The sequence below is a fragment of the Pholcus phalangioides genome, unplaced genomic scaffold (genome assembly GCF_987345545.1).
Source record: "Pholcus phalangioides strain wild (caught in Gottingen) unplaced genomic scaffold, Ppha-v1.0 ptg000039l_1, whole genome shotgun sequence".
Classification (NCBI taxonomy): Eukaryota; Metazoa; Arthropoda; class Arachnida; order Araneae; family Pholcidae; genus Pholcus; species Pholcus phalangioides.
The window spans coordinates 1730797-1980964 of NW_028301625.1; the positions used below are offsets into that span (position 1 = coordinate 1730797).

Here is a 250168-nt window from a genome sequence, read left to right on the forward strand (position 1 = left end):
GTTTTAAGAAATCAGCACTTATGACAGGTTTGCTAACGTTAGCTATGATGGATGACCACCGGAATTCACGACGTAAATTAAGGTTGACTGAAATGGTCTCGGTGCCAAAAGTTTTCATGGGACTATTGTTGGCTAAATATAATGTTAAGAATGATGGTGCTATACAAATGACATACTAGAGTTGTAGGGCAAAACGAAAACGTCACTACCGCCACTACCTACATCACTACTCAATTAAATAATAACGATGGGAAGTTGTCATGAATGAATAGGCGGCTAAAGGAATTGACATTGAAATCACACTCCGCCACATGTGATTTCTGGTTTGGTTTCCCTGACTGTGGTAGTTACATGGTTGCTGGCATTTATAGGCACCAGCATATACCTTCTGGTAGCGATCGCCTCTGACTCTGTGATCACTGTCTGTTGTATGAATGGTAACGACCGCTTGGCCCTCTCTATCTCGTGAGACACATTGTACCTGCTCAATTAGTGCCGTTATTTGAGTTCGCGAGTCTGTTAGTTCTGTGTTTTCTGTTGATTTTCCTGAGCTACACTGCGTTTCAGCTACATAGTGTGGGTTCAGTTCTAGATCTTGTCAGCCATTTGAGCTAACTTGTCAAGATTGCCATCGGAAATTGATAGAATTGCTTGGGTCTCTTTGGGTAGTCTTTGGATCTATAGTGTTTTAGTGTTTTGAGAAATTCTGCATCGACTTTGTCATAGGTGCATTTTTCTCAACAAATGAGAGGGTTTGTCATCGCTTAGGACCCTAGGACCGAATTTGATAGCAAATCTTTATTCCGAGTCGGAAAATTCAGCCACGAACCTCTCCTTCAGCGTAAGATATAAATTGTCAGCTGGGGGTTTCTTCACTATGTCACTACGTACGACAGCACTTCAGAGTTTAGGGCAGAAACTAAAGCATAATACTTTGTCTGATCTCGTGTAATATTAGAGAGAGCGTATTGCTCTTCAATATTGATAAACCAAAAGTTTGCATTTTTGTTCCAAAATTGCGGTAGTTTAAGTGCGAATCTGTCTGGTTGGCCTGTCTGGGGTACTGGTCATGTTAACAATGAAGAAATACAAAAATCAATATACAAAAATACAACCAGTCATTCCACGCAGCAGAGAATGTTATTCTTTCAAAAAGACAAAAATTTGCCATTAAGAAGAGGTCCAATTTTGATATTGCCTTGCAAATTGAAGTGGTTCGTACCGAAGCAACTTCCTTATCATGGATACAGTGACTATCTGTTTACTTTGGAGCATCATACACAGCAGGGTTCACTACGCAGACATTTTAGACAAGTCTGAACGCTCCGTTCATTTGCCCAGAGAATTTTTCAACTGTAGTTTGTCTGTTTTTGTTCTCACGAACCTAATTTCAAACATACAGGGTGATTATAATTGAAGCTCCCGTATTCAGAGTAGTTTTTTTTCAAAATCTGCTTATCCGAATACAGCCAAATTTTTAGGATATCTTAATGAGACCAAGGGAAGAGAGACTTATGAAATAAAAAGATGAATTCAATTTTCAATCAGCAGGTGAAAAAGTGGCGCCTTTATATTGCATTTTACTTTCCCATGATCCTTATAGCGCATATACCAAGTTTCAATGGAATACATCTACCAGAACGGGCGCTACATAGTTCTGAGTAGTTTCAGTATACTGACATTACTCCGACCTATGTAGACGTATTCCATTGAAACTTGGTATATACGCTGTATGGACCATGGGAAAATGCAAAATTCGATAAAAAAAAGTGCTAATTTTTCACCTGGTGGTCGAGAATTCAGCTTTTTTTTTAATTTTTTATTTCATAAATCACTCTCCCATGGTCTCATTAAGATATCTTAAAAATTTGGCTGTATTCGGATAAGTAGATTTTGAGAAAAACTAGTCAGAGTACGTACGGGAAATTTAATTATAAGCACCCTCTATGTTGACGTTCTGCTGCAAAGCCGAAAAAATCATCCCTTATTCTCATATTTCACCTGATATTCGCACTAAGCCAACTGACGAGTCTTACTTTATTTCATTAGTTCTCAATTTGTGCTCCACGTACACTTTCCAGGAACTCCGCGGCCTCTCCAGAAAAATAAAACAAACCAGTAAACTCAGTAAATTAAAAAAAAAAAAAAAAGAAGCTGTAAGGGCTTTGCCATATAAATTGATTCTAAAAAAGTTCAACTCCATGAGTTGAAAAGGTTAGGTACCACTGCACACACAGTTGGTATCAAAATAAAGAGGCGGTCACAATAACGCGACTCCAATGTTAATACTGTATGCAGTATACACACATATATATATTTTATAAAATTTTAACTTTTTTTTTTATAAAATGCCAATTTTTTCTCATATTTTCAACAAGGCTTAGCTCAATTTTTGAAATCACAAACTAAGATTATTTTTCTATGATTTATGAATTATATTATAATAATTATGACTCTATCATAATTAGTTATAGTCATATATAAATATATTCATCTCACATATTGGTCACAAACATATAGTTTTTTTGTAGTGAATTACATTTTAATCCACTACGATTTGTCGTAGCGATTCATTTCTCGCCATTGGTGATTTTTCAGCAATTCTAGCGATAGATATCAACTTTAGTCGCTTTGACAATTTTTCGACTGTAATTGGTGACTTTACTTGCCTTAGGCAATTTCTCTTGGCTGTAATCGGCAACTTTAATTAGTTTTGACTGACATTTTTTGGCTGTGATTAGCGATGGGGATTACACATGGATACCGATTTCCCGTATCTTTATGAATAGGCTGACCATATTTGCTCGAGAAAAATACGGGATATTGGCCTTCGAAATACGGGACGGTGCCAATTTCAGCTACCGGTTACACGGTATTGACTGAAATCTTTGACGGTGGACACTTTTCTAGTCCGTAATCGATCTATAATAACGTCAGATATGTTTCTGCACGTGAAAATTAATTATAAGCTGAATTATTTTTTCACCGCCCGTGAGTTGGCACTCTGTAAATATATACAGGTTGTCCTGTAAGTGATAATGCGGCCTTATCTCATCAACCACCTGTTGTACAGGAATGATTCCAGAATGGCCGTAGAGTGCCTTTATGGGGGCACCGGGACAGACTTTTTCTTGGGGATCTCGAAAAGGTTGCAAATACATGAGTATTTTTTATGAGGCACCCATTCGGTTCGTTGCCACGGTAGCCCCAGCCTATTTACGGGCCTGGATTCCAGTTTAAGAAATGCTCAAAAGGCGTTCAAAAACTACCCTCTACCAGTTTTCAGAGTGAGAATACAGTGTCACAAAATAAAAAATCTACATTTTTATATGGTCCCCTCGTCCTCTTACTTCCAATTAGAAAGTTGTTGACCCGTATTTTCTGAGCCAAAAAAAAAAAAAAAAAAATCCACGTTTTTAATTGCAATTTTCACTGACATATTTTAATTCAAAAATCGTAGAAAAGTTGGAAATGACAGCAAAAACTAACGGACTCCCTTTCCTTAATTTATGCTGTTCTTTTCCAACTTTTCTCCGATTTTCGAATTCGAATATCTCAGCGAATATTGCAGTTTGAAAAATAGGATCGCTTTTGATGGAATCAGGGCAACAACTTTCTAATTGGAAATTGGCGGACGGGGGACCGTGTAAAAATTTAGATTTTTTATTTTGTGACACACTGTATTTTCACTCTCAAAACTGGTACAGGGTAATTTTTAAACACATCTTAAGGATTTTTTAAATTGAAACCATAATTCTACGGCAAACGGATGATGAGATAAAGGCCGCATCAGCACTTACAGGACACCCTGTATAAATCCGACTATTCAGTAAGAAGTCAGTCAGAAAGCAGTTGTTTCATGACAAGAGTAGGAGGATCTGAAATCTATAATTTTTGGTGCGATTCAATTGAATGAAACATGTACAGGGTGTCCCATAAATTCGTAAATAGTGTGAAAATTCACACAAAATTGAAGTCATTGGAAAGTTTATAATGATTGAGGTTTTTACAAAAAAAAAGTTATTCTCACAAAGGGGAATTTTTGTCTACAGAGCACACACTGCACGAAAACAAATCGCAGAATTCCACGGAAAACTCTTTTTTTTTTCAACCTCATCTGTGTCCGAAACGTTCGTAAAGCTTCAGCCGGCGATTCGTGTGGCTGTGGTAAAACCTTCATAACATTGTAGCTCACTGAGGTTCCTAGCCTGGGGGCATGGAGATCGAACTTATTTATAAAATTTTTATTCGCTATAAATCTACCCAATAAAGTTAATAAATAGAAAGGGCTTCGCGCGCGTTCCAAGATGACGGAGGGAGTTCCTGGATGAGGCAGGGGGGTCATAAGAAGAAAATATGGTCCAAAAGGGTCCACGGGCAAAGACAAAAAGATGAGAAACACTGCTCTGGTGTCCTCGTGTAACAAGATACTATTCTTTATGAATTAATTCTGTCACTTTACCATCTATTCCTAATACACGTTACTTGTATTGTTCATATTTTAGATAGTATTAACACCCTGGTTTTTTTCATTTGTACATTTCGAAATGTCGTACCTGCTCTACGTCCTCGAGAAAAAAAACAGTTACCATCACTTATATATACAGGGTCAGAGCCTAGTGGCGCCCTGTGCAAAAAACCGTAGTCGGCACCTCCCTCCCTCAGGCGCGGATCCAGAGTGATGTGTTGGAGGAGGCGATTTTTGCTAGTCATCATTACTGTCCCGTAAAATACGGGACAGATTCATTCTCCCATATTATCAGGCTCTTGGTGAGATGATCGTCCCCATCGCCCCCGCACTTGTCCCCCTCCCTCTTAGTTGGATATAAAGGGACGAAGAAGTCGGAAAAGCTTTCTTCCTAGAATGGGATTACTGTTATTTAACTTGTAAACAAGCATAAAAACCAACTTGTTTGATTTAATTAAGAGATTTAAAAAAAATTAAAAATCCAATCATCACAAAGCTAAACTGATAATAAAAGTGGTTAAATTAGTGATATTTCAGTATGATTTCTTTCATATTTACAAAACTTATAAACTTTATTTAAATTATCCCTTTCAGACCCAGTACTAAGAAACGGAAGGGGCAAGCACGTAACTAGGAGACAACTTGGTCGGTACACTGCGCCCCACATCCTGGGCAGGGCCGCTAGGCTGGGATCTTTGGCGGGCCCGCAAGGCAGACTTTTCACGAGCCCTTCTATAGTAAATTTATAGCATGAAAAAACAAAAAAATAATGGTATTTGTCCCGGACCCCAAGGCTGCAGCCCTGTCAGCCCCACCAATGTGGGGGTCCCCGAGCCGAATGGGGGCCCTATAACTCCTCCTTTTGCTAAGCATAACCATTTCAAGGAGACTCCAAGAAAAGTCTGCCCCGAGAAAGCACGCTACGGCAATGGGGAAGGCGTGGTTTTTCCTCTCTGTAGATTTTTTTTAACCTCAGGGACTTCGGCTTTAATTTCCACGATATCGCACAATTCTTGAAGTTTGAGCTGAACATCGCTGAGGTTAAAAAAAAATATCTAAAGTGAAAAAAAGCAGCCGTTTGTGAATACAGGGTTATGCGTAATCACCAGTAAAAAAAAAAAATCACTCTTTTTTTTTTTTTTAGAATTGAACAGCAAATAATGGCCCAATCCCACATGAAAAGTTATAAAAAACGGGACACAATAACAATCGTTTTGCATTCCTATCTTCTGACTCGACAGACATGGCTGTTTCCAGATTCCTATAGTATTGGTTCTAAATCGATGATTATCAACCTCCTCCACTTTTGAAGGAAAGTAAAGTTTTACTGTCGACTTCTCCACTTGTCCATAGCGAACTATTCTGAAAAGGGAGTTCAATATATGGTCACGCAAAGCTGGGAACGTGTGACGCGTGCTGAACTCTCGTCATGAGGATCCAGCTTCGAACCCCGTTGACGGCACAGTGGTGGTCAGCTGAAGCTCGTTTTCTTCGGTTTTCCAGCTTCAAATATAGTCATTTGTTTTGGCGCAGTTTGACCAAATTGGTCCTTGCGCCAATAAATCCAAAATCCAATCCAGCTTCGAGGTGCAAATGCAAAAAAAAGCCGGTACCCATTTAAAACTCTCGCCAAGGAGAGCAGGCAGACCTACAACACGATACTAACATAACATGAAAATTCAAGCATTTCATGATTGTGGAATCTGGTTTACAAAGCTGTTTAAAAAAAATCAAATTGAATTTTCAGCATAAGTTCATCATTAGTTTCGTGAAAGGGAAAATATGTCTTTTTAGAGTCCCGTTGTGGCCACACCTTCTTACCAAGGCCTCCTAGATAGAGATACCGTCCTTTATGTAGATATTTTTTCTAATTGGAAGTATACCTCTAGGATCAACGGTTCGCCAGTAAAATGCCATACTCCCTGTTTGCTATGCACCCTATATATGTTTATGCCCAATCTCCATGAATTACAATTTTAAACGCATTCAAAATTTTATACATTCACATAAGTTTCCCTCACCCTTTAATATGAACCCTCTACAACCGTGCTGTAACGATATAAAATTATTCGAAATTATATATACAATACACGCTATTAATCAAACATGACCGAGTACGTCCTACCATATAATTATATAATCCAGCACTTTTTTTTTTTCTTTTAGTCAAGTTCACATTTGTTTTGTCCATTCATTAATGGCTCTTTCTACGTCTTCTTTAGAATTTCCTTTTTGGCCTGGGAGTAGATATTTTGTCTCCGCAATATGGCCTTGCAGCAGTCATAGAGGTAACAAACATGCTGGAAAATTCAGAAGTTGTTGCTTGGAGATCCGTTTCAATTGATTGAGACGCATTTCCTACCATTCCGCCACCGGTTTTCTTCTCGTTTACTCCAAAATCTGGTTTTGTAGTTTTTGAGTTGTATCTTGAATTCTGAGGATCATCATCGTATCTTGAATTCTGGGGATCATCATCGTCTACTTCATCAGAATGATTATCCTTCCATGATAGAACTCTTTTCAGAGCTTCATTGAATGAAAATCCAGAAATGAATTTGTTACATGCGATGTAATACGAGTCAGGTATCTTGTAGGAACCACGTATGATACCTTTGCCGCTGTCAAAGTCTGCTCTCAACGATCTTCTCAGATCTACTGCGGTAAGTGGCTCAATCATCAAAGATTTACCCGTAATATCCTCATAACGGAACTCACGGTAAACGGCGTCTTTACGATAGATCAGACGAGTCGTATTACCGGATTTGTCACATAATATTTTATGACGGGAGAAGCGATCAAAAGTAACAGCTATTTCATAAATACCTTTCATTTCACATTGTTCGTATCGTGTGACATTCATCAGATCATCAACTATGGACATGTTGGTGAAGACATGATGATTTCGTCCATTATAACCTATCATGTACTCCCGCGCCGTCCCATCTTCTTCTTGGATGGTGGATAATTGGATATTCTTCCACTGGTAATCCGCTTTTTCATAATATGTCTTCCTTTGAGCCTTGATATTGTTTGGATCCAGAAGCACGTCCGAATCAGAGTTCTTGAGAAGTTTTAGCTGATAAAATAAGAAAACCATTCTGAAGAAGATGCGTTCAGCAAGTTTACTCACAGACTAAGCGTAGGTATACTGACGACTGATGCAAGCTTTAACGCTAATGCTACGCTTACGCTTATTTCTCTTCGTTCGATGACGTACTAGCCAAGAAAGTCACGTGCGTGGAGCAGCAGCAGAGTAGCACGCGCGCTCGCGTCAAATTACTTTTTGTGGTAGAAGAGACCGATGCCATCCTATTACATAGAAGAAATTTACGCTATAACTTTGGGCTTCGACAAGCTGTCTGCAGTTTTATAAATCGGTGTTTCTCAACCTTTCTAAACTCAAGGACCGATAACATATCTAAAACAATTCGACGGACCGCTTGTGACCCGTATTACGGGACATTGTAGCATTTTCAGTTGTTCGGAAATGTTCTGAATCAGTTTTTTCAACGATGCGTATTTAAATTTATAATGTTTATTAAAATTGTGAATAAACAGCGTTTTCATAATTATTATGATAATTGTAGCTATAAATACAAATATTCATCTTAGGGGTCATTTAAGTATTACGTCAGCATCGATGGGGGAAAGGGTTTCGGGTTTTAGCGATCTCTAAATGTCTCGCTGATCCTTCAAGTGAGCTGGAAATGTGTCCGGACCGCGCTGTAGTGTTAGAGAAATGTGTAGCGGGTCGCTTAAAGTGCTGTGAAACTGTGTCGCGCGTCAATCAGATGATCTGTGACTATACCGTTGATCACTTAAATAATCAGGGAATGTCCCGCGGGTAACTTGAGTGATGCAGAGCTGTACTGCGGGCCGCTTAAGTGCTCCAAAACTGTGCCACATTCCACGTAAGAGATTTCTAAATGTGCCACAGACAACTTAAATGTTTTGGAACTTTGAAGTGGGTCATTCAAGTGATCTGCGTATGTGTCGCGGGTCACTTAAATACTCTGGAATTGCATCACGAATCACTTAAGCGATCTGTAAATGTGCCGCTTAGTTCATTTTCACCAAAATTACGTTTGAGGAGGCGGACCACATCAGATATTGCCGAGGGCCATAAGTTTGGCATTTGTGGCTTAGAGGGTGGGTCGGAATGAATTTTTTAAAGAAAAAATTTTATTTTGTGTTCTTAGCCTTCAAATAGCGTTGAAGTTTACAGAAATTGATTATAATAACATATAAATGTATTTTCTTCCCAAATAAAATTTATTTTTAAATATATATTTTTTCGTTTTATCATCGGGAGGGTGGCATGAACCCCACTATGCCCCCCCCCTCCCGCGCGTACGTATCTGACTCCAATATGCGTAAGGAGGTGGGGGAGTGCTAACGAAAATTTGCTGACTAGGAGGGGGGGGAGGGGGCGAAAATAGCTAAAATTCTGCTGACGTAATACTTGAATGACCCCTTACATATTTTCAGGTTCAACGTTTTTTTCTCTACTCTAACTAGTCGAGGATTTTGTAGACTTACGGCAACGTTTTTGATGACAGTTGGTGACGTCCCGTATTTTACAGTATTTAAAAAATATCCCAGTTCTCCTTATTTTTCTAAATGAATATGGTCATGCATTCATTTGAATGTTTTTCTTCGTCAAATGCATTTTTTTAGGCTACTATGATTTGTATAGCAGCCTTTTACTTCTTCACCCTCCATCCATTTTTGCAGTAATATTAGCAAATTTGTCATTAATTACATCTTTCACCAAATTGCTACAATCAGTGATATCCCGTATTTAGGATCGCAATTTCCCGCATTTTCCTTGATGAGATATGGCGAATCTAATTATGAAAATGAAATTTGTATTTGAACCCATATGGATATTAGTAATATAAATTAAAAAAAAGTGAATAAATTTTTATTCAGTTAAAATCATATCATCAAGTCTGCCTGCGAACCACCTATGCCATCGTCTCGGACCACAGGTTGAGAAACGCTGTTATAGATCAATATAAACCACGAGATAAAACTCTAAGCTTGAATAGGTTACAATAAAATGAAGTTAGAATAATGAAAAGAAGTGATTAATTTTACCCAGGATATTAACTAAAAAGAAATTAAAATGATGATATTTTTAATGGCAATTAATCAACATAATAAATAAATAAATGACAAATAAATGAGGGAGTTTCCATAATGATGAGATAGATGCTCGACGTTTTTTGTTAATAACGCTTAGTTCGATGCAAAATCTAAACAGTAATTATTGATAAAACTATTTTTTTTGGACTACACATGTTAACTTTTTTCATGGCTGGAGTCGATTGGACTATATATTCACATGTTTTAACTGTTTGTAACTTTAGGAGGCCCGCACGTAAACGAGACCATGCGCAAAACAAAGGATGTAATATCTATTACACCATATAGATTCTGAATTAGCCCATTTTTGACCGCTCTTACAATTCGTGACCAAATCACACATTTTATATATGGTTACTGGCTACTTAAATAACATATTTTCGAAGTTTCAAAAAAATTGACATCAATTCAGCATGTTTTTCTTTATAATTAATGCTAATTCCCAATTAATTAACTTCCTAATTAATGTAAATTAATTGTCTTTTTTTAATCAAACTAATTAATAATTATAATTTTGGGAAACCTCATGTATCACGTAACAAAAAAAAATTTGTGGGGAATTTATTTTTTTCTATTTTTAAAAAAATTATTTCTGTTTATGGTCAGCAAAAGAAAAAAAAATTCAGATAGAAAATCGGAATAAAAGTTCTGAAAAATCATAAAAAAAAATTTCATTGTAAATCAATTTCATAAAATACTATGACACTCATTAGACATTTTTAGTTTCCAAAAATGTTAATTTCATACAAAAATTTGAATGAAAAGTATTAGAAATTTTTTTTTTTTTTAACGAAGCGTTGTGCAAATGCCACGTCAACACAGTGGAAAATGTGTTAAGGAGGCTCTGGCGGTGTGAAAGTCTGGTAAGGGAGGGAAAAGCCTTATCAGAGATAATTTGTTTGCCCGAGAGCTCATGATGCTGTTAAGACCCTAAAACTCCAAACGGGAGAGGCCTGGGTGGCCTAGTGATCGATCTCTCGCATATATTTCTAACTTTTTTAACCACTATATAACCTTTCTCGAAAATCTATGAAGGAGTTAACTGAAAGTCTGTCTGGGGTTCTGCCAAAAACCAAAGCCACATTCAAGAATTTAGTGGAAGGGGGGAAGGGCAGTATGTTCGTGTCTGTATGTGCGTCTGTTAATAAGTCATATAAAACACATATTTTTAACGTGACCAATCTTTGTTAAGCAGTTAAAAAGTCAAAATGTAACACGTAATCACAAAAATTTTCTTCCCAAGAAATTTTAAATTACCCCCTTCCCTTCAAAAAGCATTTTAAAATCAACAATAATTGGTTAATATAACGTATAAAGGATATTTTCTTTCGGGATTTCAATTTTTTTCACCGAAATATTATTAGTTTTTCTAATTTTCGGTCGGTTGGGGGTAGAGGGACACGGGACCCCTCAGTACCCACCTGCGCACGCCTCTGGGTACGATCGCACTCTTTGCACCTGTTCAAGTCCGGCCCTGAATAAGGTGGCCAGATGCCCTGGTTTTGCGCTATTAAATTCACTGTCCCGAAAATAATTTCAAACCATATGCGTGTTTTTTTTAATTGAGAACAATCTTGTGTAGGTAGTACCAGCGCTGTCTTGAGGTACAGTCGAACCCCGTCGTAACGCCACCCTCCGTCCCAAAAAATTTGGGTGCTATAACGTGTAAGGCGTGTAAGACATCACATCATGGTCGGAATAGCGTTACAGAGAAGCTTCATTACATAAAGGTTGTTACAACTATTTACACATAAATAGTTGTTTTGGTCTCTACTCACGTTCAGATATGCAATGTGTTTTCTAAGAGAGATTCCCTCCCTGACCACACCATTCTTTATTCTTCAAGTCATTTGCTCCATCATTTTCCACTATAGAGATTTGATCAATAGACTACTGTATTTACATTCATTATTTTTAGTGTGCTCTTGTGTCCAACTTTCGTACACTGGCCGGCCAATCCGCGAAATGGCTGGTGATCCTAGGCCAAAATCCGATAACAGAAGACATGATTCGGGATCATCGTCAAGTTAGCGTATTTTTTCGTGATAATTATGTCCACGTTAGTTATGGCAACCCATCAAACTTCAGTCACGGTGCGGTAATATTTTTTTCTCTCCAAAATTTGGCAGAAAAAACTATGTATATATAATATGCAGGGGCGTAGCCAGAAATTTCTTTCGGGGGGGGGGACCACTTTCATTTTGGGGGGGGGGACCAAAGTGACAGAACAATGGATTTGGCCATCTTTTTCCCTTTTTTCGGTCATTTTCTCACATTTCGGGTGGGGGGGGGGACCAGACCCCCAACTCCCCCCCTCTGAATCATTTCTGCGATTCGGACTTTGGCCAAAATTCTTGGCATATTCATGAAGTGGCCGGTCCCGTCGTGAATTGGCCCTACTTCGAGCGTTGGCAATGGCACATATACATACATCCAACTAACAGTTCGAGTTATAACGAGTTGGCGCTAAAACGGGTTTTTTGCATTATAATCTCTATGTGGTATAGACTTGTTCGCCGGAAATGTGAAGTAATCTGCCGTTTTGAAATAAAAAAGGCCTGCCGTTCGGAATCGGCAATAAATCATAGGTCTCGGTCTAATTAGCCGTCACGTGCAGAAAATGACTGTGGTGTGACAAAAGTGATCAAATTAAATTATCTAGAATGAGATTAAAAAAGTAAATGATGATACGATGATGAATAAAATGTTAACTAATGATGTAAAAGTGGGGTTTATCGTTATATCGAGAGTATCGTGGTAGCGAGGTTCAACTGAAATTCAATAAGTGGAAGCTTAGACGTTGGACATCAGAGTTAGGACACGGAGTGCTTCAGTTCCCTCACCTCCTCCCAGTAATTTATGATCCAGGTCATTATATAATGTAACGCACCCACCCCTCTTCATGGCGCATGCTCTTCAGTCCCGTATTTACGGGATGTCTGACAATCATAGGCCAATCCTGATGTTTTACTCGTTTTGGCGCCGCTGTGTAGAAGTAGCGTGGTAACATTTTTGTATCACATTGTAAGTTAACAATTTTACACAACAGTGCCCACCAAATGAGGTTTTTAAAATGTCCCGGTTTTATCCTAGATTTTTATTAATGGATTTGTCACGGTTTCGCAACTACCTCATCTGGTCACCCTAGTCCTGATCATCTTTTATTTTACGAAAAAGTGGGAAAAGTTAAGAAAAAGTTTGTCTTAAAAAATAAAATACATGATTCTTGAAGTTTGAAATCTCCTCTTTTTCTAGCGATTTGTGCCTCATCCACAAAATGCGTTATTCACTATGACCATAGCCCCCACATCCTGAAGCAGGGCCCGTAGGCTGGCACCTTTTACGGGCCCCCGACCAGACTTTCACGGGCCCCTTTATGATGAATTTATAGCGTGAAAAACAAAAAAAACGATGAAAATCATCCCGGGCCCCAGGGCTGGAGCCTTGTCAGCCCACCCCTTGTGGGGGCCATGACTATGACTTGAAGCCAAGACAATTCTCATTCCAAACTAGCGTAGAATTGCCACCGACAATTTTCTAATTTCATACGTACAGATTTTCTTCGAAATAAAAAATAATTCTGCACTAGGACCTGTACAACAATGACAAGAAATTGCGTTGCTCTAAGTTGAAGGATATAGCTATACCACTATACATGGAATTTTGGCAATTCTCACACCATCTGACGGTACTTGAATACCTTAATAAACAAGAATACCAATTTTTAGATAATTCAAAAGAATCAATCAAATATTTTTAAGTTGACATTTTTTTGAGAATTCAGTGTCGAATTTCAAACGATTTATGCTCAGATAATCGGCTTTAAATCCTTTATACAATGTGTCCTGTAAGTTCTAATGCAGCCTTTATCTCATCAACCGTTTGTCATAGAGGTATGGTTTCAATTTAAAAAATGCTCAAAATGTGTTCAAAAATTACTCTGTACCAGTTTTGATAGTGAAAATACAGTGTCACAAATAAAAAATCTATATTTTTTAACGGTCCCTCAGTCCTCCAACTTCCAATTACATACTATACTATAACTACAAAAATTCTCAAAAGTCTTCCGGACTGTATGTTTCAACTACTGGCAGAACTAATTAATAATTGCATTGAAAGAGGAGAATTTCCTGAATCCCTTAAATCAGCTATTGTTATTCCTATTTTTAAAAGCGGTGACTCAAATAACATTAGCAACTACAGGCCTATCTCGATATTATCGCCTATCTCGAAATTAATTGAAACACTAATTATAGCCAGGATTTATTCTTTTTTAAATAACAATAAATTCTTTTCTAATAATCAGCATGGTTTTCTCCCTAATAGAAACACAGAATCTGCACTTTTAAACTTTTCTGAATACGTCTACAGGAATATTGATCAATCCAGAAATACAATAGGCATTTTTCTTGACATAAGGAAAGCATTTGACAGTGTAAATCATAAAATATTGTTATCAAAACTGTATTCCTATGGAATAAGGGGCAATGCATTCGATCTTCTCAAATCTTATCTTACTAACAGAACTCAAAAAGTCAAATGCAATAATTATTTAAGTAATGCCATGGAGATAATCAGAGGAGTCCCACAAGGATCTAATTTAGGACCATTATTATTTATAATTTTTATCAATGATCTCTGTAATTTGAATATCAAAGGCAAAATCATCACATTTGCTGATGATACAGTAATACTTTATTCAGAAGATGATCTCCCAACACGTATTAACAATATAAATACTGACCTAATAATAGTTCGCAATTGGTTCATTGCTAACGATCTCCTAATCAATGTCTCCAAAAGTAAATTTATCAATTTTTCATTACAAAATATTCCACCCATTGCCTATGACATAATTTTGCATGAACCAATTTGTACTATCAATAATTCATGTAACTGTCAACGACTAGAGCAAATATCCACCATAAAATATCTTGGTATTTATATTGATCAAAATTTAAAATGGCTCTCGCATTGTAATTATTTAAAAGCAAAACTCCGTTTCATTATTTACAAATTGTACAATCTGAAACCATATGTAAACCAATCTTTTTTGTTGACGTATTATCATTCAATGTTCCAATCACACTTACTTTATGGTCTGCCACTCTGGGGTAGTGATTATCTCACCACTATTGCTCCCTTAATTTCCTAACAAAAAAAAGCTATTAGAATTTTGATGGGAAATTTCATCACTCCTTCACAAATGAACTTTTTCTACACCTAAATATCCTACCCTTAAGGCATTTATATTTTTTTAGATCCATACTTATAATCAAGAAAAAACAGTTCGCTTTACCTTTGAATTCGTCACGAACATTCAATAGACATAATTTCATATACTCTCTGCCTTTAGTTCATAAAAATATTCTCAAAAAACATTTTAGCTTCCTCATTCCTAAATTTCATAATAGCCTTCCAAATGAACTTTTACAGCCGTCCACATTTTCGACTTTCAAAAAACTTCTTAAACAATACTTATTTCAAATAGTCAATATTGAAAACTACTTTTGATTTCGTCCTCAAATTCGCACCCCCTTTTTTGCTACAGATTGACTTCCCGCTCCAACTGGTTAATTTCTCATTTAAAATTCATTTTTGTTGTCAGCACTGCTGTACTATTTCAAATCATATTATATAAACTCATGCTGATTTATTTATCGATTTTTTTTTTATATAAGTAATAATGCATCCCCTGCCCGTTGCATCATTATATAGTATTTTATATGTAACTTATGTATTATATGTGTGTGAGTTTATTTTGATTTTTTCATTTTATCTTTTTTTTCTCCTTCAAAATTACTAAACACTGTAGTTATATTTTATATTGTCAATTGTTAATGTTTATAAATTAATTTCATTGTAACAACCAGTATGGGACCTAGGTGTCTCCTTGGTGGTTTTCATTAATCAAATGTAATACTTTTAGTAACCGTATATTAATTAATAAATTGATTTGATTTAATTTGATTTGAAAGTTATTGCCTTGTCTTTTCTGAGTCCAACAAAAGAGATCACATGTTTTTAACTGCATTCTGCATATTCGCGGAGATAATGAAATTCAAAAATCGGAGAAAAGTTGGAAAAGGGCAGCATAAATGAAGGAAAGGAGCGTTATCTGTTAGTTTTTGCTGTTATTTCCCAACTTTTCTCAGATTTTTGAATTAAATTATCTCAGTGAATATTGCAGTTGAAAAAGTAGGAGTTTTTCGTTGTTCTCAGAAAAGACAGGGAAACAGTTTTCTATTTCGAAGTTAGAGGACTGGGGGACTGTACAAAACTTTACATTTTTTTTATTTTGTGACATACTGTATTCTCACTCTTGAAACTGATACAGAGAGAGTTTTGAACCAATTTTGAGCATTTTTTAAATTGGAATCATACCTCTACGATAGGCGGTTAACACTTACAAGGCACCCTGTATAGGGATAAATACTTATATATTTCAATATTTCAAAATATTGTTAAATCGGAAACAGAATATTTTGTACTGGTTCATTGTCTAAATGAACTTACTGATCAATGATTCCGTGTCAAAACAACTTCCAACATTTATTATAAATTCTAGAAAAATAACATTTAATAATTTTGTGAATGTTTGCGATTTTAGAGCATCGATTGATTACTTCCCGAGTTGGAAAATACCGATTTAGAGAGCAGCAGTATTTAACACTTGTGAAGAGATTCATCTTCCGATAAAGTTATCGATCTAAAATGGCAAACTTTCCATCTAGTTATATGCATCATGAAGCACTTGAAACCATCTCTCAAATATGCATTCGAGTATTCTATAACATATATGTTTCTTTGAAATGAACTCTGGTGTTATACGCTGGTGTTAAAATTTAGAGAATTTGCACATTTTGTCGAATTTCTGAATAACTAATGCATACGTTTTAGTGAAATTTAGCATGCATACATATGTATATAGAGTACATTCAGGTGTAATATGGAATACCACTTTTATTTTTTTGGTTATTTCAATTCAAAACCTGAAACCCGTATTCCTATAAAATGAAAATTTGGTTTTTTGTCTTTGCATTGACAGCTGTATCGTATTTAAAAATAAATATAACTATGAAAGAAGGCATTAAAAACATCATTTTCGTGGGGTAATGTGCAATAGTCGGGTAATAAGAAATAGGCAGTTCAAAATGAAGAAAAATAATACGAATTGATCGAAAACAGGATTTTTAATGAGTCATTGACAATGAATAATGAAAATTTCATCGTATGTTTTTTGTAGTTGCTGATGCGGTGGTGTCATAAGTCTGTTTACAAGAGTCTCCATAAATGCAATCTTCCTATTCTTGCAAGGTGGGCCCACAGAGAACAGGACACGCATTAATTGTAGACCTTTCCTCTTTCATCTTAGTAATTTCACTTGGTAAAATTAGTGATTTCACTAAATAGATTAGTGGTTTCACTCAGTAAAATCACTTTCTATGCTGAAGAAATATTCTAGCCCAACACAGATAATACTTATAGTATTCCATATTATCCGACACACCATCTGTGAAAAATTAGCGTGTTCCATCTAACCGGAGAGAATCGCTAGCTAAAAATGAGCACATCACAGTAAAATAAAACGCTTGTGATGTACATTGTGTTTAGTTTCAAATTAATGGACACATTTCCAATAACTTATAAACACCTTTGTAAACTTGCTTGAGTAAATTTCGGGAAGTTGAAAGCAAATGTTGACAACCGAGTGACACTGACTCTATACCAATAGAAACACAAAGGCCACAACAGGCAAATTGCCCAACGAGGCGACTGAAAAAAGATGCCCATGAAATATATGGATGTCTAACCAAAATACAGCAACCCAATATGAAGTATATATCACGAAAGAAAAACTAATAATTAATACTATATAATAAATAATCATAATAATATAGCATCATGGGGTCATTTTCTAGTACTTTATCACTGTTCCATTTGGCAGCTATACCTGAAAGCAGAGAAAACCCGGTATTTCATATTACCCGACTATTCCACATCACCCGAATGTACTATACATGAGAAAATATTATAACTTACAACACACATACATGATGGTAAGATCACGATCATCAGTAAGACCCATAGGTATATGTCTAAAGTCAACCGGCCAATACCTTCACCTTCGAGATAATTGTCGATAAGGTAAGCCCTATGTGGACAAGTGTTGTCGCTCATGAAAATGAACCTAGGTGTGCGGTCGTCTGACATGATGCATATCCAGACCATGAGCCCTATTTGGACGCACAGCATGTGAGTGTCCAAAAAAGTGTGCGAGTATGTGAATGACCAAATAAGTGACCTACAGAGCAAGGGACTAGGTCAGTGAGTGACCTAGAGAGTGTGTAAGCATGAGGGTGAGCAAGATAGTGCGCAAGGATTGTAGTAAGGCTCAGATTACACTATAAGAGTTTGATAAAAATTCTTTTATAAAACTTGAAAAATTCAACCAATAAACGTATCGGTTACATTCGAGCGAATGTAACCAAAAGCTTACTGGTTGTTTTTTCAATTTTTGTAAACGATTTTTTATCAAACTTTTGTAATATAATCCCGGCCTAACCCAAAGAGTGACGTAGAGAGTGAGGAATCACGTAAGTGAACGACCAAAAAGTAACATAGAGAGTGAAGAAAACTTTCTACATAAGGCCGGTATTACCACTATAAAAGTTCGATGAAGGTTCTTTTATAGAACTTGAAAAATGCAACCAATAAGCGTATTGGTTACGTTCGTTCTAATGTAACCAATACGCTTATTGATTGTTTTTCAAGTTTTATATAACGATTTTTATAAAACTTTTATAGTGTAATCCCAGCCTTTTTCGCTCTCTTTCGTCTGCTCTAATGTTCTTTTTGTATCTTTTTTTGGGATCGTGTGAAGTAGAGTCTTGTGAGGCCTTCCACATGCAGTGATGAATAAATAAAAAAAAGGCGAAGTCATATCTGTAAAACATTACAGTGAGTTTTGTCGGTTTTGAGTTCGAAAGCATATAATTTTCAGGAAGCTGCCAAAAATGTTTTTTTGCTTGACACGTGGTGGCATGACAAGCGCTGATTAGCCAGTGAAAGCATCCCCGTGTGTTATCTGAAATTTCGAAATTTACAAGATTTCCCATTTGATGTTTTGTTTTTTACATAGAAAATAATTTGAATAAAACATAATGCAAACGCAGCGCAATACCTTTCTTGAATTCTTTCCCATGGTTCAAATGTCTTCAGTTCGCTAACCGACGAGGTCGGGAGAGAAAACTACTGGAGGATCATTTTCTCAGTTGTTTAGTGATCAAGATGGTTGAAATTTTTTAAACGACACCATTTCCTCGAAATTCCCAATAAAGGACAACTTTACGACCATCAGTAACGAGAAAGTTCCTTTTCTTAGAAAGTTCTCCAGGTTCCGGGATTTTTAAGAACTCCGTAACGTTTGATTCCACGGAACCCGAAAAAAGGTTTCACGAAATAACAATTGGAAATCTATAAGTTAGAGTAGTGATGGGCAAAACGGCCGGCTGCAGATTTCAAAATATAAAAATTTTCAATTTCAGTATTACAAAAAAAAATTCATATAAAAGGGTGTTCCTTTTTTTTTGCATATGGAAAACATAATTGTGAGAATTTAAATAGAAATTGATTCAAAAACTTTTTAAATATGCAAAAAAATGGAACACATACGCAACAAATATGCATAAAGTTATTAAAATATACAGGGTGATTATAATTAAAGTTCCCGTACTCGGAGTAGTTTTTCTCAAAAACTGCTTATCCGAATAGAGAGCCAAATTTTTTATTATATCTTAATGAGACCATGGGAGAGAGAGAGAGAGAGAGATTTGTGAAATATAAAAAAAATTTTCAATTTTTGACCAACCAGTCAAAGTGGCGCTTTTTTATTGCATTTTAGATTTTCCCATGGACCATATAGCGTATATATCAAGTTTCAATGGAGAACTTCCTTACATAGGTCTCAGTAGTTTCAGTATACTGACACTACTCCGACCTATGTTGCGCCCGTTCTGGATGACGTATTCATTGAAACTTGGTATATATACGATATATGGGGAAACAGGAAAATTCAATTAAAAAAAAGCCATTTTTTCACCTAGTGGTCGAAAAAATTTAACTTTTTTATTTCATAAATCCCTTATGAAAATTTGCTAATAATCCCTTATACTTCCTTATCATGGATACAGTGACTATCTGTCTACTATGGAGCATCATACACAGCAGGGTTCATTACGCAGACATTTTAGACAAGTCTGAAAGCTCCCTGGTTCATTAGCCCAGAGAATTTCTCAACTGTAGTTTGTCTGTTTTTTCTCACGAACCTAATTTCAAACATACAGGGTGATTATAATTGAAGCTCCCGTATTCTGAGTAGTTTTTCTCGAAATCTGCTTATCCGAATACAGCCAAATTTTTAGGATATCTTAATGAGACCAAGGGAAGAGAGACTTATGAAATAAAAAGATAAATTCAGTTTTCAATCAGCAGGTGAAAAAGTGGCACTTTTGTATTGCATTTTACACTTTCCCATGGTCCTCATAGCGCATATACCAAGTTTCAATGGAATACGTCTACCAGAACGGGCGCTACATAGTTCTGAGTAGTTTCAGTATACTGACATTACTCCGACCTATGTAGACGTATTCCATTGAAATTTGGTATATACGCTGCATGCACCATGGGAAAATGCAAAATTCGATAAAAAAAAAAGGGTTAATTTTTCACCTGGTCGTCGAGAATTGAGCTTTTTTTTAGTTTTTTTATTTCATAAATCTCTCTCCCATGGTCTCATTAAGGCTGTATTCAGATGAGTAGTTTTTGAGAAAAACTACTCAGAGTGCGAAAACTTTAATTATAATCACCCTGTACTTACATGTTGATTTTTTTCACAGTTGTAGATACACCAGGGCCGTGACTAGGCGGGGGCAACCGCCCCGTGCGGCAAAATTTAGGGGTGGCAATTTTAGGTGGGAACAAAGAACACCGTTATAAAATTATCGAATTTCCAAGTTGTGGTGGCGGCAAAATAATGTTTGCCCGGGAGGCAAAAATCCTAGTTACTGCCCTGGGATATACAATTGTGTCTCGTTTGCAATGAACGAAACCCTGGCAGTCTTCAAAGTATACTACACATCCCACCACTTCATTTCTGAGCATAAAAATTTCAATTATGAATCAATGTCCGAATATGTAAGGCTCGCTGAAATGTTTTCTTATCGTTTTTTGCCAGCTTTTAGAAAAGTTTGACTATTGCTGACTTAGAGAGAGCTATATTACAGAGTGGTTATGAATAAACTGAAATTACTCAGACATATATAGCGCCCATTTTGATGAAATTCGGTAATATCGCGGTGTTTCCAACTTTTCTGAAAAGAAAGACTAGTAAAATGTCTGAAAAAGTTTGTCGAACCACTTGCGTCCCGTAATACGAGACATGTCTGTAATTTTCGTTGTTCCGATTTGTTTTTTCAACGATACTTATTTGAATTTGTATTTATTATCGAAGTCGTAATACACACAGCGTTTTCTTAATATAAATTATGTTATGATAATTATGGCAAAATAATTATAAATATTCATCTCAATATTTGTCAGGTTTGACGTGCTCTCGGCAATTTTTCAGTAAGTTTAATTGCGATCGGTGAGTGTGCCTTTTTTTGGCAATGTTTTTTGATGACAATTGGCGATGTCCCGTATTTTACAGATTATTATTTAAGATCCCAGTTTATCGTATTTTTCTTAATGAAATGTGGTCAACAGGTAATTTGAAAATTTTTTCGTGAAATACTTATCATTTTTTCCCCTGCGATTTGTAGCAGCCCTTCCACACCCTTCAGCAAATTTAGCAGTAATTAGAAAATTGCATTAAAGCAATAAATTGAAATATTTGTGCAAAATTTAGTGATATCCCGTATTTAGGATCGCAGTTTCCTGCATTCTCATCGATGATGCATGGTGAACCTAAGTTAGGAAGGTAAATATTTTTTGAACCTATATGGATATTACAAATATCAATTACAGCGGGTGAATAATTTCACCAAGTCTGCCTGCGTATCACCTCTGGTCCGCGGACCATAGGTTAAGAAACGCTGGTACAGTTGAACCCCGTTATAGCACCAACCGCGCTCAGTGCCCCAAATTTTCAGTGAACAAATCTTCCATATAGAGATTATAATGCAAAAAACACGTTTTTGTTCCAGCTCGTGTTACTATTGTTTGGATGCATACACAGTCAATGTGCCATTTTCCAAGAATTTCTTCGCCCATCATTTTGCTTTTTTTTCGAAAGGAATTGAGCAGTGGTGGATAGTATTGACTATATCCGGAATGTGTAAACCCGCGATGGTACCAAGATGAAATGGCCAACTTGTAGATGTGAAAGAATGCGCACATGCACTATTTCCTGGTGCTCCTATATGTCCATGAGATTACCTTTCATCGCAGTTCTCTCCACCCCCCCCCCCATGGTCCAAATAACGTATACACTAAGTTTCAATGAAATACGTCCGCCACACAATGGCCGCTATATAGGTCGTAATAGTGTCATGTCTGTATAATTAAGTTGAGTAGGGTCAGTTTAATTATTGACATACTTCACATTGGCTTAATATCCAGAAAATACGCTTCCTTGAAAATAACTTTTTTTTTTTCTATTTAAAAAAAATTATTCTTCTCCGTGTTCATGTGTTTTTTCATGGGGAAAAATATTTCCAAAAACTTCATTTTTGAAAAATCCTAAAAAAATTAAATTTCTTTGTAAACAATTAAAAAAAAATTATTTCACTCATTAACTATGGTGACTGGGGCACTCATTAGGCTTTTCAATTTCCACAAAAATGTTAATTTCATACAAAAATTTGTATACAAATGAATTGAAAAAATAATTTAAACAAAGCGTTGAGTAAAAGTAAGTCAAAAATGGGTTAAAACGGGACAACTTTCCCCGAAAAAATATTTCATATTTTTTTTTCGTATAAATAACTACATAATATTTATTCCAGATGAATGAAATAAGTATTTTTTGAAATGATATTGAGATGTGCTGTATGTACAAGACATTGTACAAGCTGTTTCGACTGCTGTTCAAAAATGCTAAGACTCACTGACCTAAGACATTGGATTTTATGAGGCCGAGAACTCGTTTCACGTGACAGCGCATCCAATGTTTTCCGCGGCGGAATTCGAAAAAGCGTGCTCATGTGTTTTCTTTTTTGTGTGTGTGTGTGTGTATTATTTTAGTATTATTGTGCCATCCCCTTACGAAGGAGTGTACCGCTGCCGATCAATAGGAGAGCGACGCCATCTTGGATGAGGGAAGGTAACCTTGCGCGCGCGGAGTGATGCGGCTCGTAGCACGTTGATAATATAAGCGACTCCTCCGCGAGTAGCTCACATCACAGTTCGGCGGGTTACCCTTGTTCTGGCGAAACACTCTTTCAAGCTGTTCCTCCAACACATGCTGTTAGGCTCACTATGAGTTAGTTGAGTAACGCTATATTTTTTGGGATAAGAATCGAGATTGAGAACGGCTGCGGCGGCTGCTCTTTAAGAATAGCATCCGAAAATGTGATTTGATCATTTTTGACTCGAGAGATTCGTCCGGGCAATAAGAATTGATGAACTGATATTTGACCGAAAGATACCGACACGTGCCTTTTTGCATAAATTATTTCGAGTGTTCGTCGAAAGAAGGTAAATCGCGAGTTTTAATATTTAGCGCTGAACTTGCTGGTTGTTTGGCGAAAGAAAAGAGCAATAATTGGCGACTGGGGATATTGGCAACCCCCCTACAGATGACCGTGGGAAAGATCGTTCGGAGCAGCGAAGAGAAGTGTGCGAGCTAGAGCGGCCGTCCACATTAAGCGTCTATCGGACGTCCGACAACTGAACGCCATGTCACCGACGTCAATCGTCTGTTGTTCGGTGTGGCCTTGTGGTGCGAGCGTTGGCGTCGGCCCGAAGCGGGTTCGAACCTTATGCCGACGACGGCCCCTGGTAGCCCTCCATCGTGGGACCGTTTGCTGCTAGGGTCGGTCGTCGGACATGAATAGCGCCGCAGTGATCGGCCGGCAACTGCGGCAACAGCAGACAGCGACTGGCCGAACCTCTGGGCCTCTCGTGCCCCCGTCCCCGCATAGGGCCGCCCGGCCGAGGACCCCGTCCCACCAACCGCATCAACCACAGCAGCAGCTGCTACCGTCACCGCCACCGGCGGGAACAACGTCCATATATACAATCCAGTCCACAACGCAAAATCCCAAAGATCCCCATCAGCAAGATTCGAATCAGAAAAAAAAAGGGCTCGACAAGATGAAGAGTTGCATCTCCTTCCGTTGCATCTGGCTCTGTTGCAAATCCCTGAGCGGTGGTGTATTAATGATTGCCATCGGAGTGGGAATGACTGTGTTTGGCTTCTATGCAGACACCTTTGCCGTCCATGAGGAGTTTCAGGAATCCACCAACAAAACTGTAGAAGTGATCGATGAAGATCTCAAGTACCACATCCACAACTTGAGTTTCGTTGGACCAGTGTTCATGGGACTAGGTGGAATGTTGATCGTTGCAGCGTGTGTGCTTATTTACGATACTGAATCGAACTCTAGGGTGGCGCCAATCAAGGGGGCAAGGCCCTCCGACGAAGATACAACTCTCACGGAGCACCTTATCAATCCGCATCAGGATGGTCAAGTGACTAAAAGTGAAAGACTCAATGGGCCCGTCAGCCCATTCCTACCTAATCATTCAGGAGCACTGTTGCCAGGTCCTGGAATACCGAACCCCGTCCAGGGTAAAGGTGGAGGTGATATGACAACGATCGCAGAAGTTCAAGTTCTTCAACCGGGCAATTTGCCGAACGGGCCGAGCCGAGGCAAAAGACCACAGCTTCCACTACCTGTCCGCCAAGCCACTTCACCACCGTCGGAAACCACAACCACCGCTACCCAACCATCTACATCAACGCTTTCGTCCCCGTTCCCGAACCCATTGTTAACAAGAACTACTATGAACAAGAAAAGACGGCATTTCTTGAGTCCTCTCTTCGACGAATTCGTGCCATCGCCTCAGGATATCCAAATCCCGGATCCTGACGGTTGCACACCGGATTCTTCCTTATCTCTCGAAATGGACGTATACGTCACCAAGTGCCCAAGAACTGTAAAGGTGCAGCTCGAACCCAGATATCTGGCCTCTATAGAAAGCGATGGCCTATCGGACAGCGACACCGCGGAATCGGAGTTCACCATCGGTGGTAGTAGCAGTATACTCAGCGGCAGCAGCCGTATCGGTGGGGTTAAGGGTAGGTTCTGTTCCCCTTGTGAAATCGAAGAACAGGACATGCCTTTACTGGGGAGGTGTAGTCCGCCCTCCTCTCCTGAATACCCCCTAGAACCTTTGCTCAAAAGGGATCGTAGCGGTCTCCGCAGGTTTCCTTTGTTACGCCATCCCGCGACTCTGCACCATAACTCTAGGATGCTATTTGATGGGCCCTCCGATGGAGCGTCCAGGTAGAAATGAATGCCGAGCCCCCTCACAACGGGGCCATTATCAAGGCGCTCCTCCAAGGGTTTCCATACTCATCATTCCAAGTCAATGCCTTTTGGATAAAAATAAATTTTTGCCCAAGTTTCTTCACCTTTTTTACTCAAGGCAACATTCATTGTAGCAGAGAATAATAAGGGTAAGTACCAACATATTTTTACACCACATATCGAGAATAAGCAATTATTAATGTTCATACAAATTATGCCTGAATAATTGACTCAATTCTGGCAGAGTTCTGAATTTTTCAACAAATCTAACTACCCACAGTCATTGTTGACACGAAAATTAACATGCATATATAAGTAACTATAGTGAAGCTGTTACATCACAGAAAATCCATTTCCGATGTTTATAAAATTTTGATATGTTTGCTGAAAGCTTTATCGTAGGCACAGCGTCATAGAGGAGTCTAACAGAAAATGGACAGGTAGGTATGATTAAGTACTGAACATATTCATGTCTATGTGTGAAAATAAATCATGTCTTCCTAGTGTCCAAGGAAAAGGTAGATTCTTGAATAAATCCTACATCAAACCGTATTTGTCTCGTTTAGAATCCACACTATTTAGTTATAGTAAGTTATCTCTGTGTAGAATAATCAGAAATATTTTTGTCTGAGGATGAGAAATCACTCAATTAATATTGAGCAAGTTTTGAATCATTTTCTATATACAGCGGAACCTTGCTACAACGATACTCGATGTGACTAGAAATCTCTCGACAACGATACGAGTTTCGAATCCTGTCCAGAATTGCCTATAGTCTAATATTAAACACCACTCGACACAATGATGAACTTTACTGCGATAAATCTCTCTATAACGATATTTTTTAGGATATTTCGAAACCGCTAGTACGGTATTTTTTATAATTCACTCAAAATCATCCCATTGCTCACCATAGTTCTTTCGAGGGTATTCGATAATATCGGTATTTTGTACTATCTAACCTTCGAAATGAAGTTGCCGTGAAGTTATTTGCTATGTGTTTACCCATAAGTATTGGGCGGTAAACTACTTTTCGGGGTGAAACAACTACCTGAATTTCATTCATCAGCTAATCAGTTATAATTTTTTGCTCCGAATAAATGCAGTAAAACCCCTCTTTTGCGGACACCGGTGGGACAAAAAAAAAATTCGTCCATAAAAGAGGGATGACCGTTAATCAGGGGTTTGAAATGCATAATTTTATTATACTACGGGAAATGATCATTTGGCCGTAAAAGAGGGGTGACCGCATCTGGGGGTGTACGTTAAGAGGGGTTTTATTGTACTTATAAATGAATTTTTTCGTGGTGCTAACAACGTCAATTCAAAAGAGACGTTACTAACCGTAAATTTGGTGGGGCTTGATGATAATGCTACCTCTCAATATAACAATAACCTCTCTACAACGATATTTTCTCTTGGTCCGCGGAATATCGTTACATCGAGGTTTCACTGTACTACGGAAGTTGCTTAATACAGCATTCGAGAATAATAAAACAAATTAATTGTAAACTCCTTTCAGTTCCATCATAATTCTAGTTTCCTCACTACAGTATAACCTCAAATATCCTGAAATATCAAAATAATTCTTTAAATGCGAATATATCCAACGTACTTGCTGACCTTGCGTACTGTTCGACAAGCATCCTTCCTGTGTATTATGATACAGTAAAAACCCTCTTAACGGACACCCTCTCGGATGCGGTCAGCCTTCCTTTACGACCAAATAATAATTTCCCCATGCTTAATAAAAGAATGCTTTTCAAACCCCTGATTAACGGTCACCCCTCTTTTACGGACGAACTCTTTTATCCCACCGGTGCCTGAAAAAGAGAGGCTTTACTCTAACTATTAATAAATATAGCACTATAATGTTTCATGAAATATTTACAGAATGATTTTGTTCCTGAAGTGGAATTTAAAATTTTCTTGATTTTCGAAATCAATAAAAGCCAAATTTTTAATTAATATTGCACCAATGTATCCTACAAAAACTGGAAGACAATGACAAAATAGTTAAATTTTTGCCCCTTCAAAATACCAGCTTGGTAGACCATCCGCTTTAAAGAATTATTTCACAGTTCTACTGACATATTTAGTCTTATCCGAAACGAATCCAGCTCCCTTTATTTAGGACGAGTGAAGTTCTGCTGTCGGGGGTTCTTGACTTTTTGTGTGTTCTACGGACCCTTTATGCCAGTGTTTCGCAATCTTTCTGAAAACATGGACCAGTAAAATGTCTAAAACAATCTGACGGACCACTTGTGTTCCGTATCACGGGACATTCCTGTAATTTTCGTTGTTCCGATTTTTTTATACATTTGTCCCGTTTTTTCGACGATACTTATTTCAATTTGTAATATTTGCCAAAGACGTGAATACACACACACCGTTTTCATAGTATAAATTATATTATGGTAGTTATGGAAAAAAATTATAAATATTAACCTCACATATTTGTCAGATTTAACGTTTTTTTCTCAATTTTTTGGAGTTTTAATTTCGATTGGCGATTGCCAATGTTTCTTACTTCTGACAACGTTTTTGGTGATAATTGGAGATATCCCGTATTTTAGGGATTGTTATTTAAGATGACCGATTTGCCGATTTTTATTTTTCTCAATGGCCATCGGAAAATTTGAATATTTTTTTTTTGTGAAATACATTTTTGTTTACAGCGATTTGTAACAGCCCTTTATTTCCACACCCTTCAGCAATTTTAGCAGTAATTGGAAAATTTCATTTAAAGCGGTAAATTGCAATTTTTGGTAGAATTTAGTGATATCAGGTTTTTAGGACCGCAAATTTTGCATAGTACCCAAGCATCGTTGGTAAACATGACAAATCGTACTGTATGATATGCTATACATGATGATTCACATATGTATTGTCTCATTATATCGGGGTACGATCATAAAATTTGTTATCATTATATCGGGGTACGATCATAAAATTTGTTATCATTATATCGGGGTACGATCATAAAATTTGTTATCATTATATCGGGATCCAATTATATTCATTACACATACTAGACTCATTCGAAAGGTTTTTTTTCATATTCATCAAATTCACCAATTACACTAGGATATTATGCATAATCACAGGTAAAGGCAATAAATTTTAAGTATTTATCAAATTTACTAATGACACTTGGTTATTTTGCATAATCGCCGGTGAAAGTGATAATATTTACAGTACCTATAAAATTTACAAACGACGCTTGGGTATTATGCATATCCGCCGGTAAAAGTAACAAATGTATCAAACTTACCAAGATGACTGGTAAGTATGAATAATAACCGGTTATTATGTATAAAATAATCTCATTTATCACATTCACCGTAACATATACATAATTTATCGAATAATTACAGCTAATAAATATCTATGACTCGTAAAAACACTATTTTACATGCTGAAAACAGTGATTAAGTACTTGTGGCCGCTAAATGAAGGGACGAGAAAATACAAAAGTAGGAAGATTTAATAGGCAAAAAACAAGAAAATACGTTTTTTTCCAAAGAAAACTGAGGTTAACAATTGAAACTCATGTTGAACGTATTTGTCTGTGATGTGAAGTCCACAAAAATACACGGGCTAACGATAGTAGTAATTTTGATGTAACCCGGGTGTTGATAGTAATTGTTTCTCATTGATCCACGAGCAGAGCTGAGCTACTGAAATGAGCAATTACACGCCAGAAACGGTTACACATTTGCAGGTAATTCATTTGATTAATGTACCGTCGGGGCAGGAATTATTATTCACTTGAGATCATAATATCGCGTCTGATACAGGAAAAAGGTACTGATTTCCAAATTGAGCTTCTAGAGCAGGCGCTCAACCTTTAGGAGAGTGCGGACCACTTTGTTAGTTTGGAAACGTGTCGCGGGCCACTATAGTGATCGGGGACAGCTCCGCCGATCGCTTATGTGATCTGGGAGTGTGCTTGAGTAATCTAGAACACCGCCGTGGATAATTTAAGTGATGTAGACCTGCATCGCGGGCCGCTCGAGTGCTTTGTAAATATGCCGCGGGCAGCTTGAGTGATCTGGTGCTGTGCCGCGGGTGACTCAAGCGCTCTGTAACTATGCCGCGGATCACTCAAGTCATACATGCTCAACCTACTACCCGCGGGCAGAATGGCAGAATGTGGCCCTGGGAGTCATATGATGTGGTCCGCGACCTCAAACTTAGTGTGTAAAAATGAACTAAGCGGTACATTCCCAGATCACGTAAGGGACCCGCGGCACAGTTACAGATCACTTAAGGGATCCGCGGCACAGTTACAGATCATTCAAGCTGCCCGTGGCACATTCACAGACCACTTAACTGACCTGTGACATGTTCCATAGCATTTAAGTTGCCTGCGGCACAGTCGCAGAGGACTTGAGTCACACTTCGGTGACCCGCGGCAAATTTGCAGATCACTTGAGTAACCCGCGATATAGTTCCTGATCACTCAAACGACCCACTGCACATTCACAAATCATTCAAGGGACCTGCAGTACTATTCAAGAGCACTAAAGCGGCCCGCGGTGCAGGTTCACATCAGTTAAGTTACCCGCTGCACACTTATAGATCATCACTTAAGTGGCCCGTGACACGTTTTCAAACCAAGAAAATGGCTCGCACTCTCCTAAAGATTGAACACCCTCGGCGTAAGTGAACTGGAACTGTGTCGCAGGTTACTCAATATGCGGCGGGTCACTGAAATGATATTGTAAATGTACTGCAGGTCACATTAGTGATCTGTAAACGCATCGCTTAATTCATTTTTACAAAATTAAGTTCGAGGTCACGGTTCCACATCAGATGATTCCGAGGGTCATTGGTTGAGCATGGGTGTTCTAGAGCAGTGTTTCCCAAAGTAGGCAATATCGCCCCCTGGTGGACGATGGAATGGTCCATAGTGGTGATAGAAGCTACGAATTTAATATACGATCCTATGGGTTCACTCGAAATGGGGGCGATGAGACAAAAAATTTCTGAAGAAGGGGGCGATGAAATGAAAAGTTCTAGAAATCTAGATCAGCCAGAATTTTTGTTGATTAATAATTGAATTTAGGAAAATTTTAGTAGCAAATATTGCTTTTCGAGTACAACGAAACTTTTAATATGCGTACTTTCAAATATACGTAGTCTTACCCCGACTTCCACTACCTCGATTTACGTGATTTTTTGTGAAAAATTCATGATTCTGGCATTCAGCACATTGCACCGCAATCCTTTGGATGCGTTTTCTGAAGATTTGTGTTTTTTATTTTGCTTTTTTACTTAACGAAAAACTTGATTTTTCGAACATTTTTCAAAATACCTCTGTGAAACTTTCCCCGGTGTATTTTAAACAGCTTTGATTCTGCAACAAACTAAAAGCTAAGCGATATGTTTGAAACTTTATCATTTACATGATTTTGGATTGAGAATATCAAGTACTTTTTACGAAAATTGTGTATTTTTCTCGTGAACAATCATGTCTCAAAACGTTTTCATAGTATTCTAAAACTTTTGGTTTATTGTACAGAACAATGTCATAGCAATAATCTGTGCGAAGAGCATGTGGATATAAGCAGTTGTTTTTAGTGTAAAATGAATAGCAGAAGTACTGAAAATATGCTAATTTTACATATAAAATTGTCACCAAAAATTTTTTTTCCAAAATATTCATGTGAAATAATATTTATTTTCTTAATTTTGTACCATATCCAAACGAAAACCACATTCGTTTTACCCAAAATGACCTTTTTTTTTAAAAAAAAGTACCCCGAAGGTAGGCAGTTGCCATATTAATTTTCTTTAATTCTGAGAAATTATTTTTTCATCAAATATGAATTTTCATAAATCCTGATTTCTCCCATAAAACTCAAATTGCTTCCCTTTAGGAGTCTCACACCTTTTAACTGTTGAAAATTATGCTCTAATAGAAATATTTTATATTAAAAATACTGTTTAACCACTGATTTATTTCAAAAGTTTCACGCATGTTTTCGATTTTATATGCTATCCTATGCCAGTATAAAATTTTACACATCTCTAATACGCAAGTTTTTGCAAATTTTCAAAAAATGCATTAAAAACAACTTGCGCGCAATGTATAATTGAATAAAAAATTGATTCAAAATGAAGGAAACTATTCAGTTCATGAAATGAAGTCAAAAAGGAAATTTTATTCATTTAATATTATTTAAAATTAAATTATAAGTTTTAAATTTAAAATTCCAAAAAAACCCCCATATTTATAAGCTGATTTCAGAAAAGATAGTCGAAATCTCAATCTTTTGTTTCATTTCATGAAATAAACCCTTTTATTTCATGATTCAAAATAATTGCCTTATGAATTAATTTCTATTCAATTACATTGATGTCATGCTAGGTTATCATGCGCGCAAGATGCTTTTAATGAATTTTTTTTTGAAAATGTTCAAAAAATTATGTACTAGAGATATATAAAACTTTATACTTGCATACGATAGCATATAAAATCCAAAATATGTGTAAAAAATTTGGATAATTAGTATTTTTAATGATATCTAGAGCATAGCTTTCATCATGTTAAAAGGTATGAGGCCTTTTAAAAATCATGTTGCCCAACGTTGGGAACCACGGTAACTGCTGTGTGTCTGAAGGCAGGGATTTCAGTGTTTGGTACAGTGGTGTATGCCCTTTTTAAAGGGCCAGCCTCAGCTCTCAAAAAAGTCCGTTACTAACCTCCTTTCTTTAACACAAGAAGCTTAATTCTTTCGAAAGACCAAAGTGTTACCAAATTCTGCACTAAATCCAACTTTGTACATATTTTGGAAAATTTAAAAATATTAATGAGGAATTTTTAATTAAAATGTAGTATAACTTGCATGTTGATCGTAATTTTTTTTTGAAAAAAACTGGTATTTTTCAGAAATATTGGTTCCAATTAATCGCTATTTAATGTATTTGTATGCAAAATTGCACCCCGACTTATATGAATTCGACTTACGCGCTTAGTGTCGGTCCCACCTATCTCATAACTCCGGGATTTTGTCGACTTTTATTATGTAAGGCTGATTGCACAAATAAGATAATTCTTAAATGATCGGGATGTATATACAGTTCTAAGAATTTAAGAAACGGATAGAATGGACTCCTATTTATGGTCTTTTCCAAGGACTTGGTACTTATTTTTGCATTCAAGAAACACATGCTGTCATGAAAGGTCCTTAAGAGTTATGTGTATTCGGATAGATACTGGAGTTGGAGAAATAATTTTGCTTCTGACGTCAACAGCGATAAGTCATGCCATAACATTCAGGAACAGCTGTACACAGACACTCGTAGAGATGTCCTTGTTATCTCTCTTCAAGTCGATCAATATACGAAACAGTTGACATCACACGTATCCTCAGCCTGGAATTAATCTACAGAAAGAAAATATTGTCGTAAATCATTTTTTGGTACGGGGTTCTGCCATTCGAACTGTTTTCTGGACAATAAAAATTAATGTAATAGAATATTAAAGTCATATTATATAGACTTTACGTCAATTGACACGTGTTGAGATACATTCGAAGAGTATCGTTATTCGTATCATTGAACATAATCATGTCTTAATAAAGAAATCTACAACCGTGGACGAATACTTGGTACCGTTACACGGGGCTACCTTGCACCGTTTTTGGGAGTTCATTACGAAAAACTCATGCTAGGCATAGCAAACAAATATGTAAAACGACTTTTGAAAATAATGTTGATTTATTCCACGACAGCGTTTCTCAACCCATGGTCCGCGAACTAGTGGTGATCCACGACGATGGTATAAGTGGGCATCAGGTAAACTTGATGATTTAATTCTAACTGGATGAAAAATCATTCAATCGTTGTAATTAAAATTGGTAATATCCATATAGGTCCAAATAAATGATGCACCCTAGGCTAACCACATCTCATATAGAGGATATACATATATATCTCATAGAGGATACACCATATATCATATACGGAAAATTGTCATATTAAATGCGAATGTCAATTATTTTATCCAAAAAAATGCAATTTACGGCATTTATGCTAATTACTGCCAAAATTGCCGAAAGTTGAGGAAATAAGGAGCTGCTACAAATCGCAGCAAAAATGTATTCAGTGGCAAAAATACTCAAATGACTAGGTGACCAAATTTCATTAAGATAAATACTGAAAGCTGGAATCTTACATGCGGAAAATTGGACATCACCAATTGTCACAAAAATTCCTTGCCACAAGTCGACAAAATCACTAATTGTTAAAATTGCTGAAAAATTATCAATGAAAGGGGAAGTGAAATATGGTAGAATTGCCGTGAATTGAAACGTGGTGTACGGAAAAAAAAGTTGAGCCTGACAAATATATGAAGTAAATGTTATATTTATAATAACATATTTTATAAGATATGAGAACTCCCTTAATTCACTATTTTAGTAAATGTTACAAATTAATGTAAATGCTACAAATAAGCATCGGTGAAAAAACGGGGCAAATGCATCAAAGAAGTCAGGACAACAAATGTATAGGGATGTCCCGCAATACGAGATGTAAGTGTTCGAATTTGTTCAGACATTTTACTGATCCTTGGGTTCAGAAAGATTGAAAAACGCTATTCTCTAGGCTAAGACAATATGAGAACAGGCCTATTGCCATGAAAAATCATCAATTTTTTTAAATACTTTTTATGAATTTTTTAAAACTGGTGTGCAAAGTAGCTGGTTATTTTATATCACCTAATATAATGGTTATTTCTGAGCAAGACAATATTTTGGATCACTGTGAACTCACTTAAATGTTATACTACACATTGTATTGCGGGAAACTGACAGGAAATGAATTTTTTGGTCTCTCTTGAATGGTTAAAATAAAATTCAAAAAAGTGCAACTCATCTCATTTAACACGTGAAAAAGCAACTAATATGATTAAAATTTGGTATTATTTTATCAACACACAAACAAAAGACACAAATTCGATCATTAATATCAATTGCGCGAACTGAGTTAAGCCTAAAACGAACTAAAAAAACTACTTTCGGGTTGCTTTACACGACTTTTTAGACGGTGCAAAGTAGCCTCAGTTATGTTCAGTACGCAAACATCAAATTACTATCGATCATATAATGATAAATAACCTGCTAATTACGACTTCATAGGTATGATTTAAACAACAATTTTATTCTACATATGAATAAAAAGCATTTATTTTTCCAATTAAGTTTTTTTGACAGCAAAATGCAACTTTTTCTTGACAAAAATTCCAAATAAAACCAAGAAGCACAGATATTTTTAGCGAACGACATCCAAAATGGGTCAGCAACTCACATACATGAGTTGACCGATGATGTCTCCTCTGTCTGAAAAAAATCAAAACTGTTTGGAAATTTTCATTAGAATAACCGCCAGGCAATTTTCAAACTTTTTTCGACGTAAGTGAACTGGAACTGTGTCGCAGGTTACTCAATATGCGGCGGGTGACTGAAGTGATATTGTAAATGTGCTGCGGATCACATTAGTGATCTGTAAACGCATCGCTTAGTTCATTTTTACAAAATTAAGTTCGAGGTCACGGTTCCACATCAGATGATTCCGAGGGTCATTGGTTGAGCATGGGTGTTCTAGAGCAGTGTTTCCCAAAGTAGGCAATATCGCCCCCTGGTGGACGATGGAATGGTCCATAGTGGTGATAGAAGCTACGAATTTAATATACGATCCTATGGGTTCACTCGAAATGGGGGCGATGAGACAAAAAATTTCTGAAGAAGGGGGCGATGAAATGAAAAGTTCTAGAAATCTAGATCAGCCAGAATTTTTGTTGATTAATAATTGAATTTAGGAAAATTTTAGTAGCAAATATTGCTTTTCGAGTATAACGAGACTTTTAATATGCGTACTTTCAAATATACGTAGTCTTACCCCGACTTCCACTACCTCGATTTACGTGATTTTTTGTAAAAAAATGCATGATTCACGAATTCAGCACATTGCACCGCAATCCTTTGGATGCGTTTTCTGAAGATTTGTTGTTTTTTTTTTTTTTTTTGCTTTTTCACTTCACGAAAAACTTGATTTTTCGAACATTTTTCAAAATACCTCTGTGAAACTTTCCCCGGTGTATTTTAAACAGCTTTGACTCTGCAATAAACTAAAAGCTAAGCCATATGTTTGAAACATTATGTTTTACATGATTTTGGATTGAGAGTATCAAGTATTTTTTACGAAATTTGTTCAATTCAATTCAAAAGTTTCAAACTTTTTTCAGGATCGGTGCGAAATAGCCCCATATTACGATACTTCATTATTATCGAAAGATCGGCAGACAACGATTTGGGTTTTGAAACCCCGAATAATAATGAAAACAGGGTGGTTGTAAATAAACTGACCCTACACAGACGTATTTAGTGCCCATTTTGATGGAGGAAACTTTGTATATAAGATATATGGACCGTGGGGGAAAAGAACGATTTAATAAAAAATAGTTTAGTTTTTGATCACTAGAGGTAAAAAAGTGGCTCTTTTTTATCACAGTGATCTTTTTCCGATGGTCCAAATAATGTATATGCTACTGCTAAAGCCCGAAATATTGTATTTTTTTTCTTTTTTGGCCGTCCACCGTCCAGTCTCTATCGACAATTGCTAACTTTAGTCATTGACCCGGTTAAGGGGCTGGGTGGTGTCGGGTGCTTTATTATCTATGTAGAAAATATACAGAAATTGACCAATTCACGACGGGTAAGCCACTTTGCGAATTGGCCAATTTCTTTAAATATTGACCCTGTCAATGTCCAACTTCCGTACATTAGCCGGCCAGTTCGCGAAATGACCGGTGATCCCGAGCCATAATCCGATAACAGAAGACATGATTCGGGATCTTCGTCAAATTGGCGTATTTTTCGTGATAATTATGTCCACGTTAGCTATCGCAACCCATCAAACCGCAGTCACGATGTGACAATCATTTTCTTCTCCAAAATTTGGCATAAAAAACGATATGTTTATGTAATTATTTTTATAGTTTTTTCTCTCTCGTCATATGGAGCTAACCCAATACAGATACATCTGTATTGCATCATCTCCGGCCCCTAACTGGCCAAAACTCTTGGTCACTTCGCGAATTGGCCGCACTTCGGGCTTTGACAGTAACATATATATTAGTTTTAATGAAATACAGTACATTCACTAGAACGGGGGCTACATACGTCGGAGTAGTGTCGGTAGTATTGTTAAGCTAATAGTGTCAGTTTAATTATCCTGACAACTCCGACCTATGTAGCACCCGTTGTGTTGGATGTATTTTATTGAAACTGCGGCGAAACATACGGGGAGGTGGGGGAGGTGCATGGGGGGACATTGCCCTCCCAGCGTCAAAGGTGGAGCCTGCTGAGCTGATGTATATGCGTATATATGAATTGACATCATCATCATACCCTCCAGCAATCATTATCGTGCCCCCCCAGACTCTGACGCCTATGGAACTGGTTATATAAGTTATTTGGACCCCGAGGAAAAGATAACTGCGATGAAAAAGCAAGCACTACTTCTTTACCTCGTGGTCAAAAATTGAACCCTTTTTTTAAATTGAATCTTTCTTTTCCCCCACGGTCCATATATATCCCATATACAAAGTTTTATCACAATACCTCCATCAGAATGTGCACTACATACGTCTAAGTAGTGTCCGTTTATTTATAACCACCCTGTATAATCGTCTTGAAAAAGTCTTGGTATCTATTTTACATTTTAAATAAGTTCAACTGAATTAAGAATACAGGGTTTCTAGGTTAAACTTTGTACAAAAGTAATTGCTTTTACTGGGAGAACCGCGTGTACTTAGGTACGAAAGTACTGTGCCGTCGATAGAAGATTGCTCCAAGTCTCCTATCAAGGTTGTGCTTGTGGATAGCTGCTTTGAGATGCTTTTTACAGCAGTCGCGCGCTGATTGCCAGTCAGCATGTGAATGCAAAAATGTGAGGTTCAGTGAGTGCTTTGGCTAGCTAAATTCAAACCACTGGCGTGTTTTAAACGCCATGTACGAACGAATTGAATAGAATATGGAGCCTCCATAATCATATCAAAAGCACATTTCTGTAACTTTTGATTTGATAACAAATAAAACGCTGCTAAACACTTGGCAAGTGATTGAATACCGTTTGGGCATCTACAGAGCCACTAATGGTACTTATATCAAACTTTATTTTAACCTAAATAAACTTAAGGAATTAATGCGAGTAAAAGTTATAACTGATCACAAGTGGTTTTCTCGCTATAAGCCATTATTATTGGATACCTTTAGCCGGACACCCTGTATAGTCTCTACACATTTTGTACCATAATTTAATCCTGAATAGACGTTTGTACGTCAACTTAAAATGATTCATCACACCACAAGTTAGACATGTGAACCAGAAATTGCAGTTTTTTTATACTTTTCAGATCAATACTCCCCCTAAATCACATGCTTATCTACCATGAAGCTTTCTGTATGCTAGACTGTCTTTATTACGCACAGTTGGAGCTCATATCAGGTTGAAAAAGGACATCTGTCAATCTGGGGCTGTAGTTTTAGCACTAAGCTTTATCTCGCTGAACGTTCTAGATTCTTAAAAATGTATTTCATATTTTCTGGCTGACATTCTTGTGTGTCATATCCGATCATGTTCAGTCTTGTGTGTCATATCTGATGAATTCTATAACCGACGAATTTTCATGACAACTCCTCTACCGAAGAAAGACTAAAACTTATTCTCACGAAATAATTTTCATATTTTTTTAATAGAAATAATAATTGCATGTTTCGACGCGAAAATACATTATTTGAATACAATAATCGTTTATTTTAAATTTTGTGTTCAAACGATATGTTGTGGTTTTGTTTCTCCAATGGAAGGAGCTGTAAATTTTAGGCCAAACGTATTGGGGCATTTCAAACGGAGTAACCTTAGACGTTCTTGCGTAATGTTAAAAATTATTATCTCGAGTAACTGTAATTTATATAAAACTAGTTTTTTACTCATATTAAACATAAAAAAACGACAATAAACCAGTTAATTTAATTGCTCAAGAATTGATCAGATTTCTTGTATCGCGCGAAGAGGCTTTTTCCTCAAGTAAAATTTTCAAAGTCTGTAAAGCAATACTTTTTGCAGTAATTGCAAAAGAAATGAAGAAAGTCCAAACTATGGTTTAGAGTCATTCCATGCGATTTTTAATCATAATTTGATAATAAAATAGATACGCTTCTCCGAAAAAAGCATTATCACAAACAATATTCAGCCTTCAGAGCTCGTTTTACGCAACTCTAAAAACCAAGGACTAAAAGAAAGCCCAAACAAAAGAATTAAGAGCTGAAACAGACTTTTCAAAAAACAAAAAACAAGAATCCCGAAGTTATTACATTGATACCTATTCATTTGGCAACATGGTTGATGATCACTGTCATCATTGAAATTAATGATAATACAGATCTATTTCCCTTCGGCATTGTTAGACAATAAAAATAAAAATTAATATAAAAAATGATTGAAAAGCTAGCTAGATTAAGTACAAAAAAATCAGAAAGCCGATGGCCTACATTGTAACACATCGATAACTGAAAATAACAGTCATCGGTAGAGTTCAAGAGAAAATCCAATTTTCCAATACGCATTAGACGTCAGCTTTGTTAAATCTATGGACTCAACAATCTCGCTAGCAGAAGAATAATTTCCTCTGGGTTTGGCTTTAAGTGAATTAATAGAGGTCTTATACAGTATACGGTATAGGCTCAATCCCATACAAAGTTGTGAGCCATATCCACACCAGTTGGAAGTAAGAGTAATTCTGTTCACCTTTAGGAAGTACGTCAATAAACAACAGAAGCATGAAAATTAAGTGTACTAAATACGTACACGACGAATTCAGAGAATTCGGTTATTACTGGTAACGCTTGAGACGTATAAACGACTATATCCTCTTTAAGCTTTACAGTCATCTTCCCAGTGATGTTGTTAATGCAATTTCTCCGCACTTCAAATTCAGTCACTTGAAAGACATTTCAAATGAAAGTGCCACATAAAGGATTAGGTAATAATCTTGTTCCTCTGCGATATCGTGACAAGCGGAGCGAAATTCTGAAATTATCTCGCAAAATGTTGATAATTATCACTTTCTAAACAAGAATTCACGGGAGATGCTGCTTTATTTATTTATTTTTTTTTTTGCTTGTTTTTGATGGGAAAATTTTTAAATTCGGGATATTATAGACGGAAAACACTGCAAAGAGCTTAATCAAGATCAAGAGCATTATCAGGAAAACTTCAGTTCATCTCTCGTAACCTTCATGTGACTTAACGATGAGTTTTATTATATGGTAATTTTAGAAATTCTTATAACATACTGCAAACAATTTAATTAAAAATCTTATTTCTCTCACGTATAGACACTTTGTATCTTTATATATAACTTTAAATTTTTCTAATATTTTGATCCTTAATGATTATTAGAGAAAATATTTAATACTTGAGCCAACTAATTTGATGGACAAAGATTTACATTTTGTGTAGTAGATTTAAACGTATAACCCAGCGTAGGGAATCGTATTTATTACATTTTCTGCTTTATCGCTTTATTCATTGTTTTAGATCAAACGTTTTCCGATAATTAATGCCATGAGAATTGTTATTTTAAGGTTATGCAAAACTATCCCTTTCCTATAAACAAGTAAAGTTGACCCCAGTTAATTGGATAACGGATTAACGGATACCTTGGTTAAATGGATAAAATCCTCCGGCACCAAAATTTCTCCTACAGAGACAATGTTAAAATTCTCCGCTTAATATGATAATTTCAACTACTTTTTCCTCGCTTAATCGAATATTACGCTTCACACGTCAACTGTTAATACTCATCAACAACTATACTCATAATGTTTTTATTGAATGAAACATTAGGAATTTTAATGGAAAATATGTTACTAAGCTAAGATAAAAAAAAAAATTTGAAAGTAGGTACTGGCCTCCAAGTATTCAAGTTGTCTTCAGTACGTACATTTAAATACAGTCGGACCCGCTTATAACGAGGTCGGGAAAAAAACAGCGAAACTATTCGTTATACTCGAACTTCGTTATAACCGTACTGAAGTGAAAAATGATGCGAAATAAAAGCAAAACACATTTTACATGCACGATATGCATATTTTAGTAATTTGAGCATTGTTAAAATGAATAGATTAAAATAATGTGTTTTAAATAAATATTGAAAGTGTAATTGAAATCTCACGTAATACATCAACGAAAATATGCGGACAATCATTGCTTTTTTACCTTGATATTTTTGTGCATTTTGAACATTTTTCGTTTAAATCATTTTTGCCAAATAAGTATGCAAAATGTAGCAAAATGTTTCTTCTAGTAAGAGTACGGACGCAGGAAAAAAAAATTTTGCCTCATTTTTTAGAACCATTTAAAGAGAAAATAACAAACTTCGAGGTGGTCCCGCATTTTTTTTATCACTTTCTTTCTCAATTTTTGGCTTTCAACCAACTGTATAGCTGACATTTTTAAAGCAATAAATATCATTTTGCACTTGGTCATTCTCAAAATTAATTTGCACACAATGAAACCACCACAAGCAACGTCTGAATCTCGCTCTAGAATGGCAAGTGTGCACCAAAGGTGGTTAGATTCTTGGGAATAAACAACCTCAATCCTTTCTTACCAATGAGGTTTTCTGCAAACAAAATAAGATTTAGCAGAGAAAAGTATGTAGAAATAAAAAGAAATATTTAAAAGGATTTTACAGTACCCAAAACAGCCCTACTAGAATGTCTCCCAAGGAAAGAAAGGAGGCATTATCAGTGAAAGAAAGGTAAATTTACAGATAAGCAGATTTAGATAGGATTACAAAGAAATTCCAGACAATTCCATGTTTGAAAATTTGTCGAAAATTCGTTATAGGCATACTTAATCGGTAAAATCGGTGTTTGTTATAAGCAATTAAAATACTATATACAGGCAATACGGAATTTACGGGACACAGAAAAATTTCGTTAAATGTAAAAATTCGTAATATCCTTATTCGTTATAAGCGAGTCCGACTGTATTTTATTATTGTTCCCTGTTGAGCCAATAGAAGGCGCTAACTTTCCTAAGGTAAAGCAAAAATCTTAGGTATTGAGATCATTGCAATTAAATATAATTTTTATTTCATTTTTGATATCTGATTTATTCGAGAAGCATTATTAATATTGATCGCTAATTACAACTATACTAACGTTGTAAGATGGCAATTGAGTCGTTCCCTGCATAATCGGATATTGTGTGCTGGAATCAATGATATCTAATTAAGCGGTGCAACTGTATTTTTTATATAAACTTTTTCAAAGAAATGATGGACGCTTTTATATTCTTTTAATGAAAATACTACTGTATAAGAGTAAAAAAACGTTGGAAAAAAAAAAAAATAATAATTTGGGTGTAAAATGGTCTTTACTGCAGTAAGATATTTAGTGAGGGGAAGCCAAGAAATAGTATTTTGAGTTGCGTTTGTCTGATCCTCTTTCGATAGAAAAGGGACAAGGAATGCGTTGTACATTTCATGTTTGAAATTAAATGAATAACATGATTGACCATTTTTCTATTTTTTTTTTATGAAACTACAGTGGAATCTGAATACAACGATACTCGTTGTAGAGGGGTTTTTGTTATATCGAGAGACAGAATTATCATCACGCATCACCAAATTTATGCTGTTGTTGACAGCTCTTCTAAATCAGCATTGTTATTGCCAGTAGAAAATACATAAATAAGTCTTTATTTATTTATTTTTTATATTTTATAAGTGAAAAATTATAATTTATCAAGGGCGCGGTAGCCCAGGTCGGTAAGATACTCACCTAAAGTACCAAAGGATGTTTAGAGGTATCGCGAGTTCGATACCCGGTTCGTCCTCGTCAGAAAACTTTCCTGACAAAGGGGTACAACAAAAATGGCGACATGACCGCAGCAAAAATTACTACCGCAGGGAGTCCCCCATCGAGGGGTTAGCGCACCAACCTCTCGACGAGTATAAAAAACAAGCCTGCCGTTCGGAATCGGCAATAAATTGTAGGTCCCGGTCTAATTAGCCCTCGTGTGCAGAAAATGACCGTGGTGCGACAAAAATGATCAAAATGATCAAATAATTTATCAAAAATTATTATTTATTATTTGAGTTGAATGTTTTAGTCCCTATATAGGTGTTTACTGAGTCAAACTCTTGCGTATTACACAAAAGTAGCAACAACAGACAACTCCATAAACATTCTTGGTGCTCAGGTGGTGTGAAAAACCGATGTTATCAGATGTCCTTGGAATAAAAAAAAAGTTATGAGTTTAAAAATATTTTCAAGGTGATTTTGAATGAGTTACAAAAAATATCGTTATAAAGGGATTTATCGTAGCAAAGGATATCGTTCTATCAAGAGGAGTTAAACGCCAGACTTTCGGAAATTTCTAACAAGACTTGTAAAAATATCGCTGTAGAGATGTTTATCATCATATCGAGTATCGTTGTAGCGAGGTTTCACTGTATTATATCAGTAAAAGAAAGTCTTCACTGTAAGAAGACAGTTTCTGAGAAGAAGCCAACGCTAAGGGTAGTATCTATGAGAGTATGGAACTTCTTTTATTATTCAAAATAATTTCACCACACAGTCAAATTCAATTGAAGCTATTTAAGATTACATTTTTGCCTTCTCATTTTTATTCAATTTCATTAATGTATAGCATAACACGAGTCTGTAAAACACGTTTCCTTTCATCGTTGCAAACGATGTCTGAAAACACTAGTCAACTCGTGACGAGTCAAGACCAGCGTCAGATTTCCCTATAGGCTAGAGCTAGACAGACCGACCGACAGACCGCAGCCTAGAGCCCCGAGGTCTGCAGAGGATCTCAAAAATCTCAAACTGTTACTTCTTGGAGAAATTGCTTAAAGATCAAATTTTAGCATACTTGAAGTAGAGAGTTTAGAATTTCAATACTTTGATAAAAAATACATATTTTTTTTATGCGCAAATAGCTGTAGATACGTATTAAGGTTCATAAATTACCATATATCATACATTCAACACAAAAACAGCGACAATTTGTCATTGAAAACGACAGCTGGAGTTGGGACCGTAATTACAAACCTAGTAACTATCGATAGCCTAGGGCCCATCAAACCTAACCTGACCGTAACCTGTCCGGCCTTGGTCAAGACACACGAATTGTTTTGAAAAAAAGCCATTCTTATTATCTACTCGTAAGATTTGGGTGAGAACATACACGATGCTCAAGTTGAGGGCTCGTGAAAAAAATTGGATAATCTGTGTTGAATACGTTCTTTGTGCCTTGAACCGCGTGGTGGGTGCTGGCTTAATCAAATAGGTATCATCAGATTTTTGTCAAGAATATATATCAGGCGATACCATTGCTTTTATTTGCGTTGCGAACCTTTTGAGATATTGCGGAAAACAATTCCGTTATGAATGTGGCAAACGAGTCTGGCGCCCACACCAGAAAAAGGCATTGAAACCAAAGTGGTCCCATCTTAGGGAATCCCATCTTACTTAGAATAAGACAACCATAAATACATTATGGGCATTGTATAGTATTTTATCATGTGTATATATTGTTTATAATTTTTGTGATTGTGTTTTTAATTGGGTTGCTGTATTTTTTAAATATATGACATCCATATTTGTTATGGGCATCTTTTTCTCAGTCACCTCGTTGGGCATTTTGCCTGCTGTGGCGTTGTATTTGTATTTGTATCGGATTCGTCCTAAGAATATCTATCATACAATGCCATTGGTTTTATTTTCGTTGCGAACCTCTTGCGATTTGCAGCAAACAATTTCATTACGAATGCGGCAAGCCGACCTGGTGCTTACACTAGAAAAGATATTGAAACCAGTGCAGTACCATCGGATTTGTCTTAACGAGATCTCTCCGCAGATATCAAAAATATGGTTATATTCTGGATAGTTCTTGGGATACGGGCGTTAAAGCATTTCGTTAAGCAACTTTTTGAGGATACATCCAGTATCATCAGATGATTTAAAAGACGTATTCACGTCAAAACATTGATGATAAACGTTCGAGTGTTTGTGATGATTTAATTATACAGACTGGGGAGATAGAAAGAAAGGAGTCATGTCATTCACAAGGACACACAAATGTGAATCTCAGATTCACAGTATTTCCCAGTTTTCAATGGCATACTTACTACTATTATGGAATTAAAGATATCCATCTTTTTTTCAGGGGAGGTACTGTCATTTATCCAACAGCGTAAGAAAATAATGGGAAAAAAGTGGGAGAAAAGTTGCACTTATATAGAATGGGTGGCATCACACCGTTGTTTTACTCGAGATGAGGTGCGAAATTACTTTCGTCGGTGAACCATGATATTTCCTGATTGGCATGCGGCCGACTCCATACGCATGAGTGAGTAAATCAGCCGCGAAAATGGATCGCAATTTTGCTTTCAGCCGTCTATTTTCGAAACTCAAGTAATGCTGTTCTCCCTCTTATCAAACTACTATTTCGGTATTAAAAATTCACAATATCGTAAGCGCACATCACACAGGTGATCGTAACCACGATGAAGTGATTGGAATGCTAAACGATTTTTGTGTGTGTGTGCTTCGTATAAAATTTAGAAGAGAAATTCTTCTGCCCGCTGTCCAGTCAATTTATTCAGCGAATATTTCCTTTTCCCTGTGACAGCTTGCTAATTGGAAACATCTCATCCATGAGAAAATTCATGAACTTTGTAACACACCTTCTCTTTTCAATATGCACAAAACCATCCGGAGAAATTCTATTAATAAACCAAACCACCCACTACACTGCTGCACGTATTTGGTGTTCGATAACATTAACTAGAGTAACATCAAATCAAAATTGTTTGGACTGATATTTTGTTTGAAATGAATAAATAAAAAGTTCTCACCGACGTGGAAACGAGAGAATGTGAATGAATTTTTGATGAAACTGCATTCTTTCCCATAAAATCCCAGAAATTTATCGATGTTTGCCCATCAATTCTGACTAAGGCGATTTTTTCTCATCCTACAGATGAACTTGTCAAGTCTGAAGGCTAAAGTAGAATAGAACACGTTCATTTTGATTGTTGATTGAACACCCAAATATTGATGTTTTAGATCACATATGCTCAACCCACGGCTCGCGTGCAAAATGTGGCTCTCGGAGTCATCTGATGTGGAACGCGACCTCAACCCTAATTTGTGAAAATGAACTAAGAGATGCATAAATAGATTACTTAGGTGATCCCCGGGCAGTTCCAAATAACTTGAGTTATCCGTGGCATATTTACATCACTTGAGTAACGTACGGCACAGTTCCAGAGCACTTGAGTGACGTGTTGTGCTGTTTCAGATCTCTTGATCAAGTGGCCCGTGACACGTTCTCAGACCAATGAAGTGGTCAGCACTTCCTGAAGGTTGAGAACCATTGTTCTACATGGAGTACTTGGAAATATGACGTATAACTTATAAAAATAGAATGACTTGCTGTGAGTTGAGCTTAATGCCGTGGTTCAAGTGGAGGAACGGAATTTGTAATTTTGCATGATAATGCTCGCTCTCTGCAAACAATTATTCTTCTCGATAAATTTCACTGGGAATTGTTTAGTCCTGTTTGAAAATCACGAAAGAACTGAGGTTAGTGTCGGACGTAAGGGGCCTAAGGATTGATTGCTCTCACAGCCCAAGGACCTTTTAAAAAAAAGTATACATGGGGTACCAAATACTAAAATTGCTGCCTTGGGGCACACGGCAGATACTTCTGGATGATACGTATACAGGATATCCGGGTTAATGGTATTCAAAGATAATAGTACCAATGATAATAATACTACTACCCCTGGCAGAAAGTGTTTGATCATCCACAAAAACACTAGCAATGCTACGTTAAAAACGCAAAAAACAAAAATGAAAATGATTCTTTTTTCTCTGAGTGGAAATTTTTGGTTAAAACAGTCATTAAAAATAATACAAAATAAATGAAAAATATCGTAAATTTATTCCAATGTAACCTTAAAGATCTGTTCTGAATCGGGAAGGTGTATAGACACATCCACATGATGCATTTCCGCACATGGGGAATTTGGGGAGAGATACACACCATGCATTTCCGCCCATAAAAGACCTGAAGTTATAAAGAGGCTGTATCCACATGAAATTGTGCCAGTGAAATCGCCTTTCACACATATTTGAGATTGAAATTATGAATTTGCCACTTTTTTCATTCCATGAAATATGAAGGATTGAATTTATTAGGCAAAAGCAAAATAATATCTAAACTTCCTGAAAAGAAAGTTACACGCTTTGAAACTTCTAACAAAAATCAGCATGCGATGTTACCTCAAATACAAATACAAATACAAATACAAATACAACGCCACAACAGGCAAAATGCCCAACGAGGTGGCTGATAAAAAGATGCCCATAAAAATATGGTTGTCATATGTTTCAAAAATACAGCAACCCAATTAAAAATGCAATTAACACAAATTACAAACAATATATACACATGATAAAATATTATACGATGCCCATAAAGATTACTTATGGTTGTCTTATTCTAAGAATGGATAGCTTCTCGATTTACCCCAACATGTTTATCGTATTTCTTTTTAAACGTGTCAATTGTGTTACAATTTACTACCTCCGGGGGTAAGCTATTCCATTTATTAACAACCCTATTGGAGAAAAATTCCCTGCGACACCATAACCTTGCATTGTCCCTCACCAATCGATACTGGTGTCCCCTTGTAAAAGCAGTCGATTGGCGGTGTACTAAAAGTTCATGGTCCATCCTATCCATCCCATTGAAAATTTTGAACACTTCGATCATATCTCCTCGACACCTGCGTTCATCCAATGTAAACATATTCAAAAAATGAAGTCTTTCTTCATAACTCAAGCCCTGTGTGCCAATAAGGACACGCGTAGCTCTTCTCTGCACCCCTTCAACCAAGTCTATGTCCCTCTGTAGGTATGGTCTCCAAAACCTTACAGCATACTCCAGTCCAGGACGAACTAAGCCTCGAAAAAGAGGAAGAATGACTTTAGGAGAACGCGAAGAGACCTTTTTGAAAATGAGACCAAGCATTCTATTCGATTTTTTGACAACCGCTGAACAATGTTCAGAAAACTTAAGTCGCTCGTCAATGAGAATTCCCAAATCTGTGACTCTAGTTGCATCCGGGATAGTGACACCATTCAACTCGTAAGAGAACCGTGGGTTGTTCGAACCAAAATGAGCGACCATGCACTTATCTACGCTAAACGTCATGCTCCATTCATTTGCCCATGCTGCAATCTTGTTTAAGTTGGTCTGGAGCAACTCCCTATCGCTTTCATTCCCGATTACCCCCATTAGCTTCACATCATCTGCGAATTTGCTAGTAATTCCATCGATACCCTGATCGAGTTTATCGATAAAAAGTGAAAAAAGTATGGGGCCAAGGACACTTCCCTGAGGAACTCCACTTGTGACGTCTGTCCAACCAGAGAATTCCCCGTTCACCATAACTCGTTGCGACCTATCTCTTAACCACGATTCTATCCAATTCAGCAAGTTGCCCCCTATTCCAATCTCGTGTAAACGCTTCAAGAGTTTGCCATGTTGGACCCGATCGAATGCCTTCTGGAAATCAAGGTAAACAACGTCGACATTTTTGCTCTTACCCAAAGCCTTAGTCACGTAATCATAGAAGCAAAGGAGGTTAGTTACACATGTCACTCAATTTTGTTTTTTGCTCAGATTTGCAATATTTTACCAGCACCCTCCTTGGACTCAGAAATGATGTTTAGATACTTCGGGAATAAGTTCGATAAGCTCTCGATTGTATTTAGTTGGTTTCACTGGGTGAATGACAATCCAAGTGTCCGAATGATGACTCATGCTTTTTCAACTAATTTTTCATAGTTCGAAAAAAAATATTTTGACACCGCCATTCTAGAGCCATATTTTCGTTTTGAAGGAAAAGAACATCTTTTATAATGGATGAAATACATCACTATGTATATATGCCAAAATATTCACTTCATTTCTTACCCTAGAACAGAACAATAAAAAACCCAGATAACAACTCTTCCTACTGAGTCCTGCATAGTAGGAGCAGTAAAATATGTTATATGACATTTTTTTCTTACGCAGTGTAGTATATGAAATTAATTCTTCATTAAAACATGCTACACGGAACATTACTGTACGCAAAAGTGTTGGTAATTTTTCTCCATTGGAGAAACAGATTCTAAAATTTTTTAAATAGTGCTTTTACCTATAGTACGAATTAGCTCTTTTTTTTTTCCTTCTGAGCTAGCCAGGGGAGTACGCAGGATCGACCTTTTGAGGAGGTTTGGGAAGGGAGTACAAGGAGCTTCTTTCAGAGAAATTTTGGCTTACTAACCCATCAAAGCATTTTAAATTATTAGAAACTTGTTAAGATAGCGTATAAATGTATTTTCCATTGATATTGATTTGTTTTATAAAATTTTTTTTATTTCCTTAGATACGTACATACACGCATCTTATCTTGAATGCTTCACGCCCCTCCCCCTGCATCCCCTCTTGCATACGCCTCTGCTCTGAGCACCTCGATAATTAATTCAGAAATTAAAAACTCCTGCACTGAACTCAAGCTGAGCATCCACAGGTCTGCAACACTTCCGATTAACCTGATTTTTATTGCCAAAGAATTCTTTCTCAATTATATCCTTGGCATTAATTTTTTTCCCCATAATGATATTTTCAGCATCATCAATTTCAAGATAGCTGGTAGCAATTCTATTCCGGTAGCATCGATTTTTTTGATAGTGAATGAAAGGACATCAATAATACTGTATATTGTGTCTCTGATGTAATATTTCACTAGAAAGCGAAAAAAATCATCAGTCTAAAACAAACTAGAGATGGAAAAATATTCGGCTGCTATCTGGTATTTGGTCTATTCAGCCCTTTTGCCGAATACTCGGATCAGCTGAATAATGCTTAGGTATTCGGAAAAAAAAATTTGACAATTCAAAACATTCGACATTTCCGTTTAGTAGAATGCCGAATGTTTGAAATGAATGTCGTACTAGTTCAACTTCAAAAATGTAATATAGACACATCCCTCATACAACTCCCATCCAATTGTGGAAAGGGATAAAAGAAAGTAGAGGTAGAAAGGAAAACAAAAATTCGAGAAAGGGCTAGGTTGTGCATAAATGTCTCCGAATTCCACTTGTGCGGAAATGACGTTGTGCGGATCTGTCGCCAATTCAACTGGGAATACCCGAGAAAAAAATCATCTGATCAGAACTTTGTTGAGAAGTAAGTGTTCGATCACTCACTGTGTTTTAAAAAAATATGTTGGCTAGATAATGAATGCAATGGGGGGTTTACATCATTATAACTCTTTCTGAAGGGTTGGCGTTATTTTTACTGTGATGGCAAGACGCTTTGTCGTATTGTAATATGAAGTTAGTTGCATCCCAAAACCATTTGTGGACACTAGAAATCGAAAATTTTTCTATAACGTCCATGTAGAGAACTTTTGAGATGTTCAATGTTGCCCACATTGAACTTTATCAACCTGTGATGATGGAACAGCTTACCCCCGGAGGTAGTAAATTGTAACACAATTGACACGTTCAAAAAGAAATACGATAAACATGTTGGGGTAAATCGAGAAGCTATCCATTCTTAGAATAAGACAACCATAGGTATTCTTTATGGGCATTGTATAATATTTTATCACGTGTATATATTGTTTATAATTTTTGTTAATTGCAGTTTTAATTGGGTTGCTGTATTTTTGAAATATATGACATCCATATTTTTATGGGCATCTTTTTATCAGCCACCTCGTTGGGCATTTTGCCTGTTGTGACGTTGTATTGGATTTGTATTTGTATATGAGTAAAATTTGGTAATTTTTGAAAAGTTGCATGTTGTGGAAGTTAAAATTAGATTTAAAAAAATAACCAACAAGTAAAATCCTAAAAGCTCGTGGTAAATTGTATAAAAATATCCATAGCATTTGAGAAAAAAAATTGAGTGTCTAAAGTGGTCCCCTTAATAAATTGAGTCCCCTTAAATTTATAAATAATCATGGCGTGGTTCTCTTACTATAAGCCGTTATTTTTGGATACCTTTACCCTGGACACCCTGTATTTTATCGGTTTTAATTTGAATGATTAACTTATGCCAGCAATTGAAAATCACCGATACATAAAAACCTCTCTCAATCAATGCCTACTGAATAAAAATTCTCATTCTATCTAAAAAACGGGTAATTATATAACGGTTGAATACAGGATGTCCCGTAAATTCGTCAATAGTTTAAAAATTTATAGAAATTGAAGGAATTAGTATATTTTTGAACGTTGTTTGAGAAAAAGTCGTTCTCACGGAGGGGAATTTTTTTTGGCACGGAAAAAAAATGATTTCAAATTATGTCGATAAACGGCATTGTATGAAAACAAATCATTTGAAATATGCAAATCAGAGTCTTATAAAATGCAGGGTGTACGATTACTAGCTCATTTTTGAATTTTCCTGTTACGCTTACGTAAAGTTCTCTTTGCGATGTTAAGATTGGTGGATACAGCAGTATTGGTGAAGTTGTTTTCCCTCATCCGCGAATCAAATCACTGGCTGAAGTTATACGAACGTTTCAGACACAGAAGAGAGTGAAGAAAGATTCAGGTCCTAAATTTCACGATTTTCTTTCGTGCAGCGCCGTCTATCGACAAAAATGTGAACTAATGTTTTTTCTGCACCAAAAAAAAAAAAGTTCCCCTTCACGAGAATTATTTTTTCGCAAACCGCATTCAAATACACCGATTCCTGTAGTTATTTATGAATTTGTAAACTGTTTACAAAGTTATGGGACACCCTGTATATCTGATACTCGGTGAATTGTGATAAATCCGGTTATTATTATACATAAAAACCAGTTCTTGTTTCATAATCATTGAGCATTTGGGTAAGTTTGATAAATTTCCATAAATTTATCACTTTTACCGGCGATTGTGCATAGTACCCAATTGTCGAGCCATTGGTAAGCATGATAAATGGTACTATATAATATACTATACATGATAATCTATACATGTATTCTATCATTATATCGGGGTCTGACTATATTCATCACACATACTCATTTGGTATTTTTTCATATTTATCAAATTCCCCAATTACACCAGGGTATTATGCGTAATCACAGATTAAGGCGATAAATTTCAAGTATTTATCAAATTTACCAACGACGCTTGGGTATTGTGCATATTCACCTGTAAAAGTGATAAATTTATCAAACTTACCACGACGACTGGTAAGTATGCATAATAACCAGTTATTGTGTATACTAACAAATTTATCACATTTTTACCGTAACAGATGCATAATAAACATTAGTTTCCTATTTCCTAGAAAAAGTTTTTTTTAATCAAGTCTCATATATTGGGTTAATTACAATAATTCATAGTTTCCCAAACTTTTTGTTCCATCGCCCCCTTCTTCAGAAATTTTTTTCTCGCCCCCCGCAACTAAAAAGTGAACCCATAGAATACTATGTTATACCCGTAGCCTCGATCGCTCCCTGGACCATTCCATAGCCCACCAGGGAGTGATATTGCCCACTTTGGAAACCACTGTTCTAGTTTAATATAATAATTCGATATTTCCATTGATTAAAAACTACTGAATTTCGGTCATTTTTAACGAATATTTAATGCAAATGAGAGCTAATATTAGATCAATTGGATAAAAATGTCTTATTCTCAAATTATGAAAGGGCGCGGTTCTAGAAGACGCATTCCATTGAAACTTGGTTTATGATCATATATATATACTCTATATTAGTGGTTTTTATCTTAACCTTTTTCACAGTCGTGACCCAAAATCAGCTTTGTGACCCCTGGGACTGTTTTTCGAAATTAATGAAACCAATAACGCAAAAAGTGCATTTATAACAGGACTATAAGTGGATTTGTACGACTCATCTAGGATGCCGCTGTGAATCAAGTTTGGGTCGTGACCCATAGCTCAAGAATCCTGTAAGTGGATTTATACGATCCATTTCAGAAACTCCTGCGAATCACATTTGGATCGTAACCAATAGAAAATCCTTAGCTATAAGTAGATTTGTGACCCGTTTCGGATGACCCTAGGAATTAAGTTCAAGTTGTGACCCATTGCTCAAGTATCCACGTCTATAAGTATATTTGTGAGACCCATTTCAGAAACCCCTGCGAATCACGTTTGGGTCATGAACAACAGCTAGAGAATCCTTAGTTGTAGCTGGTTTTGTATGACTCATTGCGGAAGGTCCGGGAATTAAGTTTGGGTCGTGACGCATTGCTCAAGAATTCGCGTCTGTAAGTAGATTTGTACGACCCATTTCAGAAACTCCTGCGAATCCGGTTTGGTTCGTGATCCATAGCTCAAGAATTTATTTTCCATCTTCGAGGCGCAAATGCGGGCCGACGTTTGGTTCGTAACCAATAGCTTGAAAATCCTTAGCTGTAAGTAGATTTGTGACCCATTTCGAAAGGCCCTGGGAATTAGGTTTGGGTTGTAGTTCATTTTGCTCAACGTATCCATGCCTATAAGTAGATTTGCCAGACCTATTTCAGAAACCCCTGCGAATCCCGTTTCGACCGTGACCAAAAGCTTGGGAAGAATCCTTAGCTGTAAGTGGATTTGAATGACCCATCTCGAGCAAGTGATATGTTGATGTTGATGGGACGTGGTGACTTCTTTTTCCCATCCACATCAACACATCACTTGCTCGACTTCCCAACGACGAGGTTGATCCTTCCGCGTCTCCAGCAAAAGCGTCAGTGGACAACGGTCATCCAAGAAAGTTGTTTCGTCTCCTCGCTTGTCCAAAACTGCACTGAACATGTCCACTGCAGTAGCGGAGGAAACGTCTGATGCAAATAAGCCTGAAACATGGCATAACAGCGCGAAAAATATAAAATTTATTATAAATTCCGGCCATGAAAGCCTGCTTTCTCTTTTCAAAAAAAAAAAAAAACAGTTCAATTTTCGACCACGATTTGAAGAAGTGGCGCATTTTTCACTTAATTTTCCTTTTTCTCATTGATAATATAAAGCAAGGGTTCTTAACCTATGGGTCGTGACCCAAACTTGGGTCACAGGGGCTTCCGAGATGGGTAGTACAAGTCCTCTAACAGCCAGGGATTCTTGAGCTACTAAAACACACATGCACACCTCATCCACATTCTTCTGCGGAACTTCTAACGAATTCGTATTGGTACATGTTCAAATGTGCTTGTACGTTTAGTGAACCTGACGTGAAGTTTGTTTCTGTGTAATTCTTGGTATGGCCTGTTGCTCTTTGTGGAAAGACTTTTTAACGAGAAGTTCGGTCCGCATTTGCGCCCCCAAAGACAGAAACTAAATTCTTAAGCTATGGATCACTAACCAAACCGGATTCGCGGGGGTTTCGGAAATGGTTCGTACAAATCTACTCAGACGCGAATTATTGAGCAATGCGTCACGACCCAAACTTGATTCCGGGACCTTCCGAGATGAGTCATACAAATCCACTTACAGCTAAGGATTTTCAATTCTATTGGTTACGACCCAAACGTGATTCGCAGGGGTTTCCGAAATGGATCGTATAAATCGACTTACAGACAGGTATTCTAGAGCTAAGGGTCACGACCCAAACTTGATTCACAGCGGCATCCTAGATGAGTAGTACAAATTCACTTATAGCCGGTTTCACTAACTTCGAAAAACAGTCCCACGGGCCACGAAGCTGACTGGGTCGCGACTGAAAACGGTTAAGAACCACTGATATAGAGTATATATAGCACGTTTCAATGGAATGCGTCTTCCAGAACGGTACATACGTCGCAGTAGTGTCAGTATACTTAAACTACTCACACCTATGTAGCGCCCGTTCTACTGTAGTAGTCGTATTCCATTGAAACTTGGTATATACGCTATATAAATCCATGGGAAAAAGAAAAATTCAGAATTTCATAAATATCTTTTCTCATGGTATCATTAAGATACCCTAAAAACTTGGCTGTATTCGGATAAGCAGATTTTGAGAGAAACTACTCAGAGTACGGGAAGTTTAATTACAATCACCCTGTATATTAAAATTCACAAAAAAGTAACATATCTATATATACTTTTCCCAAATTTTATTTCCTATTTTATTTTCCAAAAAATTTGTATCATCACCGAACGAATGGAATTCGATCGGCATTAGAAATACTTAAGGGAGGAATTTGATCATTAACTCTATGGTTAACATTCGATATTCATGCACTTAATTCCAGGCCACAAAAGCGGGGGAAAATTTGGCCGATAGTTTCGATCGCGAGTCAAACGGAAGTTCTTGAAGAACACAAGAGTTTGTTAATCTCAATTTTAATTAATTCTCTTTGGAAAACATCATATCGCTCGTTGCAGAGTGCGAAAGAGGACCCTTTAGATTACACGTTACACAAAGTGTTTCTAATAAATTGACTACACTAGTTGTATTCCTTGGCGATTCATTCGAGTCACAATGGCAAGTTTACTCCTCGAATGAATTGGGAATCAAAAGTGGACATTGATTTCGAGTAGCCACTTGATGGATTTTGCTGTGTAATACCTCGCTAAATATACTACATTGTCTACAAGTTTGAGGATGGACTGCCGCGATTTTATTCGTGAATGAAAAATGTTGCATGACACGGCTGAATTAAAAGTGAAGTGCAGTAGGAATGAAACACGAAATAGGAAAATATAACGTGTATAAAATGTGAACTTATAAAAAATGAAAGATGAACTATAACAGAGTGCGGGAAATATTCGGTGGAAATTGTTGAAGGGAGGATTTTTAGTGTTTGGCCCTTTCCGTGAACCGATGAGAGCTCTGACTAGACTATCTAATTTGTTTTCTGGCATTTCATTACCGTTTTATTCTTTTGTGTTAATGAACTGTGTAAGAGAAAATGACCCACGGGTGTGGTGATAGTTTGTGAAAAACGAGACCCCTCACGTGGCACTTGCCTGGGTGCCAAGCCTCACGTGCCGCCCCTAAAGATGACCTAAAAGGGCTCTAGACTTAAGGACTGTGGGATAAACCCGATCTTTTTATCAGTAGCCGTGCCACTCTTTTTAAAACAAAATTACCGTGACCATACATCCCGCTTTTAAAGAAACTCGTTTTGTGTTTCAGGGTTATATTTCATCCTTCAATTATTGCAGATAACTTTTTCCACGTTGCAGCTCTCTTGTTGATGAGCTACCATATTTTTCTTCCTTTTTGGTGGGAATTTTTTAATTAATCACAAATCTCCAACATAGAGTTCAACTTTGTTATCTCCCAAATACCAACTCCAAGGTTTATAAGGGCAAAAACTAAGGAAGTGCGAGCTGTGCCGTCTGAACGCATGGGCCCACTAGGGTACGGCCCGTTGTCTCAAGAGAAGATAGGCCTCACAAAAATGAAAACTGGTTGAAATTTTCGAGAATTTTCCAGGTAGCGCCTTAAAAAAATCATTTGTCCCGAAAGGCCTCACGATGCTCTTAAGATGGCTCAGAGTAAGATGGGTTTATGGTGCTCCAAGCCCTAGTCAAGTTGTTGTCTTTATTTGACTGCTCCTGCAAAATTACTGGGCGGGGAAACCAAAATGCGCACTTACTTGTGACCTGTGCGATAGAATCCATCCGTGTTTCTGGTGTTACAGCCGCAGGCCAATACCTCTTAGCTTATACGTAACATCTCGAAGGTATTGCTCAGATCCTGACGGATTTCTCAAGTTTTCTCAAAATCTTCGTTGTCAAGGTATGGCTCAAAAAAGAGTGACTGCGCGTGGTGTCTTGTGAATTTTTATTATAACAAAAATTTAAAAACTTATTTAAGGGCGGCATAAGTAAGGGTGCGAGGGATGTGGTGCACCCGGGTGTTATACCGCCTCTTACAACCTAACACCCGGGTGCACCACACACCTCGCACCCTCACTTATGCCGCCCTTAAACGCACAATGAGTGCAAACCTCAGTCTTGCTGTCGCCTGTAAGAAACACTAGACAAAACATTAAAAAAAGCTCCATCTACGGAATGAAATGCTCACAGAGATCTCAAAATTAGTTCTAGATGTTGTAAACATTTGTTGTTTGTTTCGAAAGTTTGTGTCCCCAGTTTTTAGAATAGTATAACGCAACGTTTTTCTCAATCTTTCTTGTATCGAAGGACCAGTAAAATATATGAGATGATTTGACGGACCTCTAACTTACAGCATGTATTGCGTTACCATGTGACCCGTATTTCCCGGGACATTTCGGTATTGTTGTCTGTTCCGACTCTATATAATTGACCCGTTTTTTTCAACGAAGCTCATTTGAATTTGTAATGTTTATTCAAAATGGTGAATGAAGATGACTTTCATTGCTTATAAATTACACTATGATAATTATGAAGATATATAAATACTTATCTCTCACATTTTTCATGATCAACGTTTTTTCCGTGAACTACATTTCAATTCACTGCGAGTGTCAGTAGTCCTTCATTTTACATTTATTCGTAATTTTTAGCCATTTCAGAAACAATTGGTGATTGTGCCAACTTATGGCAATGTTTACGAAAACAATTGGCAATATCCCGTATTTTGCCGTACTTCTTATCGCGGTTTCAAGCATTTCTTTCAGTGAAATGGCCCCCAGTCGTGATGAATGCTTTTTAATAAAATACATTTTAGTTAATTGCGATTTGCTGCAGTCCTTTATTTATCCACTCTTCAGAAATTTCAACAAAAATCAGCAAATTTATCGTAAATTGCATTTTTTGGCTACAATTTACTCCATAGTAGTGCATCCTCCATTAGATATGGTTATCCTAAGTATGAAAGTCTACATCTTATTTGAATTCATAACAATATTATTAATATCCATAAAAACATTTTTCATTTAATTAGAATTAAAATTAAAAAGTGTGCCAGCGTACCACTTGCACCACCGTCCATAGGTTGAGAAAAGCTTGTATAGAGGTGCAAAGTTTGACTGGCGCATTTAGCTTTGCCAGTTAAGCACGTTACTTTTCCACACTATAAATCTAGCACCTTCAAATACTTTCTTTCATATTGTTAAAACAGTACGCAGTACCATTTTCACGCCAGATCAATTGAATCTACCCACGGAATAGAGGAACGGCGTCTTTACTAACACACGTTTTAAACACGGTCTGTCAGTTTAAAATACGACCCAGAACGTGGATGTAACACTTGGCACAAATTCTCGGGCATCATTAGTCACTGTCCGTCCTTCTTGATTATTTCCAATTATTCTTCTCGGCGTGAAATTATTTCTCGATGTTGCTTTTGAGAAACGATAGTAGATTCTGTCTTTCGCATCTAGAATTTACGGCATACACAATATTCGACATACACTCATCTTTTTCAGACCTTCCACGTGCCCCTTATGCACATGATTCTGTAATTTACGTATGGATCTGTGTCCCATTGAGGGCTATCTACGGTTATGTAAATCATCACAAGCTGTTCCCTACGTATAATAATACGCCCGTTCTGGAGGTCGTATTCCATTGAAACTTGGTATATAATACGCTATATGGTGCATGAAGAAAAAGGAAAATTCAATAAAAAAGCACCACTTTTTCACCTAGTGGTCGAAAATTGAACAATTTTTTCATTTCATAAATTTCTTCCCGTGGCCTCATTAAGATATCCTGAAAATTTGACTGTATTCGGATAAGAAAACTACTCAGAGTACGGGAACTTTAATTACAATCACACTGTATCTAGGAGCTTAGCATTTTATTGACGTCACCAAATTTTCACGAAGTTTTTGAAAGTACTAGTACAATATATCCATACAATTAGCGAATCATCAACGCTCATAACTTTAAATAGTCTATAACTTTCTAAAAGCTTTATAAAATACGTTTTTCATCATTTAATCTTTCCATATAAAGCATCTTTATATTAAAATATAAGTCAGTAGAAAATCTTAAGTATTAAATATGCCGTTATGAGAACTTATTTCAGGAAAAATCCTATTCAAATAGTTTTTATTTCCAATTTATTTATTTTTTCTATTGAATAATCCTTATTTTTTTAACGGTACTATACATACGAAATACGATAGCGAATTCATGTATCTAATACAAAAATTCATGGTAGATAGTAGATTTTTAATTATTAAAAATCTAATAAGAATTACAATCCCAGACGAATTTTTATTGATTAAATTCTTTTCTCTTAACATAATGTTTTTATTTTGTTAAATTTCTCATTTCTGGTGACTCTGTTCTCATCTTCTTTGCATAGGGAAATCTAATATTTGCTTAAAATATTGCGTTTTTATTCGTTTTATACGATGGAGGAAAAATAACGAGTATATTCCCGGTAAAAGTCACAAACAAGCGCGACGGAGTCTCGTTACGAACAAGACGGAAAGAAACATTTTATTTTTTATAAATTGAATAAATTTAATTTAAACTGAATGCTTTTCTTTTCGCCTAGGAATGGAAACGACTGTGTAGTAATACTTTCATTTTTTGAGGGACAAAAATGTTCTTCAAAAAAAGATACGTTCCGTGACGTAACAACTCTACGTTAGTGACGTCAATAGTCTACGGAGTTCTGAAACGTATATGTCATATGTATTCGCAGTACGGGACTCTCATTGGTCGTTTCTCACGTACATGAACGAATAATTGGGAAAACATTTTTTTTTTGTGTTTTCATAATAACATTATTGAGCAATAAAAAGTTTGATTCCGAAAGATTATTTTACTTCCCGCATGCAGTAAACTCTCGGTTTACGAACTTAATTCGTTCCAGAAGTCCGTTCGTAAACCGAATTCTTCACAAACCGAAATAATTTTTCCCGTAGGAATCAATGTAAAATGAACTAATCCGTTCCCAGGACTTCAAAGATTTCTAGAGTGAACTTTTACAACAGCTTCCATGCGTAATCAATAGTTATCATTAATCCAACACTGAAAAAATTACAATAACTCAGAAGAGATGAAATGCAAGCGGAATGAAAATGATGCCAGGGCAAAGTCCGGTTTCGTGAATATGTATCGTCTATAATCTCAGTGACAAAGAACTCAAATTCTCCGCTTGCAACACTATCTGGCCATAAAATATACTCAAATTTAAATTTATGGTTCTGTAAGACACCTGCTGCCAAGCTTTGTAAATAAGAACTATGCAATGTAGGATGATGAAATAATATTTCCAGAAGTTACTGACTATTAGTTTTATATCAGATATTATTGCAAACCATCTTTAGAAAAAGCTCCTCTCTTCAGATCTTCATATAGTTTGAAATGACCTGCTGATGCACGGGCTGGATAAGAGGAGCCGTATTTGGTGGCGGAAACTTTATTCTGACGAAGTATAATTATTCAACCAAACTGCGTCGGGTAAAAAATATTGTATAATATCTCAGATTTCTGAAATATGCTAATATGCTTCCTTCGATTTAGACCGTTTCGCATGCTCGTAAACCGAATAATTTTTCGTTGTTCGTAAATCGAATTGTTCGCAAACCGAATCGTTTGTAAACCAAATGTTAACTGTACATAAAAGATTTTATTTACAATCGGAAAAAATGGAAAGAATGGTTTTAATATTGAACAAACTCTCAATAAAAAAAAACGAGTTCCATGAAAATGGTTGGAGAAACGACTTGAGAATAAAAGGGAAAGTGAGAGAAACGTGATAAAGACAGCACCATCGCATCACATTTTATCAGTCGCAATCATAGATTCAGCGACCGTGGTTCGAGGAGAGAAGAAGCATTAGTTCGAACATTTTCCTGGCCTCTCATTACTAGGAGAGTACTTAAAAACCCATTGCCACGCGACAGAAGTGTCCGGATGACTTCATAAAATATATATATATACATTGAGGAAATAGAATGGAAGAAAAATAAAAATTGAGAGAAAAGTTACCCTAAAAAAATCGGAAAAATCACAAAACGTTGGGAGGCTTAAACCACTCTAGTGTAATATACGCGATGGTTATATATCCTCTTAGGAAAGAAACAAAGAAAAATAAATCTGGTTTTTGTGTTGTGTGGTAGATTACACTCAAGCTGTCCTTTAAAAAAGAACCCCACGTATATAGTAAGGCAATAATCCGCTTTCCTACCTAGAAAGATTCAATGTGTATATCTATAAAATAAACCTTAAAAAATCGATTATAGGAAACCGCCAATATTTTCGCCAGAGTAGGCTACTTAGTGTTTCACAGAATAAAATTGGTTTATGAGCGAATTTTTTTTTTTTTTTGGACGCTCTTGGAGTCGAAATAGTTAGGATTTTGGAAATAATTACAGTAAAAGTCCGTTATAACGACAGTTTACTATCAGAGGGAAGATTGTCGTTATAACGGACTTCTCGTTGCATACGAATTTATTCTTTTTGGACTGTAGGAACATATAAATGGGAAAAGAACATACTAGATAAATTTACCTTTTATTCTGAACTACTTTTCTTGAAATATGCATCTAAAGTTAATTACTTAGGCATACACAATGTTGATTTTACAACAAAAAAAAAATTAACGATGGAAGCCCGAATTTTTTCACAATTTCACTTTTTGTTTCATTAATTTTTTTCACATTTGAGTAAAATCTGAAGTTTCGTTGCAATTGCTTTTTTTTTCATTTTTTCTTTCCATAGAAAAAAAAAGTCTAAAAAAATCGGAAACTATCTCACTCATGTAATTTTGGCGTAAAAAAAAGCCTTAATATCGAAAACAACGAAAAACAACTTACGACGGATGAAATGGTTTTAAGACCTGTTTGCCCTGTGCCCAGTTTGTTTTAAGAGATTCCAAGATGGGGGGGAAAGAAGGATTTTTCCAGGGAAATAACAACGATATTGAAACCAGAAGTCGTGCACCACCTGTTCAACCAGCACACCTATACATATAAAAAGCCTTCCGTCGTCGTTATAGCGAATGTGTTCGGATTTTCATCCATATATAACTCGCTATAAGCGAACATTTTTTTGTATCTTTAACATTAGCTGTTGACAATCACTTGCAAATTACTTGTAATAGCGAGATTCTCGTTATAAGCCGTGCTCATTATAACGGACTTTTACTGTATTGTGTTTCTGGGAATATTTTCATGGGTGATAATTATGATCAGTCCCGTCTTAACGCGTGGGCCCACCCGGGCACGGCCCGGGGGCTCCAAGAGGAGAGGGGCCTCGCAAAAATGAGAAGTGGTTGAAATTTTCGAGAATTTTCCAGATAGGGCCTCAGAAACATCACTTGGCCCGGGGGCCCATGATGCTCTTAAGACGGCCCTGATTATGATATAAATATAGCGAAATCACAAATTTCTATCGATAAAGATCTGAAAGCAATACGATTTACCTTAATTAAATGCAAATTGCGATAATTTTGAATTATTACTATATATATATATATATATATACTATACTTTTTTGGACCAAAGTATTCTTTCAACGTATCCATGAAATTAGATTCATATATTAGAATTTTTTGTGTTTTTCCAGTATAGAAATCCCAAATAAAAATTTGTACGTATATTTTTTGTCTTTTTATTTCATTTTTTCTCATATACTAAGTTCTTACGACTGGAACATGAGCGCACTCACTTCAAAGTTTGTTCAGGTTTGTGATGCTGTATATTTTCGTCTCTCTCTTCGGGAAAGGTTTCCAAAAAGCATTCGGTTTAATATTACGAATATGTTCTTTTCCGTCGATAAGTTCAACTTCTCAGATTTCAATTCAACGGATGGAAAACACGGAAAAGTCATATCGATTTTTTATGAAGAAAAATAATAAAAACGGCAGCCGTAAAACTCTCTAAAACATATATTTATATTTTCTACAGTGAAAATGATCCAAGGATAAAAAACAACAGACAGGTTCAAAGATTAACGTGAGGTTTGTATAATGACGTGAAGGATGGTGATTGCTGCTCCAAGGCTGCACTATAAATAAGGTAATGTACTTTTCTACGATAGTGAGTGAGGCTTAAAGTACCACACTTATATATATATATATTTTTTTTTCTCACCAACACTACCAACTAAACATGATAAACAACGTGAGGAAAAAATCACATAAAAAAAAGTGGTTCGTATTTACGTGAAACGAGTAAAGTACAGTATACATTTATTTTTCTTGCACATAATACACGTGAAAGGTGTGTATTATTAAAGAAACAAATTGCCTTCCCAGCAAATAGCAGTTACTGGAAAAGAAAAGTAAAAATTGTTTTTGTACTTTTTTGGTGCAGTTTATGTTGACTATATTATACGAGTTCACAGTGTGTGTGTATATTATTTTAACAATTGGATTTTCTACAACGCATGGAAAATAATGATATAATGCCATATTAACAGCTTCACTTTAGTTCTATATGATGTTAAATTCAGAATTAAAATTTTATTGAAAATGAATTCAAGTGTTTTTTGTAGTTTTAAGTGAATCCAGTGTAACGAAAGCTGTTCATACTTATAAAATAAGTCGAATGCATATTCCGATTATTCGGTACGATCAATTTTTTAAATCTAAAACGTACGTGAAGCCATTCATCGTGATTTTTGTCCCATGCTATGGAAAAATATCCTATGATAATTTTGTTTCTAAAACTAGTTTAGTATATCTTCTTATTTGGGAAAGATTCACACTAAAGGAGCTGAAGAGACTTAAATATAGAATAGAAATAAAACAACGCCAATTGAAAATTGAGTTTTCTTTTTGCTTCTTACACCAAAACAATGTCAGCAATATCGTTTTGTTGGATGTTGCACGAGATGCATCCTAAATCGATCCTTGACGAGAGTTTCTAGAAGAAAACCTGATATTAAACGAAGATCAAGTGACATTCTACTTTAGGTATTTGTTAGATGCAGGGACAGTACTGAAGACGCAACCTGGCATCTAGCCAAGAAATGATCTGTGTTAAAGTCATCGATTCCCGTTTTCTCGCAACTCGGGAACTAGAATCCCGATATTATAAGATCCGGAGATGGAAGTGAGATAGAAGACAATGAAAAAAATAAATATACGCAGTACCAAGCATTACCTAAATTTATTTACACTTATATATTGTGTTCTATCGCTTATCAGTGACGCGCACCCTTGATAACACTGTCCCTATAGCGAAATAACGACTCCAAATTAATACTTCATAACGGAATCCCTAAATGAATCTGGGTGAACTTCTATGTGCAAGTATCGAAGTCCGTAAATCAAAATATTTCTAGTCTATAACTCAAGACTTTTCTATTATTCAGATCAATACCCTGGCAAACTACATTTGCAATCTAAAGTATATTTTTTGAAATAGCTATATGCAAAATCACAATCGCTCGAATCCATAAACGGTAGTTTCTTTATGAATACCCTTTATGTTCACGAACGTAGTTTGAAGACGTTGTTATCTACTATTTACATGAATGAACATGACACATTAGTCTCTTCAATGAGTGATTCGCTGAGATATAACAACGCAGAAATAGATCGGAGACACACGAGAAGCCTCTTATAATGAGCATTGTTGATGCAAGAGGACACTGGATATCGATCCGTTTGATCTCTAGCTCTTACTCCTTCCATTTATATTCATGCCAAGGTCGACAAGTATGCGAAGACAAAAGAATATTATCTCACACACCTTTTAAAAATCACGTTTGCGGTTCAAGGAAAGTTTCCGGTTCCGTAATAATCTTTGAAAGCATCCTCTTATTGTGCATACAGCTGTGACAAATATGTTTATCCTTTTAATTCAAAATCTCATGAGTCGAAGGCTTCATTAAGGATGTAACACCCTAGTGCCACGGAGGATGGAGTTGGAGTGATCTCCGTCTCGTCCCGAGTCCATTAATATTCCATCACTTCAGAAAAGAGCAAAGGGAAAGAAAACGTACTTCCACTTTTCCATTAAAAAAAGATAAAAATATCCCATTCTCTCGAAAAAGAGTCGTCACTTTAATCTTTGATTTAAATCTTTTACGGGAAGATTTTCGAGTGATTTATTTCCAGTTGAATTTCGAACAATCTCTTATAATACCTTACATTTTATTTTGTTTTTCTGTTTTTCATACGGACACAGTAGACTACAATTTAATCTTTTCTATTATTATTCAAAAGAAAAATTTTTACTAACAGAAATCTGCCGTTAAACATTTAGATAAGGTTTTAATTTATAGAGATGAGCAAAAAAGGTTGGAAAGACTGGGAAAACGTCATTCTCTTTCAAAGATTTATATTGAACCCCGTAGTCTCGGATTTCTCGCAAATATTTTGTTCCCCGTAGAGTGATACGGTAAGAAAAAAATTCTAAGCGCTTCATTGGACGAGTTAAGTCATGTGATTCGCTCGCCAATCACTCACATTGCGTACGAAAAGCGATGTAATTCGATCAAAGAGCTGTCTTGAGGGACAATCAACGCGTCGAACAATCTGATAAACTATCAGTTGTTCTCTTTATGGCATTTATATTTCTCGCCATGAACTTTTTTATCACATTTAATGCTGTCGTGTATGACTTTATACGTAAAAGTATATATATATTTTAATCAATATGTCGAAAAAGAGGAAAACCGCAAACGTCAGTTGAAAAGAGTTTTTTTGACCGCATTTTCAGTTTGCAATTTTAAAAAATCACCACAACTAAGTGCAGATGATAAAACTTGCATGTGATATGGTTCAGGGAAAACTACCAATTTATACTCCCGAGCATTTCGTCGACGAGGAACAGAAAATTGCCAGAAACTTGTATGGTTTGTATATGTAGTTAAGGAATCTCTCGATAAGAAATTCTTGGTGAAAGACTTATCAAGATGCCCTTAGCTGAATATTTTCCAACATTGAATGAGTATTATTTTTATTATGCTCTCGCCCTTCTATTCGTTGCGCAGTTTCTTTGGACTTTCATAAAAAAAAAATAATAATAATAAAAATTGTTACATTTGGAGCAATTTCCGGAATATCTCCAGTGTACTCTTGTGCGGCAATTCCCGAGCTCCCTTATTCGTTTTCTTGTTTTCTTTACACTGAGTTGGTCTAGAATTGCCAGCATGGCAATGGAGTTGTGAGAGGGCAGAACAAAAAGGAAACGTGAACCAAGAGATATGACTATATCACTGCTGTTTTTTTTTGCTCCTCTGTCTGTCTCATACGATGGAAAAATAAAAAGTAGTGAGAAAGTGTTCGTAAGAAAACGTTGCACGTTTCTTTGGCAAGGGCGTGACCGCCTGAAGGTTCCTTTTCTTTTGTGCATTTACTCCTAAAAATTGTACGATTGCAGGTGCTAGTGATCATAGAACCGAGTTTCGAGAAGAAGAATAAAAAAATAAAGAAAGACCAAAAATTTTAGTAGTTAAACCAGAACGTGTGTTGGTGATTCAGTTCCAGATCAGAAACATGAGTTTCGATGATATATAAGATTCCATCAAACATCAAAAAACGACGTGGAATTCGAAACTTACATGTCGTAAAAAAAACATATTCACAATAAAAGAAAAATTATTTTAGTCACAAATAATAACATTTATAGGTGACATTGCTTAAAATACACCAAAAATAAAGTTATTTTCAAAATCAAAATACCCTCTACATTATCGTACACTCTACAGGGTGTCCTGTAATTCCTATTTCGGTCTTTATCTCATCAACCATTCGACGTAGAGGTATGATTCCAATTTTAAAAATACTAAAAATGTGCTCGAAAGTCACCCTGTACTAGTCTTGAGAGAGTGCGTCCCAAAATAAAAAAAAAACAAGTTTTTGTTTGCATCCAAAAAATCCAATTAGAAAGTAGCTTCACTTGAGACAACAAAAAGAATTTCAAATTTCAAAGTGCAATATTCAGTGAGATATTTGAATTCAAAAATCGGAGGAAAGTTGGAAAAGAACAGCATAAATGAGGGAAAAAAGCGTTGTCCGTTAGTTTATGCTGTCAAATATCTCAGTGAATATTGCACTTAGAACGTGAAATGAAATTTTTTGTTAGTTTCAGAATAGACTGGGCAACAACTTTATTTTAAAACTTAAATTTTTTTATTTTGTGACACACTGTATTTTCACTCTCAAAACTAGTACTGGGTAATTTCTTAACACATTTTGAGCATTTCTTAAGCTGGAACCATACCGCTACGACGGACGATTGATGAGATAAAGGTCGAATCAGAATTTGCAGGACACCCTGTACAATAATTACGTTTGTAATAATTACATTAATTATTAACGTACTGCAACGTTGTGAAATTGAGAAAAATTATTCTTATTTAAATTTCGATCACAAAAAAGTGTAGAAATCAAAAGATATGAATACGTATTTTATTTAAGACTGTGTATAGAAAATTAATTTGAAGCCAAAGTCTCGTGGTAAATATGTGATATCAACTTTTTTGAATGTTTTGTTGATACTATATAAGAAAAAAATACAGCGTGGGTAAAAAGTCCGTATAAATTTTAAAAATTCATTAAAACCTTAAAAATAACCGAAATAAAAAACGGTTTGCATTGTTAGCATCGCTAGGTCACGGGAATTTTTTTAAGACAGGAAAAAAACAACAAACAAACAAAAAACAGCCGATAGGTGGCGCTGACGTACTCAAGTCAAAGAAAAGATACGCAAATAACGAAACCAGAATGCCTCCAAATCGTTTATTACAACAGTATGTGTTCCACATGACCACCACCACAGGGAATAACACATTGCAGGAGAGTCACACATCCAGCAACGACAGAGTGCAGCAGTTCCACATACATGGTTTACAAATACAAATACAACGCCACAACAGGCAAAATGCCCAACGAGGTGGTAACGGTGAACTGGTTGCGGATTAGGAGCGCAAGTTCTTATAACCGTCTCATGTGGTCGGCTGAAGTTGGTTGTCTGTGGCTCCCAACTTCAAGGCGCAAATGCGAGCCGATCTCCCCGTTAAAAAGTCTCGCCACAGAGAGCAACAGTCCTACAAACAGTACAAATATTCAGTCACTACACATCACTCACTTCACTTCTGAGATATAGATGGCAGCACTGAAAAATCATACACAACACTAGATGCGCACTCAGACTGTTAGGTACACACACACTTACACTTCCGGCACAACTCCCTAGGTAGTAAATTGCCTATGGTGATAGACCTGAGTTGTGCTCGGTTTGAAAAAAAAATATATATATATTTCCACCGAAGTCGCTCGTACCAGCGCCACCTATCGGCTGTTTTTTAGTTATTGTTTTCCCGTCTTAAAAAAATTCCCGTGATTTTAGCGATACTAACCCTGCAAACCGTTTTTTATTTCGGTTTTTTTTTTTCCGCGGTTTTTATTCATTTTTAAAGTTTCTACGGACGTTTTTCCCACCCTGTATAAAAAAATAAATGAATTTGTGGATTCGTTGATATGTCCAAAGGATATTTTCAAGTAATACTAGTTCTTCGGCAAAGAAAACTGGCAAAAAGGTTTATTTCTTTAACGTTGTAAAGCTTAGAAATCGACAAGGAAAAACTCTCGGCAAACACTTATTTTACTACACTGCTTTATTGACTTTTTGCCGGTCGCTAGAAAATGATTTTAACGCCGAAAACGGTTGCGAAATAACATTCTATGATGTTATAAACTTTTTTTTTTACTTCTGTCGCCTGTCTTTCGACTTTATTACGAAATTGTTTCCAAGCGGCAGACTTTGGGTTTGACGTTCGAATTACGAACAACACTCGCACAGAAGAGAACACTCGCTCTTTATACTTTAATCTGCAAAATAATCTACGCGTGAGTCTTTTAAAACAATGTGAGTTTTTTTAAGAATGATGTTTGCTTTAACATTCTTCGAAGTTTGTAGAGTTGTTCTCTGTCCGAATTTGATAATTGAATTTAGTATCTGCAGCATGGGATGAGATTTTTGAAATTTTCAAGTTGGATGATCGATATCTACCGCTGTTCAATGAAAATTCATGATATTTCTGTGAATTGGAATTCTCGATTAATAATGATGATGTCACACTATGTGAACCATATGGTTATTTTGACGGCCTTCGGTACTGAGCTATATTTCTTTGAAAAATATTACACGAAATACCAAGTCTCTACAAGTAAATTTTGACAGTTTTGATAAAGTATGTTCTTACTGATATCGATTTTGACAAAATCATCTTTTATTTTTCTTCTTATGATCCATATACGGGTGGTTATAAATAAACTGACACTACTCAGACGTATAAAGCGCCCGAAGGTATTTTTTTAATGAAACTTGGTATGTAGGCTATATGGACCATGGGGAAAAGAAAGATCAATAAAAAAATAGTTAAATTTTTGACCACCAGGTGAAAAAGTCACGTTTTTTGTATCGCAGTTGTTTTTTTCCCATGGTCCAAATCACTTATATACCAAGTTTTAATGAAATACGTCCACTACAACGGGTACTACATAGGTTGGAGTAATGTCAGTATAATTGAGCTAATAGTGCGGGTTTTCTTATACTGACACTACTCCGACCTATGTAGCGCCCGTTGTAGTGGACGTATTCCATTGAAACTTGATGTATATGCTGTTTGGATCATGGGGAAGAGATGACTGCGACTTTTCACGCGGTAGTCAAAAAATGAACTTTTTTTTTGTTGAATATTTCTTTCCCCGTGGTCTATATACCCTATATACCAAGTTTCATCAAAATACTTCATCAGAATTGATGCTACATACGTCTGAGTAATGTCAGTTTATTTATAACCACCCTACACTTACACCGCCGCACACGCTTCTTGCAAATTCGTGCAAGATGGATGATTTCACCATATGTGTACGTATTTAAATAGAATTATTTGATACGACTTTTTTTCCGTTTTAGAGTTATTTGTCGAATAACGGCGATAAAACAAAATTCTTAGAGTTTTCACATTTGGTTTTTACACCTCATTTAAATTCATCAATTTAGACTATGGTATATTAACGTTATCTGCGAAAAAACGCTTTTAAGGAATTAACGGATTGTTAAATTGAAAATTTTATGTTGATCTGAATAAATTTTCTTTGAATCAGTAATAGTATTCTTTATAATCACTGAATAAAATTCATACGTTTCTAGCTTGAGAAAAAAAATTGTGATAATTTGTAATCAGATCTTCAATCTGTAAAACTTGTGCCATCTAGGATATCAACCACAGTTTTATTATACTACTTTTACAGGGACCTCTGCGATTATGCTATTTCATGAAATATTGCAACGTCAAAAATCGACTAGCGTTTTTCAAAATGGAATAGAAAGAAAACTGTGACAGATATTAAAGTCATTCTTGCGTAATATAAATATAAGAAGTCAGGAATTTCAGATACGTCATTCATGTTGCAAGGAGTTGTATATTTATTAAAATAAAAAAATAATTAACTTTTTATACGGACATCCTGCGCCCAAAAACCCAGTTACAAAGTTGGTGCCCTGTCTCTCCTGATGCCAACGAAAAAAAATCCACGTTTGTAAGTGCAATATTCATAGAGATATCTGAATTCAAAAATGGGAGGAAAGTTGGGAAAGAACAACAAAGACAACGCTTCTTTCCCACCTTTTTTCTGGTTTTTAAATTCACATATCTCTGCGATTATTGCACTTAGAAACGTGGATTTTGTTTTCGCCTCAAGAGGTACAGGGCAAAAACTTTTTAATTGGGTTTTTGGGCACAGGATGTCCGTATAAAAAGTTAATTTTTTTCCTTCAATAACTATACAATCCCTTGCAATATGAATGACGTATCTGAAATTCCCGGCTCCGCATATTTATATTCCTCAAGAACGACTAATATATGTCACCGCTTTCTTGCTCTCCTATTTTGAAAACCATCAGTCGATCTTAGGACACCTTGTACCTTGTCATACAGCGGAAAAACGCAAATGTATATTGTTTATTTTAACGCGGAAAAATTTCTATAAATAAATCTCCCAATAGCCAATAATCAGCTTTAATCTACCCAGTATTATTTATTGAAAGTTTGGCATATTGCAAACTTCGCAAAAGCACGATGGGTTATAATTAATGTAGTACAAACATATAATTAACAAAACTGACAGTCATTCGTTTTCCCCTTTGTCTTAAAATAGCTAAAGTAGCTATCGCTTCATCTAAACAGGATACATTCAAACCAAAATTTCATTAAAAATCTGATACATTGATACAACAGCAACTAATATGTCACGGTAACTTTAAATGAACTTACACCAGTTTTAATTGGCACACTGCTGACAAAAAAAACCAATACTTGCAAGAGTTCTCCCCAATGTTTCATCCTTTATGTAATGGACAGTTAAGCACTATTTTGGCCGAAACTCACCAATACCCTAGGCAATATGATTGGAACGTGAGTGAATAACCGAGTTGCTTTGTAAAAACAAATGACAAATGAAAAAAATTTGTCGCGTTCGGCACAAGCTACTATTCCTCGCAAAATAAAAGAGACATTTCACCAGCCAAGCATGGATATCTCTCTGTCTGTTTGGCATGCGACCAAATTACTGCTGCTGAATAATAATCTTTAACTTAAAGAATGATAGGATGAAAAGAAGAATACATGTTTTCGATGATATTTCTAACTTCACATGAGAATGCAACAAGGGGTGAGGGGGGGGGGGCGAACGATCATATTGTCAATGAAGTGCTTTCTTTTCAATATCATTAGAAACACCGCCTATTAACCAAAGCCAAGCCTAGATGCTAACATTACATATAACCTCTTGTGGGAAATGTCCAGTTTACGATTTTACCGCTATACATAGTCAACACACACACACACAATCGAGTGAAATTGGTCTTGATGCCTCGTATAACCATCTTTCTCTTCCTGTTACGAGTACAGGGTGTAAATAAACTGATGGTTAGAATTGTAAGGGGGTTATAGAACTCGCCGAAACAAACAACTTTTATCATACAATGTGTGGTCGGAAAGCAAGCGGCGAGCCACGAAAGGGTGTTTCTCTGAAGTGGATGAAACGTCGCCTTCCACAGAACCCGTCATTCAGCTGCGATCCATCGCCGATGTGACGCCTGTATTGCAGTTGGTGGTCGTTCATTTGAGCATTTGTTGTAAAGTTTTCGATAATTTTCTTTGTCCATTATTATATGTCTTTACTGTGTTCTCCATTTTCACCAAGCAGGCACCCTCTCGTGGCTAGACGCTTGCTTTCTGACCGCACATTGTATGGTGAAATTTGTTTGTTTTGGTGAGTTCTATCATCCGTTTGCCGCTGTGGTGGTCGAGTGGTTATAGTGCCGGACTCGTGATGCGAGGATCCGGGTTCGAACCCCACAGTGGTGGTCGGCTGAAGTTGGTTTTCTGTGGTTCCCAACTTCAAGGCGCAAATGCGAGCCGATCTCCCCGTTAAAAAGTCTCGCCACAGAGAGCAACAGTCCTACAACGAAAAATCATTCAATCATAACACTTCACTCATAGTTTGAAAAAAACTGGTGGCAGATGGCAGCACTACACATAACAAGCATTACAGAGAAACAAAAAAATCTTCACGTCAGGTTTCACTACACGTACACGCACATTCCCGCATGTACCGATTCGTTGGGGGTTCCGCGGGGGGTTGTGGGCGGGGTGCATGTGTGGTGTAGCAGTAGTAGGTAGGGCACGTAGGTAGGGTAAAAAAGGGCTCGGGGATCCATGATGTTCTTAAGTCAGCCACCTCGTTGGGCAATTTGCCTGTTGTGGTGTTGTATTTGTATTTGTATCCCTTACAGTTTTGACCATCAGCCGCTGCGGTAGTCGAGTGGTCAGAGTGAAGTACTCGCATTGCGAGAAACCGGATTCAAACCCCACTACCACCACAGTGGTGGTCGGAAGTTGGTTTTCTGTGGTTCACACCTTCGAGGCGCGAATGCGAGCTGATCTCCCCGTTGAAAGGTCTCGCCACAGAGAGCAACAGGCCTACAACAGTGCAGATATTCAAACATCACACTTCACTCAGAATTTCTACTCTTAGGAAAACCCGGCTTAAGGAAAAATGATTACGACGTAGTAAATGTGTTGGGAAAAAATATGTACTCACACACAGACTAAATTTCGATGCAAGTCGGCCTGTCAAGTCAATTGCTGAGAAATGAATATTTCATGTAGAAAATGGCTCTCATGATATCATAAAATTATACAAGAATTAATTTTGCCAAATTTTTGACACAAAATAATTTTGGCGGCATAGTGGAGTATAATTTACGAAAAGAGTTCGGTGTCGTAAAAAGGCGAGTCCTTCATCTGTGAGGTCATGACTGTGTTCGAGAAACTACTAAGAAGCCACTGCGGTTAAATTCACCATCGATTGAGGTAATGAACGTTAGTTTGCATACGTAAATGGAAACTTTTGTTCTACCAATGACAACAATTACAGAATTCATGAGCTGCCGTCAGTTTTAATTCTCTCGAGGAACGAACTATTTCACGGTCTTTTCACTGATGCATACCTCTACTTTAACAATCACAAAAACTTAATTTTTAATAATTTGAGGCATATAGTACATTCGGGTAATATGGAATACCACTTTTATTTTTTTTGATTATTCCAATTTGAAACAGGTAGAGAAACCTATAACCTGTATTTCTATAAAATCTGGTTTTCTGTTTTTGAATTGACAAGTTTATCGTATTTAATAATGAATATTAGAAGAAAAGGCATTTAAAAAAAAATATCTTGGAAAAAATTTTTCGTGAGGTAATATGGAATAGTCGGGTACTAATAGTGAATGGGGCGAAGGGCTTCAAAATGAAGAAGACTAATTCAAGTTGATGAAAAACAATATTTAATGTTTTTTTGACAATTTTTATTTAGCATTTTCCATTCTTTTTTTTTAAATATTCCAGAAGTTCATTTTTTTGTATGGTGATTCCGTCAAAACTGCAGTCTTGCCATGTGCTTTCTGTAACCCTCATTTTCTTTAATGGAAACCACTGCATAGGAATTGGTTGGATTTCTTCTGGCATAGCACATTTGGAATAATTCATGTTGTTTTCCCTTACTTGGCGTGACGTTGATAGCAAGCAGACTGGGGGTTTCGATAGCTAGTGGTGTCTGTGAAGTGCAGTCTGAAGCGTTGAAACTGGGATGACGGTGGAAACTTACGGCCTGTCTGTAGTCTCAGAAGGTGCAAAATCATGTTCACTAGGAATTTCTTGATTGGCAGGCCAAATGCTAGTCTTCTGAAATCCATTGATTGCAGTTGACATGGTAGCTGCCTTTACAAATATGCATTTACATACATTTTTGCGATCTGTATCTAACTTGTAACTCCCGATCGTAATAAACGCTCGGCGTTTTCATTGACTGCCGAACTTGAAAAGAGTCAACCTTTTTTTTTTTTTTGTATACCATTTTACTCTTAACAGATTCAATTGCATTTTTCATCGATTCCGGATCCCACGCTTCTCGATCAGTCTTACATTTATACGTCCAAACCAACTCCGTTAAACTGCAAAGAAAACAAAGAACGACCAAGCAAGAGTGGGGTAAGATGGGTTATACAGTCGAATCCCGTTTTAACGAATATCTTACATTTACAGCGAAAAAATCTCGTTTTAACGAACCCTTTCGTAATCCCCAGATTTTTTACGTAGGAACAATGAAAAAAACTTATAATTCCTTTATAACAAAATTTCTTTATAATGAAGTGATTTCTCCGGTCTCTTGGAGTTCATTATAACGGGATTCGACTTTAATATATATACAGTCGAATCCCGTTATATCGACCCATCGTGCCCCACCGACGCATTAATTTAGTGATTAATGCTCGTCGTTGGTTCGGTTTTTACAAGGAGTATTTATAAAGCATGTCAGTTAATCGCTAAGAACTACACTTTTTACTAGCATTTATGAAGTTATATAAGTAGCCTAAATGATTAAAGTTACTTTTATTCAGCTTCAAACTGAAAATGAATACTGACGCAAATAAATTTGAATGTCGGGTGCCAAGTGCCAGCAGACAATAAATTGGTTGTTGTACACCTACAGGAAGGCCGCCCTAGTCCCTTGGGGTCACAGAGTGAATGTTCCTAATGTATTTATATGTGGTTTTTGTTTCTGTTTCTCTCTCTTTTTGTACCAGTTGTTTCAGTTTTTGTCTTTTGTATCAGTTTGTACTCGCTTTGTTTTTACCAAATAAAAAAACTATCCAAGAGAAATCAGACCACATCTTAAAAAAAACTTTTGCACAAGCCAAAGACACAATCCAAATTTAATTGAGCTACTGCTTACAAGACTTCTCCACCTACCACTAATACCAACGTAGTCAGCTCACTTGCAGCACCGAGTGCGCCAGAAGCTCAACTATCCCGTCTTGCTCCACTCTCCCCCATCTCGTATTTATGAATGTTATTTTCCGTGTTTATTAACGTTATTCCCCCGTATTTTTATCGATAAAATATTTATACTCAAATCATTATGAAATAAAAACTTCAGGGACAGTGTTCGATTGCATTTGATCATATGAGAGGGAGAAAGTCAGGTGTAAGTAAATTAATCCTCACTTTAAGAAAAAGAAGGTTTTACTAGAATTGTTGTCATGGTAGTGATAAAAAAGTTTGAGATTTCGTAATCTGGTGGCGAACTATGGAAGCTGAAACTAAGTTAATTTTTTCTTTCAACAGTTTAGCACATCTAGATTTCATTGCTGGATTTGAGTCAGATATGTTGAAAATGCCACTTATACCACTCTGGCTTTACCCCGTAATATTTTCTATCAAAAAAGGTCAATCTCGGTTGCAGTGACACCTCGGTTATATGCACGGAGGGGGAGGGCTGCACAACCCCAGTGATTCAGCCCTCTCATCAAATATGGACCGCATAACTTCACGGAAATATTGATGTGGTCCTCTCTCTCGGATGTAAAAAATTGAAGACCCCTAATTGAAAGCGTTCAACACAAAACTTTCATTTGCACAGATTTTAGAGGAAAGATTGCAGTCACAACTCGTGAACTTACGAAGCCGTAGAAGAATACCATAGCATTGCAGCCATAATAAGAAATAGAGGTGCTCTTTCATAAATTTTTCATCCCAATTAACTAATATTTATATGCAAAACCATGCGTACTATGAAAAACTGTACCCCTACTTACGCGGTTGTCGCCGGTCCCACCTATTGCGTAACTTCGGGGTTTTACTGTACAATCATAATCTTGGAATCAATGCATTCTACGTTAAGTAACGCATGGAACAAACAACCCTTCTTGTTTTCTCTGCAGTCGATTTCCATTATATCTGTTTGTTGTTGTTTTGAGGACAGTAGCTTTATCAATCGTGGGCTTGAAAAACCCCATTTTTACGGTGAACCGAGAGCATGAAGCAAATGAAAAATTCCCGTTATTCTTAGGTTTTATATGGTACTTTATCTTGATATGTTGACTTGCCATTGCCTTCAACGAGGTGTTTTCTCGCATTTCTGCTTTCGGCAGTTCGTCATCAGCTGAAGACAGAAAGAAAGAAATGAAAGAAGATAAGAGAAAAAAGATGGGCAAAAGCCGAAAATTCGTTTTCCTCCCATTCCATTGTTTGGTATGTTGCCAAAAATACCGTGAAAACAAATTCCCTGTTTAAGTGAAGGCGTGTATGGGAAAAGCGGAACAATGATTTTCCTTGGGATACTTGAGTGCACTTCATTTTGATTGAATGATCCGAGTCCCGAGAAGATTATATTAAACATATTTGTAATAGCTGCATTTCATTATCTTCATCATCAATACAAAAACAAAACAAAATTTATTGCGACTACTGTAATTCGATTGACAGAGCTCGAATTTAGTTAATGTTATCGGCCATATTAGTGAAAGTTTATGGAACGAGAGTGTTTGGTTTTTTGAACAAAAATCTTTCAATGTCGATGGTGTAGGTCTCGTACATTTGAAAAATTACATTGGACGAAACAACATCATTCACTTGACGGCTTTTGGCGATTTACATCCGTGGATTTTGCGTAAAAAGTTAATGAATATGCAGATTTTCTGAATTTTGTGCGCATAGAAAGTGCGAGAAGGATAATACGAATGTTGACGGAGGAAATTTATGTGTTGCCGGAATCTCAGTCAAGGACAAAAAGCTATACATGTTTATGACCTTTTCGTCATGTCCCAATAAAATCAGTTTGATTATTTCATGTGGAAGGAATAATTTAAAAGTATTAGGAGAAAAGAGAGTGCAGAGAGTGAGAAATATCAGATGGGGTTTAGAAATTGTTCTCAGTATGTGTTTGGACCATCAGAAATTGAAAGAAAACCACGTTTTTTTATGTAAAATATGCATGAGATAGTACGCATTGGCTAGAAAAAAAATTATAAAGGGTGATACTCTCTCTCTCTCTCTCTCTCTCTCATAGGGATACTTAATTTTTTCATATTTACAAAATAGATTTGAATATTTGTGAAATTTGCAATTTTGGAAGCACAAATGCGAATAATGTATTACCACTTTTTCGCGAAATCTCAATAATTTACAATCTTTGAAGCGAAAATAGGCCGCAATTTTGCACTTTAAATTCTAGAACTTTCAACTAAGTAATGTACTTTTAATATTTGGGCTCGTAGTTAAACTCAAAAGAAAAACTGTGTCGTTACTTTAGTTCGTTTTTGCGGATGAATGCAAAATTTTTGATTTGAAAAATATTTTTATTAACGATAGTGAAATTGTTGAATACTTTCTTGACTTGAAAATTTTTGTTTTTGCAAATAAATGCGAAATTTTCGACTTAGAATTTTTTTTTTGCAAAATTTGGATTTTTTTATTTGAGAAATTTACGCATCTCCAGTGTGTCACTGGAACTGGAACACAGTATAGTTATTACAGATCCTTGAGATAGATAGATAGATATATATTCATAAAGTTCATGTCACGTTACGCTGCGCTCACAGTGGAGTGAAGAGGTTCGACTTCCAAGAATTGTGGCTGGGAAGAAAAAAATGCATAAGCGTGGAGGAAGAGATGTCCGCACATAGTAAATGAGGAGGAGCAGGATGGGGGAAATGACCAGAGGGGTTTTGAAATGTAAGGGTGGGATGATCATGGTCACTCCGCAGTAGAGAGAAAGGGAAAAAAAGAGACAAACGGACCAATCAGCAGATAGCGGAAATCAGCAGATCGAGGTGAAAACAAACATGTTTGTTTAAATCTCGCACCTTGTTGAGTGGCCTCTTTCTCTTCTTTGCCTCGGTCCTCGAGTATGTGCGCTGTAGAACAAAACAATACAATGATTTTCGTTGCTAGTCTCTATCACGAACTCCCGTACCTCTTTGTCACTGCACTATGTGCACAGCCTTACAGAGGAAAGTAGCGTAGGCAATAGTGCGTGTGTCACGTGACTATCAGCAAATGGCTGCGTCTACAATGCAGAAGACGTTTTGCGTTCTTGAATAGAGCAAAACGAAATCAATGACTATTGTGCATTGACATTTTCAATCCAATTGAATAATTAAGTTGACGTTGTAGTTATGCGGCGTCAAAAAGATACTTAAAACCTCCTAAAACTCACTCTCATGACTCGTTTGTCACGTGAAATAAACGCTATCGCCTACGTCACTTCCTTCAGTAGCGGAACGCAAACTTCATGAGTACGAGGTTTGTTCAAAAAGTATAAGGCCATAATATTTTGTGCATAAACCAATGAAGGTAGAAAGGCGGAGTTTGGTGCACGTTTGTAAGCAATCCTAGGACGCATGCTTGAATTTTTTCCTGCCGGCAGACGCTACCAGTCGCCCGCAAACCTCCGATGAATGAGGAAGTGCAAGTGAGTGCCGTCGCATTTTCGTTTTTGACAAAATTGCAGGAAAAACTTGAACCAGCATTGCAAAAATGTAACGTTGGTTCAAGTTTACACAAAACGTAATGCTGCTACCCTACACAATTTTATTTTGTGTAAAACTTGGTGATGTCGGAGTCGAAACAATCCGCAAGATTCAACAGACCTTCGGAGCTGCAGAAATAGGCACCACACCGGTAAAGGAATGGTACAAAGAGGGTTGAAAATCAGTGGAGAGTAAAGTACGTTCTAGTAGAGTCTCTACATTCAGAAATATGGTCATTATTGACGAAATGAGGACTCTGGTGATGCAGGATCATCGAATCGTGATCAGAGAACTTGCAGACGAGGCATTAGCATTGGATCCATTCATTCCATTCTGACTGACGATTTGGTCTTCAGGAGACGCAATGTCAAAGTCACGCTGACCGTTTTAATGACTCCAGTGTCATGGTTCATCACGAGTATGCAAATAAAAATTAAATTATTATTTTACATTTTGACCAGTATTAATAGTTTAGTTTAATGTAGTAAGTTTTTTTTGTGATTTTGTCAAAAACAAAAATGCAACACGGCTCCCACTTATACTTCCTCACTCATCGGCAGTCTGCCGGCGTTCGGTAACATCTACAGGCAGGAAAATAATTTAAGCATGCGCACTAGAATTGCCCACGTACGTGTACCAAACCACGTTTCCCTAGCTTCATTGGTTCACGCACGACAAATTGTGGTCGGAAACGTTTTGAACAAATCACGTATATCTTACATCAACCTAACGAATCACAGTTGGGGTCCGTATCGTCAACTGCTTAACACTTTTGTACGATCATTGTCCACTTAATATATATCCTGGTTATATCAACAATTAAAGTGCAGGCATTCTCAAAGCTTACGTTTATTATAAAGTTTCATTAATTCTAAGTTTTTGTTCAATGTTATCGCGTGCAGTATCATATGTATGTTTCGGACATATTTTCTTGGTTTAGCTTTGATCCCTTGGTACTTGTGGACAATCGGGTGTCTGACTAACAATACAGGCTGTCCCAAATTGTGTGTACAACAGATACACCCAAATTGTTTGTGCAGCGTTGACTTCAGGAACATAATTTTAATTACAAAGAGTTTTCAAAAATGACGTGCAGTTACTTAAAATTTCAAAATTTGTTTGAGGGGGTCGTACACATGAAAAAAAAATAAAGGAATTAAATTTTTATACACAGTCCTGTGTGCTAAAAGTTTTATTTATTGAAATATAGATCCGGCTTTGAAAATTCATTTGCAAGAAATTTCATATTTTTAGATGAAATGTTTATCGAAATAATAAATGTATAAAAATCACAGTTTCGGTAACTTATCCCTGTGGTGGCAAGTTTGCATTGGCTCAAAAGTTCCCGATTTTTAGGGACGATACAAAAATAGAATAAACTCAACCATTTTATTTTTTATTCACAATGAATAACAATTTCATTTTTCGACAATTATTTTGACAATTACAGAATTTTTACAACTTTGAATTTAATGTACGTTTCGCAATCTGTGAACCACTCTCTCAATGCAAAATATCTCCGTTAATGTTCATTTAAAAATCTGAATTTTTTTCATATTTCTCAGAGCTGCATTTACATTTTCCTAATTAGAAGTTTTAACCTACAGGGTCTACATAAGAAGTTGTTAATTTCTCTATTCTTTTTTTATGGATACAACCTCTTTTGAGTTTTCTGTATATCTTGCATTCCTGTTGTATTTTGACACTGAGGAAACATATATCAGTTGTTCATTTTTATTATTGTTCGTTCGCATCGGCCATCATTACAAAATATAATTGTCCAATAATGTGAATTGGGTATTCGTAAAATCTAAAATCAATTCGAAACAGATGAAGTAAGCCGTTTTGCTCAAACATTTAGATTGATCCAGCATTTTAAGGAACATCTAAAACGTTAAGAGTATTGATTAAATTGTAAAATGATTGTTGCTTTCATCGAACTTCTCCCTGGCTTTCCATATCAGAATCTATCTTTAGTACCACGATAATTACCTCTAAGTGAAATGAATATGTTGTTATCAGTGTCCTTCTCGTCACCTTGTCATTTTCATCGACCCCATATATTTCTAGAGTGGCTGATATTGCAGAGAACGTCAAACCACCAAGATATCATTAAATATCTTCGCAATGAATCGATGAAAAGTTCAAGAATATCCATTAAGGAACACGCAGTGAAAATGATTGTACGTTTCTGCAGTACAAACAGCGTGAAGTTCACTATAATTACCAACTCAATACGATCCACCAGTGATATTTCAGTTCTTAGATATTTAATAATGATCTTTTAGAAACACCAACTTTATTGATATTACGATGGAAAAACATGTCATTATATACACACATGATGGTAATAATGATGGTAAAATAATACCATGATATATGGTACTACTTCTCGATGGCGCGGATCCCCTGTAGTGAAGATCAATGCTCTGCGGACCCCTTGTGATAGAGACCAATGCTCCGCGGGTCCCCTGTGGCGTGAGAAAGTCAATTTCGACACCACCCTCCCATTTTTGCATTGTATTGCATACTGTTTTTTTTTTAAATAATTTGCTTATCATAGAAATTGAATAAATTACAATTTCACAGTATAAAATCAGCACCTCCTAGAAATAGAGGAGGTGCTGATAAAATACGCCATTCATGTCAATAGCAGAAAATTATCCCGCGGATCCCTCGGACCACAAGTTGGGAAAAACTGCCGTAAACAATATAAAATTAGATTCCTAATAACAAATAATCCTTCCAACCAAAACTGAACTGACAAGGAAAGGGTCCCAAGGTGGCGTCCTAAAAAAAATTACGAAAAAATTAAGCACATTCATCTCACCCAGAGACACATAAAAACAAAAAAGTTAGCGGCGGAATGCAATTATTAAAGCAGCAAAAAATTATTAAAGATGATAACAGTCCGTCTACTCATCGCCTCTCATGCTTCTTGGCGATATCTATAAAAAAACTTCTTTTTACTTTGTTTTCCTCTCTTTGGTCCAGCTTCTCTGTTTTTCTACAGAGAAACTAGTTGTATTTCTCTTTTTTTCTCTCTCCCTTTGTCTGTGCTGTACCTGATCACGTGTTGTTTGAATGACGTCACGCTTACCCTTTAGGGTTGCTTTTCGAATTCATTCTTGGCCTCTATTGGCTTTCTCTAAATATTGATATTTACAATTTTTTTTCAGGTGCCCATAATAATTTCCGCCGGATTTTTTTATATTTTTTTGTGCACATTTAGAATTTTATATATTTATTTGTGCGTGAACAGAATCAGTGGTAATTTTTTCAAAATTTTTGAAGACGTCCGTCACCTTCGGACTTTTTTCTTGTGTGCAAAGACACATTAACCATAAAGATAAAACTATGTATACTGAATAATAAAATTTGCAATAGTAAATGATGGATGGTTGATAAAGAATTAAATTCGATCATTATCTAGACCAGTGTTTTCCAAAGTGGGCAATATTGCCCCCTGGGAGGCGATGGAAGAGTCCAGGGGGCGGTAGAAGCTTGGAGTTTAGTATAGGATCATATAGGTTGACTTAAGTCGGGGCGATGAGAAAAAAAAATTTTGAAAAAGGGGCGATTTAACGAAAAGTTTTGGAGACTAAAATTTTTCCACATTCTTAAAAAAATTCTTAATGAAATAAATAATAAAAACCACTGGCTTCATTTTTTTTTATAAATAAAAAAAAAAAAATTTGAAATTTCTCAGGAATGGTAATTTTCAATCTACAGAAACATATGACTTTGAAAATCTGTTTACAAACATTTCTCACGGGGATATTTCGATGTTTCCATATTCGAAAAATATGGAAACTCGATTAATATGGAAAAAACTAATTGATTTCTCTCCAAGTTTTGCAATTACTGGCATTCCTATGGGAACTAGTTTTTCCAGTGCCTTTGCTAATATTTTTCTGCACAATTATGAAAATCCAATTTGTGGTTTTCGATATATAGATGACTTAATTATTTTCAATTTTCAGAATTTTCATGAAATCTGTAATAAAATATATCCCGAGTACACTCCATCTAAACAAAACCAATGATGACCATATTTCAGCGAGTTTTTTGGACTTGAAAATCAAAATTCACAACAACATAGCTTTCATTGGTATTTATGACAAAAGGAATGACTTCAAATTCAGAGTCAATTTTTTGACTAATTTTAATTCTAATATTACCAAAAAAATTTTTAAATATATCATTTTCTCTCAACTCAGCAGAATAAAATTCATTTGTAATAACACTGGGAGTTATTTTGATGCGATGGACAACTTTAAGATATCCATAGTTGGCAACAGATACCCGTCTTCACAATTTTGCTAAACAAGGTTTAATTGGTTTTTATAGATAACAGATAAGATCAAGGAAAACTGTATTTTAACCTAAATTATTCATTTTAGCTAATAGAAAAATCCACTCTAATTAATTAATTTGATATGTATTTCAATTAAAAATATTCTAACAGCACCCAAAAACATTTACATCCGTTTTTGTAATTTTTTCAGTACGTTTTTATGCGGGATGAACCATAGAGGATTAATTTTTGTATAAGGCACTCGTAAACATCTATGGCTACTCTTCTTTAGCATCATAAAATCTAACTTGCGTTGGGACTGCAATCCGTTCCGGTGAAAAGACAGTATTTCCTAAAATCTGTACAAATGAAAGTCACGTGTTAAGCGCTTTGAATATCTGATAACTCCTTGGCCCATTGAAAAAATAAGCTGCTCGTGTTTGGAGGCAAAACAACTTTCACTCATGAGTTGAAGTTAATTGAAAGTTGCGACCAGATGCGTTGTCATAAAAGAAAAATCAGTACATTAAACAAATTATTTATCAAATTGGCGTTGTACTTTGGGTATAAAATTGCGGCCTTCTCTTCTAAGAAATAGCAGATACCAAACAAGCATTGGGATCTCATTTCTAAATCCCGTCAGTTTCCGTCTTTACATACTCTGTAGCTTCTCAAAAATTAACGTGATTTAATTAAATATAATGTTATGATCGAGAGAATAAAACAATCCTTACTTGATTTTCACTTAATAACCTGCACTATCGCAGCAGTAATCCCGTGATTATTCTTGAATTTCAGAAATGGACATTTTTCACAGAAAATCACGTAACTCCGAAATCGTATTACTCGAGGTAGTGTAAGTTGGGGTATTACTGCACTATTAAAACTATTTCAAATGTTTCACGGTTCACTATGGTCAAGTTACGGCAGCTTCCTCCCAATTTTTTAAAATACCAAAAAAATTGAGAAAAGAAATCAGTGTAATTGGGTTTTTTGACTATGTATTTGCCGTGTATATTTCAAATATACACGTACACCGGACCATAGAGGATTAAAAGTCTGTAATTCGGGGAAAAGCTCTTTGTGTCCCGTAAATATTTACGTTGAAGTGTTCTAAAGTACAAGCAAATAGTTTGATGTGTGTATGTAGAGAAAAGTTGGTATCGATCCGTTGAATAAACCGTAATCAATTGACTCGGAAGAGTGATCTATTATCTCTTATAGTGAAAGGCCAACCCAACATAATTTGCACTTCATATATCGAAAGCTTCAAATACTCGTTCAATCGATGTAACCACTAGGAGGCCATTTAAGTTGTTTTTTTTAGTTTAATGTACAGAATGGCGTCGTTTCTTTCTGTCCTCTTCATCGCGTTTGGCGATTTGCTGTTTCATCTATTTGTTTTACGTAATAGAAGTGCTTTTGCATATGGTGGTGAAATTTATTTAATGACGCGCCGCTTCAAAAATTTCATCAAGCTGGTTGATAGTTATTTTTTTTTTTCAAATTCAAATTACCTTTACTCAATCAAATTCATTTAAATTCACATTCAAATTCGAAAAAATAACACAATACAATATAATGTATAATGCGATGCGATAATGCAATATAATGCGATACATCTAAACATATGCAAATGTATCTATATATATGAGTTGTCAAGGGGTAATTATACCCGTACTGACAACCAATCAACGAAATTAATGATCATAGTCAAAACAATTTTCACAGTCATATACACTGAAGAGCCAAAAAAACTGGTACACCTGCCTAATATCGCGTAGGGCCCCCCGCGAGCCAGCAGAAGTGCCGCAACACGACGTGGCATGGACTCGACTAATGTCTGAAGTAGTGCTGGAGGTAAATGACACCATGAATCCTGCAGGGCTGTCCATAAATTCGTAGGTGTAAGAGGGGGTGGAGATCTCTTCTGAACAGCACGTTGCAAGGCATCCCAGATATGTTCAATAATGTTCATGTCTGGGGATTTTGGTGGCCAGCGAAAGTGTCTAAAGTCAGAAGAGTGTTCCTGGAGCCACTTTTTAGCAATTCGGGACGTGTGGAGTGTCGCATTGTCCTGCTGAAATTGTCTAAGTCCGTCGGAATGCACAATGGACATGAATGGGTGCAGGTGATCAGACAGGATGCTTACGTACCTGTCACCTGTCAGAGTCGTATCTAGACGTATCAGGGGTCCCATGTCACGCCAACTGCACACGCCCCATACCATCACAGAGCCTCCACCAGCTTGAACAGTCCCCTGTTGACATATAGGGTCCATGAATTCATGAGGTTGTCTCCATACCCGCACACGTCCATCAGCTCGAAGCAATAGGAACTGAGACTCGTCAGACCAGGCAAAATGTTTCCAGTCCTCAACAGTCCAATGTCGGTGTTGTCGCGAGGCGTAAAGCTTTGTGTCGTGCAGTCATCAAGGGTACACGAGTGGGCCTTCGGCTCCGAAAGCCCATATCGATGATGTTTCGTTGAATGGTTCGCATGCTGACACTTGTTGATGGCCCAGCATTGAAATCTGCAGCAATTTGCGGAAGGGTTGCACGTCTGTCACGTTTAATGATTCTCGTCAGTCGTCCCGTTCTTGCAGGATCTTTTTCGGGCCGCAGCGATGTCGTAGATTTAATTTTTTACCGGATTCCCGATATTCACGGTACACTCGTGAACTGGTCGTACGTGAAAATCCAAATTTCATCGCTACCTCGGAGATGCTATGTCCCATCTCTCGTGCGCCGACTATAACACCACGTTCAAACTCACTCAAATCTCGATAACCTGCCATTGTAGCAGCAGTAACCGATCTAACAACTATGCCAGACACTTGTAGTGTTATATAGGCATTGCCGACCGTAGCGCCGTACTCCGATTGGTTCCATGTCTCTTTATTTGCATACGCATGCCTGCACCAGTTTTTTTTGGCTCTTCAGTTTATAATGTACATGTTAATAATAGTCATAAACATAAAGCGGCAATTTTAATTCAAGTACCGTATTCGTATAGTCTCGTGATATACATTTAAAAATAGTCTTCAATGTTAGTGATAGCAGCAATGTAACTAAATAATTCCTTTTTAAATTGCAAGCTATTCTTTTTTAAATATGAAGCTATATTGGTTAATTCGAATGGCAAGGCATAGTCAATTTTGGGAGCTAAATAGAAGAAATGTTTTTTTAAATATCTTTTTTTTATGTAAAGGGATTTCAAATATTTCACCAGATCTCCTCAGAGAAATGAATTTTTTAGGAGAGCATAAATTCTTATTTTTATGAAGTGTCAATATCGATTTGTAGACAACGAAGTGTCGTAAACCCAAGATGTCTTTGACGGTAGCACCAGAAGTCAAAACCGAATGATTTAAAAATCCAAGACATATATTTTGAGAGGTTGATAGGAAGTAGGTTGGTTTTATAATCGTTGGTATTATTAGCTTAATTAATTCAGCGTCCGTTGAACATGGTGACGATGTAGTTGGACTCTCTTGTACGTGAGATCTCTCAATAATCTCGAAAAATTACATAAATTATATAATTGACAATCAATAACTACCAGTAACGTTAAAATATCCGACTACGTTCGAAACGTCATTTTGGAAGACAATATCGATTTTGTTATATTCATTTTTTTTATGAAACCCTATATTTTGCGATTCCAAAACAGGCCTTGTTTTGTTCGACGCTTAGAATCAAAGTTACGTCCACTTTAGTGTTGCGTTTTTACATGCAAGTAATCTGTGAATAAAAACTTTAAACGCGTTTTATGAAAAAATAAAATAATGCTATTTTTTTTTTTTTTTACATTTCACTCGAGATTGAAACAGATTTTGAAAATATTCTGACTATTCATTACAAAATTGTAATATGATATTTTTCCATATTTGCTATGGTTTCGTACTAAATGTAGTTTTTTTTTCAGTGAGAGAAATTTTATTATTTTCTTTCCCATAAATACAATAAAAAGACATAACACATAAACTACACACAACTAAATACAAGTTTTACCACCCAAGAGACCCATATCAGTCCACCGCAGATCCATGAAAATCGCACTTTTATTTTCTCGTGGCAACAAAGACAATTACCAAAACAAACACTATTTGACCCAAAGGGATGGTCGTTTCATGGGTCATAAAGAATAACTTACAAGATTCATTGCAACATCCAAGTATAAAAAATAAACAATAATAATTAATAATCAATTTAATTTTTTTTTAGCAAAATACTACAGAAATGTTACCCCTCCCATTGTTTTTATACCATGGTACTCAGCCAACATTTTCAACAAAAAGAAAACACACCCATGTATCGCATGTATTTGTCTAATTAAAGTACTTATACACGATATGTAAAATGAAATTTCAAAACATTCACACGGACATTAACAGATTTGGTCGTAAATTATGAGCATACTACATGATCTACAAGTTTTGGTTCATAACCTGCATCATCATTAGATAAAATACAGTGAAAGCAACAAAACATGTGTCATTCGTAAAATTTTTTTGCAATCGAGTTTCGATATTACATGAATCTTATTTAAAATCTGACATAAAAATGACCTTTCCATACAAAATGACACATAGGCAGACTGAATGAATGAACGCGAAAGAACTTTGGACTTATCCCGTTGCCGAGATCTCTTCGAGCCCAGCTTCGTGGCAAAGTCTGGAACACTTTATTTTGTGTTAAAAAAAGAAGGAAAAAAAACATTTTCCCCGGACAATTGGGTACTGTCGCGATTAACAAATTTGATAAGTCCCATACAGAGTCACTTCAGTGATCTCTAGATGTTTCACGTATCATTCAAGTGCTCTGGAAATGTGTTTGGGCCGCTTAACTGCTCTGGAACTGTGCCACGCATCACTCAAGTGATCCAGTGATCCGTAATTATGCCAAAAATCAATTAAGTGATCTGGGAATGTTCCCTGGGTAACTTGAGTGATGTAGTTCCGCACTGGGGGCCGAGTAAATGCTCTAAAACTGTGCAACATGTCACTCAAGGGATCTCTAAATGTGCCACGGATCGTTTAAGTGTTCTGTAACTGTGTCGCTGGTTACTTAGGTGATCTCTGAATGTGAAAGTGATCTTTGAGGCCTACTTCAGTGATTTGAAAATGTGCCGCGGGCCACTTAAATGCTCTGGAATTGTGCCGCGGGTCATTCAAGCGATTTGTAAATGTGCCGCTTAGTTCACTTTTACAAAATTAGGTTTGGGGGGGGGGCAAGCCACATCAGATAACCTTCAGGGCCACATTTTGTCTGCGCTTCAAGGGTTTACCATATATGGCTTAAAGTGAGGGTCGCAATAAATTTTTTAAAGATTAATTTTGAGCTCTCTTACCCTTCAAATAGCATTGAAATTAACAGAAATCGATTATAACAACATATAAAGGTATTCACTTTCAAAATTTTAATTTAAAATAATAATAATTTTTTTTCGTCTTTTGGGGGGGGGGGAGGTGCACTAGCGCCCTATGCCCCTCCCGCGTACGTTTCTGATCCCACCAATATGCGTTAGGAGGTAGGGGGCAGCACTGACGAAAAATTTTGCTGACAAGGGGGGGGGTAAGGGGTCCAAAATGGCTAAAAAATCTGCTTACGTAATATTTGTGGACGGCCCCAAATATTAAATATCCATCGGAGCGAGTCATCTCGCTTAACACCTTATTGGTGAGCAAATGGGTTTGATAACTTGCGTACCAGAAGCCAGCATCAGTTTTATTGGGTTGGGTTCACTCGATCCGGGGTGGATTGGATGAAAATATACAAAATAGAAGTATTGTGTGGGGGAATATATGCATTTAGGGATCACCCGTGAAATCTCGCTTAGCACCTTACTCGGTGAGCAACATGAATACGACAATATGAGTACGCACGTGTGTTGTGGACATGAAATGCATGAAGAACTTGAATAGTGGGAAGAGAAATACACATGTACACACATTTATATACATATATATAACTGCCCGATCGAGTCGTCTTGCCCTAAACCTATTTTGGTGAGCAATGTGGGCTTGGTTTAAATGGGAGATTGTCTGGAGAGAGCCTTAGCTAAGGATTAGCTTCGGTCTTGTTGTTTTGGTTGACTCGCTCTGGCTGGTTATATTTATATACCATAGGTAGACGAAAATTTGTCATTGTTTCCACCATTTTGAGACACTTTCTACCAGAAAATGTTATAAAAGTTCACTCTAGGACCATTTTATAGAATAAAGTGACAAAAAAGGTTAGACGGATAGCTTGAGTTTTTTTTTTTTCAGTTTATATGTGCAAAATGGCATCGTTTTATTCGGTACTGCTCGTTGCGTTGATTGTATCAACTACGGCGATTTGTTGTTTCATCTACTCGTTTTACGTAATACAAGCGCTTTTGTATTTTGTGGTGAAATTTATTTAACGACGCGCCGCTTCAAAAATTCCATCAAGTTAATAGATAATTAGCTTAATTAATTTTCCGCCCGTTGAGCATGGTGACGATGTAGTTTGACTCTTGTTACGTGAGACCTCATAATCTCGAAAAATTACATAAATTGGAAAATTGCAAATGAATGAATACCGTTAACGTTCCGATTGACCTTCAGTTCTCTTCTATGTGAGAAGAATCAGTCAAAACATAAAATATGCGAATTTCGAAAAGAACTTTTTCTTGTACAGTCAAACTCGGTCATAACAACATCAAAGACTGAATGAAATTTAGTCGTTAAAACCGAGGTTAACGTTTTTAAGACATTTTTTGACGAAAAATATAATCAGAGTCAATTAAATATTGCGAATGAAGTTTTTATTTCTTTATGATTGTAGGGATGATTATATTTGATTGAAAAAACGAGAAATTAGGATATTGCCAAACATGTTGCCAAAAGTGGACGAAATTGCCAAATATTGCTTGAAATAACCACGGGTTATTATATACTCTTGGTTAGAAGAAATACAAATGCTAAGCAAGTTTACTAAATGTATTTCATGGAAAAAAAAACTAAAATTGAAACCCATAAAGTGAACTGAAAGTTCCGCCATCCATGCGAAGGTTTTTCACAGCTTCGATGAGAAGGTTTTATTAATCTTCGCATCAGCCAGCTATTTCAAACCTTCGTATGGATAGCGGAGAGTGACGTCATCCTCATATAAGTCGCCATCTGGTGGCAGTAGCAACAATTGTGAGCTTTGGTCTGAATTAGGTCCGACCGTCCATGCACGGTCCTATTCAGTGCACACGAGCTCTAAGGAAGGATTGCGATATTCGTTGCCTTTGTAGTCTAGTGCGTTCATCTCTCAAGTGAGAGGACGTGAGTTTGATTTCGCGCAAGGGCTTTGAATTTTCTCTCTTTCTTAAAATTCATCTTAGCATCAGCCTAGCTGTTAAAAACCTGATCAAGGTTCATTAATATTATTGTCGATGGAGTCAGTCTGGACAGCCAATTATTGACGTTATAACCGAAGCGTAATTACAACCGAGATCGGACCGTTATATTACCAAGTTTGACTGTATCTTCTTGAGTATATTCACAGCAATTTATATCCCAAACTATAGATTAAATTTTCAGTTTTCAAAACCAGAAATCTGTTCAAAAAAATTACGAATGAAGTACACGCTTTATATGGTAGCAGAAAAACATTAGACACACCCACTAGAGAAAGATAGGTATGGCGGGTATTCTAAATTCAGTGTGTTATAACAGATAGACATTTTTTTACCGAAAAATAGAGCAACTCCTCTCAGAGAATGTAGATGGCGCCCATACCAGAAGCTTAAAACTGCTTCTCTAGTTTTGAAAAAAGATCAAAGATCACAGAACAAAGGCCACAACAGACAAATTGCTCAACGAGGAGGCTGAAAAGGATGCCCATAAAAATATGGATGTCGAATACATATCTAAATTATCTCAAAAATACAGCAATCCGAAAAGAGCAGTAAAAAACCAATAATTATGATAAAATATGGATGTCGGGATGGCCAAATATGGATATGGACAGAATATACTGCCCATAAACAAAATTATGGTTGTCTCATCTAAGTATGTGTGTGGATAGCTTCTCGATTTATCTCAATATCTTTAGCGCATTTCTTTTTTGACGTGTCAATTGTGTTTACAATTCACGACCCCCGAAGATAAGCTATTCCATTTATATTCACAACTTTATTAGAGGAAAAACTCCCAGCGACACCACAACCTAGAATTATCCCTTACTAATCGATACTGGACAGCACTTCCACAAACACAACACATACGACTCTGACATACACATAGATATTTAGAGGTCAGGACTAGGGGGGAGGGGCAGCGGCAAAAAAGCGCGGGGCTACGTAAGAAGGGCTGTCTCATGAGGTACTGGCGTCGGTACCAGCTGACGTCATTGCTGAAGCAGAACGAAAATTATATCCCGCTTTGCTACCCTGTCAATTACGATAGTTTGCAATTGCTGTACCGCCCGTGTTATTGAATTCTTTCCAATTTGTTATTATGTTATTGAATTACCATGTTATTGAATTCATTCCTTTATTTATAGAATATTGTATGTGGCCTTATCATTTAGGGACACAAATTAGTTTAAAAATTCATAATAATTGAAGGAATTTGTATATTTTTGAATGTGGTTTGTGCAAAAAGTTATTCTCACAAAGGAAGATTTTTTTTTTTAGTACAAGAAAAATAAGTTCAAATTTTTGTCGATAGGGGGCGCTGTACGAAAGCAAATCGGGAGTGATCGGACCTGGACCTTTCTTCAATCTCTTGTCAGAATCATTCGTAGCGGCCGTAAACAGGAAAGTTTTCATAAATGAGCTGCTAATCGTACACCCTGCATTTTATAAGACTGTGATTTCCATATTTCAAGCGATTTGCTTTCGTGCACAGCCCTCTATCGACAAAAATTTGAACTAATTCGTTTTTTCCTGTACCAAAAAAAAATTTCCCTTCTCGAGAATGACTTTTTTTACACAAACCGCATTCAAATATACCAATTCCTTCATTTTTTATTAATTTTTAATCTATTTATGAATATATGGGACACACCCTGTATAATTATAATACAAATATCGACAGTATTCATGTTATACGATCGTCCGAATGATCGTTCAGACTTCTTAACTGATGAATCGGTAGAATTTGATACTTTTTCAGCACCATTCTATGCACACGAGGGTGAGTTAGACAAAGAACAACAATTTTGAACCAATGTCACATAGTTATGTTGGATGTCACTGGCTTCGAACTCGCACGTGTCGAACTGAATGTTAATTGGCTAAATAATTATCCCGAACGGAATTTGCACGTTTCAGAAAGAATTGGCAATTTTCACGTTAATATCATCAGATGAATTATCAATATTCCCAATCTTAACATTGGATTCTTTATTGGTTTGTCGCGATCATTAATATTTAATCATCTTTTATGAAATACATTCTAATCCTCTACAGATTTTCCTCATGATATCGTATTTTCCTGCGTATAATAAGCGGTGGCGCATAATCCGCATGCGAAATTTGAACAAAGAAAAAAAAACGTACAATTCAACAACAACAAAATTTACAGTTCAATCAAAAACCTTCAAATTCAGACTCATCAGAATACTCATCATTCTGATAACATCATTTTCTGCAGATTTTCCGCAGCGGTAGATAATCTGCATTTTTTTTTTTAATGTTTAACCACTTTTTTAACAGATAAACCGCGGATTATACGGAGGAAAATACGGTAATTCCGTAGTTACTATATGGATTTTAACCGTTCAGTTTTCCCATAGGTTCACAATTTTTAGCATATTTTTGGCATTTTAAGTGACAAAGGAATTGACTTCGTCGATAATTTAATGTTTCGTACTCATTAAATATCGAAACGTTTCGTACTTCTATCAAAAACCAGGATTACACAATAAAAATTTGATAAAAGATCTTTTACAAAACTTAAAAAACAACAACCAATAAGCCTATCGAATGTAACCAATAGGTTTTTTAAAGCCGTATCTGATGATATATTTAAACCAGAGGCCCCCGCGAGCAATATTCCACAAACAAACATCACATGGACAGACATCATTCCTTTTATCAACCTATCATCGCGTGAAATCCTGTATCGAGGTTTTCCCAGAACGTGATTTTGGTGTCTTACTGGCTAAAATACGATATTTTATGCTTTTGCAACGATTTTAAGCCCTTGAAAAATATTGAAAATGCTTATCTTGAAACTCAATCTGAAAATTTTGTTAATCTCGTCCACAGAGAGATGCGTCGCTTTTTGCCGTCTTGTAAACAAAAGATTTTTATTTAACTCTCGTGTAACTTATTCCGTCTTACTGCATTTAAAGATTTCAAGCCTTGCGTCACGCATATTCGTTTTAAATTTGCATACATTCACTAGTTTCCATAAACTTTCCGGACAGGTAATTTTAACAAATTAACGATAATAAATAAAATTTTTATCATTTTATGAAAAATTCTTTTTATTTTCGGTGAAAAAAAATTGCATTTCCATTATACCACGTGCTACGAAAGCAATACAGAAAAAACAAGAGACTATCAACTTTTTAGACGTAATGTAATCGTTGTTACAGCTTGACCAATAACAAATAAGAGTTATAAGCTCCATCTAAAACAAGGGTGTCAAACTCAATCAGCGTCCTGGGCCATTCCCTTCAAAATTACACCATTTATTTTGATTACCACCAATTATTAAAAATGAGTAACACAAAAAACGTTAATTAGTAATTTAAATTTTGTTAAATAGTAATTAAAAACTTTAATAGGCAATTAAAAATTAATTTAAAACATTTGTGTGAGAAATTTCTCAATAGGAATCGAAGAGTGCGAGAATTATAAATAAACCATAAAATAAATTCTACCTATCTACCAACAAAGATTTTTATTGATCAACTGCTGACATAGAGAAAAATAATTGAGAATATTCTCTTCTGAATGTCTTTCGAGCAAATCCATTTCCCACTTAAACTTGCCCTTGCCAAGAAAATATGTATTGTTAGCTGATCTCTCCCTTGAAATTGGACATTAAAGTCATTCAAATGCCCTGCAATATCAATTAAAAATTCTATATACCACACTCGTGCCTTATCATTATGAAACGAAACAGCTTAATATTTCATATCTAGAAACAGTTCTACCTCGTTTAAAAGTAGAAACAAAATGTTTTTTAGAAGTTCATAGCAAGACAACCAACATACTTCTTCGTAATGAGGTAGCCAATCAAATTCACACTTCAAGTCTTTAGAAAATTTCGAGAATACGCGCTGCTTGAGACCTCTGGATCAGGTGAAGTTCAAATTGTTCGTCACGGGCTTGAGAACGCTGCTGCTTATCTCCAACTCTTTGCAGCAAAGGAACTGCGGATAAATGGCGCAACGGAAAAATTACAGTTCAAGAATTTCCTGAATGCATTTTTTTAAAAATTTTGTAGTAAATCTTGAAGCAAAATTTATACTTTTGCAGCTGGCGTACCACCCTTTCTCACTGCTACGAGTTTGTTCATAGAAAGGTGGTATTTTTCCTAAGTGCATAATTCGATAGTTTGCTACGTCGGAAATATATTTCGCGTGTTGGGGTTTCGTGAATACAAAACATTTCTAAAAATTCTTCAGCGATGTACATATTGCCATCGCGAACTTGAAGAAACAGTCATTTGAGACATGTCTTGAACAGCCGAAATTTCGTTGAGGGCTATTGAAAAACAATGTACATTTGAGGAAATTACTTCCAACTGGTCACGCAAATTATCACTTATCACAGTTATTTTTTCGACCGCAATACATCTCGGTATTAAAAATATCATAAAATACTCGGTCATATTCATTTTTTACATCATAGACATTTTCTACGGGTGTTTATCATCCATTTCACGTGCGGGTGTTATCATCCAAGGAACCGTCACTGAAAAGCTAGGAATTTTTCCTGATTATGTAGCTGATTTCACGTACGAATGTAGCGGCTGCCACTGCCGATTCATTCGAATTTATAAAATTTTTTTCAACGTAAATACTTCGTACATTTTATTTAAAAGAAAATTTCTTTGCGTGAGTTTTTTTGTAATTTAAGAAACAAAAACAAACATTTTTTGGATTTTGCTTGGACGTGTTACGGGCCACCGATAGTTACTTCGCGGGCTGCACGCGCACCACGGGCAGTGAGTTTGACATCCCGATCTAAAACATTCAAGCGTTCGAAAAACATTTCAAAATACAATTCAAAAAGGTAAAAAAAAAAAAAACGAGAAAACACATCAGAGAAATGCGTGTCGAAGACAATAAAACAGCCTCCATTTTTCTTTTCCTATTCCATACATTTCGTCCGCATCTTTCGGAAGAATTTTATTTATTTTATTTTACTTCTACATCTGACTATGCCTTAAAAGCCTTTACACAGTAAATGTTTCACTTAGAACGAGAACAAAAAAGAAAATCTTAGAAAAAGAGGAGAAAAGAGGCAATTTCGTATAATACATTTAAAGAAGACGGTTTTTTTTTCTTAGTCTTGCTCCGATGAGATAGGAATAAGGTGCGTTGTATTTAACGTTAATCGACTGCACGGAACAAACTTCAAGGTGGAAGGAACAAGGTCGCGAACAAGAAAAAACGAACAAAAAAAAATTACAGCGCAAGAAAAAGGTGAATAAAAACATTATATTCAACCATCTTTTCCCCAAGTTTTCTTCGTTTTCAAGGAGCTGGGTATAAAGGAATGTGGAGAGAAAACCCCGTAAACGCTCCAGACACCACTAATAGATAAAAAAGAAACGTTCACTTTATAAGGTCTGCGAAAATAAAGAAAAAAATGTGAATCAAGCTATAAATATAGGACACGTTTTTGTTGTTTTTTTTATAAAGTAATTAAATGTATCTCTTGAAAAATAAGCAAGTCTTTAAAGATTTTAAACATTTTTCAAAAGAAATTACGTTATTTTGAAGTTACGAAACCCATGTTATTTTTCTACTAAAAATAATTTCGTATCGATGTCTCGTTTTCTCTATCTGTAGTTTCATTTTTTGTATTAACTTTTCAAGATATTTGTTTTATCCTGTTGTTTTTTGTGAGTTTTCTTTTTCCCCCGATTAATATTAAACGTTTTAACGATGAACAACGTCGTTACTATCATCTAAAACCGACGCGATCGGTTTTTTGTTAGGCAATTTTTTACCTTTTTTTTTTTTTTAGGTTTTCTCTACGTCAGCGTTTCTCAATCTGTGGTCCGCAGGTAGGCTTGATAAAATTATTCATCCGCTGCGATTGATATTAGCGAAACCCATACGGGTTCAAATGAAATTATACCTTCACATTGAGAAACAACATACGTCATTGAGGAGAGTGCAGGAAATTGCGAATTCAAATACGGGATATCACTAAATTTTTTTGCCGAAAATTGCAATTTATTACTTTAAATGCAATTTGCTAATTACTGCTGAAATTACTAAAGGGTGTGGAAATAAAAGGCTGCTACAAATCGCAGTGAACAAAAATGTATTTCACGAAAAAAATATTCAAATGATCAGATGGCTATATTTCATTGAAAGAATACGGTAAGCTAGGAACTTAAATAATAATCCGTAAAATACGGGACATCCCCAATTGTCATGAAAAACATTGCAAAAAGTAAGCGCAGTCACCGATCGTAATTAAAATTGCTGAAAAATTGCGGGGAAAAGGAAACGGGGAAAACGTTAAACATGACAAATATGTGAGATGAATATTTATAATTTTTGTCATAATTATCATAATATAATTTATATTATGAAAACGCTAACTGTGTGTATTACGATTTGGTAATTATTACAAATTCAAATAAGTATCGTTGAAGAAACGGGACAAATGTATAAAAAAAAACGGAACAACGAAAATTGCAGGTATGTCCCGTAATACGGGACGCAAGTAGTTCGGCACTCTTTTTCAGACATTTTACTGGTCGTTGTTTTCAGAAAGGTTGAGAAACATTGCTCTAAAGTGTTTTCGTGATTTTGGTTTGTTTTTTAGTCAAACATTTCTGTTTGTCACCGTAAAATATGATATTTGATGACGGAATATAGATTTTTAAACTGTGAATGAGATGGTACTTGCGCATCATGAGTTCATAAAATCTATTACGTTCAATTCTGAAGTTTCATTTTATATCGTACGCCCCGACAAATTCGTAATATACATCGTAATTAGAAATAATAACGATGCATCATAATGTCCCCTTCGGATTTGTGTTTCGGAATTGAGTAGAACAGTCTATACAGGGTAGTCTGTTACTGAACCAAAAAACTCAGAGAGCTGTTAGTAGACATCAAAGAGGAACAAAAATTGCAATGAACATGGTGTTGCAAACCTTGTTAAGAGGGTGAAAATCGCAAAAAACGCATGCAGGTTTTGACGTCACGCTGGAACCGCAAAAAGTACAATAATAACTACAAAAAGATTTATTTGATTAATTATTACAAAAAATGTTTACAGACGCTGACGTCATTGCACAGGCTACAACGACGTAAAAACGATTCCCGGATGCGCTCGAAGATACCAGGTATGCTTTTGATGTCTGCCGCAGCGACGACAATCCGCGCTATGAGATCCTCCGGTGTGTCCACAGGAGTCGCATAAACGAGTGATTTCAGGTGACCCCATACGAAGAAGTCACACGGATTGAGATCCGGCGAACGTGGAGGCCAAGCAACGGGTCCCGCGCGTTCAATCTAACTAACTACTTCACCAAACACCAACTCTGGCTATATCGCAATTTACTGCCATTAGTGAGATGGGTTGGAAAGGAAGGTGTTGTCTACTTGTGGTCACCTCAAGTTCATTCGGGAAAATATCTTATCTATATCCTCCCTTGGGCTCGAGTCCGGGACCGTGGCAGAAACCTTCACGGTGGTAGACGAGCATCTTACCACCACGCCACTCGGACGCATCAACCTAACAAACTGCTGCACGTGCTTACTACCGGAATCGCGTTAATTCACGTCGTCCGCAGTACTACACCTGCGCATGCGTTTGGTGACGCTGCTTACGTCAGATATGGTGAGCGAACCCACGAACGCATTCAGTGATCAACTGACATCCACCTTTCGTCTCCTCTGGACTCAGAGCCTCTTATACGTTTTTCGCGATTTTCACCCTCTCAACATGGTTTGCTGCACCATGTTCCATTGCAATTTTTGTTCCTCTTGATGCGTACTAACAGCCCTTTGAGTTTATCGGTCCATTAACAGAACACCCTGTATATCAGTGTCTGAACAGAACCTCCCTCAGGGGTGTGAGACAAGTGCGGTCACACCAGACGGTGATAGATTTTACGGTAATAGAAATGAAAAAATATATACATGTATTAAAAATACATATTTTTGTATTAAACAAGGAGTCCTTCAACTGATTCGATTCTGGAAATCTCATCCATTCTGCAATTTTTATCAATTCTGACACTATTTCTCTCTCATTAATTCTAGGGTTTTTCTCATTAATTCTGAATTTCTATAAAAATTCTGGGATTTTTTTCTCTCATCAAATTCTAATTTTCTACCAATTCTGGAACTATTTCTCTCATTAATTCTGAATTTCTATCAATTGTAGAACCATTTCTCTCATCAATTTTGAATTTTCATAAATTCTGAGTTCTTTCTCTTATTTTAATGCTGGGATTTTTTCTCTTATTTTAATTCTGGGATTTTTTCCTATCATTAATTCTGAAATTCTAATTTTCTGAGATTCAATTATGGAATTATTTTTCTCCTTAATTCCAAATTTTAATCAATTCTGTGATTTTTTTTATTTGATTAATTCTGAATTTTCATTAGTGAGTAGGTATTTTTCAGTATGTCTATGTATTTGTAATGATGCATGAATCTTTGGATGATTCCCCTCCCACACAAAATAGATTAAATCTAGACTAAGGAGCTCGCAATTATTTTTGCACCGGGCCGTGCGTCTTATAAGAGCGGCCCTGTGTCAAAATGTACTTATGTTCGATAGAAGTCACAATTGGCATTCAGATACGCATCCAACTGTTTGAGAAGAAGGTGGATGTAGTGAACACCATTTTCTACCTCGAAGTATTCAAGCCTTAGAAATTGTATGGAAAGATTTAATCGTGCTTTAATCTGAGAATAAATTTTTTTCCCACACGTGTGTGTATTACGTCGCAATCACATCTTTGCTTCTGATTTCGGCATACCCGTCAGAAATTGCTGCGATGCACAACCTGGTTTATAGACGCATCCATCTCAGGAATTGCCGACAAAGGCTCAAAAGGGCCATGAAAGTATGAAAGTATCAAAGTTTAGATGACCATAGAGAGAATCTTATATAGCTTAGTTATAATTGAGAAATAATTCGATGAGTAATGAGAGAAAGTGGAGATTAAGTTCGCGTTTAAGTTCGGAAGAAACAAAAGAGGACCAGCAGTTGTGGATAAAGTAGGTGGATCTATTTTGGACTGATTCAAGTTAGTCGACTTCACTGGAGGTGTAGGGGTTCCCGATTTCAGCTGCATAGGAAAGTACGGGAAGAGAAATTAAGTTTGATAACAGAGGAGTGTCGGACATCACGAGTGGAATGTTTAAGGTTGCGTCAAACCAAGAAAAGTTTATTGAGACATTTCTGATAGATGTAATCGACATGTTTATTCCAATCTAAGTCCGCCGAAATAATGAGGTATTTAACGTTCCCATGAATCTCTTGGCCAATCACAATAGAGTTTTTCGAAACATAGAAATATCTATGACAGTTTGGCTCACTCGTCTTCGCGAACACGAGTCAGGCGAAACGGCTATTATATAATCACATTTCTAAATAACCAAAGGAGCTCAAAAATTACGAGTTCTCCAAGAACTACCAATGCGTTTTGCACGCGGCAGCCGCAAAATCAAATGAGCGAAACCTTCACAAATAAACAGCGTATATAAAAACACTCAATCCTGATCGGAAAAAAAAATACACGAGAACGTTATTTAATTCGTATCTCTGTTTAGGTTTTCATGATGCCTTTAAGAATTTGTCAGCAATTCCCGAGATCGATGCGTTCATGAGACAAATTGTTGTGACGCAACGCTTTTTGCCATGTCTATGCCGAAGTCATAAGCAAAGATGTGATTGTGACGCAATAAATGTGTGATATATATTTTCAGGTTGTGAAGTACGGTTACATTTTTTGTGCAATTGCTAGGGATTGAATATTTTCGATGTAAAGATTAGTACTGACGATTTGGATACCGTCCTTAAAAAATCGCTCCGCGGTGGAAACATTTAGCACGCTGCATAAAATTATCAAGAATGATTGACCTACTATGCTCGTGTTGTGGTTTTATTTCAACATTATCGTTCTTACGTTGTGATCATTTTACATGATATTTTATCAAAAAGAAAAGTTATACAAATTCAAATACAAACACGAAGGCAAATTGCCCAACAAGGTTGCTGAAAAAGATGCCCATAAAAAATATGGATGTCAAATATAACCAAAATACAGCAATCCAATATAGAAGCGTATAGCATGAAAGAAAAAACTAATAATTAATCATTTACAATACGATAGCTTCTCGATTTATACCCACTATGTTTATCGTACTTCTTTTTAAACGCGTCAATTGTGTTCGAATTCACAACTCCCGGAGGTAAGCTATTCCATTTATTAACAACCCTATTAGAGGAAAACTCTTTGCAGCACCACAACCTAGAATTTTCACTTACTAAACGATACTGACTTCTCCTTGTCGAAGCAGTTGTTTGACGGTGTATTTATACACCGTCCACATGGTCCATCCTATCCATTCCGTTGAAATTTTTAAACACTTCGATCATGTCGCCGGGAACCTGCGTTCCTTCAATGTAAACATATTCAAAGTTGAGAGGTTCCAAACTTATCTCAACATACATTTCTTTGGACATACACAAAATGTTTTACAGCGATATAAAAAAAATGCAAAAATACATGAGAATAAACATTGTTGTGAAGCAAAATTACATCACGTAAAAGCATGCTGAGTAAGTCATTCTCGATTACTTTATAGTCATCTAGCATGATATTGCGATGGTATAAGCGCAACTGCCCCAATGTGTTATTGTCTTTACATAGTATAGTGTCATTCAAAATATCTGAAATACTTTGTACGCTTTTGTGTTTAACTGATAAACTAAACAAGGATATCTTTCATAAAAGAGTTATACAAAATTAACATAGTACAGTATAACGTGCCACTTTATTCACCTCTCTATATTGGATGGTTGTGAATGGAAACCGTCATGATCCTATACCAAAGCATGTCCACAATATTCAGTATCTTGGACAGCTGTCTATCTTGGACATTGGACACCCTCTGTGTTCTTATCTTGGACATGCACGTCTGATTATATTTTTAAGAACTGAATGCTTGGCAGTGTTGTTTTGAGGATAGATTTCTCCACCTCTTGGGGCATTTGAAGAAAAGGTTTATTGGAAATCTTCATTGTTAACCTGCGCAATAATAATTAGATTATGGGATTTTTCATACAACTGTGCATATAGCTTTATCCCTTAAGCTTTTTTTTCTTCATCTCTCTGCTTTTCAAAATTTTGTTCGGTTTCCAGTCGTGATCTGTATGTGGATTGTCGTTTTAGTCTTCCTGCAATTGTGAATGTAATTTTCAACTTCATCAGTATGAGTAAATGTAAGTTTGTGGAGTTGATCATAGAAAATAAAAAAATATATCTGTTATTGATTGCTTTCAAGTTTCAAGAACCGCAGAAAAATTTCAGAATTTGAATTTCAAAATCAATTGTGCCAAATATAATAACAGAATTTCAACACTGAAAAAACTTTATCTTTATCTGAAACCGACTATAGCTCAGGCCTACCACAATGAAGTGATTTTCTTGTAAGTAAGCCACTGAAAAAACTGCAGTGTGCAGAGAAAAACAATCCGTGAAACTGAAAATGATGAGATAAACGATAAAGTTCATAAAAAACTCATAAAACATTATGGTTATCCCATCTAAGTATGAATAGCTTCTCGTTTCATCCCAATATGGCATATGATTCAAAAGTACAACCTAGTCGTTGACAATCTTGTATAACCTTGAGCAGCGCTACGCCTTGCCGAGCCACTAAAGAACCTGTTTTTAGGTATGGCCGAGGCGATTTTGTCGACAAAAACCGGTTTTGGAGAGGCTCGGCATCGCGTAGCGTGGCGAGTTTGGATCTGGCTTTACGAGGTCTTACTTGAAACTTTTTTCCACCTATTTTTGCTTTTCTTCCGTTTTTGCTATTTCATAACTTTGAAATCATGTTCATATTTTGTACCCTATATTAGCAAATATTTCATATTCTTCCTATGCGTCAAAATTTATTGGCATGAAAACGCGATCAATTTTCATGCTGTTGGTTTAGTATAGCGTTTATATTTCAATTTCGGACACGACTGTACAGTCACACTCGCTTAAAACGAGATGGTGACTGAAACGAGTATTTCTAAAATCATCATTGGCTCACTATTTGACTAAATTAGAAATATCACGCTTTCTACGTGGGTTAAAGCCAAAAATTTTATTAATACGAGCAATTTTTTTAAAATAAAAAACGAATATGTTGTTAAAAAAACGATCGAAATTCAGATGAATATTCTGAAGAAGAGACTCGATGTACATCTGTACAGAGAATTATCAATACATGACGTCAGATAAAGGAACATAAATTGCGTTCTGCCCAAAATATACCTTAGCCAAGTATTTGAAATTCAATTCGCACTCTCTTCGGTTAGTATGCTATACATATAACGCGTCTCGGGAGAATACGGAAGAATAAATATTTTATGCACTTCTCTCAAGACACACCCGAGAGAGATCCATTTCTTTACTTGTTTTTCACTAAAAAATAAACTCATCTCATGACCAAAACCTTCGAAATAAAACAAATGCTGAAATTAAAAATCACCAAATGAAGATCCGTATAGATAATACTTTTATGATTAAAAAATAAAATAACTTAAACTCGATAGAAATTGCTGAAAGCTAAAATTTGATACTAATTGTAAAGTTTTTATTGACTATTACCAACTTCAGTAGTAATCATAGTTCTTATTAATAAGTTATAGTCAGACTCCATTACAACGACCCCAGTTATAACGTCACTAATTAGCGGTTGATTCTCATAGAGAATACTGTTAATGAACCTTGCTTGTAATATTAATGAAAATGCAAGGACCTCAAATATAACGACACTTTTCTTCCATGTTTTTGCTTTCATTTTTACTGCGTTTTCCCAAGAAATTTGTGCGTACAACTAGATAGAATTCATCGCATTAAGGCAATGTTTTTCTGTTGTTCTATTGATGCCTAATTTTGGAGGAAGATTTACTTGTTTTATACCTCCGACTTTTGTTTACTAATATGATCTATGTGTCGGGGCGCGTATATATAATTACAATCCCCTATATTCTTAGTAACACAAGAGACATTAGTACGCCGGTGATTGGTTACTACGAGCAAGAAAGATAACAAAACGTCACAAGAGGCAGAGCTTTTGGCGAAACTGAATTTCGAAGTTCATTACCGAATGAAAGCATATTTTAGTGAATCAGTAAATGATAGCAGGACCCAGCCTCACGAGCCATTATTATTGCCATCTTGATGCACCCGAACCGCATTTGATTAAATCAGAAAAAAATGAGCCTTTCTTAGTGAATCAATAAATGATAGTAAAGATGGAAGGGAGAGACAAGAAACCTCGGAGGAGTGGGAAAAGCATCTACCTCGTTTATAACGATACCTCGGTTATAACGACAAATTTTCGCAGAATCTTTGATGTCGTTACAACCGAATTTGACTGTAATGAGTTATTGACGATGTAAAGCTCGTATTCGAATCGGATTTCGATACAAAACTTTTGTAGCTGAAATTGGAGCGTTTTCAATTTGATTATCTACAGCGTGTCTAGAAAGTCTTTGGGCCTTTCAATCATTAGTGATAGACAAAAACTTCCAATCGAAAAAATGTTTTAAATGAAGTAAATATTCATATTATGGTACTTTTATGCAAAAAAATAGTTTTTTGAGAAACTACAAAGTGTTGAATTTTTCATATGTTCTCTAGTCATCATAGTTGTAATTAAAATAAGTTTGTCGTTTCAGAAATATGTAAAATAAAACAAGTTTCATTGCTGTATGAGAAGTATTCACCGAGATATTAAATTTTAAACTTTGAGAGGGGATTTGGGGGCCGTTCACAAATTGAATAACAAAATATTTAAATTTGTATTTGACCCAATAATGAGATATCGTCTTCAAACAAGTTTCTTATGTTTATACTTTTGGTGATTATGATTGATATTACGCTATTTTGAAAACAAAAATTAATAAGTTTGGATAAATCTTATTTGCAAACACGTACTTGATTAATTTTTATTTGTTAATTTTGACTTACGAAATATGTAGAAAAATTACTAAAGAATTTCAGTTATTACTAAATTACAAATGAGTAAAACGGAAAAAAAAATCAACCCTCAATCATTCCAATTAACCCATTTTTTACCGCTCCTCAAATTCATGACCAAATTCCACAATCTGGTCTATCAAATTGTGCAAAATGTAGGACTTATTTGCATATGGCAGTATATACATATGTGGGGATATTTTTTGTAAATGAATATGCACCAAGGGCGGGATTACACTATAAAAGTGTGATAATAACTTGAAAAAAAAAACAACCAATAAGATAATTAGTTACATACGCTCGAATGTAACTGTTCCGTTTATTGGTAGAATTTTTCAAGTTTTATAAAAGAATTTTCTAAAACGTTTATAGTACAATGCCGGCCTAAGAAATAGAAAATATACATTTTAAAAACATATCTGCTTTTTTTTTGCATGGTGATTTTTTTAATGCATATTTTGGAATTTTTGAATGCATATTTTGGAATTTTTGAATGCATATTTTGGCATTTTGAATGCATATTTTGGCATTTTGAATGCATATTTTGGCATTTCTAAATGCATATTTTGGCATTTCTAAATGCATATTTTGGCATTTCTAAATGCATATTTTGGCATTTTTGAATGCATATTTTGGCATTTCTAAATGCATATTTTGGCATTTCTAAATGCATATTTTGGCATTTCTAAATGCATATTTTGGCATTTTTAAATGCATATTTTTGTATTTTTGAATGCATATTTTATGGCATTTTGAATTGCATATTTGCGTATTTTTTTTATCATATTTCGCCACTTTTTTAGTGCATATAATCCGGGATATAGTGATGAAACTTTTTTCTGTTTTTCAAGAACATGCATGTTTCTTTTAGATGTGACTATATGGTTCTCCGAAGAAAGACTTGATTTCTTGAATATGTTTATATTGGATGAACGCAGGTGTCGGGGAGATAATTTTCAACGGAATGGATAGGATGGATCATGAGTTACAAATACACCGTCAATCAAATGCTTCGACCAGGGGATACCAGTATCTGTTAGTAAGAGACAATTGCAGGTTGTGGTGCAGCAAGGAGTTTTTCTCTAATAGGGTTGTGAATAACTGGAATAGTTTACCCCCAGGTGTCGTGAATTTTCACGTGAATCCACAGTTATCACGTTTAAAAACGAATACTGTATTCATATTGGGTTAAATCGAGAGACTATCCATACTTAAATATGGCAACGATCTTTTTTACGTGCAGTGATTATTCTTTCATAATTTTAATTGTTTCGCGATAATTGCTCTTACGTTGGGTTGCTGTATTGCAGATATACAGTCAAACCCCGTTAATGAGTCACGCTTGGGAGAGCCAAAAATATGACTTAGTAAGCGGAGTGACTCGTTAAACGGAGTAAGCCATAGTCGTGCCGATTCCTGCCTGAAGACAATTGGGACTTCCAAAAAGTGGCCCGGTAAGCGGAGGGACTTGTTAACCGGGTGACGCACTAACGAGGTTTGACTGTATTCGATTTCCATATTTTTTAAGGGCATCTTTCTCCAGCCACCTCGTTGCGTATTTTCGTTGTAGTCTTTGTTTTTGTATTGATATTAGCGGAAAATATAAAAAATTAAATTTTGTGTAATTTTAAAAAGAAATTAATTTGTTAATTAAAAAAGTATTATAATATGAATATTTATAATCAAACTCGGTTATAACGATATGTCGTTATACGGTACTTCATTATAACGACGTCGATTCTAACGATACCTCTGTTACAATGACACCTTGATTGTGTAATGGCAACTCAGTTATATCACGTCCATTATCAACGCAACGACCTCGGATATAACGGCAAATTTTTCTTCACTTTGCTCCTACTTCTCTCTAAAACTCCTGTAAAAATGTCCCATTTCTTTAAACGAAGGTCGGCTTAATTCGAATATTAAAAAGTCATGGAATTCCCCTATTAATTTTTTCTTCTTCAATTTCTTGCAGACTTGCTGCGGCAGTTTACACTTCTATATAGCCAAAGATTATTTATAAGTAATAACTGTGTGGCAATTTCGTCGACATTTTTGGCAAGAAAAAGTGATGTCCTCGTGTTTTGCTTGATAAAATATGGTCACCGATAAATAAGTGAAAAAATTGTTTTTTGTTTGTATTTGGTTGCATCTGAGTATATTTTTAGCGTTTCAAATGTCTTTGAAAATTTCCACGACAACATTTCACAAGAACCTTGATGTCGTTATAACCGAGTTTGATTACTTCATTAAAAATATTTTTTGGTATCTCTCGGAAGCGTTTTTATTTAAGACCAAAACAAAAAGGGGGGTATGGACTTTAGGTACGAAGCACTAGCGCTTGCTTTGAATTTTAAAATTTACTTAAAATTTCCGCGAAGATTGTGACTATCATTTTAAATATTACGTTGTTTGTCAGTTTTTATTGCTGTTATCGTAAGCGCTTGCTATCGTATTTCATCGCAATCGCAAGTGCGTGCGTTGAATTTTCGTCTCGGATTGATGTTGACCCTCTTCTCGTGGATCAAGGAATGGTCGTTTTTTCACATAAAACGTCTTTTAAGACTATTTTTTTCTTCTTCTTCTCTTCCAGTTTCAGATTCTCTTTTGCACGGCGACACCCATTCACTGACGTCAAAAGTGTAAGTCCGTCCTTCATGTGTACCCCCCACCACAGTCAATGGGGCAGCCTCCCATTTTTGCCTGATCGATCGGACCATTCTTCGTCAAGGTCGCCCAGCCGGCCCAAAACACAAACGTTTTGTCTTTGGGCGTCCGTCCACAGTCAAAAGTCGGTGGTGGGATAGAAAAAAAAAAAGTTTTCGTGTCGTAGAAGAGAGTTTTTGCTCTTCGGCATCCCACTTCGACTGTGTGTGTGTATGCGATGGTTGGTATCGCTCTCTTCTCTCTCTCCTTCAAAACATTCTCCTCGACGACTTTTCGATCTTAACAACATGCAAATAGAAAAATCCGAAGATTCCTTCTAATTTTACTTTTTTTTTTCTGTGTTTTATCAATATGTGAACCTCAATTTAGCTTTCATTTTGATTAAGGGAGAGTACCCGAAAAATCCGTCCCCTGCCATAAATTCACTCCCCTCCTCTCCTCTCTAATTTGCATGCACAGAGCTGTTATCCTGCGAAATTGCCAGGAAAAAAAAACTCTTTCAGAACCCCCATTCAGTTTGACTACTTGCAGTGACGAGGTTGCTTTTTGCTCTCTTCATTCACGCTTTAATTTTCCAAAAATAGTTTTTGTTATAACTTGTTATACGGTGCGAAATCAACTTTGAACAGTTATATATTTACGCCTCCCGGAACGTTTTTTCAACAGTTGACGATTGGCAATTATAGGTCGCTACTTGAATATTGCATTGCATAGTCGTCATAGTCGTGTAGCTGTAGTCGTTTAGTCAGGAACAGTCACGATTTTTGCTATAGCTAAATTCCTAAATCCGTCCCCTGAGTATCAGAGGGAAAGTACTTAGATTTATTTTGGTTGATGTCTGATCACTTGTCGACCTTTTCATACTGTGTTTAACATTTCTATGTCTTATTCATGAAAAAAGAAAGATAATTATATAAATATAATAAAGTAATATATATACAGTATAATATTAATACAGTGTTGAATCCCATTATAACGAACTCCAAGAGACTGGAGAAATCAAGGAATCACCCTTTGATTTCTCGTTATAATACTTTCGTTATAAAGGAATTCAAGGTTTCTTAAAAATGTTCCTATGGCCGGTATTACGGTATAAAAGTTTTTTAAAAGTTATTTTATAAAATTTTAAAAATTTGACCAGTAAGATCACGGGTCGCATTTGCTCGAATGTAACCTATGAGCTTTATTGGCTGGATTTTTCGACTTGTATAAAAGGGATTTTATCAAACTTTTATAGTGTAATCCCGGCCTAAGTAAACTTATCTGGGGATTAGAAAAGTGGTCGTTGAAACGAGATTTTCACTATAACTTTATTCGTTAAAACGGGATTCAACTATATATTATTATATATAATATATAACTAATAAATATAAGCGACTAAAATAAATTTGTTGATAATAACTGGAAAGTTGTGACGGAATTAGGACATCTTTGATGTAAATTCAAAGTTTGCGTTGTTTTGATTATATATATTTTTTGATTAGAAAAAATTTTATATAGTACAAGTACACTTGCAGAACTATTAGGTATGGAGTTCAGTTACGTAAATGAGTTTTTAAATTATTTTTAACTGAAAAAAAAATTCAGAATTAACGATTTTGCTTAGCCCGGGATTACACTATAAAAGTTTGATAAAAAGTTATTTTATAAAACTTTTAAAAAATGCAGACAATAAGACTATCGGATGCATTTGCGCGAATGTAACTGGTACGATTATTGGTTGCATTTTTCAAGTTCTGTAAAAGAACTTTTATCAAACGACTATAGTGTAATGCTGGCTTTAGGAGGGAACGGTATATAGGTACTTTCTCTTATTTTTGTCATATATCAAGCTGCAGTTTAATGCCTTATTGAGTATACAGTGATACCTCGGCTAACGAAAATGATTTGTTACGGCATCATGTACGTTAGCCGAAATTTTCGTAACCCGAGACGGGATTTCCCATAGGTTACTATGGAAAATCGTTTGATTCGTTTCAGGTTCTGCGTAAAATTTAAAGATAAGTTTTTTATAACGCCGAGGAACGCTATGAAAAAAATCAAAAAACTGACTCGAGGCTAAAATGAACAGCTTCAAACTTGGATAAATGAAAATCTATAGGAAGATATAAGAGACATTTGAAGATCTTTTTATTTTACACTTATGTAACGCACACACACAACCAACATCAGCTTCATTCTACTAAAGCTGAAGTTGACACGACCAACACCTTCTACAGCAGTAAGCCTCCGGCCCAGTGCCCGCCAAATTTCCCTATAGGCTAGACAGGCTGCAGTCTAGGGCCTCAAGAAACTAAAACTGTTATGTTTAAAGAAATTGCTCAAAGATCAAATTTTAACACATTGAAGTAAGAAGTTTAGAGTTTTGTTACCTCACAGAAGTACAAACGTTTAAAATTCTTGAGATACATACGTACAGTATTAGGTACATAAATTAATATATATCATATATTTAACACAAAAAACAGCGACAATTTGTCATTGACAAAGGACAGCTCGAGTTAGACATAAAACGGGTCCCCATTTTATTCAATAGCCTAGGGGCCCCACCAAACCTAAATTCGGCCCTGAGTGGCCCGCGACACATTTTCAAATCAATGACGAGGGGCCCGCACTTTTCTAAAGGTTGAACACCCTTGTTCTACGCTGAATGTAGTTGAGAAGTGAGGAAACTTTTGACAAGATGGTGTTAACCACCAACCCAATACGGTGTCATGAAAACCATATAAACCAATGAAATTTGAAATTCTTAGAACTATTTGAATTTTTTTGTGATTTTGCTATAATGTGAATGGAACGTGCTTACGTGAATGGAATCCCGACTCGGAGAATCATTATACGGTAGATTCTCTTGACTATCCGGCCTAGTCTCTTGGCTATCCGGCCTAGTCTCTTGGCTATCCGGCCTAGTCTCTTGGCGCCATGACGTCGCCAAATCATCAGAGCTGTCGCCAAACTTCGCTAACTTTGTTGCCAGTTTGGCGATATTTACAGAGAAATGCGTTAATTTTCATTTATACATAAGATGACTATTTACAAGCAGAAAAATGGCATAACAAGTGTTAAATAAGAATTATTTACATAATTTTCGTGACAATATTTATATTTTTGGACTTTATTTTTCTGTAATAAATTTTTAAAACAAGGAAAAAACAACATTATTGGAAGTATTAGTATTTGCATATGTTTACATAGGAAGATGTTCAAAATGTCCACCGCGCATATCGAGGCCTGCATGCGCACAGTGGAATGACATTAAGCCGTCGTTTGATATAGCACCAGATATGATGTCATACTTTTCTTTCGCATATTTCTCGAAAGCTATGGGTCGTGGAGGTACAGTTTTTTGGGAATTTTTTATATATTCCAAGCGAGGAATCTGGCTGTGCATCTGTGAATCTGTCTTGATGGGACACCCTGTATAAGGGTCGGAAAAAGCACGGCGAAAGCCTGACTTCCAGACATTGGCCGGGTCAACTGTGCAGGCCAGTTCGCGAAATGGCAAACTTCGGGCTTTGGCACAGGTTTTTGGTATTAAAGTGGTGTTTTTAACGGTATGGAGGGAGTAGGAAGTGAGCATTTATAGAACTCCGGGCTATCCGGCTTTTCTGTTATCCAGCCCACCCTTCCGCCACATTAGGTTGGACAGTCCGGATCAACTTCAAAATATTTATATATGGTTGGTTGCTGCACAAGAGGTGTCCCATAAATTTGTAAATAGTTTAAAATTCACAAAAAATGAAGGAATATGTGTATTTGAGTGCGGTTTGTGAAAAAGTTATTTTCTCAGAGGGGGAACTATTTTTAGTACAAAAAAATAAATTTAGTTCACACTTCTGTCAATAGAGGGCGTTGCACTGAAGCTCATCACTGGAAATATCCAAATCGTTGGTTTTCATTGTCATTTTGGCATTGGTAGATAAAGCACTATTGATGAAGTTGTTTTCCTCAGCTACGAATCACCGGCTGAAGCTTTACGAACGTTTCGGGCACAAAAGGGATTCAATAAAAGTTTAGGTTCAATAACTTCTGATTTGTTTTTTGCGTGTCTCCCTCTATCGACAAAATGTGAACTATTTTTTTGTACCGTAAAAAATCCCCTTTCGTAAGAATAATTTTTCCGCAAACCGCATTCAAATATACCGATTCCTTCAATTTTTATGAATTTTTAAACTATTTACGAATTTATGAGACACCCTGTATATGTGATGCTCCGACATGATTGCTTTATTGATTTGGATCGACCAGCATACTGAGTGATTTGCAAGGTCTAGTGAGTAATTGCATAATGTCTCTGCTAGTCAGGCGTGGATCCAGAGCAATGTGTCGGAAAGGAAGGACTTTCAGTCCCTTGGGGTCACAGAGTGTCTGTGTCGTCGTAATGGCATTTTTTTGGAGTTTTATTTTTTTGTGTTTTTTTCAATTGTTTTGATTGTATGTTTTTTGTGCTGCGGTAAGTCAAAAAAAAGGCGAATTAGGGAGTAAATGCCGTTGCCACCTTGGCTTCTCATCCACCTTGTTGAGCATTTTGCCTGTTGTGGCCTTGTATTTGTATTTATTTGTAAGTTGAATATACGTCCCGTATTTTACGGGACAGAACCATTATTTTCCACATTGTATTTTTTTCTCTTAAGAGGAACAAATCCCCACCTCTGGATCCGTGTCGGCTTTTTCAAGTGGCTTGAAATTAAAATTTTTATGTTGTTAGAGATGTCATTCATGATCCCTTGCCGCCATTCGTAGGACTTTGAAATTACGGTTGATGTGAAAGAGACTGATATTTTGCGAGTTCTAGGAAGTTGGTTTTTTGCTGCAAACAGCCAATGGGTGTTCCGTAAAATAGATAGCCATTTTGTTATTGTTGATGGTCAGATGACATTTTTTGGTCGTATTGGTTGAGTGTTTTCCTTGGTTTTTGATCACCAAAGGGTATCGCAGATTCATCGGCAAATTTTCTAATCCATAAATAAATGTATATTTTTCTTATTTTGTGCACTTAACACAGGTTAGTTATAATATCACAAAAAGCAACATAAAAACATTTACGTCTACAATACAGGGTGGTCCGGAACTCCACCGCAAAACTTCTACGGGGGTGATCGTACACGTCAGGAGATAACTTTTGCAATAGAACCTTGGATAGAAATACGCTTGGTTTTCATTGTGATTCTGACATTGGTGGATCAAGCACTGCTGATGGAAGTTGTTTTCCTCAGCCACGAATCGACGGCTGAAGCTTTATGAACGTTTTGGACAAGAAAACGATGTATTTAATCAGAAAACTAAGTACAGTAACAGCCACGTGTAGTGGATATCAGAGAAAATAAGACATATCAATGTAACAGACTATGCGGGCACTCACAGTAGCTGCTCAAAGTGGGGTCCGAGAGTACTGTTGAGCAACTGACACACCGGCGAATAAAGAAATTTCGCACCCGCTCGCAGAGGCCTGGTGTCGAGTTAATGTTGTCAGCGCAACAAGAATTCCGACAACAGATTCTTCCGCTGAGTCCCTAGTGTGTCGTAGACTATTGATTTCAGGTGGCCCCAGAAGAAGCATTCCAGTGGATTCAGGTCCAGGATCACAAAAGTCATGCCACAGGTCAACTACGACCAATCCACCGCTTTAGATGTGTTGCTGCTTGCTTGGCACTTCTTCCGTTGTCAATGTCGTTTCCGCATAAAGAACCGTGTTTCGATTTAAGGTTCCATTGCAAAAGTTTTTGTCTTGACGTGCACGATCACCACTAAAAGTTTGCCGGTGAAGTTTCGGACGACCCTGTACAATCATTAGATATTTTGATCATTTTTGTCATACCACACTGTTATTTATATATGAAATCCCTCATCCCCACGTATGAGGGTTAATTAGACCGGGACTTACAACTTGTTGCCAATTCTTAATGGCAAAGTTCCACATTTTGCTTTTTTTTTTTATACTCACCGAGAGGTTAGTGCGCTAACCTCTTGGTGTAGGACACCTTGTGGCAGCAATCTTTTTCAGCGGTCATGTTGTCACCGTTTCTGTTACACCCCCGCGTCAGGAAAGTTTCTGACAAGGACGAACCGGGTATTGAACTCGCGACTCCTCTAGACATCCTTTGGTACTTGGGTGAGTATCTTAACAGCCTGGGCTACCGCGCCCCAATGTACAATCATGTCCAGATTAAGTTTGGTACTGGAGGTGTATATCTAGTTGGGATAAACGGAAACCATTTACGTTAAAGTTACGTAATTAAGGCAAAAATTGCTGTTTTGAGTCAATAAAATTCTTATTCGTCTTGAAGTTTTTAACAAATTCAAACTCGGAAGAACTAATGTTTAAAGTGATGTTTCATAAACTATAGTTTTTAACTGCGATTGAATCACCACTGAAAAATGATGGTATTCAGTCTGAAGCTATCATTATAAGAGACATGTTTTGAGGTTTGCTTTGACACTTGAACGTAAATCCAATCCTTTCAGGCAGCATCAGTGATATTTGCGCAATCACCGAAAAGTAACGGGGAATACATATATGGTGAAGACGCCCTTTGTTCGAAAACTCAACGTGGATAAAAATGTAACTCGGGAAAATCCCCAATTTTATATTTTCTGCACGAAGGGTGGGGCTCTAATACAAGCAAGGACTCGTTTCCAAAAGCTAACTCAGAGGTTGAATGTCAGATACGCCCTTATTTGTGTACTGTTGCTTCCAGATATAGAACACTCCTTGAACACATCACTCGTTTTAATTTCATGCACGACGTCTTCATTTTCAAAGAAATGTATCTGGCTCTTGAATAACACCTTAACGTTGACACATTCAAAAACAAACAATGCCTCATATTTCACAGGATCTCAAACGTGATATTCTCTGTCACGCTAGCACGTATTTAAAGGCATTCGGTAAACATTATTCAACAATCAAACAAATGGGAAAGAATACAAATACATTTGATTATTGAACTAGCAGATGAGAGAAGAAGAAAAAAACATTAAAAAACGTAATGAATAGAAAGTTTTCTATTTAATCGAAAAATTGCATTCAAACCTAATCAAGAAGTGAGTGGGAACGTATTATGAAAGTCGTTAAAGTGAATGGATTAAACTGTTTTCCCTTAAAAATTCGGGCGATTGGGGAGAAGAATATTCTGGAAAAGAGACTAATGAATAAAGTTAAGTAAATAACGCAGAGAGAAAAAGCAAGTTCTTGAAATCAAAAGAAGAGTCAACGTTTTTTCCTGCTATTCAGAAAGGAACGCGGTTTGTTCCGAAAGGGCTATTTATTGATTAGATAACATTTGATGGATCTGTTTAATATTCACACGCGAGAATCGTTTAGTTTCTGATTATAAAAAAGAAAACTAGTAGCATGCATTTTTTTTCGTTGCTGCTTCGTGAATTTTGTTCGTAGCATTATCCGCTTTGATCGATTTGATTCTGGAAGATTCCGCGATCTTTTCACCTTCGTGACGATATCATCTACAAACTTTTGGGTTATGAACACCAGCTTCGTACCTGATACGATAAAATGTGGTTAGTTCTAAAATTGTGGTAACATACAGGGTGATTATAAATAAACAGACACTACTCAGACGTATGTAGTTCCCATTCTGATGGAGGTATTTTGATGATACTTGGCATATAGGATATATGGGCCATGGAAAACGAAAGATTCAATAAAAAAATAGTTCAATTTTTGACCACCAGGTGAAAAAATTGCGTTTTTTCTCTCCCCCATGGTTCAAATAACGTACCGTCGTCCCTTCGTATTTGCGTGGGTTACGTTCCAGGGGTTACCGCGAATACGGAAAATCTGCGAATAACCCAAACCTTAAAATTTTGTTCTTTAGGCATCTCATTTTTACAGTATCTGCTTTGTGTGGAAGAAGTTGAAGGAGGAGGTCCAATGATTCAAGGTGATGCTTTCTAAAAAGAACAACATAATCTCTCTTTCCTAAATATATCTTCACATCAGCCAGCCGTTAAAAACCTTCGTATGGATAGCAAAGAGTAACATCATCCTCCGATAATGTCTGTTCGTCGTTTCTTGTAAATTCCAGTTAATTTGTTAGAGTAGGGCAATAACAGGGCTTCCTTTACCAATTTTTTTACGTGTGAAAAACGTACCGCAGATACTTCCCCCACATTATTTCATGGAAACAATCCAATGCCGATTTAAACTTACCAAGCCTTTGCAATGTTGCTCATAATGAACTTGTCTTCTAATTCTCAGGATTTTCAGATCAAATAGTGATAGCAATAAGTGTGTGGGCAAGTTATGCAATAGTACATAACTTGCATATTTTTTTTATCGCACCCAGAGACAAACAGTACTTTATACATGGGAGACGTGAATCCAGGCTTATATAATAGCGAGTGTAGTTACACCAACGGCTGATCGTATTTTAAGTTCTTATTTCTATACCGTAAGAACGGGAAACTGCAACAATAAAGCTACCCTTTGTCGATATTTCGTTTTTCACTTTTAGAAACATTTAAACTACAGTCTTGTATAAATATTTTCAGAAGCAACACAAAAAAATTTTTAGAAGGAATTTTTTTAAATGATTATGTGCACTTTATATTTTGTTCCGATACGAGAATTATATCCCAACAGTGTTTTCCAAAAAAACTGCAAAAGAGACCGCGAATACCGGAATCCGACTGTTTATACCAAGTTTCACAATGAAATATGTCCACCATAACGGGAGTTGTGTAGGTAGGTCGGAGTAGTGTCAGTATATACTTAATTAAACTGAGTAGTGTCAGTTGAATTATAGTCTGTCGCAATAATATATAGACAATAATTTTCTTGAATAGAAAATCAAAGATTTCACATTTTGATCTTAAATTTTTTGTACATGAATGTCATGTTAGAAAAACCATTTAAAATTTTTTTAACAGAATTTTGCTCAAAAACTGAATTAATGAAAAATTAAAAACAAACCTATCTCAAAAAAAAAGTATATGGACATCAGCATAATTTCAATATTTACTGTTCCGCACATTGCCACGGATCGTTTTAAATACTTGATCAGGCATGCTGAAAAATTATTATTATTTCTTTTTTAATAACGTGATCTTCACGTATTCCCAAAGGATCGGCACGATCCGTCCGAACAATTTGTTAGTGTTAGGTTAGTAGACATCCATGCCCGAACCCATACCTGCACAGTGTGAAGCTAGTTCTCTTAACCACTAGACAACAGGCAACATCAAGCGACAACAGCTTCTGATGTAAACTTGGCCTGGACGTAATGGAAGTTGTACGTATGTATAAGTAAGTATAGAATGTATAGATAAGCTATTAATATAACAAATTGTGTAATCCTCTTCCACACAAGCTTGTTGGATCACTACAATAAGATTACGTTAGTTTTCGTACTGCGTATCATTTCTATACGCTTTGTTAGTCAAAATGCGACACAAGAGTGCTATACAGGATTAAGAAAAGAACTTCTCGATGAACACTCAAGGGTTTTCACTGATTTGATTCCAAATCAATATCTTTTAGACTTTGAAACATGTACACGCGCATTGTCTTGTTAAAACAAAAACTGTCTAAAAGAGAGGTTCCTTGGAAAGTAGAAATTGTGTCGAAACTGTCTTGATATGTCTATATTTCCAAAATAAGGCTCTGTCATTGCATAGGTCAGTAATATTTAATAATTAATTATCGAGTCAATCTAAATTTCTTCTCATCAAAGAAAACATACTCACCTTAGCATCGGAAGATACACGCTTTTTTGGCCAATTTCTTTCGCTTTTGTCTGAATTGTTTTATAAGTGAGGTTTGCATTTCGGTTTTCCATACCTGACACATCATTTGAATTTGTTTTATATAAATCACATTAGGCACAGTTCCACGCGTGTAAGGCAAGTTTTATTTGTTTCTGAACTACATCAGAGCGTTTTTTTTTTCACGTGAAATCTGTGAATAATCGTCTTTTTCTGACGGATGTTAAGAGAAACAAGCCTTCTTGTGCTAACTTTCAGTCCATATAAAATTCTCGGACCCATTTATATGACTGCAACCAACAGTCTTCAATCTTTTAATTCTTCTCGCCATTTCATGATCAGGCATCACGTTTTCCCTGAGAGCAAGTTTTTCGCCACTTCAATATCCAATAAATATGTTGTTTTTGGCATCTTCCCACTTTCAGAAAAAAATTTGATTTCACAGTGATCAAGACAGTCTCGACCGTTACGCCAACGTGAGGAAAATGCAAATTTCTTTTTTCGACGTCAGAAAACAAAAACACGCTTGTCCATATACTTTTTTCAAGGTTTTGGCTTTTACTATAATTTCAATAATTTTTTTTCTGAAAAATTGCCGCACCCATTATATTTTCAGTAGAAAAAAATGTTTAGTTCCACTTGTACTTATCACTCTAAAATTTTCATGCATTTATAAGCACAAGTTTTCAAGGTATGACAGTTTTTCGGTTGTTCTTAAACATTTTCAACCACCTTATCTCAATTTAGTCTCGGTCGAAAATTCTATTAACTTGTTTCTCAAAGTGTGCGTCGCGGCTCCTAGGGATGTCACCAATCTTTATCAGTGGCGTCGCAGCGAGCTGGAGATACTGATTTGTGTGCCTGTTTATGCTTTTACTGGTTCATTTATATGGCGATATCAACCAAACTATTCTGGGGAGCCACAGATGTACCGTGAATTTAGCAAGGAAGCAAAACTTTGAGGACCACAGATTTAACACTACCTTTGAGACTTCAAAATGTCGATTTTTCAAAAATGACTTTAAAAAAAAAATCCATTTAATTGCAAGTCAAATGCAAAGAGTTTCGTGTTAATCGTTTTTTGTTCTTTCAAAATAAGAGATATAATGGATGACCGCGTAAAAGTATTGAAGAAACGATCTTTGACGTGTTGGCGTAGGCTTTCACGGCCGGTGTCTTATTGAGAATGAAAACTTACCAGGCTGTTAGGAACGTCTAGTTAGAAATAGCAGACCACGGCCTAACAGCTCGGTATAAGCCCTTATTCTCGATCAAACTTTGAACGAATTTTTCTCAGATCAAATTTCTGAAGTTTTAGCAGCCCATCCGTGAGAAAAAAATAGTTACACAAAAAAATTCTGAAATTTTGTAGAAATATTTATTCAACATGTGTTAGGAAAATAAACTTCCAATTTATTAATTGACCAATGAGAAATATTTTTAGAAAAAAAAATATATTGAATTTAGATTTTTGAAATTTATCTTTTTTTCCCTTCAAACTTTTAAAATTCATAAAATTCTAGCGAATGGTTAATAGATGATCATAAATGTGGTAATTATTCACATTTTAGGTTCATTTTACTTTTTTTTATGTAGTAAATATTCCTATAAAATTTCGAAATTTTGGTGCAGTTGGTTATCTTTTTAACACTTTTACGACATTGTGAGAAGTAGAATAAGAAAATTATAATAAATTAAAAGTATAAATGTAATGAGATAACAATAAATAGTTATCATGTAAATTATTTAGTAGGCGCGGTAGCTCAGGTCGATAAGATACTCGCGTAAAGTACCAAAGCATGTCCAGAGGTGTCACGAGTTCGATACCCGGGGTTCGCCCTTGTCAGAATCTTTCCTGACGCAGGAGTACAACAGAAACGGCAACATGACCACGGGGGGGAAAAAAAAAATCTACCGCATCGAGTCCCACACCGAGGGGCGGGAGTTGGCGCACCAACCTATCAGTGAGTATAAAAATGGCTGCCGCTCAGAATCGGCGATAAATTGCTGGTCCCGGCCTAATTAGCCCTCGTTAGCAGATAATGACGGTGGTGCGACAAAAATGATCAAATTATTTGTCAGGTCATTTTAGTTCTAGTTGAAGACAAACAAAAACAATGATTATTATGAAGCAGTTAGTTCAAAACTAAGTATCTAATCCGGTACTTTGAAGTACCGTCACGGTATAAAGGGTTAATCTTATGGAAAAGCTCAAAAACTGCAATCTGACACAAAATCACGTTCGAAATGTTTTCCACGTATAAATTTATACTATAATTTATTTCTTCTCTTTTGAAATTTTGGAAGGAAAAAAAACTGACGGATATTATACGAAATTTTTTGCATTTGGTTTCTGTCAAAGAGGAGTATTAAGTGTTAATTCAGCGTTGCCAAGTGAGTGCTCACTCATTTTGGTTCGAACAACCCACGTTTCACTTACGAGTTGAATGGTGGTGTCACTATACCGGATGCAACTAGGATCACCGATTTGAGAATTCTCATTGACGAGCGGCTTAGGTTCTCTGAACATTGTTCAGCAGTGGTAAAAAAAAAGCTTCCAGAATTCTCTGTTTCGTTCTTGAAAGGGTCTCTTCGCATTCTCCCAAAGTGATCATTTGACCATTTTTGTCGCGCCACGGTCATTTTTTGTACACGAGGGCTAATTAGACCGTGACCTACAATTTATTGCCGATTCCGAACGACAGCATTTTTTTTTATACTCACCGGGAGATTGGTGCGCTAACCCCTCGGTGTGAGACTCCCTGAGGTAGCAAAATTTTTCTGTGGTTATGTCACCGTTTCTGTTGTACCTCTGCGTCAGGAAAGTTTCTGACAACGACGAATCGCGTATCGAACTCGCAACACCTCTAAATATTATTCGGTACTTTAGGCGAGTATCTTAGCGATCTAGGTTACCGCACCCCTCTCCTAAAGTGATCCTTCCACTTTTCCTTGACTTAGTTTGCCCTGGACTGGAGTATACCGTAAGGTTTTTGAGACCACATACTTACAGAGGGACATAGACTTGGTTGAGGGAATGTAGAGAAGAGCCACGCGTGCTCGTGATGGCACACGGGGCTTAAGCTATGAAGAATGACTTGATTTTTTTAAAGTGTTCAAAATTTTCATCGGGAGGGATAGGATGGGCCATGAGTTATTAATACACCGTCAATCGACTGCTTCGACAAGGGGACACCTGACAATTCCAGGTTGTGCTGTCACAGGGAATTATTCTCTATTCGGGTAGTGAATAAATGGAATAGCTTACCCCTGGGGGTAGTAAATAATTCTAACTCAATTGACACACGCTTAAAAGAAGAGATACGATAAACATATATAGCCTATATATATATATATATATATATACGGGGTGATTATAAAAAAACTATCCCGACATATGGGCTCCTAACTATCATACCATTCACAGAAACTGAATGAAATTTTGGCATAAGGTATTTTGAGGTATGCGCTCAAGAATGATATGGAAAACAACAGTGTCACTCTAACAGTTACGGTTACAGTGAGAAAATTTCGAAAATATCAAACGGCAACACCAAGTTTTTTGTATTGGAATGCGATCTCCATACTGAAAAACACTAAATAGCGTTGGAATGGCACCTGTAGCACGAAAATCCCCGGAGCTAGGCAAGGAAAAAGTAAAAAGGACTTTGCCGTGCACCAGAGCATTAATGTTCGTTTCATTCGTCACACCGTTTCTTCGGCTGAGATCCCAGCCTGATTAGTCCTCCACAAGGTCATGTGGAAAACACAATAAAATGCTTTATTTTATGCTGCTTCTCTGTCCTTATTGGTTGTCCTCACTTTTAGCCTATCTACCGCCGGTGATTTTCATGCTACAGTTGCGACGCTATTTAGGGTTTTTCACAATGGAGATCACATTTCAATACAAAAAACTTGGTGTCGCCATTTGATATTTTCGAAATTTTCTCACTGTAACCATAACTGTTAGAGTGACACTGTTGTTTTCCATATCATTCTTGAGCGCATACCTCAAAATACCTTATGCCAAAATTTCATTCAGTTTCTGTGAATGGTATGATAGTTAGGGGCCCATATGTCGGGATAGTTTTTTTATAATCACCCTGTATATACTTAAATAAGACAACTATAATTTTTTTTATGTGCAGTGCGTTATATTTTATCATTGGTTTTTTTTTGCACTTATCGGGTTGCTGTATTGTTGATATAAATTAAATGTATTCGACATCCATATTTTTCAGGGCATCTTTTATCTTTTTTCAGCCACCTTGCATTTTGCCTGTTGTGGCCTTTGTATTTGTGTTTGTATTTTTGAAAGTCATTCCTGACGAAACGACTTCACAGGGGTCGTGACAACCCTTAAGCTAATTAATCACCAAATTGTGGTTGATATAACTGAAAAACGTATCCTTCAAAATCGCTGCTTTCGGGGTTCGTTCTGCTTATTATTAACGCCTAAAGTATAAAATAACTTTTCGCCGAATCGGGAATCACCCGGTAACCATTATAATTATCAACACCGTTACGAATTAGAAATGATATCGAAGAATGTTGCACGAAAGAAATGAAATGTCATCGTTAGAGGCTGTATAGCATGCATCCTACCAGTTGGTTGAATCTCGGAACGATAACGTTTCCGTAAACCTACCAGGGAAATCGGATATCGACTCAATAAATATCCATAACAAATACTTATGGGTAGCGGAAATAGTTCCTCTGAGTCCGTAAGAAACATCTTAACGTGTTTAGCCGTTAAAATTTCTACATCTTAAAACTTTACTTAAAATGGAGGATATTGGATTCCACACTTTTTGGATGCCAAAGATATCTTTTAATATTGGGTAGACTTACATAAGAGCACTATTAACTTCATTTTGAACATTGCTTGTTTTTTCATTATAAGTATTACAATTATTATGATTATTAGTATTATAATTACATTATATATTATTAATATTACAATTACATTATATATTATTAATATTACAATTACATTATATATTATTAATATTACAATTACATTATATATTATTAATATTACAATTACATTATATATTATTAATATTACAATTACATTATATATTATTAATATTACAATTACATGACCATACCTAGAATGACTAAAGGTTTATGACAAAAGTAGTAATCCGTAATGCTAAATTATTTTGAAACTTTTTTTGCAAATCTGAAAAGACTATTAGAGCTGTTTTTTTGCCGTGAATTTTCTGTGTTGAAGACACTCATCAGTTATCATAAACTGAGTGGAAGAAAGGTGTTACCTTCTGATCCATGAAACGAGTTCTTTTCAATGAATACAAATACAAATACAAGGTCACAACAGGCAAAATGCCCAACGAGGTGGCTGAGAAAAAGATGCCCATAACAAGTATGGATGTCATATATTACCATACCTCCAACTATACCGTGTAAGAAGTAAGAGTAGATACCTCAGATAACGCTGATATGGAGAGAATGTTAGAGCTGTTTCTTTGTGAATTTTTTGGCGTTCAAGACACTCACCAATTATCATAAACTGAATGGAAGAAAGTTGTTACTTTCTGAATGCTGAAAAGAATATTTTGCAATTTGTCACCTCCAACTATACGCCATGCCAAATGGGAGTAGATGCTCCGGATACCGCAAATCGGGGGAGATTATTACAGCTGTTTTTTGAATACGTCTTTTAAATCATCTGAAGATACTGGGTGCAACTGCAAAAAGTTGCGTAATGAAATCATTTAAACGATCATATCTCAAAAAGTATTCAAAACACATCAAAATTTTTGATATCTGCGAGTAGATGTCATTGCGACAAATCCAATGATACTACTCTAGTTTTAATAGCGCTTCCGGTCTGGACACCAGACCCGCGGCCCACTTTCGTAACGAAATTGTTTACGTTATGTCTTGAAAGGTTTGCAACACAAAATAGAACTCAATGATGTCTGATAGACATTTTTGAGACACATCCAATGTAATGTCACATTAATTTTAATACCTCTTCTGGTGTAGGCATCAGACCCGCAGCCCTCATTCGTAACAAATTGTTTTACGCTATATCTCGAACGGTTCGCAACAAAAATAGATGATATAGGTTTCGTCTGAGGGGTCATTCAAGTACTACGTCAGCATCGAGGGGGGGGGGCCTTCGGATTTGCTGACTTTTGCTGACAAGGGGGGAGGAGGGGTGAAAAATGGCTGAAAATCTGCTTACGAAATAATTGAATGGCCCCTGATACATAGTTTAAAAACAAATCCGATGTTACCCTACAGATGTTAATACCTCTCCCGATCTGGACACCAGGCCCGTGGCCCGCATTCGCAACGACATTGTTTTATGCTATATTTCAGAAAGTTAACAAAGCAAATAGCCAACATTATCGTCTGTTAGATATTTTAAAGAAGAATCTGTTATTATCCATTTCATCGAGTCAGTACCTACAGCGCGGATCAAGGCACAAAGAACGTATTCACGTCAAAACGTGCGGCCGTGTCTATGACACACACAGTCTCTATATACCCTATTTTATTTATTTTTTATGAGAATTTTGACGTTGAAGACACACTCACCAAATACCAGAAACTGAGTAGAGGAAAGGTGTTACTTTCTGAACCTGAAAAAAAATTTTCAACGCATTACCTCTAACTATACCGCATAACATGTGAGATCAGATACCGCAAATTTTCTGTGGAGACAATTGCAGCTGCTTCTTTGGGAATTTCGGCGATGAAGGCATTCACCGATTATCATAAACCGAGTGGAAGAAAGTGTTGTCTTCTGAACCATGAAAAAAAATGCTTTCCAACTTGTTACCTTCAACTATATGCCATACCAAATGAGAACAGATACTACAAATCTGGGGAGATTATTACAGCTGCGGTTTTTGTGGATTTTGACGTTGAAGACACTCAACCAAGTACCATAGACTGAGTGGAAGAAAGGTGTAACCTTCTGAACCCTGAAAAAGGTTCTTTCTAACACCTTACCACAAACTATAGCGCACATAACAAGTGAGATGAGGTACCGCGAATCTGGGAAGACAATTGCAGTTGCTTCTTTGTGAATTTTGACGTTGAAGACACTCACCAGTTATCCGAAGGTGACGTCACTCTCCGCTATTAATACGAAGCTTTCGATTTGACAGCTGGCTGATACGAAGATAAATCCAGGCAGTGCCTGTAGCGTGAGCTTTGGCCCGAGTTAGATCTGGCTGTCCATGTACGGCCTCGTTCAGCGCACACGAGCTCTAAAGAGAGAGGATTAGTTGCCTTTGTAGAAGCGTTGCCTTGAGCGTGGGTTCGATTCCCCGCAAAGGCAGTTGAATTTTCTTTCCTGGATTTATGTTCGTATTAGCGAGCAGTCGAATTCGTACTCGTATTCCTAATACGTATACGTATTCCAATTATCAGAAATTGAGTAGAAGAAAGGTGTGTTACCCCTTCTGAACTACTTCTTTCTACAAGTATTTTTAAGAAAAGAATTCTTTCTAACTTTTTACCTCCATTTATAACGTGAAGCACGTCATAAATATATGGTTCTTACCTTTAAAACTCTCAAATCATTGCAAATAGAAATGATGAATTGAACAAAAGCATAAACTCGGAATTTTAGTTTTCAGAAGAAAAAAAAAATACTCAGCTCGCTTTGTTCATTTCGTAATTACAGTAATTAAACAGAAAAAACACATTTGCCGAACGAACAAAAGTTGCAGATAATGCTAATTATAAAGAAAAAAATAGGCTAATTAATAGAAGTAAAAATTATCACAAAACATATCACTTTCATAATGAGTTATCGTGGAAGGAGACGAAATCAGGGAAGCAGATATGGCTGAAGTTATGAAGTTGGAGTTACGATGATGAGATGGAGAAGTAAGTTACAGTCAAACTCGGTTATAATGACCTCGGTTGTAACGACACCTCAGCTATAACGTCAATGATTGGAGTTCAGAACTTATGCTCGTGGAGAATAACGTTAATAAACCTTGCTTATAACGTCGATGAAAAGCAACAACCTCGGATATAACGACAAGTTTTTCGTTATTTTTGTTTCCGTTTTTCAATGGCTTTTTCTCAATAATTTCCTATGATTAGGGGTAACTATACATCCAGGGAATGTTCATCTGTTGTTCTACTCACGTTGAACGTTAAAAAAAGATTTATTACATGCTTGACGCTCCGATTCGCTCATTGACATGACCATTATACAAAACATATCCGTATTTTGCCCTTTCCGAATTTTTCTTATAAAAATGTCACGTTTTATAACGAAGCTCACTTTAATTTCTAATCTTTACTAGAATCAGAAATGAAGGTAATTTGCATTATTTTATTTTATCATTTTAAATTGGATTCTAATAATTGGATTTTGGGTTTATTGGCGCAAGGACCAATTAGGTCAAACTGTGCCAAAATTCCAAGTGTTCTAATGAATATGACCATATATATTCATCTCACATATTTTCCCAAGCTTCATTTTTTCCATGAAATACGTTTCAGCAGACTTGCTACTATGTTATTCGCCAAGGGTTATTTATAAGTAACATAATGGCCTTTTCGCTGACATTTGGCAACATGTTTGATGAGAATCGCGATGTTCCATATTAATTTTAATCCGATTTCCCATATTTTTCTCGATCAAATATGGTCAGCATGATAAAAACTTGAGGCACGATACTCGATATCCTTTAGCCTTTTGCGGTCCTCTCTCGCATCAGTAAACAACGGTACTTCATTGTTACAACGGCATCTTACGATTAATGGGAAGGTCCCTGTGAATTCAGCTTCTTAGCGAAACACATAAGCCAAAAACTTCAGGGACGCTCCTTATTGCTGGGCAGGTGCCACTTCTGGACCTGCTCTGGAAAAAAACTTCTGGACTGCAAAGTGTTAATTATATTTTGACGGGTAAGACGTCTTTTAAATCATCTGACAAGGCCGTCATATCAAATTTTTCCGGGGGGGGGGGCAAAGAACATGTACTCTCAATGTATTTATAATTTTGTATATATATATATTTGTATACATACATACCATTTTTAGTGTATTTTCAAAAGCCGGGGAGGGGGAACGGTCCCCCTGACCCCCCCCCCAAATGACGGGCCTGTCATCTGACGATACTGGGTGCATCCGCAAAAAGTTGCGAAATAATTCAGACGCGCATATCTCAGGAAGTATTCAGAATATATCAGCGATTTTGATGTCTGCTGGTAGATTTTGTTAAGGCATATTTTAATGATATCACTGTTATATTTCAATACCTCTTCTGGTCTGTGCACCAGCCTCGCGGCCCGCTTCCGTAATGAAATTTTTTTACGCTATTTCTCGCGAAGTCTATAACGCAAATATAGAAGTCTATAACGCCAATGGTGCCGCCTGATAAACATTGCTGAGTCAAATCCAATGATGCCCCTTTGGTTTTAATACCTCTTCTGGGCTGGTCATCAGGCTTGTGGCCCACTTTCGTAAGGAAATCGTTTCACGCTATATCTCGCGAGGTTTGTAACGCAAATAGAAGCTAGTGGTGTCTCATGATAGATATTTCTAAGACAAATCCACCGATGTTACTCTGATTTTAATATTTTTTCTGGTCTTCCAAGCTCGCTGCCCGCTTTCGTAAATAACATTGTTTAGCGTTATATCTCGAGAGGTTCGTAACGCAAATAAAAGCCAATGGCGTCGTCTGATAGGCACTTTTAAGATAAATTTAATGATGCTCCTCTGGGGTTTTAATACCTCTACTGGTCTGGGCATCATGTTCGTGGCTCGCTTTCGTAAGAAAATTGTTTTGAACTATATCTCGAGAGGTCTATTACGCAAATAGAAGTCAATGGTATCGCCTGATAGACATTTCTGAGACAAATTTAATGATGCCACTCTGGTTTTAATATCTCGACTGGCATCATGCTCGCGGCCGTCTTTCGTAAGAAAATTGTTTTACGCTATATCTCGAGAGATTTATGCTATATCTACGAGATTTTTCTCTCGTGGGCATTCTTACTCTTTTATTTTTCAAGTGCATATCCAATTACATCAAGTACCGGTTTTAAAATTCAAATTTTTCCCACCACTCATTTCTATATTTTTATGGAATGTAAATTGCACTGTAGGGTACAAAAGGTTTGAAAAGAGGATGATTCCCATTTGGTAGATGGACCCTTAGGTGTGAGGATATTTCAAAATACTGTTCGGAGGGGGGGGGGGTATGAAAAAAGGGGGAACGAAAATTAAGTGCGGCTTGTAATGCGGAAGGATATAAGAGTAGAGCGGTATCTCTTTGCTGTTGGCACAGAGCCAAGGAGACTCATCACAATTTTCTGCCGCTCATCGCGATGGCTCCCTTCAAGCTTTTGTGTGTGTGTACCCGCTCTTAAAAGCAAAGTAGTTTTTTTTTTAGATCCTCTTTCTCTTCCTTCCCTTTTCATTCATATATCTTTATGTGTATATAAATCTATCTTTCTTCTTCAACTTCTGGCGCTAGTTTACGATAACAGACCCTGACGTATCCATGAGAAATTGATCGTCGGATAAGAATGTATTTGTCAGTTATACTCTTCACGGTATAACGTGGATATGCTTCCACACACACCTCCATCCTTCCACCGAAACTTTTGACAACTCGTGGTGGTCATTAAAAGAGAAAGAATAGCAGTAATAATATTGAAAGAGAAGATCGTTTGAAAAGCTTTGGTTTTTGAATCACGGAGTGATAAAATCGGACGAATCTCTATCTGTGCGTATTCTTTTACGCATTATGTGTATAGAAAAATTCTTGGACTCGATTTTTTTGTGGTTATGTTTCTTGCGCCATCTATTGAACATCGATGGTGCTAGATGCTATGAAATGCCATCTAACCAAACCCCCCCCCCCCCCATTTCGATAGTGTTGTTTCTTGTATTCTCTGGTCGCGTATTAAGAAAGGAACCTTGCATTGATACAAGCATGGAAAAAAATTAGCTTCCCGTAATTGGTTACAATTAATGACCAACCTAAGGAAGCATTACGTCACTTTCGGTGGAGTTCTTGGTCTTGGCAAAGTTTTAGATCATTTACTGACGATTTTTTTTTCTCTTTTGCCTAACGTTCTTTCTACTTTGAGTCTTTCTTCTATTTTTATAATTTTCTAAATTTCATTTATATTTTGTTTTCATTTATATTTATATTTTCATTATATTTTATTCATCAAAAGAAAGCGCCTGCAACCACGCGCGAAAATAAAATGCACGATAGGCAAAACGGAATAAAAAAATCGTCATTCTACCTTCGTCTCCGCAAAACGTGACGTATTGCTTACCTTCATAACTCATTTCGACCAATCACGGGAATCTAAATTTCCTTCTTGCTCGTGTAAATGTAAAGTTTGTTAATATTCTCCCTAGTCAGCTGTTGTTGTTAATTCTTCGTGAGATTTTTTCATCGATATGAATTGTATGCTTTTTGTATGGCTGTCATTTTTATCAGAAACAGCACTATAATATCGATGAATTTGCTTCTTGACGTATCCATGAGAAGTTGATCGTCGGATAAGAATGTATTTGTCAGTTACTCTTCATGGTATAATGTGGATGCTTCCACGTGCCTTCATCCTTCCACTGAAAATTTTGAAAAATCGTGGTGATCATTAAAAGAGAAAGAATAGTAATAATAATATTGGAAGAGAAGAAAGTTTGAGAAACTTTGGTTTTGAATAACGGAGTGATAAAATCGGATGAATCTCTATCTGCATATTTTTTTTCGCATTATGTGTATGGAAAACTTTTTGGACCCGATTTTTTGTGATTTCGTTTATTGTGCCATCTATTAAACATCGATGGTACTGGATACTAAGAAATATCGTCTGAATATTTTTCGATAGTGTTTTTTTACATTCTCTCTCACCGCACACATATTACTTATATCGATATCCACTATAATATCGATGAATCTGCTTAGGATAGCTCCATTTGTGGCGGAAAATTTATAACCGAATTTCTTTTTGTGTGTGCCAAGAACATCGGTCATTCTGTAAACTGGGTCATCACTGATACTCAATTTGCCGATCTGTGGTGATTCGTAAATTTTTGCCTTCATGACACTTGTTCCTTTCGATTGGGTCATCTTCGAGAGATTGACGACCCTGTTTGAAGCGTCAGCACCACTCGAAAAAACACTGTACAAGATATAATTTCATGTATCCACGGAATTGCTTTCACAACTCATAAATTTTCGATGCAGAATTTTACGTTTAAAAAATACTAAATTTGATGACAACTCTTTTCCTTGTCCAAAAATTAGCCGAGTTAAAAATTTCAAGAGAAATAAATGATAATAATTATCTACAGAATACAAATACCTGAGGGCTTCGATGAAATTATCTAATACCATCAATGTTTAATAGATGGCGCTCCAAACTAAACAAAGAATTGATTGGGGCAAATTTTTATATAGTGATTTATATGTGAGGTTTGGTTCGTAATACAAAAAAAGTGAAAGTAACCATGTACGACTTCATAAATACTCCACCCTAGCAATTCAATAAACTGATCACACAACACAGATTGCGTGTCAAGAACATTCGAAATGTTAGCGTGACATTGACTTGATTGACGGTCAATTTCTTGTCTTGTCTCTAATCTCTTTTTATCAGTGATTTAATAACAAAAAAATATTGAAACGTGTAATATACATCCTCACGCGAATTCACACGCGACACGTGGTGCTGCTTTCACACGAGAGATATCCCAGCACCGTCCATTCGAATAAGATAAATGACCATTTATTGGATTATTCGGAGAAGAAAACTTTATAAAAGAAAAAGTGAAATAATCATGTGGTTACTTGAAAATTTGCTAATCGTATGAGCTGTGGTGGTATAAGTACCGCAAATTAATGAATTAGTAAAATCTACAAAAAATACCATATCTTGTGAAAAATTTGGTATCGATGGGAACTGGAAGTAATTTTAAGTAAGAATAATGTTAGATTTTGTATAATTAGAGATTGTGTGTGTATTCATCAACTAACAGTCGAATAAGTTTAAATAATTTTTTTATGAAACGAACCTACATTTTATGTTTTTGTTTTGTTTGTTCTGAAAGCGGATGTATTCATACTGTACAGTGGTGTGGTTTTATGTTTCCTGGAATCAAGTTACATATAATATAATTGATCCTAAAATCTATCAAATATTTTTATTCTTAATAGGATATTATAGAATAGAATGGAATAAATAGTATATTTACTCTATAATAGATATTTAAAACGTACAGTTTTCAGTACATAACAAGCATTTATTAAGTACTCGTCTGTATTTAGAGGTCGAAAAATATTAATAAGAACGAATTTTGGTATAAAATGGGTGTTTTTGATGAACGGGTGGGGTAGAAAATGAGCATTTATAGAACTCCGGCCTATCCAACTCGTCCTTCTACCACAATAAACCGAATAGTCCAAGCAAATTTTCCCATGTAAATTAATAAAACTCGTTTTAACCCTCTATGTGCGCCCATGTATGTTTGAATATACATGGTCAAAAAAACCCATTATACCACTTATTTCCCTTTTTTTTGTATTTTAGAAAATGTATCTTTTAATGCCATTTCAACACAAAACACGGCTAAGTAAATACAATACTATTTTTTTTATCCAGAAAGATTTGATCCCTTGTCGGTGTCATTTTTTTGACAGCTACTGAAATTCTACATTTTCAGAGAAAATCATAAAATTAGGAAATCGAAAATATAAAATTGAAAGTAAAAACTATCCAACTTTGCTGAGCAAGATTTCGTGTGTTTATAAATAACATTAAAATTAAGGCAAACTGTGTTTTACCCTTAATTTGCAATTTCAGCTAGTTAAACAATCCACCCTAATTAATTAAATTCCTATGTTGATTGCTTCAATCAAAAGTATGTTAACAGCACCCATTTTATATCCGTATTTTCGAGAAAAAAAATGTTAATGTGTTTTTATGGAGATGAACTATATAGGGTTAATCAAACTCACTCTCTTAAAATATTAGCAATCGTACTCAATAGAGTGCGGCATCACTATTGGCTTCGGTATATTTTATATTTATTCTCATTCCAACTTACCGAAATAATCCAACTATAGCTACAAAAAATTGTAAAAAAAACGGTGCATAGAGCAATAAAACAGGTAAAAATGATATGAAAAATGAATAGAATCAAAATAGACAATATATCCAGACAAATGCATGGTCGCTCATTTCGGTTCGAACAACATACGTTTCACTTACGAGTTGAATGGTGTTATTATTTCGGATGCAATAAGGATCACCGATCTGGGTATTCTTATTGATGAGCGGCTTAGGTTTCCTGAACATTGTTCAGCGATGGTCAAAAAAAACGAATAGCACGCTCGGTTTCATTCTCAAAAAGGCCTCTTCGCGTTCTCCTAAAGTCATTCTTCCGCTTTTTCGAGGCTTAGTTCATCCTGGATTGGAGTATGCCGTCAGGTTTTGAAGACCATACTTACAAAGGGAAATTAACTTGGTCGAGGAGGGAGCAGCGAATAGCCGCGCTTGCTCTTGATAGCACGGGCTATGAAGAGACTTGATTTTTTGAAAATGTTCACATTGGGAAAGCGCAGATGTCGCGGGGATATTTTTCAACGGAATAGACCATGAGTTATCAATACATCGTCAAACAACTGCTATCGACAAGCTCTCTCTCTCTCACTCTCTCACACACACAGCGTTGATCACTGGCCAATACGAACCAGATAAACCAAACGTTTCACACTTTGTTTTACTAGTCACTCGTATTTTCATCCATAAGTTTGGTTTCTTTGCATTATGAGATGTGATGAGGAGAAATACATTTTACAGGCATAGAGTACTTTTTAATTGAAATCGAATAAAAATGAAAAGATAGATAAAGAAACTAAAATCTACAGTGTTAATTCTTCTTGCATGATGGGAAACCATATTTTTAAAACAGTTATTTTAAATATAAAATCACATTTTACATTTTTAGAGATCGAATTTTAGCATTGACTTCTCCACACGATACGCATTATTGCAGTGAAGGCGTTTTTAAAAGCTACTTATTTCGTTTTTATAATGAACAACATCTTATTATTGAAAACCTTCCTCAACCTTGCTGCGCCCAAAGAGAACCAGTAAAATGCCTAAAAAATTTATACGTACCACTAATTTACAGCAGGAATAGGATGACCATATTACCGGTTTTTTTTTATCGTTCCAACTTTCTTTACACAGTACCCCCTATTCACCCGTTTTTTACACGGAGCTTAATTTGAATTTATAATCTTTACTAAATGAAGATATTTTTCATAACATATATGAATTCTGTTATTATAAATTCAACTTCTTTATCATAAATTCAACTTCTTTATCATAAATTCAACTTCTTTATCATAAATTCAACTTCTTTATCATAAATTCAACTTCTTTATCATAAATTCAACTTCTTTATCATAAATTCATTTCCTCATTCGTTTCGTGATAATTAATTCAGCCATTCTTAATTCGACTCTAATTCATCAATTGCAATCTAATATATGTATCATGTTCAAGATATTTTTCTGTAAACTACATTTCAATTCACCGCTATTCCCATTAGCCCATTATTCCCCTCCTCCCGATGGTAATTTTTCAGTAATTTGGTCACTAATTGGTCACTTTGCTGACTTACGGCATCGTTTTTGATGACAACTGGTTATGTCCCGTATTTTGTTTTTTAGCATTCCAATTTTCCTATTTTTTGCAATGAAATGCGGTCACCAATGCACGTGATGAATTTCTTTTTTCTTGAAATACAATGCATTTTTATTTGTAGCAGCCCTTAATTTTTCCGACTCTGAGCATGTTTAGCTGTAGTTAGCTAATGTCCAAAATTGCATTTTGGGCTTCAATTAATGATATCGCGAGTTCCAGCATGAAGGCGCGGTAGCCCAGGTCAATAAGATAATCGTCTAAAGTACCAAAGGACGTTTAGAAGTGTCGCGAGTTCGATACCTTGTTCGTCCTCGTCAGAAAACTTTCCTGACACAGGGGTACAACAGAAACGGCGACGTGACCACAGAAAAAATTGCTACCCCAGGGATTCCCCATCGAGGGATTAGCGCACCAACCACTCGATGAGTATGAAAAACAAGCCTGCCGTTCGGAATCGGCAATAAATTGTAGGTCCCGGTCTAATTAGCCTTCGTGTGCAAAAATTGACCGTGGTGCGACAAAAATGATCAGATGAATTGCAGCATGAAATATGTTTAAGCCAAGGGTACTCAACGTTATGGAGAGTGTGAGCCAATTTACTGGTTTTGAAACTTGTCGCGGACCCCACTTGATTTATCTGAAAATTTTCCTCGAGCCACTCAGGTGATCTGATAATTTGTGGTACACTTGAGTTATCTGGAAATGTGTCACAAGAGTCACGCAAGTGATCTGAAATTGTGCTGTGAGCCACTTGAGTGATCTGGCAATGTGCCGCGAGTCATTCGTATGATCTGATAATGTGCCACATGCCACTCAAGTTATTTGAAAATGAGCCTAGAGCCACTCAGGTGATCTAAAAATGCGCCACGAATCACTTGATTTATCAGGAAATGTGCCGCAAGTCACTCAGGCGATCTGGAAATGTGTGCAATTTAAGTTATCTGGAAATGTGCCAAGAGCCACTTCCGTGGTTCATAAAAAGGTCACGGCCATCTTAAGTGAAGTGTATCACTGTCCACTTTTGTGATCTTTAAGTGCGCTGCGAGGCACTGAAGTGATCTCGAAGCGTGCCATTGGCCACTCGAGTGAACTAGAAATGTATCAGCCACTTAAATAATACATGAATGTACCACGTAAAACTTGCCACTTTAGCAAACTGGGGGTGTATCATGAGTGGCTAAAATGATTTTGAAATATGCTTGGCGGTCACTCAAGTGATTTTTAAATATGCTTGGCGGTCACTCAAGTGATTTTGAAATATGCTTGGCGGTCACTCAAGTAATTTTTAAATATGCTTGGCGGTCACTCAAGTGATTTTGAAATATGCTTGGCGATCACTCAAGTGATTTTGAATTATGCTTGGTGTCGCTTAAGGGATATGCACTATTGGCAGCTCAAACGAAATGTCCGAGAGGCATTACAGTGCTTTGATAATCCATCGTGGAACACTTAAGTTGTTTGGAAATTTGTCGCGGGTCATATCAGATGAGTAGAGCCACATTTGGCCCTACTTCATGGTGAAAAAAAGTGTAAGAACCCCTGGTTTAAGGCCTAAGCTAAACATGAAGATTCAATTCTTCATTCGAGCCCACAAGGATATTACTAATATCAATCACAACGATTGAATAATTTTTGCATTCAATTAGAATCAAATTATCGAGTAGTCGTCGCGCAGACGAGCTGTGCCTTCACCCGGGCAAAAAAGTAGTCCGCGGGCCATAGGTTGAGAAATTCTTTCTTACGTCCATTCTCAAACCAAACCGTAGAAGTTCATCAAAACGAAGTAGAAAATTTTAAATTACTAAAAAAAAAAAAAATATTTTATATTATTTTTTAGATTTAATATTTGCTTCGCGGAGATCTTTGGAAGGGGGGAAAAAAGCAATATTTCCTAGTTTTTACACAGAAAGAAATCTTACGTTTCCAGATATTGGATGTTTGAGGAAAAAAAGCAAAAACCAAAATTTTTGTATCCATATGAAGGATTCTCTTTTCTTCTTCTTATCTTTCTTTAGTGCTGCTGCCATCAAGGATGGTATCACGTATTATGTTCTGAGCCACATCTTATCAAAAGGCTAGCGAGGATTTCATTGCTCGATACCTACGCAAATAGCTGCACGTAAGGAGAAAAGACGCTCCGCTGTTCGTTGTACGTGACACAGAAAGAATATTAATGGTTAAAAAGAGTCTCCTCTTCTCTCTCTCTCTCTCTCCTCATCATACGCACACAAGGACCACACGCATTTTAAATGCGAACGGCTCTCCTCGCCTTTCTCGCTGCCAAACAAATAGCGGTATCTGACTTGATCTTACACAACAGCATGTTGCATACTTTTCTATAAACTACACTTTCACTGAGGCCGTCGGTCGTCATCGTATGCGATGCTTGGCTCTTGTTGTGTTTTTTGTTTTGTTCGTGGTAAAATCTTGGGAGAAAGTTTTTTCTCTCACGTTAAACTTCCATCCCTTTCGTCAAGGATTTTGGATTCCATTACGTAATATGAGTTCCGATATCCCGAAAGTGCACGTTCGCGTCTTTTTATGTAGATGAAAATCATCAATAATACAGTGATGCCTCGGCTAACGAAGGTTATTCGTTCCGGAATCGCGTTCGTTAGCCGAAAGTCTTTGTAAGCCGAAACGTGATTTCCCATAGGTTTCTATGGAAAATCGTTTGATTCGTTCGAGGTTTTGCCCAAAATTTAAAAATAAGTTTTTAAGGTATCCGACTACGTGAAGGGCACTTTTATATAAAATGGTATTGGAGTGAACTTTAATAAAAAAAATTTTTGATAGAAAGTTTCGGAAAATGATGGAAACGATAATAAGTTTTCGACTACCTATGTCATCCTCTATGAAAAAGTCATTTTTTTGTCGAATTTTAAGCAAAATTTATGTAATATTCCAAACACGATTTCAAAAACTTCTCTAAATGGACTGTTTTTTTTATTTTCACAGTAGATTTAGCTAGCAATAATGCAGGTTACGAATCAAAATCTAAAGGATTGCATGATATGCTCATAACTTACACTGAAATCTGTTAATGTACGGGTAAATTTTTTGAAATTTCATTCTACATATCGTCTATAAAAAACTGTAATTGAACAAATATATGTTATAGTCCTTAGAATTTGATTCATAACGTTAACAATACACAGAAAAATATTATATTAAAATTTCGTAATGATACAACGAGTGGATGTTTAGAAATCGTGTTTTAAACTCAAGTAAAAAATGTCAGAAATATCATTCTTCATTAAACGCAATCAAATTTTTCATTCACGGATTACTTGTATGTAAAAACGCAACATAAAGTCAGCGTAACTTTAGTTCTGAACTTCAAATAAGCAAAACAAGGCTCTCGTTCTGGAATCACAAAGAATAGGGCTTTAATAAAAATAAAAATCGATATTTTCTTCCAAAATGACGTTTTCAGCGTAGTCGGATGCCTTAAAATACTGAGCGAGGTACGCAATAAAAAAAGACAAAAACTGACTGAAGGCTAAAATGAACAGCTTCAAAATCGGAATAAATTTTGTTTTGTATTATGTGCACAACCAATACCAGCTTTAGTCTACGTAATATGTGTTTCGATATCCCGAAAGTGAACGTTTGCTTTTTTAGTCTACTAAAGCTGGTGTTGACACAGCCCAGTGACGGGTTCATCGGCGCCCCATCCATTTGTGATTTGGTCAGCTCTTCTCAGTGTCTGACACATGCAGATAGAAAAAATAAGCTCCTAGAATGTCCAGTTTGATGCAAAGAGTCTCGCACTAAAACAAATCTAGCTCTGAAAACATAGGTTCCTTTTTTTAATGCGTTTTCTATTGGCCGAATTTTATATGGAATAGTTGAAAAAAACTTTCAAAAAGACGAGCAAGTACATCTATAAAAAGATTCCGAGGTGGACATGAGTTAATCGGACTCAAGTGAGAGTAATTCTGGTGATGATTGGCACCAAAATTCAGCTTACGACGCAACTGCTTTACGTTAGCACGTGCATCCATATCAGATAAAATGTTCGTAATCCGAATCTACATTCGTTAGCCGAGGCAGAAAAATCACGAAAAAAATCTTCTTTAGCCGAGAGGTATCACTGTACATAATTTCTTACATTCTAACTAATCGGTCCAAATCTTGATCATTTGATCATTTTCGTCGCACCACGGTCATTTTCTGCACACGAGGGCTAATTAGAAGCGTGATTAAAGTGCTTCCATTCTTAGCTGTACCAGAGAAATTAGCACGCGGTGATTGGTTTCTACGAGTAAAGAAGACGTCACGAGGGGAGGGGCTCTTGGTGAAACTGAGTTCCCCGCCAAATCACTTGCCAACTTTGATACTGTATATTAATTGGAACGTACTAATACGTTAATGAATTCTTCGCTTTTTTACTTCAAATTTTTACACGTTGGAAAAATCTGAATTTCTTGATGCGGATTAAATACCGCGGCCAGGTTTTTTACACAAATATTGTGTAAAGAGTAAATTATCTCGACGATTTCTAAATAATAAAAAAATTCAAATTGCAGTGGAAAAATTAGTATTTTTTCCTATAGAAACATGACCAAATGATTCTTTCATTCATCAAAATCTCATTGCTATACCTCACACCTACTCTGGCCATGTCGCTATATTGTAATTTACTGCACATCAATGAGTTGGAAGTGAAGGCGTCATCTATCGGTGGTCGCGGATATAGCGTAAACCAATTTAGTTGCGGAAGCCGACTTCAAGTCGGGTGTCCAGACCGCAAGAGGTATTAAAACCGATGTGATATCATTGGATTTGTCTCAAAAGTACCTATCAGATGACGCAATTGGTGTTTATTTGCGTTGCGAACCTTTTGAGGTATAGCGTATAACGATTTCGTTACGAAAGCGGGCCGCAAGCCTAGTGCCCAGACCAGAAGAGGTGTTAAAACCAGAGTGACATCGTTGGATTTGCCTGAACGAGATCTGCTCGCGCACATCAAAAGCACTGATATACAGGGTGTTCTGTTAATGGACCGACAAACTCAAAGGGTGATTAGTAGGCATCAAGAGAAACAAAATTGCAATGGAACATGGTGTCGCAAACCACGTTGAAAGGGTGAAAATCGCGAAAAACGCAAATTGACGTTACATACCCAAAGGAGAAGATGGATTGGACGCGCGGGACCCATTTCTGCCTCCACGTTCGCCGGATCTCAATCCGTGTGACTTTTTCCTATGGGGGGGGGGGGGTCACCTTAAATCGCTCGTTTATGCGACGACTGTGGACACACCAGAGGATCTCATAGCGCGGGTTGTCGTCGCTGCGGCAGACATCAAAGGCATACCTGGTATTTTCGAGCTCGTCCGGGAATCGTTTCTACGTGCAATGACGTCAGCGGCCGCCACTTCCAACAACTCTTGTAATAATTAATCAAATAAATCTTTTTGTATTTATTATTGTTGTTTTTTTGTCGTTCCGGCGTGACGTCGAAACCTGCATGCGTTTTTCGCGATTTTCACCCTCTCAACGTGGTTTGCGACACCATGTTCCACTGCAATTTTTGTTCCTCTTGATGTCTACTAACAACTCTTTGAGTTTGTTGGTCCATTAACAGAACACCCTGCAAACGGAATACTTCTTGAGATATGAGCGTTTAAGTTATTTTGGGCACAACTCTTTGCGAATGCACCCATTCTTGTCAGATGATTTAAAAGACGTATTCACGTCAAAACATATCATTTAATTTCGCCAAGTGTAAATTTCACCACGTACTTTCCTACAAGTGACGTATTGGTTCATTGCGACCAATGCGACGTGGCGATAAACCGCTCGTATTATAGCTAGTGCATTTAGGAATGTAAACCTTGTTTACAAGCGACCGGGACCTACAATGTATTGCGATTCCGAACGGCAGCGTTCGACATTTTGCCTTTTTGAAGTGAAACTTCTTTAGGGGTGATGAGAAGTTTCAGATCCACGTCAGGAAAAAGGAAAACAAAGAAACGGGAATGACGTAAGCTTTCCTTTTCCTTAAACTGAACCATTTTGCGGTTTGTATCGGACAAAGACAGTCTATTACCCTTCCCTACCCCCCATTACGCCACTGGAATCGTAAAACGTCCCTTTTAGAGATGGTAACATGGGCGATGCACATAGTGGGAAAGAAAAGAAAATTGGGTCAGGGTGGAGTGGGAAGGACTGTGGGTTCCCAGGCTTCGATATCTTGCGACCAGTAAGAACCTAGAAGTTTCACTTCTATCGCGCGATACTTTCGCGAAGTTTTTTTTTATACTCACCGAAAGGTTGGTGCGCTAACTCCTCGGTGTGGAACTCCCGGCGGTAGCAATCTTTTTCTGCTGTCACGTTCTCGTCGTTTCTCTTGTACCTCCGCGTCAGGAAAGATTCTGACAAGGATGAATCGAGTATCGAACTCGCGACTCCTCTAAACATCCTTCATTATTTTTGGTGAGTATCGACCAGGCTACCGCACTGCGGTGCAATCTTGAATTAGATGTTTCTTGTTTACCGATTTTCATCCGTGTTTGGTTTTTCTCTCGTTCACCAAAATTCCATCAAAATAATCTACGCAAATAAATAGAGATGTTTAAAGAAATAAAGGCTTCGGCTGGAGTAATGCATATACAGGCTGTTCCAAATTGTTTGCACAGCGGATATCTCTGTAACCGTTGACTTTAAAAATATACTTTTAATTACAAAAAAAATTTAAATGACGTGCGGTTATTCATAATGTCTTTAATTTCCTAGGGGGTCTTGTACATGAGAAAATAGACAAAATAATAATTTATGTAGACACTGCGTGCACATATTTTCAATTAGTGAAATGTAAATGCGACTCTGAGAAGAAATTTAGAAAAATGTGCACATTTTCATATGCAGTATTAGTGGAGATATTTGTCTTTGAATTTTTCGGAATTTATACCACCAATGATTGAGGGTGTGGTTCACAGATTGCGAAACGACATTCAACTCAAAGTTGTAAAAGTTCAGTTATTGTCAAAACAACTGTCAAACAGTGAAATTGTTATTTATTTTGACTAAAAAAATAAAATGGTTGAGTTCATTCTATTTGTGTACAGTCCCTGAAAATAGCAATTTTCCAGTCAATGAGAACTTGCCAACACGGTGCTAAGTTGCCAGAACATAGTGTTTTTATATATTTAATATCTCGATAAATATTGCATTTAAAAATATAATTTTTTTTGCAAATGACTTCTAAGAGCAAGATCTACATTTGAGTAATTGAAAGTTTTAGCACACGGTGGACGGTATAAAAAGTTAATTCCTTTATGTATAGGAACTTTCAGTCAAATTTTGACATTTCAAGTAATTGCGCGTCTTTTGGAAACTTTTTGTAATCGAAAGTCTGTTTCTGAAGTCAACGGTTGAAAAGATCTGCCGTGCAAACAATTTGCGACAGCCTGTATATCACTCCTGGGTTACGACATATCATTTAATAATGAATTAATTTATTCTAATTACAATTAATAAAATAATTTCGCGTTTGCGGTAAAGTTACCAAGTGAAGAATATTCCGGTATGAGGAGCTAACTATATAGAGTTAAAAACGCATTAAAGTTTTTTTTAAATTTCTGAGGGGATCTGTATAGTTCTCAAAAAGTTGAAGAAAGAAAAAAATGCTCAGCTTATAGGTCATTTCGTTGAAAGTTTGCTCGAGGCGCTTGGGACGGAGCCAGTTCTTGGACATTTCCTTAAAGTCCATTTCATACAATTCCGAAAGCTTTTTCCGCGGAACGTGTGCCATCATGGTTGGGAAAAGTAGTTCCATAGAAAGAAAAATAATAATAAAAGGTTTTTTTCCTATTCTTTTGTTACCTTCTAAAGGAAAAAACAACTATAAGGTGGGAAACAGAAAAACGTTATTTTCTAGTTTTCTCATTTAAGGACTGATGTATATCTTCTCATGGCTTCTAGAGGGGCCGTTATCACACACAATATAAGCATGGTTTTTTTTTTTCTTTAACCTTGACCCAACAATCGCTTCTCTCATTATTTATAAAGTCAATGATAATATCTGATAGGAGCATAATTTGGCATCTACGAGGATGAATAATAACAATGCTAAGCATAAACCCAAAGTCTTTCAAATTTTCAGGGAGGGTACAGTACAAGAGTTGCGGTGCCGGCAGGTTGTAAGGTGTGGCAGCTTAGGCTTTAGTTACATATGAAAATTTTCAAGGTAGATGTCCATTCGCCGCTATCCATACGCAGGTTTTTAACAGCTGGCTGATGAGAAGATGGAGATAAGTCGCCTTCTGGTGGCAGTGTCAGCGTGTGTGAGCTTTGGCCTAAGTTAGGTCTGACAGTCTATGTACGGTCCCGTTCAGTGCACACGAGCTCTAAAGAAAGTTCGAGGTTCGTTTCCTTTGTAGTTTAGTGGTCTAGGGTGCTCGCCTGGCAAGTGAGAGGACGTGGGTTCGATTCCCCGAAGGACAGTTGATTTTTTTTATTGAATCCATCTTCGCATCATCAAGCTGTTAAAAATCTCCGTACGAAAATTTTAAAAAATTTCCAATAGTATAAACTAACATGACATGACGCTTCTGAGTTATTCTTTGACAACGAAAGATATTGAGAAAACTCGAGGGAACAAACAAGGGCTGGGTTCGTAATACTGTACGAGAAAACAAGAATGTACTTGCATAAGAGGCAAGTGAGCCTGTTGGTGCCCCCTATCCAGTAATTCTTCTGAAATGGTCGATTTTGAAGGCAAAGGAAAAATTCGGCTTTTTACTTGTCCGGCTTCGAAGCGCACCAGAAACGCCATTGAAATAAATCTCTTAACGAAAGTCGCGTCATTATACTTCCTCTTCACAGAATGTACGTAATAATGGCTCATCAATGAGAGCTGTAATGTGGATCAAGTTATCTGGTACAATTAAAAAAGATAAAATGATACGGGACCAAAATTTCTTTAAAAGTGGGACGTATGGTCACGGACATTTTGTTTTTACGTACTAAAAAAATCAGGTATATCCCAAAGTAACCTAGGCTAAAGCCCTCTGTTACCCTGGGTCGTCTTTGGGGCGGCACGTGAGGTTTTGCACCCATGCGGCAGGTAAGCCGCCCCTGTAAATTTTCATTCGATTCTATTCCACATAAAACTTTCTGCCTAGCCTAATGACTTAACATTAAGTTATCTGCACAGTAATTTTTCTGCATCTAATTGACCCAATCACTCTTGACACAATAGGGTTACTTTATCACTAAATAAAAGAAAAATATATTCTTATAAAACAGTTTTTCTCTGTTCCGTAACGTTTCTTGGAAGTATACGGATCGTAAACGAATTCTGAGGATTTACAAATGATTCATTTTACCTAACAGTGAATAATTAATTTATGACTTGTTCAAACGCCATGACTGGATTGCGTGCGAGCTTGACAAGTGCATTAGCTAGATGTTTGACAATTCATTAGACAGCGAGTTATACGAGTGGGTATTGTATCTCTTCGTGACGACTTCTTTTTGTAAAAAAACCATTCAGAAACTAGAAAAACACTTGAGTTATTTTGGGTGTTATCACCGAATAAAACCAAAGAGATATTGAAATTTTTCTGGTAGAATATTTTTTTACTAAACTTTGATTTAATTGCGTATGCACTGTGTCAATAAATCAATTTCCCAGATTTAATTACTAGCAGCGTGGTCTTTGACGGTGATAAACATTCTAAAGTACGATCTAAGACTATTACTATAATTTTCAGCATTACTATAATTTCACCATTGCTATAATCAGGGCCGTAACTATGCAGGTGCACCCGCACAGGGCCCACTTGGAAGGGAGGCTCAGAATGGGCCTAACTGGGCCTAAATTCAAAATCTTGCGCATAGTGCAGGAATGGCTAGCTACGGCCCTGACTATAATTTTCAGTACATAGATTGCGAGTTTCGTGTAGAAAACTACGGTATTTATTTTACGATGTTAGCGTTTCTTGGTGAGTTACACGCGTCAAGTAATTTAGTAGTTAACTGCATTTTTAATCGGTCAAGTAAATGTACTTCAAAATGTATGCAGACGTTAAGGGCCGATCACACGGACTGGGTTTTCAAGTTGTCGAGTAGGCAAATAGAATAGAATCACTGCCATCTTGATTATACAGACTTGAGTTGCTGTGGCAATGATGGAGTCCGGTTCATTTTTGCGGTTAAATAGGCACTATTCACATGCACCAGGGGGCGTGGTCTTGTATTATCCAATTAGCATTCACAACTTAGTTAATTACGTTGGAACAGATTTTACTACTTGATGACTTATCCAGAGCCGCCCTTAGGGGTGTGTGGCAAGTGCGGTCGCATCGGGTCTCACACTTATGGTATAATAGGAGTGAAAAAATTTGTATAATCCAAAATGCATTTTTTTCGTAGTAGCCTAAACAAAGTGTTCGAGCATCAACAACTGATTTAATTCTGGAATCCTCCTCACAATTCTGGGATTCCTTTCTCTAATTAATTCTGGGATTCCTTTCTCTCATTAATTCTGGGATTCCTCTCTCTCATTAATTCTGGGATTCCTCTCTCTCATTAATTCTGAGATTTTTACTGTCATTAATTCTGAATTTCCATTGGTGAGTAGATATTTTTCAGCATTGCAGTATATTCTATGATAATGAATGAATGTGTAGATGCCCGATTCCCTCCTCTATAAAATACAGTATATAAATAAAGTCTGGGCTAAGGAACCCCGTAGTTACTTCGCACCAGGCCCGGCGTCGGATAAGGGTGGCCCTGGGCTTATGTACTTGACAACTTGATCACTTGACTACTGAATTACTTGACGCGTGTAAACGGGCCTTTATTGTCATTGATTTCTCTTGAGATTTTTTCTACTCCATCACTTTTTCGATAAAAACGTAGTTGCCATCAAATTTAGTTGTCGTTGAACAGCAACTTTTGATCCGTTTGGCGCGCGTTTTTCTGGCGACTGTTGGTTGGCGCCTCCAACAGTCGTCTCCTTTTATATTATGCATGCACCGTGAGCGAGTATTAAAAGTTGCGGTTCAACGGCTACAGTCTCGTCACAATTACAAGCTGTTTTCATTCACTATAATATCACATCATGATCCGTATTCAATTTAATACAAAAAAATCTGTGTGAGAATCTCGAGCGATAGAAGTGAAATTTCTAGGTTTGGCATGACTAGATTAACCTTCGCCTTTTTGTGGTCGGAATGGATCTTTTATCTGGTCGGAAGATGTCGAAGCGTGGGAACACTCACTCCTTCCCAATCCACCTAACCCAATTTTCTTTTCTTCCAAAGTATGCGCATCGCCCATCATACTAATAAGGCTACGGATACACGGGCGTGAAGGAGGAGAGGGAAATAACTGCAAAAAAAAATGGATAATAGGGGATTGTGTTGTACCAGTCACTACAAACAACACAGTATTAGCAATTGCATATTCTAGTAAACTGGGTGAATAACTTTTGAACATGAAAATTTGCGAGAGCGACTCATGACAAATTTTCGCAATGGCCCCCATTGAATACTATTTAACCACTGATTCATTTCAAATCTTTTTACCCATATTTTTATGGTATATGCTATCTTATGCCATGCATGTTATGCTATGCCAAATAAAGTTTAAAAATGCATTAAAAACAGCTTGCAAGCATGATAAAATAACCCGGCATCAATGTGATTGAATAAAAATTTATTCAACATAAAAGAAATTTATACAAAAATTGCCACGTTTTTAAGACAAATAAATTCAATTGGTCGAATGATGTTTAACATCACCCCTCCACGACTGATTCGTGTGAATTCTGACCACGAGGTCCTGATGACGGCTCTCCATTGAAGAGCCGAAACGCGTCGACCATTCGACCAATTGAATTTATTTGTCTTAAAAACGTGGCAATTTTTGTATAAATTAAAACCAGGCAAAGTTTCTCATTTTTGTGATAATAAAAGAAATTGTTCAATTCATGAAATGAAAAGATTGAGATTTCATTGACTTAGTCTTATTTAGAGTTGAATTTAGAAATTTTAAATTTAATTTTAAATAAAATTGATCTTGTTGATCCCTTATTTTTTAACCCCCCCCCCCCCAAACTTGACCCATTCGATCTATTTGTCATTGATTACAGAATGGTTCTGACAAGGCACAGATCCATGAGGGCAAAAGTAATTATTAAAATGGTCTCTCAGTCTTTTCTATGCATGCGACAACTGCTTTTCTATCAATTTAAATGGTATTCATTATTGTATGTTTCCTAAAAGCAGTCAATTACACAGTGGTGTAAGTATAGTACAGGAGTGAAGAGTAAGAAAAGAAAAAAAGTGAAGCACTGTGGATGTATTTTGCGTTATGACAGCGCAACCAATTAGAAGTTGGCTCTGTGACGTCACAAAAGTTGCATTCGTCTATGAAATATACTCTCGTGTGGCCAGGGAGAGCGACGTCGTGGCGGGTAGGGAAAAGTAATACATAAACCGACACAAACCGCGTCTAAACCAGCCCACCAACTTTATTTTCTTACACGGCCGAATATCTATTGACATCCCCCCCCCCACCACAACCCATCTGCTTCTCGGAACTTCGCCACACAATCAGTTATTCTACGGAAAGGGTTTTGAGGGAAAAAGAAAGCTTTTCATTCTGTGATGAATTTCCTTTCCCGCACAAAAATTCACTCCCCTGGCTAAAGAAGTGTCACTTCAAAAACTACAAGATAGAAATGCGTATTTTTATTCAGGTGAAATACACGAAATGCATTTTAGGATTTTCATAAGAAATTCGAATAGAGAAATGTAGATGTAATCTTTTTATTATTATTTTATTATCATCATTGCGACTGGGATCTGTTCATGGTACCATAACACAGCTGTTGTCGGCAAATTGATCGGTACTTAGGCATAAAAAGGAAAAACTTATAAATAGATTTCTCTCAGATATACATATGGAAAAGCAAATGGATTCTAAAAACCATCTCGAAAACAAAAACGTACCTTCCTTAGCGAAAAAGTGAAATGCGATATCCTTGAAAATAGCGGCATTTCCAGTTTCAGCGCCCACGCAAATACCATATCGGATGTATTTCTCGAACATCTTGTTGAGTATATATTCGGGAGATGTTTTCGAGGGAAAAAAAAAGTTATTTTTTCGGGTTCGAATATAATATCACTTGTCTAGTATTTCATGTATGGGAAAATCCACCCTAGTTTCGGCTTCAAGACGATTTTTTCTTCATAAAAGGCCTCGTTATTGTGATTGGATGTCTTAATTCACCATGGATGTGAATTTCAAGATTTTATAGATAATATATTCTGTCGTTAGACAATCCTTTCTCTCGAATAACAAATCAACCGTTCCACATTTCGATCTCAAATTGTTTATTCATGTCAGAACACAATGGCAGTAGTCATTTCACAATAGGTGGACAGAATTTTTCTCAAGAAATGAATTGAAACAAAAATTAAAAAATTAAAAACAGCCTGTCTCAAAATTATATAGACATTAGCATTATTTTAATATTTACGGTTTCACAGTTACGGCATTCCCACGGATCGTTTGAAATACTTGATCAGGCATGCTGAAATATTATTTGTGGCAGCAGAGTTTCTTTTGGAAACTTGACCTTTGGCCTTCCCTGGACGTATAAGAAGAACGGAGTCCAGAGGAAACCAACTTCGCATAATTTACTACTTCAACGCCTTGATATTTGAAAACTGACGCATTGGGAATAAATATGAAGTTATAATAGACTCCCAAAGGTTTTCTAGTAGATTTAGGTCTGGGCTCATAGCTGACCATTACAACTGACGTCACTTATTATCAGTAAACCTTGGACTGGTGGATATAGATGTAGGAATAGGGAGCATTGACCAATTGAAACAACTAACATTGACCCTCTATTGTGCTCCTGATTGGAAGTAGAGATGTTCTGAGAATGTTCCGATAGTCCTTCCACTTCTGCTGACGTCACAAAAACCAATACTAATCGTTCTATTGCATCCGAATGCTTCCTATTCCATGACAAATTTTCGTCCTTGCTGACGGTTGTACAAAGTGCGAGATTCATGTCTGTGAAGCCATGTTAAGTATAGCCATCGGATCTATCTACAATTGAAGTGTTTTCTGTCCCTGAAGACAACAGTGAATAATTCTTCCCTCCAATTCATGTCATTCGACATTCTAGCCCAAGTGAATTGATCATCTTTGTAGTGTTGCTTTAGAAGAGATCTACCACGCATGTTTTGAAAGACATTATTGCTGCACCGCAAACGGTGATGAACAGTGTCCTTTCATACACGAAGTGATAAGCTTCATCAAATTTCACGCACAGATAATTTCTGGCAAGATGCTAAATACAAAATTTCTTTATCATTCCGAGCAGTGGTCAGTTTCGGTCTTCTAGCCTACACTATGACTTTATTCTATGACTATATTCCTACACTATGACTTTTAGATAATATTTTATATTTATACAGGGTGTTTCATTGACAAACTCTCTCTCTCTCTCTCAGAGGGTTGTTAGTAGACATCAAGAGGAACAAAAATTGGAATGGAACATGGTGTCGCAAACCACGTTGAGAGGGTGAAAATCATGAAAAACGCAAATCGATGCTACATACCCAAGGGCATGAATTGGACGCGCGGGACCCGTTGCTTGGCCTTCGCGTTCGCCGGATCTCAATCCATGTGACTTTTTCCTACGGGGTCATCTTAATCACTCGTTTATGCGACGCCTGTGGACACACCGTCACTGCGGCAGACATCAAAAGCATACCTGGTATCTTCAAGCATGTCCGGGAATCGTTTTTACATCGTTGTGGACTGTGCAATGACGTCAGCGGCCGCCATTTCCAACATTTCTTGTAATAATTAATCAAATAAATATTTTTGCAGTTATTATTGTACTTTTTGTCGTTTCAGCGTGACGTCGAAACCTGCATGCGTTTTTCGCGATTTTCACCCTCTCAATGTGGTTTGCGACACAATGTTCCATTGCAGTTTTTGTTCCTCTTGATGTCTACTAACAACCCTCTAAGTTTGTCGGTCCATTAACAGAACACCCTGTATATGTTACTGCCAAAGCCATAAATTGGCTAATTCACGAATTAGCCATTTTCGTTAAGTATTGACCCGGTAAATGTCCGAAATTTGGACGCTGACTGGCCAGTTCGCGAATTCGCCGGTGATCCCTTTCCATAGTCCGATAACAAAAGACATGATTCGGGGTCATCGCCAAGTTGGCGTATTTTTTCATGATAATTATGTCCACGTTAGCTATGGCAACCCATCAAACCGCAGTAACGTGTGGTAATCATTTTTTTTCTGTAAAATTTGGCAGAAAAAACTATACGCTTATATAATTATTTTTCGAGTTTTTTCTCTCGTCACATGGAGCTAATCCAATACAGGTACTCTATAACCATGTATCACACGTTGGCGATTAAAAAGAAACGGATACGACTCCTATACAGGGCCATCTTACATCATCACATCGAGCTTTTGCCAGGGATCTCCGGCCACTTCGCGAAATGGCCCGCCAAAGTCCGAATAATTTCTGCAGTTCGGACTTTAGCCAAAACTCTTGGCCGATTCGCGAAGTGGCCGCACTTCGAGCTTTGCCAGTAACATATAAACACCTAATCTGCTGCGCCCTGTTATCTTTGCAACATCGTTGTCAGCCGCACCTTTCAGACTAAGATTTTAGCCATATCCCTTACGGTGTAACGAATTTTGCGAGGAATAATAATAAAAACCACTTGCAATACAAATTTTCGAATGCGCATTTATACTCTTTCAATGCTTACGTCATAGCAGACACGTTAAAATACGTAAATATCGTGATCTCTTGCTTTGCTAGTTTTTTCAAGTAAAGTCTATGTACTTTTAAGGCCGGCTGTTAATCATTTTTTAATTTTTATTAATTCAGTTTGTTGAGAAAAATTCTGTTCAAATATTGTGAAATGACTTTATCGGCATGGGGTTCCATGTATAAAAAATTTGAGATAAATTTGTGGAAGGATTACTTTGTTATTCAAGAAAAACGATTGTCTATACACTTCTGCGACAGACTATACGCAGAGTGCATAGCTAACAGCACGCACCGTACTTTACTAGCGAATTGATTCTAGTGCATAGATTACCAACCAGTGCTCCGCGGAAGGGTTCCGTGAGAGCTTTTTTGGAGTTGCGCGGAATAATTCGTCACGGATCCCTGAAAAATTTTGGAAACGGTATAGCTTGAATTTTAACAAATTCAGACCAAATTTGAATGACCAAACAACAGACAGCGAAAACGGTTATATATATAGTAGTAGTCTTTTCTCCCAAAACGGAGTAGGTTTTCGAGTGTAAGTGTGTATTTACAGGGTGGGCAAAATGTCCGTAGAAACTTGAAAAATTCGTAAAAACCGGAAAAATAACCGAAATAAAAAACGGTTTGCTGGGTCAGCATCGCTAGGTCACGGGAATTTTTTTAAGACAGGAAAAAATAACTAAAAAAACAGCCGATAGGTTGTGCTGACGTACACAGGTCAAAGAAAAGGTACGCAAATAAAAGAATGCCTCCAAATCGTTTATTACAGCAGCATGTGTTCCACATGACAACCACCACAGGAAATAACACATTGCAGGCGAATCACAAATCCAGCAACGGCAGAGTGCAGCAGGTCCACATACACGGTTTACAACGGTGAACTGGTTATGGATTAGAAGCGCAAGTTCTTATAACCGCCTCATTTGCATATTTCCACCGCAGTCGCTCGTACCAGTGCCACCTATCGGCTGTTTCTTAGTTAATATTTTTTCTATCTCAAAAAAAATTCCCGTGAGCTAGCGATGCTAACTCTGCAAACCGTTTTTTATTTCGGTTATTTTTCCGGTTTATATTCATTTTTAAAGTTTCTGCGGACATTTGCCCACCTTTGTATTTACGCTATTACTTCCAACTAAGCATGGGGTCACAGAGCATGACTTTGCCCAAGGATCCCATCATGGGTTATCCATAATGTAGAGACGGCCATACATATAAACCCCCCACGAAGAAAGCTCATTAAACTCTAGCCCAGGGTACGCACGGACAGGACCGCAATTAGGGGAGGGCAGGGGGGCGCTCCCCAGAATAGTTTGACAGAAATTTTCCCATATAAAATAACTACTTCAAAGCATAAATAGGCACAAATGCCAATATCTCCAGTTCGCCATGCCATGACGCCCCTGGTAAAGATTGCCGACTCCCCTAGGAATCACGACGCACACTTTGAGAAACACTGCCACCAAGGGTTCCGCGAAATCTCCTCATATCGATCAAGGGTTCCCCGAAAGCTTTTACGTTGGAAACCCCTGTCCTAAAGGCATATTTGCAATTAGAAAAATATCCAAATAACGTGTAGAACTCAGATACGTCATTCACGTTGCAAGGGGTTGTGTAGTTATTGAAATAAAAAAAATTAACCTTTTATATGGACAACTCTGTGCTCAGAGGCGGATTTATGGTTATGCTGCCTGTGGGCTATACACGTGTGGGACACTATAGGACGACGCTTGGCAGCACGTCACCAGCTGCCAGCAACGATTCCGGAGCTGCGGTGGGTGCGATAACAGGAATTGGCAGCAATGCCTCAACAGCTCGTTGACAACCTTGTACTCAGCGTGGGCAGACGATGTAAATCCTGCATAGCGGTTAGGGGGGTGATCATATCCCCTACTAAAGGCTGGATTTTCCTTGTCAGTCACATGGACGTATCTTTTTTTGGAAAGTTTTGTTTACTTTTCCCATGTTCTTAGGTCTTCGGATCTTATGGTATTATTTGTGTCGATTTGGAACACTTTTGCACGACGTTACATTAGAAAAACCTCTTCGTCCTTAATTTTTGCACACCAGTGTAACACTGCAGCTACAAATTTCGCCGCCCTTCTCTCATTCTACGAATTTTCTCTACCAACCGTTCCACAAACTTTCCGCCATCTAAGCCCCCGAGGGGACGCCGGAACATATATGCTGATGTTGCTAAAGCAACACCAATCATTTGAATGGTACTGCTCAGCAAGACCAATCATCATTCAAATATAGCTCATTCCCCCCGTCAGTTCGGGCGATGGAAGACTTACCAAAAACGGGACATTTTTGTTGAATGTGTGACGTATGGTCTTCATACATATCCAAGTGAACATTTGTTCATTACTCGAGCAATAATAAACATTTTTGACTTCTGGCGTCCCTGGTCCCCCGTAAATACGCTTCTGCCTGTGCTCAAAAACCCAGTTATTACTCGTCCAAGAATTTCATTATGCGGCAGAATGGTTGTGGTTCCTGCAAACGGTGGATCATTGAAAATATTTCAAGTCTTTTGGACTGCGGCGCCATCTATCTGCGTAATTCATAACTTGCAAATTCTTTGACATTCGCTAAAAAGATACTACAATACGTTTCCATCGCTAAAATGCCCCCTTTTGCCATTCAAAATGCATAGTCATTTTCCGGACACCCTGTGAATCAAAATCAGTCATCGTTTTACGTTCTCGCCGAGACATAATTCGTTTTCTCCGGAGTGATGCTATGCTATGTATGTAGCATAAAATTTGGCGTGCGTTAGCAGATGCTGCCATCTAGATTTCGAATTGCTAGTAAATGTAACTGCAAAATGAATGTGTAGTTTTTAAAATAACTGTCGTCGTAAAGATGCACAGCGCGAGATAATTACGGCTCATCGTTCGCTTGATATGTTAGAGTAGAAATCAAGTGCGATGCCTTTACATAGCAGGGCCGTAACCAGAAATTGTTTTCGGGGGGCGACTGGTATTTCGGGAGGGGCGAACCCAAGTGGTGAGACAATAGATTTAACCATGTCATTCCATGGGATCCGGAATTTTCGCCTCTGACATTTCGTTGCCGGACATTTCGCCTGTCCTGAGTGGCGAAGTGAGTAATCAATTGATCAAGTGAGTGACTGTATGAGTGACCATATACGTTAGTGAGTGCCCATATGAGTGACCATATAAGTTGGTGAGTGCCCGTATGAGTCACTAAGTGAATGTGCGATTGACTCTATGAGTGAGTGACCATATGAGGGATCAGATGAGTTACCGTATGAGTGAGTGTGAGTGACTGTATGGGTGAGTGAATGACCAAGGAAGTGACCGTATGGGTGAGTGAATGACCAAGGAAGTGACCGTATGGGTGAGTGAATAATCATATGAATGATGAAGTGAGTGACTGTATTAGTGAGTGAGTGACCGATTGAATGATTGTATGAGTGATCGATTGAATGATTGCATGAGTGACCAAGTAAATGGTCATATGAGTAATCAAGTTAGTAACCGTATGAGTGACCACACTTACCTGTTCTCTCATACAGTCTTATACATTCAATCACTCATACGGCCACCCACCCACTGACTTATTCACTCACATGGCCACTCGATCCTTCAATTGGTCACTCATGCGGTCACGCACCCACTCACCCATATCGTCACTCATCCACTCACTTTGTCACTCTCGCGGTCAGGGCAGGCAAAATGTTCGGAGCGAAACATCGGAGGCGAAATATCCGTAAAAAAACCGTTCTTCTATATAATATCAGTAATTCCTCCCCCCCCCCCCCATAAGCATAAAATCATAAAGTTTTTTGATAGAAAGAATCTCAAACTGGTGAAAACATTAATAAATTTTGGACAACCTATATCATTTTCTATAAAAAAAAACATTTTTATGTCAAATCTAAAGCAAAATTTATGTAATATTCGAAACACGATTGTGTGCAAAAATTCTTTGAATGAAATGTTTTGATATTTTCACAGTACATTTAGCTAGTGATGGCGCAGGTTATGGACTAAAACTTACAGGATTATATGATATCGGGGGCTGTACAATAACGGCTGTTTCGTGACGCGTCAGAGTCGTGGCCAGAGCAACACCATCTATAACAGAAGGACTTCGCGAGAAGCTCGTGACGTCACTGAAAGTCATCTCACCTATAGCTAAGACGCCTTCATATGCGGGGTACATATAAAGGGGTTCTGCCTATATATATATATATATATATATATATAGCCATTGGTTGTGCAGCAGGCCGACGCATGCGCCATCTTTACCCTTTTTTTGTTGTATATCCAATGGCTATAAGTGAGATGACCTTCTTCAGCGGCGTCACGAGCTTCGCGCGGAGCTTAGACGTCACTGAAGTCGTCCATTTCACCTGTAGCCATTGGATACAGCAAGACGGCGTATGCGGAAAATCTTTACCTTTTTTTTGCAGTATATTCAATGACTATGGGTGAAATGGACGACTTCGGTGACGTCACGAGCTTCGCGCGGAGGCTTTCTGCTATAGAGAGTGTTGGGAAGAGTCGGCACCATCTGACGTCGTGCGTGACGTCATTGCTCAAACAGAACCCAGTGCGCCCGCTTTGTTACCCTGTCAATTATGATAGTTTGAGTTCCAAAATTATCTTTTCTGTTCTTGTCATTAGTATCTGTATATTTATTGGTTTGCTTTTTTCAACATTTTAAACACTTAAAAGATAGAACTTTCTGTAGTTGGTTTATGAGGTAACTTCCAATGAGAATACAGGGCGATTGTAATTAAAAAGTTCCTGTTCTCTGAATAGTTTTTCCTCAAAAGCCACTCACCCGAACACAGCCAAATTTTCAGGATATCTTAATGAGATCATGGGAGAGAGATTTATGCAATAAAAAACAGCTCAATTTTTGACCAACAGGTGAAAAAGTGGCACTTTTTTTGCATTTTCTTTTTTTCCATGGTCCACATAGCGTATATACAAAGTTTCAATGGAATACGTCCACCAGAACGGGAGCTATATTAGTCTGAGTAGTGTCAGTATATTGACACTGCTCAGAGACCTGTTGCATCCGTTGTGTTGGACGCATTCCATTGAAACTTGGTATATACGCTTTATGGACCATGGAAAAAGGGAAAATGCAATAAAAAATCGCCATTTTTTCACCTGGTGGTCAAAAATTTACCTATTTTTTATTTCGTTTCACAAATCTCTCTTTCCATGGTCTTATTAGCATATCCTGAAAATTTGGCTGTGTTCGGGTGAGTGGCTTTTGAGAAAAAAACTATTCAGAGTACGGGAACTTTAATCATAATCACCCTGTATGTTTCTCGGATCCATTCCAGTTGAATCACCTAGGTTAGTTATTTTTTATTGGATTGATTGAAAGCCAACTCGAGACCAATAATTTAAATTATCGTTTAAAGGTTTTTGTGATAACTTTTATTACCTTTTTTCTCTTCGTTTGAATTAGGCGTAGCTTTTAGAAGCCTTGTGGACATTATTATCATAGGCGGAGATAGACTTGGAAGTCTGGGGGGCAGGGTCATTATTGCTGGGGGGCACGATGATGATAATGTCAATTCATATGTACCTATATACATTAGATCAGTCGATTCCATCTTTGACGCTGGGGGGTATCTCCGCCCATATATGATTGTTATTTTATTACCAATATAACTGCAACATAAAAACATGGGAAGCAAATACAGTATACAGAAAAATCCGAGTATAAAATGTTTGAAGTTATTATTATCATATGAATGCTAATATCAAAAGATATTATTACTTACCAACGATTTCTTTTATTTAAACCATATTTCTTAACTCTTATAGATTATGAAAAGATTATAAAAACACCGCACGTGCATAGCTGTGACAACACCATGGACGAGAGCCTATTTTGGAATCACAAGAATGAAGCTTTCATAAAAAACGAAAATAAGAAAAACAAAACAAAATAATGTTTTCCAAAATGACATTTTCAACGTAGTCGGTTTTATACTCTAAAACGCATTTTGCTTGGCATCATGCTTTATTGTGCTGTTGAAAAAATTATCTTTCTGAGGCATTAAAGGGCATGTGCCCTAGAACTGTTTCACACAGAATACCTTCTCACCTATATTACCTTAGGCCGAGATTACACTATAAAAGTTTTATAAAAGTTCTTTTATTAAATTTGAAAAAATTCAACCTATAATGTAACCAATAGGCTTATTGCTTGGTTTTTTTGTTTTTTTTTCAAGTTTTGTAAAAGGTCTTTTATCAAAGTTTAACAGTGTAATCCGGGCCTTAGTCTCCTGCAAAAAAAAAAAAACGTATAGATTATGATTCAAAAAGTGAAATTCACCTCAAACCGTTGGTACAAAAAGTACTTTACGTTTTATGATGCATTCGTAGTATAAAACTTTTATCTCGATATTGTCTTACGATCTCGTAAACCATCGTAAGTAGAACTTGAGAAACATGAGATGAAGCTGAATTCGTTCTCCTTTTTTTCCGCTTCGGATGCATATGGTTTTGTTTTTTTTTTGTTTCTAATCTCTGTTTCAGGTAAAGAATAAAGTGAATTTCCATTCTACACAATTTCTGTTGATTTATTCTTTTCGTGGTTTCCGCTTCTTAGAACGTCGGCAGTTAGATATTTTATATCACTGCTTTTTCCTGTCTCTTTTATTATTTCATTTTTCTTCCTTGAATCAAAGAGAGAGAACGTTCTTCTGGAAAAAAGTCTTCCAACTGTATATGTACATGCATATATCAATTTTTTAAAACAAAAATCTCCAAAAAGTATGTTATGAGAAGAAAGAAAAGCAATAAATATATTAACATAAACCAAAAGAACCCGCTCTGAAAAACGTATACTTCGCGGTAGTTTTTTACATTTACGTACTTACTGGATTCGGTGCATTTAAGTATGAAAATCGACGATCTGGATTCAAAAATGGATAGTTTTAAGGGGTGTCACGACCCCTGAAGTCGATTTTTCAAAAATGGTGTCGCGTAACGGTGACGCGAACATATTTAAAATTATATGAAAAATACATATACAGGGCGATTCAGAAAAGATGGGAAAAACTTTAAGAGGTGATAGTACACAGCAATACAAACAATTGTCGTCAAAGAATGCATGGTCTAACGTGAAACGGCCGCTCCGCAAACGTTAAAACGACATTCCTGTTGAAATTTATCGGGTGAAAAAGAACATCATGCACACAAATGTAACCTGGAGAAGAAGAAGCAACCGTATGCTTAACAGTAAATAAAAGGCGCGAATGCCAGCCCTGTGAAGTTATTCCAGCGTGTAACCATTGTAACGTAAGGGATAATAGCGCAATTTAGTAATACTGAGAAAGCAGACATTCATTTCATTTACGGAGCTGCAAACGGAAGTGCCACAGAGGCAGTATGAATGTACGGTGAGTTTTTTCCCCACAGGCAGTTGCCCAATCCGAAAACATTTGCGCGCTTGCATCGGCAGCTTTGCGAAACGGGATCCTTTCTTGCTTCCCGGTGGAATAATACTGGAATAACTTCACAGGGCTGGCGTCCGTGCCTTTTATTCACTGTGACGCAGATTTGCATACGGTTTCTTCTTCCCCAGGTTACATTTGCATGAATGGTGTTCTTTTTGTCTCGATAAATTCCAACAGGAATGCTGTTTTAACGTTTGCGGAGCGGCCGTTTCGAAACGCGCTATCACGTTTGCTTTTCATGTTAGACCACGTATTCTTTGATGACAATAATCTGTGGTGTTTGGTCAGAACATGATATCTCCAAAAGATGGCTTTTTGATCTATAAGTACGTCTTCCTAATTATAACTAGTTAGAAGTGAGATAAATGCACGAATACGTGCGTACGGCTAAACAACATGCTGACGTATGATGTTTTCATTTGTATTTGTGTGTGTGTGTGTGTGTGTGAGCTTTATTTTTTATTTTTAAATGACAATGAAAATGCTTATATCTCAAAAATGTGATTTTGGAGTTATCATGTTCAGACCAAACACCACAGAATTGTTAGTATTGATGTGTACTATCACCTCTTAAAGTTTTTTCCCATCTTTTCTGAATCACCCTGTATAAACAAATAAATATTCTGAAGCGTTTGTGCGCCACAACAATTAGCTTTAATGCAATTATTTAACGTTCAGACTTCATCATTTCATTAACCAGCCATGAAATTTAACTTTTAAGCACACACAGTCGAAATTAAACCAATTGAACAAATATTTAATTGCGGTAATATCCGTGAATAAATCAAACATGAATCTGTTCAACATACCTTCCGCTTTTTTTTTGCCCCATACCGGCGACTGTGTAGTAACATAATTTAATCTATTGTTGGAAGCCGATTCACGACGATTAAGGGGTTTCTCATTTTTAACTCAAAAGAATATAGTCAGTCGTAAGTATTCGTTCATTATGACCAAAATCTAGTGAACTGATTAATATAAAATTGAGATTCACCATTTTAGCAATCGTTTTCAATATCCATGTATAATTTATTGTTTGGAATTCAGTGGCACATCTTTTCTCAACGCAGTAATTCGAAAGTTTATAATGTATGAATAATATACTAGACTTATATGAGGGGTTAAACCTCGAATAGAAATCTCGTGAGGTTTTCGTACTTTTGCATGACTTTCTTTTTAAAAACAATTGTTTTGTCTTAGAATATGTATTGACTCAAGAGCATTGAATGGACGAAGCAATCAAGGTGGTTGGCCTTGCAGTCATAATCGAATAAACCCTTGGGAGTGGGAATTAAATTGACTATACAATAAACAGTCCTCGGGCACACGGAATCTTGTATATGCCGAACGATTATAAGGAAATCCTCGGGATCTTTGGCTTGCTGAAATAAATTAGTGATGTGAATGAAGGCTTATGTTCAGATTGTTTTGACGTTAAAGCAATTCTCAAGCTCTTTGATGTGGTAATGTACCCTTTTCGGCGTATGGAAATGAAATTTCTAGGTTTTGACGGACGTCTTGATTGGAGAAATTTAACTCAATCTCATGGCATAGTCCACATGCTCGATTTTCTAGAAAGTCTTTGGATTGCTAACACGAGAGTAAGTCCTAATGAACATGAGTTTACGGCCAAAATGTGATGTAACAGTTGGAGTTTTTTAGGATCAGATGATTGTAAAAACATTTTCGAAATGCAGTGGGCCCAACTTAATCGGATAACGGATAAACGGATACCCATCTTAAACGGATAAAATCTTCCGCCACCAAAATTTTTTCCATAGTGACCATATTAAAGTTCCCCGCTTAATATGATAATTTCAACGACTTTTTCCCCGTTTAATCGGATACAGTATTACGCTTCACACGTCAACTGTTTATGTACATCAACCACTATACACATGTTTTTATTGAATGAAACGTTAGGAATTAATGGAAAATATGTTACTCAGATATGATTGTAAAAAAAATTAAGAGTAGAGGTACTGGCCTCCAAGTATTCAAGTTGCCTTCATTATGTACATTTAATTATTTCGTTTTTGTTCTCTGTTGAAATAATAGAAGGAGCTGACCTTGCTAACGAAAGGTAAAAATCTTAGGTACTGTGATCGGATCGTTGTAATTAATAGAGCATGAATTATATTCATTTGCATATTTTGGTCCTTTTTAGCATTAATGCATATAAATGCATAAGATCGAAAAATTTTCAGAGAGTAAGTGCATATTTTTGAAGGTTTATGTAAGCTCAATCACTTTTTTTTATAATATTTCAAATAAATATTGGTCATAATATTTTCATAACATCGGTTTCTTTCCGCAGGTGGGATTTAATGAATTAATAGAGATGTTTGTAATATACCGTATTTTCCAAATATCAACCGTTTTGTTGTAAGGCTATTTCTATAAACGTGTCAAAAGTGTTCAGTTTTTTTAGAAATAGTGTCGAAATTGTTTTGTTACTGGTATTTCGTTACTTTAGCAGCTACAACAAACTAAAAATTATTATGTGATTCTTGTTTGTTTTTGTGTTTTCTACCTCCCCTAAAAGTTTGTACGTTAACTTGTGAATCACCCTGTATATACAGGGTGTCCTGTAAGTGCTGCCGCGGCCTCTATCTCATCAAACGTCCGTCGTAGAGGTATGATTCCAGTTTAAAAAATGCTCTACAGGCGTTCAAAAATTACCCTGTACCAGTTTTGATAGTGAAAATACAGTGTGTGCAACAAAATGAAAAATGTAAATTTTTATACGGTCCCGCTGTGTTCCAACTTCCAAGTATAAAGTTGTTGCCCTGTCTCTCCTGATGCCAACAAAAACATTCTACGTTTCTAAGTGCAATATTCACAGAGATATTCTCGAATTCGAAAAACGAAGTAAATTTGGGAAAGAGCACCGTTAAATGCGGAAGAACCGTTTTACGCGCATTTTTTTACTTTTTTTAGTATATATATTTTCGGTTTTCTTTGCGTATTTTGACAGGATCGTTGGCTGTTCGTCCTGGAATAGGAACAAAACCCGTTTCTATAGACGCAGTACAAGAGGTTTTGCTTCAGGTGGAAGAGCACAGAGCTTCAAATTCTCAGGCGTGTAGCACAAGCCATAAGATCATGCGGAATATCCTCCGATATTATCCATACAAACTTTCACGCACTCCTACTATATGGTCTAACTGTCTGGGGTTCTGACGTTTTACCTTTCAACCCTTTATCCTATAATCAGCCTCCATAAGAGAATAATTAGAATCATAATATAATTTTACTACATCATCAATACAACTTCATCAACATCTTGGAATACTTACATTACGTCTCAAAGGTCAATTCTCCATGCCTTTAAATACATCTCGATCTTCAAATAGACTAAATAATATGTATTCACTTCCGTTACCTCATAAAACACTGTTGAAGAAACATTTTACTTATCTTATACCAAAATTCTACAATACATTACCACCAGAAACCACTCACAATACTAATTTAACATCCTTTAAAAAATGTGTCAAGCAATACATGTTCTCACTTGATGGTATAGAAAATTTGTTTTAATGTTTTTCTGTTTCTCATGTAATTCTTAGATAACGTAAAAGTTTAATTTAATTACATGCTGCATCTAGTTGTCTTTGCTTTGATTCCAACATCCAAAACATTTTTAGATGCAACATGTAGAGCTGTTTTTAAATTGCACTCCTCTGTTGCCATGAATTTTTATTTTAATTTGAATAATTTGAATTTTTTTCCGGTTCTCACTGCAGTTTCTAGCTCGCGTTGAGGTCGATTCAGAATGGCCTTGGAATATCCTCTGGACACACGAAGCGCATTTTTACTTGGATGGTGCAGTCAATACTCACAGCTGCCGAATTTGGGAACCAGAAAATCCGCACGCTATCATAGAGGTTCCGTTGCATTCACCAAAAGTGACGGTATGGTGTGGATTTACTGCATCATTTATTCTCGGCCCCTACTTCTATCAGGAGTTACAGGTCCAGTGACATTTTTGATCACCGGGAAGCGATATGCATTGCTGAAATTGTTCCGGCTCTGCAAGCACGTAATTGCCTTTCAGACACAACCTTTATGCAAGACGGAGCTCCTTCACACATTGCAGTGTATGTTAAGAACGTTCTTAAAACACATTTTACAGAAGAACGTGTCATCAGTCGGCACTTCCCTAATCTATGGCCTCTCTGGACCTTAATCCATGAGATTTTTGGCTTTGGAAGTATTTGAAACGTCTGGTAAGTCGTGACAATCCAAGAACTTTACCTGACCTTAAAGGCAGCATTTCACGCCACGTACTGAACATTTCCCTGCACATACTACGGTCAGTTGTGGAGCATGCCATCTTGCGATTTCACAAGGTATCTGAAAATGATGACCATCATGGGGAACATGTTTTGTTGCAGTAACAATTGTAAAAGCGTTTAACAATTGTTAAAATTGTAAACGTTTGCCAATGCGTCATTTATTGATAAAACGCCCTCTGGTGGCGACATGTGCAACTAATTTTTTTCTCCCTGAAACAAATTCCATCATGAAGTAAAATTTCAATTCACTCCGCAAAATTTCACAATTTTCTGATGACTGGTTTCACCTGTAGGCTGCTTCAAAATAGGGTCTTTTAATTATGGACGCCTTGTATTTGTAAATTTAAAAACTTGAAAATGCGTTTTTTGGAACATTTATGTGTATCAACCCCCTTGTGACTTCATCATCTTCTGTCGAACAATTCCGACTCTGTTTTGGGGTATTTTTCAATTTTACCTGTATTAAACTTTTTTTTAAATTCTACTTCTCAGTAATTTAATTTCTTTTAAATTTGAATATCTTTCATGATCTTTAGAGTCTTCCCCCCCCCCCCAAATTCTTTTATTTTTTCTTTGATTTCGCTGCAAGACGCTTATCGTCCGAGAAACTTGATCTGCCTAACGGCTTCGAATCGTAACGGGGCAACTGGAATGTGATTTTTATAGTAACTTTTACGAAGAAAAACTCGGCTTAAACCGGGCTATACTTTTTTGAAATCATAAAAATGAACATAATTTTTTTCGCAACCTGAAAACAAATAAATATTCGAGACATGCCCCCTTCCCCCCCCCCCCGTCTTCGGGCTTGGAACCTAGGGCCTAGGTCCCAGCTCCCCTCTCGGATGCTAGTTAATGGACTCGTCTCTAACAATCATTGCGACGTAACTTGTTCGGTGCCTTGGTTTTTCTCTACTAAACGGTCTAGTACATGACGCCATTTTTCATTGCGATTGGGTGTGTATTAAGTTTATGGTACCACATATGTAACTAAAAAGTTTAATTGTCGATCACGTTTGCTGATTACAATCCAAAAATTATTTTACGCTATATTGATTTGTCAAGGATGATGTCACTCTCCACTAATGCATACGAAGGTTTTCTTTTAACAGCTAGCTGATGCGAAGATGAATTTAGGAAAGAAAGAAAATTCAACTGGCCTTTTGGGGAATCGAACCTACTTCTTCTCACTTGCCAGATGAGCACCCTAGTCACTAGACCACAAAGGCAAGGAATTTCGATCTTTCCTTTAGAGATCGTGTGCACTAAAGTGTCAGCAATTGTGAGCTTTATACAAATACAACGCCACAACAGGCAAAATGCCTAACGAGGTGGCTGAGACCTTGGCTCAGGCTTTGGCCTGAGTTAGATCCGACCGTCCATGCACGGTCCCGTTCAGTGCACACGAGCTCTAAAGGAAAGATTGAAATGCATTGCCTTTGTAGTGGCTAGGGTGCTCATCCGGCAAGTGAGAGGGCAGTTGAATTTTCTTTCTTTCTAAATTCATCTTCGTATCAGCCAGCTGTTAAAAGAAAACCTTCGTATTGATTTTCCTTTTGCAATAATTTGTGATTTTTAACGGAACACTTGAAGTGGCTTCACGGAGCACCAGTGGTCTACTGACAACGAATTGAGAACTACGGCCCTGCGCCATCGATTTGTTCCGTGAATTTATCGTCGTTCTGAAACTGCATGGTTATAAATAAGTGTCTGAACAGGATACTCAAGTTATCCAGGTAGATCTATTCATTGGCTTTAAATATGTGCGCACCTAGATGACACAATAAGAATAAGACATCAAGAGATACTATGATTTTTTCGAGTTGGGGCGTTATTTAATTTCAGTATTTTGATAAAACGGGTGGATGTGTGTTTATCTATTTAGTCAATAAAAAACTATGTGATTCCATATGATATTGGCAGCATATAAATCTGATTAAAACATGTGTTGACGAAAAAAATAAATTATCAAATATCAATTATTTTTAATTTCAGCCTTGTGATTTTGGTTAAAAAAATGGGGTAGGCTGTGTCATAGACACGGTTTTGACGTGAATATGATTTTTGCGCCTTGAATCGTGTGGTAGATACTGGCAAAATGAAATTATGTCATTATCATCGTTTTTGTCTTCGAAATAGCTAACAAACGATATCAATGTCGTCTATTTTCGTTGTGAACTACTCGAGGTATAGTGGGAAACAGTTTGTTACGAATCAGGACAGCGGGCCTGGTGCCCAGATGGGAAGAGATATTGAAACCGGAATAATATCATATTGAATGCACCTTTGCAATATGCATCTGACGATAGCATTGCTTTTGACTTGGGTTGCGTACTTTTTGAGATATGGGCGTTTTAAGAATTTCGTCACACAACTTTTTGTCAATGTTCCCAGTATCGTCAGATGATTTTAAAAAGGCGTATTCACGTCAAAATAAGACCTAAATGTGGGTTATTATTTTTAAGACAAATATTTTCAAGAGTCTTATTTCTTTTGTCCAGATGACGATCTCGAGAACGCAAGTTGATTTTTTATGAAGTGGCGTAATTGCCTATCATCTATTCGTAGTCTTCGAGTAACCTACTATCTTATTTGTATCCCGAGTAAGAAAATCGGAAGTCTTGGTTGTTATGCTTCTTTCTGAGGCTAAAAGCCAGGAATCGATGATTCCGAAAAAGCAGTGACACTTTTCATGGAACGGGTGCGTATAGTTTTTGTGATGGAGTATGTATGGTCTTTTTGGAAAATACAAACGTTTAATCAGGTAAAAGATGGTAATCAACAAAATTGACCAAAGCGTTGTTCATATCCTAAATGTGTGTGTGTGTGATAGCAGGCTTTTTTAATTTCCTAAAGCGATCAAATATGTTCTGATGTCATGGCTTGGTGACTCCCATATTGTCAACCATGCTGAAGTGAGTTTATTCAGTCAAAACTGTTCCAGTCTCTCCAATTCAACAGGTTGCCTAGAAACGAGTAAATATTTACTTGTCACTGTGGAACTTGATTGATTGATTCTCCGATAAAACCGTTTCACAGCACTCATCAGGAAATAAATAAATTTGAAGATTTCCAGATATATTGCAAATCATATTTCGTATCTTGAGTATTTCACAAGAAAAAATTCATAATTTGTCGCAAATTGTTCACTTTATCATTAACAGGTACGACTTTTGTTCCAGACAGTTGAAAAGTTAATGGATTTTTTTTCATATTAATTATTCTACAACATCTGTATCTGAGACAAATTGCTTTACGGAGATTGGATCGGTGTTGTCAACACATTTTACGGATTCAGTAGGTTACCAATTCACTTTACCAGTTCTCAAAGTAAACTTGGTGCATTGTATCTTGTGCTTCTCTTATAATTGGCTTTGTTTTTCCTTTTTGTGAGATGAAGAGGATCGGCACATTACCTTCACTATTTCAACAATCTGAAAGGTTTTATGCTATAGAAGTTTCCAGAGGCGTCAAAAGTGTTTTAGACCTGTAGGTGCTGGACTTGATCTTTATATAACAGATTTTGATTACTGAATTAATTCCGGGGGTGCTCAAACCGGTGCTACAAAATACTGTGGGTGTTCGAGCGCCCACTGCACCCTGACACCACTGGAAGTCTCTAATGCTTCGACTTTATATTTTCTGCTTCGAATCAGCTTTAATAGTCAAAATGCTAGAGATTAATAATTATCACCACTAATGTTCCTGGATGAACGATCTGTCAATAGGAATCTTTCGTCTCTCACAGAACAAAAAATTTTGAAAACAATAAAGACAGTTTTTACAGGGTGCCCACGGATTCATGCAGGAGCGGCTGGAGCTCACCTGCCGCCCAGGTTAAAAGCCTGAAGCCCTAAAGACGACCTTGGTGAGAAGCTGAAAGGGCTTTAGCTTAAAGGATTCTGGGATAAACCTGATTTTTTTGTTTGTCCAAAGCCGCACACCATTATTTATCGAACAAAATACCCTTGACCATACGTCCCACTTTTAATTGCAAATTGTCCGGTTTTTGATCTAAGTTATTTAACCGTTCTTAACATATAATTTTTTCCACATTACGGCTCTTATTGATGAGCTATCATATTTTATTTGCTTTTGGGGTTGAATTTTTTTATTTACCTCAAACCTTTAAAATAGAGTTCAACCTTGTTAACTCCACAATAAAAATACTTACTCCAGGGTTCCCAGGAGCCCTGGAACAAGGCAGAAACTAGGGGATTGCGAGGGAGTTCTAGTACTCCAGGCCCCGGACAAGTGAGAACTCTAATGTCTAACTCTAACTCTTTGTCTTTTATTTGACCGCTCCTGAAAAATTACTGGGCATCATCGACATACGTTGGTCTTCCCTGGTATTATCTAACCCAAAAAAGGTAATTCTATCTCCATTTCTGGTTTTTTTCCGTGTTTGTTTCTCGTCACAAACTGATATTCAAAATGTCCCTTGCGAACCATTTCATTCAATTACTCCAAATTTTACACACTTGTTTCTTATGACCTATTTGAGATAACTAAGCTAAGCATCTATTTTTAGATTCATCAATATTTACTGCTCAAAGTATGAATTATTTTTTTTAAAAAAAGGCAAAAAAATTATCCTTTGATTAGTTTAGTCTTTATTTTTTTTTCTCACATACCGTTTGACACCTCCTAAAATGCATACTTATAAATGTTTGCGTGCGTTTTCGGAAACACGATAAAAAATACGAATGGATTTCATCAAAATAGGAAACTCGGTGGACAAATATAGCTTATTTCAGTTTTGCAGTTTTTTTTCAATAAATTGAAAAAAAACACTTGCCCCATGTTATTGAGTATATATCCATTCTTGTTTCTGGTACCACGTCCCAGTTCCTGTCAGTTCCTGTTCCCTCAAGTTTTCCCAACATCTTCGTTTTAAAAATTTATGTATCTAAACAAAAGGCTAGGCTGGCGCCCCTTACAACCTGCCGCACCCCTTTCCCCTCGCTTAAGTCGCCATTAGGTTCATGGCTCGCTCAAACGTGAGGGGATGGTGTAACACCAACTGAACCCACCAATATTTGTCATATAATGATTAGTTGCAAGCGCAGTGAGGAGTCAGAAATGAAGGACAAGCACTGAGGTTTCCAGAGTGATATTTATTGGATAATATCATACAAGTACTCAATCGTCTGCTGCTTATTACCGTCCGTGCTCGTCCGACTGACGTGAAAGGTACCTACTCTAGACATCTGGCAGAAGTGCAGTAGCGCCAACATTTTATGATCAGACACACCAGGCGTCTAGAATATCACTCATAGTACAGTCTTTGACCTCGGCTGCGATGTAAATTTGGTACATAATGGCTGTCTCTGCGTTCTTAAACGTCTATATCTCATGTGAGGATGACGTTAAGAACACTGATCCAGTGCTTTTAAGCCATGCTGCTTCGTCTGCAACTCCCGCTAGTAACGGGCTGAGTTTCCGAATACATATTCTAGGACTGATATAGGGGGTTAGAGGCATGTTATTATCTCCCACATATTTGGGCCATGAATTCAGGGCAACCGGTAGGAGCATGAACATGCTTGTTTTCGTAAAACGAATTACTATACTTAAGCTCACACAAACCATTCAACCGCATGGTTTTTTTTTTTGTATAAAGAACGCGATAATAGCGTACCCCGCGAAATTTTATACAATACGTGGAACGCGATAACCACGTTGCCCCGGGCTAGAGAGTAAATAGAAAATTTTTTAACAGCTCGCTAATGCGGAGATATATTTAGGAGAGAGAGAATTCAACTGCCCTTGCGGGGAATCGAACCCACGTCCTTTCACTTTCTGGGTGAACGCCCTAGACTACAAAGGCAAGGGCGTGTGCACTGAATGGAACCGTACATGGACAATATTAAGTTATGTTTAAACATTTTCCTAAGAAACACATATATATATAGAACTTCATATAGTTATATATATATATAACAAAAAAAACAAAGAACAGCCGATAGATGGCGCTGACGTACGCAAGTCAAAGAAAAGATACGCAAATAACGAACAGAATGTTTCTAAATCGTTTATTACAGCAGTATGTGTTTCACATGACCACGACCACATGGGATAACACATTGCAGGCGAGTCGCAAATCCAGCAACGGCAGAGTGCAGCAGGTCCTCATACACGGTTTACAACGGTGAACTGCTTGTGGATTAGGAGCGTAAGTTCTCATAACCGTCTCATTTGCATATTTCCACCGAAGTCGCTCACACCAGCCCCACCTATCGGCTGTTTTTGAGGGTTTTCCCCTGTCTTAAAAAAATTCCCGTGACCTAGCGATGCTATAACCCTGCAAACCATTTTTTACTTCGGTTTTTTTTTTCTGGTTTTTATTCATTTTTAAAGTTTCTACGGACTTTTTGCCCAAAAAGTGGGCAAAAAGTCCGTAGAAACTTTATATAAGATACGTAACCAACTAAGATTTTAACCGCTCATCCATAACCCTACATTGCTAGTCATTTGACTTTTCTTCTGCCAAAATTATTCGAAATTGCTCTTCACCGTCTGACTTGGACTTCTTCAAATCGTTCCACATAAAAAAAACTCAAACCAGTTAGTCAACGACCTAACTAGCACACCAACCTTTCTCAAAAATCTGGCAAGAGTTTCTACAATAATTATTTTTTCTCCATCACTATCACGTTCTCGTTTGTGATTGGCTCCGCCATTTTTCTTTTCTTTCCTCCTCCTTTGCTCTTGTTTCCGGTTCATTTTGAATTTGACACTTTTGTCTACAACAGCGAGTAACTCCATCTATAAGGAGTATTTTCACTATTCTTTATTTGCTACTGATGAAGGAACTTCATATAGTTCCGAAAAGCGTTTAGCCGCGGTTCCTTTTTGCAATTTTGGGTCGACATACGTTGGTCTTCCCTGGTATTATCTAACCCAAAAAAGGTAATTCGCTTCTATCTCCATTTCTGGTTTTTTTTCCGTGTTTGTTTCTCGTCACAAACTGATATTCAAAATGTCCCTTGCGAACCATTTCATTCAATTACTCCAAATTTTACACACTTGTTTCTTATGACCTATTTGAGATAACTAAGCTAAGCATCTATTTTTAGATTCATCAATATTTACTGCTCAAAGTATGAATTATTTTTTTTTAAAAAAGGCAAAAAAATTATCCTTTGATTAGTTTAGTCTTTATTTTTTTTCTCACATACCGTTTGACACCTCCTAAAATGCATACTTATAAATGTTTGCGTGCGTTTTCGGAAACACGATAAAAAATACGAATGGATTTCATCAAAATAGGAAACTCGGTGGAAAAATATAGCTCACTTCAGTTTTGCAGTTTTTTTTCAATAAATTATTCATTGAACAAAAATTTTAAAAATAATTTGGTTAGATTCACTGAAATGCATTTATTGTGTATGTTTACGCTATTCAAAAGCATTAGCTGAAAACAAAAACTACTTTTCTTAATTTACATCAATGACCTTCCAGAATCCCTCAACTGCACCACTAGATTATTTTCTGATGACTGTATAATTTACCGTATCATTCACTATCAATCTGATCAAAAACTTCTCCAACATAACCTGGCTTCCATCGCGGACTGGTGTTCTTTATGGCAAATGACAATCAATATCTCAAAAAGGGTTCACATGAAAGTTACTGGTAAATTACTTCCTCTTGAATACTCGTACTCCATCAATAATTTTACGTTATTCCAAGTTCCTCAAATCAAATACCTCGGTGTCATAATCTCAGCCGACCTGCGTTGGAACAAACATGTTGATTACGTTTATCAGAAGTGTCTTAAACTTTTCTTCCTCCGCCGCAACCTTAAACACTCCTCTCTCGGGATATCAAACTACTCTGTTAACAAACTTAAATCTCCCCGGTTCTTTCCTACGCCGCTGAAATCTAGGAACCCTACGCCTCCAGTAATATAGACAAACTCGAATCAATCCAAAATAAATACACCCGATTTGCTCACGACTGCTGGTCATCTTTCGTTTCCGTGTGTCCCAACTTAAAAACGAACTTCATCTTCTCCCTCTCTCTACTCTTCGTCTCATTCCTCGTTTAACATTGTTTTATGAAATTTTTCATTGTGATTTCAACATAGATACCTCTGGTATCTTAGCCAAACCATCCTACATCTCTAGAAGACTCGACCATTCCCTTAAATTAAGACCTATTTTTGCTTCCACTGACTGCTTTAAATACAGCTTCTTTCCTCATACCATTGATGAATGGAACAAACTCCCAAGCTCTATTGTTGAATCTTCCACTATCACTAGTTTTTTGTCTGGTATTAAACAATATCTTTGTCATTCTCAATCGCATCCTCTTGTATAGGGCCCAGGGCCAACAATATTGTATAAATAAATAAATAAAAAAACAAACTGAAATTTTATTAACATACATACACACACACATATACAATATATAAAAACACAAATTAAATACACATATACGAACATAAACAACATACATAGTCCACTTTTGTTGGGTCTAAGAGATCAGTGCGATCCGTCCAAGGCAAACTATACAAAGTATTTATGTAGGTGGCAAACACACCCATAAAGCAGAGTAAAGTAGCCTTAAACACGATTTTCACAATCAATCCAATCACGTGTAAATTTCAACTTTATTACAATTTTAAAATGGTTTCCGAAGCTAATTATTTTCCATTTAAATTATAGAAGTTGTATGTTATTGGTTATTTATATAGTGGGTAATGGATTTCCTCAAAGAGTTTAAATTTTTATCATTTTTTTAAATCACGGTTTAAGTTATAGTAGTTTCTGGGGGCGAGATAATGAAACTGCTTTTGGAAAATGGTTTTCTTGGGTTTGTGAATGCGATAAGAAATTCATCGTCTGCTTTCCGGGTTTGATCCAGTTTTGATTTCAAACCAAGAGGGGTTTCTCTGCGTAAACATTAATATTTCAAACATGTGTAATTTGCTGCGATTGAAGCGAAAATCATCTTGAAAACGAGCTCTATTTGAATGGAACATTGTACGTAATATTAGAGAAATATTATATAATTTTATTTAGAGAAAAATAAAATCGGATTTATAAATTTGATTCATAGTCTCCTCCCCAGACACAGATGGATGCTGAATAAGCGAAAGTACCCAGGCATAATAAATTGGTAGAAGAAAATCCATAGAAACTATATTTTTTAGACCAAAAATTCGAATATTTAATGTAATTTAGTCTATTGCAGATCATCAGGGCATGGGCCTTCCATTTTAAATTTTTATGCATAGTTACACCAAGATATTTTATTTCTTCAGTTTCATGGATTATGGGACAGGAACAGTTCAGAATGCGTACAGTACACACTTGTACGCATTCCTTATTATGGCAATGAATTATGATATTATCAATATTGTTTTTATGGGTATATATAGAGTTTTTAATATTCAGTTTTTAGAGAAATTTCATATATTTAGTTTTAATCAAATTCAACGATAATTTGTTATTTCTTATCCAACTATTTAATATGGCTAGATCATGTTCAGTGTGATTTTTTAATGTCGAAAGATTATTTTCAGTAATTATGAGGGCTGTGTGTCATCAGCATAGCTTATGACATTACCATGTAATTAAAGATATTTTATATTATTTACATAAATTAAAAATAATATGGGGCCCAACATAGATCCTTGAGGGACGCCATTCTTTATAAATAGAAAATAACTTAGCTCAGTATCACAATTTTTACGGCCTGCATCCGGTTTCACAAATAACTTTTAAACCAGTTGTAGAAAAAACCTCTAATTCCTGCGCAAAACAATTTTTTAATGAGAATTTCATGATTAACTGTATGTATCGAATGCTTTTAAGTCTAAGAAAACAGCTAGAGCTTGTTTGTTATCGTTGACTGCTTTATAAATACATTCTGTAAGTTTTAAGATAGCCGTCTCAGTATTTTTGTTCTCCAGAAAATCGAATTGTGTGTCTGTAAAGTAAGAATTTGACTGTAAGAAATGCATAAGCTTTATTTTAACTAAACGTTCAATTACCTGGGAAAAATGGGAAGAACAGAAATTGGACGATAATTATTGAATTAATTTACAATGCCAGATTTGTATATGGGAGTTACTATAGAATATTTAAATTTGTCAATGAATTTTCCCTCAAAAACTGAAGTATTTATCAAATATGTTAGAAAACGGATATATTTGCAAGCAATTTTCAACATTTTAGGCGAAATATACCATCACAACCTATAGCTTTATTATTATCCAATTTTAAAATCGTTTTTCTAACTTCAATTTCATTAAATAGAGTTAAGGCCATAGAATTTTGTTGGTTAAGTGTATATTGATGGTCAAGATTTTCACAGGGTTCATCATTGTTCAGATTTACAAATAATTCATTTATTCTTTCAGCAAGAGTTTTACGACTTTGATCAGGAGGGAGTATTTTTTAGAGGTTTTCCCACTCACGTAGTTATTTATTAGTTTCCATTTAAACAAATGAGATTGCATTTTTAAAAAAATTTTGAATGTCATTTGTCCCCTTTAAATATATTATCATTATAATTAACCTGATCGTAAGATTAGTTCTGATAGACCACTATAAGAACTCAACTGCTCTATAATTTCTAATAGAACTGTTTAGTATTGGCGTTCTGAAAAATCTTTAAATTCCGTAATTGAACATGGTAGTTTAAACAAGAATCTGGTGATATAAGAGAGAGAGAGAGAGTGCAAGGTTGCAAATATTCTATAAATACTCTTCTCAGTCTATATGGAACGTTTAGATGTAATTATTTGGTGGAATTGAATGAAATATTTCATGCATTCATATGTACCTTACACTTCGATTATATTCCACAAATCCTTCAGATCTTTATTAAAGGGAATACAGCTGACTCACTAGAAATTCGCTCATTTAAACTTTCGTACATATTTGCTTTTCAGCATCACTTGGGAAATTCTAATAGTTTTATAATTAAAAATGGTGAAATCGAGCACTTAGAAATTCAAAATCTCAACATGAAAGGACTTTAAAGTTCATACTGTGTTTCAGAAATTAATAATCCATAGTTTCCGCTGCTTGCAATAAAGGAAATAATTAAGAAGTCTATGTGACCTACTCAAATCTATAATCGAGTAAACAGTCATTTATCCTGTCTATATAGATATTGAGCATGGTTGAATGTCTTTGACCAGACAAATCTTGGCTAGTGGAAGGTTATACGTATAAGCATTATTGATAATGCTTTCCAAAGTTTTCTATGAACTCAGGAATGGCTCGAATTTATGAATAGAAATTTATAATGGATATAAATATATGTCTCTGTATCCCAGTTACAAATGACTAATGCTCACATTGCATCAAGTGCTGTAATTTATGTCACGAAGTTGAAATCGTATCTTATAAATATCTTAGTTTTTACGGTCATTTGAGCATAATACCTTTTATGTCATTATTCAAGTATTATTAAGTATCATTAGAGGAATATCAAATTTTTTTCTATTTTCACAGGCAATGGTATCTCTGTTCCGATGGGAATAAAAAAAGCCTTTTTCTCGTTCAAGAAGAGAAAATGCGTAATTAACAAAGATGGTCCATTAGGTTGTCTCGTTCCAAGTGAAACTATGGATGTACTCCAGATTTTAGACCTTGATTGCTCACTTTCGTGTGTTGGCAACGTTAGCTTCGATTTTTCTTATATTTTTGAAATATGGTGATGTAAATAATTGCAGTTATGAATGTGTTTGTTGTACAATATGGCTCTTAATTTAACTGGTTGATTTATATTCAGACAAAATGAGGTGCTTTTTTCATAATATAATAACACCACTTAAGTTCCACTGAATATGAATAGTCGAATATTTAAGTAAATTTTGGATGTGAATTCGTTCATAGTTTTAGAATCGAATTTTGATGAATTAGATTGAAATCAGTTTAGCCCAATTTTGTCTTTTTTTTTGTATTTAAGCTACACATTCCATTCCTTTAGAAAAGAATATAACATAGTACAGCAGGCTAATTGACAATCGAAGTGGATGCGAAAGTGATATGTAGATACTTTCCCCTAGAGCCTATAAAACCATATGTATAACTTCGATACACACATTTTTGCATATTATACAAGAGCACCTCATTTTAATTAATTTCTTAATGAGTTTATAGAGAGAGAAATGTGATTAGAATGTGAATTGCAACAAGCAATTGAAGTTTGGCGACAATAGATGTGGTTGGATTTACATAAAAGTTTCTTATTGTTTGTAGAAGATTGTTAACGAAATGTGTTTCGCTTAACCGCAAATGTTTTCGTTACGGTTGCAATTTTTTTTTCTGTTTCGATCAACTATTTTAGTCATAGACATATTTGAAAGGCATTTAAATGTAGTTCCTATTAACAAACAAAAGAAAAATCCTCGCTTAAAAAACTGTCTTTTAGAGCACAGGGATCTCTCGACATCTTTCAGTAGCCAATTTTAGCAGTAAATTTGTCTCATATAAGAAATGCAATTTGAGAAAAAAAAACTTAATGTATGCCATTTGTACTTTAGTGTTCATTGTACGTTGAATGAAATGCGAATCTTGAAGGGGGAAAAAGTTTTTAGAAAAGTATGACTATTATAATCATATTTGAATCGAGAAGTTAAAACCACAAAAAATGAAAGGTGACATATCATATTTTATAGTGTCAGTATTTAAATGATATGTTTGCCTGCTCACACAGCCTTCGTTGCCATTTAGCGTGAGTACGTTAACGTTCGCTTAGGACACATATTTGAAATAAATTAGTTTAATGAAATTGATCAACGTTAATTATCTTTCAAGTGCCCCCCCCCCCCACCAAGAATATTTTGCGTTGACCCTGACGTTCTTTGTTATGGATTTTGTCCGGTTTCATAACAATAAACATTATACTGTTATATGTACTCAGGACAAATGTCAATTTATATGTATTTGGATGTCTGTTCCGTTTTTGGGTAATAAAAGGTAGTTAGTTTATTATTTGCTTCTGAAAAAATAAAGGTGGCAAAGAATAAGTTAAATCGATGCTCATAGAGCACAGTTCTTTTATAATTAGTTCGCAAACATGTCCAAGGTTTGCTCAAAAAAAAAAAACTAAAAGTGAAAATAAATAGATTGAATAGGTATTAAACCCGGTTTCTCTTGAGGGTTTTATGGACAACTGAATCGTTTGCCTTTTCAAAAAAAACAAACAAACAAACAAAGTCTTGCACAACCGTACCATCTGCAAACAAACAAATTTCCGCTGTGCCTAAGCCTGTGACTGTTACTTTATCATGTAATTGTCGAAACCATATTATATATATATTATATAATATTTCTTTCTTTTAAAAATGAAAAAAAAAAAACCATGGGCTCGGCTCTGAACTAAGCGATAAACTGAGCCAGAGTGGAATTGAATATCGTATTTTAAGGTAATATTTCAGCAATAATTGTTATTTAAATGTACAGTTATTATATTTTGTGGCTCGCCTTTCACTAACTTTGAATGTAAAAAAAATAACAAAAAAAAAAAAAAGAAAAAAAATTACAAAAAAGTGTCTGTGTTTTTTTCTACGAGTGTATTTTTCTCTTTCCTCTGCGATTATTTTCTCTTGTGCATGTGAATGTTAAAAAAAAATTGTAGCAAAAGTTTTGGTATTTGTCTTCCCGCTAATTAGCTTTATTACGGGTGTTCTATGCATGTTTTGATCCGACAAACAAATGATAATTTAGTTCATTGAAGTATCAAACGGCACTGCAGACATGAATGGCATCAAAGCAATGCCTCATCTAGAAAGTTTTAAAAGAGAGAGCGAGTGTTTACCCATTAATTTTATAAACTTCAATACATTCACTATTTTCACTATTGCAATTGAGTTTCTTTAGTTCCAATTGCGAATACTAACGTTATCTCATTTAAACCATAATACTCACGTATATATTAATTCGTGTCGAACACTTGAACTTAGGCCTTAGGAATCATAGCGTTGAAAGCCTTTGTGCAAGAAAATAGTCGAATATTCAATTCTCAATTCTTACATAGTTGTTTGCCATGATTCTAAAAATACGATTGTTGTTAAATTGTTTTATAAGATGTCAATCTCATACCCAATTCATCCATCCAACAACAAAATGTAAAGCAAATCAAAGTGCAATACTTGTTTCCTATTAAAGGATAAGGGATCAAAATATCTGTGAAATATTTGGTTCTTCTTGTGTCCCGTTATGATTGATTAAAAAGTTATTTTAATATATGATCTTCTCATGAGGTTTGATTCACTGTTTTTCAGATAGGCAGTTTTTCTTGTCGAAATTGCGTATCATGAAGCTCAATAAGCTACGACAGCAACCGTAATCTAGATGGAGATTCTTTGTTATTGCGGTCATCGTGAGTTCGAGTTGACTGTGTGATATATAGTTGGCATTTTTCAAAAATGTTTTACCTGACAGGATAGGGTGATTCATGTCATCGGAATTATCCTTATATCTTATATTGACTAGAAAACTGGCAAGAAACCAACAAAAAATTAAATTCCAGTCATGTCTGAAACCATATTTTGGTTAAAGCCTGATCCTTGCCGATTTACATACATCTTTTAAAAATTATAATGACTAGAAATAGTGAAAATTCCAGTTTAAATCCGAACTCACGACATCCACAGAGTCTAGGAAGCCATCATCAGTTGATATTTAATTATTTGAATAATTTTAAGGTGTTTTCTTACAAAAATTATTCAATATATTTAATATTATAACAATACTAATTTCATGCATAGAAAAGACTGATGTTGGTGCTAAAATAAAATAAAAAAACTAAGCAGTTCGATACTATATTTTGCTTATCTCTTTCAATGTCCATCACGCATTTAAAATGTGTTCTTTGCTAACGATGCGAATTATTTTGTATATCAAGACGCACTGAAATCCTGTATGTATACCAATATGCTCTTGCATTATAAACCAATTCATCATGTCTCAAAATATTTTTGCTCATCATATTCCCGTTTGAGCTTTGCTTAAAAATATAAGTATTTTAAATTCGTTGAAAGAATTCGATATCCTTCCACACAGTAAAATAATTCACCACACATTATACAGTGATGATGATTTCTTTATAAATGTTTATTTATACGAATGACCCGCAAAATCATAAATTAACTCAGCATATTTTTTGTCCTATTTTCAAAAGTTTTGATGAATGTATGAGTTAGCGAGAGCTGTAATTAAAAAAAGAAAAATGTATCATAAGTTTAGATTGGTTTTTAGAACTAGCTGCATTGTCTATGTAACCCGTCCTGCAATATTGTATGCATTTCTTCATAAAATATTGAGGTGAAATCACAGTGGGCTTCAATATTGTATTATATTTAGTTGTATTCTTAAGTTTAGTTATTTTACAATAAATGCGCAGTTCACATCCATATAATACAGTGCGTTTTTCCAATCGGATAGACTGATCAATCATATATTATTAAACGTAATATACCTAGATTAGCTTCATATTATCTGTTAAAAATGTGTAATTCCTTAACACGTTTGATTGTATTGCTATGAAAAAGAACTAACAATCACTCTCACAAGTACTGTAATAGCCTGCGATTAAAAAGCCTTCGTTTTCGTTTACTTGCGTGCACACTAAAATCATGCTATGATTCTATATTACATACTAACCATGCCTATACCTGTAGATTCTTTACACAAACTTAACGAATAAAAAGTTCAATCAATCAAATAAAATCAATCAACTTTTAGAGTCAGAATCCCAAAAATCACGTTATGCACCATAGATTTCTGTAAAATTCGATTCTCTCAATATGTATACTGCATAAGACTATATTTAAAGAAATATGAAGAATATACAAAATATATCTCAGCATTTTCAAAAAATAATAACTTTGCAGATCATGGATAAATCAATTGAACCGAGCCATATCCCGATTCGCTTAATAACCTTTACGCTTACGCCAAGCATCCACAACAAAGAAGAAAGCTCAATCAACTATCCGATGCCGAATTCTAAATACCATTTTTTTCTTTCGCCTATTGTTGTCTCGCTATGCCTTTATTGTTGGTGGAAAGTTTGTTACTGGATATTTTTCATTTGTTTCTTAATTTACGCTTTTGAAGCAAATTGATTTAGAAATTATATTTTATTTTGCTTCTCAAGTTCGATTTCTTCAAGTGAGATTTACTTGTTCTTTGTTGTTGTTCGTTTTAATTCAGAAATCTACGCCATATTTGTGAATTAGATATAGATCAGTTCATCTTTCATGATACATATTATATAACTATATGAATATAGTAATTTAAACTCGAAATTTTTGAAATATTTGTAGTTGCTTGCCGCTCTCGTTTTAGCTGTTGAAATTTTGAAATGTTGTACTTAGTGATTTCACTTTGGTAAAGTACATTGTGCCGCTATATGAAGATCTATATAACTACATATTTTTTCTAATCATTTCATACGAATATTGTGTTCTGTTTCATGATTGCAACTATTTAGTACGAACTTGGAACCTTGAGAAAAGTTTTTCGTCTGTTTAACTTGTCAAGAACTTATTTTGACACTTTGCGGGAGGGCGAATTCTATATAGAACGGTGCAAAAATGCATTTTAGCCCATTCTTTGGCTTAGCTCACTGCTATGGCAACTCTACGGAAAGGAAGGGAGCATATAGGAGAAGCCTATAAGTGAAAGCCCTACGAAGAAAAAGTCTTTTCCCCCCATTTAACTCATTCTTGGTCCTTTCTCTTCCTGTCATCTGCAAATGAAGAATAGGAAATGGGATATTGCACCTTCCAGCAGCAGTGGGTTGAAATACAGTTGACGCATAGGATATGAATCTCCTGCTAATGTGTTAAAATATGATTTCATAATTTTTTTAATATTTTGATATAGTTTTGAAATACATTGTAAAAGAAGGGTTCAGTATGATTAGAAAATCCAAAAGGAAGAAAATTAATGCTTATAAACTATGTAAAATGCTGCAGTTAGCTCATATACTCAAGTTCAACTATTGAAAATGTATTGCACCTTTCTTACTGTACGATTCTCATCGATAAATTTTGAATTTCTGAATCTGTGTAGTGTTTCCCATAGGTATGCTCTGGAAATGCAATAATATTTCAAAACAGATTTAACACTCATTTTGAATCCAAGTTCACATAATAACAACAAAAGCGAAAGCGTGAAATCTAGATATCTGTATTTTGGTATGGACCCGTAAAAAAAGATTGCTCGCTTTGAAAACCGTAATTTGTATAATTTGCAATGGAATTTGTCTCTTATGATTTTAATGTTGATTTGCATTCTTTGCATACTTTACGGAGTTGAATAACCTGTATTTTCTTCTTTTTTGCGAACTATCATGTGATGAACTAAAGTAAAATAATGTGATTTTTTTATGACCACAAAAAAATGTGAAAGTAACAATACATGTGAATATTTACATTGTGTAATTGTTTTCAGTCTCTTATAAATACTGACACTATGCAAAAAAGGTGTTGAAAGATTGTTGATGGAATTGAAAGGTTTTCATGATTCCAAGGCTTATGATAAATCCTGAAGTTTTTTGATAAGTCTTCCAACTTAGCTGATTCAATCTATTACATTACTCAAAACCTACTCATAATCTAAATGGTTGTAGACATATTTGTATAGAAATTTATGCATGACATCCAGTGTATCTTCATTCAATACAGATCTTTATTTTTAATTCATTCGTAGACTGAAATACGATAGATTTTGTATGATCCATCGACTGAAGAAAATTATACAGAAAACATTTCTCTTATCATCTTTAATCGCAAGCCATTACATTCAAGAAAAGAGACAGCCATTTATTCATTTTAAATTCGATAAGTTAAAAGAAACTCAACGAACGATGATTATGTTATGTGATATAGTGTGCAATATATTTAATCAACTGGCTGTTGCTGTGAAAAGCGAGTAACAAAAATAGATTATATATATATTTTTCTGTTGAAAATTTTCCCAGCAAAAAATACGATTATTTGCAGTTAGAAAGGCATGAACTTTCTGCAATGGAGGAAGCCATTTTAGTTGCACTTTTATACTCGTCAGTAATCAAAATTGAGGCATGAAGAGCGAGGAACCATTCTTAGTTCACAGCATTCTACCAATACGATAAAATATTTAATTTTCCACGAGTATTGACGGTATAATGTACCATTCGATGGTTCTTTGAGACACTCATTTCTATGAAATAATTTAAGGATGCTCAAATAAAAGATATATAGCCAAGGAACTGGAAAATTATGAAAATGCTTCTACTCGTGATTCATTCGAGTCTTTTTTTGCAACTAATGTGGCGAACCCATTAATGAGAACCATCCTCCAAACGAAAACTGAAGAAGCTTAGCCTTTTCAATCGGCGTCCTTCAAACTGCGATGTCTGCTGATTGTATCGAAAAAATTGTGCAAATAATCTTTTTAAATCAAAGATACTTGGGTATAGTGCTCGGGCCCGTTATTACTCCTTTTCGTGCCTATTTTACACTAGGGAATTCTTCGGTTTGCCGGAGACGAATACTTGCTCTGTCTCTCTCTCTCTCATTAGCCCTTCACTATTAGTTTATCATTGACGATGATGTTCTATATTTCATCTGTGTATATAGACATGCTCTTATAGATCGATTCGAGAGCGACAATCATGTTTATAAATAAATAATAGAATTTAAAACGATGATTCGTTTATTCTTTTGCCTTGTTCGAATGACGTGTGAGAGGTGAAATAATGCATCATTTCTGTATAAACTTACCATTGGCACTCGAATGTTACAAAAAATTTGAAATTATCAACGCTGTCATATTTGATGCCATTCATTTCTATTTTAGAACCGACATCTGTTTTTGTTTCTATATATACGCAAAAATAAATAAGCGCAATCAATCGGTTCATTGCACCAAAAAACAAAGAGCAATCCACGAAACAATATAGAGATAATAGACGCTGGAACCTGTTGCCTCAGGGTACTTGAGCCCCCATGAACTTTTTGAGGGACACTGAGCCCCCCCTTAAGTAATTCATGAAAATACAGTGTAACGCACGACCCTCCCCCATTCCGCGTATGCCTTTGAATACCGTATACATGAGGCATAAGACAACATAGGCTTCCTCAATGTTTTCTTTGTATCGGCGCGTCTGTTGGAAATTGATCAAAGCAGATCAAAAAAAAATTTCTTATTCAATAACGATCCGTTTTATTAGCATTAACACAACCGAATTTACGTCCTCCGTCTCATATGAAATCCAGAAACCAGTGTTTGATTAACAATATTGAAATTGAAAAGCTACTTTATAAAGACTTTTATAAAATTCGCCAGCTAGCCAGCACTATAAAAGTTTTATAAAGATCTTTCACAAAACTTGAAAAAAAAATAATCCTATTGAAGCGAATGTAACCGATAAACGTATTGGTTGCGTTTTACAAGTTTTACAAAACTTTTATAGTGTAATATGCCAGCCTTATTCACTATAAAAAAGTTTCATGCAGTATGCTATGTGTATGAATTTGAAATTGTATTATATTCGATTACAAAAGATTTCAAATGTTCAAAATAACGATTGCGTTCGAAATAGCTTGCAGTATAAATGAAATACAAAGCATATATACAAGATTGACGAATCAGTTTTTTCCAAATAAATTTTTAGATAAAATGTTAAGTTATACGTACATGGTAACCATAATTCAAATAAAACTGCTCGGAGTCATCGGTGGTTCGATATGAGTGGAATGGCGCAAAATTCTGATCTAATAGAGACATGGGAAAATGGATTTCACTCGAAAAATAGTGATGCCTTTTTAGCCTACGCAATAAAAAATTCGCATAAAATCAAACTAAAGCTTTCAATGCAAATTCTCGGTTGCTACATCACAGCACTCTCTCTCTCTCTCTCGTACGTGTAATTCGAATTCGAAATCCTTCTGAATTCTCCAAAAACTCATTACTTGGTGTAACTTTACAGCAGATTTCATTGAGTATAGAAATATGCTTTATTTAAGAACATTTCCGAGACAAAGCAGTCACTTGTTCCGTTAACGCACAGAAATATCGCAATATGCAGAACAGTTTTGCCGCTCCGCAACTTCAGCAAAGACGAAAATGTTAGAGTTCAGTTTCATCCTTATTATTCATTTATTACTTTTTTTTTTTTTTTTTTTACTAAGCACTGAAAAAAAACATTATTTCTCACTATCGGTGAAGTTTTCAACTATTTTCTGCAAAATCCTTTTTTCCGCGTCTTCAAAATCGCCCATCTCAACGAAACCCAACATCGTGCAGTTCTACTAGATCGATGCAGGCGCGGATCCGGGCAACACCACACTAGAGGTACGGTGTTGAGCCAGGGCGATCGGGGTCAAGAGAGACGGGATAGCAGTCCTACTCCCCATAGTTTACGGGCAGAGAACTTACTTTTCTCTCTCTCTATATGTATATATTTTTTTTCATTTCTAGGCTCTAGGGAAAGAAGAGGGACAATCTTTTGTCACCCAGGTGACAGGACGCAACTGGATCAACGCTACTGATCTCTTGGAATAGTGTAATTTTAATTATGAACATGTATTTCATATATCACACTGATAGATTAGCATAAAGCATTTGCAGCATATTATGAGTGTAGATTTATCGCACACCCCGTCTCAGTCCTTAACATTTTTAACACACATTTTACTTTACGGGTGAAGCTTTTCAGTCTCCGTGTTAAAATAAGCGCTTCTTTGCTTGTGTAACCAAGTGCAACATAAACTTGAACGATCGGTTTCGTTATCAGGAAATGGATTAGAGAAAAACAGCTAAAGGATATTAAATTTTCTCTGAAGCTAAACAATATAATCTATATCTATCCAGTATTTTGTCAAAACGCAGATTAATGTTCTAAGAACATTTCCCCTGTTTTGCGATTAAACATTTAGGAAAATCCGATCTGATTCGAAAGGAAATGAGTTTAGAGCAGAGGTTTACGAGCTTACATGTATTCTAGCTGCCCGTTTTCTTTGAAACTTCTAGGCGCAACATTGGTGCGAAACAATATTGCAACCTTGTCGGGGACATGATTTATCCTCACTCACACACTCTCTCATCTCGTCTTTTTTTTATATATTTCTTTCGTCAGCAGATAGGTTAACTTGTTCCTGGTGTGTTATGCATACCATACAGGGTGAAAACTTAATTCCGTTCCAGCTCAAATTGAACTGTTGATTATATAAACATACTTTCAACTAGGAAATAGGGATCGTAGCGTGCCCATATTTGACATGTACTGTATTTAAGTAAGAGCCGTATATGTATAAAGAAACAAAACTTAATTATTTAAACGGTTCCCGTCCTCTGACTTCAAATAAGAAAGTTTTTTGTCCTGTCTCTCCTGAACCCCCAAAAAAATTCTGTTTCCAAGTGGTGATATTAGCTGAGATATTTCAATTCAAAAACCGCTGAAAATGAGGGAAAAGAACAGCATATATTGGAAAATTTTTTTTTTAATGGACTCAAGTTTTCACCCTGCATATACTGTATCCTTAGCTTCTAACACCCCTGGTCCTTTTTTCAAAAATCCACTCTTAAACAAGTACTACATTAATCACTTTGAAAAACATTGCGTCACAGCCCTCCATAGGCATGTCATTAGTGTATCAACATTTAGGCTCTGCTTATAGGGAGTATACAGTAAATCTCTGCTAATCTGAATATCTATATACTGTCAAATAACCTAAAACTGCCATGATACGAACAAAAAACAAATGTGGATTAAGTGATAATATTAACATTAGTCATACAAAGTTTATCTTTTGTATTACTCAGCTTTCCAAGAAAAAAACCAGAGTAATTGACAGTTGATTTATTACAAAACTGTTCAATTTTCAGGAATAATGTTTCACCACATCTGCAAAATGAATTTGACGAAAGCAAATATGGTTTACAATATATTCTCACTTACTATAATCAATATTTATACTACATCAAATCCCGAAATGTAAAGGAAATCAAAAAATATCAGAGACTCAAAGGTTAATATAACTTGAGTTACTCAGAACTAAAATCTTGGGTGTAAATGGTGAAAAAATTAAGTGATGAATAACAACGTTTTCAATAAGCATAAATTTTGCTGCTTTCTAATTTTTTTTATAACTTTCCCTGTAATTATAAAAATTAAAAAAGTGAATCAAACAGTATTTTTCTCAATAACTTCACTAAATATAGCTGGATGCATTAATGACTGACCACTTCATTTATATTTATGAAAAAACTGTTGTTTTTATAGAAAAAGAAAATTAAAAGAAACATTTCATTTTCTCTTTAATTACCCTTTTTTTTAGTCACCTTTTCGAGCAATTTTACTGTTACAAATTTAAAATTTGTTTTATAAATTTGATTAATTTAATTATTTGATACGAGGATGAAAAATAGATCAATTATTAGAATTTAACTTACTATAATATGAAATGAAAAAAGGAATAACAATTAAAAATATGTAACAAAAACCAATTTTTAAACACTATAATTTTAATTACACAATTCATACAAAAAGCATTCAAAATGACAATCAACAATGTATTCCAAAAGGATATATATATTACATTATGTCTCAGAAGCTCTCTTATTTAACTTAGGTAATAATATATACTTAGCTGTTATAAAGTCATAGTAACTTGATATTGGTAATAACAATCATTGTTTAAAAAAAGTCAAGATAACATTCAGGGCTTGCCTGAAAAGTATGAAAATTATATGGTTGGTTGGCAAATTAAAATGCAACATCAGCAAAAAAGTGAAGTTTAAGTGCACAATTGTGGCATCTCTGTAAAATAATAATTAGGACATGTTTGGGACTTGGTTATTTTAGCATATAAAAAGAGGCAAAAATCAAGAATTTGCAATCACAGATATCTCAACAAATTTTCATTTAGATTATATAAGGTAAATAATTTCTCTTAGCAGAAAGGTTCAAATTTTACTAATTGCCTTTATTTATTTTTTTTCGGATTGGGGGACCACACAAAAATATTTTGATTTTCTGCAATTACTATTTTATGGCAGTGCCTCTGTCATAGCTGAATTTTCTTCTTTTAATTCAGTTTCCCAAACTTTTTGTTCCATATCTCTCCCTTTTGGAATTTTATTCTCATCACACCCCCCCCCCCCCACAAGTCAACCCATAGGATTTTATCCCCCCCCCCCAGACCATTCCAGCGCACCCCAGGGGGTGACATTGTCCACTTTGGAAAACTGTTTTAGCTGATCTCCCTCCCCCTTACATACACATATTTTCCTTTAATTTAAAAAAATCAACCATAGAATTTTTATTCCTTTAAAGTATAAAGCTGTATTCATATTCTTAACCTTCGGTTGGGTGCACCTAATCTACGAGATGAAGTAAACTTTTTTTTTTTGTGCCAAAGAGAAGGATTTACCGAGAGAGGGGCAGGGCTTCCAGTACCTTTTCCTGACTCACCACTACTCACACAAAGGTATTGTTTTTTCCTTCAGTTCACTGTTGGTCTGTGAGAAGCACATTAATGGGTGGATGATTAATGATCATCTACCAGATCATATGCCTGATTACGTAAGGAAAAATGTTTTTGATTTCTGAAAAAATTTACAAATTTTTTCTCAATATTTTTTTATATATCCGCAATGGTTAGTACACTTATGTTCCAGAACCTAATTCAATGATATTGATCGTTATTTTCTATATAATCTGTGAGACAAATTGCACCTGATTGTGCTCCTGAAAAAATAATAAATTAGAAATATTGAAGTTTTGTTATTGAAAATTGCAAGGAAATATAAAAAAAGCTAATTAAAAACGTAAATATAACCTCATTGAGTGTAGAGTTCAATTTGATAAGCTTTCCTTTAAACCTAAGGAAAAATCTCATTTCAATCTCTCAGATGAGTTGAGCCCGGATGTGTAAAGTTTTATATTGCACCTGATCAAAGGTTAATTTAACTTCTTGGAATGTTTAAATTGGCAGAAAAACACACCCTTTTTTTAAAGATAAATCATAAATTATTAGAAGTGATGCAGAAAATACAAAGCACTTTAGTAAATCCTCTCTCTGATTGTAATATTCACTACACTACTTCACCAAACACCAACTCTGGTCATATCGCTATATTGCAATTTACTGCCATTAATGAGGTGGATTGGAAATGAAGGTGCCATCTATTGGTGGTCACCTCAAGTTCATTAGGGAAAATATTTTATCTATATCCTCCGTGACAGTAACCTTCATGGTGGTAGAGGCGAGCATCTTACCACCATGCCACTCTGGAGCATATATTTACTAAACTGGTTTGCCTTAATGTTTTCGAAAACAATACAACCACACAAACAGAGTCATACAATATTTAAACAACAGCAAATATTGATTCGTCCCATATCCAATGAATAAATTAAATACCTCAAGAGAATAAAAAACATGTTGGGTAGCATGTACCTAATAAGGAAATATGCAAAATAATGAATTTTTCTTAATAAAATAGTTGACTTGAGTATTATAAATAAGAACTATTCATAAAACTGTTTGAACCAAGCAACTCAGGTATGAAACCGTAATGTAATGCATCACACTATATTGTAATCTCCATCATAAAAATATTTTTCATATGCATTTTTGTTCATTAACAGTTTTTGTTGCAACATTCTTTAATCTATTAATCATATTTTTATAAACTTGAAAGCATTACAAAGAAACTACTCGTAAAACGTCATAAAGAATTGATACAAGAAAGCTTTCAGTGAGGCATAAAATTGACAAAATACAATAAAATGTAATAAAGTTATTACAGTTGTATTACACAAAGCTTCAATACTTTAGCAGAATTAAGTAAAATTATATTGTCACAAATTATCAACATATCAAGTATGAAAATAAGTGATACAATATCAAGATACAAATATATAAAAATATTAAGAAAAATGTGACAGAATTTAAAATTTATATTGAATGACGCAGAATCATTTACAGTGAATAAATGTAATTGATTTTCATATCTACTACACAAACGAAAATTTGGTACAAAACATCCAAACTACATGAAGCTAAAATATAAAAGATATACTCTTTACACTACTTATTGAAACGCTTTGTAATTTAGAGTGATAAGAGGCTCTCTCTCTCTCTCTCAACAAAGACAGACACTGAACACATTGCACACCAGCTTTTCACAGCTAGCTGTACCTAAGGGAACCAAAACCTTTTTGGTTCTGTGTATAGAAGCCCAAATAATCTTGAAGGTCTATAGGCATTACATAGGGGAAAAAATGAATTCTTAAGATTTTTCTGTAATGTGTCTATCTACAGTGTTTCCCTGAAAATGAAATCCAGCCAGAAAACAAACCCTTGCAAGATTTTTCAGAATGCTTGTAATATAAGCCCTGCTACAAACTGTCTCGTCAAAAACCTCAAATATTGCTCTTCAATATAAAAATTCTCATTGAAATACACACTTCAATTGCATGCAATGTTTAAAGTGACTATGTTATACAAAGAATAAATACTTAATATAACTGCAAAATAATTTTCTACTCTCTACAGTTATTTTGGACAATTTATATATGGGGTTTTTTCTTATAAAATATATAATTTGAGTAAAGCATAGCACTGACGAAAAACTATGGAATAATTTGATATTCTTCAATTCAAGATGATTCTTGACCTTCCAAAATATGTATCGTAACATGCAAAACAATGCTTTGGGTATAAAGTCCTGTGTGCCAGCTCTGCTTTTATCAAAAATACACTCTAAAACTTTGGATTTATATAACCCGAGCTAAAAAATTTTTAGGTGAGAATAAATGAGTTTATTTAGTGTATTAACTGAGATGCTGAGCGAGAATTTTTGTATGGGAATAAAATTTTGCGCAGACATCAAAATACATGTTTTTTCTTGGTAATTATAATTCAAAATATAAAACACTTTAATCCACATAAAAGTAAGTGTTTTGTTATTTAACATATCAGGTTAAAAGCTATTTGACAAGTTTTTGACTGTTTTAATACTGACTTGGTTTATGAAGTCAAAAACCTAACCCTCTGATGCTGTATCAGACAAATAAACAGCCCTATTCTGCTTAGCAAACTGAACACAGGTAATGAGCAGTTTAGATAAATAAACCATAAAATTTTATATGCTCTAGACTCATTTATGTTGAAAAATTCAAAATTGCAAATTATAATTGATATTTTGTTTTCATTATTGTAGTAAATTAATGTTTAAAAATAAAACATTGTAATATGCAAAAAAGTAAGTTTTTCATCATGTCATATACCTGTTGTGTTCAAAACATTATCCAAAAGCATTGCTTACGGTTTTTGATGGTTTAAACCAGTTTTTGACACATTAAGAACCCAACCCTGTCATTAATTATGAAAAAAATATCAGTTCAAAAAAAAAAGGTCAATAGCTTCAGCCAGATAACATTTAGTATATCTGTTGCAACACATTGATCAAGACATTGAATTTTAAAATTATATATTAACCAGTCATCTGGCCATGATGTGTAACTCTGTCATGGTAGCATAGAGCAGGGCTTGAGAAATCCCAGATGCCTGGTCACCATGGTAACTAAAAATTTGGCATTGACACCTAACTTTTTTATGTATAAAAACTGAATTAAGGTGTGAGGAGAGCACAAAATTACCGGAAATTAAGCCAGCATGTTGCTAGCATAGAAAGTGATCCCTAAATCTCAAACATGTCAAAGAATATCCTATTTTGAATCAATTTTTGTTGAGAAAATATAATGCTTGGTGCCTATGAAAATTTTGCTGCCATCTAAATTCTTTTCTGATTTGTCAAGCTATAGAATAGAGGGAAATTAATAAACTAGATGAGTGGTTAAATGGCAATAATTATAAATAATATTATTATGAGAGTAATTAAAATGATAATAGACATTAACTGAATATTTGAGAATACAAAAGCAGGCACCTTTGTATGAAAAGAAAGAATGCCTATGACTCTTGATATTGTAATGAACAACCCATTCAAGTTCATTTGCACATAGCAATCCATGACTGTATTTGAAATAAAACGAAAATCAGTGAAGAAACTTTACGAACCCAGCTTGCAAGAGGCTGTAACTCAGGCAATGAATTCAAAGGATAAAATCACTGACAGAGGTGTTGCCAATGCACTACAAGCAGATTACACAGACAAGAAGTGCTTCTAATTCAATGAGAGCTCTATTGCTGAATATAAGGAAATGAAACCAATGATTCTACAGGAAATGGAGCTGCAAGGAATCAAGCTAAAATTCAGGGTTTGGAGATTTCCAAATAACATTGCAAGAAAAGATGGCATCATTGTATTTGAACAAATACTGATTTTTGAACATGAAAGTAATAAATAAATATACATTTCTATATATGAAAAAAATGAGACATCTCTGGAAAAGTTTTTTAAAACAAATTTGTTACAAAATCTTGTATTATTTTCAAGGGTACACAGTATCATTTTATTGATTATTAGTGTGAAACATACACAAATACGGTTTAACATGGTCTGCTCATTGACGCCAAGGATTTGTGCCTTGAATAAATTAGCATATTTAAACATTCTTTTCAAGACAAGTACAGACATTCCACAACCATTTCCTTTTCTTACTATTGCTATCATTGACAAGTTATACCTTCCAACCTGATCTCAAAAAGGCAAAGAGTACTTGCTATATGATCTTGACATCAGTTCTGATGTTGTTCCCAGTTTTATATCTGTAATCAACGTTATAAAAAAAGCTCTTTAAAGTAGGTTTCTCATAAAAAAATTATAGTTGTTTAAACCTAGCAGAGCACACGTGCTAGAATTCAGACTCTGGGGCACACGGGGTGGGGTCTATAACAACCCAATGTTAATTCCACTAATATTATTTAAATACAGGGAGATTAGAACCATTCATGGCTGCCAAGATCATATTCAACCGTCGCAATCTGTCCTCATAAATCAGTATAAATGGTTCTAAAGAAACTGTTGAGAATTTTTTTTTAATGTGAAAACATGTGTATAGCAGCTCACTAAACCCTTGTTAGTTTTCCTTATCAAAAATAATTTATGACCAAAATGATACTTTTTTTTTTCAATGGCACTAGAAAGATAACTAACTTTTAAACTAAGCAACTGAAAAAATAAAGTTCACACACGTGGGTTTTGTGTTGAGAGGGTGAATTTTTTTTTTCACTTTATGAAAAGTGGATCTGATAAATATCACAGGCACACACATTGCTTTCTTAAAGATGGGTTATTTTTATCTTTGGTAGGTTAATTTCAATGTAGCAAGGACATTCGAAAAAAATGAAAAATAAGTACATCGAACTACGTAAGATGCAAAAAGTGATTGTCAAAAAATTTTGCTGTGAAAACAATTCCTTTTAAAATTCCAGCAGTCACACTTATGTGGGACATAGGCATTTTCCTTGTTACAGTGTATCTCTTACATACACACGACCACTGAGAGGTTAAAAAAATACCCAACTAAATATATGCATTCAGATATTTTTGTTGTAACAGAAAATAAGTTACACACAACCATGGTTTTACAAGAAAAGCAATACATGAAATCAGAAAAAACAAGTAAAGGAAAACTGAACCAAAAACAAAAAAAAGCAATAAATATATGACAAGAATAATAATAGATCCTACCATAATACCATGGGCAGAGATACAGGGGGGGGGGGAGCATCCCAGCATCAAAGGTGGAGTCGACTGATCTAATGTATATATGAATTGACATCATCATCTTGCCCCCCCAGCAATAATGACCGTGCCCCCCAGAATTCCAAGTCTATCTCCGCCTATGAGCAGAAGCAATGAATGTGCAAATTTCCAAAATGTGGTGCAAAACGATGTTTAAATGTTTACTGTGCTCATGTTATTCTATGAGTGTGTTTTCCCTAAAATGCTTTGTAACCTGCGTATCAATGGAGTGTATTCATGTTTCTGACAAAACTTAGATAACAAAATAAGGAATCCAACCAGATGATAAACCTAAAAAGTGAAAATTCTCACATTCATGCTTCTGGCACAAGGAGGGGGGGGGGTGATATGAATGAGATAATGTAAAAAGAAAGCACCTCAAGCAAAAGTATCTTGGAAAAATATTTAAAAAACATCAGAATTCAGCTCCAATGAATCGATGTACAAATAAACTATAAACTGTTTAACAATTTTCAATTATAGCTGGTTTGTGTCTCAATGAATTTCAGAAAAGTTTCTGAACTCAATATTACAAAATATGTTTCATTCAAACAATCAACACATTGGCTATACAAGCATTCCTTTCATTTCTCTCTTCTACAACTATTTCTTAATAATGACTTCTAGTTTGTTGCCATCAACATCAATTCCATTCATCTCAAATAAAGCTGCTCTTGCGGCTTCTGATGACTCATAACACACAAAACCTACTGATTTAGAACCACCCTCACTTGCTTTAACACTGACACTTGAAACTAATCCACATTTGGTAAATAATGTTCGAAGATCTTCAGATGAGAATTCTTTAGGAAGGTGTTTAACATACAAAACGATTTTATCATTTTGTTTTGGTATTTCCACATCTGCAGATTTGCAAAGAAGTTTCTCTCGCTCAGATTTCTTTTCAGCAAATGTAACAAATATCTTCCTGCCACATACCTGCATACCATGCATAGTTTTTATTGCTTCAACTGCAGCTTCATGTTCTGCAAAATCAACAAAGCCATATCCCAATGACTTTCCATTTTCTCGTTTGATGCTAACACTTTTGATAACTCCAAACGATCCAAATAATGACTTCAGTTTATCTTCATCAATAAAATCTTTAAAATTTTTCACAAAGACCAATGTTTTATTCTCTTTTTGATCTAGGTTTTGCGAAGCAGCTGCACCTTGACTTTCTCTTGAAATTGACATCTCTGATAAATTCTTGCTAATCTCACCTAATTCGAACCCTAATAAAGACAAAAAAAAATTCCACTCAAAGAAAGATACAAAATAAAAAATATCAAGAAAACCATAGGCAAGTAACTTCCAATGTAATTTCAATCTGTAAAAATAAGTAGTGAGAGCACCAGATAGCTGTTTCTGTGTGACATAATCATGCATACCATCAGTTGTGACATCTGGACCTACTGTAATCCTATCTTCAGTAGAACAAAGAAATTAATCTGTTACAGTGAGGACTGTTTGCTTGAATTAGAACAAAAAACTATAATTTTTCATTCTCAAAACTTAGTCGAATATGTAGTAGTTAACAAAAAACTTTGAGTCATTATTGGTTTAACTCAAAAGATCCCCCATAACATTGAAAGTTCCATGGCCATGTGAAAATTTTTGATTTAAACAGATATTTGATTTATCATGAACTGACTATTTTATGGATTAAAATTACATTGGAGATTCTTCACCTATAACTCACTCTCCAAACAGTTCTCTTACCCAAGAAAACCGAAAAGCAGACTGCCCGAAAGAGTACCGGAGGCAAGGCCTCCCAGGTCAAAATTATTCCTAAATACACAACTAAATGAAAATTCAAAATAGTATTGTTATTTGCACATAATACATAATTATGGTTGCTATTTACTTAGAAAATGTTCAACAATTTCATTCTCATCTTTTACTTGTACATTTTTTTTTTCAAACATAGAGTTGTAGTCGAGAATCTCTCAACAATCCATAAATTTGTCTAGAAAAATTACATTTGAATTTTTTAATGAAATCCATACCAAAGAAAAAAAATACTGAACCTTATTGTATGAACAGAAAATTCTGCATCTAAATTTTGTAAAAATCAGAAAAAAAATTAATCACTTCAATGTTGAGTCGAAAGTCTTTTGACAAAAACAAAAAAGATAGCAAACAATTAACTGTCAAATCAGTCATGAAATAGGCATTATGAAAAGTGTACAAATAAGTCAATACTTTTTTGGATAATCTTTGGATTGTAGTACTTGGCATATGCTCGATGATTTTGATCCATGGTCAGTTGATATTTTTGCAAAGAAGAAAACTGGAATAAAATACCCAAACTCAAATAGCTTTGAGCTTTCACTCTTCTATTAAGCTCAATCCACAAATGCTTAATACAGTCGAGTTTGGTTATAACTTACCCCCAGGTGATTCGAGAAGTGCATGTTATAACTAATGTGTGTGTTATATAAGCGAGGTCTTGAAATTAGCTTAGGTAGCAAATACAAATACAAGGCCCAACAGGCAAAATGCCCAACGAGGTGGCTGAGAAAAAGATGCCCATAACAAATATGGATGTCATATATTTCAAAAATACAGCAACCCAATTAAAAATGCAATTACAAAAACTAAGAACAATATATATACATAAAATATTATACTATGCCCGTAAAGAATGCTTATGGTTGTCTTATTCAAAGTATGGATAGTTTCTCGATTTACCCCAACATGTTAATCGTATTTTTTTTTAAACGTGTCAATTGTGTTAGAATTTACGACCTCCAGGGTAAGCTATTCCATTTATTAACTCAATTCTAATAGAGAAAAATTTCTTGCAACACAATAACCTAGAGCTCTCCCTTACCAGTCGATACTGGTGTCTCCTTGCAAAAGCAGTCGATTGACAAAGCGTACTAATATTTATGGTCGATCCGATCCTTCCCATTGAAAATTTTAAACACTTCAATCATATCTCCTCGACACCTGTGTGTTCATCCAATGTAAATATATTCAAAAAATGTAGTCTGTCTTCATAACTCAAACCAAATGTGCTAATAAGGACACTGTGCTCTTCTCTGCACCCCCTTTAACTAAGTCTGTCCCTCTGTAGGTATGGTCTCCAAACCTTACAGAGTACTCCAGTCCAGGACAACTAAGAATCGGAAAAGCGGACAAATGACTTAAGGAGAACACAGACCTTTTTGAAAATGAAACCAAGCATTCTATTTACTCTTTTGACCAATGCTGAACAATGTTCAGAAAACCTAAGCCACTCATCAATGAGAATTCCCAAATTGGTGACCCCAGTTGCATCCGGGATACTGACACCATTCAACTCATAAGAGAAACATGGGTTGTTTGGAGCAAAATGAGCGACCACGCACATGCCGCTGTGGTGGTCGAGTGGTTATAGTGACGGACTCGCAATGCGAGGATCCGGGTTCGAACCCCACAGTGGTGGTCGGCTGAAATTGGTTTTCTGTGGTTCCCAACTTCAAGGCGTAAATGCGAGCCGATCTCCCCGTTAAAAAGTCTCGCCACAGAGAGCAACAGTCCTACAACGATAAATCATTCAATCATAACGCTTCACTCATAGTTAGAAAAACTGATGGCAGCACTACACATAACAAGCATTACAGAGAAACAAAAAATTTCACGTCAGGTTTCACTACACGTACACACACATTCCCGCACGTACCGATTCGTTGGGGGTTCCGCGGGGGGGGGGGTGCATGTGTGGTGTAGCAGTAGTAGGTAGGGCCTCCAAAAAATGGCTCGGGGATCCATGATGTTCTTAAGTCAGCCACCTCGTTGGGCAATTTGCCTGTTGTGGCATTGTATTTGTATTTTTCCACGTTAAACTTCATGCTCCATTTATTTGCCCATGCTCCAATCTTGTTTAAGTTTGTCTGGAGCTACTTTCTATTGCTTTGATTCCAGACTAACCCATTAGCTTCATGTCATCTGCTAATTTGCTAGCAATGCCATCGATACCCTGATCAAGTTTATTGATAAAAAGTGCAAAAGTATGGTGCAAAGGACACTTCCTCGAGGAACTCTACTTGTGACGCCTGTCCAATCAGAGAATTCCCATTCACCATAACTCGTTGTGACCTATCTCTTAACCATGATTCTATCCGATTCAGCAAGTTGCCCCCAATCCTAATCTCATGTAAAAATGCCTCAACAGTTTAGCATGTTGGACCCGATCGAATACCTTCTGGAAATGATACCCAAAGCCCCAGTCACATAATCATAGAAGCAAAAGAGTTTAGTTACACATGACTTCCCCTTCCTGAACCCATGCTGATTATCTAACAATACATTATTCTCATCTATCCAGTTCACCAATTGCCTTTTAATAATAATTTCCAAAATTTTCGAGAGGGAGCTTGTCGAACTTAATGGACGATAATTGGGCACCGCTTCTCTACTACCCTTTTTAAATATCAGAACAACATTAGCAAGCTTCCAATCCCTTGGGATGATACCCTCAGCAACACTACTCCTGTATATCTGTGCGACTGGCCCCAACAATTCATTAGCACATTCCCTAAGGACCCTGGGATAGATATCTGGTCCTGGTGCTTTGCTTGCACATACATTGTTTTGGAAGATTTAGGACCTCCACGTGAATATTGTTGAGGATTTTATTTTACCCAGGGCTCCCACTCAAAAAAATTAGAAAAAGTAGGATGGGGAGGGTACCCTCCTTAGACAACATAATCATAGCATAACAAAAAAATCCTAAAAAAAATTATTTCACATGTAGGAAATTTCATCCTGAAGTTTGGCAATATAGTTTGGATCCCTATTCGGTGGATTGTAACAAACCCCTACAATAAGTTTATGACGCCTTTTGTTTTCAAGCTCAACCCCCATATAGCTTCAACATCACTTTTCTGCACGTTACACTCTCTGGCTTTCAAACATGATCTCAGGTATATCAAGACTCGAACCCCCCTTTCCTATCCAATCTATTTCTTAAAAAAGTGTTGTATCATGAGATGTGTAAGAAAGATTCATCTGCATAGTTTGCCCAAGATTCTGTAATGGCTAAAAGATAAAGGCCTACCATAGATATCAGTTTCTAAGAAATCTTTCTTATTACTGAAGCTCCTGGCATTTATTAATACACATTTTAATTTGCCTTGTGATTTAGTGTCAATCGAGCAGCCATCCAAGTCAGAGGTGGGTAATTCCCCATCCATATTGTTATTATTATCAATAACTAACCTGCATTCCCGTGTACGTGGTCTAGGAATGAAAAACCTGGTCTGATTCTATAGTAAAACTTCCAGACGCAACTACTATTTAGATGAATCTCATCCCAATGAAGCCACCTGTCGGTAAATGTGGGGATCTCCAAGAACGTGACCTCAAGTGAGGAGCAAATGTCCTGCAGGCCTAAATTGAATTGGTGGATCCTACTTCTATACCCCATACTACCCCTTGGCAGTACTGGAATCACTCATTCCCACCCACAGTATTACTCGCAAAGGAAAAATTTTGATGATGAAAAGTACAATGAAAATGAAATGAGAGCAAGAAAAAGAAAGTTCAAGTCTAGTATCAAAAATTAAAAAAGGGTAGAGAAAAAACACTTATCTCGCAAATCCAACAATGTGAAGTCTTAAAAATTAGAGAGTAAATTAAATGCACAATGTATAAAAATAAAGAGAAAACACAGCAGAGTATGACCCAAAAAAATATAACTCATGAGAACAAATAAAAACACAAAATGGCAAACAGACGCGACAGATAATCCTTTGGCAATGGTTCCAGATAAAACTATTGCTACTGGTCGACGAGCTGAGCACGATAAAAGCACGTTCTCTCTCTCTCTCTATCCCTAACGCGGCCAAGATGAACAATAGCATATATGCATAAAATACATTATTCAGATTGTCGTAAACAAAATAAATTTATGCAGCACATAATTGAAATGTAATGTAGCATGAATATAGTTTTTGACTAATACCTGAAAAGTTTTGGAAATTTATTAGGAAACACAAGATAGCCTATACAACAACATACATACATTTTTGGAAATGTTATTGTTTTTTTTTTTTTTAGTTTAGCCTAACAGTTTTCCTTTGAAGTTGACAGTATTGCACAATTTATTCAGGAAAAAACCTACTGATGTTTATAAATTTTATATACACATCATCAACCAATACTTGAATTAGCGTAGTTTTCTAACAGTGAAAGAGTTGATTTACAACAATTGTTGTTTTATCACCACCATCTATAGTGATCAAAAAGTAACAAAAACAAGTGGAAATTCAATAATTTGAATAAGCATAGGTGATGCAGTTTGGACAGAAAGGCAGGATTTTATTAAATGTCAAAAATTTTATTGTCAAAATAGTTACATTTATTACAGACAGGTAGTGCTAAAGTTGAAAAAAAATTTAAGTGCCATCTGTTGATGAGAAATTAACTATTTCTGAAATGTAATTTCTCTTTTATTCAAAATATTTAGGTCTTTTTGTGAGAAAACGTCAAGATATCACTTGCATACAATGAATGTTGTACAAAAAAAGTGTTTTTGACTATATTTTTCTAAGTTTTTTTTTTGCAGTACGTTATATTCAAATTATTTTCTTGGAAAAGACTATTTTTTTGGTATGTTATATACACAGTGTATGCTTTAAGCAGGGTATGTTATAAAAAAGAAAATATATATAGATGCAAATGGATCAAATTTCAAGGATAACACAACCGTATGTTATATCCATAGGATATGTTATACGTGTACACGACTGTATATTAGGTGAGGAACAAATTTCTTGCCAGAAATAATAGGTGGCGACAGACAAGCTGCAATAGTTTAGTCTAATTTTTATAATTGTGATCGTTTTGGAAATGTTAAAGTGTGCTCTAGTAGTACATAAATTTGTTAGTTGTTTGCAACTTTTAGGTGTTATATGTGATGCATAAAACGTTTGTTGAAAAATCTAAAATTTGTCGCATCATTTGGTTCTGACTGGAGACCGAAACTTAGTGCTTCCAGGGCTGCAACCGCAATAAATTCTGTTAGAGGAGAGTTCACTGTAAGTGCCAGAACAGTCAGATACTGGTTCTACTATGGACATTCCCCTCGACAATCCAACTAGAAATTGTCCGGTGCGAGCGCAAAAAAAGTTGCCAGATGAACACTGACACATAAGAAGGTCATACAGTCTGTCTGGTGGGATCATCGTGGAATAATCTTCTATGACTTTCTTCCCAGTGGAAGAACAACCAATGCTGAAGTGCATTATGGTTATTTCGATGATGTTCATGAAATTTTGAAGCAGAAAAGAGCATCGCTCGTGAACCACAAGGATGTTCTTTACCTCCAAGATAACACTAGGCCACACACTGAGAAAGCCACAAAGATAAAAATTCAGGAATTGAGTTGGGAACTTATGGAGCACCATCCACATTCTTCCAACCTTGCTCCCACTAACTCCCACCTATTCCTATCTTTACAGATTCACTTAAACAAGAGCAAACCGAACACTTCTGAATAGATCAAAAATGATGATGTCAGTTTTCTCAAAAAAGAACTCCAGATTTTTTTGAACTAACTTTGCAAAAATTCAAACGGAGATAGTTGAATGTTACAGATAATGATGGGGGAATTATTTTTGAAAAGATATTTCTTGCCTTTTTTCTGAACAATAAATTTCTGGCATGGACATTGTTTCCCACCTAATATACAAATACAAGGCCACTACAAGCAAAATGCCCACCAAGGTGACAGAAAAAGATGCCCATAACAAATATGGATGCCATATATTTCTAAAATACAGCAACCCAATTAAAAATGCAATCATAAAAACTAAACTATAATATAATATGATTCAAGTCAGGGCCTTCATTTGACCATCTATAAAAATCCTATTTTGTGACTTTTCTAGTAATGTTCAACAACTTTTGAGCTGTATTTGCACTCATAATAGTGCTGAAATAATTGATGATACTGGCATGTATTACTTAGTGAATGACAATGTAGTTAGGAAATACATCTTTGCAATGAAACCTGTGTTTTTCACAAGATATACAGGACCAAACACTGTTGGCAAAGGAAGCATGTTTAACAGTAAGAAAACCTATAATGCCTTACAATAACTATACGAGTCTATATTACCCATTTATACCCAGGATTGTTTGTGTGAATTTGGAGAATTGTTTTTTACATTGTTTGTTGTTTTAATTTTTTACATAAATACAAGATGAAACAAAAAAAAATCAGTTCTGAAGATTATAAACACTCATTATTTACCTTGAAATACCAAGATCACTTGGAATTAGAGTTTGCTTTTCCTCTTCCATAAAGCCTTAATTACTCGTTTTCAAAAAAATCCACAATAAATATTCCCTACATTTTAGGATGTTTATTATATATGTTTGTAATCCCACCCTAAATTTATACAAAATAAGAATTAATTCTATATATGATTAAACTACATTTGTCAAAGCACTTTCAATCCATCCAAAAACAAAAATACGATAAAAGCTAATTAATGCTAAATAAACAAAAACACGGATGATTTTCTTGCTTTATATGATAACGCAATAAAACATTTCAAGTGGAGACTTCTTAAACAGGATCCATGGTGTTCAGTATCACCAATGTTTAATAAACTGAGCATGTGTGCATTCTGTTCTGACTGGTAATCCATTCCTTCCTTTAAAAACAGCACTCGTGTAAATGTCAGAATTTTTAAGCTTTTGTTTGCTCTTTTCATTATATTTTGGCCAATTGTTCAACTACATTTGTGTCCAAAAGGACACAGTACTTTTTACATATAGAAAAGAATAGCAACAAATGTGTACATAACATTTCGCTTGAGAAATTTTGTCTGGTCACTTTTTTGAATATGTGAGTATTTGAAAAACTGTCATTTGATAGAAATGAAACTGAACAAATCCACCAAAAATTGGTTCCAGAACATTTTGTGCAGTTGATATACAGTAGTGCTTAAAAGTCTTTGGACAAATATAATAATACCAGTAGTACCACTGTATTTGCATGCATCACTAGGAAACTAGAAAAGATTAGGACTTTAAATACAGAGCATAATTTAAGAATTATACAATAATTCTTGAACTGAAAGGGATATGTTTTAAAAATATCCCAAAAAAGTGTAATTGCTCTATACAAAAAAATGAATCGAAATATATAATCTAAAATGAATCTAAAATCAACGCCTGTCATTGTGATGTGTCAAAAATGTGCAGTTTGCTGCAAGAAAACATTTTAAAACTATTTTCATTTGAATCAAATTCAATATAAAAAAAGGCTGAAATAAGAAAACAATTAAAAACCAAATTTCTAATAATTCTGTGGTGTTTAGTCACAACATAACTCCAAAATCATATTTTTGAGGTATAAGCATTTTGATTGTTATTTAAAAATCAAAAATAAAGCATACACACAAATACAAATGAAAATATCATACATCAGCATGTTGTTTAGCCGTGTGCATGTATTTGTGCATTTATCTCACTTCTAATTAGTTATAATTAGCAGGACTTACTTTTAGATCAAAAAGCCAGGTTTTGGAGATATCATGTTCTGACCAAACACCACAGAATTTAGAAGGAATTGTTCTATAATTTAATGTAGAGCAATCTTATTCAAAATTGAGTTTGAATTTTGAAATTCCAAAAATTTTAAATTTAATTTAAATAAGATTGAGTCAATAAAAGATCGTTGGCAACACGTTGTACGAGTCGATGCAAGTGTTTTTTCTTTGCTCCATGATATTATTTTTATTTTTGTTTTTTGCTCGCTCATTTTTTCGACTTGGATTTTGAATTTTTGTTAGTATGTGTAAAATCCTAATCTAAAAACTTATGAGGCAATTTATGTAAATGAGAATTTGGTCGTTGATCAAAAAATTATAATTTGCGGTCTTTGGTGTTTCATAGCGAAATCTGACTAAATATTTCATCATGGAAAAAAATGTAGTGGCCGGCTTCCAGTCAATAAAGCTGTGTCTAAATGCACACTGTGTGAAGGTTACTGGCACCCGAAGTGTGTTAGTTTTTCAGATTCTAACTTTAAAAAGTTGTCGAAAGAATCTAAGCAGAATTGAAAATGCAAGTCTTGTGAGTCCCTGGAGGGTAAGGATCTAACAATGTATGAGTGTTTCAAGAAACAAATGCCTGCGATATATCAAAAAATCACTGATAAATTTTCAGAGGAATGCAGTGGATTACGTGGTGGAATTTCTGAACTTAAAAAATCGATCAAATTCAATGTGACATCTTGTGAGAAATGAAGTCTGAGTTGACGGATGTGAAAACTGAGTTGAAGGAAATGAAACTAGCAAATGAGAAACTACAATCCAAAAATATTCTGCTGCGGAGAAAAATTCAAAATGTGTATGATGAATTAGATAATATAGAACTTAGATCTAAATCAATGAATATTGAAATAGTAGGTGTCCCGGAAGAAACTGGAGAAGATGTGCTAAAAATCATATCAAATATTGGGTAAGTCCTAAATGTGTATGAAAATGAAGACATTGTGAAACAACACAGGGTAAACACGGTTAATAAAAACAGGACTAGACCGATAATTGTGAAATTTAGAGACAGTAGTATCCGAGATAAATGGCTGAAAGCCCTGAAACTTAAAAAAAGTTTAAATGCAGAAGCGATTGATGATGCATATCCAGATTTAAAGATCTTCATTAATGAACATCTCACAAAAAACCTGAAAAATCTGTTTCTCCACATTCATCAGTTTAAAAAAACGAACAATTTCAAATTTGCCTGGATCGAGAATGGTAAAATATTGCTTCGTAAAGAGGAGAGTGAGAATGCACACCACATTCGTTGTTTAGATGACTTGGACAAAATACTTACCTAGAGAAAATGCTGGATTTTCAAGACAATATACAAATAGATATTTCCTCGCCTTACCTTAACTCTTTCTCTGTGATATCACAATTCATGGAACTTGCAGGTAATTTGAACATATTTCATTTAAACATAAGAAGTACGCATGAAAATTTTGATCAATTATTGGTATATTTAAATAGATTGGCCCTTTTGTTTGACCTGATATTATCAGAGATGCCACCAGACTTTAATTTACCTGGGTCCCGGGACCCAGGGTATTTGAAAAATCGGGGTCCTTTTTGAGTGAAAGTGGGTCCCCTCTGAAAAAAAACTTGATCTTGAAAAGAATTATGCCCCCGCCCCATAATTCACTGGTATCTCTATGAATTTCCTTCCAACATGCCCCAGGTCTTTGATTACCTGCTTATATTTCTTCATTGAGACTGAGCGGTGGGTCATGTTCTGGGTAAGAGAAGGTATCTGTGAATCACGTAATTTTTTTCATTTCTAAAAATATGTTCTATCCAAAGGTTCATTTACTTTCATTGTCTACTAGTAGGAAAAACTTGCAAAGAAGCTCATTAGCACTGAGAATTTAACCTATGGAATTCTGCACATGTAATAAATCTAAAACAAATATACAGTTGATCCCGCTTATAACGTTTCTCCTTTTTAGTATGTTTTTTCACTTAGTACAACTTATTTTCATGGTCTTAACAATAAGTAATTCTCATTGAGATTTCCTGTTTAAATTGTTTTCCTATATTTTTATGACGGTTTTGAAAAACGTTATAAGCAGGATCCACTTTAACAGTTGAAGGTACACATTTATAAATTTACTAATAATCAATCTATAAATTCCCTTCTGATTGATTTTACATTTCGTTAAAAAAAATCTTAGCACTTTCAATATCTTCTGATCAAATTTAAAGCAAATCAGATTCTCTCTCTCCTCTCTCAGACACTTATCTTCTCATTCTCTATTCACACTTTGGTTTTCCTGATAAAATGATTTTATTTTCCTTCCCTGATGGTCCACCATTCTGATCTGTTGCCATTTAACTGCCACATATTTTCACACCTGAATATGGGAGCTACATCAGATTTGTGTTGGAGAAACTTAACAGTGTGCTTATGTGTGTGTGTGCCCAGCATTTGGCATGTTTTGTGTTCAGTAGGTGGTGCCATCTATCTAGTGCCACAACTAGATACTTTCTCAAACGGGGCAAGTACACATTTTGGCACACACATGTAATGTAGAAGCAGTTATAAAGGGTGAATTTGGTGGCCCCCCCTCCAGTCCAGAGCCCAGGACACTAGGCCCGCCTGTCCCTCCCAGTTGCGGCCATGCATCTATCCTCCAAACTGGTAATGCATGCATTTGAAGTTCAATGTATGCATATTTGTGTTGTAGGTCTGTGTGATCACCGTGGCAACCAGTAGTTTTTTTCAAAGGAATAGCCAACTCAAAATTTGAAATCTTTAGAAAATCACATTTTTAGCTGATTACCATTGCGCAATCGTAAGTTCCAAACATGGAGTTTCACCAAAAGCAAAATTTGGGGGAGGTTATAAGGGGCCTCTTCCTTCCCCCCCCCCCCTTCCTGGAGATCAAAAATTAAAAATATTTTTGTAGAAAATTAAAATATTGGAATAAAATAATTTCTTTTATATTATCTGTGAAGAATTAGATCCTTGTGCCCCTCCAAAAGCCGATTCTGCTTACACATTCATGATTTTAGCAATGCGAAACAGTGACTACCACATAGCAACTAGATGATGAAACTGTGGATCTTCAAGGCAGAGTTTTTACAGATTCAGTTTTTTCCATGATATTGGGAAGGTTTTACAATTTGAACGGGCGTTCCAATCCTTTACGATTTTAAAAAACAATGCGCATTCGCAATTTGTAGGAACAAGACAAATTTACGCCATATGGACGCAGTCTTTTAATGCCGGCCGATACCCGTGAAAGTACCATAATTTCCCGTATATAACCAGAAGGGAGAAAATCTGCAGGGTAATTAAAAATCCAAAATTTGAAACTTCTGTACACGGCCAGATATCCCTAATCTTATTTTTCAACAACCCACCTGTATATCAATACAGTAGTCTACAAAGTAGTGAAACCAGTTTTTCAAGGTCGCTCGATCATGATACAAGGGAAAATGTTGGGGAGGTTTTTCTCTTTACTTTTTTTTCTTCTTAGAAATAGGAAAGAATGCGTCCCGGAGGACGCGTGAACAAAATTTTTATGCGTCCTTTTCCGAAATTTTGGGCATTTGACGTATCAATGGCATCTCTGATTATTATCAGAAATTTGTGTAAAAAATAATGAAATAGACCTTTATAATATTCCTGGTTACTACAGCTTTTACCAATGTCGCTCCCGAAATAGATCGGCAGGTGTTATGGCATTTATAAAGGACCATTTGAGTGCATTTCGAAAATTACAAATTAATATAATTACTGCAGAAGCATTATATTTATATCATGATCATTTTGATGTTTGTGTAATTCTTTTATACCAATCTTTTGATTTTACTGTCTTTGAATTTTTAAATAAATTTCGATCAATCGTGAATAATATAAAATATAAAAATGTCATATATGTGGGTGATATAAATATAGACATACTGAAGATAAATAATGAATCAGATGAATACACAGGTCTAATGGCTGAATATGGATTTCAGTCATATATAGATAAACCCACTCGCTTATATGCTTGTCTTGATCATGTTTTTGTCAGAAATTGTAAATCTGATTGGAATTTTAGTACTACGATAATTGAACTTAAAATTACTGATCACTGGCCATTAATCATAAAATACCATTAATCACACATACTGCAAGGCCGATTTTCCAATTCCGACAGTCAATGGCCCATACACTCGCGCAGAGAAGCACAGTAGGGGCTGACAAGGCTTTAGCTCTGGAGCCTGAGATAGTTCTTGATTATTATTTTTTCACACATTAGTGGGCCCCACTATAAAGGGGCTCGTGAAAAAACTGGCCTGTGCGTGCCGACACTCTCAACTTACAGGGCCCTGCTTCAGGATGTGGAAGGGAGCATTGGACCAACCAAGGGCCCTTTCACATATTCCTATTCACGTATTTTAAAGTCTGATATTATATGCTTGTTATTTGCTCTATCGTTTGCCTAGATCACAAGCTTGTCACCGTATTTCAGTGGTTCTCAAACTTTTGTCACACGCGATTCCCTAGCCTAATTCATGGTTCATTGGCAGCTTTCCAGAATAGTTTGGTAGATTTTCTCATTTTAAAGAATCACTTCAAAGCATAGACAGACGCGCAAATCAATACCTCAAACTCGTCGTGATACAGGGTCAGAACTAAAGTGGGAAGAGGTGGAGGGCAACTACACCAGGAGGGAACTGTTAAGGGCGAGCATTTTAGGTGGGAACAAAAAATACTATTTTAAAATTATTGAATTTTGGAGGCGGCAAAAATCCTAGGTACGGCCCTGCCGCGAGGCTGCACACTTTGCATCGCAAAACAATTAATGGCGAATGATTTGCCAATTACATCACAGACCCTATTCTAGTTTGGGATTTATCTTCTCGAACTCTCCCATTCAGTCACACACTTACTGCACGATTTGTCATTAGCTATAGCTAGTTGGTAAAGGTTGGCACGACAAAAAAAAAGCTGTAATTGCAAAAAAAAAAACTTTCTTCCTTCATGGAAAAAAAATTTGTGTTCTTTCTGTTGGCCCCCCACAAGATAGGGCTATAGCCTTGAGGCGCAGGACAATTACTATCATTGGTTTTTCCTGCTATAAATTTACTAGAGAGCCCCTTCCCCAGTGAAAACTCTAGATTTGCGGACCCGCCAAAGATCCCAGCCTATGGCCCTGCTCCACAATGTGGGGGGCCATGTCCCTTCTCTTATGGAAACCAATATTGTTTCCAAGAGGTCTTTAGTCCACAGCTTCAGGGGAATATTGCAGATGTTAAAAGGTCCCAACAAACAAAGAGAAAGTTGTTCTTTTTGTTCATCCAGCTAAAGAGCTTTTCCCTTTACCCATAATGTGATACTCATCCTCTTCCCCAATATACACATTGACTTGTTTATTGTTTACCCCCCCCCCCCCCAGCAAAAAAAAAAGAAGCTTGGAGAAAAGAAAAGGATAAAGAAGAAAAAATACTGAATGCCCCGGAAAAAAATAGCGATTCAGAAAAAAAAATTAAGATGTAAAAAATCTGTGACCTTCACTCAAATTTTATGACTTTTTTCTCATTCTGCGACTTTTCTGTGATGGTAGACACTATGTAATGGGGGTAGTCAGGAATCAAAGCAATAGAAAGTTGCTCCAGACCAACTTAAACAGGATTGGAGTATGGGCAAATGAATGGAGCATAAAGTTTAGCGTTGACAAGTGCATGGTCACTCCTATTGGTTCGAATATCTCGCGTTTCTCTTACGAGTTGAATGGTGTCACTAACCTGGAATGTAACTAGGGTCACCGATTTCACAATTCTCATTGACTTAGGTTTTCTGAATATTGTCCAGCGGTGATCAAAAAAGCAAATAGAATGCTTGGTTTTATTTTCAAAAAGGTATCTTCTCGTTCTCCTAAAGTCATTCTTCCGCTTTTCCGAGGCTTAGTTCGTCCTGACCTGGAGTATGCTGTAAGGTTTTGGAGACCATAGCCACAGAGGGACATAGACTTAGTTGAAGGGGTGCAGAGAAGAGCTACGAGTGTCGTTGTTGACACACAGAGCTTGAGTTATGAAGAGAGATTTCATTTTCTGAATATGTTTGCATTGGATGTGAACACAGGTGGCGGGGGATATGATCAAAGTGTTTAAAATTTTCAACGTGATGGATAGGATGGATCATGAATTATTAATACACTGTCAATTGACTGCTTTTGCAAGGGGGACATCAGTATTGATTGGTAAGGGACAATTCCAGGTTATGGTGTGTCGCAGGGAATTTTTCTCTAATAAGGTTGTTAATAAATGGAATAGCTAATCCCTGGGGGTAGTAAATTGTAACACAATTGACACGTTTAAAAAGAAATATGATAAACATGTTGGGGTAAATCGAAAAGCTATCCATACTTAGAATAAGACAACCATAAATGTTTTTATAGGCATTGTATATTTTATTATGTATATACCATGTGTACAAGTATGAAATGCGGATTTCAGAAAACAGATGGTGCACCAATGCAGTTTGTGCTATAAAGATTTGACACTGCGCCATTTTTTTGTGTCATCAACAAGTGTCAGATGCGCATGAGTGATAAATTGGAAAAGTGTGTGCATAGTGTTGTATTGTTGTGTTCAATATGTCGAAAGTTATACTGAACAAAGAGCATTCACAGACAGCATTAATTTTTTTGTTTTCATTTGAAGAAAATTGCTGCTGAATCATACCGATTACTTCGAGAAGCTTATGGTGAACATGCTCCATCGCAAGATACATGTGAATGATGGTTTCGGTGTTTCAAAAGTGGCGACTTCGATGTTGCAGACAAGGAACATGGAAAACCGCCAAAAAAAAAAAAGATGTGGAAGCATTGTTGGACGAAGATGATACTACACAGACACAAAAACAACTCGCAGAGCAATTGGGCGTTAGTCAACAAGCTGTTTCCAATCGCAATGCCCCATGACAATGTGAAATGCTCCTTGACAATGTTCAATGGTCAATGTGGAATGCTCCATCACATACGGCAAAAGCGGTTCACGGCACGTTGGAAGCACTCAGCTGGAAGTTCTATCCTATGCGGCTTACTCACCAGACTTGGCTCCTTCCGATTACCACTTGTTTGCATTGATGGGTCACGCACTTTCTGAGCACCGCTTTGGTTCGTACGAAGATGTGAAAAAATAGCTCGATGAATAGTTCGCAGCAAAAGGGGAAGATTTTTATTGGCGTGGTATTCACAAATTTCAGGAAAGATGGGGGAAATGTATAACAAGCAATGGAGCATACTTGGAATAAAGCACTTTTTATCATTCTTCCGAATTTAACGTGTTTTTAAAAAAAAAAAAATCCACATTTCATACTTGTACACCTGGTATATTGTTTCTAGTTTTCGTAATTGCATTTTTAATTGGGTTGCTGTATTTTCAAAATATATGACATCCATATTTGTTATGGGCATCTTTTACTCAGCCACCTCGTTGGGCATTTTGCCAGTTGCAGCCTTGTATTTGCTACCTAAGCTAATTTCAAGACCTCATTTATATAACATACACATTAGTTTGTAAAGCCATTGGAATTTTGGTTTCGCACCTTACCTGAAAGTTTTTATTTTAGTGGGTAATGTCATTTCAGGTTCCATAGGGAATTTGGGGTCACTTTGCCCCTTTTCTAATTGCCATTTTTTATTACAGTACCTCCCCCAGACCAACCGTGACCCCGCTCTGTCCCCCTAGAATATATAAGCTGGTTCATCTCAGGAGACACAGTGTAAATATTAGAGTACCAACTTTTTTGTCATTTATCAAGGGAGAGACAAGACAACGAGGATCTGTGCACCCAGGTGAAAGATGACATTTATTGCATGACTCCCCGAGCCCTGAATAACTTATTGACTGAATGTGACAAAGACGAGATATTGAATCAAAATAACATTCAGTCGTAAATACAGAATTCCACAATTGGCAACTTCATGATAGTAAGACTTATGGGAAAAAAATCTATCAAACACCACATATATAAAATTATGAACTAGTATGATGATGAAGATTTAGAAGTTTCTTTAGTGAGAACAAGCAATATAAAAGGGAATCTTCCAGTTTACCTCAGGTGCCAGATGAGACGTGTGTTTCTCTCAATGACATTATGTGCTCAAGAAAAAGACAAGTGTCTCCCATTCAACAAAGATTCTTCTAGATGTTTTTGCAACTAACAGTTTTAGATTATTTTAGAGGTTTTTTATGTGTTTTGTTTAATTCATCCAATTTGAATGGCAAGAGAGTTATGAGCTTTTCGATTAAGTCAATTTTTGTAAAAAATAAAATTTCATCATTTTGCATTCTTTTTGTTGTCATTGTGATTTTCTTGACACCCAGTGTTGGTCACATTGCCTTAAATCCACTCACAGCCTTGTTATATACACAATCAGGTGGTGAGCAAAATAGGCCCATTATGCAGGGTGATTTTGCCCACCCACATTATTTTTTCACGAAAAGGAGGGGTGATCCATTAAAATAAAAATTGTATAAATCATATCTATGAACCATGAATTGAACATAAAAATTTTATTTTTGACTTTTAATCAAGGGTTTGAATGAAAATAGTCAATTGCAATTTTAAAACTGGGCAAAGTCACCTCAGTTGATGGTATATTTTTTGCAAAGTTCAATTAGACAGGACAAAGGAAAGGAAAGAAAAACTGAATTCAAACACAGGGCTCCCACTCAAAAAATTAGAAAAAGTAGGAAAAAGCAAGACTAAAAAGTAGGACAAGGAGGGTACCCCCCCCCCCCTAAACAACATATAATCACAGCATAATAAAAAAATCCCTTAACAATTCTTTTTTTTTTATTTTAAAAAAGTTTTAAATTCAATTTTTCTTTTTTTTCATGGTACTATTTCAGTATCCTACAAGATTGACTTAAGCCAAAGCAAAATGACAGAAATGACTTAGTTACAAAAACAATTTTTGGTCAAAACAGTGTATTATCAACCACAGATAATTCTTTTCTATCTCTCCTCACAATATACTGTATATTATTGGTTTTTTTTGAGTCTCCCAAAGTGCAGAGTCTGTCAACTCTCTTTGACAATGCACAGCAAATTATGAAGACATGCAACTTTTTTAAGAGTTTAAGAATGACGCTCCTTCGAGACCAATTTCAAAAGCACAGTGCAAAATGTGTAAATTATAAGATCTGATGTAAATAAGTCAAGGTGAACCAGATAGTTTTACTGTGCTGTCCCTCCTTGTTTTAAAGGGATTTGTTTACATTTTACTGTTCAATACCAGCATAATCGTTTTTGACAAATGAAGCACTTTCATTCCTAGCTATTTGCTGAGCATTGCAAATATTGTTTTTGCTTCTGCATGCAATAAAAATACAGAAGCCAATTAAATGCTAAAAACCTAGAATAGACTTATCAGGGGTGAGGTGACAGTATTTCAGAAGTGAAGTGAGTGAAGTGTAATGATTGAATTACATTTGTATCGTTTGTAGGTCTGTTGCTCTTTGCTGTGGCGAGACTTTTTAAAGGGGTACATTTCGAAAAGTCTATTTCGGAGCAGTTTTGTAACAGCAAAATTCAGGATTCAGAGCAGTTTTGGAGCAGCAAAATATAGGATTCAGAGCAGATATTTATAAATTGAAGCAGCAAAATTAACTTATAAGAATATTTTTGTTAATCCTCACCCCTTTTCAAAATAAAACAACTGCACTGTCTTTTGTTATCAAACATCTTTTCATCAGCTTGTTTTTTGTTGTTTCAGGTTTTTGACACCCTATTTTTAAGAGCGGCTGTCATAAAATTTTTCACACCAGTCTATTTAAGATGATTTTTGCTTATTGAGGGCACTATTTACTGTCTGGAACAGCAGCACTTCAAATGGGCTAAATATTTTCTATATAAGTTTTCATTTTTTTACACTCGGAAAGAAATTGTTGCAAAATGGGAGAGAATTTTGGAAGAATCAAAACGATGTTTGGCAATTCAGCACTTGTTATTTGGCAACATTGGCGATTTAACGCTTGTTATTCTGCAAAGTTTCTAAATTAGCATTTGTAATTCGGTGGATATGCTCTTTTCACTCCCAGAATAAACATTTTTTCACAAAACATCATCAGGATTAGATATAATCACGATCAACTACAGTAATTTCTGCTGCTTCCAGTGGCGACTTTTTTTTTTAAAAACGGAAACTGACTCACATTTGTGCTTTAACCCTTTACGGCGCACTACCCTTTAAAGTTGCAATTTCAACAAAACATGTTGTAGACTGTCTACTTAGGCCTAAAGGAGTACGCAGGCATAATTTTGTAAAGATTGCACAAACCGTTTTGATTCTATGGGTGTTCCATAAGCGGGAACACTGTGCCACCAGAGTTCTGAAAAGTGCGTCTAAGCCACCATCGCAGTGAAGCACGTAAATGAGTAGCAGCTTTTGCATATGAATGAAAAAACACTGTACTATACCTCTGTAGCAGATTTAGCATGACCCAGGGTGCACCACGGGGAGGCTTGCTACTCTACACCCCCCTCCCCACCCCAAAAAATATTTTTGGTTATGATTTTTTATGAATTATATTTACAATAAAGAAAAAATAAACTATGTATATATTACTTACAAAAAAAATATCTACACAATTGTACGGTAGTGAAACTCAACAGCGAGAGCAAAATAATTCATGCAGCTCTAAGTAAAGATGACTTGAGCTATACAGATAAAATCATCTTTGCTTGAAACCTCCCCACAAAATTCCAAACGATCACATTTCCTACAAATGTAATATATAATTTCTTGTTTTTTTTAATAGACAACCAACCCTCCCTCGCAGCATCTGATATAACTTGACTTCATTCCTCTCAAACAGAGAAAAACAGAAAATGTAAACACAGATGTTTCCTCTCGTCATCGTGTTTGGTTGTGTTCGCTGGTGTGGGTGTGGCGCAGTGTTCCAGTTGATGGAACATCTTATTTTATTCAACGATTCTTCGTATGTTTCCTGTGTAAAAAATTAAAAATAATATAGAATAAATAGTTTAGAGTACACAGCCAACGATATAACATAGAAATTTTTTTTCAAGCAACCTTTTTTGTATATCAAAAAAATATACAAAATTTCTTTTAAATACAAGGATTTTAAATAAAGCGTTAAAGTTGAAGATCATGGATTGCCTAGTGTGGTGGTTTCATCTGTGATTAAAAAGGAAAGTTCAAAGTAAATGGTAAACCTATTTTTATCTATTTATAATTGCATTTAACGGTTTGAAAAGCTAGTCAAGTTAGGAGTTTCATGCAGTGGAACACCGAACAACAAAGGGTTACAGCTGAAAGACCATTGCAAACCATCTTCAGTTACACGATCACAGATATTATTGGGGTTTCGCGATGGAAAGCCCAATGTGAGGGGCTGATAGTTTAAATAAGGCAATAGTTTAAGTAAAGTGGAATAAAACACACTCTTCTCGAAAAGAATCGTTTCATGGCAAGCTGGAACAAAAATTTTTTGCCATGCTTTCCAAAATTCCGGGCATATTGAAGCAAAATTTGCTATTTGGTGCAGAAAAATATGAAAATATACTATTGGAACAGGATGGCGCAAGATGTTAATTTTGGCGCAGTACGGTATAATTGGCACAGAGTTCCCACTTCTGACCTATATATCCAACTGCTTTGTAATACAAACTGTTGTTTCACCTATACATAAACTGCGCACTATAATTTTGAATGATGTATGTTAGTTACTGTACAAGACCATGAAGTAGTAAATACAAAAACATTTTCCCATCCAAACAGAAGTTTTGATGACGACTCTACTTGTTGAACCTTCAAACTAAGCAAATGAAAAATTAATAAGCCAAATGATCCACATACATCCCCCAAATAACCTTGAAAATGATACAATTTCTGCTTTGGCAGAATCCTTGATTGCAACCTACAGCATATGTAATATTTGGCAATATATTGATTATTCCCTGCTCAATTGAAATCAATTACACAAATTATGTTGATAGGATTTGGTAAAAAAGTAAGACAAAAACTAGAAAGTAGGACAAAGGTAGGACATTTTGCCAAAAAATAGGAAAAGTAGAATGAGTGGGAGCCCTGGGTTTGCCATTTCCGTTTCCTCGTTCTGAAAATATGGCAAAAGATTCCACACTTTGCAACTTTCTGCAGAGTGTGAAAAACAAGTTTTAAATTCCAGTTAGAGAAGGTTGGATTGAGATCTAAGTCTCCTGCTTGTGATGTGTTAGAAGAAAGACAAATGAATGGAAGTAGAAAAAACTGTAAATATGATTTTGAGATAGAAAAATTCCAATTGATCTATGTCTCATTTTGTAAGAAAAACAGGCTGAAAAAGATTAATGAATAGTTTTGTAACTGACCATCCCTACAACCAGTAAATTGAATTATGAAGATGCAGGTATATCATTTTATTTTCAATGGAGATCATATATGAAATGATCTCATATGAGTCAAGTTTCACTGTCTTCTTCATAGAAGATATATAAAAAATCTATGCATGAACAGGATATCACCCTGAGAAGTCTATAATGTTGACTTCACTAAACTGTCACCAAGCAGGTTAAGGCATGCAGATATTTTTTAATGGACTTCTCTGTGTCACATATCCTTTATACAGGGTGCATAGGTGAACCATTGATCCTAGAGGCATACTTCTAATTAGAAAAAGTATCCAAATAACCTATAGTACTCAGATATGTCATTCATGTTGCAAGAGGTTATATAGTTATTAAAATAAAAATGTTAACTTTTTATAGACACTCTGTGCTCAAAACCCAATTAGAAAGTTGTTGCCCTCTCTCCAGATGCCAACCAAAAAATCCACGTTTTCATGTGCCATATTCACTGAGATATTCAAATTTGAAAAATGGAGGGAAGTTGGGAAAAACCAGCAATACATGCTAGTAGACCATTTTACCAGGTCCCTCTTCTCTTGAGGCACCCAGGTGGGCCCATGTGTTAAGACAGCACTCATCACCACCACATGGATGGTCAGCATCTAAAATCACGAGTATTCAATCACTTGGAACTTTCTTGAGAAAATCTATTCTTTGAATGCATTTTTTTTTAATAATTCTGAAGATATCTATTATAACACTACATTACAAGAGAGTGAATATGAGATTGATTGTATGAGTGACCAAGTGATTAACCACATGAGTGACCGAGTGATTTACTGTATGCATGACCAAATAAATGACAGTGATTGCTTGTATGAGTTCCAAAGTGACAGTGATTGACCATATCGGTGACCAAGTTATTAACCACAAGTGACCAAGTGATTCACTGTATGAATGACCATGCGAGTAACAGAGTGATTGACTGTGTAAGTGTCTAAATGATTGACCATATGAATAATTGTATGATTGACCAAGTGAGTAACGGTATGAGTGTCCAATGGAGTTACTGAGTGATTAACCATATGGGTGACTGAATGAGTGAGTGCTTATTTGAGTTTTCAATTGAGTGACTGTGTGGTTCACTGTGTGAGTGACCATATGAGTAACCATAATAATGACCAAGTGACTATATGAGCGACCGTAATAATGACCAAGTGACTATATGAGCGACCATAATAATGACCAAGTGATGGAATGAGTGACCAAGTAAACAACCGAATGAGTGACCAAGTGAATGATTGAATGAGTGACCAAGCAAGCAACCGTATGAGTGATCAAGTGAGACTATGAGTGAGTGACCATATGATTGAACAAGTGAATGACCGAATGATTGACCAGATGAGTGCCTGCAAAGATGATCCCCCTCTTCATCCCTCCTCTTATAGGTGGTTATGTAGTACTTTAATGGGCCTTAAAAATTTGGAATTTGCTGTGAAGCATAAAATAATTGTTTCCAAATTTACGTTGCAGTGAAACTTTTCAACATAAGCTAGATTATAACACTCCTGAAGAAAAACATTAAAATCCCACAAACTACCTCCCCCATGCTTAATAAGTATGACAATGCATTTGTGATAGCAATACATATTATGCTTTGTGTAAATTTCTGCCACATACTCACCTAACATTTACACAAGGGGCGAAATGTCAGGTGTGAAATGAGATATCCGGTGCAACTTATGTAGTCGCTCACTTGATCACTCATACAGTTGCTCACTTGATGATTCATACGATCACTTACTTTGTTACTCCTGCGGTTATTTCTACGGTCAGGACAGGTAAAATGCCAATCGAGGTAAATGTCCAATTTACTTGATCATTCATGCGACCCCTCATACAATCATTCATATGTTCACTATATGGTCATTCATACCATTGCTCATGCGTCAGGGCAGGTAAATGTCACAAGTAGGTGTCCAACTCACCTGAATGCTCATACGGTCATTTAATTGGTCATTCTTACCATCAATCATCTGATCGCTCATACTGTCAGGGCAGGTGAAATGCAAAAGGAGTAAATTTCCAGTTCAACTTGATCATTCATAGGGTCACTCACTTGGTCAGGGCTGGCAAAATGCCATCAGAGGCTAAATGTCCAACTTACTTGGTCATTCATACAGTCACTCACACCATCATTCAAATGTTTACTCGTACGATCATTCATATGGTCAGAGCAGGTTAATTGTCGCGGGTAAATGTTCAGCTCACTTGGTTACTCATATGGTCACTCACTTGAACCATCATTCATATGTTCTCTCATACGCTCAGGGCAGGTGAAATGTCGGGGGGGGGGGGTGGTAAATGTCCAACTCTCTTGATCACTCACCAGGTTGCTCATATGGTCAGGGCAGGCAAAATGTCAGGGGTAAAATTTCTGGGGGCCAAATATAACAGGGACGAAACGTGCTAGGGACGAGATGTCTGGGACAAAATGTGTGGGGCAAAGATTCTATGAACCAAATAAGTGTGATATCTTAGTTTCGAAAGGTAAGAAATATTTTTCGTCCAAATGCTTGAGACCTAAGAAATTTGACTGGTATCAAATTTGTTTTGATTTGTCAAGCCCTGGTTTGAGTTTATTTTTTATAGCAAGAAAAAGTACTATAAAATAATACCAAATTACCATGTTCACTCTTGCCCATTTCTTTTGCATAAAGTTTCAGTGGATCACCAATTTTTGTTTTGGCATAAGATAAATGTTTCATTGCTTCTCTGGCATTATTATCTAGTCGAAAAATAACCCTTCCTATTCTTTCATCTGGATTATTATCCACTCTGCAAATACTCGCTTCTTCAATAGGACCAAAAGTACTAAATACATCATGCAACTGTCTTTCAGAAATCCATGGGAATATATTGTTAACATGAATGATAATCATGGCCAAGGTTGAGCTCTAAAAAGAATAAAATACAAGCACACTAAAACAGCAATACTAATATAATAAAAGAAACAATATTACAGAATCCTAATACTACTCCAAATCTTTATTCTGCTGCGCTAAAATATATTTAACAGTTGATATGCAGTGGTGGACAGTGCTGTCATAATGCATGGGCCCACTCGGACGCAGCCTGTGGGCCTCAAGTGAAGGAGCCTCATGATACTACGACCTGGTTAAGATTTCTGAGATTAAGCATGTAAACTGGTAAGCAAGCATTCATAGTCAGATAAGGGGGCCTGATGCTCTTGAGACAGCCCTGGTGGTGGAACAAACCTTAAGGAAAGGTGAACAATTATGATTTAAAAAAGTAAAGCTCAAATATGCTGCATATATTCAATATTTGTTTTCAAAATAAGGTCGACAACTCATTATAACCATCTATCCACTCATTATAACAAGTATGACAGGTCAAAAATATTTTCCTATTTCCACTATGTTAATTTTTATCCAATATAACGATAAGTAAAATTCATTCATTCCATTACAACGACTGAACTCAGCTTGGCCCTCTCATTGTTTTTTTTTTGGACAAACCTGTTGTTGAGTGTGTTTGACATTGCCTTTTTTTATGCTTGGAGAAGATAAAGCGTTTTGTGTGTGTGTGTTTTTTTTTTTTTTGTCATTTCTATGAAAAAACTTGTGGTTAATTTTATCTTTCCCAAAATAATTTCGCCAGACAGATGACAATAATGATATGACAACTATTTCGTTTACTTAAGACTTTTATTTCAGCATTAATCTTTAGATTTTACAACAAAACATTTTAAGCCTGCACAACATTCATCGGTAAATTTCCTTTAAAGTTTTAGCTATATCACAGATTCAAAACGTTCTCATCCGATCAGTCCATTGATTACACCCTTCGGGATGTCACTGTCACAAGAACACGAAAAGTTCACTTCTTGATTGATCCGTGCGATCTCCTGGTGAAAAGGAAGCTCCATAGCAACAGCATCATGTTTCCGAAGGGACGAACCTGATGAATATCCCGTCACAGATGAGAACCGACATCTCGTAGACTTCAACACAGGCTGAGTAATTTTTGACTAGAAGATGAAGAGGATGATCAACGGATCGAATGGCGCCGAGGCACTCAGCTAAATTATCAACTCATGGCTTCCAGAATGAGGTGGGATGTAAACACCACAAATGAAATGAAACAATCAATCAAATAGATCAACAACTCATGGCTTCCGGAACGAGGTGGGATGAAAAGAAATGTAACGATCAACGTCCAAAAACCAACGCGTCTGTTCACTGCATACTACTGGCATATAAGCAGGGCCGTCATTTCAACTTTTTCCAGGGGGGGGGGGGGGGCAAAGAGCATGTACTAAAGGTACGCATATATATATATATTTGTATATATATAACCATTTGTAATGTATTTTCATAAGCTAGGCCCCCCCCTGCCCCCCCCCAAAAATGACGGGCCTGCATATAAGGGAAAATTCCCCATCTCACAATATTACCGGAATCAATCCGTATCGAGATTCGGCGGCGCTAGAACACTTTCACAAATAAATTTGCATATTCATATGAACTTAAAATATTGTAGAACTATGGTATTCAGCATCTGGCAGCACAAAAGATCGTAAACATGGAGGTCAATCGGCAGCAAATGGTCTCACCGATTGATCCCAGAATCAATGTAAAAGGTAATAAAAATATAAAAATGACTAGAAAAGGACCATTTCCGGCGGGGCCTAAATGGTAATGTTACAACACGTTGGCTCACACTTAACTACTTGATGTTTTGCATCTTTATGTAATTTCTCAATGGGAGAATACACAGGCAAGTGAATACATTTTCATTCTGAAAATTCTTTATTCGATACGGCTATCTTAAAAGAATCGCTAAATATAAAATAGGGTCATGTCACATTTTTTCAATTTTTGTTTTGACGGATTCGTGTAATAGAGACAACAACGCATCGTTTTATGGTAAAATGGGTCAAGTCTCGCCGCCAGATGTTGAGGAAAAACAAATGTTAAAAGTAAAAAGGTGTCTAGTCCAGGACATGACAACTTTTTATATTTAGTTTTCAAAAACGCTTACAGGTGGCAGCAGGGTTTCTGTTCAGTTAAATGAGGTTTTCTTCATTTACATTGCTTTTGTTCCCTTGTTTGTTGACCAAGGGTTGTTGTTATTTGACATTAATAAAACATAGTCGTTAGTGAATCATGGAAGTAACATCAGACTGTTCAGACTCTTCTTCGTGTCAGGAGGAAAACGTCTCGACTAAGCAAAGGAAACAAGGAGTGAGAAATACCTCAGAAAAAATTACCCTGTGATAAGTCTTTTTGTCAGGGCAAAATCCCTATCAAGAAGAATGAAAGATTGCACACAGTGGATCAGATATGGATTTGATCAACCAGAATGCATTAAAGTTTGCTGTAGTAAAACTTGAAAGTAAGGACATTATCAATTTCAAGACATGATGGCCTAATCTGTACAAGAAGAAAGTCTTAAGTTTGGAAAGCAGGAGAAAGAATGCCCCAAAAGAACAAAAGGTTCTTTTTCTATTGCCAAATACAGTCCAATCCTGTTATAACAAACTTCAAGACACCGGAGAAATCACTTCGTTATAACGAAATTTCGTTATAAAGGAATTTCAGGTCGCTTACATTGTTCCTATGTGAATTATTTGAAGCATTAAAAAAGTGTTCGTTAAAACAAGATTTTCGCTGTAACGGTATTCGACTGTACCATCAATTTTTTTCTTCACAGATTCATCCCATACAGTGGAATGTACACAATACATGAATGGTATTAGTTCACAAATCTTCCCACTAAGAAAACCTAGTGTAAAACTAATAATACCTCAAAGCAAGGCTTATTCATCGACAAAACTTCCAATAACCAAAGAAAAAATGGACAACTTGAATAAAACAAAAAAATACATCCCAATGGAGTATAAAGATTTTTTGGGACCAGATTTTTAGTCACCAACCATTAACTCATTAGAAAGGCAACCGGAAGAGGAGTACTTTTGATCCCTGTCTAATAAAAAGTTTGTATAGTATAAAACGCAAAATAAAGTTTGTTTCATTGTGTACATTTGTTTATTTATGTGTTTTCTGGAGATTTTTCATTGGGGCTCTAAAATGTTTAATTGTAAAAAAAGGTCATGTCCACATCAGACTTTACTCTCTTGTGGCTGTTATTAAGCAATAAAATTTTAAAATCCTCTATCAAGGCTTCATTAAATGTATTCCACAGACTCTACAATCAAATTTTTTACTAAAAACAAATTACTGGAGAAGATGAGACATGAGCCCTTTTTACATTTAGCGATTCAAATAAACATTACGCTATGTCTTTAGATCTCAAATTGAAAGTTTTGGCAGAAGTTGACAATAAAGTGATGTCAAAGGCTAAAATAGCAAACCACTGAATATTCCAAAGAGTACTTTGTTCATCATAATTAAAAACCCTGATTCAATTAAAGTGGAAGAGTTTGGGTTTTCTTCTTTACGTAGTCGATCACAGGAAGGGAAATTCCAACTGTTGGGCAAAGCATTGCATGAATGGTTGAAACTAATGTGATCAAAGAATATTCCGGTAGATGGAAACATGCTAAAGACAAAAGTTCGAAGTTTTGAAAGTTTTTCTGAAAAAATGGACATTGATGAATAAACATTCAAAGCATCAGACGGATGGTTAAAAATTCAAAGTCAGACATGGTGTTTCTTTCCAGAAGCTTTGTGGTGAAAGTGGAGCAGTGAATCAAGAAACAGTTGATGCATGATGAGAAAACTAGTTGAAGAACATGATTGAAAATTTTTGCCCTGGAAGACATATTTAATGCTAATGAAACAGGACTTGTATAAGATGGAACCAGATAGTTTATTGGTTCTCTTATGTACAAATATGTCAGGTCCCAAAGCAGAATGTTTTGCACTGTTCTGCAACGAGTCCTTGGCTGACTGAAAATGTTCCAGGGAATTAAAAAATCATGATTTTTAAAAATAAAAAAAATCAGATTTTTTTTATTAAAATTAACTGACTGCTTATTTTAATTAAAACAAATCTTGCTAATCATTAAGAATGCATATTTTCATATCCCATAACTGTTTTTTCTCCTAATTGTTCAAATTTAATTAAGCATTAATGAATAAACAACAAACGGACTACAAACAAAAAATATGAACACCAAAAATCAGTATATATATAACATGAAAGGTCATCACATTCAAATTAACTTCATGGATTAACTTTTTTTTTAATAGAGAAAAGTGTTTTTATTCATGAGGCCCCTTATTAAAGTGAATGAGCGGTGGCAACTCAGTATCATACATCTGGTGCAGACATCTCAATTCACTCAATGTACAACCAGAGGACCATTCAGCATCAACTAAATAAAACAAATTCTATTGGTGAGATTGTTTCTTGCACAATTGGTGGATGTGTTTCTGACTTGCATGATGTTGCTTAATAGTTTAAAATTTTTTATTATTTCACAGATTTAATGAGTTTTGGTAACAAAACAAGAAAACAAAATTTTAATACAAAAATAAAGTCAAAAGCCCAATGATATCTATGTTGGTACATCACCTATTATTATTTCGAATCAGCAATTAGGGCAAGGCTTTATACAGAAAATTATTCCTGTTTTTTAATCATGGAAACCCTAGTGCCACATTGCAATGCACTGAAAATAGTGCAGTTTAGCTAAGTTTAGCTCCTTATATTTTTCTGCACTGTTTTCCATGCACAAAATCTACAAATAGAGCAGCTTTCTTTCTGCACAGTATTTAGGGATTAAGTTCAAATCTATATCTACCACAGATAAAGATCTTCTATACTTCTTTTAATCACAAACTTTATCACATATCAGTAACATGCAAACCATATCAGGTTACATTTACTTCAATACCATTGAATTTATGTAAAGAAAAAACAAAATTTAAATTTTGTGATTTAAATCAATGATTTTTAAAAAAAATCAAGTGATTTAAATCAGCATACTCTGAAATGTTCTGCAGCAAAAGGCCCCATAATAGTGTTTTCTACATTTTCTTAAAATTCTTCCAGATTCTTCTGCAGTAGTACTGATTATTCTGTGACGTATGTCACAGATTTTGGCATATTCTGCTTTGGAAATGTCAGGAATAGAAAAATTTCCTCTTGTGCTGATTGGCAAGTACAAAAATCCAAGTTGTTTTAAAGGTGTTAAAACATTGCTGGTTTCCCACAAAAATCATGCAAAATCATGGATGACAGCAAGCATTTTCGAAGAATAGTTGAGGAGTTTAGACAGAAAAATGACAAATAAACGAAGAAAAATACTCATTCTAATTGACAACTGTACAGCTCATCCTAAAATAGCTGGTTTGAAATCCATCGCAGTGGAATACTTGCCTCCAAATGTGACGTCAGCCCAACAGCTGATCAGGGAATCATCTTAAGATTCAAACAAAATTATAGGAAACTACTCCTAAGATGGATCGTTTGATCACTGGATGAAGGCAAAATTTACAAAGTGAACATGATTACAGCACTGCATTTTTCTAAAGCAGCATAGAATGCAGTTTCTGTGAAAACAATTGAACATAACTTAAATCACGATATTTTTATACTGGACTGTTTTGATGTCTAGCCAGTAGGTAATGAGAGTTACGATGAAGTGATGAAAGAAATTTCTGATAGATTTGAATCTGAAAGAAAAAATTACGCTTGATGATTTTGTTATGGTTGACAATGATCTAGAATGTGGGGAAAATCCAAATGAAATGACAATTTCTCACTATCAATCTGAATGTAAAATGTCATCATCGGAAGAAGAAAAATAAATCCAGATGCCAAACATCAAAAGCGTTGCAAGCACTACTGACACTCTAAAATGTTTTTTTGAGAGGCACAAAAATGCGGAAAATCATTTATCGTCAATAAAAAATTTTGTTCTCGAGAAAAGCTCACGTTCTAAGAAACAATGATTTTTGTTTATTTTGCTGCATGTAGTAGAAAATACATATAGGTTTTGATCATATGCAATATTTTCATAAGTTCAATGTGCATACTGTATTATAAATTTTCATTACAACATTATAGAAAACTGAAAAGATTTTTAATTTCATCAATACAATATACAGTTTTCCAGAGAAGCTAAACTTTGATTTTTCTTGAACATTCGATATAACAACTTCCCAATATAACATGTTTTCCATGGAATGAAGGAGTTTGTTATAACGAGCATCGACTGTATCATGATATTTGTGATACTTCAAGTCTAAATACAGTGTAACCACTGGAAAATGAACACTCGTGGGACCGAAATTTTTGTCAGCAAATGGGAAGTGTCTGTTAACATATAGCAAAATACATTGTAGCCCTGTTTAATTCTCTTTAATGGTGTTCATTAATAGTGTGCTTCAAAAGTGTTCACTAATAGAAGGTTCCAATGTATATACTTCAATAAATTAATTTTTCAAACAGAAACTAGTTTACCTCTAAAGAAATAGTGAAAAGGATTTGTTCAACAATCTAACCATTAACACCATCTTCAGAATTTTATTTTTTAGACTGTACCCACAGATTTGGTTAAAAATGATTTGTGAATCTAGAACAGTGTTTCTAAGGATGCATGATATTATCCCATGGGAGTATTGGAACGCCAGATAATGGTAATAGCTGCAGATAAAATATAGGATCCCACAAGTTCAATTAAAAGACTTTGGAAAAGAATTTCTTTTCTGAGAAAAGCGGTGGTCAAACAGAAAAGTTTGAGAAACTAATCCGGAGTTATTTGTAGAGAAATTTAACTAGAATGATACTTGATATGATGATAAATTCCTCTACAACAATATTTTTTCAAAACTTGCTCAGAATGGCCAATAGTTAAATGTTAAAATCCTCTGGATACAACAATATCTTTTACTATAATAAATCCCCTATAACTATATATTTTTTATATTTTGGTCAAAATCACCTTCATTCTATTCTAAAATCCCTAACCAGTTTTTGTTCTTTTGAAGGTGTTGAATAGAAATACTATTTTGTACTAGCTACCCTTTAAAAGTGTTAATGAAGTTGCTGTGAAGCTACTTTCTATGTGGAAACTGTCCATAAATACTTTACAGGGTGAAACATAACTGAATTTTTTTTTAAAACTAATCAATTATAATTTTTTCCTGCAGATGAATACTTATAAATGCATTTTATGGTACCTACCTACTTTATATTTACCTTTATATCTACCGTTTATATTTACCTACCTCCAATGGTATATATACCTCCAATTCACAAGAGATGCCAAGAACAGCATAAATTTGGTGGCAACTGATGATAATGCTATCTCTCGCTATAACGATCATTTTTCTACAGGCCCGTCATTTGGGGGGTTAGGAGGGGACAGCCCCCCTCGGATTTAGAAAATACACTAGAAATGTGGTATATATATATATATATATATGCGTAATAATATAGGGAAATACACCTCTTTTCCCCTTGTGTGGTGTGTGGGCACACACGCACAATGCTTCCTATCACAGCGGTATCATGACGAAAAGTGTCTTGGTCATGGGCAGAGATACGGGGTGGGGGGGGGGCATTGCCCTCCCAGCGTCCAAGGTAGAGTGGACTGATTTAATGTATATAAGAATTGACATCATCGTGCCCCCCCCCCCCAGACTTCCAAATCTATCTCCGCCTATGGTCTTGGTAGAGCAGAAACAAGTGATAGGTGTGGGGGAAAGGTACAAACAAGTTTTGTTGGTCCGATTGGACGAAGGGAGAGGTTTTTCGGAGGAAAAAGAGAAAGGAAGCGGGCGTGTGCCCCCACACATCACACAAGGGGAAAAAGGTATATTTTCCTCTATTTTATTACATATATAACTACATTGAGTTCATGTTCTTTTTGTCTCCCTCCCTCCCCCCCCCCCGGAAAAGTTGAAATGACGGCCCTGCCTCTCTACAACAATATTTGCGCAATTTGCCCATTGTTGGCCCCTGATTTTGTATTCGTATATGCCAGAGGTGGAGATGATGCGTGATAGTGCACCAAATACCCAAAATTTTGGAAAAAGAATGTATAAAAACTTAGTTCACATATCCCACTGGGACATGCTCTTTCTTAGTTTCGAGAAGGAAAAAAAAAGTACAAAGAAAAACCTCTTCAACTATTCTTTCCCCTCCCCCACTTCTACCGTCTATCATGATCACATGACCATGAAAAGTAGTTTTATTACTTTGAAGTACAAATGAAGTAACTTTCCTGACAAGGGTACAACAAAAAACTACGACTTGACTGCAGCAAAAAATTGCTACCGCAGGGAGTCTCCCATAGAGGGGTTAGCGCACCAACCTCTCGATGAGTATAAAAAAAAAACCAAGCCTGCCGTTCGGAATGGGCAATAAATTGTACGTCCCGGTCTAATTAGCCCTTGTGTGAAGAAAATGACAGTGGTGCGACAAAAATGATCAAACAAATGAAGTAATTTACTGCACTCTATTGTATTGATATAAATATGTGTTGTTGAAGAATAAGATGAAACATCTAGTTATGTCCCCGAATGAAAGGCTGTATACCAAATTTTCCAATTTCAGAGTTTTTTTTGTGGGTTACATAACGGAAATTATGGTACTTTTCTGACTATCTACCAGCATTCAAAAACATCATCTATACACCATAAATTTGCTTCACTCCTACAAGATTGCAATTCATTGTTATTAGTATTACATATACAGTCAATGCAGTTATGACGTCCTCACTTAGAACATTTTATCAATTATTAAGGGGTCATGCAAGTATTATGTCAGCATTGAGGGGGGGGATTTGGATTTGCTGACTTTTGATGACAAGGGGAGATTTGAAGGTTGCTTACGTCATCAACCATCCTTTTTTTGAAGATATGAAATATTCTAAGCTGCTGACGAAATTTTGCTGACAAGGGGGGGGGGGGGGGAAGGAGTCAAAAATGGCTAAAAAATCTGCTTACGTAATACTTGAATGGCCCCTAAGACTTATTTTCATGTCCTAACCATGGCCCCCACATCCTAAAGCAGGGCCCCTAAGCCAGACTTTTCACAGACCCTTCTATAGTGCATTTATAGCATGAAAAGAAATGGTAATTGTCCCGGGGCTGGAGCCCTGTTAGACCCACCCTTGTGGGGGCCATGTGTGTGGTCCCAACTCTATTCATTCTCAATAAGGTTTTCCGTTTAAAGTGTTTTCTCATGATGGTTTTTTAAAAACATTATAGGCACGATGGAACTGCTATTTATATATAGGCTTACATATTTTTGGTAATTCAATGTCAGTGAAATAACCTTTGAATTGTCCAAAAACGATATGCATTTCAGAGTTCATGAAACTATGAAGTATCCAAGAAAGAAACCGAAAAAAATAATTCAAATTCAGCAAAAAAATTGCCAAAAAAGTTCCAAGCATGTGAAATTATATTAGAATTGTCAAAAATATTGAAATATAAATAAATTTAAAGTCCGCAAAACTGACTTTGAATTACCAGGAGAAACAAGGAAAAAAACAATGAATTCAGAGTTCAAGAATAAAAAATTTGAATTTTTGAAAAATACCCCAAAAGTCCACAAAATAAACATTAAAGAAAAGAGGGGAAGAAGTCCAAAAACACACGTATCATGCATATGTTAACAAGCTTGTTATTTTTTAAAAGCCCAAATAGCAGCAGCTACATTTTCACAAAAAATACGGCTGTTAACCGGTCTGCTAAGGATGTAGAATACAGTTTTCTAAATAACCATCGTTTTAACAGCACTTGCATGTTAAGTCATCAGTGAATACTGCCATTAATGATATCTTGCCCAATTTTAGGCAAATTTTGAAGAGGCGGCAGAAACAGACCTCTTTGGACAGCTTTCTTGTGTGACTCTGAAGCTAGTCCTTGTGCCTAGGTCCAAAAGACCAAGAAAGGAAGTGTCTCCAGATAGTGCCTTGATACCTAAGGTCCAAATGTGGAGGGGGATTCCCCTTCCAAACAATGATATCTGCACTTCTCTGTGTTCCCTTTTCACCATCTTCCATATGCAAGAAGGGTCCTCAGAAAGGTATAAAAATGTAAATGCCATGTTAGATATTCATTTATTCCTTACATTAGTCTTTCATATTCATTTTATATTAATTTCTTGTTGTTTTTAGTATTAAACACTATATTTATTTTGTTTGCGTAATTGACGATGAAAAGTTTTGAAGACAATTCGATTTTGAACTTTGTCAATCTTTCAATGCTTGTAGCTCGCCAATAAATCAAGATATTTCTATGAAAATTATGTCATCTTATAGGATCTGTTCTGTTCTTTCAAAATATGTGCTTAGTTTGTGTGTGTCTCTTAGAAACTTCACAAATGCAGGTTTTTTTAGACTTGACACATTTTTTCTATAATCGATTATCCACCATAACACAAAAATGGTTTGAGATAGGACACGGTTGGTGGGATGTTTCATGATCCATTTGGGCTCGTCTATCATCCCCTTTCACTTGGCAGAATAGGTCTGATTTAACCCTGTATATAATATTATAATATATATAACAATTATATTTATTATAATATTTATAATAATTTATATAAATATTTATTTTTTCCATATAAATTATCTTAGTTACATTAAGTTACATACAGTACCAAAATTTCTCATTCTTACATTTTCTAATCTTGGGTTACATCCTGATGCTCTACCTTTAGCTAATTCGTGAGTGGGGATTGCATCCACATTTAAATCAGGGCTGGACAAATTTCTGGCAGCAGGTCGCCATGGCAACTAAAAAATTGGTATTGGCACCTAAAATTTTCTTTGTGTAGTTACTAAATATTGCTGGCTAAGAGCAGCACAAAATGTTTTGGAATATATAGCAGAATATCTGCCAACATGAAAGAGGGTCATTATGCCCTGAAAAAAGTCAAGAGAAATTATTTTGGACCTTTTTCTTTAGGTAAAAAACATTTTTGCGCCTAAAAAAACTGTTCTGGCAACTATAGTTTTTTGCAATTTGTTCAGCCTTGATCTAAATGTAGTGGTGTATTATCTTCCATGCTTGTTTTCTTTCTTTTTCTTTCACAAAGCAGCAGCAACAGTGGTGACTTCACCATCATGCTAAGCAGGTGGTCTTATAATTCAATAAACACACCAGCTGCCCCTGAAGAAAAAAGACCAGCGTGGGGTTCATTGCCTTGCAGACATTTCCATTTTCTTTCCATAAGAAGCAGCACACATCTTGTACTGTATATCAGCACCAGGATTGATATTCAACAGTTTTTTTATACTTTCACCATTAACCCTTAGTTAATCAAGGTTTTACTGCACAGTAGTAAGTGATTTATGAAAAAATAAGCAGCTGGTGATTATAATTAAAATTCAGATTCCAAAACACTATACAATAAAAACCACTGGTCAGAATGACTTAAAAATTTGTATGGATACTCTTGAAGCAATATAATTTTCTTTGACGAAAGAAAATGAAAATACTCAAAAACGTACAAGTAGATGATGCTGCACTTTACCATGACATACTCTGATCTGTTGTTGAACAAGCATTTTTGCGCTTCCACCTCATAGTCAGAACATATTGAATAAAATATTTAAAATTTCTTGTGAAAGTTTTAGTTGTTTAATGACATCATTTTCGTGATGTTCCCAATAGTTATGAAATCATGCAATGCTAATAAAGTTATAATTTTGCTCTGACTGGCTGTCGTTTACATTCTGAGAGCAAATTTCCTCCGGGTAGGACAAGTACAGCATTGTTTCATTTTTAAGTATCCCCCACATACAAAATTGGGTTTTTATTGAACCCAGAGACTGTTTTTGACCAAACCCAAAGAGTTTTTTTTTTTCCGATCATTGTACTATTTAAAAGAGTCCTGGTTGGAAGAACCAAAAAGGTTCTTCCTTTGTCTAATATTTGAAATAGCCATTACATTTTGTTGCATTCTAGCACATCAGTAGGATTATTTTCCGGTCAGGTTGCATCGTTTCATATATATAAGTATTTATTTTTTCATTTAAATTTATTATTTAAGTATTTATTATTTAAAAGTGAGTCCGGGTTTTATTTTTTATACAGAGAATATTTATACTATTATTTATAGTGCTATTGTTGGTTTTCACTTTAGTTATGTTTTTATGATGACTTTTTCTTGGCGTCCACAGCATCAGTTACGAACTTGGTGACTTTCGTCAGACATGTTAGGTGCCAAAAATACAGTCACAAAGGGGAACTCTGAATTATACTGCAGCTGTTCCACGGATGGTTTTTTTTAATTTTGACCCTTCCACCTTATTTAGTCTAGAATGTTATTTTGTTATTGTTTTTGTCATTCGTTTTTATCGTCATTTTTTTCATTTTAACAGCCTTAGTATTGTCTTATTTTGGCTGGCTTAGAGATTTTTTTCCTTCTGCACGAAAAGAACTCCTGAAAAAGCTATAGTATAATCCGCAGATTCCCTTCACACGACCCAACGATAGTCCCCAAGGCCGATATAATGGTGCTGGGTTTTGCCATTTCCTCTCTTGATTTCTAAAACGTTCTATGCAAACATCTGTGTGCAGGTGGTGCCAGTTCCGTGGGGTTTTCTTTGTTCACGCGTGTCTTTTGAAATGGCTTTCCATAGTGGAGTAGCCTATGTTACAGTGTTGGATTATTTCATTTTGGATATTGCTTCTCAGGTTATAACATTAATATTTCCGTTTTTGTTATTTTTTTGCATACAAGCCATTATATCTGAAATTTACTCCTACGTGCATCATTGACTGAACCCAGAGAGACTTTTATGCCCTGATCCATTTATTATTTAAAAGAGAGTCCGTTTTTATTTTTCAATACAGAGAATATTTATTTATACAACAAGGGAATGATCGTAGTTTATTTAAAAGAATCTGGGTTTTTATTTTTTTTTTATTATAGAGAATATTTTTTCCCATAAGGAAGGGCCATTGTATTAAAAGAAATATCAGTTTCAGTATTCATTCTGAAATCATGCTACTATTGTTAATTTATGTTTTATTTTTAATCCGGATCCCTTATTTAATCTAAAATGTTTCATTTTTAATCTCCACACCTAATGATGTTTTGATGTTTAATCTAGAAAGTGATATTTTTATTATTAGTATACTTGTTGGTTTCCATTATTATTTTCTATGCTGGCGATTTTTTTCCCTATGTCCTTAGTGTCAGTTATGGCCTTGGTGACTTATATTAACAACAGGTAGTCAGGCTGTCAGACGTGTTTGGCGCCAAAAAAAAGTAGCCAACTGCAGATTATATTATAGCTGTTCTGACGTCCAAAAGCATAACTTTCACTTTTGGTGACTTCTCATCATGCTTTATTGCTATTTTCTCACCAAAGAAAAAAATCACCAACACATTGTCCATTACACTATAGCTGTAAAGGCATTGGATATTCATGATTGAGCATGAGGAGTGCTGTTAGTAAAACGATACATGAATCTGCATGATCACCACGTCATGGTGGTGTTTGCAAGGACTGTGTTTCCAACTTTGCAAGAAAAACTTTGGTGCTTGTGAAAATATGGTAAATATTATTTGAATTTGAAAATTTCATTTTCTGAGTATATTTTAGACATATCTGTTCATTTTATTCCTGAAAATTATTTTAAAAAATTTAACAGGTAATTTAAAAAAATTATAAAAAGTCATATATTCCTCCATTTCTTTCGAATGCATGTTTTAGTAAACGCTGTGGATACTTACGCGGAGCCAGAAGTTATTCGTGTACAGCGAAACAGAAAATGACGTCACTTCTCAGTGTCCATTCTGAGAGCGCATGCACATTAGTGACAAGTGGATGTTCAAGAATTGATAAATTTAATTAGGACTCCAGCTAGCATCCACTGTTAGCCCAGTTGACAGATTGTTAAACCGGCAGTAAGATTGATGGTTCGAATCCCGGTAGTAGCATTAATTTTTTTTTCCCCCTCTTCTACTTTCATCTTAGATTTTTTGGATAATTATTTTTCATTGTTTTTCACTTGTATACAAAGCTGATATTAAGCATTCAGTCATCCCCGGAGGGACACCTCTGCCATGGCCAAACCTTCATGGCAATCTATTTATTTTTAATTACTTATATTCACAGGTTAAGGGTCACGTTGCTGAAACAGCTTCGATATTGGTCACCACTTCCCTTGGCGTCATTTTTCTAACGATAAGTCGCCAAGGCAGACATAATGGTGCTAGGCTGCCATATTTGTTCTAGATCTTTCTTATCCAATCCAGATGGTGCTAGTTGCAGTTACTTCTCTGGCTTTCTAAAAGCCACCTCTGTTCTTTCCTTTCATCACACCATTTCTGTGGCTGTTTGAATGAAAAAACTGTTGATTTTTTTTCTTGCTTCCCCCTTCCCTTCTGTGTGTACAGTGTACTTATACAGCAAGAATATGTGGATCAGATATTCTATCAGGTTGTACCTTAAATATTTATTCTTTTTTACATACCCTTATAGGTTTATTCTTGAGAAATTCCTTATTCTTTAAAAGAGTCCAGGTTTTATTTTTTTTATACATAGAATATTTATTTATTTATTATATGAAGGACTGTTGTTTATTCAAAAGAGTGTGGATACCCACAGAAAGATAGTCTGGATTTTATTTTTTTTTTATACAGAGAATATTTATTTATACAACAGGAAGGACTGTTGTTTATTTAAAAGAGTGGGTACCTTATATTATTTTGATGTTTTAGTTTAGATAGTGATATTTTTATTATTATTATGCTTGTTGATTTCCAGCATTGTTATGTTCTCTATGCTGGCTTCTGTCTCAATAGCGTTAGAAGGCCTTTGTGACTTGCAGTCAGACATGTTTGCAACCAAAAATCGCCAAGTGATGACCAATATAGAAGCTATTACACCTTGCTCTCTTACTGCATGGGATGGGAAATCAGTGAGTGAAGCATGTTAATCAACCCTGCACGAGCTGTCATGACAAAATATGTAAAAGCGAAATCGCATTGCATTAACCATAACACAAAGGAGATAACTATTTGTTTTATTATTTTCAAAAGGTACAGCAAGCCAGTGCCGTTCATGTCTGAAAGATCCCGACGTCAGGCTGCAAGTCTTCTGCCATATATCGAATAAACATCCTGCTCTGTATACGTATCCTCTGATTTTAGTAAATGATTTTGAGAAAATAATTAAATAAAATGGAAAGTTATATATAGTAGACTCAATTAATAAATGAATAAAGTCATGTGAAAAACCCATTGTTTTAATGAAAACTATTTTTCATTTTTGTAGATGCATTAATACTAGCTGGGGTCAAAATGGCACCAAAACTCTAGTTAAAGGCATAAAACAGCCTCATAAGCAGTAGATTCTTATAACCACTGATTCTCATAAGCAATAGCTACTGTAATATCTTAAAACAAACAAATAATTATATGTATCACCTATAAATTACTCATTTTTTGAATACGTACTTGGAAGCATTAAATTTCACTATTCTGTTTAAGAAAACCAACTGCTTAGCTATGAAGAACCAAACATCAATGGCAGTCTAGCTTCCTATTTCTCCTGTGGAAATAAAACAAATGAAAGCGATTACATAAGTGATATAACATACAATAATTGAAATTCCATTAAAATGATTGAAAACAAACTAATGGCATTACTATAAGCTAGTTTAACGAAAGTAAACACGTTTGAAAACTCACACCTTGTGGTAATACATTTCTTGTAGCAGTTGGCTTTTATTTACAAATGCCTCCTTCAAGAAAAAAAAAATTCGAATAAAACTAATTCTAAAAAAAAAATTAATTCACTGAACAAAACAATTATGTTATTTAAAAAAAAAATAATAAATTGTTTTACTTATTAAAAGCATATTTAGCTTTTTTTGAGTTTCTAGAATAACATACATGATAAAGCTGACCATATTTCCTCGAGAAAAATATGGGAATGAAAATTTCAGGAAAATACCTGACGACATTGCCAATTGTCGCCATAAATGACGCCAAATTAGAGCAAAGTTGCTAACTATTGCAAAACTCACTAACAACACGAAAACGAAGCATTAATAGTTTATTAAAAATTACAATGAATTAAAATAAATTCCTCGAAATAAAACTTGACAGACGTAGGAGGTGAAAAATCCCCCCCCCCCACAACGGTGGGGCTGGCCACTACCACCTAGATGTGTAATTTAGGTGGTCGTGGGCTGACAATGCTCTAGTCTTGGGCCTAGGACAAAATTATCATATTTTTTTGCTTTTTTTATGCTATAAACTCATTATAGAAGGTCTTGTGAAAAGTCTATCTTGGGGGCCCGGCCACAGATCCCAGCCTAGGGGCCCTACTCCAGGATGTGGGGACAATAAAGGTGAATATTCTTATTTATAGTTGTAATTATCGTAATATAATTTATGAGTTGAAAATATTTTCAATCCTTGATTTATAAAAAAGAATAAAAATTCAATTAGGCTTCCTTAAAAATAGTCAAACCCCGGTTTACGAACTTAATTCGTTACTGAACACCGTTTGTACACCGAACTGATTGTAATCCAAAACAATTTTTTCCCGTAAGGATCAATGCAAAATGAATTCGTTCCTGCACCTGAAGTTTTCTAGTGTGGATTTCTGCAGCAGCTCCTGTGCAGCTTCGATCTCTGATATGTGATATAGAGCAGTGATTCGCAAACTTTGGCGCGACCCCCCCCCCCCGACCAAAAATTTATCGGCGGCCATCTATAGATGCTGATCATATGTCCCCCATTTTTTCGGGCTTTTAATTTTTTTTTCTAGTGAATGTGATATCCCAAAAGAGGGCTTTTAATAACGCTTGTTTTCGGTTTTAATTAGACGATATTGATATTCAATTTTTTTTAATATTATATAAATATTTATTTTGTTTTTTTGATGCCATTAGTATTCCTTATGTAAGATTAAAGTTTGTCGAGCTGTATGGTCGTTGATTTTCGTATACAGGGTAATTAAGAAAGAATCATCCTATTAGAAATGGTTCTACACTTAAATCGACCATTAACAAAAATTGTTCATAAAAGTAGACAGATTTTCCTCCTTATTATTTTCACATATAGGCCCATTACTTATCACTAGAGCCTGGAAATTTAGGCACTAAAAACGGTCAAAATGGGCAGGCTAAAAAAGCACAAAAAAATGTCTAAAATAGGCATTAAAAAATGTCTAAAATAGGCATTAAAAAAATGTCTAAAATAGGCATTAAAAAAATGTTTATAATTAATTGAAAAAAGGAAAAATAACTAAAAGCTGTAATATTACGGGTTCGAAAACTTTAAAAAAATTGATTGCACTCAGTGGCGGTCTTAAGGCAAAGCGGACCTGTGCAATTGTACAGGGCGCCACATAACAGGAGGGCCGAAACAAACGGTAAAGTTAGATATACAGAGTCTTTATAATTAAAGTTCCTTTTTGAAATGGTCATAAAAGGAAAACTACCGGAAAAAATGTTTACAGGAAGTCATGGGATTCAATTTTCTGCAAAAAAAGAGTTCAAAAACCCACCACCTGCGGGGAATGACGGTATATGCAATATTTTCAAACGAAATAAGCCATGAAGACATCGGTTTAAAATGTTTTTAATCATTTCTAAAACGTGTTACAAAGCATGTTCAATGTGGCGTCCACAATTTTCTGAAACAAGTTAAATCACATCACTGCGTTCCCAACAATAACTCTTGGCATATCAGGAGGAATGTTACGGACACGTCAGTGTATCACATTTTTCAATTTTGTCAAAATCCTACAGACAGTTTCATTTTAGAAACGATTAAAAACATTTTAAACCTTGTCTTAATGTCTTATTTCGTTTAACAATACCAAATTTGATAACATTTTGTCCAGTAGTTTTCCTTTTATGGCCATTTCAAAGTGGAACTTTAATTATAAAGCAGAATTTAATAATTTAATTACATTAGCAGAAAATAATCTTTTTTAGTATTTTAAAAAAATTACCGTATGAAATACTGTATACATGTAAAATGACCGAGAAAAAAAATTAAAAATTTGGGTATATGAAGTTGATTTTTTAGGAAGGGAAATCTATGAGCAGTGTACCTATATTGGTATACGTACAGTACATACCGATTTCGGTCACGATAAAAAACGTGCACTTGAACTCATTTTGTTTACTCCTCCAGGAGATATTAGACAGCTTGTTTTTCTTTTTGTTGTTCTGTGAAAAATAAATAGAATGGCGAAAATCGCCTTGCATCGCCCCCTTCTTTTCCGAGTTTTTCCATGCGTTCCCTGCATTTTGGCGCCCAGAAACACTCTAGAAAGGGCGTCAAATCTGAGGTGAAAGGGCGAAAAAAAATATGAAATAAAATCTTGCTGTTCCTTTGAACGTATCACTATAAAGCAATTAAAACAGAATTTTTTCAAAAAATTGGAGGAAGGTCATGGGCACCAAAAATAGGTCCCGCACTGGTAGAGATTTTGCCCCGAATCACCCCTGAGTGCAACGCATGTGTGTGAACTGAAAAATTCTGACAAACCTCACATACACAACTGATCACCTTTTCAGAGTTTCATAGTCTTACCTATTCCTTTAACTATTGTAAGTACCGGGAGGGATACCTAGGCGACAAAAAAAGCGTCGGAACAAGTGACACCAGTCGAGAGAAAGACTAGCAGAAGCAGAAGTCGTTGAATAATAAAAAAGAGACACTTATTGAACATCACTCCCAGGGATGAAACCATGGGACCCGTGACAACAAGGAAGTTAGTACAATCTTGCCTTCAATTGAAACAAATGAAAATACCAACTAAGCAGTGTTGGTCCACAGAAGAGGAGGACTAGTCATTGAACTAGACAAGGGACAAGACCAGAATAAAATAATAGATGAATTTGGAAAAATAAATGCATTGAAAGACAAATTCGAATGTACGAAACTCATTAGGGGCCGTTCAAGCATTACGTAAGCAAATTTTTAGCCATTTTTGACCCCCTCCCCCTTGTCAGAAAAAGTCAGCAAAACGCTGACCCCCCTCCCGCCCCCCCTTGTCAGCAAAATGTCGTCATCAGCTTTGCCCCTCTGAATCCAACTCATATTTTCATAAAGGGCGGTTGATGACGTAAGCATTATCCAAACTCCCCCTCCCCCTTGTCATCAAAAGTCAGCAAATCGGAAACCCCCTCCTCTCATCGATGATGACGTAATACTTGAACGGCCCCATAAGAGGGATCCACAACTATACTTGTATGGTGTCGATGACACTATTGATGAGTCAAATATTGTCACCCATTTGGAAACACAAAATGGTCTGCGAGAAAACCTAAAAATCGAAGTTAAATATAAACCCAATAGACGAAAGAACAGGAAACAGAAATCGGATAATTGAGGTCGATCCCAATACATTCGACAAAATAATGAAAAGGGGCAAGGTATATCTTGGTTGGACAGTAGTCAACTGTAAGGAGAACGTTAGGATGCAACATTGCCGAAAATGCGGAAAATACGGATATGTACTGCAGTACTGCAGATATAATTCAAAATGCCACGATTGTGGTGACGAAAACCATGAACAAAGAAAGTGCACAAGTGAAGAAAAATTGTCTCAACTGTGTAGCTGCGAATAACAAATTCGGAACAAAACATAATGCCACTCATACCGCCTTAGTCAAGAAATGTACTATGTACATCATAGAACTGAGAAGATATAGATTAACTACAATGTCTAGTAGTAATTACAAAATTTCATTCGGACACTTAAATTTAAACCACGCAGTGACATCTACATGCGAACTCAATGACGATATAAAAAAAAATGGCAAAAATATAACTAGCATAAACGATCCCTATGTGCAGGGAGACAGAATTGTGGGTTTTGATAAAGACCTTACTATTATGTGTTACCAAAAAAAACTAAGAGCAGGAATTGTCTTGAACAAATTCACAAATGAGATACTCGTAATTTATTGCACGAGAAATATTGTGGCAATTAAAACTAAACTGAATGGCGAGGACCATGTGGTACTATTAGCGTATTGTGAGCCTTCAACGGACCTACAAGTCTATCCGGATGAGCTGGAATTAATTATACTACGTTATGGCAACTGTAAGTTTATTATATGTGGAGACTTTGATGCGAAGTCCTCGGTATGGGAACCCAGCATAATGGATACAAGAGGTGAACAACTGGAACTTATTAATAACTTTGATCTTTCAGTGATAAATGATACAATACAAAATTGGATGATAACAGATGACATTACAGCAAGTGACCACCAGGGTTTAAGCTACGGTCGCATTTTTCGCAAAATGCGAAAGAAAATCGTAGAATGCAAAAGAAGTAGTAGCCACTTTCGCAAAAATACGTACAGGAGGTACGAAACGAGTAGATATACAACCATCAATCATTTCATTAGCATTGTAGCATTTTGCTAAAGCTTCCCCCCCCCCTTTTCGATTTTTTGCGAAAGGAATTTTTTATCCAGCTTAAACCCTGGTGACCATCAAATGATGAGATTTGAAGTTGCATCGACTGATACCCCTACAAGGAATAAACGGAATTTGAAAATAACGGACATTGATATATTGGAATTTCGACCGAGGCTATATGAGTATATCAATGGACTAGTACAGAAGAGTATATAACAAGGAGAACTCAGTGATTTTGTCACGCAGATACAGGAACAGAATCTGTGAACTGGAACTTCATTCCTCCTGGCTCTCCAAACTTTGGAGGTTTGTGGGAGGCAGGAGTGAAGGCATTCAAATACTACTTCAAGAAGTCAGTAGGCAGTGCAAATCCGACACTGGAAGAATTCCTGACAGTGTCAGCCCAGATTGAGGGAATGCTCAAATCTAGACCTGTTTCACCGATTTCATCTGATCCTGCAGATCTGGAGGCTCTAACACCGGATCATTTTCGTCCCATCAGAACTATTCCAGAGCCAGACCTGATTGATGTGAATGAAAATCGTCTGAATCGTTGGCAACGCACAACCAAGTTCGTGGAGAGCATCTGGAAGAGATGGCATAGGGACTACTTGAACACACTGCAGCAGCGAAACAAGTGATGCTTCGATAAAGACAATGTGAAACAAGGTGACGTTGTCCTTCTTAAGGAAGATCACTGCCCCCCTTGTAACGCCTTGGGTCGCATTCAAGATCTGATCAAGGGGTGTGATCAAAAGGTGCGAGTAGTATTGGTCAAGACAAAGAATGGTGTCAGAAAGAGAAGCGTCTCTAAAATTTGTCCCCTTCCATTCCAAGTGCAATATTCCTGATGTAAAAGAAAAAAAACGCTTCTCTTGTTTGCTCAATGTGCAGGATGCAATGATGTGGAATTTTTAAAGTGTAGAATTGATTTGTACCTATCCTATTCATTTCATTTATGTGTTGTGATATTGATTGAAATTAATACTTCAACGCCGAACGGAATGTTAGAGCCCAGGTTGTTGATTGTATTTTATTGCATAGGTGGCAGCATATCCTTAGTATCGATGCAGTTGCTTGTTCGTCTTTTCCCTTTTTTATGGTGCTTGGGCTTTTTGGTGTATTCTTTGTGAGTACAGGTGTGCATGTGTCTTTAGCGTTCCTGGGAACCGCGCGTTTCACATTAAGTTCTCTTTATAATTAACTGTTGAATTTTTAAGTGAGTCTGTTCTGCTTTCACGAGCCTAAAACCATTCAAATACAGCCCACTATTTATTGTGCGCCATCAATTGGCATCAAGCTTTTTAACATTATTTTAATGGTTCAGGCTCATGAATGCACCGCTGTGGTGGTCGAGTGGTTATTCAATCATTACTAGGTGGACCATATTTACTTGAGAAAAATGCGGCACATTTGACGTCCAAATACGGGACATGACCAATTGTTGCCAAAAATGATGCCAAAAGTAAGCAAAGTCACCACTAGGGAGAAATAAAGTCCTACTGCATATTGCAGTGAATTAAAAAAATCATGACAAATAGGTTAGATGAATATTTTCATGGGAAGTCGTAATTATCGTAATGTAATTTCTGAGTTGGGAAGAATAAAAAGTCAAGTTGGTTTCGTTGAAAATACATGAAGAACCGGACATTTTTACATAAAAGTCGGGATAGCCAGAAAAACAGGAAAAACCGAAACGCCCCAGGACGTATGGTCACACCGATCATTACACACTTCACTCATAGAAAAATTAACGGCAAATAGCAGCATAGACAAGAAGCAAAGAATACAAAGAAACAGACTTCACGTTAGATTCAAAACACATACACAGGGTGAATCTCCGACTTATTCTGCCAAACGAAAGAGGATGATAGACGAGCTTAACTCTATAGTGCTCAGATCGGCCGTAGCCGGCCGAATAGGTTAATGCCCTTAACCGCCTCAAGTCGGCCCAGATAGGGGGGTATGGGTATGTTTTGGTGGGCTTTTGTCACCAACGGGAAAGAAGATGAAAGCTCTTGTCAGAGGCGGGAACGGAAAAAACATCTGCAACGCCCTATCAATGGACGGAATTTTAAAAGCCGATGTACTAGAATGTTCCTTAGGGTACTCAATGAATTTTACAAAGAGATAATACTGTGAGAAAAGGGGTGTTTTCAGTAGACAAATTATCTCCGAAAATCCATTGCAATGAAAGGGTGAACGTCAATTCAAAGGGTAGCATGAATAGAAACTCATGGAGAAAGGGTGGGGAGAGGGAAAGTGGCCAAAATTTGGACGAGTTCACTTCGAACACAAAAAACTTGGTATTTTCACGAACCTCCCAGGTCTTCTATCTGGGCATTAAAGAGTTAAATGGATCATGAAACACCCCACCAACCCTGTCCTATCTCAAATCGTTTCCGAGTTATGGTGAATTACCGATTATTGAAAAAAATGTGCCAAGTCTGAAAAAACAAGAATTCGTGAAATTTCTAGAAAACCTATACGCAAACTAAGCAAACATTTGCAAAGAACAGAAAAAATGCTATAAAATGACATCAATTTCATCGACATACCTGGTTTTAATGGCGAGCTACAAGCTCTGAAAGATTGGCAAAATTCAAAATAAAATTGTCGCTAAAATTTTTAATCGCCAATTCCGCTACCACCTAGCTACAATCGGTCAAATTTGCCAAAAACCTGTCAATTCCACCAGCTTCCGAAAGAGCTTACAATAAACCATATTGGTGTTCTAATTCAGGAGAAATTCTGCCTTTTGTTTGCAATACATCACTGAAATCAGCGTTTGTGGAAATAGATATTTGACGAAAATTCAGAATTGGCGGTTACAGATTTTGGCGACAATTTTATTTTGCATAAAAGATCCTATAAGGGGATATTGCCTCTATCTACAGGATGTCCGTATTTAATGGCGAGCTACAAGCGCTGAGAGATCGATGTAGGGAAAAATCGAATTGTCGCCTCAACCTTTTAAAATTACATCGACGAACGCAGATTTCCGTGATGTATTACAAACAAAGGACTAAATTTCTCCTGAACTAGATGGACCAATTTAGGTCTCTCAGAAACCTCACGAATCCGGTTTTTTTCAGACTTCACGCATTTTTTTTTCATAATCGATTATCCACCATAACTCGGAAACGATTCAAGATAGGACAGGCATGGTGGGGTGTTTCATGATCCACTTGGGCTCATCTATCACCTCCTTCGTTTGGCAGAATAGGTCGAAGCTGTATACACAGCTTCGAATATAGCCTAGGTCTTTTTCAACCAGCTGATAAAATCTCTTCATTGGACAGAGCGGCGGGTCATGATTCAGTTAGGAGGAAGCTACAAAAGTAGAAGAAACATCGAATAACCAATATTTCACTGTATCCGATAATTTTATAAGTGGGCACAACTTCTCCAAATGATCAATTATTTTGAAAATTATTGAGAAATTTATTTCTCGGATAAAAAAACTAGATTCTGAAAAAATAGGACCGAAATTTATACATGTAAAACTAGAAACAGTAATATTCAAAGTCAGAGATAGATGAAGCCAAAAACGGAACTAATTTATTCAGGCGCGTACAAAATCGAAACTGACTCGAACTGAAACAAAATTTGTCTAGCGACTAAAATAAGAAAATTATGTTATACTAATCTATATGTGACTCTCTGCATACTTAAAACATACATTTTTCCAAAAAAAGAGGTATATACTCTGTTCGCTCTAACTTGGGTCCTGATGTAAATAAACCGCTGTACCAATTTTTGATATCACTCCGCATCCTTTATCTTTATTGGTTGTAATTTTACCGGCCCCTTCATTACGTGTTCCGAACACGTGCGTTTTTCCCTCAAACGTGAGATTGTAAATTCGTTATGAAGAATTTTCCTGGAAAATTTTTTTTCACTGTTCTCCAAATTTTGTTGAAATAAAAACTATTGATAACACTAATTAAAATAGATATATATATCTCCCAAAAAAAAAATTCCATAAGGTATTCTGTCGTTATCATGGCACACTCCTCAAGAGTTGGGATGACAGGGCTCCAGCCCGGACATTGCCTGCGACAATTCTTGTCATTTTTTTATTTTTTTAAGCTAAATGTTTACTATATAGAAGGGCTGTTGAAAGGTTGGTTTGAGGGCCCTCCAGAGATCACAGCCTGGGGGCTCTTGCGGCAGGATATGGGGGCCATTATCGTTACAAAAGCTTGTGCGAGTTGTTTATTATTTTACGGCAGATAGTGAGAAAAATCCTCATTTTTTCTTATTACTTTTTTTTCTTCAGAATTTTACAATTTTATTTCTGAGCTAATTTACGCCGTATGATTTTCCTCTGCTGGATATGCTACCAATTATAACGTGAAACAAATTATGAACAACTTACCATTGTGTTGCTGCCTTTTATTTTTCTTGCGGGTCTGTATAATTAAATATTTCATAATAATCCACGGGCTGTAGCAGTTCCAATTTGATGAGAGAGCCATCCACATTATTTCGTTTCTTTACTTCAACCTGTTGTTGATATCCTGTTTTTTGTCAAGACAATTTCGGTTTTTTATCCATGCGTAGGTTGCGAGCCATGACCCCCACATCCAGCAGCAGGAGCCCCTAGACTGGGATCTTTAATGGGCCCACAGGCCAGGCTTTCACACGGGATCTATAGTGTCTGTCATAATGAGGCTAACTGAATCAAAAATGAGCATTACTCTTTGCAACCAGATTTTCAAAACTTTACCTTCATGTCTTCGTGGTAATCCTCAGACTTTTTCGGCTCGCCGCCTTCGACGAGAAAAATATTACTTCCTCCCAACAAGCTGCTCAAGCAGAAGTGCGAATTCTTTTGAAATGCGTATATTCACCACGAACGATAAGTGTCCCCCTCCCACCCGTATTCAGTGTACGTCAAAGAGTGTGGGTGAGAAAAAATTCTTGTTGACAGCAACTTTGTTTATAGGAATCCAGAGCAGCTGCAAAGAAATGAATTTTCAAATGGCTCTGCCAAACAAGATAGATACGCATATTTCATTTATGTCATCAAACGATAAAGAAGAAAGCTCTTTTTCTTGCAAGACCTCTTGAAGAAGCGTATACAACCCAAGTAGTCGCCTGACGTCAAATATGACGTGAAAATTTGGTCATTTTCTCTGAATGACGTCAGTCATAGAAAAATTCACGTCATTTTCTCTGAATGACGTCAGTCATAGAAAAATTCACGTCATTTCAAAGTCACTTAATGACCACGAACAATAAAGGTCAGGAAATAACATGATTCTTGATGACCTTAATGAAATATCAGGTCATTTCATGACCTTATTAGCCATGAAGGTCATGAAATGACGTGATTTTTTATGGCGTGAACGATTTTGCGTCATAAAAATCACGAATTTCTTTCGAACTGAAAAATTCTGTTCCGGATGAAAATATCAAAATTATCCAACATGTTTGTTAATGAAACTTCAGAGGGTGTTTCAAAATTACCCTAGGCCTATTCGTTACTGGTTGTCACAAGATAAATGAAGTACTTTTAATTGCGATTTTGTTTTGAATGGAAATGCAAAATTTTTCAATGAGTAATTGTTCATATAAATTTATCAACGTACGTTATATAAATTATAATTGCATCCATATCATGTTTTTTACGGACGATCAGAAGATCTGTGAAATCTGTTAAAAATTCAAAAAGATGCAACGAATTCATTGATCTAAAAAAAATGAATTTTTTAAAAACTTTTTTTTTCGATAATTGTAAATAACGCAAATAATTATATTTATAATTATATTACTATATTTTTCATGGATAAAAAAAATAAAATAAAACGAAAAAATAACTGCCATCGGCTAAACTCAGCAAGAGATTAAACGGCAATTGTAATATAACTATAGTCCGTTTCAGGTTAACTTTGCAGTGAATAGGAAGCTACGAGGGAACCGCATCACTCGTTGCTATGACAACGAAAGCCTCTTACCCTATGTATCGATGCGCAGCAGCCTCGGTAAGGTATGGCTGATTCTCGCCAATCTCGCAGAAAAAAATATTTTTTTCGTATAACGTAATGCTTGTAGAAAAAATAAGTCAGTAACAATTAGCTAATGAAAAAAAAAAAACCATCGTCAATACTTTCAGAAATTAAAGTTCGATTTTTGAAAAAAAAAATTTTTTTTATTGAAAAGTATCTTAGTAACTTCTATTATCCCGGTTTTCACGTTTGAATTTGGGAATAGCCACAAATAATAATAATAAAAATGATAAGGCAAAATTTAGAATTCTTTTACTCACTTTTCTTGCCGAAATTCACGTCGCTCACCCACCCGAACGCATATACGTCGATGCCACTTGTCATCACTACAGTTTTAGTCATTTTTTACGGATTCCCATTCTATGGAATCCTCACTTGAAGTTGTAGAATTATCGGATTCTCTATTACTTATTAATTGTTGTTGCTGCAACATGTGTTCCATCAGGCCATCTGCAATCCAAAACTCCTCTTCTTTTCAATAACGTGCTTTATGCATTATTGCCAAAAAGAACGGAGAACGTTTTAGCGTGTCTATCTCTGGTGAAAAGATACAACTGTCACAGAAGGAAAAAATACACTGCAAGTCTAAACCATTGTGGGTCTCTCTCTCTCTTACATATTTATATTTATCTGGAGAGACAGCCTCTGTGTGTGTGTGTGTGCAAAAGAGACATTACTTATGTCAACACCCACCGCTATCGGCTATTGGAATTCAGAAACCACCCCTATCCCACGAATACGGCAAGAAATAGATAATTAAAAAAAAAGGGGGGCGCCTGGAACCATAACCTACACCCATAAAGAGAGCCTCTCACAACGGTATCGGCGCTGTCGTGAAAGAGGGACTTTTCCTGTAATTTGTGAGTGAATATCTGAATTCGTTGGAGGTTATTTTCGGGAGAAAAAAAACCTGATTGATTATTCGTCTGGGTGTGTAGGCCTATAACTACATGCAAAAGTGAATGGAAAAGTGTATCGCAAAAGTCAACAAAATGACGATATAATATATATATATAATTATGCAACCAAAAAAAAAAGCACGACAGTGATATTGGCGGGGAAAATTTCTTGGAAATCGCGCCAAAATGTTCTTGAGCTCGCCATGGATTTTTGATAATGGTAACCAATATTTTTTCTAATTTAAAAATTTTTAACAAATATACATTGGTTCAAAACGGTATTTTTTCAGTATCTTTTTCGAAATCATAAAAAAAATTGAAATATTCTATATAAATGATCATCAGAAAGCTCCGATGTATGGGAACTATATTTTGCGGCGAAGGAATACACTCTCTACCTTTCTCTTCACTGCAAAATTAACCTGAAACAAACTATAATCAATACTTTTAAAGTCTTCATTAAATAACACCAATTGGTTACTGCTACGATAGCGCGATCGGTAAGGGCATGGCGTGAGATACATAGGGAAAATCCGGAGAGAAACCAGGTTCGACTCTGACCTACGCCAGAAAGAGATGCTTTTTCCTCGTCTCTTCGAATAGCGCCATCTATCTTCTGAAAGTCTAACTATTTGCAAATGGTCATTTTTGCCGTTTCCAAAATGGACATAATGACCATTTTATCACGTCATGTTTGAGACATTTTATAACTTCCAAAAAACGTTTTTATTGACGTCAGGCGACAACTTTGGAAGTGTATATCAAATCTGTTTGCGAATAGGAGTAATAATAAAAAAATGAAAATTCCGTTTAAAAAGGGGATGGTAATGTTTGAGTGAGAAAGGCGTATCCTGTCAACACCACCCTGAGGACATAGCAGCAAAAACGCTTTGACCGATCTTTAAAAAATATGTTTCCGGTCTTCCAGATAACTTTGAAATGATATGGAATAAATATTTTAAAAAAAATAAAAATTATGAGGTATTTTATGGTATGAGGGGCAAACGACAAAGGACTATGTTTTTGGCGGTGTTGCACAGTAAGAAAAGGTGAAATGTTCTTCAACCAATCATTTTGGGCATCGCACACGTGCTTTTATTTACATCAGGACCCAAGTTAGAACGAACAGAGATTAAACATGTTCCTACAATATTCATTATTTCAAAAATTAATGTTTAAATCGACAGCACAGGACGCTAGAGATAATTATTTTTTTTTCTGGCAGGCGAATAAACAAGTTTTTGTGATAGCTATTTTAATTTTTTAACCAAATTGCACTTACGATGGCTTTTAACAGCTGGAAGATTATTTTAAGGGAGAGACAAAATTTAACTGCCCTTGCGGGGAATGAGAACTCACGTCGTCTCACTTTTAGGGTGAGCGTCTTACGGCCGTATTCACCGACACAGTTTTAAACTACAACTGCAGTTGAAAGGATTGGAGATCGACACGGATTGGTTAAATTCAGGATTTTAACCAATCCATGACGATGTCTAATCCTTCAATCTGCGACTGTAGTTTAAAATCTGTCGGTGAATACGGCCGTTAGACCACTAGACTACATATACAACGAATATAGCAATCTTTCCTTGAAGCTCGTGTGCACTGAACGGGACCGTATATGAACGGTCAGACCTAACTCAGGCTAAAGCTCACAATTGCTGACCCTGCCACCAGATGGCGACTTATCCGAGGATTGTCACTCTCCGCTATCCATAGGATGACTTAACAACTGGCTGATGCGCAATGCTGATGCAAGGGCAGTTGAATTTTCTCTCTTTCCTAAAATTATCTTCGCATCAGCCAGCTGTTAAAAACCATCGTATAGATAGAGGAGAGTGACATAATCCTCGAAATTGTACTTAATTCTTATATATTTTTTGCGAAAAATATCGGTAGCGCTATTTTTGTAGAACCCTTCGGGACAGTAACCTTCTTTTGCCAAACCGGAAGTGTAAAGATAAACACTCGAATCGTGTGGAAACCCATTCAATTTTTTTTCTCTTTACCATTTCGTTTGAAAAATTTAATTTCTACATTTAATTTCTTTTAACTGTTGCACAGGATAAATGTGATTTATTATATTATAATTCACCACAATTATCAGATGCACGGGAGTGAGAGGGGCTTGTTCCCAAACAGCGTACATGGCGAGACTGGGGAATGGGGGCCGCCCCCGTACAATAAGTTATTGCTTATTGAATCACTAAAAAATGCTTTTATTTTTTTCTGATTTAATCCAAATGTGATTCAGTTGCATCAAGTTGACAATAATAACGGCTGGCGAAGCGAGCGCCCAGCGAAGCTGGGCCCTGCTATCAGTTATTGATTCATAGGGTGCCAACTCATACTTTGTTATTTGTTCATAATGAAAATAGATTTATTAGATTCGACGTTCAGCCACGTTACGGGAAGGACGCTCGAGTGTTCGCTGCGAGAAAAACCGGTTATCCTTTGTTGAAAGAGAATTTTTCTTTCTTTCTTTTATTTTGTTTTTGTCTGAATCGTATTTATTCAAATTTGTTTTTTTGTGGGTTTTTTTTCTCTCTCTCCCCCTTTCGTTTGCTCTCAACTAGAAATTTATTTTATGATAGATAAGAAATGTGGTGATACATCAAAAAATACAAACATGGAAGTGGATGACCTATGTGTTTTCCAAACCAATCATTCACATATGGATATTTTAAAAAAAGCTGACTTTCTAGGATTTTCTACGTTTCATATCATGTTACTTCCGATTGATACCAAGTTTCCGAAGTCGAAACCGAAAGTCTTCAGCCAGGCATTATCCGAAAGTGTTCGATCATCGAAAGATCTACAGGCTGTGAAATACACAGCAAAGGGCGACCCAATAATCGAAACAACGAACATTAATACAGCATGTGACCTTCTAGACTTGAAATCCATCATGGGTATTGCAGTAAACCCAAAATTCATGCTGGAGAAATTGTCATCAAGATTTCTCTTGCGTGACGTCGAAGTTGAAGAAGATCTAGGAAATGTTACTGACGAAATTGAGGAAAAAAACGATATGATGGTTCTATCAATACGTCGTTTCAAGTATAAAGGTAAGCCAACAAACACAATACTCATTCAATCGTTGGGCCACTACCTCCCAGAAAAAATAATTTTATGGCTTGAACGCCACAACATAAAACTATTTATTGATAATCCTCGACAATGCAAAAAATGCCATAAATACACCCATGCAATGAAGCATTGTTCTGCCACTATTGTTGTGTGTGGAAAATGTTCAGAAAACCCTCCCACCGAAACTTGTGTTTCTCAAAAATCGAAATGTAGTAATTGCATGGAAGATCACGCAGCGAGTGACAGATCATGTGATTATTTTAAACAGGAACAAAAATTTTTGGATTTTAAGTGTGTCAATCACATAACATTAGCCAGTGCACGTAAGATTTTTGAAAATCGAAAAAATTCTCAAAGCGCGAAATTATCTTCGATACAGCAAAGCAACATTCCAGATACGTCAAATTGGATCACCAAAGCTGAGATCACAGACATGTTTACCAAGTTGCGTGAAGATATGGGTTTGAATAACAAGAATTCTCCGATCACAAATAACTTCTGTTCGTTTATAACAAAAAGTGAATTTAATGAACTGTTTGAATCATTGAAAATGGAAATCGCTACAAACATGAAAGCGATGATTGAATCGTGCGTGGACGAAATTCGGAACTTACAAAATAATGTCACTCCACCAAGGGAAAAATCAAATAAGTATGGAGCTACAATTTCCCCTACTTCCGGTACTTCTACTTCCTCGACCCAGAATATTGTTGGTTCAAAGAACTTGAATAACACTGTCTATAAAATGGACATTTCAGATGGAGGTGGGTCTCAAAGTGAACAGTAAGTGGATAAAAACTGTACAATTTATTTATATATTCATTGTAATATATTGCAATGGAATGCTCAAAGCATTCGTAACAAAAAAGATTCAATATTACGATTTATTCATGAATATGAAATTATTTGTATACAGGAAACGTTTCTGTCAATATCCGATGATTTTTATTTATTAAAATTTCAAATATTTCGATGTGACAGAGGAACCGAGAGGCGGGGTGGTGTACTGATTGGTGTTCGTAGTAATTTTTCATCTCAAATAATTTTCAAATGTAACTATCCAGGAGGGGAAATTCTTATTGTGCAGGTTTTTTTCCATCAGAAGAGTATTACAATAGCTAACGTTTATTTTTCAAATCATGATAATTTCTTGAATATTCTCGATCTAATCGAAAGCAGAATTTCTCCTCCTTTCTTAATAATTTCTGATTTCAATGCATCTCATCCAGGATGGGGATCTAGTCGTGTGGATACTCCTGGGCGACTACTTTATAATTGGTTCATAAAACAGAAAATGCTTTTAATCAGACCTTTAAGTCCAACTCACTTTACCTCTTCGTCTTGCAATACTATTGATCTCTGTTTCAGTAGTGAGTATCAGTATATTTCATGGATAAGTGGAGATTCACTATATGGTAGTGATCATCTACCTATCCGATTAATGATGAAAATCCCCGGCCAAAAAATCCCATTCAAAAGAAACATCACAAACTGGCAAAATTTCCGCAATGAATTAAGTAGCTTTGATAAGTCGATTCCTTTTTCTAACCTATCGACAGAATACTTGCAACAGTGAAGTGCCACGTTTCAAATATAATCATTATTTTGATCAACACTTGCGTACACTTCTCACTGATAAAAAACGAGCATTTCGTAAATACCTGACATGCCCGTGTCCTAATTGTTGGATAAGTTATAAGAAATCAAATGCGATTTTTCGAAAAAATCAGAAGCAGAAAAAACTTGAATATGAGGCAAACCAAATTTTCAAATTTTCTTCATATCCGAAAATTTACACAATACTCCGTCGTCTTGAAATTATTCAATCTAAAATATATGAGGACAGTCACTTAACATTCAATGTTAATGTTATGAACGTTACACAGCCAGAACGGCAGTGCGAAGAACTGAAAAATTCACTTTTTAAAATTCCATTACAAAGAGAGTTTCTCAACCATGCAACTACAGCTAACGAATTTTCGGATTGCGTAAATACACCTATCACATATACTGAGCTGTGTTGGGCGATTCAACACTCACCCAGTAATTCACCGGGACCAGATCATATTCCCGCTACAGCATACAAACACATATCCTATGAAGGTATTCAGAATCTTTGTCGTGAATTTAATATTATTTGGGTTACCGGTCAAATTCCAATCGATTGGAAAAAGGGTAAAATTATTTTTCTTTTGAAACCCAACAAAGACCCAAAATTTGCTGCATCTTATCGACACCTAACATTAACTAATAGTTGCATGAAGATTTTTGAACGCATCATCATTCGACGACTTAATTGGATTTCTATACAATACAAGATTTTTCCTAAAAACATATGCATTCAAACCAAAAAGTGGAACTTTGTCTCTACTTTGCGATTTGAAATTTCTTATTCAAAAAACTTTTCAAAGTGGGGAAATCGGTATACTGGTTTCACTTGATTTCAAAGGTGCTTACGATTCTCTGATTCATTCGGCACTAATATTCAAACTTCGGCAGATGGGTTTTGATGGAAACTTTATTCGTTGGATGGAGAATTTCTTAGCTGAACGTATGAATTATATTAGCTGGAGAAACTATGTATCCAGCCCATTTCTCTTTCGCAGAGGCATACCTCAAGGATGCGTTATTTCACCGTGGTGTTTTAATATTTATGTCGCAGATATTATATCCATCATAAATGATATAGATATTTTTATTTATGCTGACGATATATTGCAGTGGTAGTGATACATCTTCATTGATTCGAAAATTACATAGGAACTTTGACAAAATTTTGAATTGGGGTAGATTATGGGGTTTTGAATTTTCCGCAGAAAAATGTGCTTTTACACTTTTCACGCGACGCCGCAACATTGAAATTCCTGGTATCATTTTTAATGGCTCTAGGCTTTCATACATTGCCGATATGAAGGTTTTAGGAGTATTTCTTGATATGAAAATGTCTTGGAAAACACAAATAGATTCCCTCACAAAACGTGGATCCAAACTTATCAATATCTTGAAACTTATAGCTAGAAGATTACGTGGAGCTCCGAGTAATAAACTTCTTGCTATTTGCTCTAATATTATTAAAGGTTTTTTGAGTTATAGTATTTTTTTATGGCATACTGCATCACAAACTCAATTGAAAAAATATGTGCAGCATTATATCACTCTGCGTTTCGCATTACAACAGGACTACCTATATCAACTCCTATAACTCTCCTACTTAGTATATGTGGTCAACCTTTTTTACATTTCAATCTCTTTGTTTTACGCTCCGTTGGTCGATTGTTTTTGAAGGCTAGAGTGTCTAGTTATGGCACTGATTTTTCTAATTTTTGTAAACGATGGCCGATTTCTATTATAATTCAGTTATTTCTCCGATCTCATCTGAAGTTACCGATTTTATAATTAATAATCACCTTACTACTCCGTTACAAACACTGACATTTTCAACTCCTCCTTGGTGTAACTCCAATATCAGGTTTCATATTGATGATCTTCCCTTTCAAGAAAGTATTTACGATCATATGATTCCAATATTATTTAATCAACATATGACAGAAAATTGGTCGTCTAATGTTATCATAGTTACAGATGCATCCAAAGCTCAACATACGTCGGTGGGAATCTATTGCCCTAATAATAATTCATGTATACAAGCTTTAGTTCATGATTACTCCTCCGTTTTTACTGCAGAGTGTCTTGCTATTGCATATGCAGCTACCAAGCTCATCTGTGAGAGACGTAATTACGTTATTTTTACCGATAGCAAAGCATCACTTTTTGCTTTGAAAAATGTAAATCCCCGTTCCCATTCTGTAACATTATTGACACATTCCTGTCTTGCACATGCAAAAAACATTGCAAATTCAATCACTTTGGTGTGGACTCCTGGCCACAATATTTTATATAACGGGATTGCCGATAAAGTACCCAAGTTGTCGCCTGACGTCAATAAAAACGTTTTTTGGAAGTCATAAAATGTCTCAAACATGACGTCCCAAGTAGTCGCCTGACGTCAAATATGACGTGAAAATTTGGTCATTTTCTCTGAATGACGTCAGTCAAAAAAAAAATCACGTCATTTCAAAGTCATTTGGTGACCACGAACAATAAAGGTCAGGAAATAACGTGATTCTTGATGACCTTAATGAAATATCAGGTCATTTCATGACCTTATTAGCCATGAAGGTCATGAAATGACGTGATTTTTTATGGCGTAAACGATTTTGCGTCATAAAAATCACGAATTTCTTTCCAACTGAAAAATTCTGTTCCGGATGAAAATATCAAAATTATCCAAAATGTTTGTTAATGAACCTTCAGAGGGTGTTTCAAAATTACCCTAGGCCTAGTCGTTACTGGTTGTCACAAGATAAATGAAGTACTTTTAACTGCGATTTTGTTTTGAATGGAAATGCAAAATTTTTCAATGAGTATATATTTATATTTCATATAAATTTATCAACGTACGTTATATAAATTATAATTGCATCCATTTCATGTTTTTTACGGACGATCAGAAGATCTGTGAAATCTGTCAAAAATTCAAGAAGATGCAACGAATTCATTGATCTAAAAAAAATGAATTTTTTAAAAACTTTTTTTTTCGATAATTGTATTGTAAATAATGCAAATAATTATATTTATAATTATATTACTATATTTTTCATGGATAAAAAAATAAAATAAAACGAAAAAATAACTGCCATCGGCTAAACTCAGCAAGAGATTAAACGGTAATTGTAATATAACTAATCAATACTTTTAAAGTCTTCATTAAATAACATCAGGTGGTTACTGCTACTTTAGCGCGATTGGTTAAGGCATGGCGTGAGATACATAGGGACAATCCGGAGAGAAACCAGGTTCGACTCCGACCTGCGCCAGATAGTGATACATTTTTTCCCCGTCTCTTCGAATAGCTCCATCTATCTTCTGAAAGTTTAACTATTTGCAAATGGTCATTTTTTGACGTCATTTTTGACGTTTCCAAAATGGACATAATGACCATTTTATCACGTCATGTTTGAGACATTTTATGACTTCCAAAAAACGTTTTTATTGACGTCAGGCGACAACTTGGGGTGATAAAATGGTCATTATGTCCATTTTGGAAACGTCAAAAATGACGTCAAAAAATGGCCATTTGCAAATACTTCGACTTTCCGAAGATAGATAGCGCTATTCGAAGGGACGGAAAAAAAAGTTTGACCTGCTTATGCAGGTCGGATTCGAACCCAGTCCGTTCGAGGATTGACCCTATGAATGCGAACCAGCCGTTGTTATTTAATGAACACTTTCAAAGTATTGATTAGCAATATTACAATTACCGTTAAATAATTTCTTGCTGTGTTTAGCCAATGGCAGTTATTTTTTCGTTTTCTTTTATTTTTTTTATTCTTGAAAAAAATAGTTTCTTGAAAAAAAAGATTTTTAAAAATTCATTTTTTTTGTTCAATGTATTGCATCTTTTTCAATTGTTGACAGATTCCACAGATCCTCTGATCTTCCGTAAAAAAACATGATATGGATGCAATTATAATTTATGTAACGTGTTGATAAATTTATATCAACAATTACTCATTTAAAAATTTTACATTTCCATTCAAACAAAATCGCAATTAAAAGTACTTTATTTATCTTGTGACAACCAGTAACGAATAGGCCTAGGGTAATTTTGAAACACCCTCTGAAGGTTCCTTAACAAACATGTTGGATAATTTTGATATTTTCATCCGGAACAGAATTTTTCAGTTCGAAAGAAATTCGTGATTTTTATGACGCAAAATCATTTACGCCATTAAAAAATCACGTCATTTCATGACCTTCATGGCTAATAAGGTCATGAAATGACCTGATATTTCATTAAGGTCATCAAGAATCACGTTATTTCCTAACCTTTATTGTTCGTGGTCATTTAATGACTTTGAAATGACGTGAATTTTTCTATGACTGACGTCATTCAGAGAAAATGACCAAATTTTCACGTCATATTTGACGTCAGGCGACTACTTGGGTAGCACGACTTGCGGCAAGAAATAATAACTTAAACTTTCCTTCTTTCACTTTTATGGAAGATATTCTTAATCGTTTTGAAAATTGTTTTAAAAACAACGTTGATCAGCATTTTACTTGTCAAAACGAGTATATCTACGTAATCGACTTTTTCAACTGTGTTAAATTATACTCACGATTTTTTCACAGTCGAAAATATGAAACACTTTTTTATCGTTTCTTACAAACAGAGCACCCACCAAAGATTATTTACATAGAATAAATCAGATTTCATCTCCGATCTGTGATCATTGTTCAGATCTTGAGACTTCACTGCATTTCATGTTCATTTGTAAACATTGGATTGAACAACGCCGTCAATTTGCTATTAGCCTCTCGATTCCCAATGTCAATCGTTTGTCTTGGATGAATTTATTAAAGGCGAATGCTGAACAATTTGTTCATGCTTTTGAAAAATATCTTTATGCATGTAACAGATTTTAATTTGTGTTGAATTTTTATTTTTTCTGTTTCTGTATTCACAACAGATGTGAAATGAGATATTTCCTATGTTATGTATACCGCAGTTATTTATTTTTTAGAATGTGAGAAGCATTTGAATGGAAAAGATAATTCGTAATTCTTGTTTATGTGTGGGTTTTTTTTTTTTTTTTAATCTCTGAAATTTTATATTTTGCTTTCTCTATGTGTATTTTTTGGTTAGAATTTCCAAGTGTGATTTTCCCCCATCCCTATCATGTAAGATTTGTGCAAATTCTACCATCTTTAATGTAAATTTTGCTCTATGAAATTTTGCATTCATGTATTCACATTACGTATATGTACTTAAATATTTACATGTATATTACATAGTATAAATTTTTGTTTTAAAGCTGTCCTAAAGCCCTTGTAGGTATAAAGGACGTAAAATAAAGTGTCAAGTGTCATAGATTTATTAGGAAACGTAACATAGAATTTGCGTTGCGGCAATCCGCTGTATTT

The 250168-nt window shown here is 35.9% G+C and overlaps 3 protein-coding genes across 8 annotated transcripts; 2 read left to right on the forward strand and 1 right to left on the reverse strand.

Moving 5' to 3' along the window:
- The first annotated feature begins 23045 nt into the window (after window positions 1–23045).
- Window positions 23046–176950, forward strand: LOC149065448 (uncharacterized). Its single transcript, XM_089253789.1, has 2 exons — window positions 23046–25301; window positions 170749–176950. Exon 1 carries the CDS (start codon window positions 23666–23668, stop codon window positions 25130–25132), a length of 1467 nt encoding a protein of 488 aa, XP_089109915.1. The 5' UTR covers window positions 23046–23665; the 3' UTR covers window positions 25133–25301; window positions 170749–176950.
- A 5463-nt stretch (window positions 176951–182413) lies between these two features.
- Window positions 182414–228518, reverse strand: LOC149065449 (polyadenylate-binding protein 4-like). Of its 6 annotated transcripts, none has more exons than XM_089253528.1 (4): window positions 228474–228518; window positions 228238–228331; window positions 212501–212771; window positions 182414–189191 (listed from the first exon to the last, which is right to left on the reverse strand). In XM_089253528.1, the coding sequence occupies exons 3-4, from the start codon at window positions 212754–212756 to the stop codon at window positions 188560–188562; spliced, it is 888 nt and encodes a 295-aa protein (XP_089109654.1). In that variant the 5' UTR covers window positions 212757–212771; window positions 228238–228331; window positions 228474–228518; the 3' UTR covers window positions 182414–188559. The 6 variants fall into 6 exon arrangements, 4 of the variants coding, with proteins under 4 accessions (XP_089109654.1, XP_089109653.1, XP_089109656.1 ...); XM_089253527.1 differs by having other exon boundaries at window positions 228430–228481; XM_089253530.1 differs by lacking the exon at window positions 212501–212771 and having other exon boundaries at window positions 228472–228514.
- Window positions 228519–232260: 3742 nt separating this feature from the next.
- On the forward strand, window positions 232261–233819 carry LOC149065450 (uncharacterized). Its single transcript, XM_089253990.1, has 2 exons — window positions 232261–232426; window positions 233425–233819. The coding sequence occupies exons 1-2, from the start codon at window positions 232261–232263 to the stop codon at window positions 233817–233819; spliced, it is 561 nt and encodes a 186-aa protein (XP_089110116.1).
- The last annotated feature ends 16349 nt before the right edge of the window (window positions 233820–250168 follow it).

What these genes read in the sequence shown, in the direction of transcription:
- LOC149065450 (XM_089253990.1), top strand. Translation starts at nt 232,261, where the DNA reads ATGTACTGCAGTACTGCAGATATAATTCAAAATGCCACGATTGTGGTG. An exon ending in TACCGCCTTAGTCAAGAAAT is followed by an intron (nt 232,427 to 233,424) that starts GTACTATGTACA and finishes TTTGTCACGCAG; the next exon opens with ATACAGGAACAGAATCTGTG.
- LOC149065448 (XM_089253789.1), top strand. Translation starts at nt 23,666, where the DNA reads ATGAATAGCGCCGCAGTGATCGGCCGGCAACTGCGGCAACAGCAGACA.
- LOC149065449 (XM_089253528.1), bottom strand. Translation starts at nt 212,756, where the DNA reads ATGATTATCATTCATGTTAACAATATATTCCCATGGATTTCTGAAAGA. An exon ending in AATGGGCAAGAGTGAACATG is followed by an intron (nt 189,192 to 212,500) that starts GTAATTTGGTAT and finishes TGTCTTTATTAG; the next exon opens with GGTTCGAATTAGGTGAGATT.